The sequence below is a fragment of the Schistocerca serialis genome, chromosome 1 (genome assembly GCF_023864345.2).
Source record: "Schistocerca serialis cubense isolate TAMUIC-IGC-003099 chromosome 1, iqSchSeri2.2, whole genome shotgun sequence".
NCBI lineage: Eukaryota > Metazoa > Arthropoda > Insecta > Orthoptera > Acrididae > Schistocerca > Schistocerca serialis.
This window is the reverse complement of record NC_064638.1, coordinates 1,092,272,468-1,092,560,825: the sequence shown is the minus strand read 5'-3', so window position 1 is coordinate 1,092,560,825 and position 288,358 is coordinate 1,092,272,468. Positions and strand designations below refer to the sequence as shown.

The 288,358-nt window shown below is 39.3% G+C and overlaps 2 protein-coding genes and 1 pseudogene across 2 annotated transcripts; 1 reads left to right on the top strand and 2 right to left on the bottom strand.

Moving 5' to 3' along the window:
* Positions 1–68,758: 68,758 nt before the first annotated feature.
* On the top strand, positions 68,759–185,137 carry LOC126416111 (ubiquitin carboxyl-terminal hydrolase 30). The gene is made up of 9 exons (XM_050083626.1): positions 68,759–69,012; positions 92,408–92,560; positions 113,958–114,130; positions 130,486–131,085; positions 139,363–139,575; positions 145,309–145,440; positions 165,935–166,005; positions 178,179–178,280; positions 184,869–185,137. Exons 1-9 carry the CDS (start codon positions 68,910–68,912, stop codon positions 184,969–184,971), a joined length of 1,650 nt encoding a protein of 549 aa, XP_049939583.1. The 5' UTR covers positions 68,759–68,909; the 3' UTR covers positions 184,972–185,137.
* An 11,786-nt stretch (positions 185,138–196,923) lies between these two features.
* On the bottom strand, positions 196,924–197,041 carry LOC126428035 (5S ribosomal RNA; annotated as a pseudogene).
* A 4,033-nt stretch (positions 197,042–201,074) lies between these two features.
* On the bottom strand, positions 201,075–281,996 carry LOC126455590 (zinc metalloproteinase nas-4-like). Its single transcript, XM_050091350.1, has 5 exons — positions 281,906–281,996; positions 253,634–253,771; positions 223,189–223,497; positions 210,078–210,214; positions 201,075–205,652 (listed from the first exon to the last, which is right to left on the bottom strand). The coding sequence occupies exons 1-5, from the start codon at positions 281,994–281,996 to the stop codon at positions 205,560–205,562; spliced, it is 768 nt and encodes a 255-aa protein (XP_049947307.1). The 3' UTR covers positions 201,075–205,559.
* Between the last annotated feature and the right edge of the window lie 6,362 nt (positions 281,997–288,358).

The window sequence follows — 288,358 nt, the reverse complement described above, 5'->3', positions numbered from 1 at the left end:
AGGAGATCCTCTATGGGGTAGAACATGTCAGAAAAACAAGAATGAATAATAAATATTTACAAACAAAAACAAATTTGCCAATGTACCTTCAATAGATCCCAAGTGGAATGATTGTATGGATGTGGAATAAGTCAAAAAAATCTTCAACAATTTTCATTCAAAAGATAATAAATATCTTGTCATAAAACATGTACTTATAAATGTTCAGTACACTGAGGTGCATATGATAATTCTTAGGCTATTGAGGCCTTGCATTATCAAATAGAAAAATCATGTTGCAACACTGACTTATAATGATTACATTACTGTCCTGAATTTCTACGGAAGTCAGATTATAGTACTAATCACATTATTTGATATTATTATCAGCTGGTTCTACTTCAAAATTCGTCAGTGGAGTAGAAGGAGTTGGCCACCATTAAATCCTTTAGGCCCCTCTTAAAATGAACTTTGTTAGTGGTTAAACTTTTCAGGGCTCCTTTCAAGTTATTGAAAATGTTCGTTCCTGAATAATGGATACTTTTCTGGGTCAATGAAAGTGACTTGGTGAAGATTATTATTATTTCTAATATTGATTCAATGAACTGAGCTGTTGGTATGAAAAAGAGATATACTTTCAAAATAAATTTTTTAAGGGATAAATATGTTGAAAAGCAGTAATTAGTATTCCTATTTCCCTAAACATGCTTCTGCAGGATGTTCTTTTGTACACACCACAAATAATTCCTATTATATGTTCCTGGGCATGGAAAACTATGAGTTGCCCCTAAAATAATCCTGTATGACATTACAGAATGGTAATAAGCATCTTATGCTATCTTTTTTATTTTTATATCACATATGTCTGGCAATACATGCATTATGAGTAGACATTTGTCTAAGTGCTTCAGCAGTTCTGTGGTCTGCTGTTCCTAACTGAATTTATTATCAAGTTGTGATCCTGAGAATTTAACAGTCAGCCTCTACTGTCTGTTCATTGTCATATTTTAGGCATAGCCTGGTATAAAACTTCTTACAAGTTCTAAACTACATGCAGTGTGTTTTTCTTAAGTTTAGTAACAAAGAATTGTCTAGGAACAATTCATTAATACACTATGTGATCAAAAGTATCTGGATACCCCCAGCCACCTACTGCCAGGTACTCCATATCAGCGACCTCAGTAATCATTAGACATTGTGAGAGAGCAGAATGGGGTGCTCCTTGGATCTCACAAACTTCGAATATGGTCAGGTGATTGGGTGTCGCTTGTGTCATATGTCTGTACACAAGATTTCCACACTCCTAAACATCAGTTTCCAATGCGATAGTGTAGTGGATACATGAAGGGACATGTACAGCACAAAAGCCTATAGGCCATCCTCATCTGTTGACTGAGAGAGACTGCGAGACTAGCGAATGCCTGGTGAACATCATCTACCATCGTGTGTAGTGCTAACAGTAAAATTTGGAGACGGTGGTGTTATGGTGTGGTCTTGTTTTTCATGGAGGGGGCTTGCACCCCTTGTTGTTTTGCGTGGCACTATCACAGCACAGGCCTACAATGATGTTTTAAGCACCTTCTTGCTTCCCACTGTGGAAGAACAATTCAGGGTGGCGATTGCATCTTTCAACATGATCAAGTACCTGTTCATAATGCACGGCCAGTGGCAGAGAGGTTTCATGACAATAACATCCCTGTAATGGACTGGCCTGCACAGAGTCCTGAACTGAATCCTATAGAACACCATTGGGATGTTTTGGAATGCCAAATTGGTGCCAGGCCTCACTGACCAGCATCGATACCTCTCCTGAGTGCAGCTCTCCTTGAAGAATGGGCTGCCATTCCCCAAGATACCTTTCAGCACCTGATTGAACGTATGCCTGCGAGATGGAAGCTGTCATCAATGCCAAGGGTGGGCCAACACCAAACTGAATTCCAGCATTACTGATGGAAGACGCCATGAACTTGTATTCATTTTCAGGCAGGTGTCCCGATACTTTTGATCACATAATGTATACAGGAAAATTTTAACAACTGCAATTTCTAAGACTATGCTTGATTTGCTATCTATTGCAATGTTTGTGTCATCTGCAAGTAAATAAATTAGGCATCTGGTAATGTTACATGTGAAAAGTCATTAACACACAAAAGAAAAAGTAAAGGCCCTAATATTAAATCTTGTGGGACACCACATATAATTCATTCTCATTTGGATGGTCTCTGATAGCTTAATAGATGTCTCTCTCGAAATGACAACCTTTTTTTTTCATGTCAGAGTATTTGAAACATTGGCACCATTTCCTGTTACATTGCAAGATTCTAATTTACTTAAAAGGGTGTTGCAATTTACAGTCAAATTCCCTTGACAAATCACAAAATAGACAAGTAGCCTACAATATGCATCTAATGAATTAAGTACATTCTTGCTATATTTGTGGACAGACTTCTCAATACCCAAATGTTTTAGAAATCTGAACTGTAACTTTGACAATATATTTTTTGTTGCGAAATAGTTAAAAGCTTATTGTATATCACCTTTTCTAAAATTTTTGAGAATGCTGGCAAAAGTGAAATTGGATGTAAATTTGACAGTGTTTCTTTATCTCTTTTTCTAAAACAAAGGCTTAATTTCAGTATGTTTCAACTATTCAGGAAATGTTCCGCTCATAATTAACTGGCTACACAGATAACTCAATATTTGCTAAACTCAGAAGCACATTGCTACCTTTTTTGTTTTATTACAACAACTAGAATTCTTTGATTTCAAAGATTTTGTTGTGAACGTTGCTTCTACTGATGTAGTGAGGGTCATATTCATATTACTAAAGTTATTTGTAATGAGTGATCATAAATTTTCCATGGCAGCATGCAACACTGCACACATTTCTTACCAATGTAGCATTTACTTGTAATGCTATCTGCTGCTTATTGTGTCTAGTTCTACCAATTTCCTCATTCAGTATATGCCATATTGTTTTTATTATTTGGTGTGATTATCTTTACCTCATAATGCAGTTGTTGCAGTGTCTGTATCTTTAATATTTTGCAGAATGTTTGCATTTAGCTACAGCATCAATATCGAACTGTTTCTGACTGACAGATACGGTTTGGTTTTTGTTTTACAAGATATCTTTATTGCTCGAGTAATGGTATCTTTATTGCTCAAGTAATCTATAGCTTTTTTGTAGTTTTGGTCTAATCTGCATTAGCTTTGAGGGACAGCAATATTCAGATAAGATAAGGACTTTATTACTAAAAGTGTTGTATTTTTCATTCATGCTATGAGGACTGTGTACATCACTTAAATTTGTGTCTTTGAAGAGGGTCCTAAAATAAACCATTTCTGCCTTACTGACTACCCTCTTGAACTGAAATTTAGTAGATTTCCTATTTTCTTCAATATTTGCATAATTTCTTTGTTTTTTGCTGTTAAATAGGCCATTACAAATTAAAGTTACCTGCAGGTATTCACAGGTGCTACACACTTACTATTATGAAGGATTTACAGTGAAAATCTACTTCTGTTGCACATGATTCTGTATGATGCTCTAGGCAAAATTTGTGAATGTTAAATTTATGATGTTTCCTGATCAATGTGGCAACTCCTCCCTTCTGGATTTTATCCCTGCAGATGTGAGAAGCTAACCTTAAACCTGTAACACTTAGCACATCTATACCAGTGGTTATATTAAGTTCAGACAGGCAGATTATATTAAGGGGTTTGGTGGCTAATTCATCAATACAGATAAGTAGTTCATTAATTTTCTTCTTAGTTCTCGAACATTTTGATGGAGTGAAGATAGTTGTCATTTCACGCTGACATATAAAATTGGGCGGAAATAAAATTTCGGCTGATTGCTGGAAACTTTTAACCAATAGATATTTGTCCTGATGCAATATTCCAGAATTATATTGTTCAATTTCTTTCTCTAATTAAACGTTTGTTTCAATTCTAATCTCTTTGAAACTTGTTTCCTTTCTGTCCTTCCCACCATAAAAAAAGTTCTGCTGTAGCACCTGTAATCACTGGTATTTAACACTCATGACAGTGCCCCCCAACACCTTTCATTTTCTGCTATTAGCCCAGCCATTTACCCTTCCCTTTCCTGTTGAGGTGTAGGCCATGCCTAGTATAATCCCATCTACTGACAGATTCAAAATGTATCACGCCAATATGTGACCTTGAACTGCAGCCATTCAAACTACAAAAGAACTCTCCTAACAGAAGACTTTAAATAAGGTCAGTCATGAAATCTCAGAATAGACATAAACTTGATGTTGGTATGTCTTGATGGTGAAGCAGTCTTTACCAGGCCATAATCTATATTGTACCTAGCATCTCTGTCAGTAATGTTGTCCAGCCCACCCACTGTTAACTACAGTGTCTTCCTTGGTGAAGTCTATGCAAGTGATCCCAAATCTAGAGCAGCATTAGATTTTTAAAAAATTGGTGACCTGGTACTTTGATCCTAGTTCATCCTGAAAAAGTTGGCCTACACCTCTAGCATGATAACTATCTAATAGCAAACCTTTCTTTCTCTTTGCTGGCTCCCCTACATTCTTCCTTTTCAATTTATTTTGGAAAGTTTTTTGTGCCCTGTCTACACCTACATCTGCTTGAGGCTCATCAGTTTCTAACTGAAGCAACAGGTCAAAAGTATGTTTCACTTGCATCAAAAAGCTGCCAGATGAAGTTCTAAGAGTATTCCTTTTGCTACCTGTTCCCACTTCCCACCTTTCTTTTTTCTTCTCCCTCCTAAACTTGTCCAGAAATGTTTCCTAGCCTTGTCTAATTCACCCTGAGGGTAGCAGTTTTTCTCTCTTGTTCTGCTATCTACCTATTTCTGCTACACATCCTACAAAACTGCTGAAGAGCCTCATTTACTTACCCAGTTCCCTCACCCTTACAGTCACTCCAACGGAGATAGCTACAGCACCCACCACACAAACACCAGAACTAATAATTCTATGGTGAGTCAGACACTTCTCACTCATGATAAAAAGGAATTTCAGTTACCAATAAAAAAGACAACATGTTTACAAAAATTAGGCCTATAGGCAAGTGCTTACAAACGAAATATTAATGCATAGTTTCTGAATTGGACAACTTAAAATTTACGCTACTTTCGGGAAATTTGAATTAAATAATGAATGTATGTGCTCCACTTAATTTGCTGGAAAGAAAAAAAGAATCATTCAACAAGATTCTGTAAGTGCACTGCACCAAAACATTTACAAAAATTCGACTGCAACCCAACTTTACGATGTTTTAGTGTTTTCTGCAATAGTACATAAAGAAAAGTAAACCTTTAAAAGTATGGGAAGCTAATATGTGTATTTACTAAGTAATCTGTACTAAACTAATTGTTATTATAATCTAAATAACTTACCCTTTTTAGAGCACAAAAACTCATGTGTTTTGCCTGGTGCAAAAGTTCAGTGAGGTCCAAAAACTGTAAAAATCCAACTCTGTCACCTGTGACACAAATGTAACACTGTGCACTAATAAGTTAAGTAAAGGGAGAATGATTTTCTATAGCAGAGATGAAAATTAAAGGTTATGAAAAATAACCTATAATTCTCAAATTTATAGTAATCTTTTGACATCAGTTTTTTCGTAGATAGTTCTGTATATGCTTTGAATTAATTTTTTATTTTGTGAGAGGTTCAAGATATTGAAATTGGGTTATTTGCTTTCAGGGGCAAGTATTTTTGGTGCGTTGCTAATACATTTGACTCTTATATCAACCGAGATATTGAACCAAGTACAGGTTTTTAAAAGGAATGATAAACTTTTTCAAACATAATGCGTTTTTCACGCTGCAGCAGAGTGTGCGCTGATATGAAACTTCCTGGCAGATTAAAACTGTGTACTGGACCGAGACTCGAACTCGGGACCTTTGCCTTTCGCGGGCAAGTGCTCTACCAACTGAGCTACCCAAGCATAACTCACGCTCCGTACTCATAGCTTTACTTCTGCCAGTACCTCATTCAAAATGCCTTGGAAATATGAAGACTGTGATATAATGTTTGCTAATGTTGTAGCTTTTCAAGAGTTATCTAATGTTTTAAAATAATATACTGTTCCTTTTAATGAAAACCTTATTGGATTCAATATCTTGAATAATACCTATCCCTCTTCCTACTGCCATTTGTGGAAAACTTAATTTCACAGAATAAAAGGGATGTTACATCTTATATAACCCACCCAATACTATTTTGACATTAAATAATCCTTAAGAAGGTCTTCTCAGTTATTCTGTATTTTACCATCTTTGGTAGACGGTTTACTTTTGAACAACTGAAAATTGATGGTGTTTTCCAACACTCAAAGCTATATGGTACACCTGTCAGCTAGTCCTGTTGTAGGCTACCTCTATCTTGTGAATGCACAGCTACATTATTTTCTAGTAATATATTATCATTTATAATGATGAACACAGAAGGAAATGACAACATATTTTAGAATTTGAAGTTTTTTCTGCAAGATCCAGTCTGTTTTTGATTCAGAAATTTACAAGATAAAGCTTGTTTTTCTATTAGTGCTGGTGGAGTTTTCTGATACAGTGAAGTGGTATTCTAAGTGTAGTTGAAAAAGATCATGTAATCGGCACGAATAAGTTATTTGATAATATATTATACAAGCTATTTTATAATAACAGTTACAGTGCTTGTTTTACAGAAGACATTGTCTACATGTTATTAAGAAGTTACCACACGATTTTATGCAACTTATCTTAGTGAGAAAAAGTATTAAATTTATTATTTCTATGATATAATAATAATGATAATAATGATAATTTTATTGTCATTAGACCATGTTAAATGTGGCAGTTAACTTTCATACCACACAAAACCTCCGTCCTGCAAACCCTGTTTTCACTACCTAAGGAAAAAATGTGTTGAAGGTCAGTCATACAAAATTTCTAGGTGAAACTTCCTGGCAGATTAAAACTGTGTGCCTGACCGAGACTCGAACTCGGGACCTTTGCCTTTCGCGGGCAAGTGCTCTACCATCTGAGCTACCAAAGCATGACTCACGCCCGGTCCTCACAGCTTTACTTCTGCCAGTATCTCATCTCCTACCTTCCAAACTTTACAGAAGCTCTCCTGCAAACCTTGCAGAACTAGCACTCCTGAAAGAAAGGATACTGCGGAGACTTGGCTTAGCCACAGCCTGGGGGATGTTTCCAGAATGAGATTTTCACTCTGCAGCGGAGTGTGCGCTGATATGATGTATTCATATCAGTGCACACTCCGCTGCAGAGTGAAAATCTCATTCCGAAAATTTCTAGGTGTACATGTTCAGGCAGATCTGAAGTGCGAGGTACACCTAAACAATTTAAATAAGAGACTGAATTCACTAGCAAGCCTTCTTACCTAAAATTCACACCAACATTTAAAATAAAGTTAAAACAGTTCTTGCTTGACCACTGCTTCTATTCTTTGTCTGAATTTATGGAACATCATAATAAGTAAACCTCATTTACCAAATTTCACTAATTGTTAATTCATAATATAGTTTACATTGTGCTTATCATGTCATCTCACTTAATAACTGCTATTATCACATGTAGAAGCAGTGCAGTACACCAACCTACATTATTATGCATTTTTATTATGTCAACAATGTAGTCAAAATGACTACTGTATTGTAAACTAACTAGGTTTACCACTGTCCTATATCACATGTACAAACAATGTACAAAACAGATTCATGGACCATAACAGCAATAGATATCGTCACACTCATAATAAAATGCAATTGATAATTTAAGTGAAAGTGGAAGCTAATTACTGACATTACATTGTTGTATTGCACTTGATAAATTCCTTTATATCACAGAATGCATGGGCAACTAACCTATCTTGCAGCAGTCTTGCTCTGTGGTCATAGCATCGAGCCACATACATCTAGTTTCATGCCCCGCACATAATTCGCTGCAAATAATAAGCTGTAGCTGTGACACTGCAGTCAAATAGTCTATGCATTGGCTAGACTTATATGTTAATAAAATACAAAGAAATACAAAATAGAAGTTAAATGAATAATGCAAGGAATCTGTTCTGACACCTGTAATTGATGTAGATGACAGAGAATTATGTTGAATAATGTTTATTCAAAAAGGACATCTCAAAAAAACAGGAAGTGGTCCTATGATATTCAATTAAAATACAGACAGAAAGTATTCTTATCAAATGCAGTAAAGTTACATCGAGAGCATCACGAGAATGATATCAAAATCCTCAAACTAAATAGTCATAAAAGATACATGAATTCTAAGTCTATTTTGTAATCACAATACTCAGAATATTCGCCAGCCCAAAACTGTTCAGAGTTCAACATGATGATTTACAAATTAAGATGAGTGAAATCATGAGCCGAATCTCAAACTCTATCTATCCTCCTTCCATAATGCAAGTGCTCCTACTCTGGAGCACATTCAGGTCTCTCAAAATATAGAGTCCCTTCAGAATTTAAAGTTTGATGGCAGCCGCTCACCAGCCAATCAACTACATAATTGAATACCGCTCTTTACCACTGGCAGCTCTGCTGCCTTCAAGCAAAAATGTAAATGTGTAACTAAAAATTATAAAGTCTCATAGTGGCCATTCATCGTCCAGAATCTATCACCCACATAATCAAATATCATCCATTACCACAGGCAGGTCTGCCTTCTTCTAAAATGAACACCCAAGAGTCCAGAATCCTCCCCTGAGTTCTTCACCTGAAAATCCCCAGTCTCAACTTGACTCCCACAATCTGTTTTTCCGTTGGCTGAAGGCCATCACAACTAAAAATATATTGTTCTTAAGTTCTGCAGACATGATTTGACTCAACGTCACCATTTCCCAGACTAAAATAATATATTACAACAATATTTAAGTAAACAGATGTTTTAAATGTTCAGTCACACTCAGATCATTCACACACCATTTCCCAGACTAAACTAATATATTACAACAATATTTAAGTAAACAGATGTTTTAAATGTTCAGTCTCACTCGGATCATTCACAATAATTACAAATAACAGTTTGTTCTTAAATAAATAAATAAACTGGTATTCTTGTGCAAGTGATCTTATGTTAAATGACAATGAATTGTCATTAAATATTGTTTAAATGATCATTTATGTTTTCTTGACAGAAGCATCACAGTGGTGGTGTCTGCTAACACGTGAAATTGATCACATTTAAATTTGCATGTTTTTTAATAGCACTGGCAGTCAACACTTAAATAAAATTGCAGGTAAAATAGTAAACTGTTCATTAAATAACTACACAAGTATGTCAAGATATGAGGCATTCATGCTGCTTTCATATGCTGTGTAATTGTGGAGAATACAATATTCTGACAAACGTTTGCATAAGAAAAAAGATATAAAGGACGTCATAAGTCAATAAATGAAATATATAAAGGTAGTGGATTTTTGGTACATTAGCTATCATGCAGTTCTATCATATTTATTTATTTATTTAGCAGCTTATGATGTACATCTATGAAGTAAGCCCAAGTACATATTTGCTTTGTCAGTTTTCCCATAAAATACATTACTTTTACTGATTATAACTATAGTTTTGCTAAGACAACTAATAAATTTTAGCCACAACATTTCTGAAAATTAACATCATAGTTACAAAATTTTAGATACTGTAAACTGAGGCATACATAATCTATATACCTAAATTACATAACATTTAATTATAATAATTCTATGCTATGGGTCCATCATTTTATATATATGGTATAATACAGTCACATAGCACATACATATTCTAGATCCCGTTTTGTTTACATTTATTAACAAATTTAACAGCAATAATACTGTACAAAAACAAAATCTTTACATAAAACAGTGCTATTAAGAAGTTAACACATTTTACTTTTTCTTTTTCTCTATACCTGTGTACATTTTTCTTTTAGTGTACTATGCCTGTTTTCTTCAGTTATTTTCGTTTGAAATAAATACTCTGATTGAAAAGTGCAAGAAACATAGCCTCACATCTCACTGAAATTATAAATGAATCTTTTAAGACAGGGGTGTTTCCATCAAAACTTAAAATGTCAACTATAAAGGCACTTTACAAGAACGGTGATAAATATGATGTTAGTAACTTTAGGCCTTTATCAATGTTGTCAGGTTTCTCAAAAATAATAGAAAGGATAATGTATCAGAGACTATACAAATTTCTTATTAAGAATAGAATATTGGTTAATGCGCAAAATGGTTTCCATAAAAATAAATCAACTGAAACAGCTATCTTCAGTTTTTTGCAACTTGTTCTAAATTCCATAAATAGAAAGGAATTAAATTGTGGATTGTTTTTAGACTTATCAAAGGCCTTTGATGTCATCAACCATAAGTTACTGCTTAGGAAGTTATATGCCTATGGGATACGTGGAGTTGCCCACAAATGGTTTGAATCATATCTGTCGGACAGGTATCAGAAGGTGGAGGTAAGCCATTCAGATAGGACATATTCATCAAGATTTGAGAGAGTTTTGTATGGAGTACCCCAGAGATCTGTATTAGGGCCATTACTGGTTTTAATATTTATCAATGACCTACCAAGTCAACTATCTGAAGCTGAGGCAGTACTGTTTGCTGATGATACAAGTTGTTTGTTAAAGCAAATAGTGAAGCTGACTTACAGGAAAAAGTCACATTAGGAACAGACGAATCAGACAGATGGTTTAATGAAAACAGACTCATTGTGAATGCCAAAAAAACAATGTGGATCAACTTCAGACATATTACAAATAAAATAAAAACTAACCTTACAGTAGAACTGGGTAAGTGTAAGATTGAACAAGCATCATACACTAAATTCTTGGGAGTATGGTTTGATGAACACTTAAGATGGGAAAAGCATGTAATATCATTGAACACAAAATTAAGTCAAACATGTTATATACTTAGAATGCTTAAAAGCTCATGTAATATTAAAACAGTGTTATGTGTTTATTTCTCATTCATGCACAGTTTATTAAGATATGGTGTACAGTTTTGGGGGAACATCAGTCTAACAAAACACTCATTTAGACTACAAAAGAAGGCAGTCAGAATAATAAAAGGTATAGGATATAGAGACTCTTGTATGCATGCTTTCAAAGAATTGAAAATCATGATGCTACCATCCTTATACATATATGAAAGCGTATGTTTCTTAAAAGAACACGAGGAATTTTCTACATTAAACAGAGAATTTCACAACTACGAAACAAGGAATAGGAATGATTTCCAAGGAGAAATTCATAAAACAGTTATGTATCACGAAAGTGTACTATACCAACCCAAAATCCTTTACAGTGCTCTCCCCAAAGAACTAAAAATGATACCAAAACTGCACATATTTAAAAGAGAATTAAAAAACATGTTATTGAGCAATAGTTTTTACAGTATTGAAGAGTTTTTGAATAGTTGACAATAAAAGCGCAGTTAATATTTCCCTGACATAATAAATATGTACCGAGCGGGGTGGCGCAGTGGTTAGACACTGGACTCGCATTCGGGAGGATGACGGTTCAATCCCGCGTCCGGCCATCCTGATTTAGGTTTTCCGTGATTTCCCTAAATCGCTCGAGGCAAATGCCGGGATGGTTCCTCTGAAAGGGCACGGCTGACTTCCTTCCCCATCCTTCCCTAATCCGATGAGACCGATGACCACGCTGTCTGGTCTCCTTCCCCAAACCAACCAACCAACCTAATAAATATGTGTAATTGCTCACATTTAAATACTTGCTGTTTCTATGAAAGTGTGAAATAGTTTTAATGTAAGAATGTAAATAATCTTTGATGTGAGAATCACCAACTTTTTTTTGTATGTTGTTATCCTACTTGTATATTTTTATGTTAATGTTCTTATAGTTCTATTAAAAGTGTACTGTCTAAGTGACAAGTAAATTCAATTATAAATTTTCATGTACATGTATTTTAAATTGTAATGTTTATTGACAAGTCCTATGTCATTTTGATGATGTACTACAAGGACGCTAATAAATTGAATTGAATTGAATTGAATTGAATATAAAGGGGTTTCTAATAGCAGTTGTTTGATTGACTGTTTAAACTTATCCTGCGATTTGGCATTAGTGATGTATGGTGGTAAAGAGTTGTACAACTTTATTGCCAAGTAACCACTGCTTCTCTCATATTCAGTTGTGTTATGCTGCGGAATTCTGAATTTCTTTACTTTACTTTACTTTACTATATCTTCGTCATTTACCAGCCATGGCTGGACAGACTGTGTCACAAATACAATGTTTATCAACTAACATTTATACAACACCATATACAAAATTTATATTACAAATAAAAGAAAATATTTATGCAGTGCACAAACATAGCGGAATGAAATATATCTAAACAGGAAAGTAAAACTTCATAGCAGCAAATGAAAATACCATAAAGCAAAATGTCACACACACAAAGTTTCATTTTGGCAAAATATGTACTTTAAGTAAAACACAAAATTAAATGTGTAGTTAACATAAGAAGAAGATTAAATTTAGACAAAATTATATATAAAACATAACAATATTTATTATTTTGTCCATTCAGTAGAACCACTGTTGAAAAACTCTTCCAATGAATATAGTGGATGTTGTTTCAAGTCCTGAGCAATTTTTTTCCGAAATAATTCAGGTGGCAGGGATTTCACTTCTGGAGGCAGTTGATTGTACATTTTTAGGGCGACTGTTGGAAAGCTGTCTTGTGTACTTGATAGGCGACACCTTGGCACTTCAATGTTCCTCTTACAGCGAGTGTCATGATTATGTATTTCTTGTCTTATGCTAAAATTCCCTTGATTTTCTTTTATATACATGAGGCAGAAATACACATACTGGCTAAAGACAGTCATTATGCCTAGCCTGGTGAAAATAGGCTTACAGTGGTCCAGTCTTTTGCTATAGGATGTGATGCTGATGGCTTTTTTTGTAATAGCAACACATCTTTGCTGCCTGAGGAGTGTCCCCACAACAACAGTCCATAGCTAATGTGGCTGTGGAAGAGTGCATGGTAGACTATTGTGAGAAACTGGTCAGTTATTACCCTCTTCAGCTTCCTCAGGAGGTATTTCACACAAGAAAGTTTGGTGCATACATATGCAGTGTGATCATTCATGGAGAGTTTGCTGTCAATCTTGAAGCCCAGTAGTCTGACAGTCTACAAGTTTTCTTGGTCTTCAATGTTGGTTAGACTGCATATCAAATGTTGGGTTTTTTCTTCATTGATCTTCATTTTGATTATTACGAATCATCTTTTATTTCTTCAAACATCAAATTTGATGCACCAAGAGCTTCTGCAGCTGTATGTCCTTTGGCAATAAGGGTAGTGTCATCTGCAAACTGCAACATTTGACTATTACAGCTCATATCATTGACATATATGAGGAATAGGAGAGGTCCTAAGACCGATCCTTGGGGCACTCCATGTTCCAGTTTTTGTTCAAGAGAAGTTGCTCCATGCACTGATACTACCTGCTTTCGGTTTTCCAAATAAGATTGGAGTGTTGATAGAACAACACCTCCTACACCATAGCATCTTAACTTGGCTGTTAGTGTTGTGTGTGAGATGCAGTCAAAGGCTTTGCTGAGGTCACAGAGTGCCAGTGCCACACTCTCTCTCTCTTCAAAACTCTGTCGAATTGTTTTTAATAAGTCCAGTGTGGCTGTCACTGTTGATCTCCCTTTGCGGAATCCGTGCTGTGTGTTTTGGAATAAGTTGTTTTCCTCAAAGTAATTCAGTACCTGGCGGTGCATCACAGACTCAGTAACTTTGGCTAGTACTGGTACCACTGAGATTGGTCTGAAGCTGGACACCTCACAAGGATCCCCCTTCTTATATATTGGTACTGTGCACACCAGTTTAAGGAAGTCTGGGAAGACACCAGAAGATAGACATTTGTTTATTGCTATGGCTAGTGGCTGAGCTAATTCTGCAATAATTTTCTTTAGCAGTGTGCAGGACATGCCATAGATGTCTACACTTTCTGAGTGTTTGTAGGAGTTCACAATTTTTATCATGTCTTCAGGGTGTCCTTCCTTCCAGTTTTGAATACTGCAACTGTCTGCATTTCTTATGTTTGCAGTTGGATCTAGGTCAGAGTGTGGAATTTCACTCACTGTCTTTTCCACTATTCTGACAAAATATTCATTGAAGTCATCAGGGCTACACGAATTTAAGCAGGAGGTAGTCTTCTTTCTGTTCTCATTTACAAGATTCCAGGCAGCTTTACAAGGATTTTGGGCCTCTTTAATGTATGTATCATTATATTTCTTTTTTGCTTCCTCTACTGCCTTCCTATAAGCTTTTTTGGCTTTTAGGTAGTTGCGGTGATGTAATTCTTTAGCTGGAATGTCTAAAGCTGATTTCATTCGGTCCTTGCACATTGTTACAATACACTTCAATTTATTGAGCTCGGCGGTGTACCATTGTTTCACATTGATAACTTTCTGCCTGCCTTGTGATTTGTCCAGAGGATTCTTCACTGGTCTTACTGGAAACATGTCATCAAATATTGCTTTTAAGGTTTGGAACAGACATAAGAAAGAATCACTGCCTACTAACTCTGCAATTTTCTGCTGCCAGTTTACACAAGATAGAGCTGCTTTGAGATCATTTAGTCTCTCTTCTTTAACAAATCTTCTTTTGAATGTGTAATTTGAATGCCATGTGCTTATCTGCAGTTTGCTCCTCATACTGGTTTCCATTACTAGTGCACAGTGATCTGCTATCACAGGTTCAACTACACTGAGTTTATAATCCCAGATGTTGAGGTTGGTGATTATGGTGTCCAGGCATGCACCACCCCTTGTTGGGAGCTTATTTGCAATAAACAACCCATAACTGGTAATTAATCTCATAAAGACCCTCTCTCTGGGATCTCCATCACCTATGTGCATGTTAAAATCTCCACACAGTGCGATTTTTGACTTTAGGCATGTTAGGTAACACAAACAGTTCTCCATATGTCCAATAAAATTCTCAAAGTCACCATCTGGTGAATGGTACACAGAAACAACAACTAAATCAATATTTGTTAATAGCAGTGCAGCTAATTCAAGATCAAAATCCACACAAAAACTGCTTAAATCAATTTCCTTGATGCTGTGATCTCTGTTGGCATACACAGAGACCCCACCGTGGGTTGCAGTTCTTCGAAACCAAGCACTGGCCATGTCTAAGTATTCAACAGATTTATAGGAATCACCTTCTCCTTCAGCTAGCCAGTGTTCACAAATATATAAAACATCTGGTTTAATTTCTTCTATAAAAAATGATAGGAAATCTATTTTGGTTCTTATGCACTGCACATTTACACTTGCAATGATTATTGGCATATTGTTTTCAGTACTAGAAACATTCTTGTGCAGTGATCCTTGATCCTTGTTTTTAACTTCATAATCTATTTTATTGGCATAATGGATGGTCTCCGGAATAAAAAACGCTTAATTACAACATTTTTGGGCCAAACAGCAGTGTCCATTAGCTTGTCTTTTAGATGAAAGTCTACACCAATCTTAAAACTACTATTTACACCCTTAGATTCCAATTTTTCTACGTGAAAGTTGCTATGACCTGGTAGGATTTTCTTCAAAAAGTTAATTACGTTTTCTGCTGTCGTTCCACTTTTCACCTTTCCTAAATGAAACCATGCTCTCTTTTCCCCATACAGCATTCTTTGGTCATCACCAGTGCCTATTATTTTATTTTTCCTGTCACTAACACTTGAATTTCCAACTACTGAGATGGCATTGGTTGGAGGAGTTGATCTGATAGTCACTGTCTGTGGCAGTTTGCATGGTATATCTGTATTTAGCACTGTATTATTTGTTTGTTGTTCAGCTGAAGTTGTTGGGGTTTTCTTGTCCCTATGGCAAAAACTTCTTTTCCTAGAACTTACTACATTTCTGGTGTGGTGGTGGTGTACATCTTCATTTTTGTTGAATTTATCTTTATGATCCCAAGCAATGAGCAGAATTTTATATATATACTAGCTGTAGAAGGTTAGAATCTTATATTTTTTGAAAATAGGTTTGCAACTATCTCTTGTTCTTTTGTTTCCTATTGTTCTAATAGCTCTCTTTTGCAATTTGAATATTTTAATTGCCTCAGTCGAGTGGACCCAGATTTCTATACCATAGCTCATTATAGCATTGAAGTATGAAAAATAAGTACACCATGTGCACATCACCTTCAGTTATTAGTGGCTTAATTTGTCTCAGAGCAAAAACAGCACTGCTGAGTTTATTGTTTATATTCGAAATATGATCTTTCCATCCTAAACAACTGTCCACGGTGATCCCTAAAAATTTAGCACTTTCAACTACTGTTACATCTAGCTCTTGCAAATTTGTTAGTTCACTTGTTTTTCTTTTGTTTTTCCTAAATAGGACTGCATTAGTTTTCTCATAATTGAGAATTAACCTATTCACTTCAAGCCAGTGGGTGAGCATTCCAACTGTTTGATTACTTTTACTTATGGCCTCCTGTAAGCTCGGCCTCACAGTTACACTTGTGTCATCTGCAAAGAGTACCAGTTCATTGTCTATGTAACAAGGTAAATCATTTACGTATATAAGGAAAAGGAGAGGCCCTAGAATACTACCCTGTGGCACCCCATGTTTTATATCTTGTAGTTCTGATAGCTGTTTCCCTTGATTGTGTGACACTTCCACTGCTTGTTTTCTGTTCTGAAGAAATGACTTTTATGATATCAAGAGCAGGTCTTCTAATTCCATAGTGGTGTAGCTTCATTATTAATATGTGGTAATTGACAAGATCAAAAGCTTTAGATAAGTCACAAAAGACACCAACTGGGATTTGGCCTTGATCTAGGCCTGCAGAGATTATATTAATAAGTTCAAATGCAGCTGACAACATATATTTTTCCTTCTGGAACCTCAACTGTCTACCATTTATGATACAGTTTTTATCAAAAAAATGCCATCAACCTAACAAATATTATTCTTTCCAGGATCTTTGACAAAATGGGAAGGAGGCTAACTGGTCTGTAATTATCTGGGCACATGTGATCACCTTTTTTGAATAGTGGTAGTACTCTGGTAATCTTCATTCTATCTGGGAAGATTCCTTTTTCGAGACATGAGTTGACTAAGTGACAGAGGGGTTTAGCAATTTCCCTAGTAGTTAACTTCAGAATTTTGTTTGACAGGCCATTTACGTCTGTGGATGCTTTATTTTTTAGTTTCTCTATTATTTTTCTTATCTTTTGTTCAGTTGCCGGAGACAGGTAACATGACTTACTGGGTAACTTTTGTTCATTCTCAACTAGTTTTTGGGATTGCAGAGAATCGCTATTGTTACCCTGTGTAAGTTGTTGGCAGATGCTGGTAAAATATTGGTTGAAAGTGTTGCTAATGATAATTGGATCTTCTGTTACAACATTATTGATTTTTAGGCATAAGCTTTTATTCTTATTTCCTGATGACTTTCCTGTTTCTCTGTTTATTATCTTCCAAGTGCTTCTGACTTTGTTGGGAGCTTGTGTTATAACATTTCCATTATACAGTTTTTTGCTGCTATTAAAGTTTTATTGTAAATCTTTTTATAGGCTCTATAATATTTAACAAAATGAATAGGCCTATCTGGAGCTTTCCAAATTGCATGAAGAAGTTTCAACTTTTTATAGGATACTAATAAACCTTTTGTTAGCCATGGCAGATTTCCTCACTTTTTCTTTATTGGTTTAGTTTTGGTTGGCAAACACTCTTCAATGATTTTTAAATAGATATCTAGGACACTGTTATATTTATGATTAACACTATTAGATAATTACATTTCTGGCCACTTTTCATTTTGTAGTTTTATCTTTAGGTCTGTTATGTCAGAACTTCTCATATCTCTGTAAGGGATATAGCTGAGTGAATCTAATTTACCTACTTCTTTTATTATTACTGTCTTTGAGCTGTGATCTGATAAATTCATGTCTTCTATAAGGCAATTATATCTGCCAGACTGAATATTTGTTTGACTGTTCATGCCTGTTCTCGTATAGTTTTGAATTGTGTTACGTAAACCATACATTATAAGTAAGCTCTCTAGTTACACTTTATATTTTGATTCAGATAGGAAGTCAATATTCAAGTCTCTGCATAAAATTAACTTGTTCTTCCAAAATTGTGATAGCAGCCTATCAAGGTTTTTTATGAACACACTGAAATCACCACTGGGAGCTCTGTATAGACATCATTACATAGGTTACATTTTGCAGTTCAATTCTTATACCACTATGCTCAAAATGTTTTTCAGTTGCATACCTTTCCAATGGAATTGTAGCTACAGGGCAAGAGATGCAATCTCTAACAAATATGCAGCTACCACCATTTTTTAAATTCTTTCTGCAAAAGTATGATACTAAATTATAATTGTCTAAGTTTACACAAGTTATTTCATTGTTTTGTAGCCAATGTTCAGTTACACAGAGAACAGTAGTCTTATACCATTGCTGTATATAGCTACTTGTAAGTTTAAGAGTTTGTTTTTGATTGATATGAGATATCGTTTGCCGAAATCACGCAAAGTGTTTAAAGGTTGTTAATTCAGGGGTTCATTGTGAAAATGTTTAGTCACTGTGAAATATTAACTTCTGTAATTTTGAAGATATTGAAGAGACTGTTGTGTCATCAGTTGTCACTCATTTTTCTAAGATCACAAAGGTATTCAGATTTGCTTTAATACTTGATTGTAAATTATTGTAGATTCTCAAAGAGCTGCAACAGCCTTCCAGATTCCCTGCTTTGGGATGTACCCATTTCCTACGAAGCTCCTCATCTTTGTACTTGGGCTCACCTGTACTGATCACCTCACTAGACCTGCTGCAATGTGCCTTGAGGCCTGGGCCCACTAGCATTCAGCCATACAACAATATCATATTACCTCGTACCAATAAAGTGGCCCATTAGTTTGCCTACATAAATGTAACATTACAATGTTGATGTTTCTGCTGGAGTTGGTGGAGATGCTGTTAGTTATATCGGTGCTGAAATTGTTGTAGATACTGCATCCATTGTAGTCTCTGTTGTATCTTCAGTTGTTTTTCGTCATGTCCCTAATAAGGGTGATGATTTATCAGCTGCAGGATATTAAAGGCACTGTTCCGCATTTGAATCCAAAGATGATCCTTTTGCTGCTGCAGGTGACCATGCTGTTGATGATATTGTTGCTACCAATACTATCCTTGGTACAGCTGCTTTTGTTGTTACTGTAGCAATATTGCCAGTTTGCTTTGTTGCGAGTGGCTTATGCAGGTTATTAAGATATAGGCCATGTGCAGTGGGAACCTGTGGCCAATAAAGCTGAATCTGGACATTTCTGAAATAACTGCTAATATTTGAGCAAAATATATTAGCCAATGTGTTTTGTTTGTTTACACAGGACCATTGCATTAAGTCATACCTGTGTATTATGTTGCAGACAATGAATTTTACAGATATGTGTGGGAGCTGGCTCAAGTATCATTTAAGGTATCATGTAGCCATTTGAGATTCATTTTTATATACATAATTTCACCCTCTATTAAGACACAAAATCATATTGGCTTAAAGTGTCACAGTGAATACATTTTAGTGGCTTTCCTACCTCTGACAATGGGACACTTTGTTTTCCCTGGTTGCATTCAGCTTTGTCACCTGATTACTAATTTCAGCTAGTCCACACTCATGGTTGCCTGATAAAATTAATGTTTTAACTACATTATTTGCAATTTTGGACCAGTGTGGTTTTGAATTTTTTTTTCAATCTGGTAGACTGGCACATTTTTATCACTGTGCACTTGGATTCTGTTGAGCTGTGAAACTGAAGAACTTTCCATATTTTTTCTTATCACTATATGATTCATTGTTGTAATTTTTGTTTTGTTGCTTGTATTCCCACCATAATATGTGTGTTTTACAATATGCTTTTTTTCGAAAAAACACTATAATAATTCTGTTAGTTTTTGGCTCAGCTCCGCACATTTTGTGCAAAGCCACACTTTTAGTTTCAGATTTATATTAGCACACTTAATGTGATAAACAATACAGTTCTACAATTTAAGTGCATTATAACAGTGATAGCATGTTTCTTGCAAAAGAAGGAACCTGTGTTCAGTGTTTTTTGTCGCTCATGGTACTGGGCGTAAGTGTGCTTCTTTTGTCACCTTTTCAAAGTTCACTGCTGCTCCTGTCTGCTACTTCTTTTTGGTGATATAACGTGTCATACCCATGTTTTCACAATGTATAACATTTTATTTTTTGAAATATGAAAACTTTTGTCCATTTCCTTATACATTTAGTTTCAGAACTTACATATTCCTGAATTACATTTGGTACCCCCTTTAGTTTTTGTTGAGCTATATTATTTGTATAGTTACACAATTTTCCTCTAATTTGTTAAGTTGCACAGTAATCCTATCTTTAGGATCAAGTTCGCACAGTTCTTTCTGCAGATCAGCAGAATCACAAAACGTAGCTATGACACCTTGCAAATATGAAATTTCTTCAGTGATTTCTTCATTTCTGTTTCTTATGAGCACAAAACCCGATTTTATCGCTGATGCATCGCTCATGTCTACACTCGAATTTGTGGAGCTGTAGCTGTGTAAAGACTCTTCACTTTTTATGCTGTATTTTGCACCTGTGTCTCAAAGAACACAATACTTTCTACCATTTACACGAATATTTTCACTTATTCAACACATTTATTTGCAACACATTTATTTGCAAGGCAATTATTCTTGTAAGAGTAACTGGACTTGTTCAGATCATCAGTATGATTTTTCAGCTTAAGTTGTCAATTGTAAGTGCCGACAACCTTAGAAAAGTCTACCTCACTTATTCCCACCAGAATACTACATTTCTTAATTTTTCAATTATAATAGCTCATCACTTAAACTACTCTATAGTGCCTTTAATTAAGTAGAAAGGTAGTCATTTACAAAAACTGACTTATCAATTTATCAAAAATCATCATTGATGATAATCTCCACTGTACCCAATTTCAAAAATAGTTGTCTCCATAGTAAAATGGGCTAGTAGAGTAAAACAGCAGTGGCTGGCTACAACAGTCCTTGTGAAATACTCTTATGAATTTCTCCACATAAGGATGAGTAGACTGACTGTTCACAAGTATGAATTTCATAAAGTTATCTTCTTAGGATTTTAAATGACACCCAACTCAATCTGCTTGATGTATTCCATAACACAATTCCTCTGGTGGAACAGTACTTTCCACATGTTGAGACGTTTTGGATAAATCTCTTGCAATCCCAACAGGTGAACATGTGTTCCTGAAAATAGAAATTACAACATACACAGAAGGAGAGATGACAGAGAGAAAGAGGGGGGGGGGGGGGGGGGGGAATGGAGTAGTGTGTGTGGTCACAGAAAAACAGCGACCTGTACACCACATTTTTAATCAGACACAACTGCAGCTTGATGTGCTACTAAACTAGGCATACAGTCAGACAGCTAGTTTCTTCAAAACAGGATCTGATTTCATAGTTTGTAATGCCTTTTATATATGATCTAATTACTAAGTTCTCAATAGTATAGATATGTTTCTGACAAATGTTCAGCTTAATTTGTAAAATCAACAATGAAAATCCATAATAATGGACGCTGATGGGATTTGACAGAAACACATTATTACAATGACGATCTTTTTCTGAAAACTAGTTACGTTTTCTACATTTTATTGTGAACTTTTAAAAATCAAAATGAAATATAAATTACGCTGGTTTATGAGATTTTTCTTGCACAGCATTTAATATAACATAAGAGAATGCTGACTGAAATTTAAAACATTAAATTTTCTCACAGATGTGGCAGCAGGGGGACTACCATAAACTGCAAGATATGTTCCCAGTCGCCAGAGAAACCATCCCTCAATTTCATGGAAAACAACAAGTCAGCTTATTGCATCAATTTTCGTCTGTCAGAACTTTAAAATCTTGATTTATAAACACAAAATGAGTACATGTATCTAAATATTTACTTCATTTGTGACATTATATCTGTATAAACAAATATAAGTATTTTTCTTACTGATTGTCGTCTTTTATCTTTAAAGTTCTATAAAATGAAATTTCACGATGTGAGCACAAATATCATTCAGAGAGTATGAGTAACACTTATATCAAAAATGGTTAGTGCACTGAAGTATTCATTGTTCATGAATATTGCTGATATTCAACATAGAAAACTATTCTGAACACAAAAGCTGTTGCTCAGATTCTAGCAGTCCCTAACTACTTAATTTTTACATTATGTTGGTTGATTCAGACTGCTGAAGCATCTGACATTATTTTTTATAATTTTCCCTGTATGCAATAGTAGGAAATATTAAATGGAATTGTCTCTATAAAATGGAATTTTATCCATGGGGTATCTACTTACATTGACATTACTCAAGTAGTTAGTATAATGTGAGAGTTGTTATGAGGTGGATAGCAATGCTAGCAGTAGTGTAGAAAGTGGTATTTCCCAAGTTGTAAGGGGTCCTCCAAATTAAATGGGCAATACATAATTCTCATTGCCACAATAGTCCCATATTCCATCTTGTTTCATTTTCCACTAGGTTACTGCAGTCAGTACAGCATTGATCGATGTGTAATTTTGTTCAGTGCTCAAATCTAAATGCACGACCCTCTCATTCACATTGCATATATATGGGGAGTACATGTCTTAAGTCTTTGAAAAAAGCTACATTATATTGACGATTAAATTAACTGAGAATGTCTATCGATAAAATGATTATCTTTTACTGAAAGTCACCAACATCAGAAGTCTTTTACTGAAAGTCACCAACATCAGAAGTCACTCTATATGTATCCACCTCTGTCAAATAGAAACAGTGAAATTTAGACTGAATATGCTGGAAACACTTGTCATGTATCCAACCACAATCGCTTGATGTTATGAGTTAGAACATCACAGATGTGGTTGTCGTGAAAATGGAAATAGTGGAGAAAAGTTTAATTCAAAACTGATACTAATCACACTTGGCTAAATGTGGTGAGCGTGAGACAGCAAGTGGAAGGCTAAGGATATGACATCTAAGGATAATTCACCAGTTAACTGTTCTGCTCTTCTTTCTGCCAAAGCCCTGAAAGAAAGATGTATCAAAAATTAAATGGATTTGTAGAACAGGGACTTGACGTACAAAGACTATTAAATAATAACTTCACTTCATGAGTTTAATGTTAGGATACACTTTTACATTGCAAAATTACATCAGCAATGGCAGCAAAAAGGAAATCACAAAAGAAAGTAGTCATAAACAATTCCTTAAAATTCCATTTACGTTTATGGTAGGAGGGTTCCTTTCACAACTGCTAGTCATTCCTTTTCCTGTTCCACTCATCAGTGGAACAAGGGATAAATGAACACCTATATACCTCTATAGGACCCCTAATTTCTCTTATATTTGTGGTCCTTACACAAGATGCCATTGATGGCAGCATAATCGTTCTGCAGGCAGTCATCAATGTTGGTTCTTTAAATTTTATTATGTTTCGTGAAAACAACAGTCTCTTCCCTCCATTGATTCCCATTTGAGTTTACGCAGCATTTCCATAATAGATGCGTTTCGACCAAACCTACTGGAACAAATCCAGCAGCAAATATCTGAAAAGTGTCGACATACTCCTTCATCCAATCTGGAGGGGATCTCAAATACTCTAGCAATACATGAGAAAGGGTCACACAAGTGTTCAACATGCAGTGTCCTTTATAAATGAGTGATGCTTTCCTAGAGTCCTCCCAATAAACTAAAGTCAGCCATTTGCCTTCTGTACTACTGACCTTAGAGGTTTGTTTCATTTAATATCAGTTTGCAGTTTTACTTTAATTGACATAACTGTTTCAAGCAGTACACCATTATTCGAACATTAGAGGATTGTTTCTGCTATCCATCTGCATTATCTTACATTTTTCAACATTAGAGTAAGCTGCCATTCATCACACCAGATATAAATTCTGGTGTAAGTTATCCTGTATTCTCCTACTCACTCAACGAACCAATGACGAGACTTTTCTTTACACTACAGCATCATCAGCAAACAGTCAGAGTTTACTATCCATCTTATACATAAGATTGTTTATGCTTATAGAGAACAAGAGTTCTCATATCACACTTCCATGGAGCACTCCTGATTACCCTAGTCTCCAATGAACACTCGCCATCCAGGACAATGTACTGGATTCTCTTACTTTAAAAGTCTTCGAGTCACTCACATATATGAGAACCTTTTCCATATCCTCGGATCTCAGTTAACAGTTTGCAGTGGGCACTGTGTCAAATGCTTTCCTAAATCTATGAATATGGAATCTGCCTGTTGCTGTTCACTCATGGTTAGGAGGGTATTTGGCGAGAAAACAGCACATTTGCAGACTTCTTGACAGGGTGAAGAGATCCTTTTGATATCATTGCACATGCTGAAACAATGGGCTGTTTTAAATCCTTTTGGGTCATCAGAACTTATGCACAGACATCATCTTTAAGTTTACCCCAGAGAAAATAGTCCAGTAGCATCAAATCAAGTGAACATGCAGACGAAGTGATAATGCATGAAATGTATTCACTGTTGTGACTGCGAACAACAATTAGCTGTATAAGGGAATGACCAGAATGAAAATTTCTGTCAGACCTTAACTGCTTTGGCTATCCATGCACAACTCATGGCCAGACTCAAACTGCCATATGTCACTGTTCCTGCATCACAGCCTCTACTTGTATACACAGATTATGTAGGTCCCATACAGGGGAGGACATTTTAATTGAAAGCCTGGCCATGAGTCATGTTTAAGGCGAGCACTTGCTAAAATCAAAACATCCGGGTTCGAGTCCCAGTCTGGCACAAATTTTCAGTTCCCTCCCTTATACAACTGATGGTTGTTCATATTCGCAACTGCAAATACATTTCATGTAATTCATAACTGCTGTAGCACCTGTTCCTTCACACGTGTGTGTGTCCCTGAAGGAACACTGCATCATTCTTCTTAACAACACAGGCACTGCCATATAGTACAACTCATAATGCCTTGACGTTGTATCCAGCAGCATGGAAAGATTTGGGTGAGCACTTTCCTAGGCACAAGCAAGTTGAGAGCCGGGCATCCATTGTGCTGGAACCACAAATATCTACGTACTTCAAGAATTACTTTCTCTACGAGGGCTGGTACCACTTCAGCAAATAATTGTGCATGTCTTTTACCTTTAAAGGTTCCTCCAGTGAAGTAAGAACATAGTCTCCAACAATCTACGTGAAACGTTTACACACCATTACCACTGATGTTCAACGTGTCTTGGCCAATACGGATTCTCAGTGGCCCAATCATACATATTTCTTAGATTCAATTTTCCATGTTTTACAGGTAGCTTCATCAGTGAAGAGAGCTCTTTGAAGTGAGGACCTATTCTGAAGTATTGACTGTAGTACCATAGTAGAATAGGAATTAATATGGGGCACTACCACACTGAATGAAATAGATATATTTTACTGCACTAAGACACAGAAGTGTTCTTTGGTGGAAAGAGGAATATGTTTTGTTAAAAGGACAATCCATAATTATTCTTAAAATTGGTAATGAATAACAAGAGGTTTTTCCAAATGGTTTATAGTAAAGAAGTGAAAAGATTTTAGTGCAGTGGTGGAGGCAATTTGCACACCACATTATTGCGCGCAAAGGCTTTGCAATACAAGTCCATACTCTTGGAAGGTGGGATATTAAAGAAGTTAAGTTCTCTAAAACAAGAAGACTTAGATGTAAATAGAATGGAAACTCAGAAAGTTTATAATCAGTATAATAACGAAAGATGAGCTATCTATGCAAAGAAGGTTAATATTGCTTTACCTACTTAAAGATGAATAATATTATGTTGTCTAAGAGTATCAGAATAAATGTCTCACAAGTATCCAGTAGATAGATCATAATATTGTCTTAAATCAAAAAACCAAAATGGTTAATTGGTTATGAGTCAAGAGGATCACAAATTAAAAGGAACTTAAGAACAACATTATTGACAAGTAATATTTTTGTATTACTATGCACATTTCTCAGATACTTTGGGTGATTTAGAAAAGCTAGCCATAGTATTAAAGAACGTAATAAGATATGAGAAATAATATTACAAGTATGAAGAAGATGAATGAAACTGCCAAACAGGAACAAAGTAGTTAGGTAATTAAGTGGACACAGTCACAAGTTATCATTAACGATTATAAAAAGTTATGTTGTAGAGATTATGTAAAGGTGTAAAGGCAGCTTTAAGATGTAAGGGTAGGATAATAATAATAGAATTGTTAACAAAAATGTGTATGCAACTAGAGACTTAAGCACGAGATCTCTTGTCTAAGTGGCGGGATATGTAGTGTTTCAGGATATTTGTAAACATCCCAACACGCCATTGGAAAGCCGTTGGCAAGAGATGCTCGTAAGTTGAAAGAGGATAAATGTAGTGGGAAAGGGAAACTGTGTGTTTCCCTTTCTTGTATGCAGTGAATGTGGAGCAGTGATGGGGCGGTGAGAAGGGGAGCAGTAAAAATGGAATTACAACCACTAATCATCTGGGAGTCATTTATGCCATGGTGCAGCAAGTGCCTGAGTCCAAGAGCCATGGAATAAACAATGCACCAACAAGGGTGTAATGAACAATTGAACAGCAGCAGTTGTTTATCTGGTTTGCTCTCTCAGATCCTAAAGTACGTATGTATGGATGTTTTTTAATGTACTCAAGAGAGTGGTATTACCGTAGCAATTGTTTGTTGTGTTGTTAAAAGAAATAGTGAAAATGTTGGGCAAAATATACCCCTGTTTGTGAGAAGTGTGGCTATTTATTTAGAGCACAGTAGAGAGAACTTGCGGAATCATTCCAGGAATCTTCATCACAAGTGGATCGACAGGGAGGTGGCACGGAAGGATCTGGACCACCAAACAACTACTCTGAGAAGAGAGGATAAAGGTAATACTACTTTCATCTGGCGGTGTATTAGGGTCGGTAAAATATTGCCCAGTTATATTGGCTGGGGACACAACTTCCCACTAGTGCTGGTATAAGACCTACCACAAACCCTACAAAATATACATCAGCAGGAAAAGAGGGAAAAATACACCCCACGACCAACAGAGTTCCAAGCCCCTTCTGCAATTCTCGTTATTAATCTGCTGATGAAGACACACTTTTGCTGGGTGGTGATTGCGTTTGGACACCGTCTGTTGGGATAACTTTGTGTATATAACTCAACTCTTGATGCAAATTAAAGTGCAGCTACTCAGAGACGTCCATGTGGATTGTGATTATTGTATGGCAGCGAAACTTGGTAGATATTCTAATGTGCTAATGCAGACTGATTTACAATGAAAAAAAAATTAGTTCCAGTTTTGGCCACCAGGTGGCAACATGGCGCTGTGATTACAAGGAAAACACACAGAAATGTTTTTGTACATAATTGATTAGGAATGGAACGTGGACATTAGGAATGGAACATGGACAGATAAGGCCAAAAAAATGAGAAAGTCATAATGTTGACGTTATTATTAACCACCAATTACACAATTTGATCATTATAAGCACTGGAGATGTCAACAAGATGTTGTACAGTGGCAGATTGTCACCTAGTGGCCAAAATTTGGAGTAATTTTGTAATTTTTTTCCAGCATAAATCGCTTCAGCAATGCATTAGAATATCACCAAGTTACGCTGCCATGCGATAATTAAAGCCCACAATGGACCTACACATTAATTATAGCCACCCAATATATTTCTTCTGTGCTCCTTTTATACAGATATCGCGGCGGTACCACACTTTGTTTTCTCCTTATCGAATGTGAGGAACTTCATTGTTCGGGTATGAAAACCACAAACCCTGTGTAAGAAAGCAAGCGGTTTCATTGTGAGAACAGATAAATTCCCCATAAGTAGTTATCAAACTTTGAAGTGTGAAATATCTTTCAATTTGTCTCGTTTAGAATTATGATACTATCAGCAGAAATTACTGTAGCTCCATTTCAGAAAATGAAGACGATAACAGTACCTCTGTGATAAATATAGCTATGGAAAGAGACTGCACGTTATTCAAAGAGAACTTTTTCACAATTCATCTGCATGAAAACAGGATTATGATATCTTAGACAGTTGCAGAAATATTAGAGGTGAACAGCATAGCTTAGCTTTTGAGGGCTCATTTCTTTACACAATTTGATTGATAGTATTAAAGGCTTTCTGCAGGTTTCTGTTTATTGTACACATCACAGTAATATGTCTGAAACCACAATAGCTGGTCTGTGCAGAATGATTGTCATCAAATGGCTCCCATGTGTTTTGCTTTCTGATAACAGACCATAATTATGTGCTGCAGCCTTTCAGTCCTTCTGAGGCCGGAACACTGTCAAGTACTCCTTACACCCTCTGTTTCACTCTCAATGGAAAATCATACTGTGTGGTGTGGACGTTTAAGAAATATAAGGAGAAACTAACATTTATGTGTCCACTGAGGAAGTCCTGATCATCCATTTAAGTACCTACAAAGCCACACCTATGGAGCCCAGAGCTGTGCAAAGTTTTTCCACGGTACACAGGTTCCTGGGGGATACAGATCAGCTAGCTGAAACTTCCTGGCAGATTAAAACTGTGTGCCCGACCGAGGCTCGAACTCGGGAGCTTTGCCTTTCGCGGGCAAGTGCTCTACCAACTGAGCTACCGAAGTACGACTCACGCCCGGTACTCACAGCTCTACTTCTAACAGTACCTCGTCTCCTACCTTCCAAACTTTACAGAAGCTCTCCTGCGAACCTTGCAGAACTAGCACTCCTGAAAGAAAGGATATTGCGGAGACATGGCTTAGCCACAGCCTGGGGGATGTTTCCATTCTTTCAGGAGTTTCCTTTCTTTCAGGAGTGCTAGTTCTGCAAGGTTTGCAGGAGAGCTTCTGTAAAGTTTGGAAGGTAGGAGACGAGGTACTGGCAGAAGTAGAGCTGTGAGTACCGGGCGTGAGTCGTGCTTCGGTAGCTCAGTTGGTAGAGCACTTGCCCGCGAAAGGCAAAGGTCCCGAGTTCGAGTCTCGCTCGGGCACACAGTTTTAATCTGCCAGGAAGTTTCATATCAGCGCACACTCCGCTGCAGAGTGAAAATCTCATTCTGAAATCAGCTAGCTATTTTTCAAGGAGCTATTTGTGGAGTGGGGGATTGGAGATATATGTGAAAAACAGTATTCAGTTTCAAACTATTGACTTATCAAAGAACTACACTGAACAAGTCAATGAATGTTGTGCAGGGCCAACTGAATTTAGTGGTACTACAGTCTTAATTACAGTTATCTAAAGGTCCCATAACTCTGATGTCAGTACATTTCTTCTCAAACTAGAGACGCTCTTGGCTCAGTATATAGTGAGCATCCAAATTAGTTGCGTGTGGTGACTTTAATATTACTCTTAAAAGTGATTGTGCAAGGAAAAGATTGGTTGATTGATTTGGGGGGGACAGGACCAAATAGCAAGGCCATCGCTCCCATTGGATTAGGGAGGGATGGGGAAGAGTTGACCATCCCCTTTCAAAGGAACCATCCTCGCATTTGCCTAAAGTGATTTAGGGAAATCACAGAAAACCTAAATCAGGATGGCCGGAGGTGGGTTTGAACCATCATCCTCCCAAATGTGAGTCCAGTGTCCTAATCACTGCGCCACCTCGCTCGGGCAAGAAAAGATTATTGGAAGTTAATGGTGCAGATAAAATAGATGATATGTAGAATGCTTTCCTCAACATATTTCTCATGCTCTTTGAAAGTTGCTCTCTATTAAAACTTTAAAAGAGGATACTGACACTTACAGGCAACATGGATGGCTGATTAATGGGATACAGATATTATGTAGAACAAAGTGGCTATTATATCAAAAAATTGGGGATAGTACAAGTAACAATGAAACTGCAATAGGTCATTACAAACCGTACTGTAAGGTTGTTAAATAATTATGTGATTAGGAAGACAAAAGCATGTGTTATGCAAATAGAATAGCTACTTCTGAGGATAAAATTAAAATGATATGGTCAGCCATGAAAGAAGTGTTTGGTCGACAGCGCAAGGTTGAGCATGTAAAGCCAATACATATCAAAGATGTTTCTGCTACCAATAAGTCAGATACATGTATAGTATTTAATGATAATTCTCTCACTAGAGCAGGTGAATTAAATAAAAACATAGTTTCTCCAGGGAATTATTTAACCCTCTTGGAAAATGGCTTTACAGGACTTCTATCTGAAATACATCTGCGTGATACTGACAAGGGAAAGACTGAGTCAATAATTAAACCGCTGAATGCTAAGGACTCTCATGGACATAGTAGGGTATCAAACAGGATACTAAGCTGCTGTGCTGCATATATTAGCCCAGTACAAAGGTTCTTTTGTAATTTTTCCTTTAGGAATGGTAAATTTCCTGAATGATTAAAGTAATCAATAGTAAAACTGCTTCATAAAAAAGGATAAATGTATAACAGAACTGGAATGAGATTTTCACTCTGCAGCGGAGTGTGCGCTGATATGAAACTTCCTGGCAGATTAAAACTGTGTGCCCGACGATGAGGTACTGGCAGAAGTAAAGCTGTGGGTACCAGGCGTGAGTCGTGCTTTGGTAGCTCAGTTGGTAGAGCACTTGCCCGTGGAAGGCAAAGGTCCCGAGTTCGAGTCTCGGTCGGGCACACAGTTTTAATCTGCCAGGAAGTTTCGTATAACAGAACTATTTCTATGTCATCAGTGTCTGCAAAAGTTATATGTAAGCGTAAATGTTCACCTAATTTGCTGTCAAATGTGTAGTTTGGTTTTAGAAGAGGGTAAACAACTAAAAATGCTGTATTCTCTTGTCTCAATGAGGCACTGGATGGATTAAACAAAAAGTTTACTAACAGTAGGCTTCATTTAGTTAAGGCGTTTAGTTCTGTGGATCACAAAATATTACTATAGAAGTTGGATCTTTATGGAATAAGGGGAATAGCTCACAATTGGTTCCCCTCATACTTCAAGAATTGATAGAAAAAGGTCATTCTCCACAGTAATGAGAATGATTATGAAGTGGCGTCTGATGTGGACATAGTTAAGTGGGAGGTGCCTCAAGGGCCAGTGCTGCGACTGCTAATGTTTCTTATGCAGGGTGTCCCATTTATCTTGACCACACTAAATAACTATTTGTCCAGATGTAAATTACAAAATGTTTTAAGCAAATGTTCTTTAGCCATCAGGGGGACATCAATCAGCATAATTGACTTCATTCTAGGTTTTTTTTTTTTGTTTTTATCATCATATGAACAGTGCTATGACTTTTTTAGATGGTAATCTGTATTTTTTATTCGGTGATTCATTTCCTCTCCTAAAGACCTATTCAAAACTCTATTACAGTGTACCATTCACTGAAACACAACATTATTAATTACATAACACAACATTGACGTTGATGCTCCCAGCGGTTAGTGCAGGTGCTCGGGGTAATGGAACGCTTCCACATGCTGACTTTCACAGAGGACAAACATAATTCTGTCAACCATCGTCAGTTGAAAAGTTGTCTGAGAATAATGTACACCAATGAAGAAAAGGTGGAAATGCTACTCATCTATGGGGAATGCAAGTTAGCAGAACAGTAATTGCAGTACTATTTTCTTATGTATGGGTACATTTAGTGCAGTAGTTTAGTCCTTTTAAATACTGTTGTGCAGAGTGGGCATACAGTAAAGGCTATCCTATCCTTCCTACAAACTGCATCAACATAAAGTTTCTTTTATTGTTGTTGTTGAAGGTGGGCAAAATGCTACGCAAGCAGCAGAACTGTACAGAGAGTGATATACTGACAAGAACCCACCTTCCCGATGGATGTTTTCTTGTCTTGTTGCGACGCTTCAGGAAATAGGAAGTTTCAACTCACAACAATGCAGTTGTCATAGCACTCACACAGACGAAGCTGCTGAAGTTACTGTTCTCGTTTCCGTTGCTATGAATCCACATGTGAGCACACAACAGCTTGAACATGAGGTTGGTATTCCTAAAAACAGGTGTACATAATATTCTTACACGTCACCATTTCCATCCTTACCATGTACACCTACATCAAGAATTGCATGGGAATGATTTCCAGAATCATGTACAGTTCTGTCAGTGGGTACAGCAGCAAATCCTTGTCAACCCAAACTTCTTCTCCAATGTTCTATTTACTGATCAATGTTCCCTCTCAAACAAAGGACAGGTCAATACAAGGAACATGCATTATTGGTCCAGTGACAACCAAAGATGGCTTAGACAGATGGAACATCAGTGTCAATGGAGAGTTAACGTCTGGTGTGGGAAGCTTGGTACTACAATTATTGGCCCTTATTTCATCAATGGTAGTCTAAGCGGCACAGCATATGCCATCTTCCTCAGATGAATTCTTCCTCCTCTTCTGGATGAAGTGCCATTAAGAACCATAATGCTTATGTGGTATCAACACGATTGATGTCCAGCACATAATGCCTTGCATGCACGTCGTGTTCTGAACCAAAGGTATCCTGCCAGATGGACTGGTTGAGGAGGAATAGTTACTTGGCCTGGTAGGTCTCCTGATTTAAATCCTCTCGACATTTTTCTTTAGGGATGCATTAAAGACGTTGTCTATTGCGATATTCCAACAACGCCAGAGGACATGCAGGAACGTATCATGCTTGCTTGTAACTCTCTTCGGCAGGCAACACTGGAAGCAGTAAATAATTCTTCCATTCAATGAGTACACCAGTGTATCATTGTCCAGGGTCACCACTTTGAGCACCTTTGAGTGGTCTACTCCTGGGCAATGGTACAGGATAGTCAAAGTCAATTTTGTGTTATGTTTTTACTTGGTTTTCAGTTGTTTTCTGACAACTCCAGCAAGTGTACGAGTTTGTGATCCCGGGCTCAAAGTCAGTGTTGTGTTATGTAATTAATAATGTTGTGTTTCAGTGAATGGTACATTGTGACGCATTTTTGAATAGTTCTTTAGGAGAGGAAATGAATTACTAAATAAAAAATACAGGGTGCCATTTACAAAAGTCATGCTGCTGTTCATATCTGTGTAAAAAACAAAGCTACAATGAAAGCAATCGTGCTGATTGATGCCCCCCTGATGGCTAAAGAACATTTGCTTGTAACATTTTGTAATTTGCATCTGGACAAACAGTTTTTAGGGTGGTCAAGATAAATGGGACACCCTGTATATATAAATGATGTACCTTCTCACATATCGAGTGATTCTAAAATATTTCTGTCTGCTGGTGTCACTGGCTTAATACTGAAGAATGTTGAATACAGTATAGTCAATGCATCAAATACTGCAGTTCAAGACAGAAGTTCATGGTTTGCAGAAAATAAATTGATGCTAAATCACAGTACAACTCAGTTTTTATGGTTTCTAAAGTGCAATTCTACTAAAACTGAGATTTTGAGTACACAGAATAGGTATATGATTAGTGAGTCTGAATAGTTCAGGATCTTGTTCAAACACTGGATGCTACTGCATTTACTACTATCTGCAATAAGTGAGGGTCCAACACGAAAATTAGGTTACTTTGCTTATTTTCATTCGCTTATGTCATACGCCATTATATTTTGGGGTAACTCCTCCCATTCACAAACGGTAGCTGTGGCTCAGAAATGGGCAGTTTGAGCAATATGTGCTGTAAGTTTGTGAATCTCTTGTTCTGGAAATTCTGACACTAATCATTCAATATATATTTTCTTTGATGTCTTTTGTTGTTAACAATTCCCATGCATTAGCAGGTTTCACTCTGTTGATACTAGGCAGAAACCCAATCTGTATTTGGATCGCACTTCTTTGAGTCTTGTGCAGAAAAGCATGCAGTATTCTGGTGAATTCATTTTTCAATAAACTACCACAAGAATAAAATACCTCAGCAGTAAGCATCACACATTCAAGTCTGATCAGAAGAATTTTCTTATAGATCTCTCCTATTCTGATAGGGAGTTCCTGGAATATAGTAAGCTAATTTCTGTGTTATATTGTTGATTATGGTGGTATATACTCACAGCTTGTCACCTTCATAGGATTCGTCCACATTTTATTTTATCTATGTTACTTTCATGTACTGACTCATTCTATGACCATGGAACTAGATGTGTAAAATAAAATAAATAACAGCTGTTTAGGCCTACACTGCTACACGTTTCCCAGCCAGTATTTATGTTTCAGGCCAGCGCCATAATGGATAATTATGCAGCAGATGCCCAGTCTAAGTCAGGATACTTGGTCAGCATCCTGGCTAGAAGAAAGTTTCTGGAGCCCACAACCACTTCCTGTCCACTGAAAAACTAGAAAACAGGAAGAAGGTGAACTGAACTATAAAAAAAAATAAGCAAAACAGGGACAGTGAATGGTCCAAGGTTATGATGTGCAACACCTAGCGAAGTTCATCAGCCATGGCATCATGGTAAAGTGGCCACGGTGTTGGACTGCGAAGCAGGAGATCTGTGTTAAACCTCCCACATGCATCCACACTTTTTTTCATGAAATTATGAACTGTCCATCTGTCATTGGCATGTCTGTTTGCTGTATTCAAATTCGTGTCTGTGTCATGGTGTAATGTACGTTTGCAACAACTTGGTGTAAGGAATGGACATCGAGACGTACGTACCTCCTATTTGTTCTACACAAGTACCACATGTTATGATGATTGTGTTCCGTTTTGGAAGTTTTGACTCTTGAATTTGTATGTTCTAACATAGTTCACACCCGTTTATTCATTGTTTTCTGTTCTGTGAGAGGTCTATGCAGCATCTCACCTGCTCTCACTATTCGTTACATTTACCGGCGACAGTTATACAGGGAGTCTCACCAAACTCTGCTACCTCAGATATATCTGGAATGACAATAGATATTCAAAAACGGTTTTCACCAGCATGAATGTACGGCAGGGGCTTAGGAAATCAAATACTATGTGAAATTATAAAACATAAACAAATACTTTTTTCAACACAAAGTAGTGCATTTTTTAATGGATACCCCCTATTATTTCATATGCAATCAATAGCATGAAAAATCACAAAAATAATGGCGTTAGTTGCATCGCAATATGTCAATTACATCCCAAGAAATTGCGAAGTTGATGCTTAAAATAAATGAAGCACACAGCTAGTGCACGTCCTGACACTCAAGTGTGCACCTCAAGCTGCCGGTAATCGTGATGTGACTGACTTACTACGTCAGTGGAGTATTAATGTAAGATGTGGTATTGTATGATGACACATCATTGGCCCATGTTTCATTGATCTATCTATATCCGGATCCTGCCGCAGCTACTGCCGGGTCTGGGTGCTGACGATTCCTCTCCATTTGGCTCGGTCCTCCCACCACTTTTCTTCCTCCACTTGCTGCCATGTCACACCTCTCCTTGCCATAGATATTCTCACTCCCATTTTCCACCGTGTTCTTGGGTGCCCTCTAGGTCTTTTTCCATCCACATTTAGTTCTTCCATAATTTTGGGGAGTCTCTGCCCACACATCCTCTTAACATGCCCATACCATCTTAATCTCTTTTTTTCAATTTCTTCTCTCATACTTTCTTGTTTAAGGTCCTTTCTGATATCTGTGCTCCTTACTCTGTCAATTCTTGTTTTCCCCTTAACTGCTCTGAGAAATTTCATTTCACCTGCTTACAGTCTGCTCCAGACCCTTTCCGTCATTGTCCATGTTTCTCCTCCATAGGTGACAATAGGGAAGTAATAACTCTTATACATATATGGAGTTTTGCTTTTTCTGAAACTTCCTTATTCCAAATCAGGTGTTTTATTGCTTGGTAAAATTTCCTTCTTTCTGTAGCCTCCTATTAATTTCATTGGTTATTCTTCCATCACTAAATATTTCACTCCCTAAATAAGTGAAATTGTCTATCACTTTGAGATGTTCTCCATTCAAAGTAATATTTCCATTGATCCCTTTGTCTCTTCCAAATACCATTACTTCACTCTTATCTTTATTTATTTTTAATCCATACCTTTTCATTATTTCCTTCCACGCATCAAGTTGTAACTGTACATCTACCTCTTTATCGCCCCATATTATCATACCACCTGCAAAAATAATCTTTTTGTCTTTTTCTTTTACTATATTATTAACTGCCCTATTCATTCCCTCCATCACAACATTAAAAAGTGCAGGAGATAGAATACTTCCTTGTTTAAGTCCTTGTCTTATTTCGAAGTATTCAGAGTTCCCCAATGATGTTCCAATTCTACAATTGTGTCCTTTGTACATTGTCTTTATTACGTTAATGTATCCATCTTCTATCCTTGGCTCATCTGTGTTTTGAAAGCAATATATGAAGACTTTCCTACTGACTTGCTAGACCTAAAGCAAGAAAGGATTTTCTGTTGTGGTTGTCTCCATTGACCTTTGGAGTTTCTCCTCCACCACAAGGCAGTGGTTCCCTTCTCATTTAATCCCCAGAAAGGAGGGTTGCCTCATCTGCCACCTACACTGTTCTGAAGTCTTTCTTCTCCACCATTGCTGCCATTAAGCTCTCCACCCATAACCCTGGACATGGGTTCCATGTTATACCCCACGGGATTGGGTCCCTGCCTGAACTCAGCCATCCTATCACTCCAGCCTACTGAAGTGTAGGATGCCCACCCCCGCGACGTGGATGCGCCAGACAGGAATTACCCCAGTGGGGGAACAGGGAAGGGGCCACTACCTCCCTGGAGCCAGGTTAATGATTGTGTATGGTGCCACAATAAAAGGCATTCATTTTCATTGATGGCACTCCTAAAGGGGGACAGTTTAGCCCCTTCTTGAGCTGTATCTTGCTTGAACAGGTTCACCTCTTATAATGTGTCAAATAATGCAGTATCAGAATGATGGATGTCCAGAGCATAATGTTTATTGTTGCGAAATGACAACTAGAGATACAATTAGTGGTAACACACTTGGTTTCGTGTTTCTAAATCTCATAAATTGTGAAATATGTGGCTTGTAAAAGATGGCAATGACGTCACAGTTTCTGACGTAATGCATCACATGTAGTACTGTGCTCAGGGCAGGGGATGCCTGCACTGGTGCCTGTATCCTGCCGTAAAGAAACCAATATCACCATTGCACGCTCTACCTTCTGTGTATAAGTGTCTTCTAATCTGGTTTGCTGAACTGCTCTCATACTGTAATGTAATTCACATACGTTGCCACATTAAAACCTGTTTTCTTCTGGCTTGTTACATTTGCCATCGTCTAGTTGATACGCCGGCCTTCAGTAACGAAGAAAAACTAGATTTTATTTTAATTTATGGTGAATGTCACAGAAATGCAACCGCAGCTGTGACACTGTATGCTGAACACTACCCAGATTGGCGGTGTCCATCACGTTGAACCATTGGCAACATCTGCAAGACACTCATGGAAACAGGAAGCTGGGCTCCCACAAAACATTGATGTACAATGCCAGAGACTGGCAATGGAAATGAAATTTGCTGGCTACTGCAGCACGTAATCCTCAGGGGGCTGTACGAGAAATTACAAGAGGTGCAGGAATAAACCACAGTAGTGTGTGCAGAATCTTGCATCGGCTTCAGTTTCATCTGTTCCATATCTCACTGATGAAGAACTATATGGGAACAACTTTGAATCCCGCATTGCATTCTGTCATTTTGCACTTCAGGAGTTGCAAGGTAATCCAGTATTCCTAAGCAATATGTTGATTATAGACAAGACTTCATTTAAAAATCCTGGTAATGTGAATCTGCAAAACATGCACTACTGGAGTAGTAGAAAAAAACTATGTATGAGCACATTTTGTTAGTGTGGGTTGGCTACATCAGGGACAGGTATGCACTCAGGGGCAAACCTATTGTTCTCCTTTGATTGACAGGTACTTAACCTTTTGTTCCGTTAAGTGGTTTTCCATGTCATCCCCATTTCCTTTTGATTGACAGGCACTTATTCTATTGTCCCCCCCCCCCTGCCACGTCCCCCTCCCACAACACCCCCCCCCCCCCCCCTCGCTGCTACAGGTACGCTCAGGTCTGAGTTATTGGAATAGGCCCCCCCTCTCACACTTATTAATTTGATTGGTAACTTAATTAAATTGATCAATTAATTAACCTCTCACCCACTGATAAATCCCCTCCCCTCCCCCTCCCCTCTCCTCCCTCAGAAAATGGCAGGAAGCTCAGTTCCATCAGGACAATGCAACACTAACCTCTACTAACCTAAGAAAATGGTGGGAAAAAAAGGAACTTGGGCTACCTACACTAACCTGAGTCATCTGACTGCCACCTCTTCCCAGGAATTGGCCAGAAAAGGACTCAGCCTGTGCTGGATAGGATGGACATAAGCCTTACCTAACCTATTGTTCTGTTAAGTGGTTCTCCATGTCAACCCCATTTCTTCAAACTATTGTACCACCCTTGATGTCAAATTAAGTAGTTAGTTATGTCCTCCCACCATTTTCTGGTACACTTTACGAATTTTACATGCTTTTGAGCATCTTTTTTGGTGCAGTCTTCTTTGTCACACACCCCCTTAAACTATTGTACTGCGTTTCATACAGAAATTATGCAAATTAACCTAGTGTTATGCACTTACCCTGCTGCTCTGCTCCATGTCACCCACTCACATCCTCCCCTCCACCCCCCCCCTTAACTATTGTACAGCTAACAATACGTTGACATACAAAATTTATGCAAATTACTTAAATCAATATTTTTCACATGTATGGGGTAGTTTTTTTAATTTTCAGCATCCTATTGGTTGGTCAAATTGATGGAATATAGTTTAAACAAAATATTGCTAATAAAAAATGCATCCCCCCCCCAGCATTAGAACTCCGAATCCACTGCTGCTGCTGCCGCCATCAGCTGCCAAGTGACGCATAGGTGTCAGTTCAGGTCCCGCAAGGTTGAGGCAGCAACATCTCTTTCATACATGACACCCGAGAAATTCTTGTCGAAACACGTTTTCACTTAGGTACCGATGCTGGCGCAATGACGCATAGCTGCGGTGCAGTTCTAGTGCCGAGATAGATGCCCCAATGCTTACCAGAATAGCACAGAGTGCATTCTTTCTAGCGATCGTCACTCAGGTGCATACCGAGGGGAGTCATTCCAGATGTGGAAAGGGTCCTTCCGGATGCCATGAAGGCTACAGGGTGCACCCATCTGCAGGTGTTCGCTCATGTTGGCACCAATGATGTGTGTTGCTATGGATTGAAGGAAATCCTCTCTGGCTTTCGGCGGCTATCTGATTTGGTGAAGACTGCCAGTCTCGCTAGCAGGATGAAAGCAGAGCTCACCATCTGCAGCATCATCGACAGGACTTACTGTGGACCTTTGATACAGAGCCGAGTTGTGGGTCTGAATCAAAGGCTGAGACGGTTCTGCGACCGTGTGGGCTGCAGATTCCTCTACTTGCGCCATAGGGTGCTGGGGTTTCGGGTTCCACTGGATAGGTCAGGAGTCCACTACACGCAGCAAGCGGCTACACGGGTAGCAGGGGTTGTGTGGCATGGACTGGGCAGTTTTTTAGGTTAGATGGCCTCGGGCAAGTACAGAAAGGGCAGCAGCCTCAAAGGGTGCGGGGCAAAGTCAGGACATGCGGGGGCCAAGCAGCAATCGGTATTGTAATTGTAAACTGTCGAAGCTGCATTGGTAAAGTACCGGAACTTCAAGCGCTGATAGAAAGCACCGAAACTGAAATCGTTATAGGTACGGAAGGCTGGCTGAAGCCAGAGATAAATTCTGCCGAAATTTTTACAAAGGCACAGACGATGTTTAGAAAGGATAGATTGCATGCAACCGGTGGTGGCACGTTTGTTGCTGTTAGTAGTAGTTTATCCTGTAGTGAAGTAGAAGTGGATAGTTCCTGTGAATTATAATGGGTGGAGGTTACACTCAACAACCGAGCTAGGTTAATAGTTGGCTCCTTTTACCGACCTCCCGACTCAGCAGCATTAGTGGCAGAACAACTGAGAGAAAATTTGGAATACATTTCACATAAATTTTCTCAGGATGTTATAGTCTTAGGTGAAGATTTCAATTTACCAGATATAGACTGGGACACTCAGATGTTTAGGATGGGTGGTTGGGACAGAGCATTGAGTGACACTAGTCGAAAATTACCTCGAGCAATTAAACAGAGAACCAGCTCATGGAGATAACATCTTGGACCTACTGATAACAAACAGACCCGAACTTTTCGACTCTGTAAGTGCAGAACAGGGAATCAGTGATCATAAGGCCGTTGCAGCATCCCTGAATAATGAAGTAAATAGGAATATAAAAAAAGGGAGGAAGGTTTATCTGTTTAGCAAGAGTAATAGAGGGCAGATTTCAGACTACCTAACAGATCAAAACGAAAATTTCTGTTCCGACACTGACAATGTTGAGTGATTATGCAAAAAGTTTAAGGCAATCGTAAAATGCGTTTTAGACAGGTACGTGCAGAGTAAAACTGTGAGGGATGGGAAAAACCCACTGTGGTTCAACAACAAAGTTAGGAAACTACTGCGAAAGCAAAGAGAGCTTCACTCCAAGTGTAAACACAGCCAAAACCTCTCAGACAAACAGAAGCTAAACGATGTTAAAGTTAGCATAAGGAGGGCTATGCGTGAAGCGTTCAGTGAATTCAAAAGTAAAATTCTATGTACCAACTTGACAGAAAAACCTAGGAAGTTCTGGTCTTATGTTAAATCAGTAAGTGGCTCGAAACAGCATATCCAGACACTCTGGGATGATGATGGCATTGAAACAGAGGATGACACGTGTAAAGCTGAAATACTAAACACCTTTTTCCAAAGCTGTTTCACAGAGGAGGACCGCACCGCAGTTCCTTCTATAAATCCTCACACAAACGAAAAAATGGCTAACATCGAAATAAGTGTCCAAGGAAAAGAAAAGCAACTGAAATCACTCAACAGAGGAAAGTCCACTGGACCTGATGGGATACCAATTCGATTCTACACAGAGTACGCGAAAGAACTTGCCCCCCTTCTAACAGCCGTGTACCGCAAGTCTCTAGAGGAACAGAAGTTTCCAAATAATTGGAAAAGAGCACAGGCAGTTCCAGTCTTCAAGAAGGGTCGTCAAGCAGATGCGCAAAACTATAGACCTATATCTCTGACATCGATCTGTTGTAGAATTTTAGAACATGTTTTTTGCTCATGTATCATGTCGTTTTTGGAAACCCAGAATCTACTTTGTAGGAATCAACATGGATTCCGGAAACAGCAATCATGTGAGACCCAACTCGCTTTATTTGTTCATGAGACCCCGAAAATATTAGATACAGGCTCCCAGGTAGATGCTATTTTCCTTGACTTCCGGAAGGCGTTTGATACAGTTCCGCACTGTCGCCTGATAAACAAAGTAAGAGCCTACGGAATATCAGACCAGCTGTGTGGCTGGATTGAAGAGTTTTTAGCAAACAGAACACAGCATGTTGTTATCAATGGAGAGACATCTACAGACGTTAAAGTAACCTCTGGCGTGCCACAGGGGAGTGTTATGGGACCATTGCTTTTCACAGTATATATAAATGACCTAGTAGATAGTGTCGGAAGTTCCATGTGGCTTTGGCGGGTGATGCTGTAATATACAGAGAAGTTGCAGCATTAGAAAATTGTAGCCAAATGCAGGAAGATCTGCAGTGGATAGGCACTTGGTGCAGGGAATGGCAACTGACCCTTAACATAGACAAATGTAATGTATTGCGAATATGTAGAAAGAAGGATCCTTTATTGTATGATTATATGATAGCGGAACAAACAGTGGTAGCAGTTACTTCTGTAAAATATCTGGGAGCATGCGTGCGGAACGATTTGATGTGGAATGATCATATAAAATTAATTGTTGGTAAGGCGGGTACCAGGTTGAGATTCATTGGGAGAGTCCTTAGAAAATGTAGTCCATCAACAAAGGATGTGGCTTACAAAACACTCGTTCGACCTATACTTGAGTATTGCTCATCAGTGTGGGATGCGTACCAGATCGGGTTGACGGAGGAGATAGAGAAGATCCAAAGAAGAGCGGCGCATTTCGTCACGAGGTTATTTGGTAGCCGTGATAGTGTTACGGAGATGTTTAGCAAACTCAAGTGGCAGACTCTGCAAGAGAGGCGCTCTACTTCGCGGTGTAGCTTGCTTGCCAGGTTTCGAGAGGGTGCGTTTCTGGATGAGGTATCAAATATATTGCTTCCCCCTACTTATACCTCCTGAGGAGATCAGGAATGTAAAATTAGAGAGATTCGAGGGCGCACGGAGGCTTTCAGACAGTTATTCTTCCCACGAACCATACGCGACTGGAACAGAAAAGGGAGGTAATGACAGTGGCACGTAAAGTGCCCTCTGCCACACACTGTTGGGTGGCTTGCGGAGTATAAATGCAGATGTAGATGTAGATGAATTTACCTGTCAAACTGCTGCTGCTGCCAGTGTAGGAGCATCGTCTCAAATGACATTAGCTTTTGCTTGAGATGAGTGCCATTAAGGAGGTGAAAGTTAAGATGGAAGATAACAAAATGTATATAATGGTTGCATGGAATTACGCCTATCATACAGCACGAATTGGGTTATCGGAGGAGGAGCCACATGATCATGTTTGCTTCCAAAGCCTATCATACAGCACGAATTGGGTTATCGGAGCAGGAGCCACATGATCATGTTTGCTTCCAAAGATATATAGCAGACATGTCTAAAATTATACCTCCTGCACTTGAAGAAAACCACAGACATAGCATGTGGTTAAAAAACTGTACACTGTCACAGCAGGAGCAGGGTTGAGAAAAAAGAACACAAAGGTTGTGAGTTAAAAATTCATTTATTTCTGATCCAACTTAAAAGTAATTTTACTATTCATAAGCAGACACAGCAACACTATCTTCATACATGTTCTTGAGTCAATGGGGAGAAGGACACGCGTAGAATTCCAGGTCTTGAATAGCAGCAAACTTAAAGATTCAACGCATCCATGTCATCTTCTCCTTCCCCTTCACATAGATGAAGGTATCTGTGTCAACGAATAATTTAACCGCCGTCACCATATCTTTATAGGGTATGCCAGGATCACCCCAGTGAATTCCATGGTAGAAATGTGTTCACCACTTTGCACTCTTCCATGTTTTAGCACACTTCATGTACTTGAAAGACCTCGGTGATGTGATGTTTGCTGAGAATGTCTCTATTATTCCAACGTCTTGTGTGTATACTACATATGCAACATCTTTAAATATGAACTGTCTACGCTCACCATCATAGAAACCCAGAGCATCTGCAATGATGTTCACACGTTGAGACACCATTGTGAAATGCTCTAGATATGGTGCAGCACCTATTCATTTATACAGCTTGTTACACAACACTGGTGAGCGGGCAGTAGTTGATCACATGCTCATATAGAACTAGAGAATACACGGCAGTGTGTTCTGGGAAATTTGTCAATGATTCAAATTCGATTCGCACATCTATAGGTCCAGATTTAATTATCTCATACTGTTTTGAGCAGTCTATTACAATGATAGCTGAAAGCTCCTTGAACATACATGGACTGAGTAGACACCTTCCTCCCTCTCCTTCGGCAGTTCCATAGTAAGAAGCACGAAACCTTGCATACATGTCATAAGCTAGACTGTATACATTTTGATTCCACTGCAGATGTAAATTGTCATATGGATAGAATTCTGAATTGAGGTAGATTTTGGCATTAGTTTACTTACAGTTGTCAAAAACAGTAGAATCATTTACTATATTACCTCTTCTACCAGTCTGAAATGCTAGTATGATGAATGTAGGTGTCTCTAGCTGCGAAGAGATTTTAGTAGCCCATGTTTGTCTGATCACAGTCAGTAATGCTGGGTACTCGAAAACATCCCAGGAACAAAATGTCAGTGACAGAAATGTTCTGGAATTCAGGACTTTTAAAAGCTCCAAACACTCCTCATCAGATACACTGATGTGAGACATTTTCCATATTATCTTGCTGATTGTGATCATATTCTCCTCTTGAGACCATTGAATATAAGAGTTATTGTCGTTCGCACTTTGCAACAGAATGAGCTCCTGTATAGCATTCGTGATAATCTGTCTCATGTCCTCAAAGTACCCCATAAGCATTTTTAGAGGTATGCATGCAATAAATTGCTTGTCCTCTGCAATTGTTCTACCCACTGGATCATGTATGAACAATCTCGAATTTTTTAAACTATGCATATCTGCAGGTGATGCAGAGACACATATTTTAAGGGTCGATGTTATGCTGACACTGTGTGTATGGTCAATCTCAGAGTCACTGAGTTCATAGCGTATCTCTTGGAAGAGGAATGATAAAGCTTTAGGTGTAACCTTGTATCCCACCGTATTGCTGCCATCGGTTTTCTTGAATGACCCCTCTAGATATATGAAACTCTTGCATGGAATTGTGAGTGCATCTTGGGGCTGGATGGCAATCCTAATTTCATCATTCTCATTAAATGTGGTTGAAGCGTAAGGTTTATGAGAGAAGTATTCCTGATGTGTAACTCTCATCATACTCCACCGGACTGGTTATATTGAGTGAGGACATCATTGCATGGTTTCAAGCCATCTGATTTAAGAAACTTGCACTTTGCACATGTTATCACTTTGCTGTTCGGTAGCAAAGTGACATGCTGTGGATTGCGTGCACTTGTTTTATGCCATATGCCCATCCCGCCTTAGATGTAATCGTACAATGATCTCCTCACCAAGAAAGTCAACAAGTTGGTTATTCTGGTCCACAAAATGCAGCTCCAAATAATCCATTGTCTGAGCTGTCACTGGAAGGTATATTGCATTGGCAGGGATCTCAACAATCTTCTATCCTGTTGCAACTGAGAGGAAGAATCTGTAAATAGAATGAATCAGACTATCGCTGAGATAGGAGTTCGTTGCAATGTTACACTCAACTTGGATTATGCTGACGGGAAGTATGTCCACAGTCTGATCTGACTTGTAAAATTTACCTGGATCCTTCTTCCAAACCTGCCCTTTTGTGAAACCCAGTAGGTGCCCTATTGAACCTTTATGGTTAAAGTCAATCATTGCATTTACAGTCCTTATTGCAGATTTCAGTGTATTGATGTTTGCCCGTAGTTCAATACCTATTCCAGACTGCTTTAAGTCTTTGTTTAAATCATCAATATCATATGCATCCGATTCTATTTCCACAATATCTTTTTCACCATTAATATCCAGATGCAGTTTGTTGTTAGTCTCTGTGATGTTTGGGATGCTGTTGTACGTCTCCAGTCCAATCATTGCAATACTCCATTCACCAATGCTCAAATCAATTTGCGGGAAGTAATTTGCACACAATACAGATGATCATTCTTTTAACATCAAAGTGTATCTGAACCTCAACTGATGAAGGAATGTTTAAAGCTCCTCCTTATACAGCATGCTTCTTCTTCTTTGCAAACGTCAAGAGAAACATGATGCATAGATGTCCACAGAGGTATGTATTAAAGTTCTGAAATATGTTTGGCTTAGATAAAATACATCAGCACCCATATGATGACCGAAACAGAAATATTTTCAAATTTGGTCTTGGTTTTCCACAGCAACATCATCAAATATGAATACTGTGTTTGGCTTTGCTTTTTCAGGTGGAGGGATATCACCGCTTTCACCAAATGTAGTGTATGTAACACCATCTACACCATGCAATATCTCCTGTAATAGCTGATACTTAAGTTGAAACAGTGTTTTTGAGAATACACAAACATGTTCAAATCGGGCTCCATCTACATGTGTCAGCAGTGTCATGAGGACATTAGTCTTCTCGTAATTTGATGGACCTACAATAATTGCTTGTATACTATCAGAAAGGAGTATTCTGTTCTTCTTCTTCAGGTCTTATTTTGCATCTTCACAGGACCAGTCACTGACAACAAAGTCCTTGTGATGAGTATGTTTCACCCACCCTGCCATGATACTAACTACGCCAGGTACTGACAAGTAGGTGGCATGTAACCAATATAGCTCAGTCCAAACGCACTGATCGGGAGGCTTAGTATAGCACTGTACTCAACTGTATCCAGTAACCTACACATTTGGAGAACGTTTGTTCTGTTTTCTGTATGTCTGTGTATATACATGTGTTGCTTTCAGCATAAACAAAAACACACAGTAACGATGGTGTTCAAATTCATTATCTGTCACCTCCCTGGTCAGATAGATAGAACATTCAGTGTTCGCAGGGGAAGACCGTACATATTGGGTATGCATCCTATAACTGTAACTGATGACACAATACAGATTGGTGATATGCAGTTCGAGAGAAACTCAGACCTAAAAAAAAAAAAAAAAAAAAAAAAAAAAAAAAAAAAAAAAACCATTATAAAACAAATACTTGAAGGCAAAAATGGCAACAACAATAACAACAGCGGTGATGGTATTGACATTGAGTATAAAGCAGTGAACAATCGAATCCCACTGTATATATATTATGACAACACCAACAAGCTAATAGATCGACTACGGCTGCTCATGGCGTCAGCTGCTGCAGGTAATACAGCTCATTCGAATGAGGTTGTTTCAATAATCTCTGAGTTTAGAGAGAGAGGTATCATCAAATAAGTATGGAGACAGTAGTTCGAGAACTGCACAAAACAGCACACAAAACATATCCTCGTAGGCATGTTATGATTAAAGGTTTGGATGACTTATGGCAAGTTGATCTTGTAGATATGAGGGGATATTCACATGAGAGTAATGGGTTGAAATTTATTTTAATGGTTATTGATACATACTCCAAATTTGCATGGGCATTACCTGTCAGAACAAAAATGGGTAGAAATGCCGCAGATGTTTTTGAGCGTTTTATACAGACAGGGACAAATCGATGATCAGACAACCTCCAAACCGATCATGGTGGAGAGTTTTGCAATAGATATTTCAAGACCGTGATGCGGCGGTATGGAATACATCATTACTCAACATTCACTCACCTGAAGGCAAGTATCATGGAGAATCTGAACAGAACAACAAAAGGTTGAATGTGGATGCGTTTTAACATTCACAGATCATACAAATGGAAAGATATCCTCCCAGAAATAATTGCTCAGTATAATCGAACCAAACATACCACAATAAATCATGGAAACGGTGTACTGTCACATTAAAATGCTGGATCCACGCAGACATAAATTTAATGTAGGTGATTTGGTACGTATCTCAAAACACAAGACGGCATTTGAGAAATCACACCTACCAAACTGGTCAACAGAGATATTTATAGTTTCAAAGGTGCAAAGAACGAATGCTAGAACTTATATATTGAAGGATAGTAAAGGAGAAGAAATTGCAGGCTGCTTCTACACCGAGGAGTTGCAGAAAAGGTCAGAACCAGACGTTTTTCTTGAGGAGAGAGTCATAAGACTTCATGGAAATAAAGCACTACTCAAATTGCTTGGTTTTCCTGCTACACAAAACAGTTGGATTGATGCTGACGATTTGCTATATAATGGGGGCGCATAGTTTGCAACTATTGCAGTAGCATAACATGCGTGCTAGGAGATGCATTAGTTGAGGTGGTGGTATTCTAGACAAACTGCCAGAGGAATTACGCATCCCTGGGTATAACTACTGTGGACCTGGGACAAAGCTTCAGAAACGCTTGATGTGAGGTGATAAGGGGTTAATCTGCTGGATTAAGTGTGTATGGAACATGACATTGCATATGCTGCAAATAAATATCTATCAAGTCGTCAAATTGCAGATAGGATTTTAGCTGATAAGGCTAAGGCAATACGGAGAAGGAAGGATAATAGTACAGGTCAACAGATCGCATTATTTGCAGTTGATAAAACCATGAGAGGAAAAATTAAGTTGGGTTTAGGCGTGATGAATTTCAAGTGAGTTATGAATGCTGCACTTCGTGCTCTAAACAATAAGAAGGACAAGGTTGGGAAGCAGAGCTGTTTGAAGAACTATCCTGACAGCAATGAATGCATCTAAAAAGCACTGAAGCAGAGAGATGTGGGAAGAAGAAGAAGAAGAATAAGTGGATTGGTTAAAGCACCTCAAGTTCTGCTAATACCCAAGACATCTGGCGGTTTTCTTCCGTTTCTCATCCCAGCACTCTCCGCACTCTTGGCGGTAGGATCACTCGCTGGTGGTGCTGCAGCTATTGCTCGACCGCTCAAGAACACGCAAAACTCCCAACCACAGTTAGAAGAGGCAAGAGGACATAACTGCATGATGGAAGCCACAGCCATTGGAAAAGGACTATACTTGAAACCATACAGGAAAGGGCTTGGTATATTCATAAATAAAAGAAAGTCCATTAACGGTCCTACCAGATCAAACATTCACAAATAACGATCTTCTTAAGTTTGTTAGAAACAAATTCAACAAACCAAGATTCTGTGGTGTGTTTATGCAGGATACATTACCAAAGACTATGTAGAAAACTGGTGAATGAGGCATTGTGGATTTAGATGTTTCTGGAGGCCCTGGCACCCACTGGGTATCATATGTGATGAAAAATGTAGACACTGTTTACTATTTCAACTCATCTGGTGACCTGCAACTGCCAGAAGAATTACAACAATACTTATACTCACAGAAGATGTGTGTTCTACAATTATCGGCGCTTTCAGGACTTTAATACATACCTCTGTGGACATCTATGCATCATGTTTCTCTTGACGTTTGCAAAGAAGAAGAAGCATGCTGTATAAGGAGGAGCTTTAAACATTCCTTCATCAGTTGAGGTTCAGATACACTTTGATGTTAAAAGAATGATCATCTGTATTGTGTGCAAATTACTTCCCGCAAATTGATTTGAGCATCGGTGAATGGAGTATTGCAATGATTGGACTGGAGATGTACAACAGCATCCCAAACATCACAGAGACTAACAACAAACTGCATCTGGATATTAATGGTGAAAAAGATATTGTGGAAATAGAATCGGATGCATATGATATTGATGATTTAAACAAAGACTTAAAGCAGTCTGGAATAGGTATTGAACTACGTGCAAACATCAATACACTGAAATCTGCAATAAGGACTGTAAATGCAATGATTGACTTTAACCAGAAAGGTTCAATAGGGCACCTGCTAGGTTTCACAAAAGGGCAGGTTTGGAAAAAGGATCCAAGTAAATTTTACAAGCCAGATCAGACTGTGGACATACTTCCTGTCTGCACAATCCGAGTCGAGTGTAACATTGCAATGAACTCCTATCTCAATGATAGTCTGATTCATACTATTTACGGATTCTTCCCCTCAGTTGCAACAGGGTAGAAGATTGTTGAGACCCCTGCCAATGGAATATACCTTCCAGTGATAGCTCAGACATTGGATTATTTGGAGCTGCATTTTGTGGACCAGAATAACCAACTTGTTGACTTTCTTGGTGAGGAGATCATTGTATGATTACATCTAAGGCACGCAATCCACAGCATGTCACTTCACTACCGAACAGCAAACTGATAACATGTGCAAAGTGCAAGTTTCTTAAATCAGTTGGCTTGAAACCGTGCAATGACATTCTCACTCAATATAACCAGTCCGGTGGAGTATGACGAGAGAATTACACATCAGGAATACTTCTCTCATAAACCTTACGCTTCAACCACATTTAGCAAGGAAGATGAAATTAGGATTGTCATCCAGCACCAAGATGCATTCACACTTCCATGCAAGAGTTTCATATATCTAGAGGGGTCATTCAAGAAAACTGATGGCAGTGATACAGTGGGATCCAAGGTTACACTTCCTCTTCCAAGAGATATGCTATGAACTCAATGGGTCTGAGATTGACCGTACACAAAATGTCAATATAACATTGACCCTTAAAATATATATCTCTGCATCACACGCAAATTAGAAAATGCGGGATGATTCATAGACGATCCAGAGGGTAGAACAGTTGCAGAGTACAAGCAATTTACTGCATGCATACCTCTAAAAATGCTTATGGGGTGCTTAGAGCACATGAGACAGATTATTATGAGCACTAAACAGGAGCCCATTCTTGTGTGGAGTGCAACTGACAATAACACATACATTCAAGGAGCTCAAGAGGAGAATAAGATCACAATCAGCAAGATAATATTGAAAATGCCTCACATCAGTGTATCTGATGAGGAGCGTTTGGAGCTTTTAAAAGTCCTGAGTTCCAGTACATTTCTGTCACTGACATTTTGCTCTTGGGAGGTTTTGGAGTACCCAGTGTTACTGACTGTGATCAGACAAACATGGGCTATTAAAACCTCTTCGCAGCTAGAGATACCTAGACTCATGAACTGGCGTTTCAGTACCACTAGATAACCAAAAGATGTATAAATGAAATAGACAAACCACACACATAGAACGATAAAAAGACTTACATTAAATGAAAATAGAATAGTAATTAGAATAGAATAGCATAGAAAACAGACTAAACACCATGACTTTAAATTCATTCAGAGATGCTTCCCTACAGCCAATCAACCAGTAAGATTAGAAATCAGTATGTCTTGCAAAGACAAATGGCTAAAAGTGTACTATCGAGGTCCTTGCATTTGGAATGGTATTGGTGGTGGGGATGTCACACATTCTACTCTAGTTCCTTCTTCTTTTCCATCCTCATCATATGAGCTTTAGTTAAATTTTCTATCTTTTCAATCTAAAGTTATTTTTAAGTTATTAATTGGAGTATTATATTGCATTGTATTAAACCGGGGACCTAGAAACGGTGGAGAGGCTTCATCCTGCCCTAACCCTCAGTTGTTCACAACCCCACAGCAGGTCACAGGCCACTAAAGGACGACGGTTCAATCTCGCGTCCGGCCATCCTGATTTAGGTTTTCCGTGATTTCCCTAAATCCCTCCAGGCAAATGCCGGGATGGTTCCTCTGAAAGGGCACTGCTGACTTCGTTCCCCATCCTTCCCTAATCCGATGAGACCGATGACCACGCTGTCTGGTCTCCTTCCCCAAACACCAACCAACCAACCAACTTAATCATAAGGTTTTTGTTTATGTGTACTAACAATGCTTGGAGGGCTGCTAAGTCAAGTGCAGTAGGTACAGAGGGAGTCGACATGCCACCCACTGAGCTGTGTTCCACCTCCTCATGGACAATGACCGTCGGCTGTCTTTTCTGGCATGGCCACGCTGCCTCTACTGTTAACTGCCAGTTCAGGATCACATACCTCACTTTGTCCCCCTGATGCAGCAGATACCGCATTGTTTGAATTCCGTGAACTTTCTCCCTGCATCTCTCTAGTGCTGGCCTGCTGGTCAAGTTCTCTTTTGCCTCTCTTCTTAGGTTCTCCAGACTACAAATGTTATTATCACATCACTAAATTTTTCACTCTTGGCCCTATCAATCTGTGCATTGCCTAGTGAGGCTCCAATTTTCAGTACACAATCTCTCCCAGGCAATGGAGTGGAGTGTCCGTGTTTTGAACTGCTGCGTGATGCAATTTCATGGCCGCTTTTGTATCATGCAGTCTCGCCACTCCTTGCAGCTCTCCTGTACTGAATTCATCAGGACTGGCCGCCATTAAGTGTTCTTATTGCCTTCAACAGCAAACGGTACTGATGTCCAAACAGGATACTAGTGCAAACGTTGCTTCACAAGACACAATAAGTATGAAATAACAATTAGTGAACTCGCACTCTAAACTTACTCCAGCAAGTGTCAATGATACTTCGGGTTCAGTGTTTGTACAGAGAAATACCATCCCAACCACCAACCACGTCTTACATGCCTATCATGCTGCGATCGCTGTCATTTGACGCAAACACTTTGGATGCACAACCATTGTGCAATATCAGTGCCTTATTCGATGCTACAACTGCATCGCGGATGCTGCTGGTGGTCCTGATCATACCTTACTATCTGGCTTCTATGGTACAGCCACCACCAGACTATGCAGCACAGTGTCAAGCTACAACTCAACTTAACATCCCCCTTTCTGTCCTGATCAAGCGCCACTGTGGTTTGCAAATGGCCGAGGATGTCTTTTCTTCACCGGGCATCGTGAATGCAACTTGAAGTTTGTTATGCTGATCTGCCACCTGACTGAACATACCACACACCCAACCAACACACATCCCCATACAAGTCAGACATCACCAGACTCAATGCATAGCTGATGTCATGAATCCCCTCCAGAGTGCTGGGCTGCAGAATGCACATGACACCACACTGCCAGCAGGCAATGTCATGTCAGCTGATTCTGACACCTCACAGCTACACTGCTGTTGGTACCACGTGCAGTTTGGAGACACCACACGCAACTGACAGCAGTCCTGCTCTTACCCAAATAACAAACAAAAAAAAAAAAAAAAAAAAAAAATGGCTCAAATGGCTCTGAGCACTATGCGACTTAACTTCTGAGGTCATCAGTTGCCTAGAACTTAGAACTAATTAAACCTAACTAACCTAAGGACATCACACACATCCGTGTCCGAGGCAGGATTCGAACCTGCGACGGTAGCGGTCGCTCGGTTCCAGACTGTAGCGCCTAGAAACGCACGGCCACTCCAGCCGGCCCAAATAACAAAAGTGGGCCACAGTAGATGTGGTGGCTCACGCCACAACAAGTCGCCTCCCTCCCATGGTGCTGACACCTGCTGAAGGACGTTTGTATATCCAGTATCAATCCACAAACACATACTTCCTCATTGACATGGGTCCAGACATATGCACAGTGCAACTGTTGTTCAGACTGTATTTAGAAGTTCTTAGATTGTGGCTCCACACAGCTGATTATGCCAGCATCCGTTTATATGACATTATGAATCATGTCATTCAACAAACAGGCGAGCTGTGCTACCCTTGAACTTTCTACATCACTGATGTTGGTAAACCTGTGCTAGGAATCGACTTTCTCCACAAATTTCGTGTCTTCCCCTACATCAACCATGCTGCCCTGTTTCGCCATACAACACAGCAGTTTTTCCCCGGCTTTTTGCCCTGGCTCCAGTATGGGCCACAAACCAATGCCCTTGTCTGTCCACAACTTACATCACTGCTGCTGCTGACTGCTATTCAATTCTTTACGAATGTGTTGCAATGGTAGAAGTTATCACCAAAGTCCATGGATGTCTCTTCCTCGTGACCTGCAATGACTTGCAGCTGCTATGCTCCAGAAACGATCACCTGCTCTGACGGATACATACGAGAAGTCTCTCACTTATGCCACATGTGCAGGATCAAATCCGACGCCTGCCACACGCCGCAGTGGTTCAGATGACTTGACCATGCCCCCAATGGATGCCCCCCCCCCTCTGCCCCCCGCTTCCAGCTTGAGGAAACCACAATGCGCGAGTGCTGCTCCAATAAACAACATAGATCAGTACAGTGCTTTCTGCTTCATCTCTACCACTTCAGCAAACACATTACAGTCTCTCCTACAACATACCACGAATTAGGCTCTACCAGCGTGCTGTCAGGAACAGCATGACGCACCGCAGCAATGCAATCCTGGGCCCACCTGCTCACCAAATGCATGGCGCCTTCCACCTGCTCTCCCCCAAGTAGTTAAGACAGCAGTGAAGCAAATGTTGCAAGCAGGCTTCATTCGATCTTTGGACAGTGCTTGAACGTCGCCCTTAAAATTAGTGCTTAAAAAGACACGTTTTTTAAGACTCTGTGGGAACTACAGATTTGGTGTCAAATTAAGAACTCCACACAATTTATGATCGCTGTTCTGTGCCAAATATACAAGATTTCACAAATTCGCTCACCAGGGATTATGAGTTTTAGCGTGATCAATTGCCGCAAAGCCTATTATCAAATACCAATGCATCCAAACAATGTTCCCAAGACAGCAATTATTACACCCTTTAGCTTGTTCAAGTCCCTAGGGACCAAAAAATGCAGCACAAATGCGGCAGCGATTCATTGAAGGGGTGCTTTTGAAGTTTGACTTTGTTATGCATCTCTTGATGGCATCTTAATTTTCTCCACTTATCCCCAGTCACGAACGACACCTCATACTCATCCTCACTGCCCTCCATGACACATAAGTGACCATTAATGAGGACAAATTGCAATTGCAGAAGCAGCAGTTTATTTTCCTTGGACACACACTCATAGCTGAGGGGATCAAACTGACGCCAACCAGACTGTGCCCAATTTGTTCGCCAATTGCCACTGCCTCAAACATGCCACTATCTTTGCTGGTTCCTTGGAATCCTAAATTTTTACTGGTAACACTATTCGCACACCATGGAGGTTCAAGCACCCATGCCCAAACTGCTGCGGGTCCACACACTCGGCATACAGGAACTGGTATGGATTATGGATATGAGAGTGGCATTGAACCGCTCTTAGGAATGTCTTGTAATGGCTGTTTCTCTGGCACACACCATACCTGTCGCTCAGATTACTATCATCACGGATGTAAATTACTTGGCTATTGGGACAGACCTCCAGCAAGAGATGGCTGGTGATGTGCCACCTCTATAATTGTTCTCCTGGAAGGTAACAGTGTCCTAAATGAAATGCGAATTATATGCTTAGCAATTGTTCATGAGTTCCTCGCCATGTAAGAGTCTGTACATTACTTTCAGGAGGACAGCAAGGGATGCCACATGATCATCTCCAATAACACAAGCCACTGTGGGGCGCGCCATACACCACCTGTCAATGACTGTCAACCCAAAAAAATTCCGTCATCTCGATCTAGTCGCCCACACTCTACTGACGTCTGGCTTCTTCATAGGGAAGTTAACACTGTCACTAATTACCTCTCACTAGTGCAGATAATCTCCCTCACTCTCAATTACAGCAGTGTGGCAAATGAACAAGCGTGGCAGCTGATAATTCCAATTTCCAAATGTACTGAAATGGAGCACAGTTAAACCAGTGCATAAAAAAGGATCCAAGGAAGAGGTTTCAAATTTCAGGCCCATATCATTAATACCTGTCTTAAGCAAAGTATTTGAAGTTGTGCTGCTGACACAACTTAGTGACTAATTCTTGAAAAATAAGTTCCTAACAGAGACACAACACGGATTCCGAAAAGATCATAGTACTATCACAGCAATTACGGAATTTCTTCACAAAACATACGGTGCCCTTGATCAAGGAATGCAAACAGATGGCATATTTCTAGACCTTACTAAAGCCTTTGACTCGGTAAACCATGAGTTACTTTTAAGTAAACTTGAGTCATACAATGTAAATGCTGCATCCATGCAATTGCTGGCTACATATTTATTTAACCACATGCAGTGTACAATGCTGACTTACAAAATCAATAATCAGATCATTAATTTCCAGTCCAAATATGAGACAGTCACACAAGGTGTACCCCAGGGCTCAATTTTGGGCCCTTTCCTTTTCCTAGTGTACATAAATGATATAGAGCAACCTTTCAACTCCCAAATGGTAACCTATGTTATTGTTATTGTTATTTCTTGGTAAACAAAATGATGAGTTAACGTTGGTAGCCACTGAGGGACTACAGCAAATAACTACTTATTTCCAAGATCAAGGTTTGAAAGTTAATATCAGTAAATCTCAGTTATTGCCATTTAAACTTACAAACTCACACCAAACCTCTATCAGTAACATAGGTGGAATTGAAGTAGTGGACACAGAAGGCTGCAGATTTCTAGGTATTCACCTAGATGAAAATCTAAGATGGGTAAACCATATCAAATTTTTATGCAATAAAATCAGCAGTTCATTACATCTAATCAGCCAGTTATCAAAAGTAGTTCCACATCAGACATTAAAAACAATTTATTATGGAACCATTTTTCCACAGATTAATTACGGGATAGAGATATGGGGTTGTGCTGCCGACATACATATGAACAGAATATTAACCCTACAGAAAAGAGCAATCAGAGTTATCCATGGATTAGGGTATAGAGGTTCATGCAGGGAAATCTTTGTTCATCATAAATACCTCACAGTCTACTCACTGTATCTTTACAAATTAATTATATTTTTTGTGACACATCAAAACAAAGTGCTCTGATATGCATGCGTATAATACAAGAAATAAAGACTGCTACTACAGACAAAGAACAAAATTAAAAACAACAGACCATAGTCCATGCATTAGTGGTCAAATATGGTACAACAGATTACTGAGCTCTATAAGGTGCCACAAAGGGAACTTATTCAAAGTGAAACTGAAACATTTCTTGATTGACAAGTGTTTATACTCTTTAAGTGAATATTAATATTAAACTAAAATAAATTATTGTATATATAATAAAAATTCATGCCTTACTTGATGACAGTCCTTCCACCTCCAAATCGGGTGCTGATCGATTCCTAGTTCAGGGTTCAGCGTCTTCTGCAACATATTACGACACAGTCGATGTGATGGTCAATTTTCGATCGTCTAAACAACCTCACTCACCCAGAAGTTCGACTGACAATCCAACTTGTCACTGAACACTTCGTTTGGCCAAGTGTCAGATCAGGTGCAACTGCTGTGAATGGTCGTGGACATGCCTCGACTACCAGGCCCAGTATGTGCAGACATCCCTCATCAATTGTGCGATTCCACGTCAATGCTTCTGGCAGGTGCACTTGAACCTCGTTGGACCCCTGTCGGAGTTAGAGTGGTACAAATACCTTCTCTCCATGACTGGCTGCATTTCATGTTGAGTGGGAGCTTTTCCAATCACAGATGGGTGGAATCCATGCCCAGACCTTCGTAATGGGTTGTATATCATGTTCTGGTTGTCCATGTACCATCACCATGGATCAAGAGCTCAATATGATTCCTCGCTCTTCAATTCTCTATACAACTTCTGTTGTTGGCGTCATGCCATAGCATACCATCATCCCCAGACAGGGTGTATACGACCCGGGACAACCGGGAGATCCGGGAATTTTTTCATCCGGGAGAAAACCGAGAAAAACCCGGGATTTTTTAGAATTCCGGGAATTTTTCATTGTTTTATTTTTCAGTTAAATTTTTGTAGTTTTGACTGGTAAGAACCGATGCTCTAACAAAGGACATTACTCTATCCCGCTACTGCAGAATAATACTTCAACAATAAAACATAAACGAGAGAGAAATGAAAATAACTTAAATTGCAAAGGAAATGTGCATATACAACAACGACACACAGTGCTTATGCAATCGCCTGCCAACTGCAAAATGTGTCGAAGGCTTCAGGAAGACTATACAATGCTTCATAACAACAAATTGCCTCCGATGAGCGTGAAGTCACAACTGTTTACCAGTTTACATTAGATTCGTTTTAGCAGTTACGAGCGGGCTCATGCGCAGTTGAGTCGCGTTTGAGTAGTAGATTCTCCCGCTTCTGGCTACAGGAATGTGGCTGTTGGCTGTGCAAGCAGTCGCAGCAAGCAGCTAGATGCTACCGGGAAAAGGGGGCGTCAAATTCATATTCTTCAGGAAAAAAACTTGTTTCACAAAGCGTCTGCCACCCTGCGCATGTTTGACTATAGATTATTCATATGATTATGAAACGCTTCCCTGTTGGTTTTTGAACATTTTTGAACACATTTTAAGTTGATTTCTGAATGAATCATAAGTTGATTTTTGAATGCGTGCATAGTGTACGTGATGTCTCTGTCAGGAGAATCGTCGTCGCATCTAGAAATAAACTTTCCACAGACAAAAGGAGACGGGGCTATACGAGCTGAGAGGTGTAAAGCCGTACAGATGAATGCCAATCGCTGTCTGATTATGAGGTTGATTTGGTTTGCGTATGGGTAGCATTCATTTCACGCTATGTGAGGTGAGCCCTACCTCAACGTGACGTAAGCACGCGTCAGCATGAGTTTCATGAGTTGTCCTATCGACTGTTGTGTGCATTCTAGACTTGGCCACTGTTTCTATGTTTCGATACAGTGTATCGATACGTGGAACTGTTTCAGTGTTTCGGAACGGCTGTGGTTCACTGTTTCGAAACAGTGGTGTTTCATTCCGCCCCTGTCTCGGATAACCGGACCAGATTCGATCTCGAGCCAGACACAGAAACTGTATCGTTGTTTCAAAATAAGGCTGTTTCAGTCCACCTGTGCTTGGACCGGACTAATTGTATCGAAACAGTGATGTTTCATTCCGCTCTGTGTCGGGCGAGATTCGGGCTCGGCACAGGTACTGAAACACAGCATACCACTTCGTGAAACACTTTCAAGAGTGTCGAAATCTTTTTGACAAGCAATAGCATGAAGCTTAAGATATCCGAAAATAAAGCTTCATTTCAAGCTGACTGTCCTATGCCGAAATGGCGTAACATCTGCTTTATAAACACTAGACAAACAATAAAACAACGCATGCTATTCACATTCAAAATAATAAATATGTGAAAATCATTCAGTTAAATTACACTTTTTTTATAACATACGCTTCTCTGTTCATGTACAGTAATCATATTAAGAAACGCAAAGGCGTAGAGTGACAGTTATTAGACATATACATAAATTTGATGTAGGTATAATTGCAAGCAATCTGTTTGACATGTCACTGATAGTGTAATGGTGAACGGGAAGGGCTGGCAAGCATGGTGAATTTATAGTAACGGTTCGAAACACCTTGAAAGACAAAATTTTTTCTGTTATATTTTGTTATTTATTCGAATTATTAACATTATTTGTGAGACTATAGTCACTGTGCCTATTATCCACAATGATTCCCTTAGTGTGCATGGAAATTACCAGGATGGGTATATTACCCATACTAACGGAAAGTGGGAATCCCAGTAGCATATCCATTGTGTCTGCAGTTTGCTCCCACCTCCAGTTCCGTTCGTGGTGGTTCTTCTGTCTTAGGCTATGGCTGTCCTCAGCCAATTGAAAAGTATAAAAGTCACACGACACGAAAGCAGCGCATTTGCTGCAGGAAATACGAAACTGCCAAGACGCCTAAGTGATAGTTTCATACTTTCTGCGATATGATTAGCGCTCTCGCACCTCATTTGTGTTTATATGGACAAACTTATACAGTAGACATTCAAGATGATAAAATGTGTAGGTTTATTAGATAACAAAACACAAACTGTTTCACTGTTTCGAAACAGCGTATCGAAACATTACATTGTACTGTTTCATTTGTTTCGAAACAGTTACGTGTTTCAGTTTGCCCATCTCTAGTGCATTCTGTATGCATCGACTGTTGTGTGCGTCTTGAATCTGCACTGTTCATTGTTCTTAGTTGATTTACAACATGAAGGCAAAATTAAATCGACCTAGGTGATATAATATTTCCAGCAACATTCGGAATTACTTCGAACTTTAGTTTCTCAGTTTAATGTTTCTGCCCACATGAATTTTGTACAATTCATTGGCTTTTATAAAAATACGAAACACTTTAATTTCTTCCTATTTCACGTTTTTATCCACATGATTTACGCACGATTAATCGGACTAAAAATGCCTAGACACTTTCGTTATGGTTATGATTCCTTCATTCAGATATTCGTTATTTTCATGAAACAAACAATAACATCTCACATTCTTTGGATTGCAGCTTAATAATTAATTATTTCATGTTTCTATCCACAGGATTTAGACACGATTCGTCGGATTCAAAAAAAATATTTCAAGCTAGAAAAATAACAAGACACTTTCGTTATGGTTATGATTCCTTCATTCAGATATTCGTTATGTACATGAAACACACAATAATATCCCACATTCTTTGGATTGCAGCTTAATAATTAATTATTTCACGTTTCTATCCACACGATTTATGCACGATTCATCGGATTTTTAAAGAAAATTGAATAAAAGCTTTTTTTTAAACTTCCGTTATGGTTCCTTTGTTCAGACATTCATTATGTTCCTGAAACACATAATACCATCCCAAATTGTTGGGATTACAGCTTAATAATTAATTCAACTGGGACGAGCGTAACAGATAACTCCTGTCACTTCGTTTGTACACATGTATTTACATTTAGCTTTGACGTTATCGGTTCAACCGCAAAGATCGATTTACGCACACATGTAGTCGATTTAGGTTATTTACGTCACGATGACGTGTTGTTACGTCACTATGACGTAGGGTTCTCCACATCTAGCGTGAGATGAACGCTACCCTTTTGCGAATAATCAGCGTTGTTATAACTACTAGCGAAATCCATAGATTCAGACTACCACAATGGAAATAAACGACTGACAGGAATAAGAGGTGAGAAAGATTACGTATTATCTTCTCGCTGTATCCAAGAAAATGAAATTTTAACAGAAAATTTTTGGCCAGATCGCTACACTAGTAAGGGTCAGTTGTACAGTCCTCGGCCCGACTAACAGTCGCTTAAGTTCTATTCTGGAAGTAACGGGAAAACGTGTTGTACGAACACGTAATAACGCCTAACCGGAAAATAATCGCGGGATAACTAAACCTGTGATCCTGCCAGGGTTAGTGAAGATAATCGGCGAACAAATTTTGACATTGGCAGGAATAGCTACAGAATTGGTGATGACAAGATTGTTTGTTAGATCGAGGAAGGAGGAGAAACGGAGAGACACACAAATAATGGAAGAATAAGACTATTCCAAATTTATATAAAAATTTCGAAATATTACTTTTCGATCTCATGCTTGAGAAACTGGTGCATATGAATGAAATGCGAAACTATTTCCTAACATAAAGCTTTTTGCATGTAGTAGGCTTAATAGGCATTTGATATTGGTACTTCATGAATTATATTCTGTCGGGTCGTAAAAATGGCCATTTGTGCCAAAACAGTCTCGTTTATTTGGTATGTGCTACAAAATTGCTGCCATATTTGAAAGGCCTATTTCGTTTCATCCAGCAGACAGTGACAAAATATACGTAATTCGAGAAACCACGCCAGTCTTGGGTATTATTAGTGTTAACAGTTTTTTCAGTATTAGATAATGACATTTCGATTTTTCTTGTAGCAAAATGTTTGACGAACTTTGATGAGGTAATAGATTCTTTCGCAGAAAGGAAAGCATGCCATATAAAACTGTAGCAAGATTAGAGAGAAAAAATGCTAGGAGCTAAGGATTTAAGAAATGCCTAATTTCTCGCTTATCTCTTGTCTTTATTGGTTTTATGTATTCTATATTTAATTTTGTCACACAAAACAGCAAGTTATTAGCTAATAGGCAATAAAGAGTGCAAATTTTCTGAAGAGTTCTTGTTCTCCCGATTACAAATAATCCCTTCCGTTATTAATTGCGAGATATTTTTTTAAGAGGGGCAGGCTGTCAAACCGGCCGACTGGGAGCAGGAGACACACCACAGGACATTTCAATTTTCACTGTCCTGAATTGAGTTTGATGACATCCATTATAAAATATACACGTTTCAATTCCACAGAGCGAAATACAGTGATGTGCAGTAGAAGAATGCTGTATTAAGAGGTGCGGCACAGCACTTTGGCATATTTAAGACCAAATAAAATGTCTTACATTTCTTTGAACACGTATGTTTTATGTTTCAGACTTTTCAGAAAGATGTGCGCTACAAGAAGAACATATTTTTGGAAATTCATTTTTGTTTTTAGTATTGACCTGGTTCGCAAATATCGCAGATCCGGGGCTGATGCTCAGAGCAGTCTGAGTTCTAGTGGGTAGTCTCCACGTGACCCGTGTTTACATTTAGTGATTTTGCTGTTTCCTCTTCGTTTACTCTCGCGTCAGATGAAAACAAAACAGATATCTCTGACCGGGAGCTATCAAGTGAATTAAAATGCATTCAAATAGTTACGGAAGGCTAAAATATGTCATTAGTTACAGATTTTTTTTTTATTTCCACCTTTCTGACAGTCAAGCACTAATTGCCTTGCAGAATAATGAAGTTATTTTTGTCTGTTTGCTAAAGAACTTTGACTTTTATTAACCTTTTCCTCAGAGGCAGTCAATGTATTTGAAACGAAATGTTTAATTCCACTGTACTGGCTAGTTTCAACTGTTCGCTGCATTTCAAGTGCATGTTTTCATTTTCTAGCATGTTTAGCTGAATGCGATAATAAAGAACCAAACATGATATAATACAGTACTGGTGCTCCAAGAAAACTTACATCCCGAAAACCACACTGAAAATCTTAATGTCAGGTCGAGGTCTACTTCATTGGGAATCTGGACATACGAATGTACACTTTAAGTATGCACTTTAAATGTTTACATTTTAATATGGTTCACAAAATTCCGATACTCTTGGAGTATCCTGCGATGTCTTGTTTCTTTTATGACATAATTTATGATCTTTCAATGTTTTACACCTACATACATATGGGCTTCCTATGTCATGATAACTGCGCAAGCACAGTGTCGCCTGTTATCTGCCCTCTCTGGCAAGGGCTGAAACGAACCTATTTCTAACAGGTCGCGGGAAAATATTGTGTATGGTGGTTTGAAAGGCGTTACTTTCAAAGCAAATAACCTTTTACATAAGTTGACCTATGTGCAAGAATGTACCATGAATTTCTTAAATCTCAGAGCTTTGAGTCTCATTTAAAAATCAACTCTTTGATGATAAGTCATTTAGAAGAATTTTGAACTCTGAAGATCAGACATCTATGTCATTATTAAAAACTTTACTGACACATTTGTGTGATCTTAAACAGTAAAACACGCAAAAAAGATCAACATTATATGCTAAAGCTTAGCTTCTCTTGCAGCTTATTAACCTTAGAGACCAATATTGTATATGAAAGCTTTGCTTTTCTTGTAGCAACACTATTTATATTAATTTAAACTATCAACTTTCCATGTTTGTGTGTTCGTGCTACTTTCAGTGATGTTGCTGTTGGCTGACTACATCACATGTCCTATGATCTGAATATCCGCTGTCATCAGCTGGCGGGATCACATGACATGAACTATGACTGGCTTATAAAAGTGCATCGCGATCTAGATTTCAATGATTCGGAAAGTAACATGCGGTGTTTAGTGGAATTCCAATGTGTACTTTCGTAATATGAAAATACGCAATGTACATGTTGCTGCACATCAAAGATATTTCCAAAATGTATCTTTTTCCCTGAGTTCGTTTTCTAAAGTGCCGGGAAATGCTATGCCAGTGTGTAAAACCATAACCATTCAAAGGATTGATAAGGAAAAATATACTGTCACTTAACATGAAAAAAACGTGTTTTCACCCTGGAGAAAGTGTATTTTTTAACCGGGTAACCTGGGAAAAATCCGAGAATTTTTTTTCCTTGTCCATGTATACGTCCTGCCAGACCAACAACCCAGTGGAATCATGGCACCAGATGATGTAGTCAGCACACATGTGCCATGGGGGTACATAGTCTCATGCCTTTCCATATGTGCTCCTCGGCATCCACGTAGTGTTCAAGGATGACTTATGTGCCTCTCTTTTGGAAATTCTCAATGGTGAGACACTCACACTGCCAGCAGAATCTGTTTTATTGACCCTAATGCCTGACTTACTGAAAGTCTCTGTGATGATGCAATGGGTCAAAAACCACATCTGTAACTCGCTGGTGCCTGCTCCATCTGCACAATCGGTCACAAAGCCATTCATGCACAAGAGACCCACAGATTTTACATACAAGGGGCCTTTGAAATGTTAGTGCAAAATCCGAGAGACGACACCACCGGCACGTATCGAGGTCATGTTTAGTTAGTATCATCTTTGGAAAGAACGCACACCAAGTTTCTGCCGTATTGGTCTGTTTCTTTGTGTTTGGCATTTGTGTGAGTCAAGGAAGTCGAGTGATTGTCAAAAAATGGGCGAAAAAGAATTTTGTGTAGTGATTAAACATTACTTTATGGAAGGCCAGTTTAGAAGTGGTTTCAAAATTTTCGGAGTGGCCATTTGGGCACAAGTGATGCTGAACTTTCTGGACGCCCTGTGGAGGTTACGACTCCAGAAATCATTGATAAAAACCATGATAGGTGATAGATGACAGAAGAGTTAAGGTGTGTGAGATTGCTAGTGCTGTGGGCCTCTCGAATGAACGGGTACATAATATTTTGCACAAACATTTGGACATGAGAAAGCTATCCGCAAGCTGGATTACGTGATTGCTCATGCTTGAGCAAAAACAGAGTCCTGTGAATTGTTGCAAGGATGGTTTGCAGCTGTTCAGGAAGAATCCGCAGAACTTTAAGCGTCTTTTCCTCACTGTGGATGAAACATGGATACATTACTATACTCCTGAGACCAAACAACAATCTAAACAATGGGTTACCAATGGAGAATCTGCACCAAAAAAGACGAAGACCACTCCTTCGGCCGGAAAGGTTATGGCGACTGTCTTTTGGGATTTGCAAGGGATAATCTTCATCGACTATCTGGAAAATGGTAAAATTATTACAGATGTATATTATTCATCGTTATTGGACCGTCTGAAAACCGAGCTGCAAGGAAAACGCCGACGATTGGACCCCAAAAAAGTCCTTTCCCATCACGACAATGCACCAGCACATACCTCAGCAGTTGTGGTCGCAAAATTAATGGAAATAGGATTCCAACTCGTTTCACATTCCCCCTATTCTCCAGACTTGGCTCCCTCGGACTACTATTTGTTCCCCAACTTGAAGAAATGGTTGGCAGGACAAAGATTTTATTTGAACGAGAAAGTGATTGCAGCAACTAATACATATTTTACAGACTTGGACAATTCCTATTATTCGAAACGGATCAACAAATCAGAATAGCGTTGGACAAAGTGTATAAGTCTAAAAGGAGACTAGGTCGAAAAATAAAAAAGGTTTACCCCAAACACGTAAGTAGTTTTTATTTTTGCACGGGCTTTTCAAATGCCCCTCATATGTCATGCTCTGTGACAATATCATGCTGCTGGTCTTACAGCCTCCATCGAATGGATCATTCCAAGTGTTGAAACGTGACAGGTACACATCTGATATTGACATAAGTGCAACATTATGACAGTCTCCACCAACTTGCTGAAATCTTTGTGGACCCTCGTCATCAGGGAGGATTCCAACAATTCTGACATCTGGCATATGACTGGATCAGAGTCCAACAATCCAAAAATGATCACAGTCAATATCCATAACTTTAAACCAGATGATGTCATGGTCAAACTAGTTTCCACAGAAGTCTGGGTAGAAGCCACTCATATTGGCCTGTACTCAATGATTTCGCCAATTGCTACTAGTCGCGCCCAATCCATCTGCCCACCGACAACAGTGGATTTTGCGGTTGCGTCCTCACGGATTTCCCTGACAGGAGAGCTCATGATCACTCTACCAGCTACCTCTCCAAGCAGCTCGCTGGCTGCAACTTCCCCACTACTCTAGCCACTGCCTACACATAATCCAGCACTGTCAATGACAGATGCAGAACTAACTGCAGACCATGCTATGGCTGACCACATCGCCTCCCACTATGACTTGAACCATACCACCTGAACACCCCTTACAACTGCATCACAAAAGCTCGCTGAATACGAAAATCCTAAGACGAGGTCGACAAAACTTATGAGAGTACTTGGTTCGTTTACTGTGTCTACAGTCGGTCGATCAGGATGAGTGATTAAAAATGAGTCCTTGACATAAAGTTAATGCGCAATGGTAGTGCCCCTTATATTGAACTGCCTTCCTGCATCAATCCATTCTCTCAGACTCACAGATATTACCTAACTATGAATTCTCTGTGAAACTAGAGAAGAGGTAGTTAAAAGGAAGCTGGCCAAAATATGAAATAAAGTTCACACACACCTTGCCCATTCTGTTCACAGGAGGGTACTTTCCTTTGAAGATGATATTAGAATCTTGATTAATGTAGATTAATCAATAATGAAAGGTGGCTTATACAGCCATCATTCATCACATCTAACAGAAATGCTTATCAATTCTGAGATTTAGATTGGAGATGTCCTTCCCCTGTACGAATTGTATGGCCATACTTAAAAAGTCCATACCTCCAAAACAATATGAAGAATCAGAGTAGAATAAAGGAAAAAAGGGTGTTGTGAGACATACTTAATCTGACTCCTCCACTGAGACCCACCCAGTTTGAGTGCTGCTACCAATAGCTACGATACTGCCAGTCTTGCCTTCCACATCATAGGAGCATGCAAACCCTCTCACACAAGCGTTATATGTAAGATGGTGTCTCCTGAGAGAGCAATGTGCACTAATTTACAAAGCTGGCTGAGAATCACAAGAGATCATCTGCACTAATGCTAAAACATTGCATAATGTTATGTTTGTTGGCGCCATGTGAAGAACCAAATGCTTTTAAACTTTAAATGCTGTCATTAGTTTCACCATTGTTTTCAGTTTGTGCTTATCTTCTGGGTGAACAATACTTACCTGGCGTCCATTGAATACAAGTCACTGGTGCCTCTAAGAAGAGTTGTGGCAAAGTGAATGATTAGAGTAACTGTACCGTTTGAAACTGAATGCCCCTTATCGGTATACTGCTTTCGTTACCAACTTTGGACAGTGAATGGTCAGACATCTCAACAAATAAGATGATACCACAATGAAATACGCACAACATTTGAGAGCTCATTAACTCAGCATATCACTTCAGCTTTCAGTTTTGTAGATACACTACAGTTGTGTCTGAATTCATGTTTGTTGTGCTCAAGTAAAAAAAAATGTATGGCTGCCATCAACACAAAGGTTGGTTTAAACACCATAAGCATCGTTCTATTTGGGGTGGTGCACACTTACCTTCTCCCAATACTTAAACTGACTTATCCAGACAGTTATAGGGTAACCTACAGTTTAACATGAACCCCTATCCTTGATGGAGTTCGTCGTTTTTCACACTAACAAACATAGCCAGGTCTGAAAGAAGGAATAAGGGGCAGATAAAAACCCTACGACTGACTGAGGATCTAATTTGAGATCTTTAAATCTAGTAGCAATCTGAAACATTTAATACTAATGAATGTAATTTGATTTCTGTTTATTTAAATATTTAATCAGCCACCTCACTGAGAGTCTTCTTAGAAAGTGCATGCGTATAATGGGTGCACAGTGAGCAACTCGCACTTTAGAACAACATGTAGGTCATAGGGTGTACACAGTATTCCATAACACAATGACATGATGTACAGTACCGGTACTCATGCACCCACTGTACAACCATAGTTGTCAAAACACAGGATATTCCAGCCCAATGTGCTTCTCATATTAGGAATGATTTGATGTTCTGCAAAACTGAAATATTGACACTGAAAATGGGACATCCTTAAATGGAACATCCCCTTTGTAACAGGAAATTGTGGTTCAACCTATGGGGAAAAGTAGTAGGTGGAGGAACCAGAAGAATAATTGAAACAAAGGAGAGCCATAGCGCCAGCATTGGTTTGTATATTCGTAGATGATTAATGAATTCCAGATCACATATGGAAACTCATGTGTGTTGGCGATAAAGTAGTGGTAGCAGAAAGCTTGAGATTCTCAGAGATAGAAAAGCAACTGACACATACTTAATTTAATCACTCTGTCTATTTTATGAGGCTAACCACCTGCAGCCAAACCCTGCGAACACAGTTCTGTATTTTCCATGTCTGTAACACAGAAGTAGGACGAAAACTAAATGTGATGAAGAGGTGAATCAGTAACAGCATTTGTCACACCTTAAATATCTGAGTTTGTCTCTGGAACCACTTTCTGGCCTTCAGGTAGCACTGTATTAGCATTGAAGCTAATGTTTATGGTGGGGCAACTTAATTAGATGACTGAAGTACGGTGCAGGATAAAGGGTGCCAATCCAAGATTGTTATAAATTTTTGTTATGGCATTGTGTGTATCTGCTATAAGTACACTGCACCGATAAAGAATGATTCTGCACAAGCCAGGTCTAATGCATTAGCTCAGCCAACGTATTAGCATTGATCTCTGTCTAAAGCTAACTACTGAGTAAAATCTTCAATTTATCATTGACACAACTTGTCCTCATGTGTTCAGAGATAGCACACTATCATATGCGGGGAAGACGAAGGTAGGAGTCCTGGGAGAAATCCACAGTATAGCAAAAGTTTCCTATAAAGTACTTGGATGCTAGATGATATAAGAGCCACCAGTTGGAGATATGAAGGACAAAAGTAGAAAAACCAAACATTTTTGCAAAAGAAAAGTCTATTACTGGTTGTGACTTCCCCTGTCTTGTGAAGTGGGTGAAGGTGGAAGTGTCATGTTGCCAGACCAACATGCAAAAGTGGAGTCTCCTCTCAGCAAAGCTGGACGTTATTTGCGATCGTAGTAGAGTGTAAGTCTTGGCTCATTTATTATGGTGCCGGATGCAAGTACAACTGAAAAAGAAGTGTTTACAGCTAACAGTAAAAGTACACTGAGCAGAAATTTTGAGAAATAACTCCTTTGAACAAACAGAGAAAATAAATAAATAGTATTTTAAGAATTCTCTAGGTATCTCTGATAATCGATATGGTGTCGCTGCTTGTGTGTAGTCCCTTATTACAATGGTTTCTGCAGTACATATGGAAGCAGCTTGTTGCAATACCCGTCCGGCTCAGTAGTTTCGTCTAAAAACGCAAGGTCTTGAGTGTGCCGAAATGAAGTACTGTATATCTTATGCAGGACATCCGCCAGCGTCCACTGATGAACCAAAAACTTGTTCCCTAAGATTTTCTGGCGGATTCGTAGAAGGATTTCGCATAGGCGGTAATGAGTGTACTGATGAACATTTGTGATTCCAAGACCAATTCAATGATTACTGCGCTGATTTAACCATTTTTGTGTCATCTTGATCATCATCGCTAGTCGGCGGTACGGGTCTCACGCATCTTCCCATACACTCCTTAGAGTATGGGATGTCATCGTCACCATCATCATCATAACTATCGAGTCTCCTGGCGATTCATCGATTTCCGTGTCTATCAACACTGGTGCTTACACTGAAGTGTGTACTATCTGTGTGTACTCTTTGGAGGCTTGTTAGTGTGTTTGTGTTTATATAAATAAGATGTGTCTGCTGAAAGGAAAATTAATGTATTTTAGTTCGTCATCCACTGACACTACAATTTTTTGCGATGAAATGCATGTTTGAATATCTAGTTTCCTTAATGTTACGTGCTAATGGATACTGAGAAAGTAATACTGATATCTGGACTAGGGTTAGTGATAGTTGTTGGGGCTTTCATCCTTTTTGGACCTACCACACGCCCTAGGCGGAGGAGAGGTACAGGATGGATAATTGTTAATTTGCCATCATTTTTTTGTGATCTTGTTTATTTGTTAAAATCTGATTCAGTTATTATATAAGGGGGCAGACAACACGTAGTTAACTTACTGAAGTTGTATCTACGTCTATACCTTACAAATAACTATTAGGAGCATGGAAAAGGTGCGCAGTTTTGGTGTAGAGTAGAAAATCGTTCTGCTACGATCTAATAAACCTATACTCGAACAACACATGTAATCATACGGCATGAAGGAACAATGAGTTCGTAATATGCACTGTTTCAATTTCGTTGTGTGCTGCATAAAAACCAGCGATAAAAAAATAGGCTAATAAACAAGTCTCACTGGTGTTTGAGACATGTAATACGTGAGTTCATATCAATATTTCGCGTTACTACTACTTTAAGCTGCCGGCACAGTACAAGCGTTAATGATTCGGACAGAAGTTGCGGTACGTAGCCTGACATGGAAAGAAGTGGGCAGTACAAGCGATACTAGCTGTAGACTCTGTTATTTATTAATGATTCAGAGTTTGTAATTTTCGGGGTTACTTTCGTGATTATGATGACCACAGTCGAAGGAAAATGGTGTAAGCATAAATTATGCATAAACTGACACGAGCTATCCTGACGACCTGAAATAGGATACTCGACTCCTTTATAATTGATTAGGCTACGTTATAGAATTGGGTGCAGCGCATTGGTACTACGAAGTCGCGTATATTGATTATATAATGAAAATGAGTGAGGTATAGAAATTGCACTTTGTATAGTGATCATTAGGAAGCAATTTCAGTTTTGATATCTTGATAGTCGTACAGAATTTTGGTGTTGTGACTTTCGTGGGCAAAAACCTATGAAAACTATATGAGGCCCAAGTGCTAGGAACTACCACCGAATTGTAAAGGTATACAACATGTACAAGAAGAACCAGAGGCTAATAGATTTCCTATTTGACCTACCTACTGGTTTCAAATCCAGTGAATCAGTAGATAAATTGATATGAAACTACTTATTGTTGGTCGTGATGCACAGACAAGTCTGTAGGAGAAAGATTTCATCTAATGAGTATAAAAATGTAAAAGTTCATATGCTCCTTTCAGTTACATACATGTGCTCATTTCACAGTACATACATAATTTCCAGTTCCAGAATACTGTATCTTCACCTAAGCACAGTCTGAATGAAAGATTTAACACAGGCCAGACTTGATTATTGAGTTTATCTAGACCTACATGTTTTAACCACATCAGTTCATCAACAAAAGCACCAGGAATTTGATATTCACTGCTAGATAGTGACCTCCTGTAGTCTTTTGTGTGCATTACAGTCATTAAATACATGCGTCCATGTTGCTACCGTATGTTTCTACTGTCATCTAACCATCTTTCACCATCGTGTCCTCAGACTTTTTTATCTTTTGGAATCCAGCATCCATTGACCTGACTACATGTTGTACCAACCTCCATTTCATTTTTATTATTGTACTGTAATAACAATATCTTCCAGTTCACTTTGTTTCCTGATCATTCTTTTGCTTTCATGTCTTTGCTGGTAATCTCCAAATGCATTTCGGGTCATTCCATATCAAATCACCCAATAAAAAATAAATTTTACACCCACCTCCTTAGATTTTCATGAAATTTGGCTCAAATGGTTCTAATACCATCCTGATAACACCTGCAATTTTTTTTTTGCTGTGTCTCTTACAGTTTTTTTTTATAAATTTTTAAAGTTTTTATGTTTTGCGTTTTCTGAACCTTCGGAAATGGTCAGTTTAATTTGTATTCAAAACTTTAAATTTGCTTATCTTAAAAACTCTTTTAGATAACATCATGAATTTTTGCAGCAAGTTTATTTATTATACATATTTGAAGATAAAAATGATGCTATTAAAATATATTAATATTTTCTATGAAAATATATATATATATATATATATATATATATATATATATATATATATATATATATATATATATATGTATGTATCTTTTTTTTTTTTTTTTTTTTTTTTTTTTTTTTTTTTTTTTTTTTTTAACGGATGTTTTGTTTTATAAGAATTGCAATATCTCGAGTCTCAGACCTGATAGAATGCTCAAATTTGTTTTAATTTACTCTTAAACATATAGGCTACTTGATAAAATAAAAATAATGATGGCTTTTTAACATGTTTATTAATTATAGTAGATTACATTAGAATTATGTACAAAGTTTACTTACGACACTTATGTATAACCCAACTGATTGCTTGAAACATTGAATTTTTTGAGTAATTTTGTCTTTTTAATAAACATTAATGCTGATTCAAACTGTTTTTCCATTTCATCCAAGAGCTTTCAGTTCTTTTGATACAGTCTTTTTTGAAGTAATACATTCTCCCAGTGCCGCTTGATTGAGGTGCGTCTACTACACAGACTATGTGCTCCAAAGGCACTATGCAGGAATCTTCTCTTTCAGGTCAATAAAATGATGCAGCGGGTCCTGAAGGATGTAGAAATAGAATTTCTGCATCTTCTTCATCATTGTATATTGTTTTTACCAGTCCAAAGTACCAGTTAGCATCATAATTTGCAGCCACATAGCAATTTATGGATGGTTCAACACGAACCCAATCAGAAGAAGAATGGAAAGAAAAGACTAAGGAGGGTTTTACACTATCTGTAGTCCTTCTAATTTCAAGGTTGTTTGTTGGAAGTGGTTTGAAGTTATGAAAACTTCTAGTTCCAGGAATGGTTCGGGTTGCTGAAAAACGTTTTTCTAGTTTTAACCGTAGCAAATCAGCTTCTTTTTTGTCAATAAAGTGAAAATGAATGTTTTCAATATTTTTTTCACAAAACTTATACACATCGATTGCTGTCATTATTTGTTCTTTGTCTGAAAGCTATAGACTGGCTTTCCTTAAAATTCTTTTAATAGTTCCTCCTAGGCCATCACAAATTGACTTTCCATGACTTGTTGCAAAAAAAGAGTGTTGGGCCTTCAAATTAAAGTCTCTCAAGTGTTCAGTCAAATTTTTAAAACGGTTTCTATTTTTGTACTGCCCAGCACAACCATCTGTAAAGTAGTGAACTGAGTCAATGTCAGTATGATGTAATGACAGCCACTTTGTAATTTCTTTTTGTACAAAGTTAACAAAACCAGTGTCATGTTCTTGGTCATCACTAATAAAACAGTGGTTGGAAACAAAAACATTGTTTTCCTCATTTCTTAGAAAAACTCCAACTGGGTGTAGAGTACAACCACCTCTATTCCAGTGGTAACTTTGGATCTCATTTTGTATAACAAAGGAATAATTTTCACTCCATCACAATAATTGCTGTTTTGGGTGGTGGGTCTTCTTTCAATCTTTTAAAGGCTGCTGATTGGGATTTTGCTATAAACGAGTGTGGGGTGAGCTTTTCCAATGACCTAACCAATAAAGAAATGTAGTCTTCAACACTGATAGACTGTTTGATCATTTCTGCACTGTCTGTGTTAACCCACTGACTGATTACAATTTCTTCTTCTAAATCATAATCTTCACTTAGTTTTTCAGTTAAGCACTCTGTTAGTGCAGTATTTGCAGGACAGCTGTTGCAATGATGTAGCATGCAGTTTTGGTTTTCTGTGTTGCACACAAGCATCTTAATTAGGTCTTTATAAGATTCTTGGGTCGACAGAAGCGTCCGATCCAACGCGTCGGCTTTGACCCGTGACGTAAGGGTGTTGTGTGTGACGTCATGACGGAGTGGAGTTTGGTTTGAGTGTGGCTGTCTCCAGTTCTGTTTTATTTTATTTACTTTTCTGATCTCGTGAGATTTTTTTAAAATTTAAAAACACTTATTACTTATTTTAATTATATGTTTCCTCGAATTTCTGTTTTAGTTTATTATATTTATCTTTCTGATCTGTTTGTTCTATCCCGTGAGATTTTTTTTTTTTTTACAAAGACAAAAAACACTAATCAGCTACTGAAGCATCTTTATCTTCTATGGGTTGCAGGGGTTACGACCCCTGGGGAGGTGGATGGGTATTCATGCATGGCTGTCTTCACTTACATATTGTAGCTACGCAAGGCGTCTAAATTTGTTTATATTTAGTTTGCCCGCCACCCAAAACACCCCATTTCCCGCGCTTGTCCCGTTAGTGTCATTAGGCTTCTTGTGGAAAGTGTGTGTGTGTTTTTGTTTCCGCCATATTTGTGATGTCATGGGTCAAAGCAGACAGGTGGGATCGGACGCTTCCGTATTTCCAGATTCTTCAATTTTCACAGCATCCAGTAATAGTTTAACATTCGGGTGGATACTGCATACACATACAGTGTGTGTGCCTGCAGCACCAGCAAGGATACACCATTTAGGTCTCAAGAAGCAAAATTTTGAAAATCCTGCTTCTACCTCGGGATTCTCCCATTTGAAAGAATAATAGAGTTCTCTCAAGTTACACAAAATGAGTCATTTTTGCATGTACACATTTTTTTGAACACTTACTTTGTCTTTTGTTCCAGGTAGCACTCTGGAACTTTCATCCTTTTCATAAAAATCTGTTACAAGTCTTACTGTATTTTCAGAAAGAGTTTTACCTTTTTTTGGACCAGGAGTTTCCAAAATACCCTTTTCAGATTTTAGCTTTCTAGCTTGTCGCACCATGTACTCACTTACATTAAATTCTTTCATCACTTTATTTCGAGTCCAAGAATTTGGAGCCAAGGTCAGAATCTGGATTTTTCTAGACCTCCCAACAGATGAAATCTTCTCTTTCATAAGAGAAATCATTACATCAAAATCCTTTGCTTTCTCAACCACACTTTTATCTTCTTCGTCATCATCAGAACTTGGTGCATCATATTTTAATGCTTTTGAAACCGCCTTTTTTGCAGTCTTTTCAATACTGCTAACCTTCCTTTTAAAATAAGACCCTTTACTTTGTTCTGACAAGCCATGAAACTTTATCGGTGTTAAACCTAAATAATCAAGAGCAATGTTTGTTTGTACGAGGGATTCATTTCTGGATTCCAATGATTCTAATTCAACCATGACTTCATCATCTGTTTCACTTTCATTGACTTCAACGCTTAATTTTTCCTCACAAAAGTTACGGCATGTTGAGCAAAGCTTTTGTCCAGGTTTTATGCTAATATTTTTTGTCAGTAATTGTTTAGAAAGATCCAAGCCTACACTTCTCAACGATTTTTTGATGGGCTTTTTGTGTTTTTTTAGTGGGTCTACACATGTTGTTTGATACTTTTCAAAAACATTTAAAAAGTAGTAGCTGTGGTGTGAACATATATTCTTAAATTCACACAGATTAATTCCAGATCGTAAGTGGATCAAATCTTTTTCTTCCTCACTCAATTCTGATACCGGTTGTAACTTTTTTGAAGGTGTGTAGGTTGTTTGGAAACAGTCAGATTTTTTTAAATAACCCTACACTACAGGTTTGAATATCTGACATACTGATTTCACTTTTGGTCTGATTACTGTTCTGGTTACTTTTATAGGATATTGGAAAAGAATCTCTGTAAACTAAGCAACAGTACTTACTGAGAGTTCGAATAAACTTAATAAAATACTATCCAAGCACTATTTAACACTGTAATAATTTTTTACTTCAAAACACAGGAGTAACAATACAAAATCCAAGTGTACATTGTTACTCCAAGAAGACAAAAACTTATTTTCGGTGTCTAAGTCACTTGGCATTTTTTATTTTTAAAATATAATTAATATTATTTTAAAAATTAGATTATTAAACAGGTTAAAAAGCCAACATAATTTTTCTTTTATCTAATAGCCTATACAATTAAGAGTATTTTAAAACAAATTTGAGCTTTCTATCAGGTCTGAGACTCTAGATATTGCAGTTTTTGTAAAACTAAACATCCGTTAGCTTAAAAAAAAAAAACAACTTATAAGTTTTTTTTCATTTGGAAGAATTTAATATATCTTTATGGTAATTTTTTTTAACATTTAGATATAATACACAAACTTATTCCAAAATTTCATACTGATATCTTGAGTATTCTTTAATATACAAATTTTTTTAGTTGTGAGGACACGTTTAAGTTACAATTTCCGACTGCTGAAACAAAGCCAAATCTAGAAACTTTAAAAATTTATAAAAAAAAAAAAACTATAAGAGATAGAGCAAAAAAATTTTACAAGTGCTTTCAGGATGATAAAAGAAGTAATTGTACCAAGTTTCATCAAAATCTGACATGGTTGGTGTCAAGGCCTGGGTGACTTGACATGGAATGACCCTTTCTCCAAACTCCACAGCACATCTCTAAATTTTTTGCACAATTTTAAAATGGCTGACAGCAGCAACCGTTAATAAACTTTCAGTAAATGATGTATACAGCCAAATGGTTGGACGTATATATAATTTATTGAAAATGTCTCTTTTTTTTTAAAAAATAGTTGTCACACTAATTGTCAATACGTCATTATTGTAAAATACAGTGACTGATACTTTTCTGTTTCCAAGACAATTGAATCTTTTTGAAAACTGTACTTTGTTTATCAAATGCTCTTCAGGCTATTTTTACTCTTGTATTCATTTAATTTGCTGTGTCTTAAGTTGTTCCCTCAACCATTTTAAATACAAAATAACAGCAACTGATTCTGTGATGTCATTGTTAATTTGTACTAGATCTGATTGTTGATGATGAGTAATTTTAGGCTCATTACAATTTATTTTCAGGCATACTTTCAATCCAGCTCTATAAAAGTCTTCCATTTGTTGTTGAAGTTTATCAGCACAAGAGGCGAACATTTCAGCAGCATCAGCACGGACATAGCTAATGTATTCATTGGCGTTCGATCAAAGATAATTTTAAGGAGTAGGTGTAACAATGTTGCTATCAGAGTTCTCAATACTGTTTATGAGCCGTTTGATGGCTCACCGCCTCTGCTATTCTGTGTGTTTTTACCTTTAATCCTTAAATTATTTACATTCCACTCGTTGCCTCATTCTGTAAAAGTCTCTATTAGGACCAATGTTGCACTTACATGTTTTGTGCAGCAGTGTGTCAGCCCTCACCATGAGGGATGATAGGAACAAAAAAGGGTGTGTCAGCTGCTGGTTCTATGGTGTTGTTGAGAGAGCAGCTGACAGACAATGTGTGTGGAGGAGTAGGAGGAGGAGATTAGTGTTTAACATCCCATCAACAGTGAGGTAATTAGAGACAGAGCACAAGCTCAGGTTAGGGAAGTATGGAGAAGAAAAGTGGCGGTGCCCTTCGAAGGAACTATCTTGACATTTACCTTAAGTGGTTTATCCTCCCGAATGCGAGTCCAGTGGGCTGTCAGTTGCACTGTCCCACTTGGTAATGTGTTTGGAAGCAAAAGACTTACGGATATTACAGCTTCCTCATCTTGGTATACCACAACCTCGGAAACTGTAATACATTTGGAAGAAAGAGATAAATGTTTGTGACAAACAAGATCATTAATTTAATTGCTGTTGCTTTCACTGACAGCAATGTATGCTATGTTCTTAAGTCTTAACCTAACTACATCCTCATAATTAGTGACATGTTCAGAAAAAAAGCAATGAAATATTTGTGCCAACAAAAATTATTGACTTTCACTGTAACATTCCAACCTGACCTAGACCTCGGGTTAAGCCATAGCTCAGTCTTTAAACACAAGTAGGTTTTTAGCTTTCGGAATTATTGGCTTCACCAACTCACAACCAAACTGTCGCAGTTCAGCCAAACATAGACTTCAGGTTAGGCTAAGAACAGTCTTTCACCACAGCTAGGTTCTTCAGTTTTCTAATTTGTTAGCCTTGCCAACTCACAACCAAACTGCCACATTCCAGTGTGACGACAACCTCATAATAGTATCATAATTGGGAAAAACTGTTAGATATTTGTGGAAACCAATATTATTAATAGAACTGCTGCTTGTTGTAGGAATAAGAATTGTGAATTAAAAAAAGCAAAAATGAATCTGGAAGAAATTTTAGTCATGTGAATTGTAAACTAAGGCAGCAACTCTCAGAAAAGAGAGAGAGAAAAAAAAAAATTATCTGATTCATTTCGGTTCTGCTTTCTCCACACCCATTCAGACCAGTAGGTATCAAAAAATGCCTAGCGCTGCCTTGTGACATGCAGTGACTGACTGATAGCAGCCCATATGCCCTCTGTGATATTGGTATGAGCACCTGTCATGGCATCCGTAAAAGTCAATTTGTAGTTGACTTTGAGGTACTGAAGACCTTCATCTTTCAGGCACTTATATTAAAAAAAAGAAACAGTGTGAAATTATTGTTGTCTGGCAAAATGTTATCTTTAATTATATCCAGAAAATTTGTATTATCCCATTTGTACACCTACAGCACACTTCTACATGAATATCTCTTAAAAATTGTCTACAATCATCAGCAGTGTGCTTAGCCATGTCCATTTCAAAGGATATAAACTTAAATCTGCACATACAAACACACAAATATGTAAACTGCAGAACTGTGCCAATTTTTAATTGCTTCCAACAAACCAGCACTTCTTCTAGACACAACATATGAAAAATAGCAGCCTTTGCTGTACTTAGACACTATGCTATTGATTGTAACCTTTGACATTTTTAGATCATTTCGCCATCACACTTAATAGATTTTTGTTATTTCACAATTAAACCACCGAGTTCGATTCCCGGCGGGGTCAGGGATTTTCACCTGCCTCGAGATAACTGGGTGTTTGTGTTGTTCCCATCATTTCATCGTCATTCATGAAAGTGGCGAGATTGGACTGAGCAAAGGTTGGGAATTTGTACAGGTGCTGATAACAGCGCAGTTGAGCGCCCCACAAACCAATCATCATCAATTAAACCATGTGACATACTACTTCACCACAGATCACCAAATCACTGAGCATTCCAGTTAATGGATTTCATAGCTGTAGTTGAAAAATAAAAATCTGAAGAAAACCACAAATAAACAGTGAACAATAAAATTATTTCAATGTGGCGCTAGAAATATTGCTTTGTTCCTCACTTCTCATTGGTTACATGAAAGTAGCATCCCATTGGTATGCAAAACCAACACATTGCCATCCTATGAGCAGTTGGGGAACACCACCATGACTGCCACTGGCCCTGATCTGGACTTTAACCCCTCGTTCTATATGAATTGTAAGGATTCCATGTTTTCATCATAATTTTATTGTTTTCAGTTGCTTCTCTTGCCATATTTTCATTTTATCTTCTCACATCCTCTTAAAGTCATTTACAAGTAGTTGTGTGTTATTTAGCTTGTTGTATTATATCCCAGTTTGCCTTAAACTGTCACATTCTCTTTTAACAGTAGTGGACATAATAGGAAACAAAACTGATTTTCTTCTGTGAGCTATAGTTGTAATAAAAGAAAAATAAACTTAACACATTTTAAAGCCTGATATGGTTCTCATCAGAAAGAGAGCATTGTGTTCCACTGCTGCCTGGTCCACAGAGAGTGGTTTCATTCATGCAATACGAGCCCCTCTCCAAACATGAATCAGAGGAGGAGCTTTGAGAGGTCTTCTGGCATGTAATCCCTGCTGATAGAGCCTATTTTGTATTGTTTGTGTTGACAACTACACTCCTGTAGCTGTTTGGAACCGTAGCTGGAGACATTTGGCATTGTGTTGAGGGTTTCTGCCTATTGTTATATACAGATATTGGTCCTGGACACCTGTCATTTTTCTTCTGTGGCCAACTGATCCTGTCATTAGAAACTTCTTCCAATTTCTACAGACTTCACTTTGACTCACAGCAACATTCACTGCAATGCCCAACAGTCTCATTCCATGCTCTGTTAGGGTGACTATACGGAGCCTCTGGCTGTATGTATTGCTGTCCAAATCATCCTGAACCAACACAACTCTCATAATGACACGCAGCACAGGTATTTCAATGTTTACAGATGACATGGTTGCCATAGACTGCATGTACTGCTCCCTCACGATAGAAACATGGACTGTTTCAGTTAAAATCACATTACAAATAAACCATTGTGTTGATATCATAACTAATTTCTGGACTGCAATGTTCAGTATTAAAATTTCAGTGATACTCAACATTTAATTTGACCACTGTATCTTTTTATTCTGAATGAATGTGTTTGGCAAATGCTGTTAGTATATGGTCTCCATCATTTCTGGTACCATACCCATAATTTCGAGGGAAGAATCATTCTGCAGTTTTTCTTTTTCTTCTGCTATTACATTGCAGTGGGATATTTTTTGTTACTCTTCATTGAGCTGTTCTACCTCTTCATCAGAATGTGAGCACATTGGTGTACAGGGGTGAATGATTTCCCTGGAGTATCTTCTCTTTGTTTTTAAAATGAGTCTTGTATATGTAATATTATTGTTGATTTTCTGATTTTGCAGTGAAGTCTATACCCAAATTTCCTCTATACTGTGTTTTACTGCAATAAAACTCATCTTGATTTTAATTCTGTTTGGTCTTGATATTATCGTTGTACTTGACGTAACCCAAACAATATTTGATCTTAAACTCCTCTTCCAACTCCACTGACTCATTTTTGAATCCCAAAGCTCTGCAATTTATTTTCCCTAAACAAAAAATAGTAGAAGCAGTTAGTGTTTTAAGGTCCTAGTTATTGTTTATTTACCCAACTTTGTATTTCAAGGGGTGGCCATGACACTAAGTGGGTGTTCCTCATTGCTTGAAGTAATTCCTGAGACCTCTCAGTCTCATAGCAGTCACAGCGTTGACCCGAGTGCTTCTACAGGTCTCTTATTATGGGATAGACATGGCTGATTTTCGTATTCAATGCAGTCCAAGAGGGATCTGATGTCCAAATTTGTCATGTAGAAGTATGTTAGGCAGCTAGTCATAAGAAGTCCAGTTTACCTGCCACATCTAGAGAGATCTAAAAGGAAATGGAATAGGTTCTGGTACCTTTCTCCTTTTGTTGGGAGGAGATATCAAGAAATGTTAAGGTCATGATTTTGGTACCTTTATCATAGTGTTTGCAGGAAGTGCAGTATCAGAAAAGCTAAACGTCATGATTTACCAGTGCAACATTAAACTATAAAGCCCTCAATAATGAGAGATTTAAAGTTTGTGAGGTCTCAAATACCAGCTAAGTGGAAAGAAATGATCATAGAACCAGTTCATAGAAAGGGCAATAAACGAGAATGCATAAATTATAGAGGCTTCTCATTAATTAGACTAGCCCCCCCCCCCCCCCCCTCCCATGTTTGCCAAGATTCTCTGGAAAAGATTGGAACCACATTTAAAAGGTTATGTGAATGTGTGGTGTGTCTTCTTTGGTACGTATCAGAAAGAACATACACCTAGAATTCATATAATTTATTTGCCTCAGTGGGCAATGAGTCCACAACATTCATTGCAGATGCACATTTCATTCGACCTCCAGTGGGAGTCTAAAATTAGGACATGGGCGGGGATTGTGGATAGCTGGTGCTAGGTGGGAATGTAGGTCAGCAGTGGAGCATGCTGAGATAGTCAGCGCATTTGCGATAAACACTGTATCCGGATGGTGTAGTGGTTAACACTACTGCCTAGTAGGCAGGAGATCCCTGATTTGAATCCTCAGCTGTCTCTGCACAAAGTTATGATGCAACTGATATCATTAGTTCCTTCTCTTTCTTTTCCTTTCTTCCCCCTTCATCTTCAATTACATAACATTTAAAACAGCCAATATTTGAAAAATAAGTGGGACTTACGTATAATCGATCAAGCTATAACAAAATATTGGGAATACAACAAAGTAATGGTGATATTCTTTGTTGATTTTAAGAAAGCCCATGATAACATAAACAGGGAAAATTTGTGGGAGAAAATGAAGTTTGGAATACTGAAGAAGATTAGAAATTGTTTGAAAGTTGCATTGGGAGGCTCTAAAGGGATAGTAAAAACAGAACAAGAATATCCCATGACTGTCAACATATAAACAGGATTTAGACAAAGAGATGGAATATAACCAATTTTGTTCAACATAATAATATAGCAAACACTGGGCACAGCAGGCAAAGCAGAAGAGGGAGTTTGCATCGGAATGTAAATGAATGTATTTGCCTTTGCAGAAGATGTGGCATTTATTTCTGAAAATCTAGATAACCTGAAAGTTCTGGCAAGAATGCTGTTAAAAAAGAGGGAAATTGGATTATAGAGAAATGACAATAAAAAAAAAAATTCTTGAGGGTACAAAGAAATTACAAAACAAAAATCAGAAAACTCTGCAAATTGATAACCACTTGTTTGAAGAAAAAGATGAGTTGAATTATCTGGGGATGCAGTGAACAACAGAAATTATGAGTAACAAGAAATTGAAGTGAGGATCAAAGCAGCCAGCAGTGTGTCATATTCACTTAACAAATTATTATCATCCAAATTTCTGCCAGTGGCAACCATAATAAGAATATATAAAATTATTGTCAGACAAGTGTTACTATATGGAGCAGAAGTATGGAGAATAGAGAAAATAGAGAGAGAAAGAAGAAGATTAATTGCTTATAATACTGTGACACCAGGGAACAGTATGAACAATTGCATCCTACCATTATGACAGCCCCTGTTCCACTCATATCAGAGAACTTCATTCCTCTGATGCAGCTGGAGAGGAAACGTCTTTGTTCAGAATCAGCTGGTAAAACGATATCGTCCAGTGTCCACTCCTCAGGAAACAGGAGGCCTACAACCTGATATCAGCCAATAGCTGACATTGAGCACCAGGCCATAGAGTAGCTTAAATCATTCCCTGTCATTGAAATTAAAACAGGGAGACCCAAGCAAATGAGAGGGACAAGGTGAAGAAACGAAAAGCAAAAACTGATCTGGTATCTTTGGCTGAGGTGGATCCCACCTCATGTAAAGTTGACTACATGAATACAGACATGGTACTTCCATCAAAGATGTAACAAGAAAGGAAGATGAAAGTAACCCATACTGCCATTCTCTTAGCATCACTGTCAGTGTCACATGTGATGATAATTTAATAGAGCTGTGAAGGATACTTTTCCGACCTTGGATGGGTGATGGCTATCATCAGTATGCAATACTACTCAAGAAACAATATTTTTTAGAAAATGAACGTCCTGATCACTCACGTTTATTACAAAAACTGTGTCAACACAAAGAGTGTCTCAAAGGGTCTGAATTTTAGTATGCTCAGACACCTTCAGTGAGCAATTATTTCTCAGCACTACATCAAAGGAAGTTGCAGTCCAAATCCAGATGCTGCAGATGACAGATTGTGCAATATTTGTCTCCTTTCAAACATATGGACCTAGTGGATCAACTAACACTATGTTTCCTTTTACTGGGAAACTTAAATACTCATAAAGTTTTTGGTGCAGAACTAATAAATCTAGAAAAGGTGACTGACTGACTAAGGAGCTGCAAATAACGTGTTAATGAAGCTGGCTAAACACAATTATCTTAGAACCACCAGGATACACAATTGTAGTGCACACATGGAAGAAGTGAGCAAGAGAGACTGTTGGGCGGGAGGATTTAGACAGTTATGATTACATGTCTGAACAATAACGATATGTTGTGACACTACCCGAACTATGTTAATGAAACATTGTGCTAGCATTTGTGTGCACAGACGTCTGCTCATAACCGCAGCATGGGAAATTAACAGAGTGCAATACGGTTCAAATGATTCAAATGGCTCTGAGTACTATGGGACTTAACATCTGAAGTCATCAGTCCCCTAGAACTTATAACTACTTAAACCTAACTAACCTAAGGACATCACACACATCCATGCCTGAGGCAGGATTCGAACCTGTGACTAGCAGTTGCGCGGTTCCAGACTGAAGCGCCTAGAACCACTTGGCCACCGCGGAAGTCAGAGTGCAATACGGAATACTTCTTCAAGTTATGAGAGGTTTTGGTTCCACGTAGTTAAGACATATCTGAAATATTTTCATTCACTCTACAGATACAAAAGAAAGTGATGATCTGCTATGAGAAGAGAGAGGAATACTATCACAAGTAGAATATAATAGGAGTATGGACCACAACCACATAGGAAATTTGTGGTCAGATCCTCTTCCTATGACAGAAGTGACAGGATGATGTCCAGACAGCGAGGTGCACATACAGATTCTTTCCCAACATGAAATAGAGATGTTTCCAGAATGAGATTTCACTCTGCAGCAGAGTGTGCACTGATATGAAACTCCCTGGCAGATTAAAACTGTGTGCCAGACCGATACTTGAACTTGGAGCCTTTGCCTTTCGCAGGCAAGTGCTCCACCAACTGTGATACCCAAGCATGACCCATGACCCATCCTCACAGCTTCAGTTCTGCCAGTACCTTGTCTCCTGGTTTGGAAGGTAGGAGGCGAGGTACTGACGGAATTGAAGCTGTGAGGTCGGGTCGTGAGTCGCACTTTGGTAACTAAGTCAGTAGAGCACTTGTCTGCGAAAGGCAAAGGTCCCAAGTTCAAATCTTGGTCTGGCACACAGTTTTAAACTGCCAGGAAGTTTTGTAAAATGGAGACTTTGAATGAAATACTTGAATCCCTCAATGCCTGTGGTGAAGAAAGCATGCCAGAACACACTCTTTGCCTGCACTGTATGCAGCTGTAGTTAATGCCAGATCATAGCAACTAATGTGGCATTGAAGACGTCAAGGAGGTACGGCATTACAAGATAACATTTCAAATCCTGGATAATATCGTCAATCCAATTTCAAGATAGGTTTGTGTAGTAAGAAAGGCTTGTGTAGCATGACAGCTTATCAGTCAACTACCACACACGGCACTGTGGGAGGTTGTAATGGAAGATAGGGAAGCAAACCATTGAAGACAGTTGAAGTCAACAACCATGGCATACAGTGGAGTGACAAAAATCTTGGGATAGCTATATGTGCATATAGAAATGATGATAGTAACATGTATACAATATATAAACAGGCAGTGCATTGGTGAAACTGTCATATGTACTCAGATGATTCATGTGAAAAGGTTTCTGACATTACTATGGCCGCACAATGGTAATTAACAGATTTTGAATGTGGAATGGTAGTTGGATCTAGATGCGTGGGACATTCAATTTTGGAAATCATTAGGGAATTCAATATTCTGAGACCAACACTGCCAAGAAAAAACCAAATTTCAGGCATTACCTCTCACCACGGACAACACAGTGGCCGATGGCCTTCACTTAACGACCGAGAGCAGTGGTATTTGCGTAGAGTTGTCAGTGCTAATAGATAAGCAACACTGTATGAAATGACAGCAGAAATCAATATGGGACATACAATGAACATATCCATTAGGACATTGCTGCAAATTTGGCATTAATGGGCTATGGGAGCAGACAACCGTCGCGAGTGCCTTCGCTAATAGCAAAACATCATCCGCAGTGCCCCTTGTGAGTTTGGGACCATGTTAATTGGACCCTAGATGACTGGAAACCATGGCCTGGTCAGATGTGTCCAAATTTCAGTTGGTAAGAGCTGATTGTAGGGTTTGATTGTGGTTCAGACCCCACGGAGCCAGGTTGTCAACAAGGCACTATGCAAGCTGGTGGTGTCTCCATAATGGTGTGGGCCATGTATACATGGAATGGACTGGGTCCTCTGGTCTAACTGAACCATCATTGACTGGAGATGGTTATGTTGGGCTACTTGGAGACCGTTTGCAGCCATTCATGTGCGTCATGTTCCCAAACAACAATGGAATTTTTAGAAATGACAGTGCATCATTTCACCGGGCCACAATTGTTTGAAGTTGAAGTTGGTTTGAAGAATATTCAGGACAGTGTGAGCAAATGACTTGGCCATCCAGATCGCCCAACATGAATCCCATCAAACATCTATGGGACATAATCGAGAGATCACTTCGTGCACAAAATCCTGCATCAGCTGCACTTTCACAGTAACGGACAGCTGTAGGGACAAAATGAGTCAGTATTTCTGCAGGGGACTTCCAACGACTTTAACATTGAGCAGCTCCACTATGCCATTCAAAAGCAGATCCGACATGATATTAGGAAGTATTCCATGACTTTTTGTCTTCTCGTTGTACGAACAGCTGATAACACATGCTCGGCAAACATGACTGTAACATCAGAGTGGAAGTGCAGCTATAGGCCTGGTCCTTTCCACTCAAGGAGCCAATAACAGGGTAATGCGGGCTGGCATGTGACATTGCTGCTCATTGGCTGCAATGATGCTCCCATGAATGCTGGGAGCCAGGAGACAACAGAAATGTCAGATTCCACCAAATCACCTTCTGCAGTGCCCAAGGAACCATCATGTTTCACCTGTGGACTGCGAAGTGATGGAGTACCTTACGGAATCTGGACCTATGGACCGAGAAGTGATGGAGTGCTCTATGGGATATGGCAGGCAAAAAACTTGTTATTACTGTTTGTAATGTGTTTTAGTCACATATAGTGTACAGTAGCGAAAATGGTTGTAATGCAATAGTAATAATAGCTATAGTTAGTTGTGGTGGTTAGATTAGTTTTACTAGATCATTGAGGAATGCAATTTATACTATCCATTATACTTTGCACCACTGCTGTGGATCTCTATTAGGCAGAGAAATGATTCACATATTGAGTAACATATGAAAATGACTTTGAACAATAATTCAGTTTATAAGACAAAGTAAACTATAAAGCATTGTTAACGCAGCAATATTTCAATCTCATGAGGATATGTAATTGAGTAAACTGTGTCTTGATTAATAGATTTTAATTTTTATCAAGCAACTGTTTTTATAGTTTTATAGTGTCAGTTACATTTCCAGCACAATAAGTTTATATCTGTCAGAATATTTAAAAAAATGCGGGGGGGGGGGGGGGGGGGTAGCCTTAGCTAGTGGCAGTTTTGTTTTATTTTCTTAGGGAAATTTCATAAGTAGTGTACAGGTCAGTGGAAAGTCAATACATGTTACAGCAGTAGCTGGAGTTGGCAATGCATCATACCATTATACTAAGGTCTACTAACTTCAAACCCTGCCACAGTGTCCCCATTCCGGAGATCCAGTAGTGTCTCCAGTCTCTTCTCAAATCCTTTGGCCCATCCCAGAACCTCTCCTTGGAGTCTATCTCCTCACCCCTACCCGCCCCACACTCCTAGTTTCTACATGCTTCCTAAAGTCCACAAATCCAACCACCCAGGAAGTTCCTTTGTGGCCCCACTGAGAGAATCTCTGCTGTCATGGATCAACAACACCAGCAGCCTATTACCCACAACCTTCCCTCTTATATAAAAGACACCAAGCATTTCCTCCACTGACTCTCCACAGTTCCTGTTCCTTTAGCACATGATGCTCAGCCCGCCACTGTTGATGCCACCTGCCTTTCCCTAACATCCCTAATGCCTCTGGCATTGCTGCTATTGAACACTACCTTCCCCAGTGCCTGACGGATTCCAAGTTTACAACCTCCTTCCTGGCCACCATGAGCAACTATATCCTCACCCACAATTACTTCATCTTTGAAGTATGACAGTGGGCACCTGCATGGCACTATCCTATGCCAACCTCTTCATGGGCCATGTAGAGGAATCCTTTCTAACCATCTAGAATCCCAAAACCCTCACCTGGGTTAGATTCACAGATGACATCTTCGTGATTTAGATTGAGGTTGAGTACACCCTTTCCACATTCCTCCAGACTCTCAACTCCATGCAAGAACATTCTTCGAAATCATGGAACATTCTGGAAGAGATTTTACATTCTGGAAGACTCTGGAACATTCTCCAGCATTCTAGAAGGAACATTGTTGCCCATCACTGCCCGGTCAGAGCTTGTTTCTCAACTGGTTCATCGTAACAAGTCCATTGGAGGGATGAACAAAAAGGTATTGATGAGGCTTAGAAAATGGGGAGTGTTTGAAGAAGTCGCCCGGAACCCTGGGTCGGGGGAGACTTAACGAACAGGATGAGAAGGAAAGAACCTCCGCATTTCCTAAACCTCGCCAGTCCTTTTCCTTCATCCATTTTTGTATCCCTTCATCCCTTCTGCCAAGAAGCTGGCTCCGAAAGTTTGCACTTTTACTGAACTGGAAATATGCTATGTTATAATGAGGTAGGCCTAATGTGCATGTGACTGAATGGGTTGTATATGATTATATGAAGAACAGGACGTTAATAATTTCCTTGAGGTATTATGAACTTGTGAGGATTTTTTATATTGTGTTCAGTACATTCTTAACATCTTTAGCAGAGCATGGAGTAACTATGATTTGGCTTTATGCATATGGCATTGACATTACTTGTGTGTATTCTGTTGCTTTATTGCTTGAACTGTCCCTTACTATTCTTCTGAGCTACCTCTGTGATATGTTGACTACCTGACTATTTCACTTATTAGTTGGCTATTTTTTTTTTTTTTTTTTTTTTTTTTAATAAAGAAGGTTTTGCATTTATTAGCTGATTTCATGGTTTCTCTTTCAAATATAACTGATGAAAGCTGCCCTGACAAAACATTGATTGCTTTGGAGCACTGTAGAGAGCATAATCCTTGTACCAGGCTGTCAAGTGGCCACCTGTTGTAAGTCTTGGAAGTTAATTATATATATATACTGGCACACTAAGATGTGTCACCGTAGAGACATGACAGGGAACTATTGGTTTTGGATGTGTCCATTACCATACTGTCCATGAAATAGTACAATTTGTTAATGTAATTATGTGAACTGTGCAATTTGTCTACAAGGAATGATGTACCTCTTGCAGCCTTGTAACACAGTGGTAATAAAAAGATTGTAACTGACAGGAATTAAAGAAGTCATGCCTTGTCACTGACAGTTGGTTTCATACCCAACTGGCATTGCTATCGTCTGTGAATTTAGGTCCATCACAACCAGTTTCTGAGAAAACATTGTGAAGAGAAAGGTATGCAGTGGACATTTGGAGTCGGGTTCCTTGCAAAAGGCCGTTGGTCACAGTGACGCATAAAGCTGTATGTCTTCAATGGAGCAAAAAGTATGGAAACTGGACATTAGCTGACTGGACATGTGCACTGTGGTATGAAAATCATGGTTTTGGTCTGAAGAGTAATGGTTATGCCTGTTTTCAGATAATATACTGACAACCTAGTGAGACGTTTAACGTGCAGCATGTCAAGGAAATAGTTCAGACCAGAGGGGGTTTTGTGATGTTTTAGGAATGTTTTTCATACCACGATTTGGGCCTACTCATTAAGGTTGTCATGAATATGAACCAGGATGTTTATTTCAGTATCCTCAGTGACCAAGTGTTGCCCTTTCTTCAGGCTGTAGACACTGATGTCACTCAAGATGACAATAGTCATGTTCACTGGGTTCTGTGCATACATTCCTGGTTTTATGAACATGCAGGCACCGTTTCTCACTTCGACTAGCCTGCTAAACCATCTTATATTAATCCCATAGAAAAGGTCTCGAACAGCAATTGAAGTGTAGCAATCAACACCACAAAAATTTGGTTGCTCTATGAGGTCTTATCATCAGTGAGTGGCTTCAGTTGGATACAGCATACCTGAAGAAACTTGTTGACTCTCTTCCTCACCAAACTGAAGCCATTGTCAAGGCGAGATGCAGTACTAGCATGATGTGTCCACCAGGACGGGACTAATACTTGGCCGGTGTGCTTATGTTTACTTTTGTTGATCTGAATTGTTAATTTCGAAGCTTATATATATTTGAATGTTGCATAAGTTTATAGTGTCTTTCCACGAGTTTAATGAACACAGTGGATACACATAAAAGAGACTATAGTCATCGGTAATATATTCTCCTTCACTATTTATGACAGACCGCCAATGTTGGGGTAACTTTTAGATTCCACAACTGTAGAAACCATGTGGTTTTCAGGCAGTTAACTTGTCGAGCCATGTTTGGAGTGCATTTTCATCAGGAAAGGAAGTTTCTTGAAGGTTGTTCAATAGAGAGCAGAAATAGTGAAAATCTGAGGGTGCAATAACTGGTGGATAAGGTGGGTGTGGAATGACTTCCAAATCCAACTTCTGTATAGTTTTCTGAGTCAGTCTGGGAGAATGTGGGTGGGGGTTATCACAGAGCAGCATCACTTCATGCATTCTTCCTGGTCATTTTTGGCTCATGTCTACAAGATGTCTCAGTTGCTGACAGTAAATGTCAGCAGTGATGGTTACATTTAGGAAAAGCCGTTCGTAGCATAGCACATCATCGTTGTTCCATCAGATGCATAACATTACCTTTTGTGGATGCACATAGGCATTTGTATGGGGAGTTACTGCTTTATTTAAGCTCAATCATTCCTTTCTTTTCCTGATGTTAGTGCAAAGGCACCATTTCTCATCACCAGTAATGATACAGTATAGGAGTGGTCAGTGTTGTTCACAAGGCAATTGATGACAAGCAAGCATAGATGTGCATATGGCCACCTGCTGACTTTTTTGATTTTGGCTTGAAGCATGTGGTACCTATACACACAATTTCTGAGCCTTCCCCACTGCATGCAGATGTTGCATGATGCTGGAATGATCACAGTTCATTGCATTTGCCAGTTCTCAAGTGCACTGACATAGGTCACTGTGGATTAATGCATTTAAATGATCATCATCAAACCTCAAAGGCCCCCCTGAACATGGAGAATCATTAATGTCAAAATGATCCTCCTTAAAAAAAATTCTTGCCATGCTCTGTCCAATGGCATTAGCCCCATACCATGGCACCACTGTTTCTGGCCGCCTCCCCTGCTGTCACCCTTCTATTGAACTCAAACAAAAGAATATGTCAGAAGTATTGCAATTTCTCCACTTGGCACTCCACTTTCTTGTGTCTACAGCTCCACTCACTGTCTCCAAATGACAATATGTAAACTGAAATAGCAACAATGGATACAAATAAAAAATGGCAGTTGGTAAATAAACCTATAGTAACTGGAATATCGACACACAAAACAAAATGTGCGACAAACTTATGCCCCAACCTAATATTATTTTTGACTTGTCCAATTATTAGGAAATTGAGAACATTTTGCAGCTTTGTATTCATTAACTTTTTCTAACTGGAGTGCCTAAGAGACCGGAAATACTGTTAAACAGCATTAGGCACATTGCCCCTGTTTCACATGACTTCATTACAGTATTACCTCAATTATAGATGCATATGTTGTGAGTCTATTCCTTCTACATCTTTAAATGTTGTTTGCAATGTTTGAACAGGCTAGCTGTATGTAATGAAGTTCCTTTAATTTACGTCTGTGGTCAAAAAACTTTTTGTTAACAGATTACCCGTTTCGGTCTGTAATGACCATCATCAGATCTGCAGAAAAAAAATGAGAAAAAAACATAAATACACTTGCAGATTGTCTACAGCTTAAAAACAATACATAGGCCATAATGAAAAGATAGAATTCCCATGAAATTTAACGGCAAAAGTCCCTGAAAATAGAAAAATGTTTTAAAAAGTCTAATGTCAGATGTGGCTTTCACATTAACAACACACTAAAACTCCGAATAAAACATAAACTGAAAAGGAAGTAATGACAAATTTGATGGCTCTGGAGTATAGAGGGTTGACTGCAGTAACTGTGACAAATATTATATTGGTCAAACGGGCCGCTCTTTTAAATTAAGGTTTAAAGAACACTTATAGCCACAGAACAAAACTGCTTTGGGACAGCATTTAACTGAAACTGGTCATTCGATGGGCAGCATTGAGAATTATGTGTGTATTCTCCACAGAGTGGAAAAAGGTCGTGCTCTTAATTTGTTAGAGGAGCTTGAAATTTATGAAGCAAAAAAGAAAGAACCAACAAAACTGTTTAACTGGCAGAGTGACTTTGTGCCCAATGCCTACTTTGCTTTGTTTGACAGTGTTTTACTTTAATCACTGCACGTCTCTGTTATATATAGTTTGTTGATAGTTTCACCAAGTATTGTGTGCCTTACATATTTACTTCGTTTTTCATACATTTTACGCATGACTCTAGTATTTCCTTGTTCCTTCTCTGTCCATTTCATATACTGCATTAACTAGATAATGTTGGTCGTATACTGTTACGGAATTTTATCATTCTTTGCTTGCAACGGAGTGCCGCAGGGTAGGAGGGGCCCTCTGGCGTCACGTTCCTCCAACCATTTCTCGTCTATGCGTAATTCTGGCATTAGTGCTAACAGAGGGCACTGATTATGTGCAACATTATGTTTTCTTTCATTGTGGCTTCTTTAGTGATTTGTTTTATAGTTTTTTTAATATTATTCCATGCACAATCAAAGGTGTTTATAACTTATGTCATTATCTAGAATATTGGCACTTGAGCATATGCCAACTACTGTCTCTTAACTCTTTCTCTTTATAGCAATCTGACTTGTATTGTGTTCTGTTTCATTGCTTTTTATTACTGTATTGCCTTTTATACGTTATAAGTTCATTACAGACTTCAACTATTGTATCCCCCTTTATTTTACGCTGTTCAATTAATCATTGAAAATTAGTGTATGCCTACATTAGAAACATCTGGTGAACCTACAACACAAATATCTTGTGGCAACTGTATGGCAGCTTGTTTTGAACAGTAGTGCTACTGACAACGTGACTCGTGCATATGCTGGTGCTGATTTTCAATTTAACATTTGACGATGCCACTATGACTGCAGTACATTAGGACTTTGTTTTTATAAAACATTTATACCTCTTCATACTTGAAGTGCTTAAATGCATATATATGCCAGTAGTACTTTTCATTATGGTCTATTTATTGTTTTTAAGCCGTAGACAATCTGATAGTGTATTTATGTTTCTTTCTCATTTTTTGCTGCAGATCTGATGGTGGTCATTATAGACCGAAACTGGTAATCTGTTAACAAAAAGTTAGTGACCATAGACGTAAATTAAAGGAACCTTATTGTATATACGGGTCACTGTTTTATCCGCGACAGTGTTGCAGCTTGTGAAACTAGCTATATGTATTTTGAGCATCAAGTTTGTTAACAATCTGTTCATTGAGGTTTATGAGTTGCCAGGTCATATGGGGTGCCAATTGTTTTGTGAGTCAAGCTTTTGATATGATTGACAGTCATTTTAACATCCTTTTAATAAGAATCTATCAGCATTGAGTCCATGTGTGGCTTTTACAAGATACTCGTGGTGAATATGAGTGTTGCAACTGTTGTCATCTATCCCACAGATCAGAGAAAATTGAGCCCCTTGTTACTATATTCAGTTGTATGTTATTCCAAAGGTACCTGACTAGATGAGGCATGATAATCTTTGTATTTAATGCTTTTGAAAGCTGTTGAAGAAGAAATCAAATGAACAGATGTGATGAAATGTTTTAAGGAGTCACTACAGAAACATTTTGCCTATTGATTTTCTGTTTGCAGCTTGTCTATGATTAGTAAATAAGCAGTGTTTGTTTTATCAAGAATGTGGTTACTGAAACAATATTTACAGTGTTTTTCATTTTTTTAATCCAACACTCCTGCTGTTTTCCTTTCAGGCCAAATATGTGGTCTTGTGAACCTAGGAAACACATGTTTTATTAATTCATTATTGCAAGCGTTGGCCTCTTGTCCAGCCATTGTGGAATGGTTGTCACGATATGCCAATAAGAAGAATAATTTCATTGAAGCTTTGCATACAGCCCTTCTAGGTGAGAGATATTTGATTTCATTTTGTATCCTGATTAATGTAGTATTAGTAGATTATTTTAAAAATTTCATATAATGCCTCTAGTAAAGGATTGAACTACCCTTTTCTCATAGATTTTCCATTCTTTCTTCATGTGTGAGAAATTTTGCACCAATAAAAAAAGCACCAAATCTAGGGTTTGTAATCTTGTAATAAGGCATGGGCCCTACACATCAGGAAACTGTATATAAGCCTATAAAAATATAAACTTGCCAGCAGAATTTTCTGATTGCTGATGTTTCTGTAGCATTAAACGCTGAGGCCTTAATTTTAATGAGATCAAGTTTTGAAATTATAAATAAAATATAAACCTTAAAGTGTTTTTCAAAATTTTGACCTTAACTGTACTGTATTATCTTTGTGACATCTCAACTAGTAGTCAATAACTGGCCTTACGAGATGAAATAGCTGCAAACTAAAAATGTGATATAGAATACTCACAACACTGAACTTTGTGTTGAGCAACTAATTATTGTGTACCAGTAACCCCCAACCCCAATTCTTCAAAGAATCAAACTCTCACGTATAAAACAGCTTCAAACACTAGTGAGTTAATGCTTTAAATATTTCATGTTAAGCAAAAAGAAAAAAGTATGGAATTGTTTTGAAATTACGTGTAAAATTTGTTGGAAGTTGCTACGTGCTCTCTTTCTCAAATGCTGGCTGAATACAGGCAGCATAATCTTTAGAATACTTGACTTATTGTGTTAGCCTTTAACATAATATTTATACCACTTAATGAATATATTATGCCAGCATCGTACATTTTTTAATTTGACCAATAATTTTATGAAGTAGTGAAAATCTAATTTTTGTTGCCCCTCCAGCTGGATGACTGTTTTGACTGCTTAGTAATATAGAAACATAGAATTTTTAAGTGCTACACTTAAATGTTTTGCCATTGGTGATGTTGTAAATGACTTGTCATGCAAAGAAAACATCAAATAATCATTCTTGATTGTGATTTTGTTGTACCTTTTTCAGTCAGCATCTTTTGTTGCAGTTTCTTCTTTGTCCACTTCTTTAACTCTTCATTACAAATTCCATTTGCCCTATTTTTTAAACCCACTGCTGAATGTTTGGGTTTTAGCCTGAAAGAATTTTTCATGGAAGACGCATATTCAAAAGTTTGGCCAACATTTTGGTTTTTGAAAAGAGGGACAGGTGTATTCCATTGGACCTTAATTAGGCTGTTATGTGGAAGAGTTAGTCTGAAGATTTGGTCTGTTTGATTGAAAATGTTAATCCTTTTCCAGAGGTTGCCCCTCAGTCTGCAAGATCCGGGCGGCTGCAGGGGGTGGGCTTACTGGTAGTTGGGAGCTCCAACGTCAGGCACGTAATGGGGCCCCTTAGAGATATGGCAGCAAGGGAGGAGAAGAAAACCAATGTGCACTCCGTGTGCATACCGGGGGGAGTCATTCCAGATGTGGGGAGGGTCCTTCTGGATGCCATCAAGGGTATAGGGTGCACCCATCTGCAGGTGGTCGTTCATGTCGGCACCAATGATGTGTGTCGCTATGGATCAGAGGAAATCCTCTCTGGCTTCTGGCGGCTATCTGATGTGGTGAAGACTGCCAGTCTCACTAGCGGGATGAAAGCAGAGCTGACCATCTGCAGCATCGTTGACAGGACTGACTTGCGGACATTTTATACAGAGCCGAGTAGAAGGTCTGAATCAGAGGCTGAGACGGTTCTGCGACCGTGTGGGCTGCAGATTCCTTGACTTGCGCCATAGGGTGCTGGGGTTTCGGGTTCCGCTGGATAGGTCAGGAGTCCACTACACACAGCAGGCGACTACACGGGTAGCAGGGGTTGTGTGGTGTGGACTGGGCAGTTTTTTAGGTTAAATGACCTCGGGCAAGTACAGAACGGGCAACAGCCTCAAATGGTGCGGGGCAAAGTGAGGACATGCGGGGACCAAGCAGCAATCGGTATTGTAATTGTAAACTGTTGAAGCTGTGTTAGTAAAGTACCAGAACTTCAAGCGCTGATAGAAAGCACCGAAGCTGAAATCGTTATAGGTACGGAAAGCTGGCTGAAGCCAGAGATAAAGTCTGCCGAAATTTTTACAAAGGCACAGACGATGTTTAGAAAGTATAGATTGCATGCAACCGGTGGTGGAGTGTTTGTCGCTGTTAGTAGTAGTTTATCCTGTAGTGAAGTAGAAGTGGATTGTTCCTGTGAATTATTATGGGTGGAGGCTACACTCAACAACCGAGCTTGGTTAATAATTGTCTCCTTTCACCGACCTCCCGACTCAGCAGCATTAGTGGCAGAACAACTGAGAGAAAATCTGGAATACATATCTCATAAATTTCTTCAGTATGTTATAGTCTTAGGTGGAGATTTCAATTTACCAGATGTAGATTGGGACACTCAGATGTTTAGGATGGGTGGTAGGGACAGAGCATCGAGTGACATTATACTGTGTGCACTATCCGAACATTACCTCGAGCACTTAAACAGAGAACTGACTCGTGGAGATAACATCTTGGACCTACTGATAACAAACAGACCCGAACTTTTCGACTCTGTAAGCGCAGAACATGGAATCAGTGATCATAAGGCCATTGCAGCATCCCTGAATATGGAAGTAAATAGGAATATAAAAAAAGGGAGGAAGGTTTATCTGTTTAGCAAGAGTAATAGAAGGCAGATTTCAGACTACCTAACAGATCAAAACGAAAACTTCTGTTCCGACTCTGACAATGTTGAGTGTTTATGGAAGAAGTTCAAGGCGTTTTAGATAGGTACGTGCCGAGTAAAACTGTGAGGGATGGGAAAAACCCGCCGTGGTTCATCAACAAAATTAGGAAACTACTGCGAAAGCAAAGAGAGCTTCACTGCAAGTTTAAAGGCAGCCAAAACCTCTCAGACAAACAGAAGCTAAACAATGTCAAAGTTAGCATAAGGAGGGCTATGCGTGAAGCTTTCAGTGAATTCGAAAGTAAAATTCTATGTACCGACTTGATAGAAAATCGTAGGAAGTTCTGGTCGTACATTAAATCAGTAAGTGGCTTGAAATAGCATATCCAGACACTCTGGGATGATGATGGCATCGAAACAGAGGATGACACGCATAAAGCTGAAATACTAAACACCTTTTTCCAAAGCTGTTTAACAGAGGAAGACTGCACTGCAGTTCCTTCTCTAAATCCTCACACAAACGAAAAAATGGCTGACATCAAAATAAGTGTCCAAGGAATAGAAAAGCAACTGAAATCACTCAACAGAGGAAAGTCCACTGGACCTGACGGGATACCAATTCGATTCTACACAGAGTACGCGAAAGAATTTGCCCCACTTCTAACAGCCGTGTACCGCAAGTCTCTAGAGGAATGGAAGGTTCCAAATGATTGGAAAAGAGCACAGGTAGTCCCAGTCTTCAAGAAGGGTCGTCGAGCAGATGCGCAAAACTATTGACCTATATCTCTGCCATCAATCTGTTGTAGAATTTTAGAACATGTTTTTTGCTCGCGTATCATGTCATTTATGGAAACCCAGAATCTTCTCTGTAGGAATCAACATGGATTCCGGAAACAGCGATCATGAGAGACCCAACTCGCTTTATTTGTTCATGAGACCCTGAAAATATTAGATACAGGCTCCCAGGTAGATGCCATTTTACTTGACTTCCGGAAGGCGTTCGATACAGTTCCGCACTGTCGCCTGATAAACAAAGTAAGAGCCGATGGAATATCAGACCAGCTGTGTGGCTGGATTGAAGAGTTTTTAGCAAACAGAACACAGTATGTTGTTCTCAATGGAGGGACGTCTACAGACGTTAAAGTAACCTCTGGCGTGCCACAGGGGAGTGTTATGGGATCATTGCTTTTTACAATATATATAAATGACCTAGTAGATATTGTCGGAAGTTCCATGTGGCTTTTCACGGATGATGCTGTAGTATACAGAGAAGTTGCAGCATTAGAAAATTGCAGCGAAATGCAGGAAGATCTGCAGTGGATAGGCACTTTTTGCAGGGAGTGGCAACTGACCCTTAACATAGACAAATGTAATTTATTGCGAATACATAGAAAGAAGGATCCTTTATTGTATGGTTCTATGATAGCAGAACAAACACTGGTAACAGTTACTTCTGTAAAATATCTGGGAGTATGCGTGGGGAACGATTTGAAGTGGAATGATCATATAAAATTAATTGTTGGTAAGGCGGGTACCAGGTTGAGATTCATTGGGAGAGTCCTTAGAAAATATAGTCCATCAACAAAGGAGGTGGCGTACAAAACACTCGTTTGACCTATACTTGAGTATTGCTCATCAGTGTGGGATCCGTACCAGGTCGGGTTGACAGAGGAAATAGAGAAGATCCAAAGAAGAGCTGCGCGTTTCATCACAGGGTTATTTGGTAAGCGTGATAGCGTTGCGGAGATGTTTAGCAAACTCAAGTAGCAGACTCGGCAAGAGAGGCGCTCTGCATCATGATGTAGCTTGCTGTCCAGGTTTCGAGAGGGTGCGTTTCTGGATGAGGTATCGAATACATTGCTTCCCCCTACTTATACCTCCCAAGGAGATCATGAATGTAAAATTAGAGAGATTCGAGTGCGCACGGATGCTTTCCGGCAGTCGTTTTTCCCACGATCCATACACAACTGGAACAGGAAAGGGAGGTAATGACAGTGGCACGTAAAGTGCCCTCCGCCACACACCGTTGGGTGGCTTGCGGAGTATAAATGTAGATGTACTAATGAAAAGTAGAAATCTGCAATATTTAATTGAAATTCATGCTTCACCTACACTGTTTTAGTTGAGCAATCTAAAGCTTCAATTTGTCTCTCAAGTTATTACTCAGTTAAGTATTTTTCTTTGTGATTATATCTTAAAGTACATGACTTTGACTCCAGGAAGTGTAAATAACTTATTATGCCATAAAAGTTAATGTAGTTTTAGCTTTGTTATCTGAAACACTCATACATACCTACTGGGGATCACCAACATCATTGGACAACCTGCTCGGATCTTGTAAGACTGAAAGCTTGCCTGTGGGATCTTCACTGTCCTCCTGCACTTCTGACACACATTAGGTCCCAGAAAGACATGTGCAATAACTGGGAATACTGTTACCTTCTTAGCAATTTATTGTCATTGTGCTGTTGAACATTTATGGATCAGTTGTTGATACAACGGAGGTAGGAAAGGTACCGTAATACTTTATGCAGAAATGTTTTGAGACTTGGACACACAACACTTTTGTCACAGCATTGTGGATAACAAACTAACAAATTATGATGATGATATGTAAAAAGATATGCAAGAGAACAGTGATATAATGCTAGTAAAAACTGTTAGTAAATCAGTTATATTTACTGAGTGATCATGTATTGATTGGTCTCATTTGATACATTGTGTGTATATACTTGTAGTACAGGAGAAGCCGGTTTCACCTAATTTCTTGAAATATGTGGCATACATATCATAATTTACATCAGATTGATAGAAATCATAGTAATTTTATGTGCATTTATCTTTAGATTTATATTTGTATCTCACTTATTTATACAGTTTTAACTTGAGTTATTGCAGCACAGACATATGAAAACATATGACACGTACAATAATTTACATGTATCTGTAGGTTTGCATTCGGTTCTTATTATTTTGATACACTCTTTCATACAGATGAGTACAATATATACATATAGGTAATAGAATATTACCCATTATTTACATATATACTTCTGTGCACTGTAAAATTCTGTTTACACTAAATAATCCTTAAGAAGTGAAATGTCTTCTCATCCCCCCCCCCCCCCCCCCCCCCACCTAACGACTCTCCTTACTTCTATTTCATTATTTATTGTTTTATAGTAATGTGTTTTCTTTTATTAATGGAGCTATTGTTCTGACTGTGTACATACCTGGAAATATTGATATTCTTACATTTTGGCAGTTGGCTTCAGCTGCCAGAGACTGTGGTCATCTGTACGTGAGTTGTGTTTGTGCACTTGCGCGCGCGCGCGCGCGCGTGTGTGTGTGTGTGTGTGTGTGTGTGTGTGTGTGTGTGTGTGTGTGTGTGTGTGTGTGTGTGTGTGCGTGTTGTCTATTTTCAACAAAAGCCTTATTGGCTGATAGCTCGTTTTGTGACAGTCTTTTTGTTGTGCCTATCTGTGAGTCGGAATCTCTGCTAAATGGTGGGTAACGACTATCCTTTCTATAACGCTCTTACGTTCCATCCTGGATTTTCCATTGTTAAATTTTGGAAGGTAGTTCTGCATCTGTAACAGAAGCAGTGAAAGTAGATATTGAAGTTTTCAATTCATCGATGGATTTTGGATGGTTTTTATTGGCAGTTGCTTTTGCTGCACCCCAGAAGAAAGTCAGGTGATGTTAGGTCAGGCAAACGTGGAGGCAAAAGTCCCTGTGAAATTATGCAATCACCAAAAACCTCAGCAAGCAGTGACATTGAAACACGAGCTGTATGTGCGATTGTACCGTCTTGTTTAAAGTAACTGTTCGGTATTTCACTTAACACAAGTTCTCCTATGAATGGGTACAGAATATCATGGCAGTATTGTTGTGTGTTTATTGTTTCGTTGAAAAACCCAGCCAGGGGAACAATCATACAGCACTGCGGAGAAACTTTTTGAACACCCCGTACTGGGGTAACAGGCTTGAAGACAGCATTACAGCAAGAGAAGAGGAAGTAGATGAAGATGAGAGGGAAGATATGATACTATGAAAACAAATTCACCGAACTCTGAAAGAGCTAAATCTAAACAAGACCCCTGGAATAGACAACATTCCTTCAGGATTATTTAGATCTTCGGGAAAACCAACAATGATACAATTGTTCCACCTAGTATGCAAGCTACTGTTACATAAAAAGGCAGAATACCCACACACATCATGAAGAGTGTGATATTCCCAATTCCAAACCAGGTATGTGCCGACGAGTGTGGATTTTAAAAAGTCGTGATAGCAAAATGACGATTGCAAAATGCTAACGTGAATTGTTTGCAGAAGACTGGAAAACCTGGAAGAAGCCAACCTAGGAAAACATCAGTTTGGATTTCAGAGAAATATAGGAACATGCAACTTATCTTAGAAGATACATTGAAAAAAGGCAAACATACTTTCGTAGCAGTAGTAGCTTTAGAAGAAGCTATTAACAGTGTTGAATAGAATACATTCATTGAATTCCTGAAGGTAGCCATTATTAACCCTCTAGTGCATGATTTTTTTTCTTTCTTAAAGAAAAAAATCTCGCAGATAGGCCGATGCAAACTTAGTAATGGGAAAATGTTTAAAAAATTCTACTGTTGATTTTTATATTTTAGATGTTTTATTGGTTTGATTCATAAATGAATCATCGTGTATCGGGACATTTGATGCATATATGAATCATTCTTAGTATTTTGTGTCATAGAAGTTTTATTACACTCATTACCTTGGAAAAAACACATGGTATAAATTTAAAAGCCATTTACATTTCTTGATCACACAGTAAATGCAGAAGTACATTACATTTAGAACATAAACATTTAATTTTTAAACATTAATTAATTCTGAAATTGTATTAACATCAGTATTCAACACCACTGACAGTACTTTTTTCTCTATAATTTACATGGTGTGAAACTGTAGAAAACAATTTGTATCCTTATTAAAGCAAAGTGCAACGCCACAATTATTGCATACCACAAAGGTTTGCTTTGCACATGTCGGAAACTTGCACCATAGTCTTGTGGGATTCCATGTTGGAAAATGACTCACGCGGTCACATCGCACATCTGGAGGAGGAATTGGGGCTGTTGGACCTTTACATTTCTTTGCAGCATAATTGTTCCGTACTTCAGAAGGAAGTTCTCCCTCATTTTGGCAGTGCATAATGTCCAATAATGCACAGAGTAGTTGCAAGTTCAATTCTGACCGTCGACAGTTTCATTGAGTCTATGGGAGCATGCAGCTTTCTATGCAGCAACCAGGAATTGACAACAGTTACGTCAACAATATGATAAAACAATCGCATATACCATTTACCGGAGCGTATAGAAATGTGATGACGTCCCAACAAGCTGTCAAGCAAATCAACACCTCCCATATGACGATTGTATTCACGTGTTACTGCTGGGCATTTCACAGTTTTCTTTGTCTTTTCTTTCCTATCAAACCTTTCAATTGTTCCTTCTGGTTGGGTTCCAGCAAATGTAGATAATGAACACACACTCTTGTTATCTTTCCACAACAAATTGCTGACTTCAACATTGTTGTACGTTGTGCAGTACTCTATCGAAAACCCTCTTTCTTCTTTTTTCATCAAATCATCATTTGGAAGTTAACACTGAGGGATTCTATTCCTTCTGACAGTGCCCAAACTATGAATACCTTGCTCAGCCAAGTATGAAACTAGTAAAAGGCTGGTATAGTAATTGTCAAAGTACACTTTGTGAAACACACCTCTTGGAATCTCTCTGCACAGTTGGACAACTATGTTTCCACTAGCTCCCAAGTCTGGTTCATGATGAAGTCTGTTTTTCAACTCATTTTCAGCTCGAGTGTATATTTCGAATTTATAGGCAAATCCAGACGCACCACAGAGAACAAATAACTTATAGCCCCATTTATGAGGTTTTTGAGGCATATACTGCTTTAGGTGATGTCTAGCCTTAGTGGCGCGCATCTGCTCATCAATTGATAAACACTTCCATTAGGAACAGAAAGAAAATTCTTCCCAACTTCATCAAGAACTGGATGCAATTTGTACAGCTTATCATCTCCATCAGCTTCTTTATTCAGTACTTGCTTTGAGTTGTTATTGAAATGTAAATTAGCTCGAATTTTTTCAAACATGTTCAATGACAAAGCTTTTTAGAATATTTGCACACAGAAGTAAGAATACAAATTCCAAGGAATTGGTGTAGATCATCTTCTGATATATCCAGTGGTTTGCTTGGGTCCTTCGAAATACTGTAAAGAAGACTCTCATCGTTAATTTTCTTCATTAGTTCCTTGCTAAAAAAAAGTACGTGAAAATCTGAAATGGGTGTCAAGTGCTTGTAAAAATTCAGGAATATCACTACAATCAACGGACTTCTTTTGCTGTTCTGGCATATTTAAAGTTGTTTTCCTCCAAATCACATTTCCAGTTTTCTTCTTTGAAGTATTTTGTTTTGTTGATTTTGGCTGCTGTGCTTTATCTAACTGTCTTCCACTACTTCGTGAGGTTGCTGGAACAAGGTTGAGGATCCACTTCATAGGTGCACAAACTTTCTGTTGACTGACTGCATGCTTGTTTGTGAATCTGTGCACTTATTGAACTTCAGATTCTATAAGTTCATCACCTGATAAGCTTTCAAACAACATGTTCACAAAGTCATTTTCACCAAGAATATTGTCAATACAAGATTGCTCTTCAGATAAAGCATCTCCAGCTGTGTCCAATAAAAATGATGTTAACTGTGATTCCCTGAGCTGTATATCACTGCTGTTTGTATTATTCCCTTCAATTTCTTCAGTATCACTTCCACTGTCTAAATCTAAATCATCCTCACTGTCACTTGGGATACTACTCAATAAGAAAGAGATGCCCTTATCATCCAATTTTCTTCTAATTCCTTTCTCATCTATGTAGTGAACTGACATCTAGAAAGAAGATGAAATCATTATAAGAGTGGCATTTTTGACAGCATTAATATCAGTAGTGAAACTGTTCTATACAATTATAAATTATAATTTATTATTTATATTATATAAGCCATACTTAGGTGATCAAGAACAAGAGACAGTGTTCATATATAAAACAAACATAATGTTATAAGGAACAGTAAAAAGAAATAGCTACGTGAAATGTAAGTGAACAAATATTGTATATTTACCATACGAAAGTGCTGGCAGGTCGGTAGAAGCACAAACAGACACATACATACACACAAAATTCAAGCTTTCACAACAAACTGTTGCCTCATCAGGAAAAAATAAATATATTTTTACCGCGTGGAATGTTTCCCTCTATTATATTGAACAAATATTGTGTGTGTTATGTTCCTTTACACACGATGATTCATATATGAATCATTCATATTACATCTTTTATCGAAACATCAAAAAAATATATAAATACCTATAATTCCTACCAAAAACTATTATAGCTATGGCTGTAATTTTTGTGCCACTTACCTTGAATTACTGCTTCATCTACAATCAGCCGAAAATGGTGAACAGCATAAACAATGTTTACAATGCCACTACCAAAGATAATGCTACCTAACAGGCAGCTGCTTCACAATAAATATTTTCTCTGGCCAGGAAACAATTGCTGAACGATTCATAAATGCGCGAGCATGTTTACAGCACTCAGTAAAGCTGCAGTGAATGAAAATACTCTAGGAAATAAACTGATGCATATATGCATCACTATGCACTAGAGGGTTAAATGCATTGAGTAATTGATTATTTAAACTTGTGCAGAAATTAAACTGCAGTCAGTAAGCAAAGGCCATGAAGGGGAAGCAGTAATTGAGAAGGGACTGAGGCAAGGTTGTAGCCTATTCCTGACGTTATTCAATCTGTAAATTGAGCAAGCAGTGAAGGAAACCAGGGATACATTTGGAAAGGAAATTAAAGTTCAGGGAACAGAAATGAAACCTTGAGGTTTGCTGGTGACATGGTAATTCTTTCAGATACGAAAAAAGACTTGTAAGACCAGTTGAATAGAATGGAAATGTCATGAAAAGAGGTAATAAGACGAATATTAACAAAATTAAAATAAGGCTGATACAATGTAGTTGAATTAAATCGTGTCATGCTAGGGAAATTGGATTCTCAAATAAGAGGCTAAAAGTAGTCAGTGAGCTGTGTTATATGGGCAGTAAAATTATTGACAGTGGCCGAAGTAGAGAGGATGTGCTGTCTGACAATAACAAGAAAAACGTTTCTGAAAAAAATGAAATTTGTTAACAAAGAATGTAAATTTAATTGTTACAAAGTTTCTTCAGAAAGTATTTGTCTGGAATGAACACCTGTACAGAAGCGAAACATGGGTGATAAACAGGTCAGATAAGAAGAGATTAGAAGTTTTTAAAATGTCGTGCTTTAGGGGAACACTGAAAATTAGTTGAGTAGATTGGATTACCAATGATGAGGGAAAGACACAACGTGAGTGAAAAAAGGGATCAGTTCATAGATCTCTTCTTGAGGCATCAAGGAGGCACGAGTTTGGTAATGCAAGGTAAGTTAGAGGAGAGGGGCGGGGGGTGGTACCAGTTGTAGAGGGGAGACCTAGACTTGACTACAGTATGTATGTTCAGATTGATGAAGAGTGCAGTATCTAGGCAGAGGTGGAAGGCTTGCAAAAGGTAGGCCAGAGTGGAGAGCATCATCAGATGACTGTTTGCTCTGAAGATCACAACAGCAGCATCATTTTTAGTACTGGATTTTCCTAAAATGTAGTTTGATATTGTGAGTATGGTTCAAAGAAAGCTAGGTTCTTGGTATACGTAACTTATTTATTTCCATAATTTGCAAGCTGTTTCTTAATAAATAGTGCTTAATTTACAGCAGACATGGTCTATATGTTGTCTCTATTGGAGTTCGTTGTCTGCCATTATTCTAAAAAATGTTACAGAGGTAACTATTTCCATCTTGTTTCATTTAGAAATATATCTATGTGATTTTTCTTTTCTTTATCAGTGAATATTATGAACTTTCTCATTTTTAGATTTATTATTGAGTCAGTCTCTTTGAGTCAGTGCACTGTGTTATGTTCTGAAATAAATGTGTCATCAAGTGTGTCTAGCTTTTTCTCTGTTTTTTAATGCCATCAGCATACTGCATTTTTTTGTTTCTTCTCAGTGACTTTGATATTTTTTTAATAAGCTGAAAAAAGGGGGCCAAGTACAGGTCCATGAAGTACACCATACTTAATGGCACTGATTTCAGATCTGCACCCAGAATCTGTAGTCACTTACTATTTTTGTTGTTAACATATAGTTATATCCATTGCACTACATTTTTCAGTTATAACTGTGTGAGTGATTTTGTCAGAAGCTTCAGACAAATTCAGAAACAGCAGATACCAAGGGTCTTTTGTCTAATGCATCTAAAATGTTGTGAGGATGAGTCGTGAGTCGCGCTTGGGTAGCTGAGTCGGTAGAGCACTTGCCTGCGAAAGGCAAAGGTTCCCTGCGAAAGGCAAAGGTTCCAAGTTCTAGTCATGGTCTGGCACACAGTTTTAATCTGCCAGGAAGTTTCACAACTATAATAGTCTGTTAGACTGGAGATAAGTCTTCCTGAAGATTCGCCTTATTGGAATCCATGTTGTGCTTACATCAGAATACTGTAAATACTCCTACTTACTTGTAGGAAGTAAGCATGTATGGTAAACATTTGATCTAACATACAATTTAACACATTGGCACCTAATAATCTTATTTTGTCTTATTCATTCTCATCACTATCCGCACTGGTATTTATTTCACTTCTCTCTCTCTCTCTCTCTCTCTCTCTCTCTCTCTCTCTCTCTCTCTCTCTCTCTCTCTCTCTCTCTCCCCCCCCTCCCCCTCCCCCCTCCCCCTCCCTCCCTCCCTCCCCCCTCCCCCTCCCTCCCTCCCTCCCTCCCTCCCTGATTTCCTTCATTATCTTCCCACAGTTCTTCATACTCACTACAATTCATTTTGCATTTGATATGCAGCATTTCTTGAACCCCTTGATGATGGACTCAGTGATATGAAGGACTATGAAGCAAGAATTCAATTTATGGATGTCTGTCCTATTGCATTGATGAGGGTCTTCAACTGACGATATATATGAGAAAAAATACCATCATAGCTGTATCTTGAGAATGACTTTATTGTCTCATATTACTAGTTTCAGCGGCACATTCACCATCCTCAGGCCCAAACACTACCAAAAGAGTATTAAATTTCCAATGCATTGGAGACGACGTGGTGTTGAGCAGAGACTCCTAAGGAAAGCTAGCTCACGTGTACTAATAACAAGGACTCCACAATAAATGCGCCAAGGAAATTGAATACCCCTTTGGCAGTGGTGGGGCCTGAGGATGGTGGTAATGTGCCGCCGAAACTAGTCGTGTGAGACAATATAGTCATTCTCAAGATACAGCTGTGGTGGTACTTTTTCTTGCATATATAAGCAGGAATTCACTCATGCAGGAGGGTGACTGTAAGCAATTAAAACATGAAAATGTTGAATGTTATTTGTTTAAACAGTTTTCAGAATGATTGAGTGAAGTAGATCAATGTGTACAGCGATGTTTTAATCCAGGTTTTTCATTGCTTGAGTGAACTCTTTTTAGGAGGTCCATGATTTAATTATTTATATATGCATTCCATAATAAGTATTCACATTTTGAATTGACACCTTTTTTATGCCTTTTGGGACACATTTTTGCACCTAAAAATCCAAGATCTAGTAATGTACCATATTTAGTGGAATCTTCCACTAATATGATATTTTAGCAGAATTTGATTTTTTGGAATTACTAAACTGAGTGAGTAGTGTAGAAACTATAAAGTTATTTAATTTAATGTCTTGAATTTATGAAATGTGAGTTACAGTCACCAATTTCCTTGAAAGAATTAATTCCACAGTACAAAGACAATACAACCAGATAAACATAAAAGCTGAAGTTTTACTGATATGGATTTTTGCCTTCGAAGTCTAGGTGAAATTCTTCTTGATTAGTCATACTGTGATTATTTTATTTGGTGTCAAGTTGTTAAATAATGAGCACTGCACTGCAGAAATTAATTTGTGATCATCTCATATTTATTGGCACACATAATTTTGCAGTGATCGATTTGTATTCAATAATTTAGACAGTTAATATATCAACTGAGGGTTTTTTTTTTTTTTTAAAAAGTTGTGTCATATTTATTTTGCAGTGTAACTGTCGAGTTGTGACAGATGAATAACACAATGTTTAATAAGTTTTTATGTAGTAGTGCATATTTTTACTGTTCAAACTTGACTTTGACGGATGTAGTTACTGTATATACTTACTGAGTACTAAATGCAGAAACCTGGGAACTGTACATTTTGGTAGTTTAATCCAAATTCACAAAGAAGTTTACATTTTAATAGTTGACTACTGTTGGACTGAGTCTTCATATGAGAAGCCAATTTATAGACACTTGTAGTACCATAATCACACGCGTAACGTATTTAATAACTAGCTTAGTGCCTGCTGCTTCACTTGTGTAAACTGTATGGCCTGCAGAGATTTTTTTGTGTTTGTTTGGTTGAGTTTTTATGTTATTCACATATTGCAATACCTTCTAAGCTTTTCATACTAATTAAGGCCATACAAGCATGATCTTCTCAGAATATAGTTCAGACCAAAAAGTGATTCAGGTAGCTGGAGTCCAAAAGTTTTGTTCATCATGCCTTTTGTGTTGTGGATATATTTCCATAGCCTCTTTTATCCCCTAGCAAAAATTTCTTTATATCTAATTGAGAAGTAAAATACCTATTTTCGTAAATCTAGCTTTAAGTATTTTTTAATGTAACGAAATATTTCATTAAAATTTTAATCCCCTATTGCACTCCCTTAAAGGTTGAATTTCCAGAAAGAGTGAAACGTGTATTTCTTTCTTTCTTTCTTTCTTTATATATATATTTTTTTAAATTGAGAAGTCAAATACCAGTTGTCACAGATATAGCCTTAAAATCCTTCAGTAGTTCTTTGGTAATTATCTATTTTCAAATAAAATTTCACTGAGACTATTTTACCCCTTTAGTGGTTGAATTTCCAAAAATACTGAAGCATGCATTTTTTTATTTTCTGTATGAGAAACCAAATGTCAGTTTTCGTAGTTCTAACTTCAAAATTCCTGTAATAGTGACATACTTTCAAAAAGGCTTCCATCCCCTATTTCATCCACCTAGGAGTGGAATTTTGGACAATCCATTCTTAAATGGTGCCTGTAGTGTAAAGTCCACACTTCAAATTTATGCCCTTAGCTGTTTGGGCTGGGCAAAGATGAGTCACTGAATCAGTCTGACCCTGTTTCAACCCCTGAAGTTTTGACTTTCCAAAAACAGTAAAACACATATTTTTCATCTCTAACCAAGAAGACAAACGCCAATTTTCAAAGATTTAGCTTTAGCTTTAAAATGCTTTCAAAATGAAATACTTTCATAAAATGTTTCATCCCCTATTTCACCACCTTCGGGATTGAATTTCACAAAAACAGTGATATGCATATGATTTAGCTTCGGAAATGCTTGCACAATGAAATATTGCCATAAAAGATTTTCATCCCCTGTGTCACCCATGTAGGGGTTGAATTTCCAAAAACAGTGACACACACATATTTTTACTTCTCACTGACAAGTCAAATTTAAATTTTCATAGATTTAACTTTAAAAATGCTTTCATAATAAAATATTTTCATAAAAAATCTCACCCCTTATTTCACCACCTTAGGGGGCTCAATTTCCAAAAACACTGAAACACTGTTCATAGATGTAGCTTTAAAAATACTTTAGTTGTTCTTTAATAATGATATATTTGCAAAAAAAGCTTTCACCCACTATTTCACCTCTATAGGGTTTAATTTACAAAAATGCTGAAACATGTATTTCTTTATTTTTGACTGAGAAACCAAATACCAATATTCGTAGGTCTAGCTTCAAAACTGCCTTAATGGCGACATTTTTCAAATAAACACTTCATCCCATGTTTCACTCCCTTAGGGTTGGAATTTCAGAAAATCCCTTCTTAAACAACAGCTACAGTATCAGATCAACACCTCCTTCAAATTTCAAGTTTCTATCCGTAGCAATTTGGGCTGGACGATGATGGTGAGAGTCAGTCAGCACATTGACTTTATATATAGAAATAATATAAGATCATGGAAAAATGAGAGAGACAAAGACAGAACATTTTCTTTAACTAATAGCTGTATAATTAAGAAATTATAGTAGTTGTACAATTTTGTGGGAGATAGCTATTACCAAATAGGGGATTTACAGAGTTTGAAGGAAAACTCAAAAAGTGGAAGGAGTACATTGAAGCCCTTTTCAAAGAGGATACAGGTGAAATCTGCTTCACCTGATGCAAGGATCAGTGAAGTCAATTCTGCAGTCACAAACGGTGAAATTGTACATACCATCAAACTGCAGAAGGAGGGTAAAGTCACCAGTCCAGACGCGGTCTGTGTTGAAGTTATTAATGTTTTAGCTGAATAGAACTCGATTGGTCTCAGCCTCCTAACATCATTGTTCAATGTTATCTTTGTAGCTGGAAAGATACCTTATTATTGGCTGAGATCTACTTTTATACCAGTGCCAAAGAAGACCAACTCTTCCCATGTGATGACTATCGTACGATTAGTTTGATGTCTCATGTACTCAAAATGTTTATGTGAATCATACACATGTGGATTTACAAGAAATCACAAATGGATGTGACTCAGTTTGGCTTCTGAAATGGGGTTGGAACTTGTGAAGCACTCTTCTCCCTAAAAAATACTAGTGCATAGTTTCAGAGATATGAATGTTGATGTGTACGCTTGTTTCGCTAACTATAAAAAAGCCTTTGACTACATGAGACATAAAAAAATGGTGGAAATTTTGACTTCCACTGGTACTGACCTAAATGATTTACGTATCAGCAACACTCTGCATCAGAATCAGACCACAGATGTAAAAACTGCCCAAGGAACATCATAAGCAACTACAATTTGTAAAGGCATTCCTCATTGCTTTATACTACAACCTCTCTTGTGCAACATTTAATCCAAAGCAATTTTCAGGGGACTGTTGGTGGAAGAAAGCACTCGGGTCATTATAAGTGGAAAGATTATTATTAATATTAGGTACAAAAATGGCAGTGTTGCCATACCAAATGGCCTATCTGTGCCCCAACACAAGATAGACAAGTTAGTTCAGTGCAGTAAAGAGTTTGGCACGTTTGTCAACACTTCCAAGATCAAAGTTGTAGTCTTGTCTATAAGAAGAATCCAAGCAACCTTATTCAATCTTATTTTCTTTGACAAGAAAATTAGATTGAATATGTATTCTCCTTGAAGTACTTGGGCACTGTGATGGATAAGCAGTGTGGCTGAAAGAAAGAGCTCAGATCTGGAATAGGACAGATCAGGAGACAATGCATTAGCATGAAAAACTTTTCATAAGCTCAGATCTTAGTCTGCAATGGAGAATGTGAATGATTCGTTGCTACACGTTCTCCCTTCTTCTCTAAGGATGTGAAAGCTGGATCCTTTACCAATATCTAGAGAAAATAATGAAATGCGTCTATATCACCATCTCTTACGCATACCTTGGGTGCTGAAAATTTCAAATGAGGTCCTCCATTGGATGAAAAAACAAAAAGAACCATTCCTTACTATAAAAAAAGGAAGACTTAATATTAGAAACTGCTATTTGCTCATAGGAACATTTCACCTTCACCCGTCTAGTAAATCATGAATAATCATCTAAAGCAAAATTTTTCTGTAAGAACCAAATATACTATTATCATAAGTAATCTGAACACTATCCTGTGGATATCAAATTTTAATGAAATACAGTGTGAATAAGAGATCAGCTATTTCAGGTAACTGTCATGTATGTGTTATGTGCAAACTGTAAAAAGAAAAAGAAAAAAGAATGCATTTGGGGAGTATAATTGCAGCAAATGGAGCTACCCCACAATGCAACATCTCAGTGGTGGACTGTTGGTCTGATATGTCATATTTACCTGTTAGTTTGAGGAGGTGATGATTTACAGCTTCTAGAAACTTTTGGAAATCATGATTTGGACACAACTGTATTGTCACTTTATCAAACAACCAATTTTGGTCAGAAACAGACCATCCTTGGGTATAACGTGACATCATTAGTGAACTGTGTGACAAACCATAACTATTGAAGAGCATCATGCAGTAAATCAACATTTTAAATCCAACTATAATATTGGATTACATCCAGCAGTCCAGCACGTAGTAGGTAATGTGCCAAAGCACATGATGTGTCTTGGCTACTGTGTGCTGTATTTACTAGTTAGACTTAACACATTGTTTTTGTTTTTGTAGGATGCTTGTTAGTAGTTATGTTGTCATGCATTTGATTAATGATATAACATTGTACCTGAGGATAGTCCATTTCAGACTGAAATTTATTGTTTAACAAAGTGACAATACAACTGTGTACAAACCATGATTTTCCAAACATTTGTGTGTTCATGATCACAATAACACAAAGAAAAATTGAGAAGACTGTGGATAAAGATCAATTCATTAGCTTCAAGACTGGTGAAGAAATCAGAGAAGCAATTCTGCCCATGTGCTTGGTCGTGGAAGAGATAATATATACCAGACTATCTTCCTAGCATTTGTGGACCCAAATGAAGCTTTCAACTATATAAAGTGTAATGAACTGTTAAAAGTTATGAGGATGAAGCATGAAGTCAGTTGAATGAACCATAGAAACCAAATGGAAATGACGAAAATGAAACATCGGGAAGAGACAAGTTTGTGTCAAGTATGTTATAAGGCAAGGTTGCAGCTTATTGTCATTGTTGGGTTCATTTATTGAAGAAGCACTGGAGACACTGAAAGAAAATTTCAGGAGACAGAAAGTGTAACACAATAGATGCCAATACAAGTTTCTCATCCAGGCCCTGATGGCCCAAGGAATATCAAACAGCTCTCACATTATTTTCTGCCATGTGACATAATGCAGATGTGATATGGAGGGGCAGATCGCCACTCATCTGACCATTTTGCTGACTTTCCAGAGCTTGGAGCTGCTACTTCTCAATCAAGTAATCCCTCAGTTGGCATCATGAGGCTAAGTGCACCCAATACCAGTCCTCCCATCAAGGAGAAATCCTTGACAGTACCAGGAACTGAAACTGAGTCCTCCGCATGGCAGCCATCTATATGACCACTCAGCTGGAGGAGGACAAAATAGATACCACTGCCAGGATTTTATCAATCGGAGGAGGCAAAGAAAAGCTGCTGGACGTTTTAAATGGTTTACTTAGCACAGAATTCATTGTGAGTGTAAGGAAAACAAAGTCAAAAGTAAATATATCAAACTGAAAGATGAATACTATTGTGAAACGAAAGTTGCTGCTCACTATAGTATCGCTTCAATTGCCAGAGACTGCAGTTGTGTGTGTGTGTGTGTGTGTGTGTGTGTGTGTGTGTGTGTGTGAGTGTGTGTCGTTTATTTTCATTGAAGGCCTTGCTGGCTGAAAACCTATTTGTGACAGTCTTTTTGTTGCGCCTATCTGCGACCTAGCATCTCCACCATATAGAGAGTAGCAACTTTCTTCCATCATATTGTTGTTTTCCATTGTTTGAAAGATGAATAAGTGAGATAAAGCCTTGATTATTTTGAAGGCCACCAGTGTTAGGTACATTGCTAATGAAAATTGTGTCATTACCACCCTTGACCTGACAGTTGCCTCTTTCAGAGAGTTACTCATGTAGGGAGACCTACAGGTTAATGTAGAATATGAATTACTGTGCAATAAGGCATTTTTTACATACACAGTCCACTACTGGAGGAGAGAGTGCCAGAAAAAATCCCAACACCAATTGAAGACACAACTTCAAGATTTTTAGTGTGAAACAAATGTAGCCAGTGGGCCACAGCAGTACAGTGACTTGGTAAACACCAGACTTGGGTAAAACAGCCTTTCAAAATATTCTGCAGCTTAGAAAGTGTAATTTCGCAAAGTGGACAAACTAAGAAAGAAATCAATAGCCAATTTTCGCAGGAGGATGGATCTTTTTGTTCAAGAAGAGAGCCCCATGACATCAAATAATATTATGAATTTGAGAAAAAACCTCCCTGATTTGCATCTGCAGTGTAACATGATTTGTTATAAAAGTAGGGAAGAATAAACTGGAATCATTTGGAATATGGCACTTACAGAAGCAAGCCGCAAATTTACATGGCCCAATAAAGTGTACTCCTGAGCAGTTTAATTGCAGTGAGATGATGTGACGTAGATTCTATCAAACAACAAAGATTTTTCATATCTTTGGAATGTTCCGCAAACTACTCTGACACATTTCAGAAGAAATGTCTGAAAGGGGTGACGCATTGTCTCAGTGAAGGACCAGGTCATCTCTGTAGTACTGTAAACAAGCAGATAGAAGCACATGTCAGGTGGTTAGTGTATGTTTTACCATAAATAAATTACAGCAGATATATCAGCAGCCAGAGTTCAACCTGGGTAAACACTTGCTACATGAAAATCCTTTTTCCACCTTCTTGAACAGTACTCTGTTGGCACGAGGGATTCATCACCTCATTTGATTTTCATTGTTCTTGTCCTTTGCCATGTACCAGTTTGAAAGTGTAGTGTGACTCATCAGTCGAGGTCCTTTTTCTGTGCTTGGGGTATCTGTTGGTAGTGTTCCTGCATTGATGCTAATCCCTGTACCCAGAGTCAGACCGTGAGCAGACCTACATGCTTGTTGTGGTGGTTTCTATAGGTACAGTGTAGAGATAGTTTTGGACAGTATGACTCCTCACAGTCATTATTATCCAGCATTGAATTGGTTACTAATTTGCTGTACGGTTGCTGATCTTTTCACTGCTAGAACCCAAGATAATTGATGGCAACACTTTTCTTCAACATGTTGTTGCCTGTGGCAGTGACACTAGTGGTGACAGTTTTCCTTGACTGATGTGCTCGCCATACACTCTTGATACAGTAGCTTGTGAAAATCGTAGTGCCTCTTAACACTTAACTTGCATATATTTGGCAACCACTGTCTGTCTACAGTCAGATGTGCTGATATCGGATGTGCTACCCATCCCGCACTTAGCTGTCATGCTGATAGCCAGTAGTGTGTCTGAAATGAAGTGATAAACAATAGGCAAGGAAAGAATCACATTGAAACCCTCACCAGAAGAAAACAGGTCAGTAGGGCTTACATTAAGACCTGGGACTGTATTGGAGAGGAATTACAGGGGCTGATAAAGATCGTAGTATGTGAAAGTGATAGTGTTTGCATTAGATACATAGATTAAAAAGATCAACATAAAATTGAGAAGGGTGGAAGATAAGATCAAATTGGTTATATGACTGATGATTTTACTTTAAAAACATGTCATTTTGATTTACAAAGCTGCAGACCTCAATTCTGTTATCTGCAATGTCATGTTAGAAAGTATCTGAACTTTTTTCCATAACTCTATCCTGTGCTGATGTAAGAAACAGCTGAAGGACCTGATTAAATAAATGTAATAAATACGTCAACAACTTGAATGCGTAAATGATGCATACATTACAGAGAAAATGTCCAAATATGCTACCCTGACTGTGATGTATTAAACATTACAATTGTTGTACAGCTACTAAATTACATTTTATGTTACTTTCTTAGGTAATATTTGTATCTGTTTACTTTCAGTTGTGAATGGGCAGCATCCAAACGTATCTGAAGATCCGTACACAGCGGAAAATGTTATTAAATGTCTCTTCAGCAAGGGCTGGACAATTTCACCTGAGGAGCATGATGTACATGAACTTCTGAACGTGATAATGACAACAATTGAGGAAGAGATCCATCATTCTAATACCACGGTATTGGATACTTTCAGTTCAATTAAAATGAGTAATTGCTGGTGCTTGTCTTTTTCCTTGTTTTTGTCTCCCTTTGGTAAAAGATTTTTGTTTTCTAAGTTCTACTTTGATTTAGCACATTTTGTATAGTACATATTATAAAATATAAAGAGCAATCAATGTTTCATCCTTCCTATTTGTATGGGTAACAAACATATTTTAATCAACAATAATCGTGCCGTGGTGACTAGTTTAGTTTCACAGTAGAACCAAACGAGCTTTTTATTTTCTTAGCTATGGGTAAACAGTCTTCCTTAAATAAACAATTTAAATGTTATTAAAAAGGAAAAAGCTTTCTAATGTTCTATAAAATTATATTTATTTGGTCGTGAACTGGCTTTCGGCTTCTCGGGCCATCTTTGGGTTACAGCTGAATGTCGCAAATCAAATAAACATGATAGCAACATACACAGATATTTTTGTACAGAAATACACAAGTGACAAAGTGTTTACAAAGGAAAACATTACAGTAATTACATTAACTAAAAAAAGTAATGATAAACAAAGTTTCATGTGGAGCTACTTTTGACAAATGATAAGAAATAAGTTGTATTTGCAATTTGAAACTAGTATTTGTAACAAAAACTTAATTTAACAAAGAGTAAAATGGAAATTGAATTCTAAAATTTAATACTAGTTTGGCATTCAGTGTCACGTGTTTGTTGATTTCCAGTATCTCCATTAGGGTCATCTTTTATGCTTTTTTTTGACAGAATGTAAAACCTCACATTCTACATCATATGAATAGTTTTTTGATATAAGATTATCAACAAAGGTCGAATCTTTCTTCCTTAATCAAAAATTTTTTTTTCAGTCATCTGTCAACATAATCGATACACTTGGAGAAATGCATGAAGTTCACTGTGCTGCCTTACAGTATATTTATTCACAATCAGGTTTGATCATGGACCATCTTCACAGTGGAAGATAGCTATTGTGGCAACTTCACATGTCATACATGCTAATTAACAAGAAAAGTATACTCCATAATGACTTGAAACATCAGAAAATGATACTTACCACCATGATACCAGCTTAAGCTCGAAGAAAACATCGAAAACATATAACAGCAGTAAGTGCACAGTACCAGTGCTCATACACACCACGCAGTAAGTTAACACTTGTGCACTTAGTGATGTTACATGTTTTCAATTGTTCTGCTTGCTTAAGCTGGTATTGTTACATTAAGTATCATTTTCTGATGTTCTCAAGTCAGCAATGGCATATAATTTTCTGGTTAAATAGGATGTATGACATGTGAAGTTGTCACAATTGATGTTTTCCCACTGTGAGGATGCTTCATGATTGAAACCAGTTGTAAATAAATATGTCCACATAGCCTGATTGCCACAGCTCTGCCTGACTGACCAATATACACATTTCCACACTGCTTGCAAGTGATTTTATATATACCACTCTGTGCCTAGGTTTTCAGTTTGTCTTTGTTATTTAATAAAAATTTGTATATGTTTTGGCGTTGGTCTGTAATTGCGAAATTTAACTTCTTTTTGTGAGATGGTTTGAAATGCTGCCAATACATGGAATTTTACATGAGGCTTTGTAACTGCTAAGTGATTTGCTGTTGGCCAGCATACAGAAGTGGTGTAATTTTATTCATTTTCTTTTTTTTTCTTTTGTAGATATTATCAGTCAGGACAGAGATGTGGACAATGCATGAAGCAGTTTGTTAGATGGTTTATAGTTCTACATCTACATTTATACTCTGCAAACCACTGTGAGGTGCATGGCAGAGGATACATCCCATTGTACCAGTTATTAGGGTTTCTTCCTGTTCTATTTACGTATGGAGTGTGTGAATAATGATTGCGTGAATACCTCTTTGTGTGCAGTAATTATTCTAATCTTATCTCCATGATCCGTAAGTGAGTGGTATGTAGGGGTTGTGGTATAGTCCTAGTGTAATCATTTAATGCCAGTTCTTTCAGAGTGTGTATACGACCCGGGACAACCGGGAGATCCGGGAAAAACCCAGGAATTTTTTCATCCAGGAGAAAACCGGATAAACCCCGGGATTTTTTTAGAATTCCGGGAATTTTTCATTGTTTTATTTTTCAGTTAAATTTTTGTAATTTTGACTGGTAAGAACCGATACTCTAACAAAGGATATTACTGTACCCTGCTACTGCAGAATAATACTCCAAGAATAAAATATAAATGAGAGAGAAAACGAAAATAACTTAAATTGCAAAGGAAATGCGCCATATACAACCACGACACACAGTGCTCATGCAGTCGTCTGCCAACTGCAAAATGTGTCAAAGGCTTTAGGAAGATTATGGAATGCTTCATAACAACAAATTGCCACCAATGAGCATGCAGTCACAACTGTTTACATTAGATACATTTTAGCTGTTACAATTGGGCTCATGCGCATGCTCAGTTGAGTCGCGTTTGAGTAGTAGTCTCCCGCTTCTGGCAACAGGAATGTGGCTGTTGGCTGTGCTAGCAGTTGCAGCAAGCAGCTAGATGCTACCGGGAAAAGGGGGCGCCAAATTCATATTATTGAGGAAAAAAAACTTGTTTCACAAAGCGCCTAGCATCCAGCACATGTTTGTCTATCGATTATTCGTATTATTTGGAAATGCTTCCCTGTTGGTTATTGAACATTTTTGAACACATTTTAAGTTGATTTCTGAATGAATCATAAGTTGATTTTTGAATTCATGCATAGTGTACGTGATGTCTCTGTCAGGAGAATCCTCGTCACATCTAGAAATAAACTTTCCACAGACAAAAGGGGATGGGGCTATACGAGCTGAGCAGAGTAAAGCTGAACAGATGAATGCCAATCGCTGTCTGATTATGTCGTTGATTGGGTTTACGAATGATCAGTGTTGTTATAACTACTAGCGAAATCCATAGGTTCAGACTACCACAATGGAAATAAACAACAGACAAGAATAACAGGTGAGAAAGATTACGTATTATCTTATGCTGTATCCAAGAAAATGAAATTTTGACAGAAATTTTTTGACCAGATCGCTACACCAGTAGCACAGCCCCCGACTAGCAGCCGCTTAAGTTCTATTCTGGAAGTAACGTGGAAAACGTGTTGTACGAACACACAATAACACCTAACTGGAAAATAATCGCGGAATAACTAAACCTGTGATTCTGGCAGGGTTAGAGAAGTTAATCGGCGAACAAATTTTGACAATGGCAGGAATAGCTACAGAATTGGTGATGACAAGATTGGTTGTTAGAACAAGGAAGGAGAAGAAACGGTAACATAACAAATTATGGAAGAATAAGACAATCCCAAATTTATATAAAAATTTCGTAATACTACTTTTTGATCTCGTGCTTGAGAAACGTGAAATGTGAAACTATTTCCTAACATAAAGCTTTTTGCTTGTAATAGGCTTAATAGGCATTTGATATTGGTTCTTCATGAATTATATTCTGTTGCATTATAAAAATGACTATTTGTGCCAAAACAGTCTCGTTTATTTGGTGTGTGTTACAAAATTGCTGCCATATTAGAAAGGCCTATTTTGTTTTATCTAGCAGACAGTGACCAAATAGACGTAATCAGAAACCACACCGGTCTTGGGTAATATTTGTGTTAACAGCTTTTTCAGTATTAGATAACGACATTTCGATTTTTCATGTAGCAAAACGTTTGACGAACTTTGATGAGGTAATAGATTCCTTCACAGAAAGGAAAGCTCACCATTTAAAGCTGTAGCAAGATTAGAGAGGAAAAAATGCTAGGAGCTAAGGATTGAAGAAATGTGTAATTTCTTGCTTATCTCTTGTCTTTATTGGTTTTATGTAACCTATATTTAATTTTATGTCACACAAAACAGCAAGTTATTAGTTAATAGGCAAGTCATTCCAATTTCTACTGTCCTGAATATAGTTTGATGGTATGCATTACAAAATATACACGTTTCAATTCCACAGAGTGAAATACAGTGACGTGCAGTGGAAGAATGCTATATGAAGAGGCGTGGCACTGCACTTTGGCGTACTTAAGACCAAATAATATGTCTTACATTTCCTCGAACACATGTGTTTTATGTTTCAGACTTTTCAAAAAGATGTGCGCTACAAGATGAACATGTTTTTGAAAATTCGATGTTTTTTAGTATTGACCCGGTTCGCAAATATCGTAGATCTGGGGCTGATGCGCAGAGCAGTCTGGAACCGCGAGACCACTACGGTCGCAGGTTCGAATGTCCTTAGGTTAGTTAGGTTTAACTAGTTCTAAGTTCTAGGGGACTAATGACCTCAGAAGTTGAGTCCCATAGTGCTCAGAGCCATTTGAATGAAATTCTGATGCTCTTGGAGTATCCTCTGATGTCTTCTTTCTTTTATGACATAACGTATGAAGTTTCAATGTTTTACACCTACGTACATACAATCTTCCTACATCATGGTAGCTCTCTTGCAACTGCTGAAACGAACCTATTTCTAACAGTTCGCTGGAAAATATTGTGAATAGTGGTTTGAAAAGCGTTACTTTCAAAGTAAATATCCTTTTACGTAAGTTGAACTGTGTGCAAGAATGTACCATGAATTTATTAAATCGCAGAGTGTTTGACTCTCATTTAAAAATCAATTCTGATGATGATCCATTTAGAAGAATTTCAAACCCTGAAGATCAGACATTTATGTCATTATTAAAAATTTTCCTGGCACATTTATGTGATATATCTTAAGTGAAGCAGGCAAAAAGGAATACAAACGTCTCAAAAATGAGATCGACAGGAAGTGCAAAATGGCTAAGCAGGGATGGCTAGAGGACAGATGTAAGGATTTAGAGGCTTATCTTACTAGGGGTAAGATAGATACAGCCTACAGGAAAATTAAGAGACCTTTGGAGAAAAGAGAACCACTTGTATGAATATCAAGAGCTCTGATGGAAACCCAGTTCTAAGCAAAGAAGGGAAAGCAGAAAGGTGGAAGGAGTGTGTAGAGGGTCTATACAAGGGCGATGTATTTGAGGACAATATTATGGAAATGGAAGAGGATGTAGAGGAAGATGAAATGGGAGATATGATACCGCGTGAAGAGTTTGACAGAGCACTGAAAGACCTGAGTCGAAACAAGGCCCCGGGAGTAGATAACATTCCATTGGAACTACTGACAGCCTTGGGAGAGCCAGTCCTGACAAAACTCTACCATCTGGTGAGCAAGATGTATGAGACAGGCGAAATACCCTCAGACTTCAAGAAGAATATAATAATTCCAATCCCAAAGAAAGCAGGTGTTGACAGATGTGAAAATTACCGAATTATCAGTTTAATAAGTCACGGCTGCAAAATACTAACGCGAATTCTTTACAGACGAATGGAAAAACTAGTAGAAGCCGACCTCAGGGAAGATCAGTTTGGATTCTGTAGAAGTATTGGAACACATGAGGCAATATTGATCCTACAACTTATCTTGGAAGCTAGATTAAGGAAAGGCAAACCTACGTTTCTAGCATTTGTTGACTTAGAGAAAGCTTTTGACAATGTTGACTGGAATACTCTCTTTCAGATTCTGAAGGTGGCAGGGGTAAAATACAGGGAACGAAGGGCTATTTACAATTTGTACAGAAACCAAATGGCAGTTATAAGAGTTAAGGGGCATGAAAGGGAAGCATTGGTTGGGAGGGGAGTGAGACAGGGTTGTAGCCTCTCCCCGATGTTATTCAATCTGTATATTGAGCAAGCAGTGAAAGAAACAAAAGAAAAATTCGGAGTAGGTATTAAAATCCATGGATAAGAAATGAAAACCTTGAGGTTCGCCGATGACATTGTAATTCTGTCAGAGACAGCAAAGGACTTGGAAGAGCAGTTGAGCGGAATGGATAGCGTCTTGAAAGGAGGATATAAGATGAACATCAACAAAAGCAAAACGAGGATAATGGAATGTAGTCGAATTAAGTCGGGAGATGCTGAGGGTATTAGATTAGGAAATGAGACACTTAAAGTAGTAAAGGAGTTTTGCTATTTGGGGAGCAAAATAACTGATGATGGTCGAAGTAGAGAGGATATAAAATGTAGACTGGCAATGGCAAGGAAAGCTTTTCTGAGGAAGAGAAATCTGTTAACATCAAGTATAGATTTAAATGTCAGGAAGTCATTTCTGAAAGTATTTGTATGGAGTGTAGCCATGTATGGAAGTGAAACATGGACGATAAATAGTTTGGAAAGGAAGAGAATAGAAGCTTTCGAAATTTGGTGCTACAGAAGAATGCTGAAGATTAGATGGGTATATCACATAACTAATGAGGAGGTATTGAATAGGATTGGGGAGAAGAGGAGTTTGTGGCACAACCTGACTAGAAGAAGGGATCAATTGGTAGGACATGTTCTGAGGCATCAAGGGATCACCAATTTAGCATTGGAGGGCAGCATGGAGGGTAAAAATCATAGAGGGAGACCAAGAGATGAATACACCAAGCAGATTCAGAAGGATGTAGGTTGCAGTAGGTACTGGGAGATGAAGCAGCTTGTACAGGATAGAGTAGCATGGAGAGCTGCATCAAACCAGTGTCAGGACTGAAGAACACAACAACAACAACAACAACATCTTAAGTGTAACACATGCAAAAAAAGATAAACATTATATGTGAAAGCTTAGCTTCTCTTGCAGCTTATTAACCTTAGAGACCATATTGTATGTGAAAGCTTTGCTTTTCTTGTAGCAACACTATGTATATTAATTTAAACTATTAACTTTCCGTGGTTGTGTGTTCATGCTACTCAACAGTCATGTTGTTGTTGGCTGACTACGTCACATGCCCTATGCTCTGAATATCCGCTGGCGAGATCACGTGACATGAGTTGCGACTGGCTTACAAAAGCGCATCACAATCTCGATTTCAATGATTCGGAAAGTAACATGCTGTGTTTGGTGGAATTCCGATTTATACTTTCGTAATCCCAAAATACACAGCGTACGTGTTGCTGCACGTCAACGATATTTCCAAATTGTGTCTTTTTCCCTGAGTTTCGTTTTCTAAAGTGCCGGGAATTAAAGTGTATTTTTAACCCAGGAATTCAGGAAAAATCTGGGAATTTTTTTTCCTTGTCTCCGTATACACCCCGTTTTAGCTTTGTTAATAGACCTTCAAGATAGTTTACATCTGTCTCCAAGAGTCTTCCAATTCAGTTCCTCCAATATCTCTGTGACACTCTCGCACAGATTAAACAAATCTGTGACCATTCATGCTGCTCTTCTCTGTATATGTGCAATATCCCCTCTGAGTCCTGTCTGGTACGGGTCCCACACACTTGAACACTATTTTAGAACTGGTTGCACAAGTGATTTGTAAGCAGTCTCCTTTGCAGATTGATTGCAATTCCCCAGTATTCTAGCAATAAACTGAAGTCTACCCCTTGCTTTACCCATGAATGAACATGTGTGGTCATTCTATTTCATGTCCCTACAAAGTGTTACATCCAGGTATTTGTATGAGTTGGCCAGTTCCAGCAGTGACTCATTAGTAATACAGCCATAGGATACTACATTTTTTTCATTTAGTGAAGTGCAATATTTTACATTTCTGAACATTTAAAGCAAGTTTCCAATCTCTGCGCCACTTTGAGATCTTGTCAGTGAGTCTGAGCTCAGAATATGTTCTAAGGCTCTACAACAAATTGATGATAAGGATACTGGACGGTAGTTTCATAGATCACTTCTACTACCCTTCTTGTAGACAGGCATGACTTGTGCCCTTTCCCAAGAACTGGACACAGTTTTTTGCATGAGCGATATACAGTAAATTGCAGTTATAAGGCGGCTAACTCAGCCGCAAATTCGATATAGAATCTGACAAGGATTCTATCGATCCCTGTAATATCACTGACCCACTGTCATCAAAGCTGTCAGAAAAACAGCGTATGTGGAAAACTATCTTATTTACAGAGCACCTGACGATGGCAGTTTGCTGAAATTGGCTCATTGTGAATTAGATAAAATATAAACAATTTACATAGCAGTGTATCGGGATTTATTCATAATAATCATGTTATTGAAAGATATATTTTGTGCTGCAGGCCCCAAAGAACAAAAAACCATGTAATGGTCACTGAATCCAGGTTCAATGTGGACATCCTCAAAGATGTCAAGCCTGTTTGTTGCCATTAGATCCAATACATTTCCATCATGAGAGTGGGATTCCTAACTACCTGTTGTAGGCAGTTTTCAGAGAATGCATTTATTAAAGTTTCACAGGATGTCTTATTGCACCCACTGTTGACAATACTGTGGTTTTTCCAATTAAATGTTGGGGAACTTATGTACAAGTGAACTGATATTACATCAGCAGATGAGTCTAGTGGGCGATAGAAGAATCTGTTTGAAAGACTGATTTATCACATGTATCTTCATGTAAAAACTTTGTCCCCCCCCACCCACCCACCCACCCACCCACCCACCCATTTTAGTTAATATAATTATTTTAACATTTTTCTATGTAAACACTTCTTCATTTATGTATCTTCTGTACAAATAATATCTGTGTAAGTCACACATCGTGTACATCTGTGTTTGCAACATTCAGTTGTCACCTGAAGATAGCCTGAGAAGCTGAAAACCAGTTCATGACCAAGTGAATGTAAGTTTGCAGAACATTAGTAAGTTATTTTCCTTTTTAACTTTACTATCATGTTCTGCCAAGCACCGATGGAAAAATCAGTTAATTTAAACATGATTACAATTAGGAACACATTTCATGGAAGTGTGGAACATGGAACATTAAGCCCTAAATAAGAACGACGAAAAAAATAAGAATAATGTTAAACAGGTAACCAGAGATTTAATAAAAATTTTAAAAAACTAAATTATTGATTATAGAACTTTTAAGGAAGACAACAGCTATAAGCCAAGCTGAAGGAAAGAGTACATTATTAAGGCCCATTCAGACAGTGCTCTTTTTTTCCACTGAACGCACTAAAAAGCTACAGTTATAAATAATAAGTGAAAAACTGGCTTCATAATAGTCTGGATCGTGAATCGCAAATGTTGATCCATTGTTCCTTTGGACTGCTTCCCTGCACTTAACCTCTCTACTTTACTTCTGGATCATTCTCATTGGTATGTAGGTCCCTCTCTCTGTCTCTCTCTCTCTCTCTCTCTCTCTCTCTCTCTCTCTCTCTCTCTCTATCTTTTTGTAGTGAATTTTGAGAATGGGAGAATGGTGTCAGTGAAACATTGTACTTTTTCTGTGTATGGTTCTTTTATTTATAGTGAGGTATTGTCTCCCTCTTCCATATATTCAAGAGAACCACCAGCAATAATTATGGGCATGATAAAGCTACCACACTGCAACGAAATAGGGGAAATATTTAATGATTATTTCAACACTGGAAACTCGCTTTTGGAATATCAACAATATAAGGAAAAGATAGATTACTCCTCGCTGTAAAGATGACTTGTTGAGCCACAGGCAGACACAACAGAAATATGGTTACTCATTAGCTTTCTGCCAAAGCCTCATTCTGAAAAAAGGGAAGAGATACCAGGGTAGGGGTGGGGCTTTGGGAGAAGAGCACTGCCAGTCTGTGGGGTAGGTTGGGGGGAGGGGGAGCAGGAAAAGAGAAGAGCAGGGAAGGGCAAAGATAGGCAGATGTGTTGGCAGAGGGTGGCACATGGAGAGGTTGGAACGAGAATAGGGAGTAGGTGATAGGACGGAAGGTTTGGAGAGAGTAGGTTACCATAGGTTGAGGCTGGGATTACATTCAGCTGCGTATTGTGCCACAGGGTGGTCTACATTGCTGTTGGCCACAGTTTGGTGGTGGCTATTCATCCTGGTGGACAGATAGTTGATGAATAGACTTCATGGAACTGTGGCCAGGAGCAAAGTAAACGGCCCTATTGCACAACATGCAGCTGAACATAAAATGCTTGATTTCAGGTGGCTGCTTCAGTAACCAATACATCTGGAGCCTCCCCTCCACCGTCAGCTTTTCTGAACTGCGAAGATGGGAGTTCCTACCCTTAAAACACAGTCTCAGCTCCTGAAATTATCCCATCCTTAGCCTAAGGTAATCCACTATCCCCACAGCCAGCACCCAACAGTTTCCACCCCCACTGCCCTATCATCTTCTCCATGTTCTCATCCCCTCACCCTCTTTAAATGCACCCAGCCATCTTCCCCTTTTCCCACTCCTCTTCTTTTTCGATCTCTTTCCCTCCCCTCTCTGCCCTCCCACCACCACCTCCCTGCCCCACAGTCTGCCGATGCTGAGTCGACTGACAGTCATCCCTGCACACTCTACCAGACAGCGCTCTTCTCTTTCCCTCACTTGTACCATCCTAACCCTTCCCTTTCCCGCCCCCTCGAGATCGCTGCTCCCATTCTACATGACACTTGTTGTCTGGTCCGAACTGCCAGAGATGGTGGTCATGAGTGGGTGAAGGGTGTGTGTGTGTGTGTGTGTGTGTGTGTGTGTGTGTGTGTGTGTGTGTGTGTGTGTGTGTGTGTGTCAGGGGGGGAGAGGGGGGGGGAGAGTGGGGTTGGGTGTGTATCCTTTTTCTGAAGAGGGCTGTGGCAGAAAGCTAGTGTGCAACTGTCTTTTCATTGTGCTTATCTGAACTCAATGTGTCATCTTTACAGTGAATAGCAATCTATTTTTTCCTTATATGGTTAATAATTATTTAATTAACCACTTTAAATAACCACTTTTACCAATAACCACTTGAAAGATAATTGAATTATTGTGGTAAGAAGAAAATGCTGGTAAAGGTAAGTGGCAACTGAGGTTTATCAGCAAAATTTTGAGCAAATGCGTGTACAGGGTGTTACAAAAAGGTACGGCCACACTTTCAGGAAACATTCCTCAGACACAAAGAAAGAAAATATGTTATGTGGACATGTGTCCGGAAACGCTTACTTTCCATGTTAGAGCTCATTTTATTACTTCTCTTCAAATCACATTAATCATGGAATGGAAACACACAGCAACAGAACGTACCAGCGCGACTTCAAACACTTCGTTACAGGAAATGTTCAAAATGTCCTCCGTTAGCGAGGATACATGCATCCACCCTCCGTCGCATGGAATCCCTGATGCGCTGTTGCAGCCCTGGAGAATGGCGTATTGTATCACAGCCGTCCACAATACGAGCACGAAGAGTCTCTATATTTGGTACCGGGGTTGCGTAGACAAGAGCTTTCAAATGCCCCCATAAATGAAAGTCAAGAGGGTTGAGGTCAGGAGAGCGTGGAGGCCATGGAATTGGTCCGCCTCTACCAATCCATTGGTCACCGAATCTGTTGTTGAGAAGCTTCGACTGAAATGTGCAGGAGCTCCATCGTGCATGAACCACATGTTGTGTTGTACTTGTAAAGGCACATGTTCTAGCAGCACAGGTAGAGTATCCCGTATGAAATCATGATAATGTGCTCCATTGAGCGTAGGTCTTCCCCAGTCGCGAGTCATAGGCTGGAATGTTCCGTGCTCCCTAAGACGCCGATCAATTGCTTCGAACATCTTCCTGTCGGGACACCTTCGTTCTGGAAATCTGTCTCAGTACAAACGTACCGCACCACGGCTATTGCCCCGTGCTAATCCATACATAAAATGGGCATCTGCCAACTCCGCATTTGTAAACATTGTACTGACTGCAAAACCACGTTCGTGATGAACACCAACCTGTTGATGCTACATACTGATGTGTTTGATGCTAGTACTGTAGAGCAATGAGTCGCATGTCAACACAAGCACCGAAGTCAACATTACCTTCCTTCAATTGGGCCAACTGGCGGTGAATCAAGGAAGTACAGTACATACTGACGAAACTAAAATGAGCTCTAACATGGAAATTAAGCGTTTTCGGACACATGTCCACATAACATCTTTTTTTTATTTGTGTGTTAGGAATGTTTCCTGAAAGTTTGCCCGTACCTTTTTGTAACACCCTGTATTTGCAAATGAAAGCTGCTGTTGTGACTATTGTCTGCTTTCATCAGATTCTCACCATGTGGAAATGACTGAAAGAATGGAATGCATGCAGAAATTATCTCTGCCATTTAACAAATATCTCTAACATGAATGATAGTTTTAAGTTAGAAGTATGTATTAGGGTCAAGGGGTTCTTTGAAATGACATAAAGATTCTGACAGGATTATCACCATTGGAATTTTCTTTGATATGTTGGCTTCACTAGTTGTGAAGGTGTGCAGTTGCTGGAAAGTACTGCACAGTTTCTAATCAGGTACCCAAAGCATTAGTTGAGGCAGCATTTTCATTACTCTGATTATGTAATGTTCTCTCTTGACTAATATTCAAACACTTTGCTGCGAGCTATGCTGCGTGCAGTGTGGAGTAGCATATAGCGTCACTGGCTGACATGTTGCAAATTGTCAGTTCTTGTCTTTACAAGGGCGATGTACTTGAGTGCAGAATTATGGAAATGGAAGATGACGTAGCTGAAGATCAAATGGGAAATACGGTACTGCGTGAAGAATTTGACATATTACTGAAAGATCTAAGTTGAAACAAGGCCCCGGGAGTAGACAACATTCCATTAGAACTACTGATAGCCTTGGGAGAGTCAGCCATGACAAAACTCTACCATCTGGTGAGCAAGATGTATGAGACAGGCGAAATACCCTCAGACTTCAAGAAAGTATAATAATTCCAGTCCCAAATAAAGCAGGTGTTGAAAGGTGTGAAAATTACCGAACTATCAGTTTAATAAATCACGGCTGCAAAATACTAACATGAATTCCTTACAGACCAATAGAAAAACTGGTAGAAGCTAAACTCGGGGAGGATCAGTTTGGATTCTGTAGAAACGTTGGAACACGTGAGGCAATACTTACCCTATGACTTACCCTAGAATATAGATTAAGGAAAGGCAAACCTACATTCCTGGCATTTGTAGACTTAGAGAAAGATTTAGACGTTGTTGACTGGAATGCTCTCTTTCAAATTCTGAAGGTGGCAGAGGCCAAATACAGGGAGCGAAAGGCTATTTACAATTTGTACAGAAACTAATTGGCTGTTATAAGAGTCGAAGGGCATGAAAGGGAAACAGTGGTTGGGAAAGGAGTGAGACAGGGTTGTAGCCTATCTCCGATGTTATTCAATCTACATATTGAACAAGCAGAAAGGAAACAAAAGAAAAATTTGGAGTAGGAATTAAAATCCGTGGAGAAGAAATAAAAAGAATTGAGGTTCGCTGATGACACTGTAATTCTGTCAGACACAGCAAAGGATCTGAAGAGCAGTTGAATGGAATGGACAGTGTCTTGAAAGGAGGATATAAGATGAACATCAACAAAAGCAAAACGGGGTAATGCAATGTAGTGGAATTAAATCAGATGATGCTGAGGGAATTAGGTTAGGAAATGACACACTTAAAGTGGTAGATGAGTTTTGCTATTTGGGAAGCAAAATAACTGATGATGGTCGAAGCAGAGAGGATGTAAAATGTAGACTGGCAATGGCAAGGAAAGCGTTTCTGAAGAAGAAAAGTTTGTTAACATCGAGTATAGATTTAAGTTTCAGTAAGTCTTTTCTGAAAGTATTTGTATGGAGTGTAGCCATGTATGGAAGTGAAACATGGACAATAAATAGTTTAGACAGAAAGTGAATAGAAGCTTTCAAAATATGGTGCTACAGAAGAATGCTGAAGATCAGATGGGTAGATCACATAACTAATGAGGCGGTACTGAATACAATTGGGGAGAAGAGGAATTTGTGGCACAACTTGACTAGAAGAAGGGATCGGTTGGTGGGACATGTTCTGAGGCATCAAGGGATCACCAATTTAGTATTGGAGGGCAGCATTGAGGGTAAAATTTGTAGAGGGAGAGCAAGAGATGAATACACTAAGCAGATTCAGAAGGATGTAGGTTGCAGTAGGTACTTGGAGATGAAGAAGCTTGCACAAGATAGAGTAGCTAGGAGAGCTGCATCAAACCAGTTTCTGGTGGACTGAAGACCACAACAATTGTGATCTAAGTAGTTTCCTCAGAATGTGCTGTTACTGAATCTACATTAATACTCTGCAAGCCACCTGAGAGTGTGCACAAAGGGTGAGTCACAAAGAACTTCTGAACAAAGGCATGCCCCTTGCAGGAACTGCTGCAAGGAGATGCCACATTTTCCTGGAATACAGTGCAAGACAGACCTTCCCTTTTCGTAACGAGGCACTGCCATCTTCTCCAGTCCTAGCATGCATGACGAGAATTCCAAAACAGAACTTCACACCAATACTAGTGGTTGTGTGATAGATGCAGTTCTAGTGTAGATTCAGAAAGATGATGATGAGGCGATAGCTTACACTCCCAGACTACTTTCAAAGTCCAGGATGAAGTACTCTACAACGAAGAAGAGTGCCTTGCAGCTGTTTGGGCCATCAAGTTGTAGCCATTTTTATGTGGCAAACTGTTCACCATTGTGGTTAACCAACATTCTTTATGCTGGCTGACTAGTCTTGAGGGTCTGTTGGGTCAACTGGCAAGATGAACACTGAGGCTTCAGGAGTGCAATATCACAGTGGTACAAAAAATCAGATGTAAACACGAAAACACCAATTCCTTTCAAGGAACCCTTTGGATCAACAGAGCAGCATGGGTGAAATATCTGTCATCGCTGCTGAACATATGGAATATCCAACACTGCTGAAAACGATAGATGGGTTGAAGGAGGAGGAACTGACCAAAGGAAAATTCCAGTTAATAAATGGAGCATTGTATAAGAGGAACTATAAAGAATTTCTATGGTATTCCAACATCTGGTTGCCTGGGATTCATGAAGACTCTAAAGAAGATCAAGTGCAGGTATCACTGGCCAGGTCTCTACCGATCTGTTGGACATTATGTGCAGGTGTAATGAAATGCCACTGATGGAAATAATTGCCGCTGTTTCCTTGGAGCATCTCATATCAATTCTGCCTGCATCAGCACATTTCCCCCAGTTTTGTATCAACCTCTTGGGGATGTTCCTCATCTCAATAAATGGGAATTGATGGATAATAGTCTGCATTGACTACCTCACCTGCTACACTGACACCAGAGCTGTGCCAAGTGCCAGAGCTTCGTAAATTGCAATGTTCCTTGTAGAAGACATCGTTTTGAAGCACAGAGTGCCCTGTGTGATGATGAAGTCTGTGGAAAAGATTTCTGCTCAAGACTAAGGTAATTCCACATTGTGTTATAACTAACTGGATGCCAACTCCCTACCACTCACAGACAGATGGCCTCTCAGAATGCTTTAATAAAACATTGCCAGATATGCTCTCCTTTTATGTTGACATTGAACAGAGAGATTATACAATACTGCCCGTCATAACATTTGCGTATAACACAATGAAGCAAGACTCAACAGGCTCCACACCATTCTTTCTGCTCCTCAGTTGTGAGGCAGAAAATGACAGTGGTTGTTACCACCTGGGACAACGATGATGGTGTCAGAAACTTATTGAAATGTGGTGATGAAAAATTAGGAAACCTTGAAATTCCTCAACCAGTTTTACTGTAGGTTTCACAAGCATGATACCTGTCATGGCCACTTGTCCATTTCCACCACACTTGAAAATATCAAGCACAAACTCATCAACTGGATCTGTGGCTTTATTGTTAATTTGTACTAGATTCTTTTCTATTTTGTTGCTTAAACATTGTAATTGTGTAATTGTAATTGATTGATTGTGTACCTATTGTTTGTTACCTGTTCTTGTGACTAAAAATGAAACTTCACAGGGAACGTACAGTACTGTAAATTGTATATAGTACATATGAATACACTTTGTTGTAAAGGTATTCTGAAGTGTTTCAGTCTGTTTAATGAATATTGGTGCAATTGTGTGATCCCTTGTTGATATTAATGATGTAAATATAATGAACAATTTGTTTTAAATGATTAATTTTTGCACTAAGTATTGTAATAAGCAAATGGTACTGCATTTCAGAACTCCCACAAACTACTCGCAAACATTGGCTATGATGTCATATGTCATGTCTGTTATGGCAGTCAAAATTGGGGAGGAAGGGGAGGTTAGAGCACACACCACAAACACTTCTACAGCACGAAAAAATCATTGTGGATGTTACTGATACATTTTAGAACCACACTGTTTTTATGGACAGTAAATGAACAATGCCCCCACACAGTTAAAAGTTCTCTCTTTCTGAGCCATTATGTAAATGTGCTTTAGTGGGGAAATGAGAAGAGTTCCTAAATCATTTAATACTTTTGCAAAATGTTGTGCAAGGCTCATTAGAAGTTTTCTGATACATTTTAAAAACTTGCTCTGTTCTTGAAAAACTTTGAAAACTTTGCAAGTGTTTTTATAATGTCATATGTTCAATCTAACATCTTTATGTTCCTATTTTTGTCTTTCAGAAAGTGTCTACACTTGCCGATCTGCTTGATTTTGAAGCAGAACAAGAGGAAACCAATCAAAGTGTATCTAGCTTGCCAGAAAGTGAAGGGAGTGGCGATTTTGAGTTGACTTCAGACAGCGATAAAGAAAATGTTGCCACTGTAAACAGTTATTTGGATGCATCTTCAGGGCAAGGACTTGTTTGTCTGACAGAGAGTACTGACTTGACTGTTGAGAACAAGTCTCAGAGTAATCACATAGTTCAAGGTGGGAATGATTGCTCAAGTATTGCTGGTTCTACGACGGTGAAACTAAATGACTTTGATAAAAAATGTGTCCTGAACAATGAAGTTAACCATGCACAGGGTGATATGCCTAGTGTTGGCAGTAAAGAACATCTACATCACCATCCACATTGTATGGACAAGAGAAGTCCCAGTGACTGGAAGAATAAAGACAGTCAAAGTAGGCAGTCATTGTCAGCCAGTGGCATTGTCAGGTGTATACAGTCAGGCTTAAAAAATGCCCACCTACCTGGTGTAAAAGGATCTGTGTGGGCAGTACCACCTTGTGAAGGTCTGCTAGCTGGCAAGACTACATGCACAAGATGCAAATACAAGGTAAATATGTCACTGAAGCAGTTCCTCTGTTTCTGTTAATTTTTTATGGTATTGTGTAGTAACAGATGCTGCAGACAGTAATTAACACAGACTGTGTACACTATCTTAGCAAAACATAGTGTCATTGTGTAAAAAAAATCTGTTATACGTTTCAGCTGCAGGACACTCAAGTAGCGAACAATACTGGTTTCAACTTATTACCAGGTAGTCATCAGATGATGTGTTTAAAAGGTAATAAAAAGTGGAATAGTAAAGTGCTACGAAACTGATGAAATTAATTTGATTTGTAATTTAGTTTCCCTTGTATTTTGGGAGAGCCAGCCATGACAGAACTGTTCCAATTGGTGTGCACGATATGTGAGACAGGTGGAATATCCTTGGGCTTCAAGAAGAATGTAATACTTCCATTTAAAAAAGAAATAGGTGCTGACAGTTATGAACAGTACCAAACTAGCAGTATAATAAGTCATGGTTGCAAAATACCAACACAAAATCTGTGGAGAAGAATGGAAAAACTGGTAGAAGCTGTCCTCAGGGAACATCCGTTTGGAGTCCAGAGAAATGTAGGAACATGCGAGGCAATACGGACTGTATGACTTATCTTAGTAGGTAGGTTAAGGAAAGGCAAACCTGCATTTATAGCATTTGTAGACTTAGAGAAAGCTTTTGACTGTTGACTGGAATACTGTCTTTGAAATTCTGAAGGCAGCAGGGGTAAAATACAGGAAGCGAAAGGCTATTTACAACTTGTAAATAAAAAAGATAGTGGTTAGAAGATTCTCAAGGGCATGAAAGGGAAGGGAAGCAGTGCTTGAGAAGGAAATGAGGCAAGGTTGTAGCCTGTCGCCATTGTTATTCGATCTGTACATTGAACAACCACTAAAGGAAGCAAAAGAAATATTTGGAGAAGGAATTAAAGTTCAGGGAGGAGAAATAAAAACTTTGAGGTTTGCTCATGACATTGTAATTCTGTCAGAGACAGCAGAGGACTTTGAAGAGCAGGTGAATGGAATAGACAGTGTCATCATATACATCAACAAAAACAGAAAAAGAGGATAATGGAAAGTAGTTGGATTAAATCAGGTAATGCTGAGCGAATTAGATTTAAAAAAAATGAGACGCTTAAAAAAGTAGATGTGTTTTGCTATTCGGGCAACAAAATAATTGATGATGGCCAAAGTAGAGAGGGTATGAAATGTAGACTGGCACTGACAAGAAAAGTGTTTCTGAAGAAAAGAAGTTTGTTAACATCAAATACAGCTTTGTGCAGCAGGAAATCTGTTTTGAAAGTATTTGTATAGTGTGCAGGTGTGTATGAAAGTAAAACATACACCATAAACAGTTTAGATAGGAAGAGAATGGAAGCTTTTGAAATGTGGTGCTACAGAATCATGCTGAAGATTTGGTGGGTAGCTCATGTAACTAATGAGGAGGTACTGAATAGAACTGGTGAGGAAAGAAATTTGTGTCACAACCTGACTATAAGAAGGGATTGGTTGATAGCACACATTCTGAGACACCAAGGGATCACCAATTTAGGGTTGATGGGATAAGGGGGAGGTGAAATTGTAGAGGGAGACCAAGAGATGAATATAGAAAGCAAACTGAGAAAGATTTAAGTTGAAATAGTTATTTGGAGGCGAAGAGGATTTCACAGCATAGAATAGCATGGAGAGCTATGTCAAACAATGCTTTAGACTGAAGACCACAACAGCAACAGTATTTTAAAATCCCTCTTTTTAAACAGGTTATCTGCTGGTGATTTAATAAGTTGTAACTATTAATGATAGCATTCAAGTGACCTGAGATAGAAACTGAAAACACACACACACACACACACACACACACACACACACACACACACACACACGCACGCACGCACACGCACAATTACGACGCCATGAAGATAGTAAGTAACAACAAAATTTTACTTAATGTGCATGTACAGTGTAACAAAAATAATACATATTTCCATTTGGGGGCACAGAGGGTGAAAATTTAGTGCATAGAGCTGCCACCTCTGTGAACAACAGCAACTCGACCTAACTGGGCATCGATTTAAACTGAGCTTGGTTAACAGGTACAGGTACATTTTTCCATGCTGCCTTAACTCAACACCAGAGTTCATCAAAAGTAAGGCTGTTGATCAGTGATGTCCCAGTTTCTCAGCTAGCCATGACCAGATGAGAGGTGAGAGACTGGGAGAACTTGCTGCCCAGACCTTTGTATGAGGTATATCAGGGCAGCACTGGCCACTTGCAGTTTTCCACCATCCTGCTGAAAAATATCATAAAGACCTCAAAGATAAGGCACAGCCACCGGCTTTAACACATCAGATATGTAGTAATTGGTAAACAAATTATTGACTATGCGAAACAGAGGTGATCATGCTGTGTATGCAGTGGCACTCCATACTACCTAGCCGGGTGCTGGACCATTGACAATGAAAAATGCGATCAGATAATGGTCCGTCTCCTTGGAGCCTCCACACATGGATATTTCCATTGTGATGCTGTACACATAATCGAGAATCGTGTGGAAAGTTAATGAGGTGCTACTCTATGTCCAAAGTTGTTGTCGGGTGCAGCACTACTCTGATGCTGCATCAAGGGAATCCAAAACAGTGGTTGCCATGCTGACAGTCTTTGGTGTTCCAGACATTGTGCACTGTCTGTATTGATACTTGTCTCACTGCTAACAATTACATTTCCTGTCTCGAGGTATGTGACGTGTCTGGAGGGAGACATCAGTCTTGTGGGGTCGTTGATATCCTGTTGGCATTGTGTACAGCCCTCATGAAGCCTTTGCTTCCACATTTGCATTACAAACATGGCATTCTGACCAGTTGAAGCAGCAGTATCACAGAACAATGAACTGCAGTCTCGAGAGGCTGTGATTCTGCCATTGTTGAATTCCGGCATTTTACTCTTAAAGGTTTCTTCATCTTACACAAGGCATAACATGAGCTTACAAACAAACAACATTCAGCTGTGACTTCTGAATGAGAAATCTGCTGTATTATATTTTCTTATGTACAGAATGTAGACAGCATTACTTCCATGTAATTTCTGTGGTTGCATTGAAATGCTTAGCATTTGCACATATCGTGTGCAGTACATTTCATGCTAATTTAACATTTGATGCATGCCATCTTCATGGTGCTGCTGTTTTAATGGTCAGTTGTGTGTAGTCTTTTTATGAAATTTTGATTTAAGGGTCATGTTAATATGTTGTTAGGTATCAAATTTGCTTTGGGTGTCACTTTTATTTTGGAGGGAATTAAGATACTCAATGACCTCCGGTAGTTTCATTCATACATCTATCTCCTATTAGAACATACTTAAAAATGATCCAGGAAACTAGCTTCAAATATATGAATGAAAATAAAATAGGCTAGTTAACTTTTGAGACTCGTGTTAGGACTTTGTCAGCTTTGAAACTGTTTGAAAAGAGCTTGGCTGTTTTCGTGTAGAATCTGCACAAAGAGGTATATTTAATTCTTTTTATTTTTTAATAATAGAAAGTTATCACCAATATTTCTATAAAAAGGAATTGTACATTCAACTTAACATTTCTATTGTATAGATAGGGAAGTTAAAATTGATAATGAAATTAATTTGTGTAGTTATTTTGACAGTTTTAGATACAGTAACCACTTCGTCAAATGATAGGTACGTTTTTCTGTATAACTTCACAGTAGTTGTTGACTTCTGTATGTTACTGTTTTTTCACCATTCACAAATACCTTGTGATACTACTTTGCAGCCAGAAGACCATCGGATCTGGTTTGATAAGACTCAGGTCCTAGGTAGCATGGACAGGTATTACAATAAGCTATACATAGAGGCGTGAAGAGATTGTCAAACATGCCAGTAGTTTTAATTGGAAGGAAAAGGATCTGGAACTAAATGTTATCTGGATTCTGGTGTTGAAGATGGTGTACCAATCTTCCACTGAGTGATGAGAGCACTACGGATGAAAGCAATAAACATCATTTGAAAATGTGATGTAAGCGTTCTGTGTGCTAGAACCTGGAAACAAAATTTTACTGCAGCCAGTAGCATCCTGGCATGACCAACAACCTGCCCTCCCAGCTTTACTTCTGCCACTGCCACCCTCCCATCTTCCAAACTTTGAGTTTCTGTGGCAAATTTTGAATCGCACATACTCTGCTGCAAAGTAGAAATTCATTCCAGAGTATCACATTTATCTGTATCCCCAATACCAATGATAAGCACTCTGTAACAATCTAATTCCATTCTGAAAGATTCTGAGATTATGTCACTGAACTGGCCAATATAAGGGCAGTACATTGACTCCAACTGGTTTCTTGCAAAGACTACAGAAGTCTTCACAAAGGCAAAATAAAACAATTGTTTGAAACCACATAGATCAGGAGACATACAAAAATGTGTTTGGTGAGCAAATGCATTGAGAAAGGAAAGGAGAATGATGAGCTCTTATTTCCTGTTGCACTGATAGTAATCAGAACAGCAACAGATTTGAAATGAAGCACAGTGACACTGTTGTAACAACAGGAGAAGAATTGTGCATCATAGATTTTGTTAGACTGGCACAACAAAGCTATGTACGTCAGGAAAAATCTGGCTGAGGAAGAAGCAAGAGACATGTTTGAGCAGCTTGTAGAAAGAAGCCGTTCATTGTCATATAGGTCACTATTATCTACATCTACATCTACATTTATATCTGCAAGCCACCCAACGGTGTGTGGCGGCGGGCACTTAACATACCACTGTCATTACCTCCCTTTCCTGTTCCAGTCGCGTATGGTTTGCGGGAAGAATGATTGCTGGAAAGCCTCCGTGCGCACTCGAATCTCTCTAATTTTACATTCGTTATCTCCTCTGGAGGTATAAGTGGGGGGAAGCAATATATTTAGTACCTCATACAGAAACGCACCCTCTCGAAACCTGGACAGCAAGCTACACCGCGATGCAGAGCGCCTCTCTTGCAGACTCTGCCACTTGAGTTTGCCAAACATCTCCGTAATGCTATCACACTTACCAAGTAACCCTGTGACAAAACGCGCCGCTCATCTTTGGATCTTCTCTATCTCCTCTGTCAACCCAACCTGGTACGGATCCCACACTGATGAGCAATACTCAACTATAGGTCGAACGAGTGTTTTGTAAGCCACCTCCTTCATTGATGGACTACATTTTCTAAGGACTCTCCCAATGAATCTCAACGTGGCACCCGCCTTACCAATAATTAATTTTATATGATCATTCCACTTCAAATCATTCCGTACGCATACTCCCAGATATTTTACAGAAGTAACTGCTACCAGTGTTTGTTGTGCTATCATATAATCGTGCAATAAAGGATCCTTCTTTCTATGTATTTGCAATACGTTACATTAATTATGAGAGAAAGAAATATTATAATTTATGGATATTACTCATGTCAGTTCAAAAGATGATATTTTAAAAAGCAAGGAAGTCTGCACTATGTGAAGAGCCAGAAGATATTCATCTCAGCTACTCTTCTATTAATTGACAGAAAATATTTATGAAAATTTCAAATGTTTCTTAGTTATGCACAATTTTGCCGAGGAATTTCTGATGGAAATTTCATTAATATTGTGTAACAGTTAAATTTCGAATCAATCTTTAAGTGGTGGACAAATTAATATTTGCATTGCATACTGGAATGCTGTATTTCAAATTCTCAGTCAAGGTTTTGCTAAGAAAATACAAGTGGTTATCATGAATAAGAGGATAATGTAACTTTCCAGAAGTGGTTTGAAACATCCTGTGTGATGAATCTCACAAAGCTATGAAATGTATTTATGTGTAATGACCCGCACAATTATGTTGCTAACTTTGACAATGAGAAGGGCTGCAATTATTCAGTGGCTGAAAAGATGAAGTGTGATTTGTGGAGATTTGAAGAAGGGTGCATTGTATAAGCAACGATTTCCAGTATATGTCATCGGTGAAACTGCAAAAAGATACAGGCATGAAACTGGGCAGCTTTAGTCACACCATTGTTATTTTAGTGGTGTTGAATGTGTGTGGTTATAAATCAAACAATTAACTGCCATATAAACACAAAGTTTATGCCCTGTGAAGCTGAGAAGCTCCTCATGGAAGCTGAGTGTCAAATTGCTAGTGAAAAATGAAGGTAAATAGTGAATCATGAAATATGTGTCATTGTGGAGGGAGGCAGCCAAGAATGAAATTGTTGTGGAAAAAGTGTGAAAAGCGTCAATTACACATCCAGTCGCGGGGTGGGGGGTGTAGCAATGGTAGGGATTCACTATCAAATTTTAGAGGAGAAGCAGCTACTGACAAAACACAGTTGACAGAATTCAGAATGGGTGTTGCACTTGTGTGTGTGTGTGTGTGTGTGTGTGTGTGTGTGTGTGTGTGTGTGTGTGTCATCTATTTTTGACAAAGGCCTTGTTGGCCAAAAGCTTATTTTGTAACAGTCTTTTTGTTGTGCCTTTCTGCAACTTAGCACCTCTGCTATATGGTTAGTAGCAACTATCCTTTTCATAATATTGTTGGCAGTATTTTTGGTGGATTGTAACTAATAATATCTCTCCCCGATGCTATTTAATCTGTATTTTGAGCAAGCAGTAAAGGAAACAAAAGAAAAGTTCGGAGTAGGTATTAAAATCCATGGAGAAGAAATAAAAACTTTGAGGTTCACCGATGACATTGTAATTCTGTCAGAGACAGCAAAGGACTTGGAAGAGCAGTTGAACGGAATGGACAGTGTCTTGAAAGGGGGGTATAAGATGAACATCAACAAAAGCAAAACAAGGATAATGGAATGTAGTCAAATTAAGTCAAGTGATGCTGAGGGAATTAGATTAGGAAATGGGACACTTAAAGTAGTAAAAGAGTTTTGCTATTTGGGGAGCAAAATAAGTGATGATGGTCGAAGTAGAGAGGATATAAAATGTAGACTGGCAATGGCAAGGAAAGTGTTTCTGAAGAAGAGAAATTTGTTAACATCGAGTATAGGTTTAAGTGTCAGGAAGTTGTTTCTTTAAGTATTTGTATGGAGTGTAGCCATGTATGGAAGTGAAATGTGGATGATTAATAGTTTAGACAAGAAGAGAATAGAAGCTTTCGAAATGTGGTGCTACAGAAGAATGCTGAAGATTAGATGGGTAGATCACATAACTAATGAAGAGGTACTGAATAGAATTGGGGAGAAGAGGAGTTTGGGGCACAACTTGACCAGAAGAAGGGATCGGTTGGTAGGACATGGTCTGAGGCATCAAGGGATCACCAATTTAGTAGTGGAGGGCAGCGTGGAGGGTAAAAATCGTAGAAGGAGACCAAGGGATGAATACACTAAGCAGATTCAGAAGGATGTAGGCTTCAGTAGGTACTGGGAGATGAAGAAGCTTGCACAGGATAGAGAAGCATGGAGAGCTGCATCAAACCAGTCTCAGGACTGAAGACCACAACAACAACAATATGCTGACGGAATCTTCCACCATTACTTTATAGAAAACTTTACTATGTAACAATGAAAACACTAACGGTGAGTGTTCTGTATCAATATTTTGCATTTTTATCTTTAAATATAATATAACAAATAATTTTAAGAGACTTCAGCATATTAGAAAATGAATAGTTCTTTGCAGATTTTTGTAGATTTACTTATGAGAACTAGTAATTGTAAATTTAGTGACACATTTACATATCACCTCAATGCTATCCCATTTCTTGTTTTGATTTTGTCACTGGAGAACACAATCAATGCTGTACACCACAACCACCAATTTCTCCGTTTCGTGAATGAATTCGCATACCTGTGATCTGTCTTTGGACTATATGGTAATTGTGCTTGACCCTTTTTTATGGGTGGATTGAATTACACATGGATTTACTTTGAGGTATTCAGCTGTGTTAAAAAATTACTGTGCCTGCCACTTACTACACTATTGTCAAATATGTTAGTGATTTGTTTCCAGGAAGGAAAGAAGGGAGGGAAGATGATGTGGCAGCATGCATAATTTTGTATTGAAAACAGTCCTTTAGTTTGTACTGTAGTTGTTACTTAGTGTTACAGTTATAGTAAAGAGCATGCATTGGTACTTGATTTCAGTGAAGCGATTAATTTCATTGTCACTGCATGTCTTATGGTTCAAGTAGCATGTTGTCAATACCATATTTCTCAGTGTTTCTAAGGACATGTCGAGAGTAATTTCTTTATTCAGTTTTGTTCCTTGCTATGTAATATTGATTTTACCATATGTTTATAATTTGAGCTTATCATATCGTTTTGTTGCAGTCACCTGTGAAATATGACAAGTTTGGCTGCATATCTTTGACACTGCCACCCAACGAAACCGTATTTCGTAATAAAACGACATTATATCAACTGTTGGAGAAGTTCATGTCTCCAGAGCTAATCAATGGTGTAAGCTGTGAGAACTGTGAAAAAGTGTTTGGCGATTCAAGATCTTCAGGATCTAGCATCTTTAAAACTTGTAACCTAGGAAAGGTGTGTTGTATCTTTGTGATGTAACATTTATAACATTTGAGTTGGTATTTTATCCTATGTTTTTGCGTTAGAAATTACGTCTTCCAAACTGTTTGGTTTTGTGACCTGATTTTTGTGACTTTTTGTAAGTTATAGATATCAAAATACTCTGACCAATTTCCCATAGTATTTTAATAACATTTGTTTCTAGTGTCTACTGATGTAAATATTTGTGACAGTTGTGTGTTGAGAGTTCAGTTGAAAGAGTACTGCTTGCAAAAGGCAGGTACTATTACTCAAACTAGTGACCCATCCCAGCTTCGCACTTGTAGCACTAAGTCCTACAGCCAGACAACTTGTCTAGCATAGTGTTATAAATTATATACACAAAGCTTCCTTGTGAATTAATTTGTCTATCAGTGAAAACAGTATCAAAATTCCTACAGTAGTTCCTAAGATTACCCTTGACATAGGTGCAGAAAAACACTGAAAGGGTTTTAATTTATAATTTGTATGGAAAAAGAAGACATGTATACATTCTGGTAATAATAATTTTGTGTGGCTCAGTGCTCTCAATAGATGTCACTCCAAATGGGAACACTCTCTCTCTCTCTCTCTCTCTCTCTCTCTCTCTCTCTCTCTCTCCCTCTCCCTCTCTCCCCCCCCTCCCCCCCCTCCCCCCCTTCCCCTCCCTCCCTCCCTCAATAATGACAGTGTTTGGAATAAGTGTAGTCATTGGGGTAAGGGTAATTCTGGGAATGAAGAGAAAAGACTTTTAACAATAAATCAAATGACACGAAATAATAAACATGAATTTGTGGTGCATCCTTGTATATATATTTCCATAAGTCCAAAAAATGTGTTTTGAATTCATATTGTTTGTCCTCGCTCGTATGACCAGATCAGGGACTTTCAGTATGGTAGCATAACCTAGAACTTTAACTCGACAAACATTGTCAGTTACAGTAAGCATGTTAGGCCATTGTAGCAATAGGTAAATGGCAATTCAAGGTGACAGTGAGAAATATGTTTGTCATTTTGGAAAGAATATTTGTATAGAAAAGTCAACGTACACAACAGACAGAAATAATGGACTACCACAGTTGTCACGGTTATTATCTGTGACAAAGCTGTATACAAATTATCCAGTTATAAGTACTTTAAAACAAATGAAATGATATTTGTAATAAAATAATGTTAAAAAGGAGTCCTTATTCGTGATTAATAAGTTAACTCCATAAAATATAGGTATGCAGCTGGGTGTCTATGATGCCCTTTTGCCTGTGATAGTCAAGTCTCCTTTATGGTAAAAGTTTCCACAGATAGTAAGTTTTAGTAGAAAATCAGTATGCAATGTCAGAAACTGGCTAAAAAACTTTACTCATGATACCTCATTCATCCCTGAAAAAAAGGGATGTTGACTTCTTGAGCAATAACACAACCATATATATGGTTACATCCTTGCTGGTGACATCATTGCACCTGCAGTGCTGTTAGGGTAGGGTGAGGGGTTGTGTTGGGGGGAGAGTACAAAGGAGGGGAGTAAGTGGGAGGCAGTTGTGGGAAAAGTTCACTGGCATCTGGGAGGGAGAGCCAACAGGCCCATGGGATAGGAATGTGGCAGCAGTGAGCTCATTCTAGCTGCAAGCAATGGGAGTAATGCAAAGGCAGAATAAACTCATCAGTGTGACATTCCTATTCTGTGTGCCTGCTTGATCTACCTTCCAGCCCTCACTAATACTTCCCCAATCTTCCTTCCCGTTGCCCAACTCCTTTCTCCTGTTTGCAACTCCACCTGACGCAATCACTCACCACAGATATTCAGTTTCCTGTTGTTAACAGCATGTCAGCATTAACTGTGTTCTCTTTTGTTTCATTATAGTTCGCATATAGAGTGTGTACTGTTAGATCTCTTGTGATGCTTAGTGTTGTCTATTGTGGATGTGCATAGTGGCAATAAGAAAAAGTGATGAAACCTGAGTATTCAGATGCCTTCCTGACAATCATCGTTGAGATTAGCTGCAGTTTTTCTAAATTAATTTTGGAAAACACTGGGATGGTTTATATATACAGAGTTATAATATATTCCTTCAACAACTACTCTGTCACACTGTAACCTACCCGCCCTTTAAAAATATATTTTTTACTTTCACTAGGAACCAAATAAACCTTTTTATTCCGTGTTATTGTAAATCTGTATTTTTATGTCTGTAACTTGTTTATTTTTATGTCTGTAACTTGTTTTAAATAACTGTAACAGTTGGACTTGTAATGTAATTTCAGATTATATATTCAAACATAGACCTTTACACTACGTACTCATCTTCCAATACCAAATGATGTCTTATTCATTACTTCATACTAGGGTGTAACCATCTATTTAAAGTGTGTGTGAAAAAAATACACATTACCAACTGAACACTGTAAAGGACTCAGATGCTGTTCAGTATGTTTTATTAATTCCAAGAAACATGCAGAGTGTTTAAAATATTTAGGATCAAAATTATGCAGTTGGTCCTTAACTGAATACTTTTAGATAAGGAACCAGTGGTCAGGAATTAATATTTCAGGCAACACGAGGTCTTGAATGAGCAATGCATTTGAAGTACACATTTGTAAACTGCTGTTGTTTCATACCAAACAACTGCCTACTTTATTGCCATTTGTGGACTATCTTGAAAAGGGATACTCATTTGTCTGTGATTTGTCCTTGGTGTAATTTACCACCTTTTACCGTTAATGGCTGGTTCTGCAACAAAATGTATTACCGAGCGAGATGGTGCAGTGATCAGCACATTGCACTTCCATTTGGGAGATCAGTGGTTCAAACCCATGTCCAGCCATCCTGATTTAGGTGTTCCAGGATTTCCCTAAATCGCTTCAGGCAAATGCCGGGATGGTTCCTCCAGAAGGGCGCAACCAACTTCCTTCCCCATCCTTCCCTAATCTGATGGGACTGATGACCTCGGTGTTTGGTCCCCTCCCCTGAATCAATCAACCAACCAACAAAATGTGTTGCCTAGAAAGGTGAACATTGCATTAACATCTATTAAGGCTATCAGTTTACATAACATGTTCCCTAATTTCGTAAATCAGGTCATGTAAACACATGTCATACGTGTAAATAACAGAAAGTCCAAGATAAAATAACAACAATATTATGAAAAGGATAGATTGCTACTCACCATATGGAAGAGACATTGAGTCACAGACAGGTGTAATGAAGAGACTGTTATACATTTTAGCTTTTGGCCAAAAGGCCTTCGTCTGAGTCACACATTCACAAAAGCACAAACAACACAAAGTATGAGTTTATGTGCAGGTAAGTGAATTGTGCTTGTGTGAATGTATGTGTGTTTTCTGCTTCAGAAGAAGGCCTTTTGACTGAAAGCTAAAATGAATAGTAGTCTTTTTTTGTTGCGCCTCTCTGTGATGCAACATATCCTCTGTATGGTAACGACTACCCTTTTCATGATATTCACTTAGTATGTTTGTAAATTTATGATTATTTTCAGCATAATAATAATAATTTAATAATAACAATACCATACTGTTCACAACGTCATATGGCATCTGCTGTTTTCAGGATTTTTGCAAATATATTTTATTCAGCTTGTGGTTGAATGCCCTTTCTGCCCCACAGTCAGTTATCTTTAGGGAGGGAAGTCATTTACACCATCTGTTTGAGAATCATGGAAACTTTTTTCTGTGTGTTATCATATTTTGACTCTCTGTGTGTAATATATCTTGAGATGGAGATGGGGGAGCAGCACAGCATTTGCTTAAATGAGAGTGAAAATTGCCTAAAGCTACAGTAAGGCCGGCCAGTGTACCACACTCATTAATATGTCACGCTGATTTGATACAGGTTTGGCTCACCTCCCTGTCGTGCAAGCTATCACACTGCCAGTTAAACTATATCATCAGATCAGTAATAGTAAAAACACAAAAATCTAGTAAAAAGAAAATGCAATAAGATCAAATCTTATAAATGCAATAAGATCAAAACTTATAATTATGCTCCAAATGTAATGTCTATATGAGTCTTCATAAATTCTCAGATTAATTCTAAACAAACTACCAACCACCAGTTCTGCATTGGCATTGGTAAAACTAATGTGATGTTATCAACAATACATTTTGGTAGGTGACTTGTAATGGCTGTCAAGTAATGTATAAAATGCATGTTTGACCATAAGCTGCTTTTATTTTAAACCCAAATACCACCAATTTCAGTCATGGCCCATCTTCACAGATAAGGGTTAAAATTGTTTAAGCCACAACATTACAATTGTCATTACTTAAGTAATGTGAAGAGCATGTCATGCATATCAATATGTGTCACAGGACTTTTAGAAGCAAACATACTAATAACAAGTGTACACAGAGCAGTACTCAAGACTGCTCTGTGTACGCTTGTTATTAGTATGTTTGCTGCTAGAAGTCCTCATCATATATTGATATTCATGACATGCACTTTTCATTACTTAAGTATCTGTGAAATTGGTCCATAACTGAAACTGGTTGATATTTGGGTTTTACATAAAAGTGGCTGATGGTCAAACGTGGAAAATCCAGGATGAAATGTAACAATATTATGAGAAGGAAAGTTGCAATCACCATATAGCAGAGAAGCTGAGTTACAGATAGGCACCACAAAAAGTGTGTGTGTGTGTGTGTGTGTGTGTGTGTGTCTATTGCTGAGAAAGGCCTTCATGGGCGAAAGCTTTGACTGTGAGAGTCTTTTTGTTGTGCCTATCTGCGACTCAGCATCTCCGCTATATGGTGAGTAGCAACTTTCCTTCTCATAATACTGATGGTCAAACATGCATTTTATACATTTTACACATTATCTATAAAAGTTGTACGGCATTTTTATTCTGTAAATGAAGCTCAGTGGTTTCTTGGGACTCGGTAGAACTCGAGCTGCTACATTCAAAGGGGGTTGCTAGTTGTCAGGTTTTATGACACACAGTGCATCTACACTAACAATAAACAGCATCTCAAATCTATTTACAAATAGTAATACGAGATATATAAGAAAAATGGTAGCAAAGTTTAAAAACAGATGTTCAGTTGACTAGATAACATGAATTGTGTCAAATGATGTCAGAAAATGTTGCTGAACCAACCTGAAAAATTGCTTGACACTTGAGCTTTTGTATTACTTTGGGTTCTTAACCTTAACAGTTTCCTGTGAAATATTTGGCTTAGTTTTCCAGGAATCGGTGTTTATTAATGCATAGCGAACATCAACAGCGCTGTTGACGCCGATATCCTATAGCAGAAATGGTTCTGGAAAATATTTCTTAACCACTTAGTGTTAAGAAGACAAATTAAATTTCATTCTTTAGTGTATTACATAACTGCCTCGGGCAGCGAATGAGGAAAACACATGGCACTTCAAAAAGTAACTTTCATCATCTCCTTTTTATTGAACTCAATTTAAATGCAAGTAAGATTCTCAACTAGAATAATAAAAAGAGGGAAATAAATAAAGGTACATTAAAAATTCATGTAATTAGAAAATATGATAAAGGAGAACAGAAAGACTGAGTGAGAAATAATTGAATGGAGCTCTAGAAAGAGAGAATTTTGCTGAAGTTGTTTAGAAATATATTTCAGTTGACTATACTTATGACCACGATCAAGTTATGTTCTGTGTGTATTGAGAAAAGCCTTCACTTTTAACAGCTGTTACTTAGATTTCCAGTTTTCAACTTGTCACTTACGCGAACCATATCTTTTTTTCAGCTTCCTCCATGCCTTATTTTTCATATCCAACGCACTACGTGGCAGAGTAATGGAATGACAAAAAGGCATGATTACATAGAATTCCCAGAAATTTTATCCATGCACTCATATATCTATAATCAAACAGAGAAGGTAAGATTTGGTTTAAACATAATTCTGTGATTTATGAAGTTTCATTTAGTTAAACTGAACTCCATGTACATTTAAGGCAGAACTACTCCCTCTGGGGTATTTCAGTTTTGAGACTTAAATCAGTTTTATCAGACTTATACTAAGTAAATGGAATTTAAGATATTGTTCTTAAGGTTAGCAGTTGCTTTGTTACTTGATCCACCCATCATAATTCTGTTTTGCCATGGTTTCCCCAAACCAGTTCCAGGTGAATGCACTATCTGATCAAAAGTATAGTATACATTAATATGGTGAGTCTCGACCTTTCGCCTTTGACTGCTTGGCTCTGCTAAGAACACTTTCAATGAAGTGTCTTGAATGTGTGTGGAGGAATGGCAGCCCATTCTTCTTTAAGATCCAAAACTAGACAAGGTAGTGATGCTGAAAAGCTGAGATGCTGAAAAGAAGTCAATGTTCTGACTCATCTCAGACGCGTTCCTGTGATTTCATGTTTTGACTCTGGGCGGGTCAGCCCATTTCAGGAAAGATATTGCCCACAAACAATTGCTTCACAGAAGCTGTTTTACGACAGGGTGCATTGTCTTGCTGATATAATCATGTCATAATCTTTGAATCTATTCCTTTACTGTACACAGTACACATTGCTGTAAAATGTGTTCATATCCTTCTGCATTTAGCTTTTTCTTAAATGCAATAAGAGGTCCCCATCCTAACCAGGAAAAACAACCTTATACTGGAACACCACATCCTCCACACTTCACTTTTGGCACTACTGTATTTACTCAAATCTAAGCCGCACTTTTTTTCTGGTTTTTGTAATCCAAAAAACCGCCTGTGGCTTAGAATCGAGTGCAGAGTAAGTGGAAGTTCTGAAAAATGTTGGTAGGTGCCGCCACAACTAACGTCTGTCATCGAATATATGTAGCGCTACACAGGCATGCTTTGCAGGCACAAAGATAAATACTGGCGCCATAATCTCTGCGTCAGTAAATAAATTAAAAAAAAAGGTGAAAGACGAGCTTTTTTCTCCGCCCCGAGTTTCGACCACTGCATTTTCATACATTATCCAACGAAGTAAATACAAATTCTGTATTGTTCATCTTCGAATGTAGCAGCTTTTCAATGTACTACGAAAATCCAACTGGCAAGACAGTTTGGGATGTTTGTGTGTCAATTTGACTAACTCTACATTCTGAATTTTTTCCTGCCTTTGACAGGAGATGGTTGCTAATAGGAACTTTTATGAATTGTGAATCACATGCAGTATTCTCTTCACCATAAGAATAATTCGAATGTAAACACTTTGCCATGTATTCTTTCGTGTTTGCTGCTCTCTCATTTAAATACTGTCTGCCTAATAAACTACGAAACTAAGAGTGAGACAACAGCAAACGCGGAAGAATCATGTCATGTTTATATTCGCATTATTCTTATGCCGAATAGTGATACAGTCAGAAATGAAGCACGGCAACTGACTAGATTTTTAATTCTAAGATGACTCTAATTTCTGTGCAGAATGTAATGTACTAAAGAGGCGTCTGCAATAATTTTCAAATGGAGAAAATTTTTCGATAAACTCTCTTTTAGAACATCTTCTACGGTCTATTATTTGGTTCTTGTTTATCATTATCAAATAAAGCAGCAGTGTAAGTAACAACAAATAGCAGTCTATTGCCATTGTTTTGCTAATGAGGTCATTCCTCTCTTTTCTTTTAATTGTATGCGACGGTAGCGCGCACAAAAGCAAGTCGTGCCATGAGCGGCGACAGGCCGTAAACACTCAGTATCAGAATGCGACAAACAATGCATGACACAGTACAATAATGCATTTTCAGCCTAGAGTGACGTAAAAACCTATACCAAAGAGAACGGCACTTATCAGATCAAAGAAAAATAAGCAATCACTTCAAACCAGACGAAGCACGTGAAAATGGAAAGGTAGCCGTATAAATATGGACGGAGCGCCTGACGCATAGCAATGCCTACCCGGTAAAGCTTAACTGCTAAGCTTACGACTCGAACCAAACTACTGTAGCTGTATCGTCATTCATTTGACCTAAATTGTGTCTCATGTTACAATGGACCAACTTTGTTTCGATTTGGAGGTGCGGTCTAAAACTTTTCTTTCCCCTTGAATTTCGAGTCTCAAATTTCAGGTGCGGCTTAGATTCGAGTAAATACGGCACATGGTGGCATGTAGCTTTCCCAGGTCTAAACGTGTCCATTGGACAGCAACAGTGTATAGCATCATTCATCATCATACCAGTTTAAACTTGATAACTGACACGATGATTTCTCATGTTATACTTTCAAAATCTTTTCATGAATTCACTGTATTGTTTCTCCCAGTATTTTGGCCAATATTGACAGTCTTCTTGTTAAGTTTCTTTGTGAATCTGTGCTTCATCGTTTGTTTTCCAAAGGCTTAGCAGTTTCTTATAATGTCTTAAATTATATTAATTTCTTTTCCTTGTTATTGTAATTTCTGTATTTGTTTCATCCCTGTAATCATTTTTTATTTTCATATTCTTGGTTTTGGTTTAGAATCAGAGATGTTGAAAATGTGTTTTACCCATTTAGAATCATTCATTCATTCTTTTGTGGCCTTAGAAGTGAACTCCATGATTTTACATTGTGTCCTTAATTTTTTCTGTTTTAAAATATATTTTGTTGTTGTGATTTTTTAAGCAGCTCCTGTTTTTATATTTGGCCTCAGTACAGGGCTATTAAAAAACAAGGAACAAATTTCAGACATTTGTTGCTTCCAAACTACAAGAGGTAGAAACAAAATTCCAACATGTTAGGGAATAGAAAGTCACATGGGACTAAATCCGGACTATAGGGAGGGTGAGTGATGCACTTCATGTTGATTTTTACAAGAAATTCACCAACAACATTGTCAAAATGCGGCCGAAAATTATCGTGGTGCAGCATCCAGCTGCTTCACGGAAATGTGGTCTTTTGCGCCTGATATGGACTTGCAATGTTTTCAGGACATCTCAGTAGTATTGTCCAGTTACTGGTGTGTGTGCAAGTACAACATGCTAATAAAATTCCATGAATATCAAAGAATGAGATGACCATAACTTTCCCAGTAAAAACAACCACTTTTGCTTTTTTGGGGGTTGGTGATGAAGATTTCCACACTGGGCTTTGCTGTTTGCTCTCAGGATCAAAATGATTTAGCCAAGTTTCATCAGCAGTAATTATATTTGAATAAGACTCTGGATCTTCCTCTAACATCAACTTTAACTGCATGCAGACCTGCACACGAATGCCCTTTTGTTTGGTAATCAGCAGTCTTGGAACCCATTGTGCACAAATTGTGTGATTTTTATCTGTCACCAACAGGTGGGTGGCACTCAATGAAATGTTTAGTATTCCAGAAAGTGATCTTAAGGTAATTCGTCATCCTTTGTCACAATGACAGCAGCAGTGTTGATGTTTTCTTCCATAAGAGCAGTAACTGGAGCACCGGGTCCACCTTCCTTTGAAATTGATTGTCTCCCCTCTTTAAACATTTTAAACCACCTTCGAGCTATGCTGTAGGGAAGAACAGATTCTCTATAGGCCTCCTGTAACATTGTATAGGACTGAGCTGAAGATTTCTTGAGGCGAAAGCAGAATTTCAAAGTCGTCTATTTTTTCTGGTGTGTTACCTCCATTGCAGCGGTAGGTGATATGAACATGTCTGACCTTGCCTACCTCTCACAGGCGGGAACCAGGAGTCCCAACAATGAAACTACTATGACAAATTTGTTGCACATTAAGCTAACAGAATATCATAAGATTAAATTTTAGTGCGAGAAATTATGACCCAAAAAAAAAAAAAAAAAAATATATATGATCGTTTTTTATTGAACAGCCATTGTATTAAGGTGCTAGGAAACCTGATGATTTGTGTGGCATGATGACAGCTAGATGCCTGGAGATATGGATCCATGTGCGTGTGTTTTCTGTACACAGAATGTCCCAGTGACCCGTCATTCTTACAGTGTACTAGCACCTTAGAAAGGGTAAAGTCGCATCTTTTTCAGTCTCCATCATAAGCTCAATGTTCTCATGTAATGAGTTTAAATGACAGAAGAATTTTTGCAGTTCTTGTGTGCTGTGAAGATATTTTTCTAAAGGAATCTGGTGTTTTAAAGTCCATGGTCTTCTGGCATTATGTAGATGATAGGTTAACTTCCCTCCACCAGTGAAGAGCTTGGCTCTGGTTGGATCCATTAAAGACAACTTAACAACTGAAAAAAAACGGGTGTTTACAAAATTCTCTGCGAGTGTGGTGCTGCATATATATAGGACAGATGACGTGATCAGGAGCGTTGCACAGAACATCAAAGATACATCTGTCTTCGGCAGCAGTTAAAATTAGCAGAAGCAGAACACTTTATTTCCATGGGATGCTCAATGGAATACAATAGAAAAAAAGTTTTGCTTCATTTAGTATTTGTGATTCAGTAATCAAAGAATCAGTGGAAATGCATCTTGCCGATAAATTTATAAATTGTGACAACAGCTTTCAGCTGGATAAAAATTGGAATCCTATAATTAAAATTACCCAGTCACAGAGGAATTGACAGGGTCAATCAATACTCAATGATTAGATCATCTCCCATATCACCACCGAGGGCAGCACACATGACTCGGCTGTGACGCCCATGTCATCACGTGACACGTGCACCGAAAGACACCAACACAAGTGCGAGATTTGGCATAAATAGTGTGAATCCAGCTGGGCTCTTCAGTAATTGACTACTCACCTAAAGATGGCTGGATATCCCTGGGCTGAAATATAGTGGCAGAATGTCGAAGGGATCAGACTGCACACTTGAAAATTATTAAAAGTCATGCATCTGTTTGTTTAATACGTTGTTTTATTACATCATAGTGTAAAAAGATTCAATTTTTTACACACATTCAAATCTATCTCTGCAATAGCACTTTGGGCAAGGAGACACAAACGAAAACTGAAGAGTATTATCAAACAATGGAAAATCCAGAATGGAATGTAACAATATTATGAAAAGGATAGTTGCTACTCACCATGTAGCAGAGATGCTGAGTCTCAGATAGACACAACAAAAGACTATCACAAAATGATCTTTCGGTCAACAAAGCTTGGTTAATTCTGTGGATGATTAATTCTGTGGATTGACGAGATAGGGTAAAAAGAATAACTGTCTACAGCTACTCAGAAATAGGAAAAACTTGAAAACAACAAAGGCAAATCTGAACAGAATAAAAAGCGTTTGCTAAGAGAAGTGATTGTAGTGTCCTTGATGTGCCGAAGTCTCCCTCGTTCACTTACTAGCTGCTTTAATTCATAAATAGTTTGTGTCGATGAGAGCAAATAAAAGAACACTGAAATCATGCTTATACTTGAAATAGCTGCTTCCACTGTTGTATGAGTATTGCAGAACTGTACATTTGCCATTCAAAGCCTGCACACATTGTGGGAAATTGCACCTCACTTCAAAATAATCTTGCCTGACATCCAACCACTCTTTTGTAGTATTTGAAGGCCGAAGGTAAACAATAAATAAACTAGAACAAAAATGTGCTTCCCAAAAAGCACACACACACACACACACACACACACACACACACACACACACGCACACACCAGTGCTGATGTGATTTGACTAAATATAAACAGAAATGTGTGTTCTTTTCCCACTTCCTTTTGCTGTATCACTACAGTGCTGCATGTTCAGAAATAAACACACATTTGCATCTTCTTGGACTATTGACTGTAAAGATTAAGCTTGAACTAAGAGTTTTGTAGCCCAGAGAAACAAATTCTGTAAGTGGTCATCAACTGAGTTGAATGTAGTTTTCCAAGGGTTTCATTGAAGCCTGAAAAAACTCACGGGTGTAAACTCACCTTAAGAGATCATGAAGTAGTACTAATGTTTATCACTCATTGTGGAGAATGTACATGGAAGAAGACAGACCAGCCAAAATTATAGATGAAGAACACCTAATTTGCTTGATGGTGGGTCACATACTTGGATTGCTGTATCAAACCAGCAAGCAAGTATTGTGAAGCTGTGTTACATTTTAGCTTCCCTGACACTGTATTTTTTATGGCAGAGTTACGGAGATATTTGGGACAGATCTTTTGGCATTCCTTATTGGCTGGAAAAAAAAATTGAAGTTAGATGTCATTCACATTATTAACAGATGGAATGGCTGAAAAGTAGATTTGAATAAGGACAAAGATATCACAACACAGAAACTGCAAAGCTTAGAAGAAATGAGGACACATGCCAACTTTGTTGGTTGGCTCGAAGAATCTTCAGTTCTGCAAATTAAATCCTCCAGACAAAGAAACAAAACTATTGCTCTATTGTTGTGGTGAGATGACAATTGTGCAGAGTGAAAACAGACGATAAAGATGCACAGAACACAATGCTTATAAGCAAATTACACTAATGTTATTTTTGTGCTAACTGACAAAATATTTCACAAATTTCATGATAAATGGCAAAAACTAAGAGACTGCTCATGCAGACAGAGTGGAAGGCATGGCTGGATTTCGTTTGGCATAAGATAACAAACTGTGCCCATGCCTGTCACATGATTGCAGCAGTGTTCTATCAATACTCCAACAAATACTGTGAACTGCTTCCTGGAACAGTTAGCTTGTGACTTATGTGATCTACCCTTAAATTCTTAGTTTCTGTATGAACCAATCATGGTCAAAGAATTTAACTGAGCACTGCTGTGGGATAAAATCATGGTCCCAGGAGTAGACAACATTCCTTACATCATATTATCACACTTATCAATGCAAGGACGGAAACTCCTCTGCAGTCTGTTAAATGAAATATGAGATTCTAGAACTAATATTCTAGACTGGAAGATGACATTAGCCATTTCTATTAAAAACAAGGGAAACCTCCAGACTAGAGGTTTTTGAAAACCTGCAGCAGAAATTATAATCTTATTTAATTGATTATTATAATCCAACTTCATGTTGGGGGAGGGGGGGATGCAGCTCATGTTATTTTTGTGATGAATGACAAAATAGTTCTCTGCAATCATCTAACACAGTCCTCATTGTCTGCATGATGTGAAGAGGGTGTTGCATAAATGAGTATTGTTTAAAAAAAATGCTCTGTTGTGAAATTTACTGAATCTGTTCCCTGCAGACTTCAGCAGTGTTGTTGTTAACAGAAAACTACTGTATAATACACAGATTATTTCACATGGTTTTATCCAATTTGGAAACCCACAGTCAATAGCAAAATGTATGCATTGTTCTGCGAAATGTGTAAAAGGTTGTAAACTGTTTATTTGGTTGCATTGTACTATTATTTATCAACATAGTGGCACAGGTTATAGAAGTCTTTGAAGATGGTGATAATAATTTAAGGAAAACCTTGTGCTCTCCCTGTCACAGTGATTTTCAGCTGCTGTCAAGATTTGCGGGTTTGTTACAGAGTATTGTAACAAGATCCTTCTATCGACCATCAGACTCACTTCCTGATTTAACCAAAAACTTCAGAGAAATCCTCAGTTCATTATTGTGTAAGTTCTCCAGTCATACTGTAATTGTTGGTAAGGACTTGAATTACCCTACAATCAATTGAGAAAATTACGATTGTGTTAGTGGTAGGCAAGACAAGACATCCTGTGAAACATTACTAAATGTCTTCTCTGAAAATTACTTATAACATACAGTTTGGAACAACACTTGTAAAGGAAATATATTATGTCCGATGGCAACAAATAGGCCGGACTTTTTTGAGGATGTCCAAATTGAAACTGGTATCAGTGATCACGAGGCAATTGTGACAGCAATGATTACCAGAGCATAAAGGGCAACTCAAGCAAGTAGAAATATTTATATGTTCAGCAAACTAGATAGAAAGCAGTAACGGGTATCTCAATGAGAAAATAGAAACTTTTAGCATGTGACGGGTATGAGGAGGAACTATAGATCAAGTTTAAAAGAATAATAGTTGACCATGCATTGCGTAGATATGTACGCAGTAAAACAGTTCATAATGGGTGGGACCATTTATGGTATACAATCACTGTAACCGAGCGAGGTGGCGCAGTGGTTAGCACACTGGACTCGCATTCAGGAGGACGACAGTTCAATCCCGTCCCCGGCCATCCTGATTTAGGTTTTCCGTGATTTCCCTAAATCATTTCAGGCAAATGCCGGGATGGTTCCTTTGAAAGGGCACGGCCGATTTCCTTCCCAATCCTTCCCTACCCCGAGCTTGCGCTCCGTCTCTAATGACCTCGTTGTCGACGGGACGTTAAACACTAACCACCACCACCACAAATCACTGCAAATAAATGGGGACTACTGCATAATAGGTGTGAGAAAAGCTTAGATGCTGAATGAAACGTGTTTAGTTGTCAAGAGAGCAGTGACTACTGTAGTAGAACACTGTCAAATTATCATTCACAAAACCTGGAGAAATTCTGGTTGTATATAAATGCTATTAGGAACATCAAAGTTGGCATCCAGTCTCTTATGCATGAAACAGGAACTGAAACTGAGTATAGCAAAGGAAAAGGAGAAAAGTTTAATTCTTGTACCACTAAAATGATGAGTGAAAGAGATGTTAATGTTAGTGGTGTTGAGAAACGGCTGAAAAATTAGACAAAGCTCCGGGCCCGATGGAATCCGTAGCAGATCCTGTACTGAATTTGAGGCTGAGTTAGTCTCTTTGTTAATTACAATCAGATTTATTTATTTATTTATTTAGCTATCTGATGTATTTAAGTTGATAAATGTCATATCATTCCATATAGGCCTTGACATTTTGATTATACAGTAACAGTTTTCTACAACTTAATGCATTTGTAGCACAGATTACAGCATAATAAATTTATGATATTGTACAGTGTATTCAGTTTTATCATAGTATATTAGTATTTCCCATATATTTAAATTTACATACATACATGTATATTGATTTTTTTAGTTGAAGGATGGTTACTTATCACATTTTTTATTTTTCCTTGCAATAATCAATAAATTCATTTACCGAATAAAATAGATTTTTCTCCAGTATTTCACTAATTGTGTGCTTAAGGGTATTATTGTTCTTTATTTTGCTGATATTGTTCAGAAGGCAATTGAATAGGTACATCCCCAGGTATGTTACACTTCTCTCATAATGTTGGATTGCTCTTTGTTTCCAGCAGTCTCGTGTTTCATATTGATGAACCTCTTAATTTTTCTTAAAATTACTAATGTTTTTTCTTAGTGCGTTCTAGTGTGTGTGTGTGTGTGTGTGTGTGTGTGTGTGTGTGTGTGTGTGTGTGTATATTTGTTACTGTTAAAATGTTTAGGAGATTAAATTTTGAGCTACAGCTTGTTCATTGTTTCATATTGGTCATTGTGCGTGTAGCCCATTTGTGTACAATGAGTATCTTCTTCATGTGTACTGACATTCCCCATAGTTTTATTCCAGATGAAATTACTGATTCAAAGTGTGCAAAGTAAAACATTTTTATGACTTCAATACTTACAGTTTTGGCTAACTTTTGTAGTGCATAGCAGCCTGAATTTAATTTACTATTTATACTACTGATGTGCCCTGTCCATGTTAATATATCATCAATGTGGAAACCCAAAAATTTTACACATGGTACTTGTTCAAGTGTGTATTTCTTGATTTATAACACTAACTCATTATCTTTTTGTCAATTGTTTTTTGTACTCAATTATCCATGTGTTATTTCTAAACCAATTTTCTAGTCTACATAATACACTTTTAGCTCCATGTGCAGCTTTCTCTAGATCCATTTCTGTAATTGAAATATTTGTCTCATCTCCAAATAAATTGATTTTTTTGGGAATTTCCTCCGGTAGGTCATTGATATACGAGGGTTATTCCAAAAGTAAGGTCCGGTTATAAAAAAAAAATCAAAACTAAAATGTTTTTTCAAAACAATTGTTTTATTTACATTCCTTACATCTTTATCTATTTTTCTACATAACTTCCATACTTATTTAAACATTTGTCACATCGTTCAACAAGCTTTTGAATGCCCATGTTATAGAAATCGGCCGCCTGTGACGATAACCAGTCCTTAACTGCTTCTTTCACTTCATCATCTGTGTCGAAGCGCTTGCCGCCGAGAAACTCCTTTAAGTAACGGAACAGGTGGAAATCACTTGGCGCCAGGTCCGGACTGTAAGGAGGATGGTCCATCTGTTCCCATCCAAATTTCTTGATCAGAGCTTGCGTTTCATTTGCAGTGTGGGGTCTGGCATTGTCATGCAACAACAAGATTCCAGACGACAAAAGACCACGTCGCTTATTCTGGATTGCACGTCGAAGTTTAGTCAGGGTAGCGCAGTAGGCGGCTTTATTAATTGTTGTTCTTCTCTCCATAAAGTCGACTAACAATACTCCACGTCTATCCCAGAACACAGTCGCCATAACCTTACGTGTTGAGATTGTCTGCTTTGCCTTGACCTTGACTGGCGATGACGTGTGACGCCATTGCATTGACTGACGTTTAGACTCTGGAGTGATGTGAGAAACCCATGTCTCATCCCCTGTGACAACATTGTCTAAAAGACTGTCACCTTCCTTATGATATCGCTCCAAAAAATCAAGAGCAAAAGCCATTCTTTTCATTCGTTGGGGCTCAGTAAGCAGCCAGGGAACCCAACGGGCACACAATTTGTGAAACTTCAAATGTTCAGACACAATTGTGTACAAAGTTGTTCTACTTACATTCGGAAAATGCATGTCTACGTCTGTAATAGTGAATCGTCGATCTTCACGAATTTTTTTGTCAACCGCATTGACCAAATCGTCTGAAATCACTGATGGTCGGCCACACCGTGGTTCATCGTGCACATTATCCCGTCCTTCATTAAAAGCTCGCACCCACTTGCGCACTTTACTGTCGCTCATTATGTTAGGACCGTACACTTCAGTAATCTGCCGATGGATTTCCGCCGCTGAATTGTTTCTTGCAGACAAAAACCGTATCACTGCCCTTACTTCACAATCAGCGGGCTGATCAATTGTCTTAAACGTTGTAAAGTGACACTGTGAACTACACTCAGCAACAGTAACAAAGCGAATGGCGGCGTTTGACGCGCAAGGCTTGCCGGGAGTCGGCGCGCATGCGTGTTTTGTCATTGGCGCCAAATTTCAATAGTTACGGCGAATCGGACCTTACTTTTGGAATAACCCTCGTATATATCAAGAACAGCAGTGGCCCTAGGACATGTCCCTGTGGCACACCATTTTGGATCATCCCTATGTCTGAGTACTATTTATTTCTCTCGTCATCTGTTATTGCCATCTGTTGTGACTCGCCGATGTTTCAAAGTGCCGCCGCGCAATTACACGCGTCCTCTACATGCAGTGCTGCTGCCAGCCATGTAGCAGCAGTGCCACCTAAGTGGCCAGCCAGCCAGCGGCCGCTAGACTTGGACTCAGTTATGATTTGACTGTTAAAGTGTACACATGTCTTACTCTGTTTACTTGATCTGTGACTTTCATGTATTGCGTCTTCCTTGAAATATATTTGTTCGACTTGAAGTTATTACAATTGACGACGAGGATGGGATTTTTCTTTTCCATCGTTGAGCCACATGCTTCCATGGCTACTTCAGAGCAACTATTGCAGGGTCTCATAGAACAGCAAACACTTCTCACAAATGCGATTCGTGATTTCATCGTGGCATCAAATGTGGGGCATCTCTTGTTGTTGTCTCTACCTACTTTTCCTACTTATGACGAGACGGCGGAAGACTGTTCTGATTACGAAAAAAGTCTTCGACAGCACTTCTTGGCATTTCATGTCGCGGACGAACAAACATGTAAGTCTCTGTTCCTTTCATGGATTTCACCTCAAATGTATTGGTTGTTGTCGCAATTGGCTCCTTTGAAAGATCCTGCGTCTCTGTCCTTTGCTGAAATGTGCTCACTTCTGTCCGTCTATTTTCAAAAGCAAACGCATGTGGTAGCCTCTCGTGTTGCCTTTTATTGTTGTCAAAAACAACCGAATCAATCCTATCGCGCTTGGGCTGCTGAACTTCACGGCCTCAGTAGAAAGTGTCATTTAGTTACTGAAGTTCACAAAGAATCCTACGCCGATTCCGTGGTATGGGATGCTATTATCTGATCGACGCCCGACAAAGAAGTTAGGCAACATGCCCTTCAGTTGACAAATCCGACTCTATATGAAGTCCTATCCATCGCTTAGTCTTTTGAAATTTCTTGCGCCGCTGGAGCGCAAATAGAGGCATGGGGCGACGTCGGGGAAATACAACCTCTGTGTGATGTTGACGAAGCGTGCGGTGTGTCCCCGCCGGCCGACGTGGCCGCAGTATGCTCCCACATGCAGCCTCGACCTAACCGTAAACAAAACTCTAAGAAACTGCAGCAAAACCCACGGCAACTTCCTTCATGTCCGCGGTGTTGTACGAAACATTCACAAGAAGATTGATTGTCCACAATGTTGGGCCGTGTTTCACAAATGCAAAAAAAAGAGTCATGTGTCATCTGTTTGCAAATCCGACCACTTACATGATGTTCCTGAACATGTTGCTGATTCTGATTCTGATTCAGTGTTGTCTGTCAATTGTACTTCTTCCCTTCCAGGGAAGTTATTCCTCACTGTCCAAATACTTGGTCGAGATGTTCGCATGCAGGTGGATACTGGTTCTGCTGCCACTATCATCAATTCTCAGACGAATCTTCAGTTGGGTTCTCCAATCCTGTCACTAGGCAATTACGGACTTACAATAAACAGAAGATTTCTCTCTTGGGACAATTTGATGCTGAGGTATCTTACAAATCTGTCGTTTGCACTGTTCCCATATTTGTGGTCGACCATAGTAATGCAGAGAATCTTTTTGGTTTTGATACCTTTCGCGTTTTTGGGTTCTCCATAGATGACTCTGTCAATATTGTCTCTGATGCTATTCCTTATGCTCAATTGGATTCCTTGTCGACGACATTTTCGTCCCTTTTTTCTCCTGGGTTAGGCTGTGCAAACAACTTTGAAGCTCATATCATGCTCAAACCCACTGCTCAGCCTAAGTTTTTTCGGGCTCAGTCCATTCCTGTGGCCCTTCGTGATTGGGTCAAATGGGAGCTCTATCGTCTCACTGCTTCAGGGGTCTTGCTTCCTGTCACTTCCAGTGAGTGGTCCTCTCCTGTCGTTGCTGTTGCTAAGCCAAATGGTGATATTCGTCTCTGTGGTGATTTCAAAGCCACTGTAAATGCTTAATGCCTTGTCGACACTTACCCTACGCCTCAACCTGAAGAATTGTTCACTAAGCTTGCTGGAGGCCAGTATTTTTCTAAACTTGACCTGTCAGAAGCTTATCATCAACTTCCTCTCGATGCTGTTTCCCGGCAGTTTCTGGTCCTTAACACGCCTTTCGGCCTCTATCAATACCAACGATTGCCATTCAGGGTTTCCAGTGCCCCTGCTCTCTTTCAGCGATTCTTGGAACAATTATTGCTCACTGTCCCTGGATGTATAAATTACCAGGATAACATTGTTCTCACTGGCTCCACCACTGACGAACATCTTCAAAATCTCCACACACTTTTTCATGTCTTACAGACTCCCGGTCTTAAGTGTAATCTTCAGAAATCAAAATTTTTTCAGGCATCTATCATGTACTTGGGGTTTCAACTCTCGCGGGATGGTATTCGTCCACTTCAGCAAACTGTCGCTGCGATCGATGCCCTTCCTCGCCCTACATCTGTTAAGGAACTGCAGGCCTTCTTAGGGATAGCATACTATCACTAGTTTTTACCATTTGCTGCTTCGGTGGCTCAGCCGTTGCACCACCTGTTGCATAAAAACGTGCCTTTTCACTGGTCCGCGTCATGCGATGCGGCTTTCCAGAAATTGAAGACTATGCTGAAACAGGCCCTGTGCCTGGCTACTTATCGACCTGGCCAACATCTTGCTCTTGCCACGGATGCCTCTCAATACGGCATCAGTGCAGTCCTTGCGCACCATTTTTCTGACGGTTCTGAACAACCCATTGCTTATGCCTCCAAAACGCTGACGGATGCCCAACAAAAGTATTCTCAAATTGAAAGAGAAGCTTTGGCCATTATTTATGCTCTTCATAACTTTGGTGTTTTTCTCTATGGATCCAAATTTCATCTTGTTATGGATCACAAACCACTTGTTTCCTTGTTTCATCCACCAACATCACTTCCTGACAAGGCTGCACACCGCCTCCAGCATTGGGCTCTTTACTTGTCTCATTTCAATTATGAGATTCATTTCCGGCCGACGGCTCAACATGCGAATGCTGATGCACTGTCTCGCCTTCCCATAGGTCCTCATCTGGCATTCGATAGGGACGAACTTTTGTATTTCCACCTGGATGTTGCCAAGCAGTGGGTTGTGGACGGGTTCCCCATCACTGGGGACCAGCTGGCGGCTGCTACGGGTTCTGATCCTACCCTCTCCTGGGTTTTACGCTGTATTCAGAAGGGTTGGCCAGATTGTGCATCCGCTAAGACTTCTGATCCATTGCGGAACTACTACGCTTTGTGTTACCGCCTCACGGCTAGGGTTAGTGTTATCCTCCTTACCACCAAAAATGCTTCGCCGCGTGTTGTGGTACCTGCGTCTTTGCATGCTTCGGTCTTGCACCTCCTTCACCAAGGGCACTGGGGTGTCTCTCGCACAAAATCTCTGGTCTGCTGTCATGTGTACTGGCCCAACATCGACTCAGAAATCGCACACATGGTCGCTGCCTGTGGCCCTTGTGCGTCACAGGCCACCACCCCGAAGTCATCTTTGTCACCATGGCCTTCGCCTGAGAAGCCCTGGGAGTGTATTCATGCTGACTTCGCGGGACCTTTTTTAGGTACTTATTGGCTTCTCGTTATTGATGCCTACTATAACTTTCCTTTCATTGTCCGTTGCACGTCGCCTACCACTGCGGCAACCACTAATGCTCTAGCTCGCATTATCTCTTTGGAAGGCCTTCCCTCTACTCTTGTTACTGATAATGGTCCGCAATTTGCCTCTTCTGATTTTGCAGATTTTTGTGCCCGCCATGGCGTCATGCATGTCACGGCCCCTCCGTTCCATCCACAGTCAAACAGTGAGGCTGAACGACTGGTCCACACATTTAAGTCTCAGATGAGGAAACTCCTGACTTCTTCTTCTGCTGATGATGTGCTTCTCCAATTTCTGGCTTCTTACCGTTTCACCCCCATGGGCGACCACAGCCCGGCTGAGCTCTTACATGGCCGACAGCCCCGCACGCTACTTCATCTTCTGTGGCCTTCCACCTCACGGCCGCGGGTGCGTTCGCTTGACCGGTTCACCGTCGACGACTTTGTATGGATACGGGGATATGGCGGGCCGCCAAAATGGAGTCCTGGCAGCATCTTAAGACACTGTGGCCAACGCCTGTATGAAATCCAGATGGACACAGGTGTTGCAGTGCGTCATTCGGACCAGGTTCAGCCTTGTGTGCCGTCGGCACCTGTTCCGGATGCCACTACACCACCTTCAGCTCTACCTGACACTCAGGATACTGGAATCTCTCGTTACTCAAAACGCAGTGCTCTCTGCTCTCACCATGATATCGGTGCCAGCACAAGAACTGACGCCAACAGGAGACGTGCCCATGCAGGAACCAGATGACCATCATCTGTCGGAGCAACTCTACTCGCTTCCTTCTCCTACGGATGCGGACACATCGTCCATGTCTCCTGTTATAACAACCAGACTTGCCGCAACGGGCAGATTGGTGCACGGGGCCCCAGCAGATTCGACCCCCACGTCTCCTGTCATCTCGACCCGTTATCATTGGGGACACTTCCATCCATACGGGAAGCCTCCTCCTCAAGACTGTACGGCCAGTAAAACAACACCTATGGATGTTAGCAATCTACAGGCCACCTCCATCAAGACCTGTGCAAAAAATTCAAAGGGGGGAAAAGTGTTGTGACTCGCCGATCTTTCAAAGTGCCACCACGCAGTTACGCGGACTCAGTTATCATTTGAGTGTTAAAGTGTACACACATCTTACTCTGTTTACTTGATCTGTGACTTTCATGTATTGCGTCTTCCTTGAAATATATTTGTTCAACTTGAAGTTATTACACCATCTTTTGGTATTCTGTTCATTAAGTAGGATTTTATAAGACCGAATGCCTTTCACCCCATAGAACTTTAGTTTTTCAGGGAGAATGTTCTGATTAACTAGGTCAAAATCTTCAAAGATTTTAGATGTTACTGGTATAATACTAACAGGTCTGTAGTTTCCAGGTTCTGTAATGTCACCTCTTTTGCAAAGTGGTAGCACCCTAGCATTTTTTAAACTATCTGGATACAGTCTTTCTGTGATTGCCTCATTAATCGTTTTGATCAAGGGGGTAATGATCTATTTGGTTGAAAGTTTAATACTCTTATTTGAGATACCATAGGTGTCCTGGGTCCTTGTGTTTTTCAACTTGTTTATGATTACATGAATTCGCATTTGCAAATAAGGACAACCATAAGGTATAAAATGGAATGATGACAATGAAAATTTGCGCTTGATTGGGACTCGAACCCGAATTTCCCGCTTATTGCAAGTAGTGGAGGAGGACGAGAGTAGTGTTTAATGGCCCGTCGACAACGATGTCATTAGAGACGGAGTGCAAGCTCGGGTGAGGGAAGGATTGGGAAGGAAATCGGCCGTGCCCTTTCAAAGGAACCATCCCGGCATTTGCCTGAAGCGATTTAGGGAAATCACGGAAAACCTAAATCAGGATGGCCGGAGACGGGATTGAACCGTCGTCCTCCCGAATGCGAGTCCAGTGTGCTAACCACTGCGCCACCTCGCTCGGTATTGTGAGTAGTCACCTCACCATTGGCTATCTGTGCACAACTCGTGGCCAGACTCAAACTTCCATATCTCGTCAACCATGTGTCTATGATCTGTATTTGTACATCCATTATGGATATTCCTGTACAGGTAAGACATTGTACTTGAAAGTCGCTTGCCCTGTTTCGGCAGATAAATACGATGTTTCACCATGGCTGTAGTCACTGCAATGGCAAGGAACATTGCATTGTAATCAGAATAACAGAGGCACTGCAATATCGTTGTATATGATTCTCATAACGTCTTCTTCACTTGTTGGATATAGATATATAGAATTTTGTAGTGCATGTCTTTTCTCTATTAAATCATTCATAGCACTTGTCATCATAATTCACATCTCCTTTGTTAGATTTCTGCACCATTTATATTGTTTGTTGTTGTTGTGGTCTTCAGTCCAATTATTTGTTATATTTAAAGATAAAAATGCAAAATATTGATACAGAACACTCACCGTTAGTGTTTTCATTGTTACATAGTAAAGTTTTCTATAAAATAATGGTGGAAGATTCCGTCAGCATATTGTTGTTGTTGTTGTGGTCTTCAGTCCAGAAACTGGTTTGATGCAACTCTATCCTGTGCAAGCTTCTTCATCTCCCAGTACCTACTGCAGCCTACATCCTTCTGAATCTGTTTAGTGTGTTCATCTCTTGGTCTCCTTCTACAATTTTTACCCTCCATGCTGCCCCCCAATACTAAATTAGTGATCCCTTGATGCCTCAGAACATGTCCTACCAACCGATCCCTTCTTCTAGTCAAGTTGTGCCACAAATTTCTCTTCTCCCCAACCCTATTCAATACCTCCTCATTAGTTGTGTGATCTACCCTTCTAATCTTCAGCATTCTTCTGTAGCACCACATTTCAAAAGCTTCTATTCTCTTCTTGTCCGAACTATTTATCGTCCACGTTTCACTTCCATACATGGCCACACTCCATACAAATACTTTCAAAAACGACTTCCTGACACTTAAATCTATACTCGATGTTAACAAATTTCTCTTCTTCAGAAACGCTTTCTTGCCATTGCCAGTCTACATTTTATATCCTCTCTACTTCAACCGTCATCAGTTATTTTGCTCCCCAAGTAGCAATACTCATTTACTACTTTGTCTCATTTTCTAATCTAATTCCATCAGCATCACCTGATTTAATTTGACTACATTCCATTACCCTCGTTTTGCTTTTGTTGGTGTTCATCTTGTATCCTCCTTTCAAGATACTGCCCATTCCATTCAACTGCTCTTCCAGGTCCTTTGCTGTCTCTGACAGAATTACTATGTCATCAGCGAACCTTAAAGTTTTTATTTCTTCTCCATGGATTTTAATTCCTACTCCGAACCTTTCTTTTGTTTCTTTTACTGCGTGCTCAGTATACAGATTGAATAGCATCAGGGAGAGGCTACAACCCTGTCTCACTCCCTTCGCAACCACTGCTTCCATTTCATGTCCCTCGACTCTTATAACTGCCATCCGCTTTCTGTACAAATTGTAAATAGCCTATTGCTCCCTGTATTTTACCCCTGCCACCTTCAGAATTTGAAAGAGAGTATTCCAGTCAACATTGTCAAAAGCTTTCTCTAAGTCTACAACTGCCAGAAATGTAGGTTTGCGTTTCCTTAATCTATATTCTAAGATAAGTCGTAGGGTCAGTATTGCCTCACATGTTCTAACATTTCTACAGAATCCAAACTGATCTTCCCCGAGGTCAGCTTCTACCAGTTTTTCCATTCATCTATAAAGAATTCATGTTAATATTTTTCAGCCATGCATTTACTGATATGATGTGTTATTATTATACATCAAAGACCTTGGCAAGATCCTTGACTATGGTGTTAGAGATGGCAGTCTCTATTGAGTATCACATGCAGGAGCTAAACTGAGAGATTGTTAAAATACGGCAGAAATATGAATAATTATTCTGCCATTGAACAACCTTCTAAGAAATCATAAAAAGATTGGGAGTAATGTGAGTGTAACTAGACATTATTTGGTTATCTTTTTTTAAAATTGTTGTTACTGCTGCAGTTATCAGCATATCTGGAAACAAGGCCTTGAGAGTTATTGGTTGACTGCAAACATTGATTATGGCTGGTTCATTTAAGTCAGAATTAGATGTAATTGTTTAGCTGTGTCTGATATGGCTTACTTGTAGAACTTGGTTGTCAGCATGTCTTTGTAACCAAAAAATTACTGGGAAGGAAGAAAGATCGATGCTCACCATGCCGATAGCATCCTGTAAAGGTGTATGTCATCTGAGTGGTGGTAAAATATATGCATCTTGTGGGGTTCAGCAAGCATAGCTTGGATATGGATTTGATGAACCAGCAGGCTTCTCAGGTTGAGAATTGATTGACACTGTAAAACTGCTATCACTCTTAAGGTCTTGGTGCGCTCAATTGACGGTCACAGAACATTTTGTTTTAAAGAAACTATGGATCTCTCTCTATTTCCCTTACTTCAATTGATTAAAGACTAGTATTAACTCTCCACAACCCATCAAGCAGGCTCAGGAGGGAGAAAAAGGAAGAGCACATAAAAAGACATCTTCAAAGACACACACTAGTTAAGCTGGACAAGTGTGAGGTAAAGTTTCAATTTATCTATTTGTGGGAAATATCCATTCATTCATCTGTAATGACTTCAGAAAATGGAGAAAACTTAATAAGAATAACTTCACGCTTCTTGAATGTAACTATATTGGCAGTAAAATGGAAAATTAAAAAAAAAGGTTACAAAGACTAATAGGAAAACTGAAGTCTATGAACAAAGACTGTTAAAATCAAAGCTAAAAGATCTTTTAAAAAAACTAAAAAGCAGTGTTATTCAATCCATGAATTTTAAAGCCTCAAATAGTAAAAACCCACACATGTATTTTTTAATATGTTGCATATACAACATATAATGTTTAGTAAATTCATGATCCTTTCAGTACTAATACTCCTAAAGAGTGTACTAAATTTCTATAATTATTATTGATTGTCGTAATTATTACTTGTAACACTAAGAGCCATAGTATGACCTTTGCAAGAGGCAACATATTGATGGCTCCATCCAAACAAAAGTAAATAAATAAAATTTAAAAAGTAGCCTGCAGACTGGAACGTTTACTTAAGCTCAAGTAGTCAAAGTATTCATATGTAAGAATGCGCAGTTATTATTTATTGCACACTGCTCTTAACTATAGTTCATGGTTATCATTCCAAGACATTGTACAGTTTATGGCTTACTATAGAATTTTTTTATTTGACAACCTCCCTTTACTCTACTGTTCAACACTTCCGTTAGTTATGTGACATTTAACTCCATGTATATTTACAGCATATACACTTTCTCTGCACAGATTGGACATTCAGCCCATTTCAGACTAAAGTTTGATTTTAAGACACTTCTTAACATTGAGCTGGTATAAACCACAGTTCATTAATAATGATATACTGTGTGTATGGTTCCTCAGTCTCACTCAGTTTCTAATTATTTGTATGTCTGATCCAGCTTTGTGTTAGATACATATTCTGTATCTTTTGCTGGTTACATCATGACATTGCAATTTTCTCATTTATAAGTGTACTTAACCATAAAATAAAATTTATACAAGTAATTTAGTGGAAAATTCTATCTTTTGTTTACTTTTACAGAAAAAGAATGATCTTACTTCTATTATGGGAGGTGAAGGTTCTGGCAGAAAAGCACCTGTTGTAATTGACAGGTATGTGATAACTTCTATAGCATTCCTTTATATAATGAGCATATCATGATTCACATTAAGTTTTTAATGTAACATTATTAGTGTCACACTGAATAACTGTACTCTCGCAGTATCTGAGAAACAACTATGACATAGGTGGATAAAATGAAATGTCAAATATTCAGAATGTTGGTTTCTTTTTCTGAAGCTGATGAATAAAAAGTGCAGAGGAAAAACTATGGGCATATGATAAGGACAAACCAAGACAAACTCTGTGTTACTTGCTGTACACTGTGTAGAATAGACCATGTGTCTGGAATAAGTTGTAATGTTTCATATTATAAAGCTCGATTAGTGTCAAAAACTGGGAAAAAATAGAAAAAGTACTGCAGATTTGACCCTAAACCGAAGAATGAAAGCATGAATCATAGTACAAAAGTAGAACATTTTACAGTCCTAAGCATAATGGTAATGTTATTCAGACTCCTAAAAAAATTGAAAATGGCTGTAATCAAACTTAAATGACAGGAATGGTGCAAAATGGTTAAGGAAGCAGGAACATTTTGTACTGATTTTCTGCAGCTTTTTAAGTAAAACCCATTTTGTCACAGTAACAGTATTTGTAAAGAAAATAAATACAAAATGAAGCTACAACACAGCATAGCTACGTATTTAAAAAAAATACTATTTAATTGCTAGGTGGCAGCTGACTTAGACATCTGCAAAAGCTAACATAAACTTATCTTTCAGAACCTTGTGGTGCAAGCTAATGTTTCTTTCAGCTTTTATACATCTGTCAGTCTGCTAACTGCTAGTAGGTAGAAGCTATGGCAAAAAATAAAATATATCCATTTGGATTTTGGTTGTATTAGTTGGTTTAGTCTAGTTTGGTATCACCCAGTAATATTTCACTTGCACCCTGCACCTAGTGTCACATGTTGTGGTAAAGGATTACTTCTTTTTTGATGACTCAGGCTTGTATCTAATTCCAGTCACTGTTTGGAATGTTGTGGATCATCTATGCTATGCCACACCCCTGCAGACTTCTCCAAAGTGTCTCCTCTGCTGCAGTAAATTGCTAAAGCTATCCAACTAACAACTTATACCAAATTATCAAATGATGACTGAACATGTGTTTTCATTTGCATCCATCTTCCTTTGTGTAATTATTTTACCAGAAACAAGGGACTGATGACCTCGCAGTTTGCCCCCCCCCCCCCCCCCCCCCCCCGCCCCTCCCCCGCCTCCCCCTCTTTTAAACCAACCAACAAAGGCCTTCTTACATTACAATTCAGAAAACATCATTTGCTTTTCTCCTAAGAGACTCCATAATCTGTGCACGTCTCCTGGGTCCATGGAGTGCATACCAGACTCCCAGCAAGTAATCAGCATTCTCCTGGCATCTGTTCGCTGTGGCTACATCTTTCCTCGTATGCCCTCTCTTTAGGAACAGACACATTACGCACAGGAGGTGTGTCAATATTTGACCCCTTTACTTTACTTAAACATCACAAACATCTTTAGCTGCTGTGACAATTCATCATGTAGCAGAACAGGATTTGACGCACAAACTCCTTACCTCATAATGTGTATCAGTCTGTCCGACAAAACTCTATTCAAGCCATCAAATTCAGTTGCTTAGAAACAGAATTTGAGAAATGCGTAGGGTGTTCTTCCAGCGTAAAAGCAAATTAGTAATGTCAAGTATAAAGATGTCAGTGGTCATTTAATGCTGCTATCAAAATACGTCATTAAGAAAACTTCAGTGGAGATGTTCTCTCACGTGTGTTGTAGAAAATGGAGAGACTCCATTTTACTGGAAGTACATTCCATGTGCCCAGTGGAGTGCTTGTTCAACTGAAATAACTGAAAGGGGAGCTGTTAGTTGTGTCCTGTCATTTGTTGCTCCAAATCATATATGGATATTATAATGTAAACAGGTAAATAAAACGGCAGCAGGGTAACACACAAACAAAAGGATTTAACTTTTACAAGCTTTCAGAGCCACTGGCTCCTTCTTCTCGCAAAAGATTTGAAGGGGAAGGATGCTTTCGTATACTGCTGTGTTTGGTACTGTGCATACTGGAAAAACTGTATATTTTTTTCAAGTACAAGTAAATAAATCTCTGTCTTGAGATAGATGTAAGCTGCCACTTATTAATTTAATGCGCAATTGTCTGGTAAATCCTGTTAAACTGATTTTGTTCCTGTGGAATAGATTTATTATTAAGGATCACATCCACACATTGGAACTCTGTGCATGTGTTTTGCTTCATATTGTTTCTTATTCTTTCTAATCAGAGGAAACAAAGGACATGTTAATGAATGTTTTATCATTGTGTTGGTACTTTGTGACATGGTGAAATGAGCCAGTGCAATACACAAGTAAAACTTATTTATGGGAAGACATGTGTACATAGTAGGTTATGACCTACTTCATTTTAAAAGGCAATTATTAGCAGCGTTTGAAAAGTCCATGCAAAGTCCGAGAGATGGCACTACTGGTGAATATTAAGGTCATTTTTAGTTAGTAGCATCTTTGCAAAGAACGCACACCAAGTTTCAGCCACATTGGTGTACTTCTTTGTGTATGGCATTCATGTGAATCAAGGAAGTCGAGTGATTGTCAAAAAATGGACGAAAATGAATTTCGTGTGGTGATTAAACATTACTTTATGAAAGGCAAAACGTCTCAGGAGACTAAAGAGAAGCTTGATAAACATTATGGTGACTCTGCACCTTCAATTAGAACTGTTTATAAGTGGTTTCCAAATTTTTGGAGTGGTCATATGGGCACAAGTGATGCTGAATGTTCTGGACGCACTGTGGAGGTTACGACTCCAGAAATCATTGATAAAATCTATGGTATGGTGATGGATGACAGAAGAGTTAAGGTGCATGAGATGGCTAGTGCTGTGGACATCTCAAATAAATGGGTACATAATATTTTGCGTAAACATTTGGACATGAGAAAGCTATCCACAAGATGGGTTCCGCTATTGCTCACGCTTGACCAAAAACGGAATCATGTGAAGTGTGGCAAGGATGGTTTGCAGCTGTTCAGGAAGTATCCGCAGGACTTTAAGCGTCGTTTCGTCACTGTTGATGAAACATGGATACATTACTATACTCCTGAAACCAAACAACAATCTAAACAATGGGTTACCAAGGGAGAATCTGCACCAAAGAAGGTGAAGACCATTCCTTCGGCCAGAAAGGTTATGGCGACTGTCTTTTGGGATTCGCAAGGGATAATGCTCATCAACTATCTGGAGAAGGGTAAAACTATCACCGGTGCATATTATTCATTATTATTGGACTGTTTGAAAACTGAGCTGCAAGAAAAACACCGGCAGTTGGACCATAAAAAAAGCCCTTTTCCATCACGACAGTGCACCAGCACACTCCTCAGCAGTTGTGATCGCAAAATTATTGGAAATAGGATTCTATATTGTTTCACATCCCCCCTATTCTTCAGACTTGGCTCCCTCGGACTACTATTTGTTGCCCAATTTGGTTCAAATGGCTCTGAGCACTATGGGACTCAACTGCTGTGGTTATCAGTCCCCTAGAACTTAGAACTACTTAAACCTAACTAACCTAAGGACATCACACACATCCATGCCCGAGGCAGGATTCGAACCTGCGACCGTAGCAGTCGCACGGTTCCGGACTGCGCGCCTAGAACCACGAGACCACCGCGGCCGGCGTTGCCCAATTTGAAGAAATGGCTGGCGGGATAAAGATTTTATTCAAACGTGGAAGTGATTGCAGCAAATAATAGCTATTTTGCAGACTTGGACAATTCCTATTATCCGGAAGGGATCAACAAATTAGAACAGCATTGGACAATGTGTGTAAGTCTAAAAGGAGACTATGTCGAAAAATAAAAAAGGATTACCCCAAACACGTAAGTAGTTTTTATTTTTGCATGAACTTTTCAAATGCCCCTCATATTAGTCACTTGATGACTTGAAGCTGTAGGCTGTAATATGTTTAAAGTGACAAAAATATCTGCTCTAGCTTGATTACACCATAGCCAAGCAGTTGTGAGAATTAATCATGATCATCAAATGTCTACATATCACATTCATAATTAGGTTGTAACTCTACGTGAACATACTTATAATGAAGGCAGACAACAAACGGAATCAGTTACAACAATCCTAAAGTTATGTAATTCATTTATGAAGTAGGTTACTTTAAAAGACCTGATAAAAATCTCAACTGTTATATGTCAGTCTGACTCATACCAAGTTGGATTCAAGGAAGAGCTGTAGAAAATTAAAAGAACAGCTCTACATGTCTTTTCATATTTGTTAGCCACTGTGTGTGTCACAGAAATGTTAAGTCTATAGTAGGACAAGCTACAGGAAAATATGTTGTGTGTGATTGGAAGCTGTACTTTTAAAATTTCAATTGCTCACATTCCAAGACATGAAGGAAATAAGTTATTTCTTCTCATGTACAACTGATAACTCCTTGGTCTTCTCTCCAAATACTGGATTGATGCAGCTCTCGTTGCTACTCTATCCTGTGCAAGCCGTATCATCTCTGAATACACTAGCCAACAATGAAAATGTTTTGAGCTCAAAAATAGTTAATTCTTATGTATTTCCATTTGCTGAATTAAAAAATCACCAAAAAAAGTGGCTCTTGCTTCGGAGATAAAGTGACATTTCATTTTTATAGTCAACACTTTCAGTTTGGGAGAAGTTTTGTTTTCAGAGTTAGCACACGTGTCGAATAATAGAACACAAATGCTCTTAAGCTATTTGTAAGTCATGAACATAGATATTATTGCTGTGGCTGTGAGATTCATATTGTTTTACAGTAATTAAAGCAGAATTTCTGGTTCAAGTGTGCTTTTGTAGTGTAAAATTCATAAAAATGCCACAAAAATGCATAATTAAGATGAATAATTTTTGTTGCATTTGTGGTGAAATAACATTTTCCTCGCAAAAATGCAATCTGGTGCCTCTTGTGAAGACTGCCTATCAGCATTATTTCAGTATGGAAGTAGGTGACCAGGATAAGTCTTAAGTTCCAAATATTTATTGCAACACATATTCATTTACATTGCAAGTGACTGAGCAAAGATTGGATAATTGTACGGGCGCTGATAACCACGCAGTTGAGCGCCCAACAAACCAAACATCATCATCATCATCCTCATCACATTGCAAGAATGACTGCAAAATAAGAAACAATCTGTGGCTTATGCTGTATCTATGGTTTGGTGGGAACCTACAAACCATACAGATGACTGCTATTGCTGCTTGACTCCACTCATTAAGACAGTATTGTCTATGAAGTAAAGAAGAACAGTTCAGTGCCTGAATCTTCGATCTTCTAATCGACCCATTCCGAATTAAGATAGTTTACCAGTTCCTACTCCATCCGAAAATTGTGTGTTTGAAGTAGAAAATGAAGACAGTGTAGAATAAGAAGAAGAACAACAACCAAACAAGACTTGCACATGCTGTGACTCTGATTTTGAATAAAAGGTGATAAACTGAACAGACTTATTCAAGCGGAATGAGTGATCTCATGAGACCTTGATCTGTCAAAGGAGAAGGCAGAAATTCTTGGGTCTTGATTGCAGCAATGGAATCTTCTCGAAAGTGATGTCACAGTCTCACAGTACAGAAAACGTTACATGGAACTGCTTTTCTTTTTGGAGAAGAGAAACAATCTTGTTGTTTGCTGTGACGTTAATGGCTTGATGAAATCTTTGAATTTGAACCATGATCCAGCTGAATGGAGGCTGTTCATACACTCCTCTGAGCTTAGTTTGAAAGCTGTGTTACTTCACAATGGTAACAGTCTTCCTTCTATTCCTGTTGGTCAGGCATTTCACATGAAGGAGACATATGCAGATATGACAGCCCTCGTGGACTCAGTCAAATATTATGAACAGAAATGGAAAATCTATGACAATCTAAAAGTCATTGCCATACTCTTAGGAATGCAAGTGAGGTACACAAAACATTGCAGCTTCTTATGTATATGGGCCAGTATGGATAGGAAATCACATTGTATTAAAGCAGACTGGCCTGCAAGAAATCTTAACCCTAGCGACAAAAATATCGTTGCTGAGCCTCTCGTGGACCCAAAAGACGTTCTTCTTCCACCCCTGCATATCATGTTGGGTTTGATGAAAAATTTTGTCAAAGGCGTAAACCGTGAAGGACATAAGAGAGAAATTTCCGAAATTAAGTGATGCAAAAGTTAAGGAAGGTATTTTTATTGGGCCACAAATTCAAGAACTTGTAAAGGATCTTGCATTTGACCAAGTTTCGTAGGGGAAAGAAAAGGAAGCTTGGGAAGCTTTCAAGGGAATTGTTCATGGGTTTTAGGCAACAAAAGAGATGATAACTACATTGTGTTGATGACAGTGTTCCTGCAAAAACACAGTAGCCTTGGATGCAACATGTCCCTTAAAATCCAGTTTCTCCACTCCCACCTAGACTTTTTCACTCATAGTTGTGGAGCTGTCAGCAATGGACGTGGAGAAAGATTCCATCAGGACATTTCTGTTATGGAACAAAGATATCAGGCCATTGGAAAGAAGCAATGCTTGCGGATTACTGTTGGTCTTTGTGTAGGGATGCTCCAGAACTCCGTTACAAGAGGCAAGCTAAAAGACAACTATGTCATGCACTCACCACATGATTGTCTTCAAACACAACTGTCTGCCACAACTGTCTGCGAGCTATTCTTCCAGCAATTTAGAACTCTTAAAATGCAATTACTAAAATCAAATACACTTTTGATGTTGTTTGCATATGTAATTAAAATGTATCTTTTTCTCTTAATCCATTAATATTAAATACTTTCACCTAGTGCGTATCACGGAAACTAGAGCTAAGGAAAATTTTTCTTTGTCATATTCATTTTTCTCGACCCAAAATTAATAACAATTGACTCATGAAGTGCAGAAAACATTCAAAAATTGTTTTCTTGTTGGCTAGTGATCTACTGAAACTTACAGCCTTCTGAATCTGCTTAATGTATTCATCTCTTGGTCTTTCTCTATGAATTTCATCCCCCCACTCTTCCCCCCAGTACTAAATCGATAATCCTTTGATGTCTCAGAATGTGTTCTATCAACTGATCCCTTCTTCTAGTCAGGTTGTGTTGCAAATTTCTTTTCTCCACAATTCTATTCAGTAACACCTCTTTAGTTACATGATCTACCCATGTACTCTTCAGCATTCTTCTGTAACACCGCAATTCAAAAGCTTATATTCTCTTCTTGTCTGAACTGTTTATCGTCCGCGTTTCACTTTCATATATGGCTACACTCCATGCAAATACTTTCAGAAAAGAATTCCTGACACGTAACTCTATATTTGATGTTAACAAATTTCTCTTCTTCAGGTATGCTTTTTTGCCATTGTCAGACTGCATTTTATATCCTCTCTACACCAATTATTTTGCTGCCCAAAGGGCAAAACTCATCTACTACTTAAGTGTCTTGTTTCCTAATCTAATCCCCTCATCATCACCTGATTTAATATGACTGCATTCCATTATCCTCATTTTGCTTTTTTTGATGTTCATTGTATCTCCTTCTTTCAAAACACTGTCCATTCTGTTCAACTGCTTAGTCCTTTGCTGTCTCTGATAGAAATACAGTGTCGTCTGCAAACTCAAAAGTGTGAGAAGCTTGGGTTGGGCGGTATCATCCAGATGGCACAGGCTGTGGAGCTGCCATTGAAATTGAACCTGTTATGCTCAGCAGCATGTTCTACCTCTACATGGTCAACTCTGCTCTAGGACACAGAGTTGCTGCAAACATTCATTCAATTGACAAGGTTGTTTGGTGGTAATGCATAGGATGTGGTGTGTGGGTGTATTTGAGAGGTCTGCACCTGGGCGTTCCACAGGTATATGATCCTTTTTGCAAGAGGTTGGGAGTAGGTGTAGCATTGTACAGACTGGTTGGGTTGTGGAATCCCACTTTGGGGATTGTGGAAAGAAGTTTGGGTTAGATTGTTCCTCATTTCTGGTCTTGACAAAAAAAGTGAAGCGTCTGGAAAGGTAGGAGGAAACAGAATGAAACTTCAAGGATTAAGAGGTATGTGATGTTGTTTCAGTAATTACAAAATCAAGTCAAATTTACCCCAGAACAGGGCAGAATGAGCCCATTTATAAGTATGACATTGGACTCTTCTGGCCAGGATGCATGCGCTGATTTAATAGGGAAATGTGTAACTAAACCATTGTATCCTCTCCTGAGTTAAGCTGGCCCACAACTGTTTAACTGGTCCCTGATATTCTGGATGTAGGCACTGGGACAGAGTTGCTGTCCGAGTTGATCCGCCATGTGTTCGATTAGGGGCAGATCTGGGGACCTCACTAGCCACATGAATATCCCAACATAATCCAGACAATTTGTAGAGACATATACCATATGTGGACTAGCATTGTCCTGATGTAAAATGCTACTACAATACAGTCACTTGAGAGGTAGTACATGAGGATACAGGATGTCCATATTGTACCATCAGTCACTACCAGTAATTATCTGAAGTCATTCGTGACGATTCTCCACTCATGTCACCACTAGTAACACCATTGTTCCTTTCCGAAACATTGGAGGAATGAGACGTTTACATAGGTCACTTCCATACTCAGCGACAATGATCGTCCGAGATAGTGCAGAACTGTGATTCATTGCTGAGCACAATGGTACGCCATTTATCAGTGGTCATACTTCCTCCTCGTGGCACCACTCCAAATGCAGTCATTGTGTTGTGGTGTGACAGCAGCCAGTGCATGGGATGATAAGTCCTTAGCCTGGCTGCTGCTAGTGTCTGATGAATGGTGGAAAGTCATACAAAATGTTGCAAGGAATCTATTACATGATTTCGGATGGCAGACGTAGACGTCAAAGAAGTATGATGGGCTTGGTGCACAATATGGTGATCTTTCCTTGTGGTGGTTGACTGAAACGTTGATGATCAGTATGTTTTCCCTCACGTTCCTATGCAGCCCAACATTGTGCCTTTGTCACACCCAAATTCCCAACAAATCTGAACATTGCACAATTTGATGTTCCGGCCAAATGGAGACCCACTGTGAGGTACCTATTCAAACTGTCAGGTACTGGCAATGCTGTCTCTCACTAGTATGCATCACCCCCATGGGCTTTGCTGTGATCGCTCAACACCTGATGCTGTTCACACCCCTTATATATCCTATTGAACCTAGTAATAAATGTAAATATGAACAACACTAATGCACTCTGGTGGCCATTCTACCTGATAGAGATAATTGCAGCTCAATCATTTACAAATCTGCTAATGAAGTGCTTAGTATGAAGTTACATTGACATCCGACCAGGTTTTCCTGTACTTCACTTTTTTTGTCAGGCATTGTAGTTTAAGCATAGGCAGAGAATATGGTTAAGGTATTCCAATCCAGGATAATGATGGGTGATGAGGGAGTGTTCCCTTGTTGCTGGTTTCTGGAGGTGGTTAGGGGATTGAGGTTATGTGTGGACATAGTAGACTTGTTTTGAGAGAATAGTTTTGAGAGTAAGGCCTGTCTGTGAAAGCTCCCTTCAGCAAACTGGGCAAAGAATTGCTTGTTACTGCAGACACACCATCCAATGGTGATCAGACTGTATAGGAGAGACTTGGTAGTGTGGTAGGGATGGCAGTAGTCAAAATAGACATAGGTTTGAATAGAGCCGTTACAGAAGTGGAGGTGGTTGAATCCTTCCAACTCCATGTTCTTACATACCAACAATAGAGTGGGGAAAGTGTTTGGTTCAAACACATGATAAACTGTGTAAATTTTAAATGTGATTATTTTTGCAAAACAATAAAATGATTTGTATCACATGTTTTTCTTTCATTATTTTTGTAGAAACTTAAACTGTTGCTCTTGTACATTATGTACTTTTAGTGACGTGCCCATTGCGTGCACAAGCATCCATGCATGTGACCTTATGGTGAAAGTACAAAGGTACCACTATTTACCTTTGTGAAATGCTGCGAGCACTACAAACCCCACTATTTCACTGTATTGTTGAAAAGGCACTCGGGAATAGCCCTAATAATCTGCTCTCATAGGTAAACACTGCAATTATCCAAATCATATTGAGGCGGCCTGGGAAGTAAGATTGACTAGTCACTAATAAAAGCAACAGAACTGCATTAACCTACAAATGTAAGTGGGAGGTGCTTTTTCCACTATTAAACAGCAGTTACAGTAGCAAAGGATTGATAGCTGTGTTTGGCAGCTGTTGTTTAAGACGAGAGCACATGAAAGACTAAGGTATCAGGCGAATGTCTTCCCTTCATTGCCTTGTGTGATACTTCCATCAGTTACGTTAAATATAATTCAAGTCACAAATCAAGTACTCACTACAAAGAGAACTTGACTTATGTTAGCCATTTCTCGAACTCTATCTCAAGCACGTAACAGTTTAACACAGTTGCAACACGGAAAAATGACACAATGAAACTTGCACTTGTACTAATCAATTTTGCACTGCCAGGTGGATCTTTCAATGATGGCTCTAAACTATACTCTTGCTTGTCTGCACATAATGAATGAAATAAAGGATCAGGATTCAGTACTTCCATCACACGACCATTTGGCCATCTGTGTGGTTAAACCTTCCACACACAAACATAAGAAATCTCGCAAACACCGAGCCGTATGGCAAAATCACCGACACATTGTATTGAGACAGCATAACGACTTGAGAACGCGTTCCTAACATCGCTGTAATAGTTGTCACAGTTGGAAATGCTACTTGTACACATATTCAAAGTCACTGTCTGCTTGTACATGTTACTGTGTGTAATATTTGCAGAATAACCTGTTGCCACTCACACACTGTAGTGGACAGAGCAGTGTCCAAAAAATAATAGTGCTTCAAAAGAACTGTGTTACATCAGAGCAAATATGAACATTTTTGCTGAGTGTTCATCTGTGTGACCTGCCATTCCTAACGTTCAGTTGGCCACCTGTCTAGTGTTCTTTCAAGTGCTCCCTCTTGTTGTTACCAGAGTACAAACGAAATAGTTTATTTCATGTTGTCTTATGGGTGGCACGAAATTCTTTTCTTTAAATTATGGTGAAGCCTTTAGTTATTTCTATTATTATCACATGTATGTAAGAAGAAAAGTAGAGGAGGATACACGTATACATTACTAAATATTGTAGTTGCTTTGTTACACACTATATTGTGTTACACCACAGGCAAAGCCATTGAGACGCTGTTAAGTGTTTTGTTCAGTTCACTGAAGATTCCGTGGCACATATTTTATGATAAAGACTTCATGAATACTGAACTTGGGATATTAGCATTACTTTAAATAATGCACATTCCAGGCTGTCTGGAATTGAAATCTTATGTTCTTCAGTGCCATTATTTGTTGATTGTCACATTTTTTGACTGGTACTCACTCTGTTAAATCTAATTTTTCATTACACTGTCTCAGGGAATTCTGTCTCTTAATGTGGCAGGAACTTTAATCTTGGAATGGCTATCAGTGTTCAAGCAGTATTTTACATGGCTCTATCCTGTGAAACCACATGTCTGTGATGTTACATGTGTGATATTGCAGGCCTGTATTACTGTCATTGTAATAGCTTCTGTAGGTTTAACAGTTTGTGCTGATGAAGCCAGCAAGACACGGTACACCTCATTTTATAAACCTGGTGCTATGATATGGATGCTTTTGAATCGTGAACAGTAATGAAAATTATGATTGTTTATGTAATCATGACTGTGGAAATGGGCTCTGTCTGATGTCGTCCTGTTTTGCAAGACTGAGCAAATTTCACCAAAATTGTGCAGCATGTGCTGGTAGGACTCTACCTGATGTCCTAGCTAATAATGACTCTGAAATATCGTTTTTGGCAAATTCACACTGCTACCATTTGAAACACTATTGCAGCACCTCCAACTGCCCCATTATTATGGCATGGTAAATGCTTTTCAAAAGTGTCATCATAGTTCAGAGTAAATGTCAGATTGCCAGCAGAGCATTTAAATATTTCCATTTTCTCATGTTACACTTTGTAAGACACTATTTCAAACAATTTGCTGTCATTTTAAATTTCATTTTTAACTTTTTTTGTAGAGATTATTATTAAATCGTGTTGTAATTACTTTTTAAATACAGTGTTTTTTTTACTAATATTCATTTCTTTTGGGGACTGAATAGGTTCAAACATTTGTACAGACTGTCTGCTGTAATAGTACATAAGGGGAATGCGGAGCATGGTCATTTTGTGACCTGCCGGAGATCTGCAGCACATCCAAACAGGTAACCTTTCTCAGTAAAACTGCAATAGTATTCTTAGAGTTTCATCAAATTAATAAAAGTTGTGGTCATGTGAAATATTGTAATATGAACTCAAAAACATCAATTTAAATCTTGCTGTGTTCACAAAGTATGACCCTTCTTATTCACAAGACAAAATAGAATGTTAATATGTGTATAATTTCTCTCACTACCTTATAGATTGTTACTCCTTCACACGTACACTATGTTATCAAAAGTATCCCAACACTTGGCTGAAAATGACTTACAAGTTTGTGGCGCCCTCCATCAGTAATGCTGGAATTCAGTATGGTATTGGCCCACCCTTAGCCTTGATGCCAGCTTCCATTCTCGCAGGCATACATTCAGTCAGGTGCTGGAAGGTTTCTTGGAGAATGACAGCCTATTCTTCATGAAGTGCTGCACTGAGAAGATGTATCAATGTCGGTGGGTGAGACCTGGCACAAAGTCGATGTTCCGAAACATCCCAAAGGTGTTCTATAGGATTCAGGTCAGAATTCTGTGCAGGCCAGTCCATTACAGGGATGTTGTTGTCGTGTAACCACTAACCACTTCACCACAGGCCTGTGATGTAATAGTGCCATGCAAAACAAAAAGGGGTGGAAGCTCCCTTCACACGAAAAACATGACCACACCATAACAGCACCGCCTCCGAATGTTACTGTTGGCACTACACCTAGGGATGTTTAGGAGTGTGGAAATCTTACGTACAGGCATATGACACAAGTGACATCCATGTTAGAAGTCCTTGAGTTCTGGGGAGTGCCCCATTCTGCTCTCTCACAATGTCTAGTGACTACTGAGGTCACTGATACAGCGTATCTGGCAGCAGGTGGCAGCACAATGTACCTAATATGAAAAACGTTTGTTTTTGGGGTCGTCCAGATACTTTTGATCACATAGTGTATATTTTTTTTATGTCTTGTATTCTTCTCTTATGCATCATACGAGGTGAACCTGCTCTCCAAGGAAAAAAATTCAGGCATTGCTCAGAAATATTTTATAAGTATTATGATATATGGGACATGGTCTCCAGTGGTTTGTTATAGATAATTGTGTTTTATTTGATTCCTTACCCCCATTTATTGTTGTATCTGTGTTGCACTGAAAATACTGCACAGCAGTGCACATGTAAATGGTTCATGGTTTGTTTGTGTTTGGAAACACACTGGGAGAGGGCAAAAACATGGAACACCAAAAACACAGCACATTACCTTGCCTAATACGTGTAGGAAAACTGTTGGCGTTCAAAACAGCTTCCACTCATCTTGTAATGGATAAATACAGATCCTGTATGGTTTTCAAGGGAATCTTATACCATTCTTATGGCAAAGTAGCGACAAGTTCAGGTAATGATGATGGAGGTGGATAGGGATCATGCACCCTTCTCTCTAAAGTAAACCATAAAACACTCAATATTATTTGAGATCTGGCAACTATGATGGCCAGGGAGATGCAACAATTCATCCTCAAACTCACAAAACTGGTAGTGGACAATGCCAGCTTTGTGAACAGGACTCTGTCATCTTGGAACACAGCACCACTATTTGGGAACAAATTTTGTACCATGGTGGGGATAACCCAGTGATGACATAATCCTTGGCAGTAGTGTGTTCTTGCAGAGTAACAATGGGATCCATGGAATACCACCATACGGCTGCCAAAATCATCACCGAAACCCCATCATGTTTCATTCTTGGCAGCAAGAAGTCTGCATCATAGGCTTGGGACAGCATGCACAAGACATTAATTCACCCAGAAGTTGGAAACAGTGTGCAACAAGTCTCACCTGACCAAATTACTTTTGTCCATTGCACTATGGTCTTGTTTTGTGGTTTTGCCACCATGTTTTCCTTTTACAGGCATTTGCATCACTGAAGTGTGGTTTTGGAATTCCATTTCACCCTGCAGTTTCCAACATATGGAATTCCCCTCATGCTGTTGTGGTGTTGATAGGGTTCATGAGTGTGACATTCAGTTTTGCAGTGACATTTGCAGCATAGTCCTCTTATTTTTTGTCATAGTCCTCTTCAGTGGCCGTCTGTCGTGATCACTTGACGCACACTTTCATAAACCTTGTGACTTTGCAGGTGATGTTTTCGTGCTTTCCCTGTATGCTGTATAAATCTTCAATAGAGTGCCTCTTGAAACACAAAACACTTCGACTAACTTGGTTAAGGAACCTCCCATCATAAGAGCACCAACAATTTGCTTATATTGGAATTCATTTAGCTCTGACATAATACTATCATAATTAAATAGAATACTGTTCTGATCACGACTGGCATTTTCAACTTGTTGAAATTACACAGATGCTGTTCGTGGTCTAATACAACAGCACCACCTGCAGGTTTTCCTATTTATGTTCAAGTGAGCATTACTAATGGTGTTTCCATATTTTTGCTCAACCCTGTACTGGTTCCATTTCATCACGGTACTTGCTGTTGATAATATTAAAGGCTCTTCACTGTCATCATCAAGCTTCCATTTCATACTTCTCTGTTCTGTCTCAGGTTTGTTTTTTGAGCAGTGGTTGTATGTTAATAGTGATACACAGTAGTGTAAATAGGTTTCTGTTATACACAGTACTTTTGAAACTGTCTGAAGGTGTTTCCTTTACTCTGTGTTTTGTGTTGTACATTTTTGTGATTGCATATTACAGGCCTTTTTTACTGTTGTGGAGGTATTTTCACAAATACAAAAGTAATTGGGATAACAAGCCAAATAAACAGTAATGACATTATTACTCGTAACACACCACCAGAGACCACTACCCCTAAAACTATTATACTCAAGAAGTATACTTGAAAAACCTCCAAAATTTTCTAACTGGACTTTTTAATGAATAGTTATTTTCTGTTAGCTGCTTAAATTTTACTGTTCTTTTGTATAAGGGGCATTCAAAAAGAAACGAGCTGGAGGCATAATTTCAGAAACCGATACCTATATGTTAGAAGTACTGGCTCTGGCTGTTGAGACACTTACCCCACTGTGACAAAAGGCAATGAATGACTATCTCATAAAATTCTAGGGGCTGTGATGTTAACCAGTTCTGCACGTACAGCTGGATGTCGTCGTCCGAGGTGAATCATTATGCTGACCTCCTTTGACCAAGATGGTTCCCTTCTGATTTACTTCCTGCAGCATGGGACAATAGTGAATGCCCAGCATTACTCGCAAACCTTGACCACCCTTTGCCAAGCGATCAAATCAAAATGATCAGGCAGTCTCACCTGTGGGGTCATTCTGCTCCATGACAATGCAAAGCCTCAAATGACCAACATAGTCGCAGCACTCCTGTAGAAATTCAAATGGGAGGTTCTTGGCCACCCTCCATACAGTCCAGACCTCTCTCCCTGTGATTACGCAAATTTTGGTCCCCTTAAAAAGGCTCTGAGGGGCAAATGATTCACCTCGCATGACGACGTCCAGCAGTATGTGCGGAACTGGTTAACATCAAAGCCCCGGGAATTTTATGAGACAGCCATTCACTGCCTTGTGTCACAATGGAACAAGTGTCTCAACAGCCAGGGTGAATACTTCTAACACACAGGTACTGGTTCTGTAATTATGCCTCCAGCTCGTTTCTGTTTGAATGCCCCTTATACTATAAGCGTATTTCAGTATTGTGGGACCGAGCGAGGTGGTGCAGTGGTTAGACACTGAACTCGCATTCGGGAGGACGACGGTTCAATCCCGCGTCCGGCCATCCTGATTTAGGTTTTCCGTGATTTCCCTAAATCGCTCCAGGCAAATGCCGGGATGGTTCCTTTCAAAGGGCACGGCCGACTTCCTTCCCCGTCCTTCCCTAATCCGATGAGGCCGATGACCCAACCAACCAACCATCAGTATTGTGGGCATTTTCTAGTGCAACATTAAGTTGCTCATAATGTATGTATGGACTGCATCTGTGTCGGGTCGCTATTTTCTTCTTGTCATATAATGAACAAATGTGTGTTTTCCATAAAATTTTATAGTTGGTTGTATTTTGACAGCTTATTAACTTGATTCAGGTTTACTTGCATCAAGTTTTATAACATATTTATATACTGGATTTCTTTATGGTCATAATTTTCTTACTGTCTTATATTGTGAACAATTATGTATTTTTTGAGAGATTTGACAGCTTTATAACTTTATACAGAGATGCTGTATGGGTCAAGCTATAAAGTTGTCAGTTCTTACAAAAGATATGTAATTATTGACAACATAAGACAGAGCTCTTCCACCTACACTGTTCAATAAGGTCTCATGTTATCATCCATAAAAATGAGCACAGGACCAAATGCACCCCTGAAAAGATGCATGTGGGCAAGAAGTACAGTGTAACAGTGATGTTGACCAGTGAGTGTACCATGTTCAAAGATTTGTGATGGTGCTAAGTGCATGGGGATTGGGCCAACAAGGAGTGGGGTGCGAGATGTTCTTGAATGGGAGCAGATTCAGTCTGTATAGAAATTCTGGACATACCCTCATACGGTGTGAGGTACCCAAGAACATTGTTGAATATTGTTGTTTAGGTGGTCCCTCATACGGTGTGAGGTGGGAACATATGATGGACCCAAGAAAATTGTAGAACATAATTGTTTTGGTGGTCCAGTTATAATGTGGGGAGGTATAACGTGCTTGGGTGTACTTATCCCTATCAATACAAGTGGAGGGGCTCTTGGATATTCAGCAAATGGACTGACCTGCCCACCCTCTGACCTAAGTCCAATCGAACATGTGTGAGATATATTGGAAAGATATATTGCAGCAGATCCATATACACAAACAACCATTCAGAAGTTGTCAACCACATTGGTGGAGGAGTTGAATGTCTTACCACAAGAACTCCTTACCAACTTCCAGACCAGCATGGGGGCACATTCATTACACAGCATACACTGCTGTCTGTGGTGATCAAACACACCGTATTAAGAACCACATTGCAAATTTTGTAATGTCCAGGGGACCATCATAAATCAGTGTGACTTCAGTGTAATTATTGTCTTTGAATAAAAGTGTCATTTCTGTGTGTCTCATTGTGGATTTCTTTCACTTATCTTCTGTGCTAGATGATAGCAGTTCTTACTGTGTATTGTTCAAGTTTCATGAAGCTCTGTTACATGGCAGTGACGCAAAATGTGAAATTTACTTTTGTCCTTATGTTTTGTACAGCAGTGTGCTTAGAAAATGAAAAAATGAAAATGTTATGGCATTAACAGCAATCCTCTTTCATGGGTGGAGTCATCTCCTCATAACAAGGATCAGAGGATTAAATTGCTGATGGAGCCCCTAGAACCACTAGAACAAAACTAAACTAAGACTGGGGGAACATTAAATGCAGAGACCATCAAATTTCGATATGGATTTGGTCCTATTCCAAATCTAGATAATTTGCCTTCAGACACTTTTGAAGGGCTGTCAAAAAAACCCTAATGTTATTTAGCTGTTCCATAGGTCTGCCAAGCAATGAGCTCACCCTGCATGTAGAACATGTCAAGTAATTTTGATTATGAATGTTATAAGACCAATAAATTGCAGTTCACAATATTATTGTTACAAACATTTACTTGTACAATTCATACCAGTATCATACTTTGCCAGGCCACCAGTGAATGTACTGATGTAGCACATACACAATATTAGTAGACTAACATTATATGGAAAACAATTACAGTTGGATTTAAATTAGTTGGCATTTGACCTTCAAGGTCCAGAGTTGCAACTGAATAGTAACAAATACTGTCTGCAGTCAGCCACTGCAGTGCTCTGCTCTCCAAAGCATTAGAAAATTGCTTTTAAGTCTCATGTGTCCTTAAGGGCGGGAAAACTGGAAATTCACATACTGTATAAATCTCCATAGTTTGTGTAAGCATGTCAAAAACTTGTTCAGTTGGTGGAAATGATATCACATTCCTCAGGAGTATTAGCAGTAGGCAGACATCAATATACCCAGATTCTAAGCAGGGTCCAGTCCTCATGAACAAATAACATATTCAGTCCAAATAATATCCAGATATAATCAGTATATTGCAGGGTTGTCATCAGTACTTCAGTTGTCTGTGGAGATAAACACATTAGCTGTCAAACGGAAATGAGAATGGCACTGTCGTCACTTGGTCTTAATTGTCCATCTGACTGGCTCGTGTGACCAGCCATCCAAAGATGCTCTGCTGCTCACCCTCTGAACAAAGGTGTAATAAGGCACACTATTGATAGTATGGCATCATTCATCAGTACATCCCTTGGGATTACAAGACTGAGAGTGACAACAACACTGAACTTACAATGAAATATGTGCATGTTCATCAGTAATTTTAAACTTTTCAAAATTTAGGAACCCACCTATGGTATTACTTCGTGCTTTGGGCTTGCAGTGGTAATACTTCCACTTTCTGTTAGCAAGTAAGTACCTTTGTATGGCCACAGTTGTGATTTTATTTCACTTTGACCAATAATTTTAAGTCTAGCCATCCTATGAACATGGAAATTTTCAAGATATTTTTTATTTCCTATGTAAATGTTTTATGTATGGAAGTATATTTTATGAAAATAGCTCTAAAACCAGTAACTTTTTTGTTACAGTTGGTACTGCATATCAGACACAGAAGTTATGGAAACATCACTGACAGAAGTTCTTCAAACATCTGCATACATGCTATTCTATAACAAGTGTCAGACGAATTAGGAATAGAATCCTGTCTACAGACATGTGTAAGATATTTATTTGTAAAGCGGAAATGTGAAAATTTTTTAAAGTGTAATTATTTGTAATTAATATGTATTGAAAATATTTTGAAGGGTAAAATGTATGTCTTTGCTAAATATATGCCATGGCTGTGTGAATTTTGAAATGTTTGTTATTATTACCAGGGAAACTGTTAAAAAATTGCTATTAATCTACATCTACATGGATACTCTGCAAATCACATTTAAGTGCCTGGCAGAGGGTTCATCGAACCACCTTGACAATTCTCTATTATTCCAATCTCCAGTAGCGTGCGAAAAGAACGAACACCTTTATCTTTTCGTACAAGCTCTGATTTCCCTTATTTTATCATGGTGATCATTCCTCCCTATGTAGGTCGGTGTCAGCAAAATATTTTTGCATTCGGAGGAGAAAGTTGGTGATTGGAATTACGTGAGAAGATTCCGTCACAACAAAAAACGCTTTTCTTTTAATGATGTCCAGCCCAAATCCTGTATCATTTACATGACACTCTCTCCCATATTTCGTGATAATACAAAACTTGCTGCCTTTCTTTGAACTTTTTTGATGTATGCCGTCAGTCCTATCTGGTAAGGATCCCACACCATGCAGCAGTATTCTAAAAGAGGATAGACAAGCGTAGTTTAGGCAATCTCCTTAGTAGGTCTGTTACATTTTGTGTGTCCTGCCAATAAAACACAGTCTTTGGTTAGTCTTCCCGACAACATTTTCTATGTGTTCCTTCAAATGTAATTTTTTCGTAATTGTAATACCTAGGTATTTAGTTGAATTTACGGCTTTTAGATTAGACTGATTTATCATGTAACCGAAGTTTAACGCATTCCTTTTAACACTCATGTGGATGACCTCACACTTTTCATTATTTAGGGTCAACTGCCACTTCTTAAACCATTCAGATATCTTTTCTAAATCGTTTTGCAGTTTGTTTTGATCTTCTTATGACTTTATTAGTCGATAAATGACAGCATCATCTGCAAACAACCAAAGACAGCTGCTCAGATTGTCTCCCAAATTGTTTATATAGATAAGGAACAGCAAAGGGCCTATAACACTACCATGGGAAACGCCAGAAATCACTTCTGTTTTACTCAATGACTTTCCGTCAATTACTACGAACTGTGACATCTCTGACAGGAAATCACAAATCCAGTCACATAACTGAGACGATATTCCATAAGCACGCAATTTCACTACGAGCCGCTTGTGTGGTACAGTGTCAAAAGCCTTTCGGAAATCGAGAAATACAGAATCAATCTGAAATCCCTTGTCAGTAACACTCAACTCTTCATGTGAATTAAGAGCTAGTTGTGTTTCACAGAAACAATGTTTTCTAAACCCATGTTGACTGTGTGTCAATAAACCGTTTTCTTCAAGGTAATTCATAATGTTCGAAAACAATATATGTTCCAAAATCCTGCTGCATATCGACGTTAACAATATGGGCCTGTAATATAGTGGATTATTCCTACTACTTTTCTTGAATATTGGTGTGACCTGTGCAACTTTATAGTCTTTGGGTACAGATCTTTTGTCGAGTGAATGGTTGTATATGATTGTTAAGTATGGAGCTAATGCATCAGCATACTCCGAAAGGAAACCAATTGGTATACAGTCTGGATCAGAAGACCTGCTTTTCTTAAGTGATTTAAGTTGCTTCACTACTCCGAGGATATTTACTTCTACATTATTCATGTTCGATTCGAATTCTGGAATATTTACTTCATCGTCTTTTGTGAAGGCATTTTGAAAGGCTGTGCATAGTAACTCTGCTTTAGCAGCACTGTCTTCGATAGTATCTCCATTGCTATCACGCAGAGAAGGCATTGATTATTTCTTGCAGCTAGCATACTCCACATATGACCACAATTTCTTTGGATTTTTCTGCCAGGTTTCGAGACAAAGTTTCACTGTGGAAACTGTTATAAGCATCTTGCATTGAAGTCTGTGCTAAATTTCAAGCTTCTGTAAAAGATCGCCAATCTTGGGGATTTTGCATCTGTTTAAATTGGGCACATTTGTTTTGTTGTTTCTGCAACAGTGTTCTAACCCGTTTTGTGTACCAAGGAGGATCAGCTCTGTCGTTTGTTTATTTATTTGGTATAAATCTCTCAATTGCTGCCAATAGTATGTCTTTGAATTTAAGCCACATCTGGTCTACACTTATATTATTAATTTGGAATGAGTGGAGATTGTCTACAGGAAGGTGTCAAGTGAATTTTTATCTGCTTTTTTGAATAGTTATATTTTTTGCTTATTTTTTGAGGATTTGGGGATTACAGTTTTTCTAGGATTTGGGGATTACAGTATTCAATCTCGCTACGACAACCCTGTGTTCACTAATCCCTGAATTGGTTTTGATGCTCGTTATTGTCTCAGGATTATTTGTTGCTAAGAGGTCAAGTGTATTTTCACAAACGTTTACTATTTGCGTGGTCTCATGGACTAACTGCTCAAAATAATTTTCAGAGAATGCATTTAGCACAATTTCAGATGATATTTTATGCGTACCTCCAGAATTAAACATGTATTTTTGCCAACATATCAAGGGTAAATTAAAGTCACCACCAACTATTATCGTATGAGTTACATACGTGTTTGAAATCAAACTCAAGTTTTGTTTGAACCATTCAGTAACTGTATCATCTGAATTGGGAGGTCGGTAAAAGGATCCAATTATTATTTTATTCCGGTTGCCAACAATGACCTCTGCGCATACTAACTCACAGGAAGTAGCTACTTCAATTTCACGACAAGTTAAACTACTGCTAACAGCAACAAACACACCACCGCCAATCATGTTTAGTGTATCCTTTCGGAACACTGTTATGTTATTCACAAAAATTTCAGCTGAGCTTATATCCAGCTTAAGCCAACTTTCAGTGCTTATAACGATTTGAGCATCAGTGCTTTCTATTAGCACTTGGAGCTCTGGTACTTTCCCAACACAGCTACGACAGTTTACAGCTGTTATACCAATGGTTCCTGTATCTACGTTCTTCCTGTGTTCAGCCTGCACCCTTTGTGACTGAAGCCCTTGTTGTGTTTTCCAAAGACCCTCTAACCTAAAAAACTGCCTAGTTCACGTCACACAGCACCTGCTACCCATGTAGCCACCTCCTACATATAGTGGACACCTGACCTATTCAGCGGAACCTGAAACCCAACCACCCTTTGGCACAAGTCGAGGAATTTGCAGCCTGCACGGTCGCAGAAGTGTCTGAGCCTCTGATTTAGACCCTCCACTCAGCTCTGTACCAGAGGTTCACAATCGATCGTGTCGACTATGCTGCAAATGGTCAGCTCTGGTTTCATCTTGCAAGCAAGACTGGCAGCCTTTACCACTTCTGTTAGCCACTTGAAACCAGAGAGAATCTCTTCTGATCCAAAGTGGCATACATCATTGGTACCGACGTGAGCAACCACCTGCAGTTGGCTGCACCCTGTGCTCTTCATGGCATCCGGGAGGACCCTTTCCACATCTGGAATGACTCCACCCAGTATGTACACGGAGTGCACATTGGTTTTCTTACCCTTCTTGTCAGCCAAGTCCCTAAGGGGGCCCATAACGTACCTAACGCTGGAGATCCCAACTTCCATTACTCCCCTCCTCTGTGACTGCCCGGATCTTGCAGGCTGAGTGGTTTCCTCTGAAACAGGACAGGCGACAGCATCTGGTTCAGCGACAGTGTCAGCCACAGACAGCACCTGGAACCTGTTTGTCAGACAAACCAGGGAGGCCTTACGTGTGGCCGCCTGGGAAGTCTTTCACCACCTGCTTCACCCCGGAGTGACCTCCCACTCGACCACATGTGAGGGGTCAGCCTCAGTGCGAGCATTAACTGGGTTGGCCACCGGTGAGGACTGATCGGAGGACTTGGACGTGCTGATGTCCGTTGGATCCCCACGGCCAGCCCACAACAGTGGTGCCCATCCACTGCAGCCTCAAACTGAGTAATCGAAGCCATCACAGCCTGAAGCTGAGAGCAAAGTGTCACCAACTCGGCTCGCACCCGCACACAACAGTCGCAGTCCCTGTCTATACTAAAGACAGTGGAAAACAAAACTATTCAGATAAATGGACTATCAGCGCGTGCTACGTAACTCTACTGTAGACCCTGACGAAAACCCAGGAACTGTATCTAATAATATGCAGATATTCAAAAACCTAACTACCAAAGCACTCAGGTGAAACTAAATATTTTGCCTCTGATTAGGAACTTATAATATATCACAAAATTGGTTTACTTTCCGATAGAAACGAAAACGCGAGAACAGTGGCTATTAGATATAAAATCTGCACGCAGAAACTCAAGAAACTAAACTATTAAAGCACACAGAAGTTAGGAACTTGTAAATGTCACAAAAGCAGTTACTTCACTGTTGCTGTGTCTGTCTCGGTCGGCTACTACTGCCTGACTGACTACTGTCTTAAGAACACTCATTGCTAACATACCAAGATGTGTGTGCTATATAGTGCATGAATGTTGCCTTTGTCCAGTTGAGACTATTCATGTAGTCTTCCGTAAAGAAAATATCGTCATATGCTACTACCAAATTGTCATTTTCTGGCGCCAATCCTCTCCCATGTCAATCTTTGCCTTCCTATCAACCATGTTCTAATTACAGACAGCGTAGAAACCTCTCAATTGGACTACAGTGACAGAGAAATGGGGTGCACATTCCCATCTGATTATCCTGATATGTTTTCTAATGCTTCCTGAAATTGAATGCTTTGAATAGGACACAGATAATTTCCTTCCTCTACCTGACTTTGCCCTCTACATCTAAAGACCATTGCAATATTACACGTAGACTTACTTCCTTTTTTTCTTACCCTTACAACTGATCTCACTTCTCTGAACATCATGTGACCACTGGTATAGAACTTTTAAGTGTTACAGGGTTTAGGTTAGCATCTCAGTTTTGTAGATCACAAATGGAGAAAGGAGGAGTTGCCACATTCATCAGGAACTGTCATAAATTTAAGAACATAGACATTCATAAATTTTGCCTAGAACAGTATATGGAAGTATGTGCAACAGAAGTAGAATCTAACAAAAAATCCTTCATAATATTAAGTGTATATCGAGCACCTGCAGGTAACTTTAATCCGTTCGTAAACCACCTTGAAGCTGTACTGGCCCATTTAACAACCAAAAACAAAGAAATAGTGGTTGCTGGTGATTTCAAAGTAGACTTCCTTAAAGACTCTCCAAATAAGAACTTATTTGAGTTAGTGACACTATCATTCAACTTAATTCCCTCTGTAAAGTTCCCCACTAGGGTAGCCAATTGCTCACAAACAGCCATTGATAATATCTTTATAGAAAATTCCAACGAACAAAATTATATTACAAAACCAATAGTCAATGGCCTCTCAGATCATGACAAGCAGTTGCTTCCGTTAAATGTTAACACTGAATAGGGTATAAAATCTGTTAAATCTGAGCTCAAGGGGGTAATCAATAAGCCAATAATTGATTATTTTAGGACACTCCTCAGAGACATTCACTGGACTGATGTTTACAGTGCTCTTGGCATGAATGAAAAATATAACTTTTTTGATAATAAAGTGCTTACCTTATTCGAACACTGTTTTCCCCAAAAACTTACCAAGGTTAGAGCAAAGTCTGCAAAGAAGCCATGGATTACTCAAGGAACAGGGGTGTCTTGTAAAACAAAAAGAAAACTGTATCTGTCAATCCGAAACAGTTCCGATGTTGATGCTATAGCACATTACAAGAAATACTGCAAAATATTAAAGACTGTAATATGGACATCAAAGCAAATATATTACAAGGGAAAGATAGTCATATCAGATAACAAAATAAAGACAATATGGGATATAGTGAAGGAGGAGACCTGTAGAACCAGACATGAAGAGGAACAAATAGCCTTAAGAGTAAATGATACATTGGTGACGTGTGTATAGTGTTGCAGAACTTTTTAAGAAACATTTCATAACTGTTACTGAAAAGATGGAGTTGTCAGGTTCTGTAGATGCTGCCATGGAATACCTCAGACCAGACATTTCAAGTAACTTCCATAATACGAATTTGACCCTCACTACCCCAGCAGAAATAATATCCATCATAAAATCTTTAAAATCAAAAACATCTAGTGGGTACGATGAAATATCAACAAGCTAATTAAAGAATGTGATTGTGAGTTAAGTAACATATTAAGCTATCTGTGTAGCCAGTCGTTTATCAGTGGAATATTTCCTGAATGGTTAAAATATGCTGAAGTTAAGCCACTGTTTAAGAAGGTAGATAAAGAAATAGCATCAAGTTTCTGCCTAATTTCACTTTTGCCAGCATTCTCAAAATTTTTAGAAAAAGTAATGCACAATCAGCTTTATAACCATCTTATCTCAAATAAGATACTGTCAAAGTCACAGTTTGGATTTCTAAAGGGTTCTGATATTGAGAAGGCTATCTACACTTGCGTGAAAATATGCTTTATTCATTAGATAAAAAATTGCAAGCAACTGGTATATTTTGTGATCTGTCGAAGGCATTTGACTGTAAATCACAATATCCTTTTAAGTAAATTAGAATATTATAGTGTAACAGGAAATGCTGCAAAATGGTTCAAGTCTTATATCTTTGGCAGGAAACAAAGGGTTACTAGGTTATTAGGAAAGAGACATCTATCAAGCTATCAGGCATCATCCAACTGGGAACTAATTACATGTGGGGTCCCACAAGGTTCCATTTTATGGCCCTTACTTTTTCTTGTGTTTATCAATGACCTTTCATCAGTAACATTACCAGATGCCAAGTCTGTTTTGTTTTCCGATGATACAAACATTGCAATAAATAGCAAATCAAGTGTAGTCTTAGAAAGAAGATTAGCTAATAAAATATTTGTGGACATTAATTGCTGGTTCCTAGCCAATTCCTTGTCACTAAACTTTGAAAAAACACACTACATGCAGTTCAGAACTTGTAAGGGGTGTCACACGAGTATATGCCTAACATATGATGACACACAGATAGAAGAAGTGGACAGTGTTAAATTCTTGGGATTACACCTTGATAATAAATTCATCTGGGAAAAGCACACCACAGAACTGCTGAAGTGTCTTAACAAATCTCTATTTGCAATGCAAATTGTGTCAGACATAGGTGATATAAAAATGAAAAAGCTGGCATACTATGCTTACTTTCATTCCATAATGTTTTATATGGGATTATTTTTTGGGGTAATTCATCAAGCCAAGCTAAAGTTTTCCGGGCACAAAAACATGCAGTAAGAGTTATATGTGGTGTGAATTCAAGAACATCCTGCAGAAGCCTGTTTAAGGAACTAGGGATACTAACTAAAACTGCTTCCCAATATATTTATTCTTTAATGAAATTTGTCATTAAAAATATATCACTCTTTCGAACCAACAGCTCAATTCATGGAATCAATACTAGAAATAAGAATAATCTTCACAAGGATTTAAAGTCTCTTAGTCTTGTACAAAAAGGTGTGCATTATTCAGGAACACACATTTTTCAATAACTTGTCAGCAGTAATAAAAAGCTTAACAACCAATGAAATTCAGTTTAAGAGAAGCCTAAAGGATTTATTGGTGGTCAACTCCTTCTACTCCATTGATGAATTTCTCAGTAGAACCAACTGATTTGTGTGTGTATATATATATATAAGTACAATATAACTTCTGCACAATTTCAGTGCAGTAATGTGTTCATTGTAAATGAGTATAAGTGTGTGTGCGTGTGTGTGTGTGTGTGTGTGTGTGTGTGTGTGTGTGTGTGTGTGTGTGTGTGTGTAAGTACAATCTAACTTATGCACCATTTCAGTGCAGTAATGTGTTCATTGTAAATAAGTGTTATAGTAGTTGTATTACATGTTCATTACCTTATAAATAAATAAATAAACTTTTTTTATTTTAAATTCAGTGCATTAGTATTTGTAAAATAGTGTTCATTAAAAAATGACGATCATTTCACTTGGGACCTGTTTGAGTTGTAAATATTTGTCTTGTATTGTTGTTTTTCTGACATGTTCTACATCCTGGAGGACCTCCTCACTACGGAGCAATTGGAATGAAAGTAAATCTAATCTAATCTAATTAGAAGCTGCCATATATCCCCACCTACAACATTAAAGGTAGGGCTACACTTGAGACTCCTCACATGATATAGCAACTGGTCCTTTATTAAGTACAGTTTTTCTGCATTGGGAAGACTACCATACAACTTGTAATGCATATGGAAGAACACACATGAATGTACTGCATTGGGAATATCCAGGATGCAGTTGTGGATCAAGCACTCACGATACCTAAGTGCTTGTTACTTCACAAAGGCTCCACAAGATCATCCACAATACAGCAATTTTGTGAATTGTGGAGATAGGATCTGGCCTTCCAACATATCCTTTCAACTGTCCACCCTTCCAGACCCAGTCTAAACTTGTCTTCTACATTTCCCTTGCTTCCAGTCAGTGTTCCCAGCTTTACCCCTTTTATTTCTTTTTCTTCTGATCAGCCTCTATTTCTGTTCCATTTTGTTTTGCAACCACACTCACCCTTTTTTCTACCATCTCTGTTTTAACTCTTCTGTCACCTGAATTTCTTTTTGCTACTTTTCTCTTCTCAACTGTCGCCTCTTGCTTTTTGATTTTCCTTCCTCCTCTCTTTCCTTCTCAACATGGTCTGGCCTTTCCTCCTTTCTCCACATTTTTCCTACAAAAATAGGTTATTACTGTATAGTCTTCTGTATTAAACATTATGATTGAGTGGGCTGTGTCAATCCACAAATCCATAGGTCCAGGATCTGATCCCCAGTCAACAATATGATATTTTCTTTCTCTTATTGCTTCATTCACCTCCGGCAATGATTTGTTCATGTGAAAATTGCAAAGATGCACCACAGTTTAGAGTCTATGTTAAAGCGTAAGTCCCTCTTTAATTACTTGGGTAAGTCAGTTAAAAGGCTGGAGAAAGAAACGACATACGACTGCAAACAGGGCCATGCTGAGTAAAGCGCTATAGTGTTAAAATGACCTTCAGGTTGATGACAGCTTTATATCTCACACATTCAACACGTCAGTTCCTGAACTTCTGCTGTGCTCAAACACATTAACAACTTCCATTTTACCAGGCAATAAATTCATTAATTTTAATTGTATCAAAAGGAAAATTAACTTGCGCAAACTTTCAAATCACGAGGAGACTAAATGGGTGATCAGTATTCTCCATCAGGTGGCAAAATTCCAAGTACTACCAATAGATACATAAGCAGAAAGAAAGCTATCCTGGCTTTTGAAACTGTCAGTTCCGTCCTCAGGGAGGAAAGAGGGAGACCAAGAGACAAATACAGTAGGTAGATTGAGAAGGATTTAGGATGCAGTAGTAACTTGAAGATGAACAGGAAAAGAGTAGCATGGAGAGCTACATCAAACTAGGCTTTTGACTGAAAACCACAACAACATTACTTTATATATATATATAATAGAGGGAAAGGGAAACATTCCACGTAGGAAATATATATCTAAAAACAAAGATGATGTGACTTACCAAATGAAAATACTGGCAGGTCGACAGACACACAAACATACACACAAAATTCAAGCTTTCGCAACAAACTGTTGCCTCATCAGGAAAGAGGGAAGGAGAGTGAAAGACGAAAGGATGTGGGTTTTAAGGGAGAGGGTAAGGAGTCATTCCAATCCCGGGAGTGGAAAGACTTACCTTAGTGGGAAAAAAGGACAGGTATACACTCGCACACACACACATATCCATCCACACATATACACATATTATGTCTGCTTGTGTCTGTACATGCGTGGATGGACACGTGTGCGTGTGCGAGCGCACACCCGTCCCTTCCTCCCCCCAAGGCAAGTCCCCCCTCTCCCGGGACTGGAATATATATATATATATATATGATTATAATAGAGGGAAACATTCCACGTAGGAAACATATATCTAAAAACAAAGATGATGTGACTTACCAAACGAAAGCGCTGGCAGGTCGACAGACACACAAACAAACACAAACATACACACAAAATTTAAGCCTTCGCAACAAACCACCGCCCCACCAGGAAAGAGGGAAGGAGAGGGAAAGACGAAAGGATGTGGGCTTTAAGGGAGAGGGCAAGGAGTCATTCCAATCCCGGGAGTGGAAAGACCCACCTTAGGGGGAAAAAAGGACGGGTACACACTCGCGCACACACACACACACACACATATCCATCCACACATATACAGACACAAGCAGACATATTTAAAGACAAAGAGTTTGGGCAGAGATGTCAGTCGAGGCAGAAGTGCAGAGGCAGGTCTTTAAATATGTCTGCCTGCGCCCGCACATGTGTGGATGGACATGTGTGTGTGCGCGAGCACACACCCGTCCCTCCCCCCCCCCCCCCCCCCCCCCCCAAGGCAAGTCCCCCCACTCCCGGGACTGGAACAACCCCCCTTTTGGGGGGACTTGCCTTGGGGGGGGGACCTAAAGTCTTTAAATGTGTCTGCTTGTGTCTGTGTACGTGTGGATGGATATGTGTGTGTGTGTGAGTGTGTACCCGTCCTTTTTTCCCCCTAAGGTGAGTCTTTCCGCTCCCGGGATTGGAATGACTCCTTACCCTCTCCCTTAAAACCCACTTCCTTTCGTCTTTCCCTCTCCTTCCCTCTTTCCTGATGAAGCAACCGTTTGTTGCGAAAGCTAGAATTTTGTGTGTATGTTTGTGTTTGTGTGTCTATCGACCTGCCAGTGCTTTCGTTCGGTAATTTTGAAAGCAATTGGTCAAGAACCTTTGGAGATTAAACATTTTGAACAAACCAACATTTACATTTTTATAATGTTTCCCCTTTTATTACATATATACCAGGTGGTGTTTCAGTAAAGTATATTTGGTATTTTAATGCAACATAGTGTCAAAATTTCAAAGCAATCCATGAAGATCTTTCAGAGATTGCAGATTGTTCCATGTATACGTCTTCTTGGGTACACCATTTAGAAAAGTTGTTTTGACTTCAAACTGATCGAGCTTCAATTTTTCTGCCAAAAGAGTTCAAATTGTATCATAATGCATGACAGGTCTGAAAGTTTCTTCATAGTTAATTCCATGTCTTTGTGCGTGTCCTTCGGACACAAGTCGACCCTTGAAGCAAAATTTCCTGTTTTCTGCAGTTTTCTTCTGTAAGAACCACCGATTTTGCAAAATCTGTACACCACTTGGACGCTCAACTAATATCCATGTATTATTCTCTTTCGGGGGCTTCAATCCTTCATGAATGGCCTCCAGTAATCCTTCATGAATGGCCTCCAGCCACTGATTTTTATTGCTACACTGCAAAGCTTCTGCTTATGAGCTTGGATCCTTGTCTCTGGATGATAGGAGTTCCAGCCGTGTACACATAATCTCCACTGGCCATCCATTCTTGTTTCTTCTTCTTGCTTTTGCTTCTCACTCAAAACTTTGCTTCTTCCAGAACTGGATACCATATCCAAATCTTCTTCCTCCTTATTACTTCCTCCGGAACTTGACATTGTCTCCAAGTCTTCTTCCACTTCACTTTTTTCTCTCATCATGGCTGACAGCTTCTGATTACTTTTTCTCATCAGAAGCCTGGTTAGGGTGACCCTGTTAAACAGTGTCTTTACCAGCAACTTCAAATTCAGCAGCACTGGTGTGTAGATTGCATACAACTCAAAAAAAAAAAAAAAAAAACCACCACCACTCTGTCTACAGGCCACAAGTGGCCCATCAGGACCATCCGACTGCCGTGTCATCCGTGTCATCCTCAGAGGAGGATGCGGATAGGAGGGGCGTGGGGTCAGCACATCGCTCTACCGGTCGTTATGATGGTATTCTTGACTGCAGCCGCTACTATTCGGTCGAGTAGCTCCTCAATTGACATCACGAGGCCGAGTACACCCTGGAAAATGGCAACAGCGCATGGCGGCCTGGATGGTCACCCATCCAAGTGCTGACCACGCCCGACAGTGCTTAACTTTGGTGATCTCACGGGAACCGGTGTAGCCACTGCGGCAAGGCCATTGCCCGCATACAACTCCAGGCTTGAATTTTACATCATGACTTAGTACAACTTTTGTTTGAGATGGAATGCAGACCCAAAAACCATCTCTATTATTAACGTACCCCACCAGATGTCCAAGCACAACTTTGAATGAAAATTCTTATTCACATGCACATAACGTTCTGTTCCAAAGATTCTCAGATGATCCAGGTTGCCTACTGGTCAACCATACCACAGTTCATATGGAGGTTTGCTTTCTGTAGAGAGCATCCCAGTGTGATTAAAAAGATATGCAGCAGTATTGCAAGCTTCTGGCCACAGTTGCTTTGGCAATTTACTGGGATTCAACATAAAACGTGCACACTCCAAAACAGTGTGATTTTCTCTTTCTGCAACACCATTTTACCGTGGTGTGTGTGGTGGAGTGATGCAATGCTCTATACCTCTGCTTGCCAGCAATTCTGAGACTTTCTTATTATAGAACTCTCTTCCTCCATCACACCTGAACTGGTTGACAGCATGACCATTTGTCTTGGCTTCATTCAAGAATTGTTCCAGGACTGTGCTGACTTCACCTCTTTGCTTAAGAAAGAAAATTTTATGGAACTTGCTAAAATCACCTTTGAAACATATGTAATAGCAAGCTTTTCTGAGAGACTCTGTAGACAGCATGGATTTGTTCACCTGTAACTATTGGTCAATTCATTCTATTCCTGAATGGCGGCCTATGCATATTTTTGAGTGCACATCCGTCACAGAATTCTTCTTTGCACCAATCGACATTGATGTTCATCTGCTTCAAGGTACATTTTATGTGCTGTTTGTGTTGACGTCCAAATCTCTCATGGTAAACTTGCAGCATATCTGACAGTGTCACAAAATTCACTTGAGCAGGCTGTATTGATTTAATGACACATGTGTCAAGAACATAGAGACCATGGCTGACATGCCCAGTCATCACTGTTTGCCCAGTCGCTTTGTCTTCAATTTCAACACTTTTGTCACCAAGTCTAGGGCAAAAACCTCTTTGTGCAACTGCTTTGACAGAGAACAAGTGAGCACCTGCTTCAGGAACATAAAGCACATATTTCAGTGCACCATTTTTCTGGCATTATTCAATTGCATTTGGGTTTTTACAGTTCCCTGTCCACCAGCCAACATGCTCACACCTTTTTTCCCAATAGAAATCTTTTCAGGGATGGCGAATTTCGTATATGATATGAAATATCGTTTATTTGGAGTGATGTGATTTGTGGCACCACTGTCACAGGACCAACTGCCAATTCCAACACAGTTTTCGACTGAAGCACTAAAAACTTGTGACAAAAATGCAACATTATTTTCCATATTCTTTTTGGAATGATTGATGCGAAGATTATCTTTCTTTTTCGTTGGACACTCTGCTGCCCAGTGGCCTACCTGCCCACATTTGTGACAAGAAAATCTTCATTTTGCGCATTCAGTATTCTTTTTCGATTTTTCAGTACCAGTATTGTCACTTTTGTTTCACTGAATTTTCTTTTTAGGGCAACCGTGTGTAACAAACTCAACTGGTTCGACCATACTTTGATCATGCAATCCAGTTGTGCACAATTTTTAAATCAAAAGGTTCACACTTTGATTTTCAGATGGAATCGTATCCCGCAGGTCCTTGAAATTGTCATATTCTTTACCTAGTGTGGAGAGAATTTGGCCATTTAAAGTTCTTTCAGACAAAACAGTTTCATTGTGCTTCTGCAATTTGTCATTCAAATCCAAAAAAGCTTCTGCAGTTTTGCGATGCATTTGCTAATGTCCTCTTTGGCATCTCGTTGAACACAAAAAAATGCTTCTATCAACATGTTCAGACATTGTGTACTGCTTTGTTCGAATTGTGCATGTAACTTATCCCAAATTTCAGTTGCACGGGTGCATGTTAACACAAGCTTGGCAACAGATTTTCCTAACACACTCACTAGTAAACTTTCTGCTTTGCATCATCTTTCCACCAATGCTGATGTGCCACCTTTTTCTCAGCGATCGCATCGTGTGGCAATGCAGGACACTCCTATGTACCATTTACGATGTCTTCAAGCACATACGCTCATAACAGCATCGAGATGTGCCATTTTCCCTTCACCCAGTCTTCAGGTTCTTCGAGTTTTTCTACTTGTATCTTGTAATGACAAAAAACGGCTGCCACTTTCGTAAAAAAAACACAAACAGTGGGCAAAATCACATTGTTTTAGTCACGAGCAAAAAATTAGTTCATGGCTGTTCACACACAGTCTGGGCCCTTTAAGATTATTTATGTAAAACAGACTACAAAGTGCATAAGATCTCTCTCTCTCTCTCTCTCTCTCTCTCTCTCTCTCTCTCTCTCTCTGACACACACACACACACACACACACACACACACACACGTGGCCATGGCAAGACTATATAGCCTTGCTGTGGCCACAGAAGTGCGTGTTCAGGTGCCTGTGTGGTTGTGTGTGTGTGTGTGTGTGTGTGTGTGTGTGTGTGTGTGTGTGTGTGTGTGTATGTGTGTGTGGTGGGGGGTTGCAAGAAAAAGACACACGTGGCCATGGCAAGACCATATAGCCTTGCTGTGGCCACAGAAGTGCGTGTTCAGGTGCCTGTGTGGTTGTGTGTGTGAATGTGTGTACTATTGTTAGAAAAAGAGCTAGTGCTCAAATGCTTATGTGAATGCTGTTTTCTGTTATGTGTTCCTGTGCTCCACACATTGATCTGCTTAGAATCTCTTAGCGCAACATACCTGAATACATTTACATCATAAACCATATTATCATTTGTTCAAGTCTCTTTTAGAAATTCTGATTAATTTCCTTTGCAGAATACAAGAGTAATTGTGGCTGAATGATAGCACGGTATTTTCAGTGAGTCACGTGACTTGTTACAACAGAGTCACTTCTTTGTCTTCTCATTGCTGAGTGGCGCTTACAGTTTTTTCCCCAACTGTACCTACTGGCTATTTCACTGCTGATACACTACTTATTGGTAAGTTCTTAGGTGCCAAACCAGATTTAGTTCAAGAATGTGAATATTGTTTTCATTAGACTACTTCCTCTACTTTTCTTAGTACAATATATCAAGTGTGTATCTGTATTGAGTGGACAAACATGATGAGTCCTTGTGCGAAATGTATAAGGGTGTGTGTGTATTGATATTGTTGATAATAAAAATGCAATGAAAGGAGTCTGTGAAGCTTAATTCTTGCACATAATAAACGTATCTTGACTAGCACCACTCTAGCTGTCATGCTTAAAGTCTGCATCTGACAGATTTCTCTCAACAGCATTACAGTCCCCCAGTGTGTAAGATATTAAATGAAGGTTTTATATTAAACCTAAGACACTGGGATACAGTGACCAGTAACTGAAGACAAGTACCTCAACGACCTTTGTACTAAAGTAGTGGCGATGAGGATTTTCTCACCACTAGCATTCAAACTGCTACCTCCAGGTCAAGCATTGCTGCTCTAGCCATATGGAGGGGCATTGACTAATGAAGTAAATTGGAAAAAAATAAGCAGGGAAATTTGCCTTCAAAGCAATTAAATCATGCCATAGTTTACAAAATTTTAAGGTAATTTATTTTTCCAGTGACAATGTGAATCCAAAACATATGAGTAAATACAAACTTTGTCATAATCAGCTTTGGTCATAATGCATTTGGTATCCACCAAGTAAATTACACTGTACAAAAAATTAAAGGGTCACTTTTTTGAAACCCTGTAATTGTCTCCTATAGTGACACATAAGTTTAAAATTTGCCTCAGTGGTGGCTACAACCTCTCTCTGTACTAGTGCAAAAGTTTTGTACCCTGCAACATCACCCTCAGGCTCAGTGATGCTTCAGGCTGCAAGATGTCGACAGATGCAAGAAAAAGTTCATTTGAGCTGTAAGGTATGTTAATGATGCCACAGCCCTTCTTACCCGGAAGAAGGGCACCCAGCATTGAAAGCATGCGGTTTTGTTATAAGTGGCTGAGAAAAACATTTCAGACACACCACCACTCCCAATTGACATGAAAAGGCCTCAGGGGGAGGGGGGGGGGGCAGCATGAAGAGCACCCCTTTCCCTGAGACATTGATTTTCACACAGTTCACAGTTGAAAACAACATTTCGTTGTGCAATGAGGAACAGGAAAAAGTTTTTTGACAACCTTTAACATTGTTGGCACCCTCCGTCACTGCAGCCCTTCTCTAAGGGTATTGTGGGGCTGCATCACCACTGAATGTGATTGCACCCCTTTAGAGTGCAGCAAGACCACAATTATTGCTCTTGTGTACAGATAGGAATCGCAAGAGATTTTTCAAAATCATTTGATGAAATTTGAATGAGATCCAAAGCAGCAAAGGGTACTTATGCTTTTTCAGCCCTTCTGCTTTCCACTGTCTTGTGGCATAATCACAAAGGAATGCAACATCAACAGGTCTGTGAATAAAATGGCAAGACCCCACAGTTTGGCAATACCCTCAGTGCCACCCACATAACTTTGTTGAGCATGTTACAAATGTCTCTGTCAGAAACTTCAACACCGATTCAGCCATGCAGCTGCTCTAGTACCTGACAATAGGGAAACCTCTCCCAAGAGGTGCCAAGTGGTTGCCTAACCCTCAGGCACTAGAGCCACCAGGCTGATTGTTGAAATATCTGAAGATACATTTGTTACATTCTCAACAAAGGTGCTTAGGTGCACCAAGAGTGTTTCCAAACTGGGGAGGCCCTTGAGGGAACCTCCCTGTTTTATTCACACACATGTTAAAGTTGCATTCCTGTGTGGTCATGCCACAGGGTGCCAGAAAACAGGATAGCTGAAAAACCATAAGTACCCTCGACTGCTTCAGATCACATTCAAATTTTGGTGAATAGTTTTGAATGGTCCCTACACCTGAATAGGTCGCGTGTCCACTATACGCAAGAGGCGGCTACATGGGTGGCAGGGGCTGTGTGGCATGGACTGGGTGGTTTTTTAGGTTAGAGGGTCTCGGGAAAACACAACAAGGGCTTCAGTTAGAAAGTGTGCAGGACGAATGTAGATACAGGAACCATCGGTAAAACAGTTGTAAATTGTCGTAGCTGTGATGGGAAAGTACCAGAGTGCCAAGAACTAATAGAAAGCACTGCTACTCAAATTGTTATAATCACTGAAAGCTGGCTAAAGCCAGAGATAAGCTCAGCCGAAACTTTTGTCAAGAACGTAATGGTGTTACAAAAGGATAGGCTAAACACGATTGGCGGTAGTGTGTCTGTTGCTGTTAGAAGTAGTTTATCTTGTCGCGAAATTGAAGTAGGTAGTTCCTGTGAGTTAGTATGGGCAGAGCTCATTGTTAGCAACCAGAATAAAATAATAATTGGATCCTTTTACCGACCTCGCAATTCAGATGATACAGTTGCTGAAAGGTTCAAAGAAAACTTGAGTTTGATTTCAAACATGTATCTGACTCATACAGTTATATTTGGTGGTGACTTTAATTATTTACTGTTGGTGAGAATACATCTTTAATTCTGAAGGTATGCATAAAACATCATCTAAAATTGTGCTAAATGAATTCTCTGAAAATTATTTCAAGCAGTTAGTTCATGAGCCCACGTGAATAGTAAACGGTTGTGAAAACACACTTCACCTCTTAGCAACAAAGAATCCTGAGTTAATAATGAGCATCAAAATGGATAGAGCGATTAGTGAACACAGAGTTGTCATAATGAGACTGATTATTGTAACTTACAAATCCTCCAAAAATAAATGAAAAATATACCTATTCAAAAAAGCAGATAAAAATTCACTTGACACCTTCCTGAGAGACAATCTCCACTCATTCCAAATCAATAATATAAATGTAGACCAGATGTGGCTTGAATCCAAAGAAATAGTATTGGCAGCAATTGAGAGATTTATACCAAATAAACAAACGACAGAACTGATCCTCCTTGGTACAGAAAATGGGTCAGAACACTGTTGCAGAAACAACGAAACAAACATGCCAAATTTAAACATACGCAAAATCCCCAAGATTGGCAATCTCCTACAGAAGCTTGAAATTTAGCGCAGACTTCAATGTGAAATGCTTCCAATAGTTTCACAATGAAATTTTGTCCCAAAAGCTGGCAGAAAATACAAAGAGATTATGCTTGTATGTGAAGTATGTTAGCGGCAAGAAACAATCAATGCCTTCTCTGCACAATAGCAGTGGAGATACTATCAAAGACAGTGCTGCCAAAGCTGAGTTACTAAACACAGCCTTCTGAAAAGCCGTCACAAAAGAAGACGAAGTAAATATTCCAGAATTCGAATCAAGAACAGCTGCCAGCATGAGTAACGTAGAAGTAAATATCCTCAGAGTAGTGAAGCAACTTAAATCACTTAAGAAAAGCAAGTCTTCTGGTCCAGACTGTATACCAATTAGGTTCCTTTGGGAGTATGCTGATGCATTAGCTCCATACTTAACAATGATATATAACCATTCACTCGATGAAAGATCCGTACCCAAAGACTGGACTGTCACACAGGTCACACCACTATTCAAGAAAAGTAGTAGGAATAATCCACTATATTACAGGCCCATATTCTTAATGTCGATATGCAGCAGGATTTTGGATATTGTGTTCAAACATTATGCATTACCTCAAAGAAAACAGTCTATTGACACACAGTCAACATGGATTTAGAAAACATTGTTCTTGTTAAATGTAACTAGCTCTTTATTCGCATGAAATGTTGTGTGCTATTGACAAGGGATTTCAGAGTGATTCTGTATTCTGGATTTCCAGAAGGCTTTTGACATTGTTCCATACTTCCATACAAGTGGCTTGTAGTGAAATTGCGTGCTTATGGAATATCATCTCAGTTATGTGACTGTATTTGTGATTTCCTGTAAGAGAGGTCACAGTTCGTAGTTGATAGAAAGTCATCGAGTATAACAGAAGTAATTTCTGGAGTTCCCCAAGGTAGTGTTATAGGCCATTTGCTGTTCCTTATCTATATAAACGATTTGGGAGCAGCCGTCTTAGGTTGTTTGCAGATGATGCTGTCATTTATCGACTAATAAAGTCACAGAAGATCAAAACAAAATGCAAAATGATTTAGAGAAGATATCCGAATGGTGCGAAAATTGGCAGTTGACCCTAAATAACGAAAAATGTGATGTCATCCACATGAGTGCTAAAAGGAATCCATTAAACTTCGGTTACACGATGAATCAGTCAAATCCAAAGGCTGTAAATTCAACTAAATACCTAAGAGTTACAATTATAAGCAACTTAAATTGGAAGGAACACACAGAATATGTTGTGGGGAAGGCTAATCAAAGACTGCGTTTTATTGGCAGGACACTTAGAAAATGTAACAGATCTACCAAGGAGACTGCCTACACTCTGCTTGTCCATCCTCTTTTAGAATACTGCTGTGCAGTGTGGGATCCTTACCAGATAGGATTGATGGAGTACATCGAAAAAGTTCAAAGAAGGGCAACATGTTTTGTATTATCGCGAAATATGGGAGAGATTGTCACTGAAATGATACAGGATTTGGCTGGACATCATTAAAACAAAGATGTTTTTCGTTGTGATGGAAATCTTTTCAAGAAATTCCAACCACCAACTTTCCCCTCCAAATGCGAAAATATTTTTTTGACACCAACCTACATAGGAAGAAAGGATCACCACAGTAAAATAAGGGAAATCAGAGCTCATATGGAAAGATATAGGTGTTCGTTCTTTCTGCGTGCTATATAAGATTGGAATTATAGAGAATTGTGAAGGTGGTTCAATGAACCCTCTGCCAGGCACTTAAATGTGATTTGCAGAGTATCCATGTAGATGTAGATGTACTAGTTTCAAGCTGTACATGAGAGCAAAAAGTAGGGTCGCATTGCACTCCAAAGGGATGTGGTCATGTTTGTTGGTGCTGCAGCCCCACAATGTCCTTATGGAAGAGTTGAAACATCCAAGGGTGTCAGCAGTGTCAAAGCTTGTCAAGAAACCGCTGCTCATTCGAATTGTGAACTGTCATTTTTGATCACAAAATGAGTGTGAATCTATGCCCAGAGAAAGGGTGGTTTCATTGACATTTATGCCACCCCCAGAGGCCTTTTTGCATTGGTTCTGAGCGGCCACTCATAAGAAAATCACATAATTTCAATGCTTGATTTCATGTTTCTGATGTCCATCACAGAGAATTCAAAAGGTGGGATGAAATGTGGATAAGAGGGGGCTGTGATGACCACCTCGCCATGTGACATGTCCATGGTGGCATTGGCCAGAATTGTGGAGAAATGCACCAATGTGACATCATTAATTCACGTAACAGTTTACATGAACTTCTGAGCCATGGCCTGTGGCGTGTATCGGTACCTTGCTGTTTGAAGTGTCGCCAAGTCCGAGGGTGACGTCGCAGGGCATCATCATTACAGAGGAAAGTTGTAGGTGCCTTGGAGCCAATGGGACCTTTGTACCACAATGGGAGGCAATTACGGGGTTTCTAAAAAGTGATTCTTTAATTCTATTGCGCAGTGTAGTTTTGAAAATGTATTACTTGCTATTTTCCAGTACAGTGGTACAGTTTTCGGACCTTGTGTAAATCAATATCTGTAGGGGCCTTTCGTTGTCCCAGTTCCAAGTCTTCATTATGCTGCACAGAAGAAAATAGCTTTAATTAATAACTGGTCATGAAAAACTGTTCTGTTCTGATATGGATATAATTTATAATTTTCTTATAAGTACACAAATAATGGAAGGAGCAAAGGTAGAAATTTACTGTATAGTAGTTGAGTGGCACATGAACAAGACTGAAAATGTTGCTAGGCTTCCAGATAATGACCTCTTTCAGAGCTAACTGGTACCAAATACACAAAGACATGGCTACATTTTCCCAGCTGAGTACATTGTAGCAGCCCTTCAATTTGACTGGGTGAGGAGTAGGGTTAGGTAGATTGGTTGAGGGGAGAACGGAGGGGGAGGGGGAAGGGTGGAGAGGGGCTAGGAGGGGGAAGGGTGGAGTGGGGCTAGGAGGATAAAGGTTGCCTTATGACTGGGAGGAAAAGGCTGCTAGCAGATGGTATAGGAATTTGGTATCAATGGGCTCACCTTCGTGTGGAAAGGAGAGTTGTGTGTGACACACATTGATATTTAAGAATGAACTGGGAACAGGAGATAGAACAGAGAGAGAGAGATTGCAAAGGGGAGGCTGCGAGTGATAGCGAATGGTGGTGGAGGTGGGTGTGAAGCAAAAGCTACAGGAAACTGAAGGCAAGAGGAGTGTGGGATAGAAAGATGTGTTTATGGACAAACCGTATTCCCATGGACTGGTATTGGTGATGGTGGTGGTGGTGGTGATGGGGGGGGGGGGGGAGGGGGGTGAGCGGGGGGCACCTATGCTAGGATTACGATGTGCCTTGACGGCAATGGAAAAGGATAGGTATTGCATCTGGGCATAGGTGTGATTTAATCACTGCCCAGGATATTTTGTACATAACACAGGACTGCTCCTTTGCAGCTGGTTTGTAAGGGAGGTGAGAGGGTTAGGGGCATATGGGCATACATGGGTATGGTATAGGAGCTCTAGAATTAGGTCTGGATGGTAATACCTGTACGTTAAGGCCTTAGCAAGATAGCCAGCATACTGGGCAAGGGGATGGTCATCACTGCAGACATGCCATTCATGGATGGCTAGGCGGTATGTGAGTGACTTTGTAGTATGGAAGGGATGACATTGTCCAAATGTAGATACTATTGATGATTCTTGAACTTGGTGTGGACAAAAGTTTTTATACGAGAACTGGAAATGTGGAGGTCAACTTCCAGGAAAATGGTATGCTGGGTTGAAGAGCACGAGACCATAGAGATATGAGAATAGGGTGTCTTGGCTCTGGGTCAAGATTATGAAGATATCATGAATCAACCTGGAGCAGACAAAGGGTTTAGGATCTCAAGTGGCAAGGAAAGTCATCTCTAGATAAACAGGTAGGCATAGGTGGGTGTCCAAGACCATCCTGCAGGGTTGTTTTTAAATCTTCCCCCAAAAGAGTAGTAGATCATCAGGGTGGGGAAGGTTTATTATTGGTAGGACTTTGGGAGGTAAGACATTGGGAGAGATTTTTTTCCAATAGTAACATCGCCATTCACAGGGTGAAGGTGTGTAAAGAAGTGGTGTCAACATTAATGTGCAGGCATCCAGCTAGTAGAGGGGTTGGGTATGGTTGAGAAGCAGTGAAGGAAGTGGTTTGCATTTTTGCTGTGGGAGGCTAGGCAATTGGTTGGAGATGTTTGTCAACAAGGTTTGGAAGCACAGTAACCAGCAATAATGGGGTTCCTGGGGTTGTTAGGTTTATGGATTTTGGAAAGCATGCAGAATATGGGTATGCAGGAAGCAGTTAAAGCGAGGAGGGAGATGGATTTGGGAGGGGGATGGGGTGGGAGAGATTTTCTGGGATTGGCCTAAGGATTTGAGTTGAGCTTGGAGGTTATGTCAGACTTCTCGGATGAGATCACCGCAGCAGGATTTGCAGGTGAAAGGATATCTCGTGTCAGGTAATCACTGTGCGTGATAGAGTTGGTGCCTTTGTCTGCCAGAAGAATGATAAAATCAAGGTGTGTCTTAAGGTTATGGGTAGTTGTTCTTTCCTCTGCTGAGAGAACTGTATTTTGGGGAAGGATCCTAGGCAAGAAGGGTGAGGCCAGGTTGTGGAAATAAGGAATTTCTGGACGGGAACCTTACCCATTTTTCTCCAGAACAGCTTATTTTCCCACCCAGCAGACAGATCACTTTTAAATTGTCTATTTCCTCATTCCACGAGCTACTATGAAGAGTCTAAGAGAGTATAATTTAACCTGAGATGTTGGCAGATAACCTGTTGGTCAGGACATGTTCACTGCTATATCTCTCATCTTGCTGGCCAACTTTTTCTACTCATCAACATCAGTTATCTGCTCTCCATTTTCTGCGATCCATTGCTTCCTTCTTAAGGCTGCTGTATGTTGCACTGTCCATCATGTCATCCAGTATCTGGAATCTCTTCCTTCCTCGCTTCCTTTTCCCTTCTACATAACCTTCTAAAACTGTTTTTATCAGTCTGTCATTCTTTCTTAATATATGCCCAATCCAATTTCTTTTTCTTCTCTTTATTACATCTAGTAACTGTCTTTTCTCTCCCCCTCTTCTCAGTACCTCTTCATGTTTTACTCTGTCCATCCAACTTATTCTTTCCATCTTCCGCCATGTCCAGATCTCAAAAGCCTCCAGCCTTTCTCTGTCTTTTTTCCTCATAGTCCACGTTTCAGCGCCATATAGAAGAACACTCCATACAAGACATTTTATGAGTCTCTTTCTGAGTTCTCTGTCCAGACCGCTGCAGAAGATTCTCCTTTTCTTATAAAACGCCTATTTCACCATTGCTATCCTTGTTTTAATTTCCGTGATGCACTTCCAGTCGGTGTCTATCCTGCTTCCAAGATACTTAACATTTTGCACCTGTTCTAGTATTCCTCCATTCAGCATAATTTTTATTTCCTTATTTCCTCCTAGTGCCAATACTTTTGTTTTATTTGTGTTAATTTTCATTCCATATTTTTTTCCGTTAGTTGCAATGGTGTCCATGCAGTCTCCATTTTTCTACTATTCATATTCAAAGTACAACCCCCCATGGTTGAATAAACTGATTACATTGATGTAGTGACCACTGTCACAAATAACATTCACTCCAAGTTTTTGACGTATCTCTTTCTTCAGTATTACAGTAACGCAGTCATCTTTGCAATTCACTATGCTAAATATTTCAAAGTGAATATGGCATCCCTTTGAAATTCAGAAAATTAAGTAGAGCTACACAAAAAGATTGTAAACATATTTTGACTATATAATTATGTATAATAACAATAATGGAAGTTCTTGGATGGAAAAATATGTAAAATAATGGAAAGATAACCACTTACCAACAAAGGATTTGGGTATGACACTCAAGAACATGTAATAAAAACCAGTTAACACTATCTTTCAAACACTTGCTCTTTTTCTAATAAGACTACAAACATTAACACAAAAATGTACACATTGGGTGTCTGTGTGGTTGTGTGTGTGGATGCATCTACTCTTATTAAAAGAAAAGAGCAAGATCTTGAAACTAGTGTTAATTGTTTTCTATTATGCTTTTCTGTGCGCCACATATGAATCCTCGACAAGTAAGAGTTTACCTTTCCCATATTTTGTGCAATTATAAATTACATTATGAGATTTAAATTGAAAACATAACAATAAAAATTACTGTAAAAATTACATGAAAGAAAAGACTAACATCTAATTACCATCTGCTGAAATGGAAAAATCTGATGTAAGGAAATAGATTTGGAAATTTTACATAGTTTCTTTGTGAAAAGAAACAATCACATTGGAAACAGGAAAAACAGTAAAGAGAAGGTATTCCAGTTCTGGAGGAAAGAGCAAGTTGCTCCAGGCCCTGAACCAGAAGTAAAGTGCATGAAAGGAGCTGGTAGTAACATAACTGCTGTTGTCTCCCTACTCTGAAATTTGAATTTTGGCTGTTATATATTACAGTTGCTTCATATCTGGTTTCAAGATAGAACTTCTTTTCCCTTACATAGATGTACATCTCCCACTTCATTTTTCCAATTTTCCAACTGATTAAGATGCTAGCTGAAAGTTACACGGGCTTTATTTTTATGCCAGGACAATGAGGCTATAGGCTTTATTTTTGTGCTAGGACAATGAGGCTGTGTGTGTGTGTGTGTGTGTGTGTGTGTGTGAGTGTGTGTTGTAATTAGTTAGCTACAATATAGAGTGTCTTACACCTCATTTAAGTGTCTGTTGACCCTTCAGTGCCTGAGTCATGTCTTGAATGGTTGCCTTTACACCTAGCATTATTTATTTTATTTTATTTTATTCATTTTATTTTATTCATTCTATATACCTGCTTCATTTGCTGCTGTTTTGGCAATTGGTAAGGGTGCTCCTGTTTCACACTACATAATAATATAGAATTTGTACAACCTGAGCAGGAATCACTTCAGTTATGTAAAGCATGCTATAATCAGGTTACAGTACCTTAGCAACAATTGTTGGTAACTTTCCATCCTTTGAGAATGCAGTACGAGGATAATGCATGATGCTGTTGTAGTCATATGGTAACCCAAAAGTTGTAAACTCAGGTTCTTTAGCCTTTATAAAATCGGGATGGTAAGCTGTAACAAAATTAATATTTTCTAATAGTTTTTTGAACAGTTCTAATCTATTACATTTGGATGAGCTCAATCATTTTTGCAAGTGTGTGAAAAATAAACAGTTCAGCAAATAAGTAGTTCATTCACATATGAATATTTAATCAGTGGTATTATGCTGAAGAAATTCAGCCCTACACTTCATGGAAAAGAATGATTGGATCAGCCAGATGAGTACACCGCCAGCCTAATAATAACACATTGTTTCCCTTTTGACTTACATGATTGCACCATATTGTCACAGCATAGATTTTACACATCTTTTACAGCCACTCAGAGGTGAACATCACCAGATTATCATGTACAGTTAGACAGTCCTAAAGCTTATGAGCTGACAGCCTTTGAGATATGAATGTTGCTCAGTGTGTTTGATAAAGTTAACAACAGACAAATGTGAGTGGCGGGATAAGGACATTAACTAGAATTCATCAGCATGCTGTGAAAATCCTGTAGCATGATTCCGGCCTTGTTATATCAAGAGCTGTCCTACTGTACAGTGCAAAGTACAGTGGGGAAGACCATTTGTCATGAATGGATGCGAATGGCCATCACTATTACTGATGCACTTCACAAATTTTATGGTCCTATCTGTAAGACCAAGGCAGATCATTTTACCATAATACTGTCACTAGAATTGGTACAAGCTGCATTCTATTTTTATATAACCAAGAAGGTGAAATTGTTCCTTGATTTCCTGTAATATTACTGCACTCACAAGTACAAATTAAAAACTTTTTGGACCAACAGTCATGCACACATACACAGTTTTGTAACAACATAACAAAAAATTATTTGCAGCAAAATGTAACAGCTCATTCTTCACATGATTCCAAGGCCTAGTATAGCTTATCTTTCAAATGACACTAAAGCTAATTCAGGTTGCTTAATTAACAGTTATATTATCAGGTAGTACCCATGTAGATAATTTCACCTTTTGAACACTAAAATTTAATTTTCAATAACATCATGTCCAAGTATTCATCAATATTACTTTCATCCATTGCTAAAAACATATATAATCAGTTTGTTTAGATACAATTGCAACCGTTCAGTTATGAAGGGGGGAGGGGGGGGGGGGGAGGGAGGAAGGGACTGTTGCTGTCAGCTGCATCGGGACTGTATGTGGAATCAGTGGCGACAAGTGAAAAAACTGTGACAGACCTGGACTCGAACCTGGAATCTCCTGTTTACTAGGCTGTTGCGTTAACCACTGTGCCACCTGAACACAGTGTTTATCAGGAAAGCGTAGACTATTTTGGCACACCTCTTAGCCGACCCACACTCACATCTAGCACCACCTATCTACAGTCCCTGTCCATGCCCTCCATGCTCATATTTTGAAATTCTCACAGGACATTAGATGTAACTGCGCATCCACACTGAAGGTGGTAGATTTATTACCCATCAACAAAATCAATTATATGAATGTGAGGTGTCTATTCTTTGGGGCACATCCAAAAGAACAGATGCCACACATTCATATACCAAGTTACCCCCACCCCCAAATTGCAAGAACTTTGTTTTTCAGCAGTCATTAACATTATGAAAAGATGACTAACTTTCGGTTTATTTTCTTTTTTGTGGCAACATTCTCTTACCCCATGCGTTGCAGATACACTGCAGCAGCAATGTGCAATGAATGGTGTGATCTGAAGAGACCTGGTATCTCTTACTGTATATTACTCCAGCAACTGCACTCTAAATTACCATCTGTTCTACTATATAGCATGGACAAGCTTCTAATGTTCACAATATGTGATGTGGTATGGATATACAGGGCTTATTGTTGTCTAACAATAATGGAAATTCCCTGATAGAAAAATACATAAAACAAAGGGAAGGGCAACCACTCACCTATAGAGGACCAATGTGTGAAATATAAAAGCACATAACAGGAAATACTATTCACACCGTAATGTGAACAAGGTTGCCTGTTACATGTTTCTATCTTTACACATCAGTCCACTATAGATGAGTTAATAACCTTTTCATTCTTTTAGACAATGGTGTTTATCACTGTACCCATCACTGTTTGTTTATTTTCAATACATATTTATAATAGTTGCAACAAATCATTTGAAGAATGACAGCATTTTCATGGTATTCTTTCCCAGATATCAGGTTATCACAAGCTGTCCTTTGTCCAAATTTAATAAATCAGGCTTACTCTCTGCTAAGCTATTCACAGTGGTTTCCACAGTGTAGATGTAGTTGTTGATGTGCTAGTATGTCACACATGGATGTAGTTGTTTCTGCAAATCATGTGGTAAGAATTTTCTAATAACCAGAGAGAATCCAAGAAAATCATGGTTTTTGAGCCCAAGGAAGCCAGCAATTTAGCTTAATTTGCAAGTTTCATGAACCAGACTTGTGAGCACTCCAATGTGAAACATGTCAATTAGTTTGTAAACATAATGCATTTTCTCAGTGAAATATTTAGCTCAAGCCAATCATTTTACACGATTGGGCTGTAAATTAATCTTCTCTAATTTATTATGCACCACTGGAAGTTAAATACAAGCTGTTGGGCTTATCAAATGTTTGTTGAAGGACATTTACAGTATGAGAAAGTGTAACACACTGCATATTTGATGAAGACATCACAGAAAAAGTTTTATTAATTTGGTTTACAAAAAAATTTGTAAAAATAGTGACAAGATGATTAAATAGAACTAGTGAAGCCCTTCTAACAGAAGAACAATGTGGTTCATGCTCTGATTACATGTTTGTGCTAGAGCAGTTGATTTAACAAAGAAATTAATATACCTAATAACATCCTTGTTAGTCATAGAATATGAAAGGCATTTGATTGTATTATCAGTACTAAATTATGGAAATTAATGGAAGTTAAAAGATATCCCCAATATTTGATAAAGTAATCCAAATGCTATATAGTAAAAGTTGGGACCAGTCAAGTTAACCGCAAGAGCAAAGTGGTCATAAATCAGAAAGTAAAACAAGAATGCTCCAATAATATTTAATAGACAGGGCAGAGAAAAACTGTGTCATGAAATTTTAACCCTGGATAGCTGATGCCAGTAGGAAGCAAAATTACTAATGTTGTGTAGGCCAATAACACACCATTTTTAAACTATAGAAACTTGGCACCACACAACCCAATTGGAAATGGGATTGCCCTGTTGCCATTCGTTGGTTGACAAGCAGCGCTACGGTTGTCAGTTCACACACACAAACGTCCCTCCATTGTCACTATCCCAATGTGATATGTTCACGTGTTGAATAGGTCTTGCTGTTTGTCTCCACCTCACATCAGAGCCATTCACACATAAGCTTCGCTTTGGAGCACACACACATCACCTGCAATTTAGTCACACAGTAAGCATGGCAGCACAGTATTCATTTGAACTACAATGAGATACGGTTTTTGTTTATGGACTAGCCGATGGTAATGTGCATGAAGCTCGACGGTTGTATGAGGAACGGTACCCCAAGATGCCACCCACACCCACAAACGTTTACAGCAATTCACCAGCGACTTGGTGAAACAGGCTCTTTACCAGGATATCATGGTCATGCTGACCTTGAACACAACGGGATGCTGCACTTGAAGAGACTGTTCTCAAGTGCTTTGAGGAAGAACCTATGGCAAGTACTCGAGCGGCTGGACACGACTTGGGGGTCACTCATCGGTAAGTCTGGAGGTTTTGAGGGATGGCAGCCAGCACCCTTTTAGTTTCCGGCCTGTCCAAGACATACATCCTGTGGCATACTATGAACACAGGCTAGGGTTTTTCCAGTGGTTTCTGCGACATGCTGTATGAGATCCCAACCTCCCCATCATTGTGTTGCTTACTGATGAGTGCACCTTCCATCGGGATGGCCTTTACAACACTTGAAACGTTCATCACTGGGCAAGGGGAAAACCTCACATCACGTACATCCACAGACACTAGGAATGATTTTTGCTCAACATTTGGGAAGGTATTGTGGGTGAACATCTGATTGGGCTGGTCCGTCTATCCTCTCGCTTACCGGGGAAAATTATCTTCACTTTTTGCAAGAAACTCTACCCGGCCTGCTGGAAGATGTTCCCCTGGACATACGGCTACACATGTGGTTGCAGCATGATGTAGCACACGCACGTAACAGTCTTGCTGTGTGTGGTTATTTAAAGGAACTCTTCGACGGCCGGGTAATTGGCAGAGATGCTCGTAGGACATGGCCCCCATGATCACCAGACATGACGCCATCGGACTTTTCCTGTGGGGATTCTTCAAGTTTCTAGTTCAACCAACTGGATGCAAACCACCTAGAAACGAAGACGAATTAATGGGTCGCATTCAACATGCTGCAAAATCACATCATGGCAATGCCAGGAATCTTTGAAAGAGTTCAGAAAACCACCGTTCGACATTACCGAGCTTGTGGCATGTGAAAGGGTCGCCAGTTACATCACCTGTTTTAAGTAAAAAATGTCCTAGCTACAAAAAAGGTCCTTTTCAGGGCCTACACAATTTGCAAAAGCCTTTCTGTTCTCAAACTAACAGCTGTTGATGGGTTTGTTCCCAGTACATCTTATCATGAAACTACAATGAATGTGTCAAGACCCTGGTGGATTCACCCACAGGCCCCCAGTGTGGAAGGCCGGTGAGCTACCACCGAGCATGCGGGCATCCTTCGTTACGTCATGATCTCAGGCAGGCAAAGCATTCATGGTCATACATTGTCCAAAGAATCAGGTAACAGGCCAATCCTGTGGCCAATCGGAGCACGTGACGATAAGTTTCTGTAGTTTTAAAATTGTGCATTCTCCACCTATACAACATTCGTAGTTTTGGTTCCTACTGGCATCAGTTATCTAGGGTTAAAATTTATAACACAATTTTTCTCCAGCCTGTAGACATACACTCCTGGAAATTGAAATAAGAACACCGTGAATTCATTGTCCCAGGAAGGGGAAACTTTATTGACACATTCCTGGGGTCAGATACATCACATGATCACACTTACAGAACCACAGGCACATAGACACAGGCAACAGAGCATGCACAATGTCGGCACTAGTACAGTGTATATCCACCTTTCGCAGCAATGCAGGCTGCTATTCTCCCATGGAGACGATCGTAGAGATGCTGGATGTAGTCCTGTGGAACGGCTTGCCATGCCATTTCCACCTGGTGCCTCAGTTGGACCAGCGTTCGTGCTGGACGTGCAGACCGCGTGAGACGACGCTTCATCCAGTCCCAAACATGCTCAATGGGGGATAGATCTGGAGATCTTGCTGGCCAGGGTAGTTGACTTACACCTTCTAGAGCACGTTGGGTGGCACGGGATACATGCGGACGTGCATTGTCCTGTTGGAACAGCAAGTTCCCTTGCCGGTCTAGGAATGGTAGAATGATGGGTTCGATGACGGTTTGGATGTACCGTGCACTATTCAGTGTCCCCTCGACGATCACCAGTGGTGTACGGCCAGTGTAGGAGATCGCTCCCCACACCATGATGCCGAGTGTTGGCCCTGTGTGCCTCGGTCGTATGCAGTCCTGATTGTGGCGCTCACCTGCACGGCGCCAAACACGCATACGACCATCATTGGCACCAAGGCAGAAGCGACTCTCATCGCTGAAGACGACACGTCTCCATTCGTCCCTCCATTCACGCCTGTCGCGACACCACTGGAGGCGGGCTGCACGATGTTGGGGCGTGAGCGGAAGACGGCCTAACGGTGTGCGGGACCATAGCCCAGCTTCATGGAGACGGTTGCGAATGGTCCTTGCCGATACCCCAGGAGCAACAGTGTCCCTAATTTGCTGGGAAGTGGCGGTGCGGCCCCCTACGGCACTGCGTAGGATCCTACGGTCTTGGCGTGCATCCGTGCGTCGCTGCGGTCCGGTCCCAGGTCGACGGGCACGTGCATCTTCCGCCAACCACTGGCGACAACATCGATGTACTGTGGAGACCTCACGCCCCACGTGTTGAGCAATTCGGCGGTACGTCCACCCGGCCTCCCGCATGCCCACAATACGCCCTCGCTCAAAGTCCGTCAACTGCACATACGGTTCACGTCCACGCTGTCGCGGCGTGCTACCAGTGTTAAAGACTGCAATGGAGCTCCGTATGCACGGCAAACTGGCTGACACTGACGGCGGCGGTGCACAAATGCTGCGCAGATAGCGCCATTCGACGGCCAACACCGCGGTTCCTGGTGTGTCCGCTGTGCCGTGCGTGTGATCATTGCTTGTACAGCCCTCTCGCAGTGTCCGGAGCAAGTATGGTGGGTCTGACACACCGGTGTCAATGTGTTCTTTTTTCCATTTCCAGGAGTGTAGATGCAGTCACATAGGAGTAGGAAATTACTCTGATAAATAATTCCCAAGGTTTCTAGTGTTCAAGGAGGGTTCTCATGATGAAACAAAGCAAATTGTAACTGGTTCCAAACATGTTCAATTAGGTTCGGTCACCAGATGCAGCAGACCATTCAGTTTGGTTGATTTCTGGATCCTGGAGAAACGTTTTTGTGAGGTGGTTGTGGTGTGTTTATGCATTATTGTTGCAAAAGATAAACATGTCATTGAAATGTTGACTGTACGGCTGAAAAACTAAATTAAAAGATCCTGTCTTGAGACTGTAAGGTTTCAAATTACTTTTAATAGTGGTGAGAGACATGTACATTTGTACATGATACTGGCCAAAAACATGACTGAGCCACCTCCCTGCTGAACCTATGGGACTGCATGCTTGAGACATGCAATGATACCTGGCTGCCTCTACACTCTTCTACAATGATCATCAGACAAATCCTAGAATCACCAATAAGAGAATCTCATGGCATTGTTCCAGGGTCCATTCTGTGCTTTCCCTTGGCCACCTCCTCCAAGCATCTGGCCACCTCCTCCAAGCATCAGCAAGTCAGGGGTTTTGTGCTATTTCTATTGGATGCCTATGGGCCAAACTGCTCATGTGGAGATGGATGCATACTGTATGGGCAGACACAGCTTTTCCAGTTGTCTCCTAAAAGGCGATCTGCACTCTCCTTGGGGTACCTATGCACCAAGATTCATAAGTAGCAGTCATCAGTTAGTGTTATTGACACAAGTCAACCTATATGAGGCACACATTCAATGAACCGTCCGGACAGCTGAGTGCGCCATTTTGGAACATGGGGAGGTTAGCCTAACTCAGACTGAGTTCGCCTCATGTATTAATGATGAGCTAACCAATATGGATGTAGTTTTTGGGCAGTTTTCCACATTCAAATATATGAATATTGGGATAGTACCCACATCTGGCCTCAGATACATGCTATACAAACATTTAGAAAATGTTCTCACATTTGTACATAAGGGTTACTCTAGCTGCACACAGATGGGCTACACAAATTCCATTCTGAGTGATGAATAACAGACTGATTATCATTGGTGATTAGTCTCTTCAAACACACATTGTTTGTGGGTTTGCATATCATGATAGTAGTTAGTTGTTCTTATATGTAATGATCTATTGTGAAAGAGGTTTCTGACCAGCAGAAACATTCACTGTCCATGCATACAGTTCAAATACTGATTTTATTGTGGCATTTAAGTGGTTTCAGCACAGTAATTACAGTGGCAGCTTGAACAAACTACTACTATAAAGAACAGATGTGGATTTGATCAGTCAGTTGTGAGCCGGCAATGTTAAGTAGTAGGCACTAGACATGCAGTTGTAGTGTGTCAGTGTTGTTGTGGCACAAATCGCAATGAAACAACATCTCTAAATCAAGTATTCAAGACATCCTCCAGAATGTTTTGAGAACATAAAAGTTTGCGCAAAATTTGTGCCACAAACCTTGACTCCCAGAGGGGTGTCGTGCGGGGGGGGGGGGGGGGGGTGGTTATCATGGGTGATGCGATTAGTGGTTATCAGTATTGCTGCAACCCGGGGAGTGGGAGTCACTTAGTGTGTGTGTGTGTGTGTGTGTGTGTGTATAGGAGGCCAGGCACAGAGTGTGAGGAGTGGTCCAGGATGCCTGGAGCTGCAATAACATTTATTTTCTAGGATGAGTTTACAAAATAACAAAGTATCTCTGTGCATCGGACAGTTGACAGGAGTAAGAGTGAACTGCGAAGAAGTGCTGATGAGACATGACATTGAAGCCACAGGCCAGTGGCTGCAGCTGTGTGCTGTGCCAGCCATAGTGTGGGGATGGGTAGGCATTGCCTCTCCAGACTTTTTGTGGTGCAGTATGACTCACACCTCAGTGCTCTCATAGACAGCCCATCACACAATCAGGTGAGAACAGCCAACTTTGCATAGTCCAGGACATCGGGTTTCGTGAAGACTAGGCTCTGGTCATCCACCTTGGAATGACCATGACTGCAGTAGATTTTCGCAAGTCAACTAGAAGGCTGTGCAAGTGCTCAGTGCCTGGACAGTGTGGATATGACAGCATACAGACCACCCACAATTGACCCTCAGTGGGCAGCAACAGTGGACCACAGCTGTGGTTTGCATTAGGTTGGCTGTGTCTTGGTGTTGAAGTCTGCAAGTGGGTATCGGGCAGACCACCATTGATCAGCTTGTCATGGTTTCACTGAAACTCAATAGACCATCACTCTCTCTGGTTCTAATGAAATGGACAGAATGGCAGCAGGACTGGATGTGTTTTTGAGCTCTGAAAGCCTCATTATTTAAAGAGCTGAGCCTACACCTGTGACACAGTGGTTCTGGCTACATGATTAAATTTGCACTCATTTATTGGTCCTTGTCAGCACTCCTTGCCTAACTATGGCAAGTCAGTAATTAATCTGGTTTGAAGAGCTTGAGTCTTTCAGCAACATTTGGCTACTGCAGTGGTGTCCTGGTGCTGAAGTTATGGCATGTTGCTTCATACTACCCTGTTATGTAGCACAGAAGCGTTTGCACTTCTGCTTCCATTGCTCAGAGATTATGTGGCAATGCCCATCTGGTGCCCAACCTTCCACTACATTGGCAAAATGCCTTGTTGACATACCAACTGACTCACCGCCCCGAGCTAGCCCCCTCACCTCTGAGCTGGCCGGGTAGAACTTTAAAAAATTTAGGCATGTACAATGAAATTATTCAGCAGCATAACAATACAAACCTACCACAAAATGACAGATTGCAGAAATTTGCACAAAGGGTGAACGCTTTCGTGACATAACTAACATTTAAGCCAATGTGATATGTGAGTTGAAAAATATCCCAAAGAAGGAGTTATCTGACAGTTGCATCTGGTTGTATGAATGTTCTATGCATTAGATTCAAGTGGGGGAGACTATTTAGAACATGTGAAGCATCAAAATCACCATCTTAACTTTCTCCTTCTTCTATTTTTTTTTTCTTTTTTAATGTAGTCTCAGTTCTTTCTGGACTGACATGGTATACTAAGCAAATCATGTAGGTAGTGAAAAATATTTTTTGAGCAGTTTAGTAACCTAAAGGCTATATGTTCTTCTTAACAAGTGGCACATAGCTTTAGACTGGGATGACAATGACTGTAATGCTAGCACATACAAATGGCTTATCATTACTAAACATTATTCATGTTTTGCTTAGTCACTCAATCTGGAATGAACTGGTTGTTGAAAATTTCATTGTTTCCAGACAACAAAGGGCTAGTTGTGAATGTTCCAAAAATGTATGATTTGGTACAACAGTCCTATGTGAATGAAGGTGTCATTCAAAACAAAAAATAATATGAAAAAGATATGCAAACATTAAATGTGTTACAAGTAATTTTAACAAAGTCATTTACAGAGCATTGTCTGCAACTAAACAGGTCATGTAAAAAAAAGGTTGCAGCATTTATGAAATGATAAACTGAAATCCTTTCACATGAAAAAGCTTCAGCAATCCAAACATGGTAACTTACAAGCTCAAAATGTAGCAAAGAAAACAGTTATTACTGACTGTACTGATCTGTTTTAGCAAAAATATGCAAATTCATTCAGTATGAAATTAATTTTCATAAAAATGTAGGTGTATCTGTAAATAAAAGTAATCAGTTACAGTTCTCTCATAGATTCCGCAAGAGATAAATGCATAACTTCATGCTTCACAGAATATTATGTCACTACCACCATCAGTGTCCTCCACACTGATAATAATACCATGGCAGTTTTGTGTTTGGGGGAAAGGGGGGGGGGGGGGGGGGAGAGAAAATCCATAAAATTCTGTTTATGTAAAGTCGTGTTACATTGAATATTTTCAGTTTGAAACTTCTGCCATGCAAGTGTCTCATGTTTTTCTCAGCAGTTATTGTTATTGTGAAACAGATTATTTGTGGCCCAAAAATACTCTTCTTCTTCCATTGTGGTGCAGGTTATCAAAAAGATTGGACACCCCTGCTGCCACATTCAATATCCCTTGTTAGTCATGTTTTACCTTTATTTGAACCACTTTGAAATCTTATTAAGCTCTACCTACACATTAGTGCAGACTTTTTAAGATAGTACTTTCCTATATGTAACTGAATCATCTACAAAAAGCTGTCAGCTTTAAAATTACATGTTTATTCTCTACCACTTTTGATTATTACAACCATCTTCACAGGAGAAAAACAGTGTTCCTCCATCATACATTTTTGTCAAATATGACCCAGCCTTCCTGTAAAGGTGATTGTAACAATCAAAACCAGTAGGTAATAAACATACAGTTGTATAGCTGATAGTACAAATATGCTTTCATCATATTATTTAACAGCTGTAGAGAGTCACCTATGAAAAGCTCTGAGGTTACTGTTAATATTGTCTGACAGGTCACCCAGAGTGCCAATATACTTTCCTGGAGCAAGCCTAAAGTTACTTCTATATCTGTTGATGATTCACCATCCCAGATAACATGCTGCATCTTCCCTACCAAGAGAACTTGAATTCATTCAACCTCCTATATTCACTATATTGACTAATTACCATACTAATGTTTATTTTCAATAATAAACATTAGTATGGTAATTAGTCAATTAATTACCATACTAATGTTTCTTTTCAATAATAAACATTAGTATGGTAATTAGTCAATTGCTTTTTGGAAGTCAAATGGCATGCACCTGATTCCATAAATCCATAGCCTTCACAAAGTCATGTGAAAAAAGTGAGAGTTTGGTTTTGTATGAACAATTTTTTTCAAAATCCAAGCTGGGTAGCAAGGATGGAATCATTTTGTTCTAGATAACTAATTGCATTTGAGCTCCAAATATTTTTTAAGATTCAAAACTGAGGTGCAAAAGTCATGGGACAGGGAGAAACACACATACAGATGGCAGTAGTATTACATACAAAAGGTATAAAAGGGCAGTGCATTGGTGGAGCTGTCCTTTGTAATCACGTGATTTGTATGAAAAGTTGTCTGACTTGATCACAGCCACACGATGGGAATTAACAGACATTGAATGCGGGACACTCCATTTTGGAACTCATTAGGGACTTCAATATTCCAAGATCCACAGTGTAAAGAGAGTGCCAAGAACACCAAATTTCAGGCATAACTTCTCACCATAGACAACAAAGTAACCAATGGCCTTCACCTAACGACCAAGAGCAATGGCATTTACATAGAGTTGCCAAAGTAAACATACAAGTAACAATGTGGGACATATGACAAACATATCTGTGAATACAGTGTGGTGGAATTTGGCATTAATGGGCTATGGCAGCAGACGAATGATGCAGGCACTTTTGTTAACAACACGACATCGCCTGCAGCACCTCTCCTGGGCTCATGACCATATCAGTTGGATCCTAGCTGAGTAGAATACAATGGCCTGGTGGAATGAGTCCCAATTGTGGTTGGTAAGAGCTGATGATAAGATTCAAGTGTGGCGCAGATTCCACAAAGCCATAAACCCAAGTTGTCTACAACGTGCTGAGCAAGCTTGTGGTGGCCCCATAATGGTGAGTGCTGTGTTTACGTGAAATGGACTAGGTCCTCTGCCCTGTTCAGTTACTTGGAGACCATTTGCAGCCATTCATGGACTCCATGTTCACAAATAATGATGGAATTTTTATGAATGACAATGCACAATTTAACTGGGCCACAGCTGTTTGTGACTGGTTTGAAGAACATACTGAACAGTTCAAGCAAACGATTTGGCCACCCAGATTGCCTAACATGAATCCCATCGAATATTATGGGACATAATCAAGAGGTTATATTATGCACAGAATCCTGCACCAGCAACTCTCTCACATTTGTGGGTGACTTTAGAGGCAGCATGGCTCAATATTTCTGCAGAAGACTTCCAGTGCCTTGTTGAGTCCATGCCGCATCAAGTTGCTGCAGTACGTTGGGAAAAAGGAAGTCAGACACAATATGAGGAGGTATCCCATGACTTTTGTCATCACTCTGACATGATAATAGGAGGTATTCCATGACTTTTGTCACCACAGTGTATAGCAGATCAATCTCAAGCATTCTGGGTGGTAGTTTTTGAATCTCTGCCGCTTCCCTTCTTTTGACAGATGTGACCTGTGCTTTCTTCCAATGTTGGGAACACTTTTTTGTGCAAATTATTTACTGTTGATATAACAGTATATGTGGGCTAACTAAGCTGTAAATTCTGTATTGTACTTAACAGGGATTACATTAGGCCTTGGTGTTTTGTTTAGTTTACGTGGTTCAGCAGTTTTCAATGCCACTGACAGTGTTATCTATTCCACTTGTCTTTCCAGTTGTATTATAATTATATTTGGAAAGTGCTTCCATATTGTCCTTTTCAAAGGAACCATGTAAACAGAGTTCAGCATTTCTGCTTTTGTTTTATTACCCAATATTTCAGTTCCTATGTCGTCTATGTGCACCTGGACAATTTGTTGTGTCTGTATGGAGTAATGAGGAAGAGTTTTAGCAGCTAAATTAGAGTATAACTATTCCATAATATGTTACAGATAAAATTTCAGGACACATTTATGTGTGACAGTTTTGTAATAAATTTTGCTAACTGTGCAATAGTTTAGTATAACAATTTTAAACCTTACCCTTATCCATATTGTCCCAGTAAATCTTCACAAAATCATCTCTGTCAGGTCTTGCTTGCTCATGAAGTAAACCCAGTACATGTAGAAGTTCATGCTGAATTGTTCCCACCTGATCAAAACATTCTGGGGACTGTAAATTCAGTGCATGAGCTTGAGCTGTTGCACGAAAGCCAACCATTGAATAACACCCATCTCTCTTTTTCGTCAAAAAAATATATTGCTTCTGCTTCTCCTGCTTTGTGAATTTGACACATGTTTTATTTTCAATACCCTCCATGGCTTCAGTAACCATATTTTCTTCCTTCTTTGCTAAAACAAAGTATTACATTTAATTTATTATTTAGTTTTGTGATGAGCACGAGTAAATTCAAAAGAGAATAATTTTGTAGAAGAGTTCTGGTATAAGGTAAATACTCTGGATTAAAGGAGGCCACTCACAAAAAAGCAGAAGTGTTGTGCTGTTGAGAGGCACACACAAAAAAGACAGAAAACCCACATGGTGCTAGTTGTACACACAATGTCAGAGCTGGAGTTGAGCAGGTGGAATACAATGGGTGCGGATTGTTTTGGGTAGGAAATGTGGAGGGAGTGAGCTGGGAGGCAGGCAAAGAGGTTGGGGGTGAGTGGCTAATGGCTTGGAGGGAGATAGTCAATTTACCGACTGGGAATGTGTGAGGTGCTCAGGCTCACAGGCTAGGCACATGATGCACAGTTGTCAGAGCCGGGAGGGGGGCACATGCTGAAGGTGATGTATGAAGGAAGGGGAAACTGTTAGGTGGAGGGTGTGGAGACAGTGTTCTACTGTTGCAAGTATAACTCTCATCTGCATAGTTCAGAGAAGCTGGTAGTGGTATGAAGGATCCAGATTGACAAGGTTATGAAGCAGCCACTGAAATTGAGCATGTTATGTTTACCTGGATGTTGTGCTACCAGGTGGTCAATTCTGTTATTGGCAACAGTTTGGTGGCGGCCACTCATTCTGGTGGACAGCAGGTTGGTAGCCATACCGACACAGCACAGTTGGTATATGACATGGCTGCTTTCACCCAGCCTATGATGAGGTAGGATAAGCCTGTGACAGGACTGGAATAGAAAGCATTGGGTGGGTGAACTGGCCAGGTCTTGCACCTTTGTGTTCCACAGGGATATGATCCCTGTGACAATGGGTTGGGAGTGGAAGTGACATAGGAATGGACTAAGATGTTAGGATGTTATGTAGGTTGTGTGGGCAGTGGAACACCAGTTTAGGAGGAGTGGGAAGGAACTTGGGTAGAATGTCCCTCATTTCAGGGCATGATAAGAGATAATGAAAGCCCTGACGAAGGATGTGGTTCAGTTTTTCCAGTTCTGGGTGATACTGGGTGATAAGGGAGACACTCCTTTGTAGCTGATTATTGAGGGTGGTGGGAGATTGGGAGTGTGAGGATAAAATATGGGAAATCTGATTTTGGACTAGGTTTGGGGGATAGTGCCTGTGTGTGAAGGCCTTCAGAAGTCTTTGAGCATACTGGACAAAGGAATTCTCATCACTGCAGACACATTGTCCAAGGATGACCAGGCCATATGGGAAGGACTTTTTGGTGTGGAAGGGATGGCAGTTGTTGAAATGCAGATACTGTTGGCGTTCAGTGTGTTTAATGTTGACGGATGTGAGGGTGGAGCCATCATGGAGATGAAGGTCAACATCCAGGAAGGTGGCACGTTGGGTTGAGGAGGATCTTGTGAAGTGGATGGAGGAGAAGGTGCTGAGGTTTCCCTTTCCTCCATTCTGTCACCTCCCGCCAAACCACATCCCCACGAAATTTTCAGCATGCACCACTGCCCCACTGGCTTTGACAATTGTGCTTCACATGCCTAGCTGCCTAGCCTGTGCACCTCCCCCCCCCCCTCCCCCCCCCCCTCTCCTTCTTGCATTCTTGCATTCCCAGCTGGCAAACAGCACACCATCCAACACAACCCAGACTCCAGTCTAGCCCACCTGCCATAATGCAGCACTGGCACTGTGTGCACAGCCGGTGCCCCACGTAGGGGCATAGGTGTGTGAGTGTGGGGAGGTGAGGTACGTGTGCTTTTTCTTTGTGTATTTGTACTTTTGCTCAAAAGCTAGCAAGTTTTCTTTCTTTTTTGTGTATGCTTGTTGATGACTCAATGCTTCTGATTTCTGGTGAGTGGTCTCCTTTCCTCAAAATAATTACAACTGAATTCAAAGAGAGTGAGGTCAGTTTTATTGCTCTTGTGACCTAAGTCTATTGAGTTCTCATGTTGGGTCGAGTATGTGTGATGAATATGGGATGTGAGGGAGAGGTAAGCACTGAGAAAGAGAGGTAGTACAGGATGTGGATAGGAATATGACAAAGGAAAAGTTCACTCTGCTGCTGATACAACATTGACGCACGCTGTAATTTAACAGGACTAGATTTTCACACGGGAGTAGATGATAAATGCATATACTAAAGTACTCAACGAACTGTAATTTTTTATGTTGTATATTGATGGTTTTACTTTTGTGCCACATACATTAATCACTGTTTAACATCACCTGAGAAATTTAATGACCTGCAGTACAAAGTTCATCATTTCGTTCCTTATGAAAAATTATGATTCTGAACAGATTGTAACTTTGTGTATATATATGTTCCTCTTCAGTCATTTCAATATTTTTAAATTTGGGAAGACAAAAGTTTGTTTTGCTGATGCAATTTTTGTATAAAATACTCAGAACATTCAAATGGAAGTTTCTGAAAACCATTATGAAATGATGTTGTCAAATGTAATGAAACAATAGGTAACCAGTTGCATAGTGAAAATGTAATTTCTTTGCCACTTTTGGGCACTTAGTGCCTTTTTCTCTGAAGGCTGTACAGGAAAATACACCACAAATAAGTAGGACTCAGATAATAATATTAAAATTAGAGACAAAAAGATTAAAAATTTAAAGGTAAAAAATGGTACAAGCATTACATGCAAGTGTCAATATTAAGAATGTATAGAAAGTTTTTTTTTCCGTTTAGTAACAAATTATTTAGGAATGAAGGAGATGACTCACTGAAAGGCAGAAGTGACACACACACACACACACACACACACACACACACACACACACCGTCTCCCTGTACTCAACTGAGCACAGAAAAAGCTAGCAAAGCTCTGTACCTTATGTTTGTGTACCTATCAACAACATAGCGCTTCTGCCTTTCAGTGTGTCATCTTCTTTGTCAACAATAACATGCATACAGCAAAATGCCATGGTTCTAAAAAATATACAGGAGCAGTAAGTAATGCAATACTGAATATGTTAATACAATAATAGCTCTTAGGTGCTTACATGTGGTTCATACTGTCTGTACAAAATTAGTATAAAGAAATGAAATAACAAGGGCCAGCACAGGAGCTTATCAGCTAATGACATGCATATCTTGAAGTTGGGGGTGAAAGTATGATAAAATAATATAATAAGGTAACTATAGTTGTCCTAATGCTTACACAAAATTGTAAGTAAGAGGATATAAGAAGTATATTGAGTAATATAGAAACCTAATGATAAATCAAATAAGTTAATATTGACAACAAGTGGCACTATGGATGGGGAATTTGGGAACTAATCTCCATACAGCTGTAGTGAGGTCAGTAGCATGCTTATAGGGAACCTCTCAACAAAAGCAAAGTGCAAAGCGCATCATGGGATGGAGCTTGCACCTGGAGTAAGTGGAGAGACTATTCTCCATCGTTAGCTAATATTAAGTATCAGAAAGTGACTGTAGAGGAAAAGAAGCATGGGCACAATTATATAATAATGAAATAACTAGTAATGGAAGATATGCATGTTGCAAGAACGTTTTGTGAAAGAATTGTATTTATCAGCGTATAAGACACAGGACTTTCAGAGGCAAACATACTAATACCAAATGTACACGGAGCAGTACTGAACAGAAGATATCCACAATCTTCTCTTCAGTACTGCTCTGTGCACATTTGGTCTTAGTATGTTTGCATCTAAAAGTTCTATGTCATATATTGATATTCATGACATGCTGTACACATTATTTTAAAAATGGCAAATGTAATGTTGTAGCTTAAAGCATTTTAACCCTTGTCTTGAAGATGGTCCATGACTGAAACTGGTCAATATTTGGATTTAAAATGAAAGCAGCTGATAGTCAAATGTGTGTTTTATACATTAATAAAAATTGTATGATACTGTAAGTTTCAGAACATATCAGTGAGTTGGTGTAGAGATGTTAATAGCTTGGCAGCAGGAGATACACCAACACAAACAGCGCACAAGATGCATCAAGGAGAGAGAAGCAGTAATTAGTGCACATGGAGAAACAATTCCTAGTCAATAGGTAAAACGAAGGCTCAAAATAAACTATAGGTGAAGGGAAACATGGGCATTGTTGTACACTTTTGATACAGTGGAATATCTAGTTCAGAAATGTATACAAACTAACAAATACATTCTTGAAGTTAATAAAACTAGTGATATTCACATAAGGTGTCTGGAATAGTCACAATAGGTTTAGTTATCTGACCAGGGATCAATAAAAGTGCTTATTGGATTTAATCATTAACTGTAACTGCAGAGCAAAGCATCTGTAACTTTAAGAATAGATTGTCTATAGATCATTTGCAATAATAAATGGTAAACTACCTGACAATGTAAGTGGCTAACCACTTAGAATGGGAAATGTTTCACTACTTACAACTGCATATGTCTAATAATCTGTAGCTATATATGATCAACTCACTGCATAAAAAAAGCTGCAAAACTAACTACCTGCAACAAATGTACTGATAATAAAAAGTGGACTATTCATAGATGTAAGGAGTTTTTTCATTGTGACTGTATATAGCTAACAGCAAATAAATGCAACAGCGTATGGCCAAGCTATGTGCGTAAAATACTACAAAAAATTCATTGGTTATGAATAGAAAATTAGTGACTATCTGCATACAGCCACTTCTGAGAATTATCAAACTAGCATACAGATCACAACTTAATGATTGCAGCTTACTAAATATAGCTACAAACAAATAGCTGTAGTAGCAACTGTAACTTACATATGGGCAAAATTCTAACTATGAAAATTAATAGGCTCATATAATTAACTATCTACACCTAGGGAATCCAATTATACACAAGATTCTGCTTGTACAGCACTGCAATCATAAGAGACCAATAACAAGAAAAATGTAAGGGGGGCAGGGGCGAAGGGAGGCAGATGGGTCTTTGGGAGGGTAGGGGTGGAATTGGGGAAGGGGCAAATTAGTTTCAAATATACAAAAGAGGGGGAGGAGAGAGAGAGAGAGAGAGAGAGAGAGAGAGAGAGAGAGAGAGAGAGAGAGAGAGAAAAGTTAAACTATATATGCAAAACTGGGGGGGGGGGGGGGGGGGGAAGAGAGTGTGTGGCAGGCTGGGAGGAAGAGGTGTGATGAGATGATAAACCATATGGGAAATGGAAATGGATGGTGGAGTGGGATGGAAAACAACTAAGATAATACATGCCCATATCAGAACCTTAGAACACAAAGACAAAAAAAAAAAAAAAAAAAATGAGTTAAAAGTGACTACATATTAAATCAAATCAATGGATGGAAAGACAGCCAAAAACATGACTCCCTCTTGGAGAAAGGTCCATAAAATACGCCATAGAGGAAACAGAGGTACTGAACTAAAGATTAAATGTCCTTCACCATATTGCTGCAACAGATAAAAAGTAAAATGCAATCGACAGCCTGTGCATCGTACACTAAAATGGCTGATAACTCAGACAGCAAACATAAATTAGAACACATGTGATTAAAAAAAATGGCATTCAGTCAGGAAATGGTGAACCAGTGAAGGTCAATAACAATGAGCATGAAGTGGTGAGGGATCACCACTTAACAAAAGGCAATGGCTAAAACAATAGTGTCCAATATGCAACCTAGCTAAAATGATCTCCTCATGGTGAAAGGACCAAGAGGAGGTCAGCAAAGCAGCTGGAAGAGGTTTAGTTCCCCAGAGGTTGTTCCCATGAAGGGAAAACCAGTTGTGATGCCAAAGGGACACCATCTGCTGACAGACATCAACATGGAGATCATCAGACGGAAGGGAAGAACTAGTGGGTCAGGGTAGGAGGAATGCAGCCTCATTTCCCATCAGACCAACGTGACCAGGGAACCACATAAACACCACAGAGGCTAGATCAAGAGTGAACAAATGGAAACTTTCTTGGACCCATTGCACTAAAGGATGGACTGTGTACAGCATACAAGAGGCTCTGAAGGGCACTGAGACAGCCGGAGCAAATGATACAATTGAAAAACCTGTGTCACTGCATGGCTTGATACAGGGCAAAGGGCTATGCTGTAAATACTGAGCAGTGTTCCGGAAGATGATACCAAAAATTATCGGTGCCAAAGACGAAGGCACACCTGACCCCACAATCACTCCAAGAGACATCAGCATACACAAATGTACTATCGTGAAGCTGTGTGTGAAAGTCAAGAAACTTATGGTGATAGAGTGAGTCTGGAGTAGTGTCCTTAGCAAATGAAGTCCAAGTTGAACACGGGCCACCGCATGAAGCTAAGGGAAAGTGGCAGGTACCGTGAAGTTAAACTGCCAGAGCAACAACCAAAAGTGAACTACAGGATGTAACATAAAAGAGGGAAGCACCCCATACTGGCAATCAAAAGAGTCATCGAAGAATGAGGCATAGGATAGGTGGCCAGGCATAGCAGACAAACAGCGTGCTTACCTGCTGATGAGACTATCACGTCAGTATGACAGCAGTAGTTTGGACAGCTTCTGCATGCAGACTCTCAACTCAGCTGTAAAAGGTGGTGGCCGAACAGATGCCACAAAGGTGGATTCTTTTTAAATGGCGAAAGATGGACAGATGTGCAGATCCATAGAAGAAACACCCACAGTCTATTTTCGAACAGACAAGGAATTGGTACAAACAGAGGAGGGTAGTCTGATCCACTCTGCAGGATCTACCACTGAGGACACACAGGATATTGAGGGACTGGGTACAGTGGATGGCCAGGTAAGACATGTGGGAGGTCTAAGAAAGTTTCCTATCAAACATGAACTGCAGGAATTTCACGGTCTCAGTGAATGAAAGGACAGCAGGCCCAAGATGTAATGGTGGCATAAGAAACCCATTGTGGAGCTAGAAATTCATACGAACGGTTTTGTCAGTGGAAAAGTGAAAGCCATTGTCGATGCTCCATGAGTAAAGATGATCAAGATATGGCTGAAGACACCACTCAAGGAGACAAGTCCATGAAGAACTGCAACAGGTTGCAAAAATCATCAACAATAATGGAGTCAGAGATGCCCAGTGGGAGACAGGCCATGATAGGGTTAATGGGGATTGCAAAGAGGACAATGCTCAGGACGGAACCCTGAGGCACACTGTTTTCCTGGATAAAGGTGTATGACAAGGCAGAACCCACACGTACCTTGAATACTCTATCTTTTAAAAATTCCTGAAGGAAACGGTTCAGGTGGCCTCGGAAGCCCACATGTAGAGTGTCCTCCAGCAAGTGTCATATGCTTTCTCCAAACAGAAAGACACAGACGCAGTCTGGTTCTGGTATTTCCACAGAAAACCATTCATGACATGGATTGACAACATGACGAGATGGCCATGTGCAGAACAGCGCATTCAAAATCCACATTGTGCAGTGGTTAGTAGACTGCGAGACTTAAGCCACCATACCAGACAGGCATGAATCATGTGTTCCATCACCTTGCAAACACAGATGGTGAGTGAAATGGGGAAGTAGCTAAAAGGAAGGTGTTTGTCCTTACCCGGTTTAGGTATGGGTATGACAGTGGCTTCACACCAGCATCTGGAGCATGTGCCATCTGCCCAGATGCGATTGTACGTATGAAGGAGAAGGTGCTTGCCCACAAGAGAAAGGTGCTGTTACATCTGAATGTGAACATCATCCGGTCGTGGGGCAGAAGGTCAGGAGAAGTGAGAGCATGATCTAGCTCCCACTTAGTAAAGGGGACAGTGTGGCATTCATGAATCTGAGAGTAAAAAGGCGTCACCCAAGCCTCCTCCAATGGAAGAAAGTGGGAGATAGGGGGTGAAGCTCAAAATCTTCACAAAATATCAGCGCTATTGGAGACAGCAATAGGGTCCACTATTACATCGTCTTCTATGGTCAGGCCGAAAATTGGGGACTGGGCCTTGGTTCCAGAGAGCTGACAGAGGTTGGCACATACAACGGAGGAGGGAGTGGAACTGTTAAAGGTACTAGTAAATTAAATCCAGCTAGCTTTTTTACTATCTGAATAATGTGACGATACTGTGCACACAAACATTGAATGCACTTTGGCATCATAGGGTGATGGTTAAAAACATGGAGAGCACGTCTCCATGTGGAATTGCATCACGGTACACCTCAGTTAATAGCGACACCGTGTGGTAAAGATGAAGTGCGAGGATTGCAACATTCTGCAGCAGTAAGAATAACATTTCTGAGGTATTCTACCTGGTCATGGCAACTGGGGAAATGTTCATCGAAGGTTGCCAGGGAGGGGTAAAGCCACCAGTCAGCCCTAGAAAGCTGCCAATTGGGTTTGCATGTGGGGGGAGGAGGGGGGGGGGGGGAAGAGTAGGAGTCAGCAAACAGATAGCATATGAAAAATGGTTGCTCGAGTATGTGTCAGAGAGAATGGACCATTCGAGATGACAGGCTAGCTGGGAAGTGCAGAACGAGAGGCCCAAATGGGAATAGGTATGTGTGGGGTCTGAAAGGAATGTGGGTGCTCCAGTGTTAAGGCAAATGAAACTGAGTGTATTGAGAAGGTCAGCCAAGAGTGCATCTTTTGGACAGGTTCTGGGACACGCCCAAAGGGGATGGTGTGCATTAAAGTCACCCAGCAGCAAAAAGGGGTGAGAGGAGTTGCCCTATAAGCTGAAGGAAGTCTGTCCTAGTGACACTGAATGACAGAGGGATGTAGACGGTACAATCAGAAAAGGTGAAGCGAGGAAGGAAATGCAGACTGCAAGAGCTTGCAGCCATGTGTTCAATGAGATGGTTTGACTGTGAACATCATCCTGGATTAGCAGCATGACTCCCCCATGAGACAGAATGCCGTCCTCAGGGGGAAGGTCAAAGTAGACCAGAAAGCAATGCAAGAGGTCAGAGCAGTCGAGAGGATGCAATTTTGTTTCCTGGAGGTAGAGAACAAGTGCATGCTGCAATTACAAAAGCAGAAATAATTTCTCATTGTTGGAACTAATTCCATGGATGTTCTATTGGAGGAGAGTCATGATGGGGAAAGGGGAGGAGGGAAAAAATGAATGGTTGTCAACTTGGTGGCTGCTGAGTGCCAGCCTACAAAGACTCTCTCCTACAGGGCACAGAGTCTGGAGGATCCTGTTCCATTAGATCTACAGAGGCATCAGCATTCTCCCTTGGTCAGTCTGCAGATTCCACGGTAGAATAATGGTTGGCGCCGCACACTGGCAACACGGACGTCGGGCAGGTGGTGGTATCATGCAGCGACACTGTTGAGGAGGTTCTCCGAGTTGGCGAAGGAGAAAACCATTAGATTTTGTTTGATTTCTTGAAGCCTTTGCAGTTGGTAGATGAAGATTTAGTTTTTTTGGCTGGAAAGACATAAAAAGTCTTCGCAGGAGTATTCTTTCTGTCCTGTTCGGCCTGCTGGTTGTGGAGCAGGTGATTTCGCCACAGGACGTGAAAATTTGATGGCTTGTTGCATAGCTGGAGGAGACAGGGATGCTACCATGACACTGTGTGGTTTTACAACCACATTGCAGAATTTGAGGTCGCAAGGTTGGGTGACCATGTCCGTCATGGCAGGAATGGTACCGTAAGTGCTAGATGGTAAATTGCAGGGCTTTCTACTAGCCAACAACTTGGGAGCAACAGGGAAGAACTTTTTGCTTCACTCATATCTCCTGGATGGCCCACTTATCAAGATACACAGGACATTCTCAGGATGAGGCTGCATTGACGCCATTGCAATTGATACAGCGAGGAGGAGGAGGTGGGCAATCACCCTTGTGAGCATCCCTACCACAAGTAACACATTTGTCTGGGTTTTGACAGGGCAGTTGAGTGTGGCAGTAATGTTGACACTGGTAGCAGTGCATCAGCTTTTGAATGCATGGTCAGATTGTGATGACTTCATAGCCTGCTTTGATCCTTGATGCAAGTACTACTCTACTGAACATGAAAAAAAGTGCACATGTAGGCAGTAAGGATGCATCAACCTTTCTCATTACCCAACAGACTGCAGTGATGACCTGATCAGAGAGAGAAGTTTGGATTTCTCCCTCAGTCAGACCACTGAGAAGCCTAGTGTAAATAACACCAGGTGAAGAATTCAGCTTTCGACAGGCCTCAATATGAACTGATAGCTACGGAAGAGAGAAGCTGCAGGCAGTTGTTGTGCCTGAGAATCATAATTAGTCTGCAAAATCAAAGTGGCATTATGGAAGTGAGACGAAGATTTCACAGGGCCTGCAATTGCAACAACACCTTTTTGAATTATAGACAGATTAACCTTAGCAAGGGACCGACCATCTTCAGTATGTGAAACCACGAGGAATTGAAATGCAGATGGGAGAGTCTTTGAATCATTAGCGTCATTCCATTTACATTTAGTAGATGTAGACTGAGAAGAAGATGACTGACTCATTTATGATAAAATCCCTTGTGACTTCTAGCGTATCTGTTGGTGTACTTCTTCCAACTGGTGGGCCCCCTCAGATAGGGGCTCACCCACCTTAGGTGATCGTTCACACCTCAGGTCACACTTCCTGAACTGGCAATGTTGGAAAACATCAGTTCAGGCAGTCATCCCTCTCTGGGGCTGGCCTGTACCAGAACCTCACACACTTAGGCAGAGGAATGAAAGGAGAAGGGGAACAAAGAAAGAGAGAAAAAAACAGTGGAAGGACTGTTCTGATAAAAGGCTACTGAAAATTCACACCATATTTCCAAAAATTTCCCAGGCAAGTTCCCCAAGGGAGGGGTGAAAGAATAGCAGGAGGACAGACATGCAGCATGGAAGGGAAAATCTGCTCCGAAAGTTGTGGCCCTGTGGCAGCCATGCACGAACTCACCAAAGAGTTGTCAGCCCCCTGGGGGAGGTGGGAGAGAGAGATGGGGGGATGTGATGAATAGGAACAAAATAGGCTTATCACAGCTAAATTGTTACAATTGACAAGGCATGGCAATTGTGATAATTGGTTGCTACATGATTGTACCAACATTCTGCAAACTGCTGAAAATAACGTACTAATTGTAACTTATGGAGTGTAATCAAGTGATTATAACTGTAATGGAATGATTGTGGCACTGCTAGTAGCTTACTAAATAATTACATTCTACCTATGAGAGCTGATAGGTTCCCAAAACTAATTATATACAGGAGTGGGGCTGATTGTATATCAGGAACCAATAATAAACCATTCCCATTACAGCAGAACAATTATGGGAAGCTGACCTGTGTGGGTTGACAGCAGGTGTGGGGTTTGGGGAGTAGTGTAATAATGTAGTAAACCGGGCTGGGGGGGGGGGGGTGTAGAGAGTTGTTGGAATGGTGGAGGCAGAAGGGGGAGAAGTGATAAACAAGAACAAGTGAAAAGAATTAGCTTGTAACAGCTAGAGTCTTATGATCGATAAGGTGGTAGCTAGCAGACTAAGTCATTGCTACCTAATTATACTAACTTTCAGCTGTCTATTGAAGCTAACACAGTAACTGCAAAACACTGAGTAGAGCCCACTAAGTATTACTGCAGTAGCACCAATTTTGGCTTACTGTATGGGAAGATTTTACTCATGAAAGGTAAACAGTCCTTATAAATCATTATATGTATCTCAGGAAGAGAATTAATTATACATTAGGCAGATTATGAAGCACTGTAATAATCATAGCAGAACACTGAAAGGGGTGGGGGGAGCAGTGGGGGAGATGGGAGAGGAAACAGGGAAGTGTGAAACTAAACAGAAAGGGTGTAGGGGGAAGAAAAGAGGGAAAAGTTTAACTGCATGAGCATATCATACCATGTGGCTAGGGTGGAAGACAGTGGGGGCATTTGGGTGTGGTGGGTGGAATTGTGTGAATAACTAGGAGAAATAGTAATATTAATGCAAGTGATGTCTGCACATGATATTTTACAAAAACCAGTTACAGTTAGGAATAAATAAGTTGCAGTTTCAACCAATGTTGCTGTAAAGTAACACAAGGAAAACTCCAGGTAGGAATATCAACAATATAGGAAAAGACAGATTGCTACTTATCGTAAAGAAGATACATTAAGTTGCAAACAGGCACAATTAAAAAACACTTACATAAAGCTTTTGGCCACAGTCTTCATCAGTAAAACACACACACACACACACACACACACACACACACACACACACACACACACACAGCTGTTGTTGTTTGGTAAGCATTTCACAAAAACCAGTAACACTCAGGAAGAATGAAGTTGCAGTTTCAAGCAATTTCACTGTTTAGGAAGTATAATAAATTTAAAATGGTAAATTAAGAGTCTCCTAGGAGTGTAGATACACAATCAAAAAAATTGTTTTTTAAAGGAGTTTGTTCATTCAATAAATGACACTCTTATAGCTTGGATTTCTTGTATATTTCTATTTCTTCTAGGAAATTCATTTGATAAATGCCAGGTTTATTTAATGCATTACTTATTGGTTGCTCATTGTGAACAAGTAATTGGGTGATTTTACTATCAGTAGAAAAGGCTGCTGTAATATCTCATTTTTAAGCAGGTTGGTGATTTGATAAGATATATTGCCAAGAAAAGGAATAGTTGCATAATTTGGTTTCTCTGTGTTGTGGAGTGAAGTATGTGATGTTCACCTGCTTTATTTCTTCATTGATGGTCCTTGGTGTTGACATACTGCTCTGTGATACTGGCTGAAAAATGGGGGGTGGAAGTTCAACACTGACTACTGTAAATGATGTATCCAACAGGTGCACAGTTACGTTTCACAGTTCTTTTTAGTTCACTGTTCACAATAATAATAATAATAATGGTTTATTTGACCATAATAACTTCTACAGTCGTGGATATAGTTAGTCAGTACATACATGAACATTAATAATAGTTTAGTAGTAGAAATAAAGTACATACAACATTAAAAATCCTTGATGGAGTACAAACATTTAGCAATTAACAGCTGTTTCCTTTTAACATTTTTATGGTATTTGGCAGTCTGTTGTAAAAAAATCTTCCAGCAGAAAATGGATTATGATCGGTTGCTTTTTTATTTCTGAATTTTATGTGGTAATCCTCTTTCTTCCTTGTATTAGAACTATGGATATCACTATGTATTATACTGTGCTCCATATTTTTTTTTATAAACAGTATAGTCCTTAGAACATATAACGAATACACTGTTAGTATATTATACTCAATGAAGTATTCTCTACAGGATTGACATTTACTAATATTTGCTATTATCCTAATTGCTCTCTTCTGGGATCTAAAAGCCCTATCCATGTATACCATTGGTGCCCCGCCCCAAATCTCAATACTGTATTGTAGGTGAGAGTGTACAATACCAAAATAGATTTATCTTAAGACTGGTGATGCTATTACGCTAGAAAGGTGTTTAAGCAGGTAGGTATTACACGAGATTTTTTTACACATGTAGCTGATGTGCTCCTTCCATGTAAGATGTTCATCAACTATAATACCCAGGAATTTATGTTTATCACTTGTTTCAATTGATAACTCTGGCTCAGTATCCACTTGTCTCGATTTGTAGTTTAGCATAAACTCCATTAGAATTGTCTTTTCCTTATTTAATGTCAATTTATTTTTAGTCTTATATTCTGTGATGAGGCTAGTGTTATTCATATTATTTTGCACCACTAGCTGTTTTGTAGGGCCCCAGCTTATGGAGGAGGTGTCGTCAGCATAATTCACAAGGTCTGCATTTTTTGGAATTATTATATCATTGATGTACACAATGAACAGAAAAGGCCCAATAATACTTCCCTGAGGGACTCCACAGTTAAGAATTTCATAAGATGATGTTACTGTTTGTATAAGTCCCCCGGTTGTATGATACAACTTAACACATTGCCCCCAATATACACAGTTAATATGGCCAGTCCACTATTGGTTAACTTTCGATAAGCCTCATTAATAGTTAGCAGGCAAACATCAGCATACTGCTGCAATAGTTTACTGTTGTATATCTGTGAGCAGTAAAATTCTAACCATACAGTTCACAGTCTTTCAAATAAATTGAACAGACACTGTCATTGTTTTAACACACAGCCTAATGGTGTTACAATTATTTCACAGTTAAGTTGATGCATTGTTGTTAACCCAACCAATACAGGTCCCTCGTCTGAAAATCGGCTGTGGACTGACTGTCTCAGGACCGAAAATCAGGCTTTTATATATCATCACAATCATAGGTACTGAAACTATACATCATTTGATGTTTCATTTACAGAAATTATAATTAAAGCATAATTCATTCAATTAAATGAATACATCAAAAAATTCCTTTGTTTTACCAGTTTCTTCTGTTACAAGGGTTAGGCTGAATTATTTGTTTAAATGTTGAAATTAACAGATATAGTTATACAAACAATACTTTCCACAAAACTGGTCATTGCTTTGGAATTAATTAAGGACTGGCTTTGCTAACATGATTCCGAATAGAGCCAAATTGATACTTTTAGAATACTAGTACTACTTTTTCCAAATGTTTATCATTCTACATCTACATCTACATCTACATCTATACTCCGCGAGCCACCTTACGGTGTGTGGCGGAGGGTACTTATTGTACCACTATCTGATCCCCCTTCCCTGTTCCATTCACGAATTGTGCGTGGGAAGAATTAGACCTGGTGATATATTCTTAATGCTAAGGGCCAAACTTTCTCTTCCATGGAAACACAGATTATATTTATGTATGTCAATGGTAATTAGTAAAATGAAAAAATGAATTTAAGGAGGTAGGTGTCAAAACAAGAGAGGAAGTAACAAGATCCCAGCTTGCTTCATCACAAGTACCATGTTTAGAAGTACGTGTTCTCTGTTGGAATCATTTCTGTATTAAACTGGAATCATAACCATTGTTCACTGCCACATGGTCCAAATTCTGCAACTCTTTCTGAACAGCATTGACGGTGAGCATTGACAGTGGAACTTCAATAATTCTATCAATCATAGAGTTGAAATAGATAATTTTGTAACTTTCTGGATGACAAGAGGTACTGTGAACAATACTATTGGTAGTATTAAGTTTCCTAAATATATCAAGATAAATGTTATTGTCTTTGATCTTGATGGACAAATATAAATAATTAATACTGCCTGTATCATCTTGTAATTCACAGGAGAAATTGCTATTATTATACAGACTATTTAAAGTTTCCTTAATGTATGGAATATCTGCTGGTCGCCCTTGGTATACAAGAAAGATATCACCAACATATCGTTTATACAAGATAATGTTTGTTTTTTTAATATACATTAGGAAACTGGTTACAAATTTATTTTCCAAGGTATTAATGAAGATATCAGCCATACATCCAGTTAGGTAGTTGCCCATAGCTAATTCCTCTTGCTGTTGATATAGTTCCTTATTTGCCATACACTAAATAAATAAATAAATAAATAATAGCTCCTTATTAAAGGAGAAAATATTGTATTTAAGTGCAGTGTGCAATAAACTAATAAATTCATCTGTTTCATCATTTGTGAGAATATTTTGTGCTCTAAAATTATTCTCAATGATTTGGATGATTTCCACAACAAGTACATTGGTATACATGTTTTCAATATCAAATGATACTAAGATAGAGTTGTTGGGCTTTATGATTTTTGATTGAATAGTTATTTTTGTATTTATAAAATCTGAGAAACGGACTGAGATTTATTGAACTATGCCAACAAAATAATCTAAAAATAATGTCTACATCTTTGAGAAAAAAACCTAGAAAACAAAAGACCTGGAGGTCCCCCATACAAAAGATCGGCGAATATCAGATTGACCACATTGCCATCTCCTATTTCGTACAGAAAGAGATCCATGATGTCCAAGTCCGCAGAGGGGCGAACATTGACTCAGACCACTGCTTAACACGCATTAAAGTGAAATTCACCCCAAAAAAATTCTATCCGAAGAAAACACACATGATGAAATTTGACACACGAACAATCAAAGAAACCAATCTGAAGGAGGAGTGGGAAAAGGAACCAGCTGACTCTTGGGAAAAATTTCGAACAAAAATTACAAAGAAGGCAAAAGAACTGATCCCATTGAAAAAGAACACAAAACACCCCTGGTGGGACTCTGGATGTGAAAAAGCGCTGGAAGAAAGAAAGAAAGAAAGCCTTTCTGAAGTATAACAGTAAAAAATCCTCAGAAAATCTAGATCACTTCCACAACACCAGAAGACAAGTGGCAAAAACAATCAGACAAGTCAAGAGGAAGTACCTCAAGGAACAGTGTGAGTCTATTGAAGAAAATTTCCGTAACTATAATGTACGAGACTTCTATAAGACCTTTGCTGGGAGAATCAATCGATACGGCTCACGAAATCTATGTTTCAGAAAACCAGATGGAAAACTAGCGCTCACAAATCGGGAAAATTGTGAGGAGCTGGTAAGATACTTTTCCGGACTCCTCAATTGCCCTGAACCTTCTTCAAGATTCCCTCAAGAAACTGCTATCTACACAAATCCAGAATCCCCACCACCTACACTAGAGGAGATCCAAAGACATATTCATAGACTGAAAAACAACAAGGCATCCGGAGAAGATAATATCACTGCAGAACTACTTGTTTTTGGTTCTTGCATTGTTTAATTCATAAATTTCGGGCGTATTATAGTATTTGAGAGTGTAGCATCGTGTTTTAGTACCTGAATAGTGTAATTTCGCTTAGTCTCCTTCCACCGCCGAGTAGTGTCAGCAGTGCGCAAGTAGCAGCATTACTGCATTTACTAGGCAATCTTGTATTTTAATAACCGTTTAAATTTTGTCGATTTGTTTGCGCTCTGTAGATTAGTTCAGACGTTCTTTGCAAAACAGTTTTTAGCATGGATAGGGACTGCAACTGCTGTGTTCGGATGCAGGCTGAGTTGGCATCCCTTCGCTCCCAGCTTCAGGCAGTGTTGGCTTCGGTCACACAGCTTGAGGCTGTTGCCAATGGGCATCACTGTGGGGGTCGGGATGGGGGTTTGTCGGGGACGGCCAGCTCGTCCCACGCATCCCCTGATCGGACTACGACTGTGGTTGCCCGGGATACTGCCTGCATTGAGGCTGATCCCTCACCTGTGGTAGAGTGGGAGGTCGTTTCAAGGTGTGGCAGGGGGCGAAAGACATTCCGGAGGGCTGAACGGAAAGCCTCTCCAGTTTGTCTGACGAACCGGTTTCAGGCTCTGTCTCAGGCTGATACTGATCTTCGGCCTGACATGGCTGCTTGTCCTGTTCCAGAGGTTGCCCCTCAGTCTGCAAGATCCGGGCAGTCGCAGAGGGTGGGCTTACTGGTAGTTGGGAGCTCCAACGTCAGGCGCGTAATGGGGCCCCTTAGGGAAATGGCAGCAAGAGAGGGGAAGAAAACCAATGTGCACTCCGTGTGCATACCGGGGGGAGTCATTCCAGATGTGGAAAGGGTCCTTCCGGATGCCATGAAGGGTACAGGGTGCACCCATCTGCAGGTGGTCGCTCATGTCGGCACCAATGATGTGTGTCGCTATGGATCGGAGGAAATCCTCTCTGGCTTCCGGCGGCTATCTGATTTGGTGAAGACTGCCAGTCTCGCTAGCGGGATGAAAGCAGAGCTCACCATCTGCAACATCGTCGACAGGACTGACTGCGGACCTTTGGTACAGAGCCGAGTGGAGGGTCTGAATCAGAGGCTGAGACGGTTCTGCGACCGTGTGGGCTGCAGATTCCTTGACTTGCGCCATAGGGTGGTGGGGTTTCGGGTTCCGCTGGATAGGTCAGGAGTCCACTACACGCAACAAGCGGCTACACGGGTAGCAGGGGTTGTGTGGCGTGGGCTGGGCGGTTTTTTAGGTTAGATGGCCTTGGGCAAGTACAGAAAGGGCAACAGCCTCAACGGGTGCGGGGCAAAGTCAGGACATGCGGGGACCAAGCAGCAATCGGTATTGTAATTGTCAACTGTCGAAGCTGCGTTGGTAAAGTACCGGAACTTCAAGCGCTGATAGAAAGCACCGAAGCTGAAATCGTTATAGGTACAGAAAGCTGGCTTAAGCCAGAGATAAATTCTGCCGAAATTTTTACAAAGGTACAGACGGTGTTTAGAAAGGATAGATTGCATGCAACCGGTGGTGGAGTGTTCATCGCTGTTAGTAGTAGTTTATCCTGTAGTGAAGTAGAAGTGGATAGTTCCTGTGAATTATTATGGGTGGAGGTTACACTAAACAACCGAAATAGGTTAATAATTGGCTCCTTTTACCGACCTCCTGACTCAGCAGCATTAGTGGCAGAACAACTGAGAGAAAATTTGGAATACATCTCACATAAATTTTCTCAGCATGTTATAGTCTTAGGTGGAGATTTCAATTTACCAGATATAGACTGGGACACTCAGATGTTTAGGACGGGTGGTAGGGACAGAGCATCGAGTGACATTATACTGAGTGCACTATCCGAAAATTATCTCGAGCAATTAAACAGAGAACCGACTCGTGGAGATAACATATTGGACCTACTGATAACAAACAGACCCGAACTTTTCGACTCTGTATGTACAGAACAGGGAATCAGTGATCATAAGGCCGTTGCAGCATCCCTGAATATGGAAGTTAATAGGAATATAAAAAAAGGGAGGAAGGTTTATCTGTTTAGCAAGAGTAATAGAAGGCAGATTTCAGACTACCTAACAGATCAAAATGAAAATTTCTGTTCCGACACTGACAATGTTGAGTGTTTATGGAAAAAGTTCAAGGCAATCGTAAAATGCGTTTTAGACAGGTACGTGCCGAGTAAAACTGTGAGGGACGGGAAAAACCCACCGTGGAACAACAACAAAGTTAGGAAACTACTGCGAAAGCAAAGAGAGCTCCACTCCAAGTTTAAACGCAGCCAAAACCTCTCAGACAAACAGAAGCTAAGCGATGTCAAAGTTAGCGTAAGGAGGGCTATGCGTGAAGCATTCATTGAATTCGAAAGTAAAATTCTATGTACCGACTTGACAGAAAATCCTAGGAAGTTCTGGTCTTACGTTAAATCAGTAAGTGGCTCGAAACAGCATATCCAGACACTACGGGATGATGATGGCATTGAAACAGAGGATGACACGCGTAAAGCTGAAATACTAAACACCTTTTTCCAAAGCTGTTTCACAGAGGAAGACCGCACTGCAGTTCCTTCTCTAAATCCTCGCACAAACGAAAAAATGGCTGACATCAAAATAAGTGTCCAAGGAATAGAAAAGCAACTGGAATCACTCAATAGAGGAAAGTCCACTGGACCTGACGGGATACCAATTCGATTCCACACAGAGTACGCGAAAGAACTTGCCCCCCTTCTAACAGCCGTGTACTGCAAGTCTCTAGAGGAACGGAAGGTTCCAAATGATTGGAAAAGAGCACAGATAGTCCCAGTCTTCAAGAAGGGTCGTCGAGCAGATGCGCAAAACTATAGACCTATATCTCTGACGTCGATCTGTTGTAGAATTTTAGAACATGTTTTTTGCTCGCGTATCATGTCATTTCTGGAAACCCAGAATCTACTATGTAGGAATCAACATGGATTCCGGAAACAGCGATCGTGTGAACCCAACTCGCTTTATTTGTTCATGAGACCCAGAAAATATTAGATACAGGCTCCCAGGTAGATGCTATTTTTCTTGACTTCCGGAAGGCGTTCGATACAGTTCCGCACTGTCACCTGATAAACAAAGTAAGAGCCTACGGAATATCAGACCAGCTGTGTGGCTGGATTGAAGAGTTTTTAGCAAACAGAACACAGCGTGTTGTTATCAATGGAGAGACGTCTACAGACGTTAAAGTAACCTCTGGCGTGCCACAGGGGAGTGTTATGGGACCATTGCTTTTCACAATATATATAAATGACTTAGTAGATAGTGTCGGAAGTTCCATGCGGCTTTTCGCGGATGATGCTGTAGTATACAGAGAAGTTGCTGCATTAGAAAATTGTAGCGAAATACAGGAAGATCTGCAGCGGATAGGCACTTGGTGCAGGGAGTGGCAACTGACCCTTAACATAGACAAATGTAATGTATTGCGAATACATAGAAAGAAGGATCCTTTATTGTATGATTATATGATAGCGGAACAAACACTGGTAGCAGTTACTTCTGTAAAATATCTGGGAGTATGCGTACGGAACGATTTGAAGTGGAATGATCATATAAAATTAATTGTTGGTAAGGCGGGTACTAGGTTGAGATTCATTGGGAGAGTGCTTAGAAAATGTAGTCCATCAACAAAGGAGGTGGCTTACAAAACACTCGTTCGACCTATACTTGAGTATTGCTCATCAGTGTGGGATCCATACCAGGTCGGGTTGACGGAGGAGATAGAGAAGATCCAAAGAAGAGCGGCGCGTTTCGTCACTGGGTTATTTGGTAACCGTGATAGCGTTACGGAAATGTTTAATAAACTCAAGTGGCAGACTCTGCAAGAGAGGCGCTCTGCATCGCGGTGTAGCTTGCTCGCCAGGTTTCGAGAGGGTGCGTTTCTGGATGAGGTATCGAATATATTGCTTCCCCCTACTTATACTTCCCGAGGAGATCACGAATGTAAAATTAGAGAAATTAGAGCGCGCACGGAGGCTTTCAGACAGTCGTTCTTCCCACGAACCATACGCGACTGGAACAGGAAAGGGAGGTAATGACAGTGGCACGTAAAGTGCCCTCCGCCACACACCGTTGGGTGGCTTGCGGAGTATCAATGTAGATGTAGATGTAGAAAAATCTTGGACCAAATTCCCTCAAAGAACTCACTCAAATCATCACAGACATTTGGCAGACAGAAAAACTACCAGAAGATTGGAAATGCGCCCTAATTCATCCACTGCATAAAAAGGGAGACATGGCAGATATAAACAACTATCGAGGAATCTCCCTTCTCCAAGTCACTTATAAAATCCTCTCAGCTTGTCTTCTTCAACGAACACAAGAACAACTCGAACACAGTATTGGTGAATACCAAGCTGGCTTTCGCCCTCACCGATCCTGTGCAGAACAAATTTTCAATTTGAAGACAACACTAAAATACAAAGCAGTCAGAAACAGTACGATCATTTGTTCCTTTGTTGATTTCGCAAAGGCTTATGATTCAATCGATAGGCAATCTCTCTTTATTATCCTTGAGGAGCTAGGACTCGATCCGAAAACCCTAAACCTTATCAAAGAAACGCTCACAAACACAACTTCTAAGATAAAATTCCTGGGTGAAATATCAGAGCCCTTCCTGATCAAAACCGGCGTCAGACAAGGTGACGGCTTGTCTCCACTCCTCTTCAACCTTGTCTTAGACAAAGTCATCCGAGAATGGGAAAAAGAACTGAAGAATCAAAATTACTGGAAGCCTATACAACTAGGAAGATCTAAAGACGGTATTAAAATTTCATGCTTGGCATTTGCAGATGACGTGGCCATTCTAGCAGAAAACGAGACCACAGCAATTAAACATGTAGACATTCTCAAAGAATGCACCGAAAAAGTTGGGCTACAAATTTCCTTCCAAAAAACCAAATTCATCTGCTCAAAATCTGAAACTCAAAAACTGACTACAAAATATGGACAAATTGAGAGAGTTCCATTCTTTAAATACTTAGGCGAGGTCCTAGAACCCACAGGGGGAGAGAAAACTGCACAAAAAGTTCGACTGCAAAAACTGAAAAGAGCATACTGGAAAACCCACAACATCTACAATAAAAAGTGCCTCTCCATTCACTCAAAAATACGACACTACAATACAGTAATCAAGCCCGAAGCACTATATGCCAGCGAAACACTCACACTCCATAGAAAAGGCGACCTGGAAGGCATCCTGAAAGAGGAATGCAAAATTATCAGAAAGATTCTTGGCCCAAAAAGAACGGAAGATGGATACAGGTTACAGTCTCGGAAAACTACAGAAAAATTATCTAACCTCGCCGCAGACATCCGGAAAAGAAGACTAAAATTTTACGGTCATATCCACAGACTCCCAACACCCAGACTCTCCCACAAAATTTTAATATACATTGAAAAATTGAAAACCATACCCTGGATACAAGAAACCAAAACAGATCTAGCAAATTCACAAATAAATTCTTCAGAAGTTATAAACAGAAATGTATACAGGCAAAAAATCAATAGTTGGAAAGTACAACCCGAGAATGAAGTTTGCAAGAGACAGGGGACAAAATGGACAGAGGAAAGAAAGAGAATTCATGGGGAAAGAATGAGAGAAGTTTGGAGAATTAAAAAATTGAATCGGAAAAGCTTTGCGTGATCCGTATGGGTCCAATCGCACATAATAATAATAATAATAATAATAATAATAATAATAATAATAATAATTTCCGTGGAGGCCCGGGAAAAGAATAGGCCTCCGGTATGTTCTGCCAGCCGTAAAAGGCAACGAAAAGAACAAACCACTAATAGGGCTAACCCCCCTTTTAGTGTGATTAGTTGGTTCAGGACACAACTAATGAAGCCTCGGACAAGCGCCGTCATGGTCGGGGACGACGCTTGAACCCTATGCCCGCCCACAATGGTAACGACACTGCTAGCCAACTGGAAAATGATTTAAATCCAAATAGAGGTGTTTTGCAGGATATGCTTCCTGCAACCACCCTAGAAGGAAAACAAAGACAGAGGATGAAATGGTCAGATGAAGTTAATCGACACCTCATGTTCTGTTATTACCAAGCAACAAACCTGGGAACCAACACAACTGGATACAGATCACAAGTATACACAACATTTATTACCAGATACCCAGAATTAAAATTTTTAACAGAACAATGACTAGCTGATCAGATCCGTGTAATAATAAAAAATAACAGGATACCCCAGTCAGAATTAGATAACATCAAACAACAAGTACAACAAATACTGGAACAAAATAATGTGCAATCAGAAGAAGAAGAAAATACAGTAATGGACTCAAACATCCCAGAGCAAACAAACAAAGAACAACACGCACCAATTAAACAATCAGAGGAAAACGAAATCTTAAGGCAGCCACCAGAACAAGCACAAATAGAACACAAAGTGACACAGATATTAGATATAGAAGAAAAATTTCAGCTAACATGTATAGAATACAAAGACACAAATACAGACATTAGACCATTCTTGCATAGACCACCAAATAACCCACAAGTCGAAACAACAATAAAAACTATCAACACAATCATACACAACAAAATAAATGAAAACACAACTATGGAAGAGTTACAACTACTGGTATATATAGGAGCACTCACTACACTAAATATACACACTAGGCAGAGATCAGAACCAACCAACACACAGAAGAAACCCACAAAACCAGCATGGCAACACAGGCTACAGATCAAAATAGAAAAACTGAGAAAAGACATCGGACAGCTAACACAATTTATAAGAAATGAAATCTCGGAAAAAAAACGAAAAAGGTTAGGTAAAATCTCACAACAAGAAGCGACAGAGCAATTAGACGAAAAGATGCAGAAATTACAAGCATTCGCCAAACGACTCAGAAGATACAAAAAAAGTGAAAATAGAAGGAAACAAAACCAAACATTCAACACAAACCAAAAGAAATTTTACCAGACAATAGATAACACACACACTGAAATAAACAATCCACCAAACATAACAGACATGGAACACTTCTGGAGCAACATATGGTCAAACCCGGTACAACATAACAGGCATGCACGGTGGATACAAGCAGAAACAGACACATACAAGATGATACCACAAATGCCTGAAGTGACAATTTTGCAACATGAAGTCACCCAAGCAATTAATTCTACTCACAATTGGAAAGCCCCTGGAAATGATAAAATAGCAAATTTCTGGTTAAAGAAGTTCACCTCAACACATTCACATCTAACTAAATTATTTAACAGTTACATTGCAGACCCATACACATTCCCTGATACACTTACACATGGAATAACTTATCTGAAACCTAAAGATCAAGCAGACACAGCGAACCCAGCTAAATATCGCCCCATAACATGCCTACCAACAATATACAAAATATTAACTTCAGTCATTAAACAGAAACTAGTGACACATACAACACAGAACAAAATTATAAATGAAGAACAAAAAGGCTGTTGCAAAGGAGCACGAGGATGTAAAAAGCAACTGATAATGGATGCAGAGGTGACATATCAAGCTAAAACCAAACAAAGGTCGCTACACTACGCATACATCGATTACCAAAAAGCTTTTGATAGTGTACCCCACTCATGGTTACTACAAATATTGGAAATATATAAAGTAGATCCTAAATTGATACAGTTCCTAAACATAGTAATGAAAAACTGGAAAACCACACTTAATATCCAAACAAATTCAAATAATATTACATCACAGCCAATACAGATTAAGCGTGGAATATACCAAGGAGACTCATTAAGTCCTTTCTGGTTCTGCCTTGCTCTGAACCCACTATCCAACATGCTAAATAATACAAATTATGGTTACAATATTACTGGAACATACCCACACAAAATCACACATTTGCTATACATGGATGATCTAAAACTACTGGCAGCAACAAATCAACAACTCAACCAATTACTAAAGATAACAGAAGTATTTAGCAATGATATAAATATGGCTTTTGGAACAGACAAATGTAAGAAAAATAGCATAGTCAAGGGAAAACACACTAAACAAGAAGATTACATATTGGATAACCACAGCGACTGCATAGAAGCGATGGAAAAAACAGATGCCTATAAATATCTAGGATACAGACAAAAAATAGGAATAGATGATAGAAATATTAAGGAAGAGCTAAAAGAAAAATATAGACAAAGACTAACAAAAATACTGAAAACAGAATTGACAGCAAGAAACAAGACAAAAGCTATAAATACCTATGCTATACCAATATTGACCTACTCATTTGGAGTAGTGAAATGGAGTAACACAGACCTAGAAGCACTCAATACACTTACACGATCACAATGCCACAAATATAGAATACATCACATACATTCAGCAACAGAAAGATTCACATTAAGCAGAAAGGAAGGAGGAAGGGGATTTATCGACATAAAAAACCTACATTATGGAGAGGAAGACAATTTAAGAAAATTCTTTCTAGAACGAGCAGAAACTAGCAAAATACACAAAGCAATCACCCACATAAATACATCGGCTACACCACTACAATTTCATAACCACCTCTACAACCCTTTAGATCACATAACATCAACAGATACAAAGAAAGTAAATTAGAAAAAGAAAACACTACATGGCAAGCACCCGTATCATCTAACACAGCCACACATCGATCAAGATGCATCCAACACATGGCTAAGAAGAGGCAATATATACAGTGAGACAGAAGGATTCATGATTGCAATACAGGATCAAACAATAAACACCAGATATTACAGCAAGCATATTATTAAAGATCCCAATACCACAACAGATAAATGCAGACTTTGCAAACAACAAATAGAAACAGTAGATCACATCACAAGCAGATGTACAATACTAGCAAATACATAATACCCCAGAAGACATGACAACGTCGCAAAAATAATACATCAACAGCTTGCCTTACAACATAAACTTTTAAAACAACACGTTCCTACATACAAGTATACACCACAAAATGTACTGGAGAATGATGAATACAAATTATACTGGAACAGAAACATTATAACAGATAAAACAACGCCACATAACAAACCTGACATCATACTCACCAATAAAAAGAAGAAATTAACACAACTAATTGAAATATCCATACCCAATACAGCAAATATACAGAAGAAAACAGGAGAAAAAATTGAAAAATACATCCAACTGGCTGAGGAAGTCAAGGACATGTGGCATCAGGATAAAGTTGACATTATACCAATTATACTTTCAACTACAGGAGTCATACCACGCAATATCCACCAGTACATCAATGCAATACAGCTACATCCAAACTTATATATACAACTTCAGAAATCCGTAATTATTGATACATGTTCAATTACCCGAAAGTTCCTAAATGCAATATAACACATACCGTACAGTTAAAAGTAAGTGACGCTTGATCAAGGTCCGCGTCACTCCATTTTTAACCGGACTTAACGTCTGAGAAAGTGAAGATAATAATAATAATAAAATCTGTTTAATAAAGCTTTTAGTTTTTTTTACATAGCTGATAATCAGATTTGCCAATAGAATTAACTATTCATCAAATGGGTCAATGTTGTTTATGAATCTTGACTTGGACTCTAAGTGACGGAGTTTTAGCATTCACATAAATAAGTTTATGTTTATCTTTAGGGTAAAATAGATGTTTACTAGTATTAATTACTTTCCTAATTTCTTTGTTACAAGCATACACTAAATGTTGTTAGCATTAAAAATTTCTGTTTTTTGTACATAGTTCTTTTTATATGAGGTCTGTTCAAAAAATTCTGGAACATTCGTAATTTCATGCCAATGGTGTGTTGGTGCAAAATGTTGTTGGCATCCCTGCACATGCCTCTGGGTTAATGTGTAACTGCCGGAAGTTTCATTGTTGTATGTCTGTCAGTTATTGTTCAGTGCTGTATTAAGTAGAACGTAGTGTCGCATAGTTGGCGAATTAGGAGATTGCAGAGATAGAGGAGTAACGGTTCTGCATTAAATTTTGCATGAAACTCAAGAAAACCTTTACAGTGATGCACCAATGATGCAGGAAGCCTACAGTGATGATTGCTTAAGCCATACCCAGAGTTTTGACTGGTTCACATGGTTTAAAAATGACCAGGCGGAAGTCAAAAATGATCTTCATTCAGGACACTCTTCGATGTCTCCCGATAACACTCATGTCAGGGATTTCAATGAAACTGTGCGTTCCAATTGAAGACTGACTGTCCAGATATTGCAGAATTGTATAACATTTCAATTTGATAAAGTCATGAAATCCTGTCACATCATCTTGGAATCACTGTGTTGCCACCAAGTTAATCCCATAGCTCATAAGTCAAGACCAGAAAGACTGTCACCTAGCAATCTGTAAAAAGTGTTTGGATCTTGCAAATGAGAACTAAATGTTTTTTAACAGAATCATAACTGGTGATGAGACATAGGTCTATGGTTATGATGTCGAGACCCTTTCACAATGGGTCGGGAAAGGTTCACCAAGACCAAGAACAGCTTCTCAGGTCAGGTCAAATGTCAAAGCCATGCTGATAGTTTTCTTTGACTTTCAAGGATTAGTTCATCATGAATTCCTGCCGTGGTGACAAACTGTTAATTGATGGTATTATCAGGAGGCGCTGCAATGCTTGTGAGAAAATGTGAGAAGGAAATGTACTGAAATGTGGTGAGACAATTCATGGCTTTTCATCATGATAAGACACTCGCACATTCATCCCTGTTGGTGCATGACTATTGCACAAATAACAAAATCACTGTGCTGCTTGCTTCATCCTCTGTACTCTCCAAACCTGGCCCCTGCAGAATTTTTTTTATTTCCAAAGTAGCCAAAGTAGAAAATCCTGTTGAAAGGACAAAGATTTGCACCAATAGATGAGATGACAGAAAATTCGCAGAAGGCACTTTGTCTGATACAGCAAGAGGCATACCAAGACTGTTTCCAGAAATGGAAACGGCATTGGAAGCAGTGTATCAACTGTGGAGGAGAGTATTTCAAAGGAGACCATGCACAATAAGTAAAAGGTAATCACAGAAAAATTTTGTAGACAAAGTTTTGAATTTTCTGAACAGACCTAGTACATAATCACTGCTGTGTTGCTTTGATTACCAGTGCATTCAAAATCTTTTTGTCAGTAGTGGTAGTCTTACTCCTGGAATCCACATTCCTATAACAATATCATCATTTTGTGTGCCACTTTAGTTAGTTGTTTTCTGTCTGTTTTAAGTGAATCTATCCCTAGTTTAAAATATAAATCAGTTCTGCAACACTGTTTTAATCAAATGTTGGTCTGATATTACATTTCAAACCTTTATCAAGCAATTCAGTTTTCTATCATTAAATAAAAAGTCAGTTTTATTAATAGTAATACTATAAAATTCAAAGTTCAGTGCAAGTACTTAAGCACGATTTTGTTTCAACTGCTTAGACAGAAGGCACTCTTAACTTTTTATTGGGTCTTTTCTGGATCAAAACTTTTTTTTTAATAGCCATTCATCAATATGAGTAAAAACACTGTCTAATTGTAAATTATGTAACACACACATTATATCGTTGTATAAACTGAAAGTATTAATATTCGGTTCGTCTGTTTCAAATGTTCAGTGTTCAAAATATCAACATTTAGCATTTTAACAACCTTCAGTGTGGTTCTACATGTAGTTCTTTGTATACAATAATAAAACATTAGCACTGGAAACTCTGTAACTGAAAGCAGTTAAAATACTTACTTTATATTAGTGCAATTTGATGCTTTAGAAACTGTTTTTAAAATGTAACAGTGTTAGATTTAACAAAAATATGTATTTCAAATTTTACTAAAATTGTAGTAATATAAAAAATAACTACAATATTATGAAAGGAATAGATTGCCACTCACCACACAGAGGAGATGTTGAGTAGCAAACAGCTATGACAAAAAGATTGCTATACATTACACACACACACACACACACACACACACACACACACACACACACACACACAAGCATGACTCTCACACTGTCACTGGCCACTGTGACTGGACAGCATACAGCATCTGTGCCTGAGGGAAAAATCATTCTGTGAGTGGTAGGGACAAGGAAACCCTGGGGGCGAAGATGGAAAGGGATAGCAGGGTAGGGGTGGAGGAAGGTGCAGAGCTGCTTGTGGGAGCATGCAAGGATGTGGTGGGAACAGGGTAGGACTGCTAGGTGCATTCGGGAGTTTGGAGGGGTGGAGGAGGAGGGAAAGGGGAGTAGAAAAGGAGAGAAGTAGGGGAGGGGAAAATAGTAGTGAGTGCATTGATGACATAGAAGACTGCGTAGTGCTGGAGTGGTAGCAGGAAAGGAGATAGTTTCATGGAGGATAGGGACTAGCAAAGGTAGAGGTCAAGAGGATTACAGGAATGTAGAATATATTGCAGGGAAAGTTCCCACCTGCACAATACAGAAAATATGGTGTTAGTAGGAAGGGTCCACATGGCACAAGCTGTGAAACAGTCACCGAAGTGAAGCACATTGTGTTGGGTTGAATGTTCAGCAACTGGGTGTTTGAGTTGTCACTTAGCCGCAATTTGTTAGTGGCCATTCATGCAGACAGACAGACAGCTTGTTGGCTCTCATGCCCACATAGAAAGAAGCACTGTGGTTGCAACTTAATTTGTAGGCAGGGTCCATGGGGCAGACCTTGCAGCTAGGTCTATTGCCATGAGGTGAGGAGCTGGAACAGAGGCAGAGTAGGGATGGACAAAGATATTGTATAAATTCAGTGGACAGCAGAATATCACTGTGAGAGGGGTGGAAAGGATAGTGGGTAGTATATTCCTCACTTCAGGGCACAACAAGAGGTACTCAGAACCCTGGCAGAAAATCTCTCATCAAGCCCTGAAATTAGGAACATTCTACCATTATCCTTCCCGTCCCAGCCACAGTGGTATGCCACTGCCCACCAAACCTATGTATTATCCTTGTCTATCCCAACTCCATCCCTTCCCCCAGCCCCTTGACTCTTGGCTTATATCCCTGCAACAGACCTAGATGCAAAACCTGTCCCAGACATAGTGCCACCACCACCTACTCAAGTTCTGTCACAGACATCTCCTACCCCATCAAAGTCAGGGCTACATGTGAAAGAAGTTATGTGATCTACAAACTAATCTGCAACCACTGTGCTGTTTTCTATGAGGGCATGAAAACGAACAAGCTGTCTGTCTGCATGAATGGCCAATGACAAATTCCACAGTAGTATTTTTCTTTCAATCTACACACTTTGAAACACGACTGTAAAAGAGAAACTCTGAATTCATTTAAGTAGGAGAACCCTATAACTTATTATTGAAATTCCTCATGTTAAAAGCAGTGCTCTTTTATTAACTGTAAACTGCATCATATTAATGACATGTGAATAGCTACAATGGAATTAATGGCATCATATGCCAAAGTACAGGTGCCACACTGAATATGCAGCACAAGAAAGAGAGAGACAGTGATAGTGAGTGAGTGAGTGAGTGAGAGAGAGAGAGAGAGAGAGAGAGAGAGAGAGAGAGAGAGAGAGAGAGAGAGATTGCCTACAACAATTTCTTTTATATTCTTTGAACAAATTCATTACATTAAGTAACTTACTGTAACTTGGATCAAACTTATAAGGAATTATTCCTTTAGGCCACAGCAAAGAAGGTATAGCAAGTGCATTTCTGGAACCAGTAGGAAATATAATGTCTCCTTGGTAAAATTTTCCAAGCTCTGGGTAACTATTTGTGCCTACAAAGAAACAACAGATTTCTTGTATAAGCTTAGCATACAAACTGAAGTTATTATCATATTCCAAGACAGAAGGATGGAGAATGAGTCAACTTATAGATTTTGTAGAAATACATTTACCATACATAGTGTGTTTGTGCTTCAATTACAAACAAAAATCAAATGCAAATACTGTTTCAAACAAAATGTAAGAAAAGATACAAAAGATTTGGCAAACTATGTAAATAAGTACTTTAGCAGTATTAGAATAAAATTACAGTGTGCAAAAAAATTTCAAACAGTCCCTTATGTCAAAAAGCTAAATAAATGTGTAATGCATTCAAAGTTATTATTGACTATAACACGGGAGGAAATCTATAGGGCACTTTGAAAACTGAAAAATAATGTTTCAGGAGGTTTGGATGAAGTACCAACTCGTCTGATTAAGGAGTCTAACTCACCACTATTTCACATTATAAACCAATCATTCATGTGTAGTTCCTTTCCTGACTACTTTAAATGTACTAAATAACTGCCTCTCTTCAAAGCGGAAGGCATGGAAAATAGAGAACATTATAAGCCACTCTCACTAATCTAGTGCTTTGCAAAAATAATAGAAGCTATTGTGAAAGACAGACTTATGAACTGTTTAAATAAATATCAGGTGATTAAGCAATTATCATATGGCAATGAAACTTGGTATATTTGCCAATGCATTAATCCAGAACTGATTTTCACTTAAACAAATAAATAAAATAAAAAAAATAAAAAAAAATTAGTTCCAAGTTTGGCCACCAGTTACAAACCTGGTACTGTACATCATCTCATCAATGTTTCTGCTGCTCATATTGAACAAATTGCATAAGTGGCAGTTAATAATAAAAACAAATTATGTCTTTCTCACTTGTTTGACCTTTTCTGCCCACATTATACTCCTAAACCCATTGCACATGAAGACATTTCTAGGCATCTTTCTTGCAATCACAATGCCAGATTTGTAACTTATGACAAAAATTGGACCTAACTTTTTTCCAGTGTAGATCAGTTGTGCATTAATGCATATCTACCAAGTTTCACTGTCATATGATAATTACAGCCCTCACTGGACCTCTGTGAGTAGCTGCAATTTAATTGTAATCACCTAATACAACCTCCTTTCCAATGAACAGCTTGGTTGCTGACCTAGGTAAGGTAATGAATCGGCAACAGCACATCTCACGAAACATGTCCTTGAAGCAGTGGATAAAGGGAACTATGCAACAGGTATATTCCCTGATATAAGTAAAGCATTCGACACAGTGGATCACAAAATACTGTTAAATAAGATGGAGTGGTTCCAGTCATATCCAGAAAACAGAGTACAGTTGGCTGAAATTACAAGTGAGTCAAGTAGCTCTAACTATATTGAAAAACATAAGTTTGACCCTAAATATATATAAATATAGGCAGACCACAGGGTAGTGTGCTTGGTCTAGTATTTTCCTATTTTACATTAATGATTTCCGACAAAGCATCAAACATGGGCAAACAATATTGTTTGTAGATGAACTAACATACTGAACACTATGAAACTTCCTGACAGATTAAAACTGTGTGCCGGGCCGAGACTCAAACTCGGGACCTTTGCCTTTTGCGGGCAAGTGCTCTACCAACTGAGCAACCCAAGCATGACTCATGCCCCGTCCTCACACCTTTACTTCTGCCAGTACCTGGTCTCCTACCTTCCAAACTTTACAGTTTACAGCTCTCCTGTGAACGTCGCAGAACTAGCACTCCTGAAAGAAAAGATATTGTGGAGACATGGCTTAGCCACAGCCTGGGGGATGTTTCCAGAATGAGATGTTCACTCTGCAGTGGAGTGTGCGCTGATATGAAACTTCCTGACAAAAAATGGCTCTGAGCACTATGGGACTTCACATCTGTGATCATCAGTCCCCCAGAACTTAGAACTATTTAAACCTTACTAACCTAAGGACATCACACACATCCATGCCCAAGGCAGGATTCGAACCTGCGACCAAAGCGGTCACACAAATCCAGACTGAAGCGCCTAGAACTGCACGGCCACACCGGCCAGCAAACTTTCTGACAGATTAAAACTGTGTGCTGGGCCGAGACTCGAACTCAGGACCTTTGCCTTTCGTGGGTAAGTGCTCTACCAACTGAGCTACCCAAGCACGACTCACAACCCATCCTCACAGCTTTACTTCTGCCAGTACCTGGTCTCCTACCTTCCAAACTTTACAGAAGCTCTCCTGCGAACCTTGCAGAACTAGCACTCCTGAAAGAAAGGATATTTCGGACGGGGCATGAGTCCTGCTTGGGTAGCTCAGTTGGTAGAGCACTTGCCCGTGAAAGGCAAAGGTCCCGAGTTCGAGTCTTGGCCTGGCACACAGTTTTAATCTGTCAGGAAGTTTCATATCAGCGCACACTCCAATGCAGAGTGAAAATCTCATTCTGGATACTGAACATTGTCACCAGAAGTACAAGCAAAAAAGCTGAGGAAAAATTTAGCTGTGTACAAAGTGGTTAACGAACAATAAAGTCACACTTAATATAAATAATACAATCACTATGAACTTCTACATAAATAAAAAAACAGATTACAGTAACTTGAAAATAAATAATTAATTCATACAACATGTGGAAAGCACAAAATTTTTTGGAATGCACCTTGAATGTCAGAAAGTGGGAAGAACATGTAAAAATACTTAGTAATAGAATCTCTGCAGCACAATATGTCCCCCAAATTCTTTCACTGTTATGTGATCTTTATGTATCTGATCAGTATATGTTGCTTACATTCATTTTGTTATTAGCTATACTATTTTTTTTCTTTTTTTTTATGAGGATTGAAAAGGAAAAATATTCTAGTTATATTAAGATTGTAGAAAAGATCAGTGCATATAATGACCAAAAGTGGCAGCACAGCTCACTTCATTGAACTTTTTAAAGTGCTGGAAATCCAACTTATCCCTTGCGACTTTACTTTTCAGAGTGTTATGTATTTAAAACTACTACATTAAATATTGTGTAATACATGATTGCTGCTGCTGCTGTTGCTGTGGTCTTCAGTCCTGAGACTGGTTTGATGCAGCTCTCCATGCTACTCTATCCTGTGCAAGCTTTTTCATCTCCCAGTACCTACTGCAACCTACATCCCTCTGAATCTGCTTAGTGTATTCATCTCTTGGTCTCCCTCTACGATTTTTACCCTCCACGCTGCCCTCCAATACTAAATTGGTGATCCCTTGATGCCTCAGAACATGTCCTACCAACCGATCCCTTCTTCTGGTCAAGTTGTGCCACAAACTTCTCTTCTCCCCAATCCTATTCAATACTTCCTCATTAGTTATGTGATCTACCCATCTAATCTTCAGCATTCTTCTGTAGCACCACATTTCGAAAGCTTCTATTCTCTTCTTGTCCAAACTATTTATCGTCCATGTTTCACTTCCATACATGGCTACACTCCATACGAATACTTTCAGAAATGACTTCCTGACACTTAAATCAATACTGGATGTTAACAAATTTCTCTTCTTCAGAAACGCTTTCCTTGCCATTGCCAGCCTACATTTTATATCCTCTCTACTTCGACCATCATCAGTTATTTTGCTCCCCAAATAGCAAAACTCCTTTACTACTTTAAGTGCCTCATTTCCTAATCTAATTCCCTCAGCATCACCCGACTTAATTAGACTACATTCCATTATCCTTGTTTTGCTTTTGTTGATGTTCATCTTATATCCTCCTTTCAAGACACTGTCCATTCCATTCAACTGCTCTTCCAAGTCCTTTGCTGTCTCTGACAGAATTACAATGTCATCGGCAAACCTCAAAGTTTTTATTTCTTCTCCATGAATTTTAATACCTACTCCGAATTTTTCTTTTGTTTCCTTTACTGCTTGCTCAATATACAGATTGAACAACATCGGGGAGAGGCTACAACCCTGTCTTACTCCCTTCCCAACCACTGCTTCCCTTTCATGTCCCTCGACTCTTATAACTGCCATCTGGTTTCTGTACAAATTGTAAATAGCCTTTCGCTCCCTGTGTTTTACCCCTGCCACCTTTAGAATTTGAAAGAGAGTATTCCAGTCAACATTGTCAAAAGCTTTCTCTAAGTCTACAAATGCTAGAAACGTAGGTTTGCCTTTCCTTAATCTTTCTTCTAAGATAAGTCGTAAGGTCAGTATTGCCTCACGTGTTCCAGTGTTTCTACGGAATCCAAACTGATCTTCCCCGAGGTTGGCTTCTACTAGTTTTTCCATTCGTCTGTAAAGAATTCGTGTTAGTATTTTGCAGCTGTGACTTATTAAGCTGATAGTTCGGTAATTTTCACATCTGTCAACACCTGCTTTCTTTGGGATTGGAATTATTATATTCTTCTTGAAGTCTGAGGGTATTTCGCCTGTTTCATACATCTTGCTCACCAGATGGTAGAGTTTTGTCAGGACTGGCTCTCCCACGGCCGTCAGTAGTTCCAATGGAATATTGTCTACTCCGGGGGCCTTGTTTCGACTCAGGTCTTTCAGTGCTCTGTCAAACTCTTCACGCAGTATCATATCTCCCATTTCATCTTGATCTACATCCTCTTCCATTTCCATAATATTGTCCTCAAGTACATCGCCCTTGTATAGACCCTCTATATACTCCTTACACCTTTCTGCTTTCCCTTCTTTGCTTAGAACTGGGTTTCCATCTGAGCTCTTGATATTCATACAAGTCGTTCTCTTATCTCCAAAGGTCTCTTTAATTTTCCTATAGGCGGTATCTATCTTACCCCTAGTGAGATAGGTCTCTACATCCTTACATTTGTCCTCTAGCCATCCCTGCTTAGCCATTTTGCACTTCCTGTCGATCTCATTTTTGAGACGTTTGTATTCCTTTTTGCCTGTTTCACTTACTGCATTTTTATATTTTCTCCTTTCATCAAGTAAATTCAATATTTCTTCTGTCACCCAAGGATTTCTACCAGCCCTCGTCTTTTTACCTACTTGATCCTCTGCTGCCTTCACTACTTCATCCCTCAAAGCTACCCATTCTTCTTCTACTGTATTTATTTCCCCCATCCCTGTCAATTGCTCCCTTATGCTCTCCCTGAAACTCTGTACAACCTCTGGTTCTTTTAGTTTATCCAGGTCCCATCTCCTTAAATTCCCACCTTTTTGCAGTTTCTTCAGTTTTAATCTACAGGTCATAACCAATAGATTGTGGTCAGAGTCCACATCTGCCCCTGGAAATGTCTTACAATTTAAAACCTGGTTCCTAAATCTCTGTCTTACCATTATATAATCTATCTGATACCTTTTAGTATCTCCAGGGTTCTTCCATGTATACAACCTTCTTTCATGATTCTTAAACCAAGTGTTAGTTATGATTATGTTGTGCTCTGTGCAAAATTCGACCAGGCGGCTTCCTCTTTCATTTCTGTCCCCCAATCCATATTCACCTACTATGTTTCCTTCTCTCCCATTTCCTACACTCGAATTCCAGTCACCCATGACTATTAAATTTTCGTCTCCCTTCACAATCTGAATAATTTTTTTTATTTCATCATACATTTCTTCAATTTCTTCGTCATCTGCAGAGCTAGTTGGCATATAAACTTGTACTACTGTAGTAGGCGTGGGCTTCGTATCTATCTTGGCCACAATAATGCGTTCACTATGCTGTTTGTAGTAGCTTACCCGCATTCCTATTTTCCTATTCATTATTAAACCTACTCCTGCATTACCCCTATTTGATTTTATGTTTATAACCCTGTAGTCACCTGACCAGAAGTCTTGTTCCTCCTGCCACCGAACTTCACTAATTCCCACTATATCTAACTTCAACCTATCCATTTCCCTTTTTAAATTTTCTAACCTACCTGCCCGATTAAGGGATCTGACATTCCACACTCCGATCCGTAGAACGCCAGTTTTCTTTTTCCTGATAACGACATCCTCTTGAGTAGTCCCCGCCCGGAGATCCGAATGGGGGACTATTTTACCTCCGGAATATTTTACCCAAGAGGACGCCATCATCATGTAATCATACAGTAAAGCTGCATGCCCTCGGGAAAAATTACGGCTGTAGTATCCCCTTGCTTTCAGCCGTTTGCAGTACCAGCACAGCAAGGCCGTTTTGGTTATTGTTACAAGGCCAGATCAGTCAATCATCCAGACTGTTGCCCTTGCAACTACTGAAAAGGCTGCTGCCCCTCTTCAGGAACCACACGTTTGTCTGGCCTCTCAACAGATACCCCTCCGTTGTGGTTGCACCTACGGTACGGCTATCTGTATCGCTGAGGCACGCAAGCCTCCCCACCAACGGCAAGGTCCATGGTTCATGGGGGGAATACATGATTATGAAACTAGAAACAGCTATAGTTTTTCATTTGGACAGAAGAAAGTTAGAACTCAGCAGAGTTTATTGTACAAAGCCATCAAAATATGAAACAAATTACCAAAACATATAAAAGATAAAGATTCTAAATGCTCTTTCAAAATTAAAATAAAAAAATACTTACAAAATTAAAACTTCTATACCGCAATCGAGAACCAGAATTAAAACATGTTACTTAATTTAAGAAGTCCTGTATTATAATAAATACAGAAATAATAATTAAAAGAAAATTCAGTGTTAATTTATTAGTGTGTAAGGAATCAATTTTAAGTCATTAATTTTTCAGTGTGGTGACTGACAAAATCCATACATTGTTTCATAGATTAATAAAGTACTCAATCAATTATGGCTGCTCTCTCATCTCAGGTCCCACAAGTTTCTCCCCAGGAATTCCTGTCCATTTGCAAAGCTCGCGTTGTTGCCAGAGTGCTAGTGATGTTCAGTTGGTGTAGAAAAACCTTACAGCTTGGCTGAATACAAGTGCTACAAGACAGGGCCAGAGCGCTGCACCAGTGAGTTCGAGCAAACTTTTAGGTAAGTTGGTCTTGCGTTGGTTTGCAGTGACCAGCTTAGCAGGCACCCAGCTCTCTGAAACAGAAGCAGGTGGCTTTTCCCAAATTTAATAGCTCATGTGTAGCAGTCTCGTCACCTTTTAGTCATTTTGGAAAGTCCACTTTTTGGCTCTGTTGGACCTTTAGCTGTTAAATTAGCAGTGCCATAGACCAGCACATTAATCAATGTATTTTTCCATGCCAAAACCCCAGTTGTTTCTCAACAAGATCAGAATAATTTATGCTATGACTTCTGCAGGAGCTAACTGTCAGCTATAGCTGTTACCAGACAATATTTGGTAAACTATTTTCATGCACTGCATAAGCCACATTTTGTATTAATGTTTGATTTAGTATGTTTTCAACACTCAGAACTGGCTGCATATTATGTGCATGTTAACATTACAAGCATTTACATGGACTAACTGGTTCATACCAAATGCTCCACATACATCACATGCCAAATTCCTGTATACATTTTAATTTCCATGAAGACTGAATAATTATATTTCCAATTTCATTTAAGTTGTTTTTGCATTTTTATATTGCTCAAGACATGGTTTTAATTTCTGAAGATGTGCAACTCAGATATCTCATGTTTGCTTATTTAAAATTTCCCCAACTGTGTGGACTACAAGAAGTTAAATGTTAAATGTTGGATTTTCGAGTTACTTTGCCTTTGCTGACCCTGAAATCATGAACGATGCAACAAAGTTCACCATGATTATTACAAAACTTGAGTCCATCATCAAGGCAGAGACTCACAATATCATTAGAAATCCTCCACAGCCTGGCAGCTATATTAAGTTAAAAGACTGCTTAATCATGTGGTCAGCTTCATCCGAGATGACACACTCTTGGGAAATGCTTTCTACAAATGGATGTTTCAACATAAGGCTCATGCATCTCCTGCAGTACCTTTGTGCCCTATCTGACTCCAATGTTTTTCCAGACAAGCTGTTACTTCATAACTGGCACTCGCATTCACCAGCTGCGATCTATAGGGCGCTCACTGTGAAATATCACATTAACATCACTGCCATCACTGTAATAGTGCACCAGATATTTGACTCTCGATTCCTCCTCACCCCCCTCCCACCCAAGAAGCAGCAGCCAGTCAGTCCTTGTATCCCCCATTGCCCTAGCTGGTTCCTTTTTGTCACCATGGCAATAAGTCACCTAGCCGCTCCAAGGCACAATCCATAGGGACACCTCTACAACCTGTACCACAAGACATACAGTCCGATTTAGCACATATAAATGACACACATGAGCTGTGAGATGGCTAAGCTAACCACTGCCCTCGTTTGATTGCATCTATCCACCTCTGCACCAGGTCTATTATAGCTTAGCCGTGCTTATTAACATGGCTCACACAGTTGTGATATTCCTCTGAATGATGACTGCAAGTGCACACATCTGCACAAGCGCATTTCCCTGGGTGCATCTGGCAATCTGGAGGATCTGGCTGAGAACAATTCCATGTGCTGGTATCACGAGTGTCTCAGCTGTAATGTCACCAACTGCAGACTATGATGCACATAGTCCCTAGACTCGAATAGCAGTCAGCAGTAGGTGCACCTGGTTGTTGACGATATCTCCGTGCTGTTTGTGCTTGGCTACTGCAATCCCACCTCACCTGTCTCCTGCTGACTGACAACGTGTCGGACTTACCCATTTTCCTACACAAACTCTTGCCCTCATCTGGCCCTCCCCCTCTCTTCCTCCTCAGTGCCGCTAACAGCTCTGTAATCACATCTTACAGTTTCCACACCTGTTAAGTTGATCTCAACCTTGGTAAGGAGTTCCCTTAGTACTCCGTTGTGACTGACTCCTCTGACCCATTTGTTGGTGCAGATGTCATTTCACGCTTAACCTTCTTCTCAACTTTGTATAGTGTTGCCTAGTTGACAGCACATTGGGTCATTCCATACCCTGCACTTCCCATGTTGCCACCCCCTTTAACATCAAACAACTACTCCAGTCCCTTTGCCAATCTTCCAATCTTCTTTATGAACTTCTGCTTCTCACCCATCATTCCAGCCCCCCCCCCCCCCCCCAAATCCTGTGAATTGCACCATGACATGGTGCATTATATCATAACCACTCTAGGCGTGCCTGCCCACTGTCATGCTTATCCTCTTCCACCAGTTGAGCACAAATTTGCACAGGCATAAATTGTGGCCTCCATTGCTTCTGTGCTCCTACATCCATTGAAAGGCCCTTGGTCCTCTGCACACCATTTGGTACCAAAAGAACATAGGCCATATCGTTTCTGCTTCTGGCTCTCAACCTCTGCCTGAAAAAGCCCCAAGTGATCACCAATTTTCTGTACCTCACAAAATACACTCCTGGAAATGGAAAAAATAAAACATTGACACCAGTGTGTCAGACCCACCATACTTGCTCCGGACACTGCGAGAGGGCTGTACAAGCAATGATCACACGCACGGCACAGCGGACACACCAGGAACCGCGGTGTTGGCCGTCGAATGGCGCTAGCTGCGCAGCATTTGTGCACCGCCGCCGTCAGTGTCAGCCAGTTTGCCGTGGCATACGGGGCTCCATCGCAGTCTTTAACACTGGTAGCATGCCGCGACAGCGTGGACGTGAACTGTATGTGCAGTTGACGGACTTTGAGCGAGGGCGTATAGTGGGCATGCGGGAGGCCGGGTGGACGTACCGCCGAATTGCTCAACACGTGGGGCGTGAGGTCTCCACAGTACATCGATGTTGTCGCCAGTGGTCGGCAGAAGGTGCACGTGCCCGTAGACCTGGGACCGGACCGCAGCGACGCACGGATGCACGCCAAGACCGTAGGATCCTACGCAGTGCCGTAGGGGACCGCACCGCCACTTCCCAGCAAATTAGGGACACTGTTGCTCCTAGGGTATCGGCGAGGACCATTCGCAACCATCTCCATGAAGCTGGGCTATGGTCCCGCACACCGTTAGGCCGTCTTCCGCTCACGCCCCAACATCGTGCAGCCCGCCTCCAGTGGTGTCGCGACAGGCGTGAATGGAGGGACGAATGGAGACGTGTCGTCTTCAGCGATGAGAGTCGCTTCTGCCTTGGTGCCAATGATGGTCGTATGCGTGTTTGGCGCCGTGCAGGTGAGCGCCACAATCAGGACTGCATACGACCGAGGCACACAGGGCCAACACCCGGCATCATGGTGTGGGGAGCGATCTCCTACACTGGCCGTACACCACTGGTGATCGTCGAGGGGACACTGAATAGTGCACGGTACATCCAAACCGTCATCGAACCCATCGTTCTACCATTCCTAGACCGGCAAGGGAACTTGCTGTTCCAACAGGACAATGCACGTCCGCATGTATCCCGTGCCACCCAACGTGCTCTAGAAGGTGTAAGTCAACTACCCTGGCCAGCAAGATCTCCGGATCTGTCCCCCATTGAGCATGTTTGGGACTGGATGAAGCGTCGTCTCACGCGGTCTGCACGCCCAGCACGAACGCTGGTCCAACTGAGGCGCCAGGTGGAAATGGCATGGCAAGCCGTTCCACAGGACTACATCCAGCATCTCTACGATCGTCTCCATGGGAGAATAGCAGCCTGCATTGCTGCGAAAGGTGGATATACACTGTACTAGTGCCGACATTGTGCATGCTCTGTTGCCTGTGTCTATGTGCCTGTGGTTCTGTCAGTGTGATCATGTGATGTATCTGACCCCAGGAATGTGTCAATAAAGTTTCCCCTTCCTGGGACAATGAATTCACGGTGTTCTTATTTCAATTTCCAGGAGTGTATAAGGAACTTCGGAGATTTTTTGGCCAGCCAAGATTTTTAAATGCTTTCTCAAAACTGTGGCTTATATTCTGGAGCCCCTCATGGCTGCACTGCAAGGTGACCGAACAAAGGCTAACAAGCTCATGCCTTGGACACTGTCCATGACAGCTAGCTTTGCACATAATGTGACCTTGCTAATGAGGCCCTTCTGGTACATCTCCAACTCACCACCCTGCTTGCTATTGTCAATCCGCAATAGGTACCATTCTTCAACAGCGTGTCAAGGACTCTTGGCAGCTGCTGGCTTTCTTCTTGGCTAAGCTTTGAGCCACAGCGCAAATGGGTCATGTACGACAGGCAATTACTCACCATCTTTGAGGTGTTTAAGTACTTTTGAGGGATGCACTTTCACCATCTTAACTGACCACCAATCTCTTATGGCAAGGTGTTTCCAGAAAAATGATGCCAAAATTTCACTCTGACAGCCCACCAGAAGGAATACATTGTGCAATTGTGAACTGATATATGCCATGTATCTGCCATTTATGACATTTTTGCTGACTGCCTCAGTTCCCTCAGTGCCCTAGCCCTCCTTTAGATTATGAGGTCCTAACAAGGGCCCAATCCACTGACCCTGCCAAAGTCAAATTGCATCTGGACTCAAATACCAACCTTTTCCTCCAATTCCAGCAGATCCCTGGTGTGGTACACATCTTGAGTATTTGGTGAGATCAACTGACAGATCCCAAGTACATCAACAGCTCTAAAGACTGCACCCACCCCTACCTTCCTCCTATCTTCCACAAACCAGCATTTGATCACCTACATGGCCTAGCAGACTCCAGTGTCCGCTGCCCTTGTCCAAGAACATTTCTTCTGGCCTATTACCCAACTGGAGTGTCACACCTAAGTCCACATCTGTGTTCTGTGGCAGCAAACGAAAGTGGGCCAACAAGTGCACACGCCAAATGATTTATTTCACACGTTGAACACCTATTTTCTCAAGTACACATAGAGATTATCGACCCTCTTCCATTTTAAAACAGATGTTGCTATTTTCTGACAGTTCAGGTTATGCACTGGCCACAAGCCATTCTCATCTCAGACATTTTGGTTAAAACTGTTGCCATCGATTTTGGGTGCCCCCACAACATAACATCAGACTGCAGGCACCGATTCACCTCTGGTCTATTCAAGACCCTTATAGAGACTTGCAGCAGCCTTGTTCATTTCACCATTGGTTACCATCCCGCTGCCAAGCCAACAGCATAGTGGAATGTATCCACCAGACATTGCATTTGCCCTCATCTGTTATGATGTAAAAACTCTGCCACCGTGCCACTGATCATGCCAGGTTTACAAGTGGCCCACAAGGCTGACTTGGATGTGCTTGCCTGACTTAATTTACAGGCAGCTGCTAGCCCTACCTGGTGATTTTATTGGAACTTAGCCTCACTTTGCTACAACCTGTACCCCAGCCTATGTACAGCAGCTTCAAGATTACTTGGACCAGTTACAACCAAACTCTTCAAAGCGCCATGGTGAGCAGAAGGCTTTTATGAAACGTGACCTTGCAATGTGCATGCATGAGATGTTAAGCATTTATGCTTGCCCACTCTGCCCATAGTACTTACACCCTCACCTTAACGTGAAGAGTGGTGACAAATTCTTTGCACTGTGTCTCCACAGTGCCCCATCATTTGTTTCTGTCAATAGATTCAATCCAGCGTTTGTGATCACCCTGCATAATGCCTGTGTGCCCCCCCAGCAATTGTGGCCTACCTGCTGCCACCGCCAACACTGCTGGTGTCATAGCCAGTGATGCCACCGGCACCACCCCTGCCAGAGCTGCTAAACCACCACCTGTTGCCTGGGAACCACATGCAACAACCTCCCTCCCTTTCATTTTACTTCCTGCTCTTGGTATTCAGTACACAGATTTCATTGCAGAATACGCAGAGCCTGATGGAGGGAATTCAATACCCAACACGGAGCCTGTCACCTCACTACTGCGACCCAATGCAGCTGCAGGCACTGCTCCTCCAGCTCCTGGCAATGCTTGGGTGTCTTTGACGCCAGCAGAACTGCTACCTCTGTTGTAGCACCAGACACTTCCTTTAGTGCCCAGAGGTCAATGTCATAACCCACTTCCATGACAGAATTACACAGGGGCTTCTGGAAGACAGCAGCAGCAGCACCAGCCACTGCCGCAGGCGTTTGTGCACTTCAACGTGTACTGAATCACATGCGTTGGCCACACAGTACCTTGTCGTCCATGTCCCATATGTCTGGGTTACCACGTGCAACCTCACAACTCCTTGGCAGGCTGACACACACTGTACACCAGTCACTGTGCCATACAGGTATGTCTTTTTTCAAGTTAAAGCCCAAGCTACCTCACACTCATGTGGCACTTGTTTGCTTTGCTGACCAGCACACCATCCTCCGGGTTGCCTGTCTTCCTGGTAGCTGTCAGCTGCCCTCAACCATCTGCCATGCTGACATGCCTCGCTGTCATCACTCTGCTCCTCAAGAGCCACCTCCGCATGATGCCACCACTGATGCCACTAGTGCTGCATTTGGCGTTTTCATCCTAGCATCCTCCTCTTGAGGATGGGGATGGAGGTCTCCTGTGAGGTGCTCTCTCATCTCAGGACCTGTGACCCTCACAATCTTCTCTAGAAGATGATCCTCTCCTAGTAGTCAGACAGGTACACTCTCTCTGAAGTGCTCTCGTTACGGCAGGCACCATAGGTGGTAGGAATATCTTTCCACCACCATTGAGATTGATCCCCTCAAGTTTCTCCCCAGAAATTTCCATCCATGTGAGAAACTTGCTTTCTTTACGGTGTGCCAGTGATGTTCTGTTGGTGTAGCAAGAACCTTACTACATAGCCGATATATAATTGCTATGAGATAGAGCCTGAGCACTGCAGTGATGACATTCAGCCAAGTTTTATGTAATTCTGCCTTGTGCTGCTTTGCAGTGTCTAGTGTCAGGCACCCAACTTTCTGACACAGAACCAGATGATTTTCCCACGTTTAATAGCTCATGAGCTACAGTCTTTATTTTTTTCCCCTTTGGGGAGTCCATTTTTTTTGGCCCTGTTGGATCCATAGTTATTAAATTTGTAGTTCCATATATCAGCACATTAATCAATGTATTTTTTCATCTCAAAGCCCCAGTTGTTTCCAAATGAAGTCAGAATAATTTTGCGCTATGCATGTCAGTAGGCACTGTCAGTGTTAACCGTTACAAGACATTATTGGTAAACAATTTTTCAAGCACAGCGTGAGCCCAGTTTGTATTCATTTTGGGTTTAGTATGTTTTCTATGCTCAAAACTATCCACATTTGATGTGTGTGTTTGCATTACAGACATCCATGTGGAATACCCAGTTGATACCAAATGCTGTATTTAAATTGTTTTTCATGCACGGCACACGTCGAATTCTCATATTCAGGTCAGTATCTACAAGCATCCATGAGGACTGAATAATATATTTCCAGTTTCATTTAAATTGTTTTTGTATTTTCAAAAGTGCTCCAGATTTGGTTATCATTTCCAGAGACTTGCGGCCCAGATACTTCATGTTTGTTTCAGATTCTCCAACTATTTGGACTACAAAGTGTTAACTAAACGGTCCAGTCATATTAATGTCACCACCTGTCAAAAGCCTGAATAATCACCTTTTACAGAATAATAATAATAATAATAATAATGGCATGTGACGAGGGCCTCCCGTCGGGTAGACCGCTCGCCTGGTGCAAGTCTTTCGATTTGACGCCACTTCGGCGACTTGCATGTCGATGGGGATGAAATGATGATGATGATGATGATGATGAGAACAACACAACACCCAGTCCCTGAGCAGAGAAAATCTCCGACCCAGCCGGGAATTGAACCCGCGCCCTTAGGATTGACAGTCTGTCGTGCTGACCACACAGCTACCGGGGTCGGGACACCTTTTACAAAAAGGACATGTACGAAGAGTGTTAGTGAGGTACTGGAAGGCCCCAATAGGTGTGTGGAGCCACTCTGACTCCAGTGCCATGGCCAGCTGCATTAGATTTTTTGGTTGAGGATCCACGGCATGAACAGGCCAATTGATGTGATCTCACAGATTCTAAACTGGGTTTAAATCTGGGGATTATGGTGGACAGGAAAATACAGTAAATTCGTCCTGGAGCTCTTTGAACCACTACCACATATGCTGCAAGCTGCGCAACTCGTGCTGTTCTGGGTGGTAGATGCCATGAAGCAACAGGTAAGCCTTTTCATATTCCTGGATACATCTTGATTCAAATCTGCCAGTCAGGAGCTCAGCCATCTGACTTCAGTGACAGTTGGGTCAAGTTTATTCAGGAGTCAGGTTAGTTTTGTCAAAAGTTAAATCACAATCAATAATGTTCCTTGTAATTCTAAACTTACCAGGGGAATATGAACTGCAGTTCAACTTTAGGTTGTATCGTACTTCATTTGCACACAGTCAACATTATTCCACTCACACATCATGTTCGATAGACCCCATCGCAAGAAATAATTTTCAGCAATGGAGATTGTGTTAAGATAAACATGATGAAATGCCTCTGTAATGTACAGATCATTAAGGGTAGATAATATTTGTTATCATTTAAAGGTCATACTCTACCTCATAATTAAGAATTTTTTGAATTAGTGTCTTACATAATTACTCTGGTGGAAATTGCAGGCTGTGAGGAGAGATGCCATGTATTTATGCAGAGAGAGAATGTGTGACCATGTTTAAGGTTCATAGTAAAGATTTATATTGTGGCTCCATAAAAATAGCTGTCCATATTAAACACACAAGCCAAAAATACTGTCCCCATTTTATTTTAATCTCTCACATTTTGTTATTTTTGCTGTTATTCCAGCCTTCAGGCATGTTATTGGATTGAGATCTTCTGTGGTTTTTAGTTGGTAGATCATTCAGCTTTTCCCTGGCTTGCCATATAACAATTTTAATCATTTTCATCTCATTTTGCAGTGTCAGGTTTAATGTAATGTCCACTGCAATTTTCTGTGGGCTGCTCTTTCACACTGGAGATATATCAATGGCAATATGGATAGCTTATCGCAGATGTAGTCTGTTCAGACGTACATGTATGACACTGCCCTCATATATCCCTAAATCTGTTAATGTGTGGTGGTTTATTCACCACTGACTTCAAGTGGTATGCTAAGAATTCTTATATTTCTGATACCTGTGGCTATGTTAGTGACTGTTCAAGGGGGTAATCATAAAGTTTTAATTTTCACTCTGACACACTACAATTACATAATTTTTTGTTTGTTTGCAGTAATATGTCTGTGGTTCTTGTAACAATGAAATCTCACACCACAGTACAAAAATTCACTACTTTAGGAGCCAAAAGAAGATGGTGGAGCCCACTGACAAAGTGGAGTATCGTTTTCTGCATTTGAAGGGCAACAACATAGTAACAATCCAGGCCTAGTTGGTAGAAGTGTACAGAAACAATACAGAAGCATATGTCACAGCAGTACATGCAACAGGTGCTTCACCCTGTGGTCAAACAAGTCTCAATAATGAGCATGAAATGGCAGACCAACCTTCTGTGAAGTACAGGGAAACACAAGATGACTTGCAAATTCTAATTGAGGTGACAATGGAAAAAGTGAAAATCAGTCATAGATCAGTTCTCAGCATATTACATGACAGTTTGCTTCAGCTGCTTCATCTTCAGCAATGAAGCAACATTTTTTGTGAATGGCACAGTGAACAGGCACTATACCGAATCCAAGGACAGAGAATTCTCATGCTATTGCGCAGCGCATTCAGCATTCACGAGAAGTTAATGAATTCTGTGCAGTCTCATCATTTAAAGTTTACAGTCCTTTTTTTCTTTCGTGGAAAGACCATTAAAGGACACTTGTATCTGGTTGTGCATGTAAACTGGCTCATGCCACAACTGGAAACTGACAGTGTGGGCTTCATCCACCAACTTCCATCACGATATTCATGAACTCTTAAACAGGGAACTGAGAAACTGATTGATCAGTCATGGTGTGTAGATGATCAGCATTTCATGTCATGGCTTCCAACATTTCCTGATCAAATCCCACATTTTTGTATGTGTTAATGCCTGCTCTACCAACAAACCTATCAGAACTGCAGACTCATATCAACAGTGCTTTTGAACAGGCCGATAGGGAAGAAATTGACTATCGATTTGATATCTGCAGAATCAGTAGTGGGGTACATGTGGAGTACTTATAACTTGTAAAAAAAAAGTTTGAGTTGTTCTACTTGTGTGCAATGTCCTGTGGCAAAATGTCAAATAATATACCTATATCAAATATGTGAAATCACTTCTGTCATTTGTAATAACCTTGTATACCACCCACAAAGCCAACTGTATTTCACATACAGGCATGACTTACAACCCCCCTTACAGTTCAGTCATAACAGTTTTGTCTGGAAAGTGTGAGGGTTCATTCCATTCCAACACTAAGTTTTAATTTTTCATGAAGTGTGTACTTTTCCTTGGAGCCAAAGATTTATTCTGGAAACAACCCTACATTGTGGCTGAGTATTTTCCTTTGGAGTCAAAGTTTTATCCTGGAAACAACATCTAGGTTGTGGCTAAGCTATTTCTCCATAATATCCTTTCCCCCAAGGAGTATTGTTGGGTGTTCAGGAGAGCTTCTGTGAAGTTTGAAAAGTGGGATTCAGGTAGTGGCAGAACTGAAATTGTGAAGGTTAGTTGCAAGTCATATCTGAATAGGTCAATTAGTAAGAGCTTTACAGTGAGAGGCTTTAAATTACTGTATGAAATTCCTGTACAGAGTAACAGGATTTTACCACAATAAAGTCTTTCCACATAGATTTCAACATCTGAACTTGCAGAAAAGTGCAAACCTTTCTGTAAAATTGTTGAAAAAATGTTAAAACAAATTTAAATTAGTTTTCTGTTCATGTCACTGAATGACTGCTGCCATTCTGTTTGAATGAGTCCTCATTATTAACCACAACTATCACAATGGAATATTACATATCTACTGAGATAGAAGAGTTATAATCAAGCTGCATACAACAGCCTGCATGAATTTCGAAAGCAGACAATCTGGTCATTCTGACTGTTCTTTTCTACAGTAAGGACACTGTTTTGGATGCACAAACCTGAAAAAAATATGACACTATATAACAGACCAAAATTAGACCAAGAAAACAACCATCCACAGTTCATTGGAGAATATTCTTACAGTGGAGACAATGGCCTCCACTTTCTGCATTTTTCATCTATCTTCGGTCATAATAATTTTAAATGTTTGACTTGATGTGGTCTGGCCAGCCTGTGATAATAATTATAATCATTTGTGTTGTGTTGCAGTTAAGTGTATAGCTGACAACTTTTGAAAAGGGCTATAAGTAAAACTCACACGTGACAAAAAATCTAACGATTTTTGACATAACCCAGCTTGACAAAAATAATAATACTTCTGAGCTACAAGATACAATAATTCATGTTCTAAACAGGATACTTCAATGATTTTTAGATGAATATAACAATCAAGAAGAAATCCATGTTAAACAGCAGCAGCTATGGTGAATATTGGTCTGAAGCATACATAACAGGACTTCCCTGATAAATTAAGCAGATATGCAATAATTGAAAAAAGCTTTACACACTAAAACTTGTAACACAGACAAAAAATAATGTGATGTGTACTGCAAACTACATGCTAGTTTGACTTTAAAGTCATAGTTGTGGACTTTTTAGCTTCCTGCAAAAAGTCTGGAGAAAACATTTTGTTATGACAGGAAATAGAACTCCTGGTCTTTAAAATAGAAAGACTCCAGAGATTCATTGGACATGGATGATCTGAATTCTGTTCTATTTTTCTTCACAAGGCTGAAAATGCTTTCACATTCTGGGATTTGGTGAGTATAGAGAGCATTACTCTAGAAATTCGGTTATACTTAAGAAGTCCATCAGGTCCATGAATTCTTGATATTTGTGCCCAACTGGAATCACTTGCAGCATCTCGATTTGCAGCCAAAGTGTCATCTACCTGAAGACCTGTGAACTGCCTCTGAAGCACATTCACCATCTCATCTGTTGTTTCATTCTCTCCCCCACATATTACGAGAGGAAATTTTTCCAAGAAAAACGAATGGAAGAAATGTGTATCTACAATTTTGTCTAACCTAGCAACTTGAGCATGCTTTAACGCGTCATCTTGAGTGGAAACTTGTTGATGATGTAGTCACAGGCAGTACAAAAGTAGTTTCTTACTGATGAGAACAAAAGGGATTTATGTGTATCCTGGAGATCATTGACTATGTTCGAAGTCTCAATGCCAATAACTAACTCATCGTCACTTCTTTGATTTTGAAGCAAGTTGTACTGAACTTCAAGCAAATGAGGAGCTTTTGATGATTTTTGACTTAACAAATTTGGTGAACAACTGCTTTAGCAAATCCATTAGAAATTCTAATAAAAAGTGAACTCGTGGGGAAGAAGTCTGAATGGCAACATTCAATTTAGCAAATACAGGAATAGTCACATGAAGGAAAATGCAAAAGGCCTTGTTCCAGTTTGAGGAGAAACAAAAACAATTTTTCTTCACATGTTGTATCATAAGTCTTTAATTTTTAGGATGGGAGTGTCACATTTGGAAGAATAAAGATATTCTTGTAGGGGCAATAGCAGAATCAAGAATTGTCATCTCTTTGGATCCACGGCGTTCAATTCTAGGTATTTTGAAAGATGTCAGTCTTGTAGAAATGTTATGGGTACATAATATTACTTCTTCCTTGAAAAAAGAAAGAAGCAAATCCCACTGGTCCAGTAGTCTGTCCAAACATTTGTCTCAAGATAACCACCTACTATACACATGCTTCAGAATTTTCTTTGCCTCTTTATTGTGAGAGTTCTGAAATTTCTGAAGACATTCTTTTCTTTTGACACTCTTCTCTAAGAAATAAAATATAATCAGCAAGGATCTCATTCACTTTAAGTGGTAATCTTCCAGCATCTTTTTCAGCTGCTAGATTAATCAGGTGACAAATGCAACCTATGATGCCAATACCTGGCTGAACTTCCTTCAGAACTGCTGGATCCCCATTTTTTGTGTTCCATCATAACAGCAGCATTGTTGGAGCAGAAAGCGACAGTTTTCAGTTGGTTATGAGAATCTAGCTGTGATAAAATCAGGTTACCTATGTTTTGCCCTATTGAATCCCTGTCTAATGCTGGTCTGGGTAGCACAGTGCTCACTACTTTTTCCCACAGAATATCATAGAATGTAATAACAATAGGATGCAACTTGGCATTGTATCACTGCTTCCATCAATTGCCAAAGAAAATGGTCCATTCTGAAGGCACTTAAAAACTTCAGATGATGCAGTTTTTGCTATTTTATTTACAATGCATGTTGTTTCCATGTGTCCACAACTATATTTCTTTGCAACTTCTGATGTGGGAGACATCTCCTTAAAGTACCAGCATGATCAGCCACACTTAAGGGCACATGGTGTTCCACTGAAAAGGAAGTAGACAGACAGTCCACCCTAATTACATCACTGTCAACGTTTCCAGATTTGGCAAAAAAGGTGATTTTCTTGTTATTTCCCTTTGATTTAACATAACTTACGTGTTCACCATGCTTCAGGTGATAACTTAAATTGTTTCTTCCACCATGTGCAATATTAATATCACACCCACATACTAATACTGTGCAAAAGGCAAACTTTCCTCCCTTTCTTGATTTTAATATGAATAGAAAATCAACAGAATATGATTCTTTAACTGTCTGGAAGTTCTGTTTCTTGATGGATTTATTCATGAATCCTACAACAGGAATATAATGTATAAAAATGTCCAAGAACAAACGTCACATAAACTTACAACATGAACACTCAAAAACCATTTAATGAACACGATGCCAACCTTGGAAGAAAGAATATGCACATGGAAAAAAAACCATACACACACTTGGAACAAATGTAATTAGTTCACACATGGTCAAAGAATATAGGTTAAATCACAATGAGTGAACTCAGCAGAACAAAGAATTTGTGGAGCAGAGCCTGTCGACACATTCACTTGGAAGAACAAGAACTGTTATCCCTGCTTTAAATTCAATTCCAATGACAAAACCAACATCACGGTTAAAAGCACCAATCATATCACAGAATGAGTTATTGACTACTACAGACTTGCCTTCAACCCATGCAAACAATTGACCAAACAGAAATGGAGTGCTTACCGAATGTTAACGTTTCAAATTTTTGACCGCAAAGTTGTAAAATGCTGCAGTTTCGTAAATTTTACAGATAAATGTAAAAGTTGCCATGTTTGAAATCTGTTGTCTATTTTTAAGTCCAGATCCCAACATTTATTTCTTTAAATTTAATTCTGGTAATCAGTTTCAGTCTCCAAGGTCATACTCAGACCAAAGGCTCGAGATGGCCTGAGGAGCCAGTTCACAGAGCCACTGTGTAGCACTAACTGACACGCCACAAACTACTTTTTTTTCTTATTTATTTATTTATTTATTTATTTTAAAGAAACTGTCTGGGCTGCTTTTCATTAAAATATTAAACATGACTGCTGTCATTCCACAACAGCATCAAAAAATTTATATATAAGCCATGAGCTCATTTCACATAGTACACTATTTGCTAACTCATTTACACTCTATTCCTTGAGATTCATATTTTGACAATAAACAATTTATTTTGAAGGGTGGTGGCTTGCTAAAACAATGTAAAGAACAAAACACTTACCATTTACTACAGTACCCAACAGCAAAGCAGAGAGAGCCAAATCTTAGTCCTTTCACATTGGTCTTAAGACATTATTTCATGATTTCCAAAATTTCACCAAATGTTAGAGCACTTTAAATCAAAATATTATTTATCATGACACAGGAGCCCTCAGCACTTTTAGTACTGTGGTCAGGGAGATGCAAGCACGAAGTACAAGCATGTCGGAAACTTATGAGACAAGTTGGCTAGCTGCATCACCATCTCCAACACCAAGGAATACATAACACCAGCTGCTGGGATGATTCACCAGTGCTGAAGATGCCCTTGGTGTAATACAGCATGATGGAGCACAGAGGAGTCTGGTAGCTTCTCTGTTGTTCTTGTTGTGATAAGCTCCACATATCTTTCTTGGCTACATTGTTGTTTTCATCGAATGCTGACACAGACTTACATTTAGAGTCCAGTCACAGCCCACTCTCCCAAAAAACGAGAAGGTGGCCCTACTTATTGCCTTGGTTTAGTGAAGAGCAAATGCTATTTTCACTGGATGCCTTCCTATAAGTACGCAGGGAACCTACTAAAGTTAATTCATACCCCTTGCCTCACGTCCTCTTCAGCTCCATGAAGGATGCTAGTAAGATATTTAAAAAATTCCCATTACTTTATGTCTCTCCCCTGGACAGGTAAAAAATGGGGCCCATTATTTCAGAAAAGAAAATTGCACTGCAAGCTAAGGAACCAGTGGCAGTATTATTCCGCCACTGTATCTGGAAGCTGTCCACTGGGCAAACACCAAGCAGAATGGTGCAATGGTTAGCACACTGGACTCAAATTCTGGAGAATGTTGATTCAAAGCCCCATCAGGCCATCCAGATATAGATTTTCCAGTATTTCTCTTAACCATTTAAGGCAAATGCGAGATGGCTTCTTTCAAAAAGGCACAGCAAATTTCCTCCCGATCCTTCCCCAATCCTAGCTTGTGCTCCGTCTCTAATGACCTTGTTATTTATGGTGCATTAAACTTTGTTCTTCCTTCTTGGCCATATACCCCTTTCCAACAAGAAAGCACTGTAAAGTCATCCCTGTTGGGTTTCAGTGCTTTTGAACACATACCCTCTTCTGCTGAATAGTTCAAGCAAACATTAGCACGAGATGAATTTCACGCAAACAAAATTTTCAATAAAGGTCTCCTACCACATCATTCTTTCTTAATTTGAATAATTTGAGCTCATATTAGCTTCTAAAATCATTCAATAATCATTAACAAAGTGGAATGAGGTGAAAAGGAACAACAGACCCCATCTCAGGCCCATACACATGGAGAAACTTTTTAATATCTGCAGTGGCCTCTCTCGACCAAAACCAAATTGTTCATTTTAAACATTACAGCTTTTGCCTTTTTGTCATGTTATGTCACTTGGTTTGTGGCTCTGTTTTCCATTCTACATAAAGCTTCAAGTCCTAGTTGTGTTGTCGTTAAAGTTTGCAGTAGTGGAAAATAACCTCCTCCTCAATAATATTTGAGGGCTTTTTTTCCAAACATCAGTTCATGTGGAGGGACACTCATTGATTCATGCCACCAATGACTTATGATTTATGTAAAGGTCCCCAAATAATTAGCCCACATTTCACCTCAGTAAGCTTAGGAAAATATGATGAAATGCAAACATCTTTGGCCTGCTTGCTTTCAAGCAGGGCAGTAAATTTCCTGCAACAAACTGCGGTCCGTTGTCTGTTAAAAGTGCTGTTGGCAAGCCCACATGCACAAAATAATTCTCCTATAGTTTACTTCCTAATACTGATGCTGTAGCCCTCCTGATCAGGTAAAATCTCATATATTTTGAGTAGGGGTTCAATACAACAAAAATAAAGACCACCCACCACAAAAAGCATGTATGGGACCAAAGAGATCTACCGCAATAAGCTGTCATGGCCCCTGAGGTATGAAACTGTATATATTTGCTTGTAAAGGTATGGATACAGATCTGTTTCTCTCACACTAAACACAGGCAGTTACCCACTTCTATTCTCCGTGCCATAAGTCATTGAACATCACTGTCTCCTGTACTTTGGCAATGCATTTTCGCATCTTGTAATACCCATAACAGCATCGGAATGCTCATCAGGAAAACACAACTTTCATTCTTCCCTACCAGCCTTCCTTCTCCTAAATAACACATCCTTATTTGTATTTGACTTCAACTTTTGGGAGTTTCTTTGAATGTAGGAACTATTTAAATATATTCATTTGCATTCTGCTCTCTCCCCACAAACTTTTCATACCTCTGATTTCACATTAAATAAAACAAGTTTAGTCCCTCCAGTCACTCTTCCTGATAATCACCTTCCCTACAGACTGGTAATCATGACAAAGTATCTAGAGTTATGCTGCTTTTTCTCTTCACAAACCTAATTTCCATATCAAATTGTTACGAATATAACATCCACCTACCAAAGCGAAAATGCCTCAAGCTGTATCTCTTCAGGAAACTATGGGTTTTGTGGTCAGTAAAAACAACAGTTTGATAACCCAGCAAATTTAAGAAAACCATACATTATAGCTGATGCATCTTGCTCAGAAACCATGTAATTCTTTTCCACGGCAGATACTGTTTTGGGGGCAAAGGCTGCAGGATATAGAAGATACACTGACTGCTAAGGCCAGACTGTGAGCAAAATTGCATGATGGGAGAAGTAATCTGGTTGGTGACGGTAAGGAGGAGACTGGGGTGGAGCAGGTGTAGTACGTAGGAGTGGAGGATGTAAAAGTGTTGCTTGTGGGAGAATAGAGGGATGAGATTGGAGATTGGAGAGGGGGGAGGGGGGACGACACTTACTAACAATGGTTGAGGCCCATGGGATTACAGGAATGAAGGATATACTGTATGGGGAGCTCCCACCTGCACTGTTCAGAAACACTGGTGTTGGTAGGAGAGTTCCAGATGTCACAGGTTTTGAAGCAGTCATTGACATGAGGAACATTGTGTTGGGCAGCGTGCTCAGCAACTGGGTGGTCCACCTGTTTCTTGGCCACAGTTTTCAGTGGCCATTCATGTGGACTGACAGCTTTTTGGTTTTCATGCCCAGGTAGAATGTAGCACAGTGGTTGCAGCTCAGCTGTACCCACATGACTGGATTCACAGGTAGCCCTGCCTCTGATGGGATACTTAAGGACAGGACTGCAGTAGGTGTTGATGGATGGATGTGTGGTACAGGTCTCGCATCTAGGTCTGTCACATGGATATGAACCATAAGGCATGGGTTAGGGAGAGGGGTTCTGTTGGGTTCGCTAGGATACTGTATAGGTTCACAGGATAGCAGAATACCCCTGTAGGAGGGGTGAGAAAGATGTTGGTAGGACATTCCTCATTTCACGGCACACTGAGAGGTAGTCGAAAACCTGGTGGAGAATGTGATTCAGTTGCTCCAGTCCTGAGTGGTACTGAGAAATGAGAGCAATGCTCCTCTGTGGCTGGATGGTGAGACTTTGGGAGCTGGTGGGTGACTGGACAGATAAGGCACAGGAGATCTGTTTCTGTACAAGGCTGGGAGGGTAATTACAATCCTTGAAGGTCTCAGTGAGGCCCTTGGTATATTTCAAGAGGAACTGCTCATCACTACAGACACACAGGTGGCTAGGCTGTATGGAAGTGACTTCTTGGCATGGAATGGGTGGCAGTTGTCAAAGTGGAGGTACTGTTGATGGTTGATAGGTTTGATATGGATATAAGTACTAGTATAGTCAGTCATCTTTGAGGTGGGTCAACATCGAGGTAGGTGGCTGAGGGTGGGAATGATGTCATCAATGAATCTGAAGTATGTGAGGGGTTTGGGATCCTGGGTGGTTGGTATGGGTCCCTCTAGATGGTCCATGAATAGGTTCGCAAAGGGTGGTGCCATGCAGATGCCCACTGCTCTACCCTACATTTGTTTGTAGGATAAATTTGGTTGTGGTGACTGGGAAGGAGGTTGTAGGTTTTGAATCCTTTGAGTACTGGGAAAGGTAGTGTTCAATACTCACAATGCCATGGGAATTAAGGATGTTAGTGTGAACGGAGGGGGCATCAATAGTGAAAAGCAGGGCAGCGTGTGGTAAAGAAACAGGAACTGTTAGGAGTTGGTGGAGAAAATGGTTGGTACCTTTTATGTAGGATGGTAGCTTGTGGGTAATAGGCTGAAGGCATTGGTCTATGAGAGCAGAAATTCTCTCAGTGAAGGCACAGGAACTGGCCACAATGGGGCGTACTGGATGGCTGGATTTATTGAGTTTAGGAAACAGGTAAAAGGTTAGAGCGTAAGGAGTGGTACGGGTGAGGAGAGAGAGAGATTCCAGGAACAGGTTCTGGGGTGGATCTAAGAATTTGAGGAGATACTGCGGATTGTGTTGGATTTCTAGAATGGGGTCACTGTGGCAGGGTTTGTAGGTGGATTGTGGTTTGTTATGTGGATGTAAGGTTACCTTACATGTTGAAAGATTTAGGGAATGATGGTGAGGCAAGGTTTGAGATTAAGAAATTCTGAAAATTTAACAATTCTGATTTGGGACAGTGGGGTTGGATCACGATTGGATGGTGGGGTGAAGCGAGGTGTGCAGGATTCAATGGCTACATCAGTACCTCCATCCACTTCAAACCTACCAACACCAGCAATACCTCCACTTCAACAGCTGCCACCCATTCCATAACAAGAAGTCCCTTCCCATTGCCGTCACATTTGCAGTGATGTGCAGTCCTTCTCGAAATATACCAAAGGTCTCACTGAGACCAACCTTGCACAGAAACAGATCTGTACATCTCTCCAATCACTCACCACCTCCCAAAGTCCCACCATCTGCCCACAAGGGAGCATTCCCCTTGTGACTCACACCCAGGACTGGAGCAACTGATCAAAGTCTCTGTCGGTATTTCGACTACCTCTCGTCGTGCCCTGAAATGAGGGATGTCCTACCCACATCCTCCCCATCCCTCCCACAATGGTTTTCTGCCACACACTGAAACTACACAATACCCTCATCCATACCTACACAACCCCTATTCCTACCCCTTGCTTCATGGCTCATATTCCTTCAATAGACCTAGATGCAAGATCTGTCCCATACTTCCACCCACCACCACCACCTACTCCTGTCACAAGCATCACCTATCCCATCAAAGGAAGCACCACCTGTGAAATCAGTCATGTGATCTACAAGCTAAGCTGCAAAGAATGTGCTGCATTCTACAAGGGCGTACTGTACACATGAAATCAACGGACAAACTATGGCCACGACGCAACTAGACCATTCAGTCACTGAGCATGCTGCCCAACACAGCATTTGTCATTTCAATGGCTACTTCACAGCCTGGATTCTTACTACCAACACCATCTTTTCTGAGTCACACAGGTGAGAACTTTCCCTGCAGTAAATACTTCATTCCCATAACCCTCTTGGCCTCAACCTTCATTGGTCACTATCCTTCACCCACCTATCCGTCCCCTGTCCCCATTACATAGCCTTCAATTCCAGCAATGCACCCACAGTCTTTTCACTTCTCTCCTCCTCTAATTCCCCCCCCCCCTCCCACCTCTCCCCCCCCCCCCCCCCCCAATCCTGTCCCAGCCTCCTCCTTACCGTCACATCACCACCAAGATTGATTCTCACAATATGCACTGTTGCTTGCAGTCTGGCCTCAACACCCAGAGACAGTGGTCATGTGGGAGAGTTGCGTTTGCTTGATTCAGAAGGAGGTCTTTTGGCTGAAAGCTTACTTGTTTAGCAATCTTTTTGTGACCCAACAATCTACTAAATTGTGAGTGAGTAGCAATACTTTCATTGCATTCTGAAACAACAACCAGAGGGTTTATGTAGTCTTATATGAGTAATGATGATGACTTTTCTAAAGAATAGAAATATTTTTGTTCAGTCCAGATCAAGCAAACTGTGCATTAAAACGTATATTTTCCTAAGCTATCAAACTTCTTGATTTTGCATTAATGTTCCTAACACCTTTAGTTAAGAGGAGAACTCACCATCTTTATAGTACATTCAGTCTTAAAAATCCTATATAATCTTTTACAAAAATTGTAGATTTTTGATAATAATATTTGTATTCAAAACTTTATTCCTGACATTTTTTTAATTTCCTGACCAGTGCGTTGTTTCTACACCTGTTTCAGAAAATTTTTTTCCAGCTAGCACTTTGAATACTCCAATAGAACATGAAAAACAGCTGGTTTCCTTAAGTTCTTTCCAACACTGCACTTGCCTAGAAAGGTTATCTGTCATTTTAATAGGACCTCCTACAACTACAGAAATTTGTGCTTGTAAATGTCTAAGGTCCAGGTGAGTTGTAGATGGATATTGTGCATATCTTCAAGAATAAAATCAAGAATAACATTCCAAGGATAAAACCTACATACTAAAAAATGTTGGACAATGCACGCTGATCTGAATGGGAGGTACACGAAAAAAAAAAAAAAAAAAAAAAAAAGAATTTTTAAACTATTTAATATCTCATTGCATGTACAGGAACTTTCTACTTTGCCCTCACAGTAATTTCAGTGAAAGTAGTGGTTTCTCATTTCACTAGTTCATTTATTATTACTTCTCAACAAAGCACCAAGGATTTTTAATTAGTAAGCAAAGGATAACTGATCACAGTTAATGTATCAATAACGTATAAATGACTTTTACTTAAATTTGCTTCACTTATCAAATAACTTACCTATTGTAGCAGCCTTTGTGTTTCGAAGAATATTAAAATCAGTGGTTTCTACAAAATACAGAAATGTTACAATTAGAAGGGTGACAATCATCTTTGTACACAGGAAGAGTATCCAAAGTGTGTGTTCAGGGTTCTGCAGTAGGGTACTGACTGCAATATTTTCAGCTAATCAAAAGGAAGCAATACTGCCATGTCACTTTATCAAACCACTATCTGTGACTGGAGAAAGTTACTTATCAATCTGTGCTCTCTCGCATAAGTAATTTCAACATTAGCATGCCTTAGCTTCCAAAAACAAGTCCAACTTCCTGATAAAAACTACACAAGACTCTATCTGCTAATGAGTCATAGTAATTTCAACCAATTATGTGCCCCCATCACTGGTAATGTCTGTAGTAATTATGTGAGAGCCATATAAGTCAGCTTCAATTCAGCACATACCCAATCGAGAGTTGCTCCATTCAATTAGTGTTGAAGCACATTTTCTTCACAAAACACATATGCTTGTTAGAATTGTTGGCATGTTTAAATGAGACAGAAGGAACAGATCACATCACAAGTGACAGCATACGCACATGAAATACCACATAATGGACACAACGAATGCCAGTGATGCCAAACAAAAAGCTGACAATTTTGAAAAAGTGAATATTATATGACAAATAAGTTTCCACACACTTTCTATTACTTGTAGAGTGGACATTTAATTTTTCCTCTAAAATAAAATGCTCTTTCTTGTTTGTATTAACAATGATTGAACCATCCACACTAATTTCATACAAGACAAATAGCAAAGATTCTGCCACTAACTAAATTAAATCTACATTTACACTCCCCAAAGTATGTGAAGGAGGGTACTTCTGAGACCATCGCCATCCATTTACACATTTCCTGTTGCCACTTCATTGCAAACACTGTAAACTTTTTTTGAATCTTTGAATGAATAAGTGCCAGTTTAACAAGGACTAAGCTTTAAATATCCTTTGCAATAGCTTAGAGGTATAAAGAAACACATCCTCCCTGGTCTAACTTGTGGAGCATTCTGATGGATTCTATCTTAATACAATGTCGTTAGAGCATTATATTGCTTAAGTGAGAAAAGACAACCAAACCTCTTACTTCTAGCTGATCAATGCATGGTGCTGTAGTTCACCTTCTTTGGTTTTTTTTTAACCTTTCTGATTATTTCACCAGCCAGTGCAGTAATTTGGAAAATGGGTTTAATTATAAAGTCACGAAATAATTCTCATCACGAAGCAGTGTTGTCACAATAGCAATATACACAAGTGGAAACTATGCCACAGGATATTAATAAAATATAAATAATATTTAACAACAGACTGGCTGCAACAACAAGAAAAGGCGCGTACATTTGCAAGTGAGTGAGCTGTCTAATAACTACTGCATTTGGGGATGATGGTAAGAAATTGTAATTATTGTAAAAGTTACTCACATATGACAAATAAACGGTAAAGACAGACACACACACGTATTTTCTTAGATTTACCTTTTTTTGTAGCCTGATTACAAAGAATATTGGTTATGGTGGAAACAAGAATCAGATAAAAATTATAACAAAAGGAATTGGACTTCGTTAGAAAAAGAGAAATGATGAAGATTGTACTTATTAGTGTTGCAGTAAATGACCAAATTAAAAAATACGGAAATGACAGCCACAAGGGAAGAAATGGACATGTTCACTTACCTTCACTTTCGTAATGCGCCGTCACGAAGATTGCCGCAGCTATCTGTATCCATCTTGTATAAATAATAACAATATTGGTGCAGGAGAATGTTTTATTAGGCTTACGCAAATAATGATAAATGCGGAGATTTAGTTACACAGCTTTCTCAGCAAATGGGAATTTCCTATGGCTCTATTGAAACAGCTATGAAATTGGTAAAGTTGCAGCCCTATAAAATAGCACCTGTGCACAGTCTTAAACTTGGTAACCCAGAAAAGAGATTGAAGTTCTGTGAAAGGATTTTGAATATGGTGCAAGACAGAGAAATTGACCATAACCTAACTTTCTTTTTGGATGAATCATGGTTCCAGTGGGTATGTTCATTTATAAAATAACACAGCCACCTGATTCAGCTCATATCTGGGAGGTCACTTTTGTACATCCTAAAATAAGAAACTTTTCAGATATTTTGGCTCAACAACCCCTAAAGTTCATAGTGAGCAATAAGACCCAAAACTGACAGGATCGATAAATAATTCAAAATTGAGCATTTTTCATCATCGTATATGCGAATCACACACACACATTTTCTAGGGAAATGGGGATATAAACTTGTTTGATCGCTGTTATGCACGGATAAGATAAAGGCTATTAAATAAAAGTGTCATGGTCTAGCTACAAAGGCATCCACAGCCTTCCGAGATGCGCTGTGTGTGTGTGTGTGTGTTTGTTTTAGTAAAGAATTAAAACTTTAAGCCTTGTTGTATGAAAACAGTTCCAAGTGAGACTGTTGTGAAGACAAGCATTCAACACAGGAAAGAACTGTTGTCACAGCTGGTAGTATACATAAAATAATGGATTTAAACATTATGCTTTATTCAATCATAGCATCTGGAAAATTGTTGCCTAAAGCTTCCAGTACTTACAAGAAACCAATGATTAATTTGGTCCTCAGTGTGTAGAAAAGTCAACTGTTTAACTGACTCGTTAAAAAATGTTTATGTAACTTGCTCCAAATCCAGGAAACTGACAAATCCAATTTACAACACATATCTTGAGAACATTTTGAAACCATAAGTTGCAGATAACAAGTTTTGTCTAATATTGATCCCTAGTGTGGACAGACTCAGACCATCATGTACAACTGTATGATTATAAATGACAAGGGTGCTTCAACTTAGATGACAGAAGTAATATTGCCAAACTGTAGAACTGTGTGCCAGCCATGTGGTGTTCATTTTTATTGCCTAGCTAAAAACTTTATTTTGAGACTTCAACATTGCAATCTGGTTCTGGAAACCTGGCAGGAACTGCCCAACAGTTTAGGTGCAATAATGTTTCACAGTGTAATTCAAGACCAACTTTCAGCACTGATTTTTTGGCGATGTTACTGTAGGCACGACATGCATCAAATGCAATTCCTGAAAAAGAAATCTTTTTAAACATACACTAAGTCTGTCTTCTGTCAAATCGTTGGAAGGAATGATCTACTTGCACCAAGACTGCATTCTTCACATTTTATTGGCTTTGAATGTTTATTTGACTTGGAGATTACAATTACTTACATTGGAATGATCAGATAGATAATGTTGTGGGGAAAGCAAACCAAAGAGTGCGATTTATTGGCAGAACACTTAGAAAATGTAACAGGTCTGCTAAAGAGACTGCTTATGCTACGCTTGTTCTCCCTCTTCTGGTCCCATTTTTTAATACCACAAAATATGGGAGAGAGTGCCACAGATATGATACAGGAATTGCAGTGGCAGTCATTAAAACAAAGGCGTTTTTCACTGTGGGAGGACCTTCTCATGAAATTTCAATCACCAACTTTCTCCTCAGAGTGAGAAAATATTTTGTTGGCACCCACCTACATAGGGAGAAATCACCCTAATAATAAAATACGAGAAATCAGAGCTTGCATGGGAAAATTTAATTGTTCGTTTTTCCTGTGTGCTGTTTGAGAGTGGAACAACAGTGAAGTAGCTTAACGGTGCTTTGATGAACCCTCTGCCAGGCAGTTACGTGTGAATTGCAGAGTAATCATGTTGATGCAACTGTAGACGAGTACCATCCATCTACCTGTTCAAAGGAAATTGAGGACATGTAACAGAGTTAGTGGAAGAGAACTTTTAAAGCGACCAGGATTAAATGTTTAAAACATTGGAGGTATGAATTAAACAACGCCTTCAGTCACAACTTTTTGTTTGTTTTATTAACTACACGATGCATTTCGGACCCTGTGTGCCCATCGTCAGGTGTAATTTGTCTTAATACATGTTTTATTTCTTCTCCTGAATGAGGAGAAGAAATGAGGAATTCAGGAGAAGAAATAAAACATGTATTAAGACAAATTACATCTGACGATGGACCCACAGGCTCCGAAATGCATCGTGTAGTTAATAAAACACGAAAAAGTTGTTACTGAAGGCATTGTTTAATTCATACCGCCAATGTTTTGAATACAGTCATGTTTTAAGCTGCAAAATATGGATAAAATTAAATTAAATGTTTAATTCTTTACTTGTCAATGTTATCTGAGAAATTTAGTTGCCTACTTTATTATTCTTTATTGATTCACTTTACTGATTAACCCACCTATTCCCACTAATTTCAAAACAGAAAAGAATACACATTTGGAAACCAAACACCGTCTGAGGGTAAAAATATGGGACTTAATAATTCAGGAGTTCATAAAACACTTGCTCTGTAACAGCTGATATAATTGACAAATCATGGCTAGTTGATATGTAATCAAGTTTAAATTATGATATTATGGTTAGTCAGAGTACTGACCCAGTTCTGGCCTTGATATGTTTGGATTTTTTGTTAGAGATGCTTCTGGGGCGTCTTGCAGTGGAGAAAGACCATCTTATGGTGAAACCATATCATCATAAGTAGCTACAGAGTCTACAGCGTTGTGTGTCGCACCACGGAGCCCCTCCACTATGAAGTTCCATGACGGTGGTCAATGCTGACCTAAGAGTGTTGAATGAAGTAAAGGGGAATTCTTTCAATAGCCTTGGAAGAGTCAGTCATACTTGTATTACTAACAAGTTGTAATCTGAGTTGTGAATTCAAGTCTGTTTGTAATCTGACAAATAAAACCAGATAATCTTCCTGAATAGCTGAATAGTTCTTCTTTGTAAAAAGCAATTTTCACATAGAACGTATGGAAGAAGTGGTGAGTTCCGTGAGTTGAAGGTAAAAGTGAGCATCAAATGGCGAAACCATTGCAACAGCCAGATGCTTTGGTCACTACACCAGCAGCACTTGCAATGAACAGTCTTTACCTTACGGGTGCATAAGTGGCAGTTGTAAAAGTTTCTTGCCTCGATTTCCAGGAATACACACTTTTGTGGATCTAAACATGATGAAAAATGCTCAGTTTATAATTACCCATTGATCCAGTCAATTCTGAGTTGATTGTGTGACATGAACTTTAGGGGTGGTTTTCTCAACAATACCTTACAGTATTTTATTTTGAACTTTAGGTGTGGTTTTCTCAAAAATATCTTACAGTATTTTATTTTAGTTTGTACATAAGCGACCTGCCAAACACGAGCTAAATTGCTTGGCTGTGTCTGAGGTCCTCCCCCTGTCAGTGAACCAAGATTTATTTGTAATACATGACTCCCAGGATCATTTATTCAACAATTATTATGGACAACAGGCCTGCCATTGATAGTATACAATACAGCAGGGTCACGCACACTTGTGTACCTAAAAATACTAGTTATATGAATGTGAATGCCATTTTAAATGGTCTTTTATATCATAACAAAATTATCTTTTACATGTGATCTTCAAATAAAAAAATTAATTTATAAAATGATTTTTCTTCTTCAGTCACTTTTTACTAATACTTAATAGCACAAAACGTTTTGGCAGCATGCTGCCATCATCAGACTGTTTTCGTTATTCCTAATGTTCCCTATGAGATCAAAGTTATGCCATCTGGGCTACCTGATGCTCCAGCCTGCTTCGGACATATGATGGACAACCTCCTTCGATACCTTATATGGTCTATCGTTATTTGCTAATTGAATGACATTGTCATTTTTTAAGACATTCAAGGAACATCTACTGTAAGCCACCTGACAACTGTGTTGAAGTGTGTTCAGACTGCAGGACTCAAACCGTATCTGAAGATGTCCTCTTCATTGAAATAGAAATACAAGTCTTGGGGTACCTAGTTAATGGGAAGGGAGTCCGCCAGAGAAAATCAGACCAGTCACAGATTTTCCACCTCTTTGGCACATTTGTGATGTGATAAATTTGGTCAAATTGTGTCTTACTACTGGCAATTCATAAAGGATTTGCAAGTACTGTTGCAGGGAGACACCAAACTGTCCTGGAACAAGGTACAATAAAAATCCTTCCTTGTCCTTAAGGAGGTGCTAACATCTTTTCCAGCTCTGGCAATTTATGACAAGAACACCAAAACAGAACTTCACACAAGCACTAATAGTTAAGGGATAGCTGCAGTCCTAGTTCAGATTCAGGAAGGTGATGATAAGATGACTGCTTATGCATGCACAGTACTCTCGTAGTCCGAGACAAACTACTCTACGAATGAAAAAGAGTGCCTTGCAGTTGTTTAAGCAATCAACAAGTTCCAACCATGTTTATTTGGCAGATCATTCACCATTGTGATGGATCACCATTCCCTTTGTTGGCTGATTTGCCTGAAAGTTCTGGCAATTCAACTAGTGATATGGTCAGCGTGTGTGTGTGTGTGTGTGTGTGTGTGTGTGTGTGTGTGTGTGTG

Coding starts and splice junctions, on each gene's coding strand:
- LOC126416111 (XM_050083626.1), top strand. CDS start 68,910: ATGGATACTGAGAAAGTAATACTGATATCTGGACTAGGGTTAGTGATA. Junction 166,006..178,178: donor GCACCTGTTGTAATTGACAG/GTATGTGATAAC, acceptor GGGACTGAATAG/GTTCAAACATTTGTACAGAC. Junction 178,281..184,868: donor TCTGCAGCACATCCAAACAG/GTAACCTTTCTC, acceptor TTTTTGTTACAG/TTGGTACTGCATATCAGACA.
- LOC126455590 (XM_050091350.1), bottom strand. CDS start 281,996: ATGATTGTCACCCTTCTAATTGTAACATTTCTGTATTTTGTAGAAACC. Junction 223,498..253,633: donor TAAGTTTGATCCAAGTTACA/GTAAGTTACTTA, acceptor ACTTTGTTTTAG/CAAAGAAGGAAGAAAATATG. Junction 205,653..210,077: donor TACCAACAATTGTTGCTAAG/GTACTGTAACCT, acceptor TCTTCTGTGCAG/CATAATGAAGACTTGGAACT.